Raw genomic sequence first — 236714 nt, 5'->3', positions numbered from 1 at the left:
TACACCAAACAGGCTTGCTGGGCTTAGTATGTGGTATTAGAATCAACAACAATATTTACACTTTTTGTATTGTGATATAAATAATATACAAATAATTCTTTCTGAATAAAAAAAATAATTTTTTTGAAATTCGAAAAATTTTATAATTTAAGCTAATAATTTTAAATTTTCCAAAGCTTAACTCCGTATTAATCCTCAGAAGAAGAGAAAAAATAATTTGCCAACTGATACATCATTTATAACAAACATTATCTCTATCTCTATTAAAAAACCGTAATCCCTTCCGCCGCTGATTTGGGTGTTCAACAAAGCTTTGCATTTTGTTTTGCTACGCAGAAAACTATAACACTTAGGAATTTAGTAAAAATATAGACTGAATATGGAATAAAAAAAAATTAATTCCAATGAATATTATTTAGTTCAAAATTTATTACCTGTTAAACTTGCAAAAAAAAAAATAAAAATAAAAAAAAATAACTGCATGGACCTCTTTACAGGCTGCACAAATGCAACTTTGGAATGGAACTTTAATAATCTGATAGTAACATATTTGTTTGTGAAATGATATATTTTTTTTTATTTTGTAAATTGAAGTTTATACGAAAGTTATTGCGATTTTAAGTTCTTTTGCAAATTTTTTCTTTGTTTTTATTGCTATACGTTACATTTTGTTTTACTGCGCAAAATAAAAAAAAAATGAAATGAATAAGGTAGGTATGCAAATGAACCTGAAGTTCGAAAGAACAAAAGAAAAGAAAATATTTGATTATTAGTTCGAGAATCACCCGCTTTAAATTAAAAAAGAAATGTGTTAGCCAATCTAATGCTTGCATAAATGCAATTTAAGCTAAATGTGCTTGAAATTTGACATGCTAAATATGCTATTTTTAATTATAAAAATAAAGCAATTTTTTATTTTTTTTAGAAATTTCAGTTTGCTTGAAAGTTGCAAATTTAGGCGCTTTTTTTGTGGATTCTTTTTAACTGTTTTTACTTTAAATAATGATTGTTGTCGAAAAAATTTTTCTGTCTCGAGATCATCCTTTTATTAGCTTGTGCTTGACTTGATGTCAAAAGCCAAAAAAAAGGAAGAAAAAAAAATGGAAGTAAATTTAAAAAAAAAGAAAAGAAATACTGTTGGTCACGAAAACGAGGAGTCCTTACCTCCTTAACTCCCCCGACCCACAATGGGCTGTTGCAGGAATGCTTTACTTCTATAAATGGCCAGTTTAAATGTGCTAAAATGAGTTGTTCTCTGCTATCACAAATATAAGAACTGTGATGATTCAGGGGATAGAGCGCTCGCCCCCCGAACAGGTGAACCGGGTTCGAATCCTAACAACGGCTGGTCGATACGAATCCGCTCCCAGCTCGTTCCAACCACGGTGCTGACTTAAAAAATTGTCTGTGGTAGTAGACGGATCATGGGTTGGAGTCCCCTTGCCGGCAGACTAACAGTGGGAGATTTTCCTCCCTCTGTAACGCAGAGTCTGGTTCATTTCATCGACAATCACTTCATCGACAGGCCATTTCATCGACACCACTTCATCGACAGGCCATTTCATCGACTAGGTCATTTCGTCGACAGGCCGTTTCCTCGACAGGGTTGTTTCGTCGACAGGCCATTTCATCGACAGGGTCATTTCGTCGACAAGCCATTTCGTCGACAAGTCATTTCGTCGACAGGGTCATTTCGTCGACAAGTCATTTCGTCGACAGGGTCATTTCGTCGACAAGGTCATTTCATCGACAGGGTCATTTCGTCGACAGGGTCATTTCGTCGACAAGTGATTTCGTCGACAGGGTCATTTCATCGACAAGGTCATTTCATCGACAGGGTCATTTCGTTGACAACTGATTTCGTCGACAGGGTCTTTTCATTAACAGGGTCATTTCGACGACAGGGTCATTTCATCGACAGGGTCATTTCGTCGACAAGTCATTGCGTCGACAGGGTCATTTCGTCGACAGGGTCATTTCGTCGACAAGGTCATTTCATCGACAGGGTCATTTCGTTGACAACTGATTTCGTCGACAGGGTCTTTTCATTGACAGGGTCATTTCGTCGACAGGGTCATTTCATCGACAGGGTCACTTCGTCGACAAGTCATTTCGTCGACAAGTCATTTCTTCGACAGGGTCATTTCTTCGACAAGTTATTTCGTCGACAGGATCATTTCGTTGATAGTGTCATGCGTAATTCTGAAACTATTTTAAAGATTTACTCTAAATATTTCTATTATTAATTAGAAAAATGCACTTATCAACTAATTACTTATTACTAAAGTAAAATTCCTTATGGCTGTTTATTGTTCCAATTGCACTAAAAGAAGTTCGCTTTTTAAATTAATTGATAGGTAGTTGAGTAGCGTTTAAACGGTTGATGTATCGAAATCTACTTTTCTATAACTAAATCGTAATAGCTCGACACTTATTTTCAGGATAGGTAAGGATTGTCTTCAGAACATTACCAAGCATGATATCCAGACCGTGGTCAACAGTTAATATAGTGTGACGTTAACAATCAAATTGTTTTTAAGATCAAATCAAATTAATAAAATATATTTTTAGAATTAGAAGTAATAAAAATATTTTTACAATGAAAATTTAGAAACTATTTCAAGGAGGGGAAAGCTAAATTTATTGCTGTAAAAATTTCAACATTTTTGCATAAATTTTTAACAAAAACATAGACTTCAGTCGAATTCTCACAGAAATGAAAATAATCATAGACCTAATTATTATATCTGCATAAGTAGAAAAAAAAATTCTAGATTTTTTATGATGGTAAAGTAATTTCGTAATGTTCACTTTAATTGCAATTTTAAACTTTTTGTTCAGCATCTTTAACATTAGGACAGGAATATGCTTATTCGAACAGTCGAACTGAGTCTTAGTTTCGTTACCACTATTAGAGATTTCGAAGAACAATAGGAACACAAACTTGATGTTTAGGTTTTTACCGAGGCGGTTGTAGATTCCCACAATATTTAAAGTGCTACTCACCTTTCCAAAAACGTTTAGAAGCACGGGCGTAACGTTGGAAGCGTGTTAGTGTTTGCTCTTCACAAAATATGCTTTTTCTATGAATAGTGAATTTAATAATAGTATTAATTATTCAATTCTAATCTAATACTATCAAATTAAAGTATTTCTGAATTATACTATTATTATAATTAAATAATAATAGTATAATTTAATAAGAATAATAATAGTAGTAAGTAAATGATGAATTAATTCATTTTTTATTTGCAGGATTTAAATTAGACACATTTTGTTTAAAAGAAAATTAACAAAAAGTCAAGCCTGGAATTTAAACATAAGAATAAATAGCTCTTACTCTACAAAAAAGAAAAAAAATCTTGCAATTAAAATTTGACCATTTTTTTACAGGTATAATTGTTGAAATTTTTAACTGATTTTCTGCACAGGATGAAAACACAATTTTCAAACGCTTACTGACCACTTTTAGCACGACTTATCGCCAATCAAAATTTTGATTATTTTCTGCCTGAATGAGCCAGGAGGCTCAAAACTAAAATGCAGAAAAAATGAAAATAAAAAATGCATATATATTTAAAATATCAAGTTTTTTCAGTAGACTACAAATGAGAAAAAAAAATTATAAAAATTTTCACGCATAGCAAAAACCACAAGGGCAAAATTTCACAAAATATTCTATCAACATTCAAAATTCCACTTTTTTCGTTTTGGTAACAAAAATTCACATTTCTTTTTCAGAACACATATCAAACATGATATTTAAAAATATTTCCATTTCCGATTACACTTTATAAAGGACTTTCCTTATTGCTCGCCTTTAAAATCTATACTCTCACTGCAAATTTTATTAATTTAAATAAATTTTTATTCTCTGGCAAATCGAAAAGAAAAGCATTTTAATATTTGAGTAAAAAAGCAAGTTTGCTAAACTTATTTTAGTAAAACACTAATGAGAATAAAATCAAATGCATATGGATAACTCTCCTCAATTATAAACTCAAAAGTCAATTTATTTGTTATATCGTAATAAATTGCGTTTTTTTCCCAAATGTTTTAGATCATAAAAACCAATTAGACAGGTTTCCTTCCCTCCTCTGATTTAGAACCATTTTTTATATCATTTCGATTGCATCGCATATCGAGGATGTGAAGTCATTGTGAGTTTTTTCTTTTTTTTTTACTTTAACGAAGTTTATTTTATAAGGTAAAAGAACTTATAAATGTTTAGGGAACATATAGGATTAAATACATATTAAACTATTAAACGCCAAAACGTTATAAATAATTAATTAAATAAGAAATAAAATAAACTGGAAATGCGAGAACAAGATTTTTGTTTCAAATAATATTTCATTTAAATTTCACACGAATTGTCAGAAACTTCCCTCTTCAGCAGCATAGCTGACAAAGACATGAGGAAGAGGATTAGAACAAAATTTTTTATCAACATTATTTCCCAATATGTTTTCCAAGTTGGATTTTAATTTTATTTTTCCCCACATGCATTTTTTCCCCAAGATTTTGATAATACTAGGAAGTTCAGCCCCTTGCTCACTTCTCTCGCCAACCTTCGTAATAGCCACTCATACAACTTAGTTTGTTTTTTCCTATATCGAACTTTTTTTTAAAGAGAAAATATATAAATATTGAAATTTCATGTAAGAAAATTTTATTAATATGTCAATAGTAACAAAATTAACGATTACTTGCATATGAAAAAAAAGCAACTGAGCTTGAAAAAAATAAATATCTAAACACCGGGAATATATAAATTTTAGATAAAACAAAAAGTAATTTTACTAGCTAACTATCTAAAAGATTTGTGTTTTTCGGATTAAATTCTTTGTAAACATCACCATTGTTATCATAGCAAAAGTTTATTCCTTTTCTTTCTCTTTTTTTTGGACAAGATTTTAAACTGTATTAATCAGTTTTACTCATTGCGGGGGAACATTATATAAGTATAATTATCCTTTTATCGACAGAAGATTTTTGCAACTGAAATGGCCTGTTAACGAAAAGACCTTGTCATTGAAATTACCTATCGACCACATGGATTCATTATCTTACAGATTCATTATATGCCGTCTTTTTTTCCTTCCTAATTTCACCCGTCATTCACTCCCTACATCAAGAATCATTCACAATAGTTGTTGCAATTGCTTTTGCGATGATAATCTATAATAATGTACATTAAAAATTAATCTTAGAAATAAATGCGTTATATATGACTAGAAAAAAATTGTGTAATATACAACTTAAATGTGTAAAATGCAATTAATGTTTCGTTTTTGCAACGTGATGTGAATAGAGGAGTAGGCAATTTTGAAATAAAATGATTTTTTCCGGCAACTTCAACAAACTATTAAGATTTTGCATCAGGCTAGGTTTTAAAAATTTCAACAGAAATATACTAAATTACAAAGAAGTGCAAGGGGTATAACGTCTAATGTAAAAAATCATAAGACTAGTTTCAAAATTACGCATGACTTTGCCTACAAAATAATCTTTTCTTAATATTGTCGACGAAATGACCCCTGTTGACAAAATGACCCTGTCGAAAAAATGACCCTGTCGACAAAATGACCCTGTCGACGAAATGACCCTGTCGACAAAACTACCCTGTCGACAAAATGACTTGTCAACGAAATGATCCTGTCGACGAAATGACCGTGTCGACAAAATAACCCTGTCGACGAAATAACCCTGTCGACGAAATGACCCTGTCAATGAGAAGACCCTGTCGACGAAATGACTTGTCGACGAAATGACCCTGTCGACGAAATGACCCTGTCGATGAAACGACCCTGTCGACGAAATGACTTGTCGACGAAAAGACCCTGTCGACGAAATGACCCTGTCGACGAAATGACCCTGTCAATGAAAAGACCCTGTCGACGAAATGACTTGTCGACGAAATGACCCTGTCGACGAAATGACTTGTCGACGAAATGACCCTGTCGACGAAATGACCCTGTCGACGAAATGACCCTGTCGATAAAATGACCTTGTCGACGAAATGACCCTGTCGACGAAGTGATTTGTCGATGAAATGACCCTGTCGATGAAACGATCATGTCGACGAAATGACCCTGTCGACAAAATGATCCTGTCAATGAAAAGACCCTGTCGACGAAATGACTTGTCGACGAAATGACCCTGTCGACGAAATGACCCTGTCAATAAAAAGACCCTGTCGACGATATCACTTGTGGACGAAAAAGACCCTGCCGACGAAATGACCCTGTCGACGATATCACTTGTCGACGAAATGACCCTGTCGATGAAACGACCCTGTCGACGAAATGACTTGTCGACGAAATGATTTGTCGACGAAATGATCCTGTCGACGAAATGACCCTGTCAATGAAAAGATCCTGTCGACGAAATGACTTGTCGACGAAATGACCCTGTCGACGAAATGACCCTGTCGACAAAATGACCCTGTCGACGAAATGACCCTGTCGGTGAAATGACCCTGTCGATGAAATGACCCTGTCGACGAAATGACCCTGTCGACGAAATGGCCTGTCGACGAAACAACCCTGTCGAGGAAACGGCCTGTCGACGAAATGACCTAGTCGATGAAATGGCCTGTCGATGAAGTGGTGTCGATGAAATGGGCTGTCGATGAAGTGATTGTCGATGAAATGAATGCGACCCGGTGATGAGTTCCTTGATCACATTGTGACGGGTGACGAGACGTGGGTTTATCACCATACACCTGAATCCAAGCAACAATCAATGCAATGGCGCCATTCGAATTCACCCAAAGCCAAGAAATTCAAAACTTCGATTTCAGCGGAAAAAATCATGGCTTCTGTTTTTTGGGACAGACACGGCATTCTTCTGTTGGAATTTATGCCTCCCGGAACGACAATTAATGCTGCTGCATATTACCAAACTTTGAAACGTCTTCGAAGGGCAATTCAAAACAAATGCAGGGGAATGCTGACAAATGAAGTCCGCTTGCTTCATGACAACGCTCGGCCTCACACAGCGCTCGTAACCAAAACACTACTCAAACAATTCAAATGGCAAGTATTGGACCATCCGCCATACAGCCCGGACCTTTCTCCCAGCGACTTCCATTTATTCCTTTACCTGAAGTCACATCTTGGTGGAATATCATTCCACGACGATGATGAGATCAAAGATGAAGTTGAAATGTGGTTCCGACAACAGGCGGCAACCTTCTATGACTGTGGGATACAAAAGCTTGTGCACCGACTTAACAAATGTTTGGATAACGGGGGTGATTATGTCGAAAAATAATAAATAATCGAGTTAATAAGATGTAATTGACGTTTTCTAAATAAATGTTTTTTTTAAGGAATGCGATCCATTGTATCTTTACTTTTCGAAACGCCCTCGTATCAACAGACGTTAAGAGAACAGTTGAGAAAAAGATTTCGCCGCGAATACCTAGCGACACTCCTTCAACCGCGCAAGAAGAATAACTATTATGATCTAAAGGTTGGCGAGATTGTGTTAATCGAAGATGACTTAAAGAAAAGATTACACTGGCCGATGGCTAAAGTTATTGCCGTCTATCCTGGTAAAGATAAAAGGATACGCGTGGCTCGACTTAAAACAGCACATACCGAGTTTTTGAGGCCAATGCAGCGGATTTATCCGCTGGAAATACGTTCGACACCAAATGAAGGTACAACTCCAAACGAAAGCGCAACTTCAAATAAAGGTGACAAGCATAATAATTTCTCAAGTACCTTACGAAACATCGTTACCACAAGAAGTGGCCGAACTGTTAAGATACCATCAAGATATTTGGACACATAATTTTAAATTTATATTAGATTTTTTGTTCTTTTGATTATTGGAATACACATAATCAAAAGGTGGGAGTGTTACGTCACTCTCATAAGATGACGTCATTCATTTAAAGTGTAAATATTAATAACTTGATATTAACCTGTGTATATATGAAAAGTGTGAGTGGCAACAGAAAGAATGTTGTGCAAGATGTGTTCTACGAAAATAAAATTGTTGATTTTGTAAATATGTGTACGCAGGTATTTCTTGTAAATTTAAGTTATTTCATCGCTGGATAGATCGGGTAGATTTATCGGAAGCACGAAACAAATCTAGTATAAGTATAAATTTACTAATTCTTCTCCATTTGCTTAGTTTTTATTATTAAAGGACCAAAAATGTGTGTAAAAACTATTTCTATCTAGCAATGAATAACATACAGATTTATTTTTCTAAAATTGTATTCCTTATTTATGTATTACTTATTTAAATAAATGTTATGAAAGTGTGATTTGAAAGAAGATCTTTATTTAAATAAATCATTGAATAATTTATCATGCGTCGTTTCTTATCCTTCTCATAAAACTCTAGTTTCTATTTATTCTATTAATTCCATTTATATAATAATGATGGCTAAAAATCTTAATTCGTCTTGTCCTTTTATGTTTTAAGGAAAATTCAATGTCTCAATTAAAAACACTAATTTTAAATCAATTCTTGATTTCAAAACAAAATTTATTACTTCTCATGGTTGTAGACATTTACATTTAGAATATTACATGAGAAATTATTTTGATTTTAAAAACATACTTGAAAATATTTCAGGTCAAAACATGTTTTTCTTCCATTTTAATTTTGTTACAAAAAAAAATCTGGAAAGAAATTTAAAAAACCCAGAACTAATTGAATTTTAAAATTTAGTACCAAATTTACTTTGAAATCATGTATAAAAAAAAAGAAATTATGTAATTGGCATGCACAGATTTTAATTTAAAACTTTAAATCGGTCATAAAATTTGCAGTGAATTTGTATGAGCATTAGAAAAAAAGTTTCCGAAAAACAATGTCATTGAGGTTAACGTCGTTTTTAGCGATAAGTCGCCAACTTTTGTAGCTCTTCATTATTGGAGGAAAGGCTTTTGCTCCAAAAAAAATGATAAGTCGGCCTGTCTAATTCAAGAGCTCTATCTTGAGTAGTATATCTTGTATATTTGCTACCTGGTTTACCGGGATACCGGGCAGTGGCACTTGACCTTAAAAAAACATCAGTGTAGGGTATACCGGGCAGTGCCACTTGACGTTAAAAAAACATCAGTGTAGGGTATACCGGGCAGTGGCACTTGACCTTAAAAAACATCAGTGTAGGGTATACCGGACAAATGTATACCGGGCAGTGGCATTGAACCTTAAAAAAACATCAGTGTAGGGTATACCGGGCAATGGCACTTAACCTTAAAAAAACATCAGTGTAGGATATACCGGGCAAATGTATATCGGGCTATGGCACTTAACCAGACCTAGTATGACTAGACCTTTGGTAAATGTCCGAAATATATACTAGGTCTAGTGCCACTTTTGCTATAGCTTAAATATTTAAAAAAAATTAAAAAAAGCGTTTGAATTAATTTTAAACTGATAACGAAATTATTGCTTTAAAATTAAAAATAAAACTGCGCCAGATTAGAGTAATTGAAGTAGTTGCTTTATACAGCGCATGTGCGGAAAAATTAAAAAAAAAAATTATCCACGCGTATCTAAAAGTGGATGAATATCCCAAAACACCGTTTCTTTTGGATTCCATGCACCTGGCACACCTGGATGTGGTAAGGAAACTACTGATGTATTGGATTAGAAATGGCATTAAAAAAAGCAAGCAGCACCAGAATAACTGCCAAACAAGTTGAGGAAATTTCGGACAGGCTTGTTTCATTCTCAGAATGTATGATTTCGGAATTCAGTCGTTCACCTAGATTTTTAAAAGACAGGTGGAAAGCGACCGAATTCCGACGATTTCTATTGTATCTTGGGCGTCTTGTATTGAAAGACATATTACCGTCTTGTCTTTGTGATAATTTTTTAAGCCTTCATGTGGAAATTTCAACGTTAAGTTACCATCTCTATATGAAGAATATATAAAGTTTTTTGAGAAGATGCTCTTATCTTTTGGTGAAAATATTAGTATTTTTTTAAGTTAAAAAAGCCATGGTCTACAATGTACATAATCTTTTACACCTAGCAGATGATGTTGGTCTTCATGGATGTCTTTCTAAATTCACATGTTACCCCTTTGAAAACTTACTTGATCAAATGAATCAACTGTTAAGAGCGAAGTCACACCATCTTGCCCAGTTATTCAAGAGAATTTCAGAAAGGTATCATGTTGAATCAACTTCACCAGTTAAAAAATGTAATCCTATTAAAATCATTCAAAATAATGAATTGTTGGAAAGAAAATTTGCCAGTGTGGTGATAAACGGCATATGATATTTATCAGCTAAAAGAGACAATTGTTTTCTTTGAAATGGTGGAAAATTTTATTTCATTAAACATGTAATAAACTGTTCAAGCAAAGAATGTGTTCTCCTCTGTAATGAGACAACTGTCGCAGGATTTTATTTTAACAGGCCGTGCTCCTCTGAAATAGTTTTCTTATACAACAAGATTCTGAGAGGCATAGTTAAAGTGAAACTCAGTGAAGTTAAAGCCCAATGTGTGCTAAATGGTAAGTTCTTATGGCTTTAAATCATTCATTGTAAGAGTGTCTTTAACTATGCATATGTCAGTTAACTATATTACATACAGGGTATCCCCGCAATTGGACAAACTTGTTTTTTCAGTAAAAAGGGCTAAAAGTGAAAATTTATTATCATGGATTTTTTTGTTGGCACATTCTCGATTGATTAATCTTAGTAGTAATTAGCTTCACACTGTAATTGAATTTATTTTTCAATCAATTTTATGAATTCTTTAGTACTTTTAAATCTTATTTTCCTTTATGTTGTTTGAAATGAGTTATAACTGTTAACAAAGTTTCATTTAATAAAACATCTTTTGCTTGAAATTGTCTCTCTCCTTTAATTGGCTACACTTGAACTATTTTATATTTCAACCTATTTTATCTATATTGGTAATTTTTCTTTAAAAAAAAAAATTAAAAAAACTGCTATTTTTGAGGATTTATATTGTTTTGATTCTAAAACTACAGACTGTTATTATTATTTTAATGTTTTGCTTGGGTTCATGTAATTAACATAATTTTGGCGAGTAAGTGCAATATGTTCTTTACAGGACAGAAACAGTATGCTGTTGTAAAATTTGTCGGGGCAGAGAATATTGAAGTAGTGCCAACTTCATGGCTCATAAATAATGAAACACAAATTAGATGGCCTGCAAAAAAGTCACGGTTCTAGGGGTGTTTCACCGAACATACCACCTGTGGTCTTTACCCCCACCTCTACAGAATGAAAGGAACTCCTGAGGTAGGTATACTGCCATCGAAAACAAGTACAGGGGTTAACATAAGATTGATTTTTGGCATAACAATATGAAGTCAAAAATCTCGCCAGTGATATGTTTGTAAACTACACCTTCCCTCTTACACACGAATTAGCTGCGCATGCTCGACAAATCGAAACCAAAAATAGAAATACTAGATCAGTTGTGACTAGTATAGACAGCACTGATCCAGTAACTAGTTTTACTCTATATCCACGCCCTCGAGTGAGCTGTGGTGCTTCTTTATTGTAATTCATTCCTTTTTTTATAAGTTGTAATAATTAATATTAATTCATAACATTCTGTCTCTTTGAAGAAAAATAGGAAAATTCGCAAATTTTATAACACATTTCTTATTTCGAATTTTTGAAAAATTTATAAACTTCAAAATTAAAAAAAAAAAAAAAATAATATGTTCTTAAAATTTAATTCTTTATATCATTCTGAAATTCAAATACTTGAAATAAAAAAAAACACAATTTATGTACTTACAAAAAATAAATAAATTAAATTAAATAAATAAAATAAAGAACATTTTAGTGAGCAATCTGAGCTGCCCAAAACATTAAATTTCATATAAAGCACAAGAAATTAGAAAATGATAATAATTGCAGATATATAGTCTCATTATTATCTGTTAGCGTTCAATTAGTTTGTAAAAAGCGATTTTCTGGTTTTCATTTATGCTTAATGGAAATTCTAATTATTTTCATTCAAAAAGTCTTTCAAAATGTGATTTTACTCCTCTATTTCAATTACAAGTTATTTTGATATCTGCTTTGTGTACAAAAAAGTGAAAAAAGTACAAAAATAAGAAGAGCGTTTCACAACATTTACTAAGATGATAGACTATATATCCAGGATGATAAAAAAAATATTGATTATTAAAAAATAATTTCATTGCTGTAATAATCATTAAGAAGAAATCCTATTATATATAGGTTAATATATAGGTTATATATAGGTCATAATATATAGGTTACTACAATAGCTTTTATATTACTCTGATACTTAAACTGCAAGTTACTTTGATTTTTGGGTCGTGTTAAAAATATAAGAAAAGTGTCTCACAACATTCATTAAGATGACAATTTGTCTGTCAAGGATGATTAAAAAAATTAATGGTTAAAAAAAAATTTCATTGCGATAAAGAACATTTAGCTTGAATCTTATTACCGTTCAGGAATCTAATACACTTTTTTGTGGTTTTTCCTTGCATGTAACGCAAAATTTGATTATTTTTATTTAGTCTTAATTGAAATAAGTTATTCTTATAACTTTAATTATTATGATTGTACTCCAAGTAACTTATGAGTAATTTTGATTTCTGGGTTGAATTAAAAATAATGACGTTTCCTTATATTCACAAAGAAGATAAACCATCTATCAAGGATGGGAAGGAAGAAAAAAACTTGATTATTTAAAAATAACTTCTTTTAGATAATGAATATTTGGCTGGAATGCCTATTACCGATAAAAACAATCTGAAAAACATTTTTGTAGTTTTCTTTAGCATGTTACGCAAAATTTGATAATTTAATTTTATTTAAAATAGGTTGTTTTTATAGCTTTCATAAGTATATAATTGTATTTCGATACTTAAATTGTAGCTTATTTTGTTTTACTGGTTGAGTTAGAAAGAAGAGCTTTTCGTTTATATTCAATAAATTGATACATTATCTGTTTCATAATTTTATAACCGTCGTCGAACAGCCGATCTAATTTTGTGTTTACTCCTACTGATGTTCAACTGATGATTTCCGAATAAATTCATAAACCTATCGTTTTAAACTTTCTTTGATTTCTAGTTAAAAGCTTAGTAAAGTATCTAACTTAAATTAAGACTGCTTATACCTTATAAACGATAAACAGGTACAAATATTGTATCTACACACATTTTTTCAATAAATATTTTAAGCAAGATTTGTACATTGTAGTCAATTTATTTATTATCTTTCTAAACCAAAACATATATATCTTCAAATTTATAAATTGATTTAAATCAATTTGAGTATGGAGTTTTAAGAGAAATCTGATTTTCTGTGCCTTACAAGTAAATGAAATTAAATAATACTATATCGCGATACAAAAATACTATATCGCGATGCAAAACTGACGGTGCATCACGATATATAATTTCTAATATCACCCAGTCCTAGTCATGACTATTCGTTTTGAGCTCTTTTGGGTAATTTATTATATCGTGAGAATTTTATTTTATTGATTGTTCAGATTGCTTACAATTAGAAACTAGCAGAAATTAATTATTTTTTATTAGAATTTTATTTTATTGATTGTTCAGGTTGCTTACAGTCAGAAACTAGCAAAAATTAATAATTTTTTTATGAAATATCAGCTTTCTTTAATTTTTAATAAGGAATAATATTTTATTCTAAATAGACAAATTGTTCTTTCTATTACACTTAAAGTAAGTTCTGAATACTTTCTGAATTTAAAAAAGTAAGCTAAAACTTTTTATAAGAGAACTTTTTAAAATTATCATGTGGAAATATTAGGCTATTGAAATCATTTTCTTTCTTCATTTATTTGAAAAAAAATGGGACAAGTACCTGATACTCTTTATACGTAATTTTAATTTCACTTTCTATTAATCTTATTATAAAAACATTGAAGACCATTAAATATTTATTTGAGTTTTTAAGTCAAAAGTCAGATGAAATTTTAGTTTTTACTGATTATTTTTACAGATTATAATTTTATATATATATATATATATATATATATATATATATATATATATATATATATATATATATATATATATATATATATATATATATATATATATAGCACAATAAAAACAAAGAGAAAAACGAAAATAATTAATAAGTTTTATTAACTGCGCATAAGCTGCAAGTATATAGAACTCATAAAATAAGCTAAAAAATTCAGAAAATAAGGAAAAAAATAATGACAAGAGAAGAAAGTTATTAACAATAATTTTTTAAAAGTATTTAAAAAAACATAATTTTTAATACCTTAAAAAAAAAAAAAAAAAAAAAAAAAAAAAAAAAAAAAAAAACAATTTAATTACAATTTTGAAAACAAAACTAAGAAAAGATATAATCTCTTCATCAGCTCACACGATTATATCCGCAAAAGGAGTGCTTTCTAATATTGTATTAATATAGCCAAAGCAAAATATATCAATACAACAGTGTGAGGAGCACTCAAAAAAAAAAATTTAAACGAAATTGGAACACATTAAGAAAAAATATGTACGGGAAAACAAACAAATATATCAAGCAAAGAACTGAAAGAACAATTTTTTTGAGTGCTCCTCACACTGTTGTATTGATATATTTTGCTTTGGCTATATTAATACAATATTAGAAAGCACTCCTTTTGCGGATATAATCGTGTGAGCTGATGAAGAGATTATATCTTTTCTTAGTTTTGTTTTCAAAATTGTAATTAAATTGTTTTTTTTTTTTTTTTTTTTTTTTTTTTTTTTTTTTTTTTTTTTTAAGGTATTAAAAATTATGTTTTTTTAAATACTTTTAAAAAATTATTGTTAATAACTTTCTTCTCTTGTCATTATTTTCTGAATTTTTTAGCTTATATATATATATATATATATATATATATATATATATATATATATATATATATATATATATATATATATATATATATATATATATATATATATATATATATATATATATATATATATATATATATATATGATATATATATATATATATAAACATATATATATATATATATATATATATATATATATATATATATATATATATATATATATATATATATATATATATATATATATATATGTTTAATAAATATAGTAAATAAATGTGTGTAAAATCAAAAAGATTAATAAACTTGTTCCTTTTATATTACTGCATTTATATTTTACAATGCGTGAGTTAAAAATTGTGAAACATTATGTAGAACTCCCTCTTAACATCAAAGAGCAGTGGGTTCAGTGGTGTTATGAGATTCCTGTTTTAAAAAATGCGAAGGTTCCTCGATATGTGCCGAACTCTTGCGCTGATGATGAAAACGCAACACTGGAGATACATGGATTTTGCGACGCGAGTGCAAAAGCTTATGGCGCGTCAATTTATATTAGATTTTTAAAAGAAAATACCATAGAAATAAAATTGCTTACATCTAAATGCCGTGTTGCGCCCATGAAAAAAATTACTTTACCGAGATTGGAGCTTCTAGGTGCCTTATTGTTAGCCCAATTGGCTAACAAAGTAAAACAAATTGTGGATCAAAAACGATCTTCTTATGTTTTTTTGTACACCGATTCAAAAATAACTTTATATTGGATTAAAGGGTCGTGTAAGAAATGGAAATCTTTCGTAGCTAATAGAGTTACGGAGATACAAAAACTGACTGACACCAATTCTTGGTCGCATTGTGCTGGCAAGAACAATCCAGCAGACTTTGTGACTAGGGGTACTTCTGCTGAATTTCTTCTTGGCAACGACGTGTGGTGGAATGGCCCTCAGGTTTTGAGAGACAAAACTGATCTTTTAACAGAGGGTGATGATGATGTCAGTTTCAATCGATGACATTTCAGACGAACTAAAGAAAAATAATGACACTGACGATTTTCAATTTAATTTTACTTGTCTTAATCATGATTCCATTATTGATGATATTCTCAAACTTAGTAATAATTTTATAACTATTATTCGCATTATGTGTTATATTCTTAGATTCATTAATAATGTAAAAGGTAATAATAGGATTATCAGACACCTTACGCATGAAGAAATAAAGAAAGCAGAGGTAAAAGTTCTTCAAATTGTTCAACAGGATCATTTTATGCAGGAAATAAAAAATCTCAAAGAAGGTAAGAGTGTTCCAAATAATAGTAAGGTGAGATCCTTAAATTGTTTCTTGGATAGTAACTTTATTTTGAAAGTGGGTGGAAGATTAAAAAATTCTAACTTAAGTATGAATAAAAAACATCCCATAGTACTGCAAGATAAACACCCTGTAACTTCGATTATTGTAAGATATAATCATTTAATCTATTTACACGTAGGTTCCAATACATTGTTATATCTTTTAAGACAAAAATTTTGGATAATGAATGGGAGTAATATTTGTAGAAAAATTGTACACGAATGTCTTGTTTGTTATACACTCATGTCCATAAATTAAGGATAATTCAGAATCACACGAAAATCAAACTCTAAAATTAAAATTTCACCTCTGGAATTATCATACACATCCTACAGGAAACCACTAGATGACGCTGGTAGTACGTCACAATGACGAGAGTGTAAGAGAGGGGAAAATAAGGAATGGTGGCAAAGAAGTAAAATTGTTCACAAGCGCTTTAAAAGCCTTTCAGTGCAATAATCGCATAGTTATGGCACAAAGGAAGCATTTGGATGATTTTTTACGTGGCAGAATCATCCGACGACTGAAATGTGGACGTACCCAGCTGGAAGTATCCGAGGAACTTGGAATCACCCAGAGTGTCATATCTCTAGGCTTTGGCAACGATTCCAAGATGATGGTAATGTGAGTAGACGTTACTGCACAGGACGCCCCCGAGTTACAACGCCGAATGAAGACCGGTATTTGGCAGTTACTGCCAAAAGAAACAGACGGAGCACAGCATCAGACCTGTCTCGTCAGCTCTCTTCAGCTACCGGTGCGACAGTTTCAAGGCAGACCGTGTACAGACGCTTAGGGCACATTGGTCTATATGCTCGTAGGCCTGTCAGATGTGTTCCACTTACCGCAACTCACTGTCGCCAGCGATTAGCCTGGAGTAGAGAGCATGCATTGTGGACACCGCAACAGTGGTCTTATGTGATGTTTTCCGACGAGTCCAGGTTTAGTTTGCAGTCTGATTCTCATCGGACTTTCATATGGAGAGCGCCAGGTACCCGTTACCACCAAGACAACACCATTAAACGACACCATTACGATGGTGCAGAATGGCTCGTTTTGGGGAGGAATTATTCTTGGTTCCAGAACTGACCTGCATGTTCAGAGTGTAACGATGACAGGCCACATCTATTGGGATGGCATTCTGGAACAACATGTACGTTTGTTTCGGGGCGCCATGGGTGCTGAATTTCTGTTTATGGACGACAACGCCCGTCCTCACTGTGCAAACATTGTAGACAAATGCCTTCAATCGGAGTATATCACCCGTATGGATTGGCCAGCATACTCACCGGACTTGAATCCAATAGAGCATGTGTGGGATATGCTTGGCCAAAGAATTACAGCCCATCAACCCCCTCCCACCTGTCTACCGGACTTTCGGAGGGCATTGCTTGATGAGTGGTGTAATATTCCCCAAGATCACATTGATAATTGACACTCAGCTTGCCTAGGCGTTGTACGGCCTGTATTGCATCGTCCGGGAGACATACTCCGTATTAACCATCATACTTACCATGTTATACTGTTTCTTGTAAATATGTTCTTTTTTTAAATTTGCTCCAGGAAGTAAAAATCGCAATTTTTATTAATTATTTCAAACATATAGTCAAATTTGTTTGGCTTCTGTCTCTTTCTGTGCCTGAACTTCATTATCCTTACTTTATGGACACGAGTGTAAAAGTTAACCTGTTTTGGAGAATCAAGATTTGCCAAAAGAAAGAGTAACCCCTAATTTTCCCTTTATGAATGTGGGAACCGATTTCTGTGGTCCGTTCTACGTAAAATTTAAAAACCAACGTAAGGGACAATTGAATAAAGTATACGTGTGTACATTTATATGCCTGAGCACTAAAGCCATTCATTTAGAATTTGTAACAGATCTTACATCTGAAGCATTTATTGCATGTTTAAAGCGTTTTTTTGGTCGTCTTGGCAAATGCTCTAAATTGTTTAGTGACAATGCAAAAAATTTCGTTGGTGCTAGTGTAGAACTTAAAAAACTACATAGAATGGTTAAGTATCCTGATGAGATCTTAGCAAAATTTCTTTCCAGTCAAGAAATTGAGTATAAGTTTATACCTCCGAAATCGCCAAATTTCTGGGGAATTTGGGAATCGGGAGTAAAATCCTTTAAGCATCATTTAAAACGTGTAGTCGAAAATTCTCATTTAACTCTCGAAGAATTTGTTACAATAATTGTGGAAATAGAAAGTGTTCTTAATTCAAGACTACTTACTCCGTTGTCCTCCGAGTTTGATAATTTTGAAACTTTGTCCCCTGGACATTTTTTAATAGGCCGCCACTTAACTTCCATTATTGAGCCTCAGATTGTTGACATTCCTGAAAATAAACTTTCTAAATGGAAAAAAATTACTAAATACAGTCAACAAATTTGGAAGCTCTGGAATCGAGATTGTCTATCCCATTTGCAACAACGGGGTAAGTGGATATTTCCTAAACAGTGGCGTACGCAAGGGAGGGGTTTAGGGGTTTAAACACCCCCCTTGAGCTCAGACAAAATGGCAAAAATAAAACTTTTAGTAGAAATTACTTGAGCTATTATTTTTTAAGGCTAAATATTTTACTCTGTCATATGCCTACTTTTTTTTCTCATGGTATTTCTCAGAATACTGAAAAAACATTTACTATAATAGGGTTGTACTTTTGAAACCAAATTCACGTGATACTGTCACGGATTGGTTCCCTAGTGAAGAAATCAGTAACAATACCATTGGAGATACTGTTCTCGTTGAAGTTATTCATTCCAGCTCGAAACTTTGAGATCGTAGCATAGCGGATATTTCTGCCAATATATATATATATATATATGTAATACAAAAAGTAAATACTTTTGTATTAATAAAAGAATTAAATCTCTTTCGTTTTCATAAAATGTCTTTGTTAAAGAATAAGCGTAGAGAGATTCTATTTTGGGAATTCAAGGCTGAAAACATACCATTGAAATATAAATAGATTTATATTTCAAGGGAAGAGTTATTTTTAGAATCGTTCCCTTTTTCAATTCCATATAAGGAAGCAGAAATGATTTTCCTTAATGCGTAAGGATACAAGGAATGTACGAATGTGCCTTTTTACTTCAAATCTATGTTGGTATAAAACGTAAGAGCGCATAGTTTTGCGTGTCCTTTTCATCATGATGTGATCCAGATAAGCAGTGCCGGAATTGTCCGGAGTCTTGTCCACTCCCCCGCCCGTAGGGAGTGTGGACATCAACTGTTAGCAATGCCAGCCTACCTTTAATAAACCTGTTTAGAACGTCTGATGGCTTATGACTGCAATTATTTCAAGCTAAATACAACACTGATAACAGGGTTGGAGCCCTGTTATTACAAGACGCCAGGATAATACTTGCGGAGGAAGTTTACCCCTTTTTATCTCGCAAAAACTAAGCGTAAAGTAGTCTGGCTGACTGCTAAGTTGAAATTTTCCATCACCCCCGGAGGAGAAAAAAATCGGCAGTGAAAAAAACGTTGAAGGAAGGAAGGATGGCGATTTTCCACCCGTACTACTGGTACCTCGTCGCGCCTGGAATGCTGGAGAGTGTCCCCTGAAACCAGTGAAAGTATCCCATCCGATGACCCTACATTGTCCCATCCATCGAGTTCTGATGTTCATTAGTGCTCAAAAAGAAATTTCACTTTGGTTCAAATATGAATTAGTCTCTTACAAGAATTGTTTTCTAAAAAAGGGAAAACAAAAGAGAATGTGCGCGAATCTTAATCATGGATATTCATGAATTGCTAAGATTTAAGTGCGCGAAAGAAAAAAGAAAAAAAAAGTGATATATTTTGTGTCTCTCGTCAACGAAAATAGATGAAGGGCAAATGGAAAGGATTTACTGTAGATATATATTTTTTTTCTCTCATTTTTTTTTTCTTTCTCAATGTTGTGATTAAATATTTTAGTAATATTAGAAATGAGTAGAAATCTAAATATTTTATTTTGAATAATGGAATAGAATATTATTAATGATTAGATTGTATTTCTTGTGTTTATATATTTTTTTATATATATAAAATTATGATATAATACTGTTCTTTAGTGCATTTAAAATGTTTTTTTTTTTGGAGAAAAAAAATATATGGTTCAAACGTCAATTAAATTAGTGACGGCAAACAAAATTAAGTTATTATTTAAACTTTTGTTTCCAAATGATTTTTCTAGATTAAACCGTAACAAAATTTTTAATTTTTCTGAATTTTCTTTTGAACCAAACGATGAAGAATTTTCAAACAAACTACAAGAAATTTGTAATACTTTCAATTTTTCGGACTTGGTCAAAACTAAATATTCCTATTTAAAAAATGTGAAACCCAAACAAACGGACAGTTAACACTTAACAAAATTTGTGAGACTCCCTTATTACGATAGGCTAAATTTTTAAATCAGCAAAGTTTTTATACTTGATACTGATTTACCATATGCTTTAGTAGGGTTGTAGACTTGCAGGGATTTTTGTTTGTTTATTGATTGTGTCGGGCCAGTTGTTATTCTATTTGGTAAGAGACTGATCATCTCTGCTAATTCTAAAAGTGACAACTTATCTTTGCACATTAGACAGCAGAATTCTCAAAATGTTAAGGTTAAAAATGGTGAAAAAGATGTTTCAAAAAAAAAGTAAACATCGAAAAAAGAAAAGAATGATGCTTCAAAAAAGTAAGCATCGAAAAAATGAATGTTAAGGATGTTTCAGTAAAAGTAAACATCAAAAAATAGAAAGAAAGAATGTCCAAAAAGTTCAAATGATTCGAAGATAGATCTAGGTAATGGATGCGTTCATTATCAGGTTAATATCGACGAAAAAATATGTAAAGGGTAACAAAAGCAAAAAATAAAAGGAAAAATAGGAAAAGGAAAGAATGACCAAGAAACTGATTACAAAAACAAAATAACTAAAAAGAAATTTAAGTAAACAAAATTTTGAAATAGTTCATGTATCAAAGCATAGGAAATATCAAAAACCACAAATGTTGAAATTAAAATCTAAATAAATGACACTTGTTGTCCAGTTCGTTTTCCATAAAAAGTTGTATATTTTTGTGTGAAAATGTTTTTGAAAATTTTAGTTGAATAGTTATATTTCATCAAGTAAAAAATCATTTAACCACACAGAATCTTAAATTCTGAATAAATGACACTTGTTGTCCAGTTCGTTTCGCATAAAAATTTTGTATATATTTGTGTGAAAATTTTTTGAAACTTTTAGTAGAATAGTTGTATTTCATCAAGTAAATAATCATTTAACCACACAGAATCTTAAATTCTGAATAAATGACACTTGTTGTCCAGTTCGTTTTGCATAAAAATTTTGTATATTTTTGTGTGAAAATTTTTTGAAAATTTCAGTAGATTAGTTTTATAAATGTTTAATTTTTCTTTCTGTTTAGTTACTAAATAGATAAATTGCATAATCATGTTTTTAATATTTTTGTCATTGTAAATAATTTTTTTTCTTCTTTACCTAATTGAAAAAATGTTTGTAGTAAGGAAAAAGGAACAGTCGTACCAACCTAAAAATTTTAAAGTTAAAGTATTCTAAATTTTTTTTATTTCGGCTCACCAAAAATTTTTTTTGGGGGGGATGTAATACAAAAAGTAAATACTTTTGTATTAATAAAAGAATTAAATCTCTTTCGTTTTCATAAAATGTCTTTGTTAAAGAATAAGCGTAGAGAGATAGCGTAGAGGCTGAAAACATACCATTGAAATATAAATAGATTTATATTTCAAGGGAAGAGTTATTTTTAGAATCGTTCCCTTTTTCAATTCCATATAAGGAAGCAGAAATGATTTTCCTTAATGCGTAAGGATACAAGGAATGTACGAATGTGCCTTTTTACTTCAAATCTATGTTGGTATAAAACGTAAGAGCGCATAGTTTTGCGTGTCCTTTCATCATAATGTGATCCTGATAAGCAGTGCCGGAATTGTCCGGAGTCTTGTCCACTCCCCCGCCCGTAGGGAGTGTGGACATCAACTGTTAGCAATGCCAGCCTACCTTTAATAAACCTGTTTAGAACGTCTGATGGCTTATGACTGCAATTATTTCAAGCTAAATACAACACTAATAACAGGGTTGGAGCCCTGTTATTACATATACATATATATATATATATATATATATATATATATATATATATATATATATATATATATATATATATATATATATATATATATATATATATATATATATATATATATATATATATATATATATATATATATATATATATATATATATATACAGTGGTGGCCAAAAGTGTGGACACTTTTTGAAAGTTTCATGTTTTTCAACTTTGTGTGCTTGTAGAATATATTAATTTTCACTTAAATACAAACGTTTATATATCAAATTGAAGATAATTTAATGTAAAATTTAATAATATATACAGTATTACAATATCTGAATTACAAAAAAAGTTGTGCAACTAATAGTAAGATCTATCTTAGATTTGCATTTTTTTAAAGTGATACTTACACAATCAATACTTAGTAGGATAATCCTTATTTTTTAAGACAGCTTCACAGCGTCTTTTCATCGAGTGAACGAGTGTTTGGAGTTCATCTTTCGTAATCACATGGTGCCAAGAATCAGTTATAGCTTCACTTAGTTGTCTTTTATTGGAGGGACGTTTTTTTCGTACAAGAATTTTCAAACGTCGCCACAAATTTTCAATTGGATTGAGATCAGGGCTGTTTCCTGGCCATGGTAATATATCTATGCCTTTATTTTGAAACCATGCTTTGCATACTTTTGCTGTGGGGCATGGAGCTGAATCCTGCTGAAAAATAAATGGTGCGTTGTTGGAGAAGAGATCCCTGATGGAAGGTATCAATTTTGGTTTCAGGGCAGTTTCGATGCATTTTTTGGCATTCAGGATGCCATCATTCACTTGAATTCGGCCCACACCATCTGCATATATACATGCCCAAATCATGACATTTGTTGGATTTTTAGTAGTTGCTTCAACGCAATCAGGATGAAGCGCCTCACCTACTCTACGTCTCACGTATTTTCTACCATCACTTCCAAAGAGCGATATTTTATTCTCATCACTACAGATTACTTGCTTCCATTGATTTTCTGACCATTTAATGTGTTCTTTTGCCGACTTAACTCGTTTTTCGCGTTGCTTTTGATTTAAATATGGTTTTTTCCTTGGAATTCTAGCTTGTAGTCCAAATCCTGATAAGCTTCTTCTTGAACTTACTGCAATACCAGCTGCATTCATTTCACATCTAATGGCATCTGATGACATTTTTCTATCTTGAAGGCATAGCCATTTAATTTTTCTATCGGTAGTAGCACTTGTGAATTTTTTTCGGCCAGATTTGGCATCCTGAATGCCAAAAAATACATCGAAACTGTCCTGAAATCAAAATTGATAGCTTCCATCAGGGATCTCTTCCCCAACAACGAACCATTTATTTTTCAGCAGGATACAGCTCTATGCCACAAAGCAAAAGTATGCAAAGCATGCTTTCAAAATAAAGGCATAGATATATTACCATGGCCAGGAAACAGCCCTGATCTCAATCCAATTGAAAATTTGTGCCGACGTTTGAAAATTCTTGTACGAAAAAAACGTCCCTCCAATAAAAAACAACTAAGTGAAGCTATAATTGATTCTTGGCACCATGTGATTACGAAGAATGAACTCCAAACACTCGTTCACTCGATGAAGAGACGCTGTGAAGCTGTCTTAAAAATTAAGGGTTATCCTACTAAGTATTGATTGTGTAAGTATCACTTTAAAAAAATGCAAATCTAAGATAGATCTTACTATTAATTGCATAACTTTTTTTGTAATACAGATATTGTAATACTGTATTTATTATTAAATTCTACATTAAATTACCTTCAATTTGATATATAAACGTTTGTATTTAAGTGAAAAATAATATATTCTACCAGCACACAAAGTTGAAAAACATGAAACTTTCAAAAAGTGTCCACACTTTTGGTCACCACTGTATATATATATTATAATTATTTTGAGAAAAAACCACGACCTGAAATTAGTGGGGTGACAGCATCTAGTACCAATGTAAGTTTTTCTGTTGTACAGAAATGTGATACTTCCGTTGAAGAAAACATTTCTAGCATAACAAAATCTGATGAATGTGAAAGTGGCCCTCAAAGTGTTACTTCCCACCCATACGACATTGGACTTTTTTTCAGAAGATATTACATTATGTTCTTAAACTTAAAAAATGAAATCAAAATTTAACTAAACAATGTTGTCTAAATAAAAAGCCAAAATTGTCTAGCTGTCTAAATTAGGGAAATAATAGTGCTTTATTACAGACTCGAATTTCTATTATTAGTTTTAGAAAATTATGAACACCCCCCTTGAAAAAGTTCTGCGTACGCCACTGTTCCTACAAACAATGTTAAAGTAGGTTCATTAGTTTTGATTGAAGACGAAAGCATGCCTAGCACCAAATGGTTCACTGGAAGAATATCGGAAATTATTTTTGGTAAGGATGAAAAGGTACGAGTTGTCAATATAAGGTTGGCCAATGGCAATTTGTTGAAAAGAAATGTTCGTGATATTTGTCTATTGCCTATCAATGATAATTAAAATTTTGTTATATTTTACTAATTTACTTGATTTGTGTGAATATTGTTGGATTTAAATATTATCTATATATGCTTATTTTGTATTTGATATATTTGATTCTATGTTATCATTCATTTAGTTTGAAACCCTTAAGGTTTCAAGGTCGGGAGTATGTTCCCGCACCAAATTAATTAAAAAAAAGATCAAGAGATGACGCTGGGAAGAGTCATGTGTATTAAGTGATATAAAAATAAAAAAAGATGGAAGAAGAGCAAGTCGTGTGTCCTTTATTGTGGTAGAAAAAAAAAAGAAAAAAAAAAGAGCCAGCTGAAAAGTTTTTTTGATCTAATATTGTTCAACACTAAAGAAGATTCAAACATATATTAGTGATAATGCGCTAATTAAATTTTAACATAAAATACATATAACAGAATTAAAATAACTTTTTGGATTTATTTCTATTTTTTAAGCTTATACGACACTTTTTAATAAATAAAAATATTTACACAGTAAAACTTAAAGCTTATGAGCACTAAGCGAAAAAACCCAATTTTTTAATAAAACCCAGGCGAGTTGGGTTTTTTTAAACCCTGCTAAAAAGCAGCAAGTAATTATATATTTATTCATTATATTTTCAAAGTGTTGACATTTAAATCTAGTACTTTCCAGGATTTCTATGTGCCTTAAAAAGGCTTTAGTATTCATTTTATCTTTCAAAGTTCCTTAAAAGCCTTAAAATTTGTTTCATCTGAGCCTCCACCTTCCACAACTAACGTTTCAATTGCTGTGTCAAAGCTATAATTTATTATAGAGCATTCGTTATAGACAATAATGCCTTGGCATCTATTTGCTCACCACTTCATGTATTTTGTGAATGAGATAGAGCATTTCATAAGTGGAGTTTAAACCTCAATTGGAAAATAAATATTCCTATATATTAAATACTCTGGGTATTTACCTTTAAAAATAAATACACAGTTATTATACGTTGCTATGTGTAAATTACAATTTTGTACACTTCATATAATCAAGTGCTTTGCAAAAAAAAAAAAAAATTAGACTTCTCTGTTTAGTAATAAAAAGTATGTTATGGACTAGTTTTATTACCCAAGTGTTTACTCAAATGGCTTAATGTTGATTATTGCTATTCTTTTAGCACAAACCAATATTTTTCCCTTTAAATATTCTAACTTTAAAGAAAAGTGCGTTTCATATTATTTTGTTTATTTGCCCACTCCTTCTTATTTATAACTCTATGGCCGATACAGCAACTTTCGTTTCTGGCGATGCATCAGAAATCTGATTTAAGCCGTAGACTGAAGACGACGAGCTTGGATCTTCTTGCCACTGATACCGACTCGCGCTGTGGAAGATGATGTTCGCCTGGTTATGTTGAAATGACCTTGATTGATGAGTGGTAGATTCAGAACCATAGTTTTGAGAATATATATCGTGATCTCGCATGTTCGTTTTCGCACCTCCGAGTTTTTTCTTTTTCCTTGTCGCGACTCGAAATCGTTTCTTGTAGATTATTTTCAGTGGGACTGACTCTGTGATCGCCATCGTTACCTTGTTCTGAACGTAATCTATTATTGAAAAGAATATATAAAGAAGTGTTTTTTGATTCATTCTTTCTCTTTTGGATTTGGACATAAGTCAATCAACTTTTCTATTCGAAAAAATTAGTAAGGTTTGCGACTTCCTTTTTTTTTAATCACTTAGCACCTCGTTTTATTAAAGAGTAAAATTGTGTTTTTTTAATTTTCTTTCAATATTGATCCTCGGGCCGGCAAGGTTGACTCAGCCTTTTATGCTTTCAGTGGGTCGATAAATGAGTACCAAGCATGCTTGGGAACTAAACACTGGGGGTTTTGCGTTCGGCTGACCACCTAACCGGAACATCTGCTCCGGCACCCCAGGTCAAGAAAACTGAGATTGGCACAGTAGGCCTTGGCCCTCTATGGGCTGTCGTGCCGGTGAGTTTAAATTATTTATGCGACAATAATAATGATAAAAAAAATAGTGTTTTAAAAGCGTTTTTTTTTAAAATTTATTTAGCGCTTTGTTTTAAGCATACATATGATTTTTAACGAACTTATTTTTTTTCCTATATCGTTAGGTAAATATATTGATAAATTTAAATTTTATTTATTTTTAAACTAAGAAATCTTTCGTTATTTGCGCGATCATGTTTAGAAAATATAACATTAATATCTTTCTTAAGCAAAACATATATATATCTTCAAATTCATAAATTGATTTAAATCAATCTGAGTATGAAGTTTTGATAAAAATCCGACTTTCTGTGCCTTACAAGTAAATGAAATTCAAAAATACTATGTCGCGATACATCGCTATGCAAATCTGACGATGCATCACGATATAAAATTTCTTATATTGCCCAGTCCGAGTAAGGACTAAACAGGTTTTCATTGTCAATTGTAAAATCAATCATCGCTACTATCATTGTTTGTTGGTATCTGAGGGAGGTTGGGAGGGAACAATTCAAGTTTAGGATAACCAACCGTTATGAAAGATTAGGATGTGTAGTAAAAAAGAAGTAATGAATTAAAATTGGATCGAAGAACTGGCTTAAAAAAAAAAAAATCGGTGATGAAGAAAATACAAATCTGTGTAGTGGAGAGACCTAAATTGACTAGCCATAAAAGAATGAATTTTAAAACCACATTGAAAACAAATGGAAGGCTAGATCACTTTATTACAAAAAACCTTTTATTTCACTCAGTAAAAGGATGAAGTTACTCAAAGGCGAACACAATTACGAAATATGTGAAAAAATAAGAGTAAATATAAAAAAAACCACAAAAAAATTTATTACGTAAGTTACAAGATCAAGGTTTTTCATCAGTATGAGAGCAATTGTGTTTAGTTAGATCAAACATATAAGAAAATTTTTTATTAAATATACTGCAAGAATACGGTTTCTCACCAGTATGACAGCAACTGTGCACAGTCAGATTACTCTTTTGACATATACTACAAGAATAAGGTTTCTCACCAGTATGAGAGCGAATGTCTTTAGTTAGATTACACCTATATAAAAAACTTTTATTAAATGTACTACAAGATTAAGATTTCTCACCAGTATGAGAGCGACTGTGTTTAGTCAGACTACTCTTCTCTGAAAAACTCTTCTGACATATACTACAAGAATAAGGTTTCTCACCAGTATGAGAGCGACTGTGTTTAGACAGACTACTCTTCTCTGAAAAACTCTTCTGACATATACTACAAGAATAAGGTTTCTCACCAGTATGAGTGCGACTGTGTTTAGTCAGACTACTCTTGTCTAAAAAACTCTTCTGACATATACTACATGAATAAGGTTTCTCACCAGTATGAGAACGACTGTGTTTAGTCAGACTACTCTTCCCTGTAAAACTCTTCTGACATATTCTACATGAATAAGGTTTCTCACCAGTATGAGAAAGACAGTGTGCAATTAGAATACTCTTCAGTAAAAAACTCTTATTGCATATATTACAAGAATAAGGTTTCTCACCAGTATGAAAGCGACTGTGTTTAGTCAGACTACTCTTGTCTGAAGAACTCTTCTGACATATACTACATGAATAAGGTTTCTCACCAGTATGAGAGCGACTGTGTTTAGTCAGACTACTCTTCTCTGAAAAACTCTTCTGACATATACTACAAGAATAAGGTTTCTCACCAGTATGAGAGCGACTGTGTTTAGTCAGACTACTCTTCTCTGAAAAACTCTTCTGACATATACTACAAGAAAAAGGTTTCTCACCAGTATGAGAGCGAAAATGCACAGTCAGAATTTTCTTCTCTGAAAAACTCTTCTGACATATACTACAAGAATAAGGTTTCTCACCAGTATGAGAGCGACCGTGCACAGTCAGACTAGTCTTCCCTGTAAAACTCTTTTGACATATAGTACAAGAATAAGGTTTCTCACCAGTATGAGAGAGACAGTGTGCAGTTAGATGACCCATCTGTGAAAAACTCTTATTACATATACTACAAGAATAACATTTGTCACCAGTATGAGTACGATTGTGTTTAGTTAGATCACACCTATATGAAAAACTCTTATTGCATGTACTACAAGAATAAGGTTTTTCACCAGTATGAGAGCGACAGTGCACAGTCAGATTACTATCGTTTGAAAATTTTTTATTACATATAACACAGAAATAAAGATTCTTATTAGTATTAACATTAAGCCTGATCATGTTACTGTCTGCTAAAAAACTCATATTGTACAAAATGCAACTGTATTAATCTGTATGTAGCTAATTATTATTTAAAAGATCTAAATATACTGCAATCATAAGATTTTTTAAGAGTGAAAACTCTTATGACAAGTTAAAATATATTAAGCATTATTACAAATTTTACTCAAATGTCTCTCAGAATGAGTTATGGATACTATTGTTGGAAACTAATAACTACTACTGAATATAATATTAAAAGGGTAAAGCAAAAATAGTATTTAAATTGCTATAAATACATCTAAATTTTGAATGGAATAAATATCAGAGTAGTTCATAGTAGTAAATACATAGCAATAAAACAAATCATAGTAATAAATAATGCATACAGTATTATTATAGTCCTATAAGGTAATGAAAATGCCTTGTTCTCTCCCTGGCTGGCAGTAGAAACAAATTTTAAGATCACTTATTCTTGGCTAATATCTTTAGTTGTCTTCAAGCACAATGAAATTCAGAACAATTCATCCAACTATAAAGAGCAACATAGAGAAGAAAAAAAATTAAAAGTCATAAATGGTATTAAAATGTATTGCGTATTCAAATGTAATCAATTTTTCTGTTACCAATAAAATAAAACTTAAATTATGCCAACAGATGCAAAAAACTTTTGTACTGGACAAAAGAGACAGTCAACACTGGCTATGGAGCGATTACAAAATTGTTTTGAAATCCCTACTTTGGACATCAAAAGTGCCCCAAACGTCAAAATTACATTTAATTATTATTATTCTTTTAGATAAACGTTTCTGAAAATTAATTTGTTTGCAACTTGTTTCTTAAACTGATGCAGTATTAGGAATAAACTTTGTCAGGTTCATCATATTTTGGGAAGGGCTTAAAAAGAAAGCATTACATAAGGATGTAATTAAAAAAGTAATTGCATGTATAAAAAAGTTGGCACTGTTAAAATGCTATGTGAAAAGTCAAGATTAAATATACCTGAAAAAAATTTATTACTTGATTAAGGTTTCTCACCAATATGAGTGTGACTGTGATTAATTAGACACTCCTTACTCGAAAAACTCTTATCACACATACTGTAAGAATAAGGTTTCTCATTGTATGAGTGTGAAGGTGTTTAAATAGCTGCCCATAATGTGAAAAAATCTTATGACAAATATTACAGGAATAAGGTTTTTCACCAGTATGAATGCGATTGTGGACAGTTACAGAAAACTTTTCTAAAAAACTCTTATTGCATAAGAATAAGGTTTCTCACCAGTATGAATGTGATCGTGTACTGTTAAACATCTCTTTTCTAACGAACTCTTATTGCATATACTACAAGTATAAGGTTTCTTACCAGTAGGAGTGTGCAACTGATTAGTTTAATGAGTCTTCCGCAAAAACTTTTTTCACGTCTACAGAATAAGATTTTTCACCAATATGAACGTGATTATGTTCAGTCAGATTACAAGAATAAGGTTTCTCACCAGTAAGAACACGTTTATGCGCATTCAGTTTACATTTATGAGTAAAATTCTGGTTACATATGATAACAGAAATCCCACTATTTCAACAAAGCAAAAATTAAGCACTTCTAAGGACTTTTTTTATGAAACAATTAAGTACTTTTTAGAAAAATTAAGGACTTTAAAAATAGTTTGATTGTTTATCATCGAATATACATATGACACCAACAACAGTGCAAATTATTTAAAATCCTAAAAGAATAAATAAGCAAAAAAAAAATGCTGAAAAACAATTTTATTATAATGTACTGACATAATGCACTGACATAATTGTATTAATTAACAGGGCTCACCAAAGAATTACCAGGCAATTTTTGCAAATCCAGGTCAGGTTTTTTAAAAAATCATTTTCAGATTGTTAAAACATTGTTTCCATTCATAGTGTAAAAGCTAATGTATGAAACTTATCTGCATTCCATTTAATTATTTCATTGAAATTGAATTGTAAAATTAAGTGCCGAAATTTAAATTTGCAATTTTTTCATGCATATCAAAAAAAAAAGAAAGAGCAAATGAAAAAATTTGCCAAAACATTGAAAAAATTATTTCAACAAGTTTTTCTATTTCACTACAGGACCAGCAAATAACTTTTATGATGAACTTAAGCAAAATTACTTCCAGTCAAACCTGTTCTTAGGAAATAACTTTACATAATGTAACTAAGCATTTTGACGCAAAACATGAACTACTTTTAAAGCAACTAAACAAAAAGTAAAAAAAAAAAAAAGTTTATTCAGTTGCAATGTTTACTTCGTAAAATTATTATTAAAATCTAAGAATCTTTTAGTCGGGTAGATTTGAGTTTTTATGTCACAATATGCTTCTCCTTAAATATAAGTAATAGAGTAACAATCTTACCTTAAAAAATTTTTACATCGCAACAAAACAAATAATAAATAGTAACCAAATATTTAACTTTCTTATTACAAGCAAATCATGCTTTCTTATTTAGTACTCAATAACGAAAAATTTAAGTATTTTTAAAAAAAAACTTTAGGTTCTCCTCAAAAACTCAATAAACGCCAGGTTTATGATGAAAAACCTTGCTGGGCTGGGATTATTCAAACCCTCTTTCTTACAAATCTGTTTAATTTTTAGCACAATCATGAATTTTAAAAAATTTTATGCTTTCTACATATTTACAGTTATTACATATTGAAATATTATACAAATTTATTTAATTCTTCAAGAATTCAGAAATATTTTTTGCTATGGATTCTAGTTAAAAAAAAATGTCTGACACTTCTTTTCTTAGCGTTTTACTTAATTCCTATAAGGAGATGCATTACTAATAGAACTAAATTTTGTCAATTTTGAAGATCAGTGGGGATTTTCTTCTACTTAGGTACATTAAAACTGCTCTACCCCCTCCCTGAAAAAAAAGTACTATCTCTTCCATGTGTAGTACTCTCCTTGTCCACACCATTCTTTTCTTTTAGAATGCTTCACTCTCCTTATAGAATATCATACTAGGCAAAGGGTAGAATATATTAATGAAAGGACATGCTTTCTTCTCCTTGCCTCCAACCATCCCCCACACACATTAATTTTTGTCACTCTCAGATGCTTTATCCTAGATGTATGGTCTAATTCTAAGCGATAAAAGAACATTTTGTTTTAAAAAATTGAACCAAAAAAATTATTCCTATCAACTACAGTGATGCTAAAATATTAAGGACTTGTAAGGACCGTGGGAAACCTGAATACAATAATTTTACTCTAATGTCTCTCAGTAGAATGAGTTATTGTTGGATACTAATAACTATTACTCCATATATTATTAAAAGGGTAAAGCAAAAATAGTAGGGTGATCTGGGGTAATTCCTGATTAACAAACGCAAACATCTATTTTGTGAAAAAACTATTCAAAATAGAATTTTAATATTTACTGGAAGTTTGAGGCTATATGAGATGAGTCCTATGCCACCTTCTTTTGCTTGAAAATCTAATTAGAATTTAAAAGATTTTACATTTTTAGTGATTAGGAATTACCCCTGGTCTGGATCATTTCTGTCGTAATTCCTGATCACTTCTGGGGTAATTACTGATCACCAGTTTTTATTGTTAAGGAGCTGTTTAAAAATAATTATATAATGGTAATAAACAAATAAGACTTCATTAAGGGAAAGTGTAAAGTTAAATAAGGTATGTCAACAGCTCTGGCAGCAGCTCTCACACTGAAATTTTCATTTTCAATCATTAAAAGAAATTCACTAATTTTGTTTTCTAGAAGCTTAGTATCCTTTTTAGACTTATAATTTCTCACCATGCTTATACTGGGTTAATTTATATACTTAAAAGTTATTCTAACAAATATACTAGGCTAATTTATAAACTTAAAAATTATTCTAACGATGTACACACATAAAATTAAGATAGAAGCAAGGTAAGAAAGACAAACCAGAAATGGTGCATATCAGAATACAGTCTTGTATACAGTTAAAAACAAATTTTGTGTTGACAGTTAAAATATATTTTATTGTTGTTCCACTTAATAAATATGAACTGTTATTTAAGAAAAGACAATTAGCTATTTATAAGATATTTATATACTATTTATAAGAAGAAATGACAATGATCGGGAATAACCCCAGTGATCAATAATTACCCCAAGTGTAGGAGGCAACATTTGATATAGTTTCCTATAATCAATTATAATGTTTACAGTACATATGAAACAATTAAACAAAAGCTTACACTACTTTTACATAAAAGAAAAAAAAAGTAACTTAAAATATGTATCATTAAGAGAAAGAGGGGGATCTTTGCAGAAATGCGCACGTTTTGAAATCCATCTTTGAAATGGAAAATACAGAAAACAGTTTAAAAGATACTTATTTTGTTAGATTAAACAAAAAATTATTATTAATTAAATGTAGTTATACTTTAGTGAAGTGTACAAGCATTCTTGTCCATGTTTCAAATAATTTTTTAAAAATAAAACTTCGGTGATCATTATTTATCCCAGAAACAGAGAGATTGTGAATTACCTTGTGTCACCCTACTTAAATTGTTTTAAATACATCTAAGTTTTACAATGGAATGAATATAAGAGTAATTCATAGTAATAAATACCTAGCAATAAAAAAAATCACAGTAATAAAAAATGCATACAGTATTATTATGGTCCTATAATAGGGGTGCACAACCTTTTTCAGTGAAGGGCCACATGCACAGCAGATTGACCAATGAAGGGCCGCATGCCAAAGTGTTTAGACCGACATATTGAAAGCAATTGTTGGTGGTGATTGTTATATAAACATCATTGTTTATATAACACTAAATTCTTTTTGTCGGTTTACCTTGTAATCTCTTTGCAGAAAATACAATACTTTAAAGCGTTTAAAATTAGAAAATGCAAAACTGATTACTTAAGAAGGAAAACAGAATTCGAAAATCAGAATCAATTTATCAGAAAAAATTTAGATAAATTGAAATAATTAAAAAACTATGGAAAAATTGAAATTTTTTTTATCACACTACAAAATACAGAAGTCCATTTAAACATAAATTTTAACGTTAAATTTTTTTTCATAGAATTAAATTTCAAATAAATAAATATTCTAGTTATTAATATAAATTCAAGTTAAATACTTTGATTTGAGGAAAGTTTATACGGTTAAAAATTATTAAAACTAAAACAAAACCCCTTAAGTGGAAAATAAGATTTAGCATTTATTAGGGAATGTACTTTAAGACATTACTTTTTCAGACATTTTTATTTTAAATTAATAATAAGAGGCTGAGAGAGGAAAGAAAGAGAGAAAACACATTAAATTTTAAGGAACTATATTCCTTAATAATAAAAAACTATTAAGATACTTGTTTACAACTTTTTATGACGAATATATTTTTAACATAACACTTACTATTTACAATTAATACACAATCAATAAAATTTACATTACTTTACGAAACTTATCTTGATTAAATTTTTTATACAGTTAAAATTTAATGATATACAAATCATTTCCCAGCATATAATCATAAATGATATAAAATGCTCCAAGAAGGTAGAAAATGGTTTAAAAAATTTCTTAATGGTTATACTATAATTTGCAAAATTTTTGAATATTGTGATAATTTTATCTACTTGATCATGTGATATTTTTTGAGCCATTAAATGAAAATGTAATGATTGTATTTAAAGACTACTCTGTAATTTTGAACAGGCCAAATTCATTCTGGAAAACAGTCTTTCGACAGAAGCTGTTGTTGTGGGTAGTATTAAACTTAGAGCAAATAACATAATCAGTTTTGGAATTTGTCCTAGATGGTGTTCTTCCTTTCTGGGTTTTTAAATCGCGGAAATACAAATAGCGATGTGTTATTTTTTAATTGATTGAATATGAATTGCTATGTGTTATTTTTTAATTGCTTGAATACGAATTGCGTAATTACAAATTACGTATCCTTTGTATTATAAATTTTAATTAGTTTTTAGCTTCTTACCTGTATTACATATTTATTATTTTTCATACTTTTTATATCTTATTGCTAATAAAAACGGATCGTTTCGTTCTTGTATAAATTTTCACAATGTACTTAATCTTCCCCAGGTGAACACGCTTAATGTGAACTTATTTTTCTCTTCTTGCTAAAAGTCTTATTAATATCAACAGCCCCCTTTTCCTAGACTTTGCAGTTCAGATTGACAAGTTTAAATACATTAATTTTTTTCACTTTGTAGAATTGAAAGTTTTAACAAAGAATTCCTGTTTTCCTCACAAAATCATTCCTTTAATATTAGCGTTGAATTCTGTTCAATATATATAAATATATACGATTCTTCTATTTTGTTTGCCCACTTACAAATTGTTGAGCCAAATTTTTAATTTTGAATACATTAGCCATTTGTCAGGCTGATGATATTAATACATCATTATTTTATTTGTGTATATTGTATATGTAATATTGGCTGCTGAAATTGTTAATAATTTTTTATTATTGTGGTCATCCCCATCGCAGAATCACAGCGACATTGTCACAGAAAGTTAGGGTTCTTGCAAAAAGATTTTTCTTTTAAAAAGTAAATACTAAATTTAGTTTTCTTTTCTACAGAAATTTACACGTAATATTTGAACCATGCATTTAGATAATCACTTTTTGACACGCTTAATTTACACCGGTAGTATCATAAATCAATGTAAAGTTCCTATTGTATTTTCGGCAACTATTGATTTTCACCTGGTTTTTTAAATATCTCTATTTATTTCACACTATATGGAAAATTCGAATCTTGCATTTGAGTATTTACTTTTAAGGCAATGATTCTGTCTAATTGTTGGCAGCTATTGATTTCTCAATAGTTTTTATATCAAATATTTTTATACGATATTAAAATTATTTATTACGCATTTGAGTAACCCCTTTTTGAGGAGTCCAATTCGCATGATTTCATTGTTACTCTTCTTTTATTTTTTTCGATAACGAATTACATTATTTTTTTAAATTGTGGTGATTATTTACAAAATGCGAAGAAGGAAATAATTTGTGTGACATCCCCTCCTTCCATCAAAATGCGCAAATAACACCCACAATATTAGAATAAAAAATTATTACATGTATAATTAAAATAATTATAGTTTTTTTGGAAACAGCTCTTTTGTTATTTTTAAATTACTAACATATATGTTTGTTATATTGAAGTTATCTTACAGAAAGATATTAGTGCCAGACAGTTTTGTTCCAGACAGTTGTCAAATTCTGCCACAGGGGTGGTCATTATATTATCTTTGTGCAATGTGTATGTTTTAAAAAAAAATCATAATTCTTAAGCAATATTTCCATACACACTGAAATGATTGCTTGAGTGTTAGGAATTATCATTGTATATATAGCTTTTAATTTTAAAAATGTTGAACTTAGAATTTTTTTATTTTCATTTTTTATAATATTGTAATTGCTTTATTCATGTATATATATGAAATATGTAAATGTTCAAAAGTATGTTTAATTTTGCATTATATAAATAATGACCAAGTGTATCAAAACAATGTTTCCATGCACAGACATAATTGCTTGAATGCAATGGATTATCATTGTATATATAGCTTTTAATTTAAAAAAATCATAAACTTAGAATTTCTTTATTTTCATTTTATTTTTTTTTTGAAATTGTAATTGCTGTCTTCGTGTATATATCTGAAATATGTAACTGTTCAAAAGTATTTTTAATTTTGCTTTATATAGATAATGCCGAACAATTTTGCAATTGTTAAGTTTCTATTGACTGATGAGGTGGAAGTTCTGCCAGTGACCTGGATTTCAACAAAGGGATGTGTGTGGCCTCCTTTAAAAATGTATGAAGTAATGAAACTTGTTATGAAGCTAACTAAACCTTCTCCAGATTGGATTTGCCATGAAGCAAAACTTTTGGGTGAATATGGTAATAACTTATTACTTAAAGAATTTTATTTTTTTGTTTGTCCAAATGCAAATTTCAACTGGTATGTATACACCAGTTAAGACACGATGTTTGTATATAATTTAATAGGATGTGATGAACTATGTATAATTTTTGTTATTTTAATTTAATTACTAATTTGTTCTTCTCAGATACGACCTCAGAGTGCTTCACTATTTTATTATTTACTTCCTTGCTCTTTTCTTACTTTTTTTTTTCCCCCTTTGGTTTTTTCCTGTGTTACCCTGAGTGTTCAATATTGTTATTGTTATGAAGTTTTTTAACTCAGAATTTTACAGTGCATCACTGGATCTAGCCCAGATCTAGATGTAAAGTTTGAATATATATTCATTCAATTTGATACAATTGTTCTTAACCAATTTTGGAATGTTAAAGCCTATTCATATTACCTAAACCTGTTACCAGACCCAATACTAGACCCAGACCACTGTTAAAACTCCCATTTCTAAACAAAATAATTTGGAAGTTAAAAATAGTATATTTTACAAATCTTTCCCAACAAAATTTTCATTTATTTCATATGTTTACCGATTTGATTAAATAAATCAAAATGACATAAGAAGTATAAAACATTTTTATTTATGAGTTGATTTTAATGTGATAAAAAAGAAATATATATATGTGTATAATATGCACACATATTTTATAAAAAAATTATAAAATAAGTGAAGAGAAGAAAAAAAATCATAAAATTAAGAAGAAAAAAATAGCTGTCACTTTTTACTATTTGTTTTCTTAAGAAAAAATTGTATTCCTTAAGTAAAATTTTTTATGAGTTAGTATTTAACAATAATTACAAAAGCATATGAGCTATCACTCAAATAATGCGCCCTTATTTACAATGCATCAATTCATAAAAATTTGTTTAATTATTTTGTTCATTGTCTGACTCATGGCATTCGTAGAAGAAAAAAATTTAACTTTTTAAATTTGAAACATAATTATCTAATATATATAAGCAGGCAAGGTATGTAATAAAATGTGATGAAATCTATCTTCGTTTTCTAACATAACAGGGTGCCTAGCATTTTCAAAAAAATGCTTAAAGGTGCTTATTTTTTATATTCATATTTTAAAAGATATTTAAGGTGTTTTTATTTTATTGTGGGTTTGAAAAAAGTGCTTAATTTTCTATCTTTTAAAAAGAAATTTTTTAGTGTGGCGATTGTTGTCGTAAATTACAAAAACAAAAAAAACGTGATATTCACGATATTTTTTGCAATATTTAACCGAAACTGGTTTAAGTTTTCAAAAATGTGTTTGTATTTTTTTGGAAAGTGATAAAAAATATTTTTGAGTGCTCATTTTTTGTTGAAAAATTTGATTATGCATGCTGTATAAATATTATTACTGTATCCTTAAATGATAAAGTATGATTGGGTAATTTTAAGAAGCAAAAATAGGAGAAAGGTTACAGCAAAAATGTTTAAACTAATATGTCAATAAATTAACCACTGGTCTTTTAATTTTCACCAGCACACATTTTAGAATTTTTTTTTTCTTCTTCTTAGCATAAATTAAAAGGATTTTTATGCTCTTTCTGGTAGACTTCTCCATAATTCCTTCTATTTTTATCAAATTAGTTTTAGCTTATTGCTTTTAACCAGATTATAAAAAAAATTAATGTGTACTTTATAGTGGCAAAATAGTGCATCATATCATTCTGTATGCAATTAAAAAGTTAACATTTATTGAGAGTAAATGCTATTTTAAAAAGTCACATTTAACTTTTTTACACATTTTTTACTTTAACTCATTTCTGTAAACAAACTAAACTACAGAAACAAAATTTAAAATTTTGACTATTTTTATGAAAAAAAAAATTCTGATGGAGAATTGAGGGGTAAAAAAATCTGTTAAGGAAAGAATAGGTAGTTTTCTTGAATGTCATTAATAAATATTTAATTTCAATCATTTCTAAAACTTATGCTATGCCATTGCTCTATTTTTAGGTGCTGTGAGGAGAAATCCTTCGATCCAAGACATAGCAACAGACCATGAAATTGAAAAATGTATGAAAAACGGCATGCAAAAAGCAAGAAATGTTTCTTCATTAAAAAATTTTAAATTGTAAATTTTACTTTTTTGTAAATAAATTATTTTTTTGTAAATAAACTATTTATATATGATTGTTTCGATTTATACCCTTATTTATTTAACATTCTTTTCAATAAGCATGAAAATGTAAAAAAATTTCAGTTTCAGAAATTTTCCTTTTTTTCTAATTTAAATTAAAACTCATAATAATAATTTAAACTTTTCTTGAAATTAATTTAAATTTTTTTTTTAATTTTAGAAAATGAATCATTGATGTTCTAAAAGTTTTTTTTTCATAATTGAAAAAATTCAGAATCTTGAAATATTTTCATATTATTCCTTCAACCTTCATTTTTCAAATACTACAACCAGTTCTTTTCTTCCAATAAAATTTTTTATGCCGTAATCGTAATTACGTTTCTAATTTAAAACACTCTTTCTGAATATTACAATCACCTTGGAAGAAAATGTATTTTAATAAAATTTTACTAAATTCAGTATATTATAAAATTTACTACTTTAACAAATTTCTTAAGGTAGCAATCAAAGCAAAAAAAAAATTTCAAGTATACAAATATTTCAAATTAGAATTCTGAAATAATTTGTCAAATAAAGTGAATCGGGTATTATGAGTATTTTACATATATCCTAACATTTTGCAATTAATATTCTCAAAACTTACGTGATATACAATCTAAATATACTCAAAATACAAGATAAATCAATTTAATGAGAAATTCTCAATTAAAAATTTGTATCGTTTAATAATAAATAATACAAATTTAGTAAATAAGCATTTTTTAAATACTTTAGTAAACAAAAATGAAATATGTCTCTCAGACATTCAGGGTTGTCTCTGAGACATCTAAAAGAATATCCTTGGGATATCCAGAAACTAAATATAACAGACATCTAAACGATGTTAGAGAGATATCAATGTTTAACTTAGGACATCCCTTGGATGACTGTGGTAGGTCAAAGATATCTGTCGGATGTCTCTTGGATATGCAACAGACATCAATATCCAAATATCTGCTAGACATCATACAGATGCGACCCCTGGATTTCTGTTGGATATTTCATGGATATTCAGACGTCTCGGGGATCTCTGGTGGATATGGCAATATCCAGTTTTTTTATCCAAGAGATATCTCAAAGATGTGTTGTGGATATTTGTGGCTGTGTGGGGATATGGCAATATCCAGTTTTTTTATCCAAGAGATATCTCAAAGATGTGTTGTGGATATTTGTGGCTGTGTGGGTTATTGTCAAGCGGAATTCGTATCAACCAGTCATATTGAGATTTGAACTAAAACCACTTCACTGAGAGGCAAGGGCACTTATAGTACATTTGAAATCTTCCATTTTCTAACTTTTATTCCCACACAGCCACAAATATCCACAACACATCTTTGAGATATCTCTTGGATAAAAAAAACTGGATATTGCCATATCCATCAGAGATCCCTGAGACCAGTGGCGTAGCGAGGGGGGAGCAAGGGGGGGCATCATGCCCCGGGCGCTACTCACAAAGGGGCGCAATATGGTCAACAAAACAAAATTGTTGGATAATTTTTATTTTTATTATAATTTATTTCTGGAAAATACATTTTAAATTTAGTGCCAGTGAAATATAATAAATGTTAATTCGTAAATAAAAAGGAACACTAATCAAACTGTAATAATAGAAATGACACGTCTTTTCTAATGGCAGGGCTGACTCGACCTGTGTCTGTCAGCACTTCCTTATGGCATCTACGCTGTGTGGTTACATATATTATCTCTAAATATTTGCAAAGTACAAACATCAGTGTATAAAGTGTTTGTATGTTTGTACAGTGTACAAAGTACAAACATTCTTTCTTTCAGAACACTATTGATATCTCGCCTGATATCTCTCATCGAGAACAAATGTCACAAGTCGTTAGGTATGTAGATGTATAATTTGTCAATAAAAAAGCTTCCATCAAAGAATCTTTTTCGGGGTTTATTGAAATACATGCTAGAGATGCAGCCTCGATCGAAAATACAATTTTGGAAAAATTAAATTTCGATGAAATTTCATTAACAAACTGCAGATCACAATGTTACGATAATGCTGCCGTGATGGCAGGTCACACATCTGGCGTTCAACATAGAATAATGGAAAAAAATCAAAAACGATTATTTGTAAATTGTGATAACCATTAATTGAATTTAGTAGGAGTTACTGCAGCTAAACAAATACCAATCGATGTGACATGTTTCGGAATAATTGAAAACATATATCTCTTTTCTCACGTTCAACGTTACGATGGGAATTATTAAAAAATGCTTTAACAAAAACTGTCAAATATGAATCTGCAACACGATGGAGAGCCAGAATACAAGCGGTTAACGTTATCATCGATGGGTTAACGATTATAGTAGAACTATTAGGAAAATTAGCAGAGGACACTACCACTACAAGTGACACCAGAAGTGAAGCTCCAATTCTGTAGCAAAATATACCAACTTTTAGTTTCATAACTTTATTTCATTTCTGATATGAAATCTTAAGGAGGAATGATCGTGTGCAGCTCAGATTACAAGATCCTAGAATGAATTTTAGAGAAGCGTTCCATGATCTTGAATCATTAGCGACTGAACTAGCCGAAATTCGAGACAAGCTCTGTGAAGAGGCAATAGAAAAAGCGAAGTCTCTTTGTGAAAAATGGGATATTGATGCAACAATACGTATAGGAAGACGCCGCAAAATGCCGGAGAATTGACTAGAGATGTAAGTCTTTCCCCAGAAAGTGAAATTTCTCGCGTTATGAAAAGTGTTCTTGATCGTCTCCAACAAGAAATATTTACACGATTAAGTGACCTTAATTTCAAATTTGGATTTCTACTAGACGTTAAAAATTTATTAAACAAGGATAATGTTGATAACGACCTTGACATTTTTTTAAAAAAAATTTGAGTGAATTTTATAATACAGATTTCAATGGAATAGAACTCTTTATCGAAGTATGTGACTGCAAAATGTTACTCCGCAGTAGAAAAGAAATTGAACTTAAAACTCCATTAGAATGTCTTACTTTTATAATCCCGTATGGAGAAGATGTTTTTCCAAACCTGAGAGTGGCACTTCAAATACTCCTGACTATCTCAGTATCAATTGCTAGCTGCGAATGGTCATCCAGCAAATTAAAATTAATTTTGACATATCTACGATCAACGATGGGACAAGATCGCCTAAGTGACCTAGTATTTTTAAGTGTGGAAAGAGAAAAATTTGAAATGGTCAACTTTGATGATATTATTGATAAATTTGCTTCATCAAAAGCGGAAAATTTATACATAGTAATTAGTTTTATTAATGTATTATAATCATGTTATTAAATATATGTATCTCCTTAGGTCCCGCAGTGGACTGATCGCTAAGACACGGTTCCCAGCAGATCACCGAAGTCAAGCATCACTGGTTGCGGTCAGTGTGCGGGTGGGTGACCACTTGGATCAGCCTGCGTAGGGACCGAGGGTGTGCGGTATTGGTCCTCGTTAAACTGTTCTACCGTAAAATGCTCGACTTCGCGTGCAGGTCGTCGGGCTACCGAAGCAGGGGTGCCATCCCCCCCGCAGAGGATCAAAATTGTGATGGCATGTCTTCGAATCATCCTCAGAGATGTTTCCCAGACCGTCGCCAATAGCCTATTGTGCAGCTCTAGTGCGACGCAAATGAACAACAACAACAACAATTTATCTCCTTACAGATAATAAATATTTACTTTTTAATTGTTTAAAACTGCGTGTTTTTAAAATATTTCATTATAAAGATGTACAATAAATAATGGTTATCTTTTGAACTAATTCTAGATGATCATATACATTTCAAAATCTAGTCTTGTTTTCTCAACTACATTTTTTGTCTTAAATTTAATGCCTAGCTTGAGCCTATGACTTCAATTATTTATTACTTTGCGAGTATATTTTACTTATAATATTTGATGGTTTTCTAGTGGGGGGGGGGCGCTGAAAAGGTATTGTGCCCCGGGCGCGAGTTAAGCTCGCTACGGCACTGCCTGAGACGTCTGAATATCCATGAAATATCCAACAGAAATCCAGGGGTCGCATCTGTGTGATGTCTAGCAGATATTTGGATATTGGTGTCTGCTGCACATCCAAGAGACATCCGACAGATATCTTTGGGCTATCACAGTTATCCAAGGGATATCTTAAATTAAACATTGATATCTCTCCAACATCGTTCAGATGTCTGTTATATTTAGTTTCTGGATATCCCAAGGATATTCTTTTAGATATCTCAGAGACAACCCTGAATGTCTGAGAGATATATTTTATTTTTGTTTACTAAAGTATTTAAAAAATGCTTATTTACTAAATCTATTATTAAACGATACAAATTTTTAATTGAGAATTTCTTATTAGATTGATTTATCTTATATTATGAGTATATTTAGATTGTATATCACGTAAGTTTTGAGAATATTAATTGCAAAATGTAAGGATATATGTAAAATATACTCATAATATCTGATTCACTTTATTTGACAAATTATTTCAGAATTCTAATTTGAAATATTTGTATACTTTAAATTCTTTTTTGCTTCGATTGCTGCCTTAAGAAATTTGTTAAAGTTGTAAATTTTATAAAATACTGAATTTAGTAAAATTTAATTAAAATATATTTTTTTCCAAGGTGATTGTAATATTCAGAAAGAGTGTTTTAAATTAGAAACGTAATTACAATTACGGCATAAAAATTTTTATTGGAAGAAAAGAACTGGTTGTATTTGAAAAATTAAGGTTGAAGGAATAATATGAAAATATTTCAAGATTCTGAATTTCTTCAATTATGAAAAAAAAAATTTGTAAAACATCAATGATTCATTTTCTAAAATAAAAATAAAAAGTTAAATTAACTTTAAGAAAAGTTTAAATTATTATTATGAGTTTTAATTTAAATTAGAAAAAAAGGAACATTTCCGAAACTGAAATTTTTTTACATTTTCACGCTTATTGAAAAGAAAGTTTAATAAATAAGGGTATAAATCGAAACAATCATATATAAATAGTTTATTTACAAAAAAGTAAAATTTACAATTTAAAATTTTTTAATGAAGAAACATTTCTTGCTTTTTGCATGCCGTTTTTCATAAACTTTTCAATTTCATGGTCCGTTGCTATGTCTTGGATCGAAGGATTTCTCGTCACAGCACCTAAAAATAGAGCAATGGCATAGCATAAGTTTTAGAAATGATTGAAATTAAATATTTTTTAATGACATTCAAGAAAACTACCTATTCTTTCCTTAACAGATTTTTTTTCACCCCTCAATTCTCGATCATAAATTTTATTTTAAATAAAAATAGTCAAAATTTTAAATTTTGTTTCTGTAGTTTAGTTTGTTTACAGAAATGAGTTAAAGTAAAAAATGTGTAAAAAAGTTAAATGTGAATTTTTAAAATAGCATTTACTCTCAATAAATGTTAATTTTTTAATTGCATACAGAATGATATGATGCACTATTTTGCCACTATAAAGTACACATTAATCTTTTTTATAATCTGGTTAAAAGCAATAAGCTTGATTTGATTAATAAAAATAGAAGGAATTATGGAGGAGTCTACCAGAAAGAGCATAAAAATCCTTTTAATTTATGCTAAGAAGAAGAAAAAAAATTCTAAAATGTGTGCTGGTGAAAATAAAAAGACCAGTGGTTAATTTATTGGCATATTAGTTTAAACATTTTTGTTGTAACCGTTCTCCATATTTTTGCTTCTTAAAATTAGCCAATCGTACTTTATCATTTAATGATACAGTAATAATATTTATACGGCATGCATAATCAAATTTTTCAACAAAAAATGAGCACTCAAAAAATATTATTTATCACTTTCCAAAAAAATACAAACACATTTTTGAAAACATTAACTAGTTTCGGTTAAATATTGCAAAGAAAATCGTGAATATCACGTTTCTTTGTTTTTGTAATTTACAACAACAATCGCTACACTAAAAAATTTCTTTTTAAAAGATAGAAAATTTTTACAAAATTTTTACATTTTTTACAAACCTACAATAAAATAAAAACACCTTAAATGGCTTTTAAAATATGAAAATAAAAAATAAGCACCTTTAAGCACTTTTTAAAAATGCTAGGCACCCTGTTATGTTAGAAAACGAAGGTAAATTTCATCACATTTTAGTACATACCTTGCCTGCTTATATATATTAGATAATTATGTTTCAAATTTAAAAAGTTAAATTTTCTTCTTCTACAAATGCCATGAGTTAGACAATGAACAAAATAATTAAGCAAATTTTTATGAATTGATGCACTGTAAATAAGGGCACAATTTTAAAATCAAAAATAAGCACCTTTAAGCACTTTTTGAAAATGCTATAGGCTTTTTTCTTCTTAATTTTATGATTTTTTTCCTTCTCTTTACTTATTTTGTAATTTTTTTATAAAATATGTGTGCATATATACACACATATATATTTCTTTTTTATCACATTAAAATCAACTCATAAATAAAAATGTTTTATATTTCTTACGTCATTTTAATTTATTTAATCAAATCGGTAAACATATGAAATAAATGAAAATTTTGTTGGGAAAGATTTGTAAAATATACTATTTTTAACTTCCAAATTATTTTGTTTAGAAATGGGAGTTTTAACAGTGGTCTGGGTCTAGTATTGGGTATTGGGTCTGGTAACAGGTTTAGGTAATATGAATAGGCTTTAACATTCCAAAATTGGTTAAGAACAATTGTAGCAAATTGAATGAATGTATATTCAAACTTTACATCTAGATCTGGACTAGATACAGTGATGCACTGTAAAATTCTGAGTTAAAAAACTTCATAACAATAACAATATTGAACACTCAGGGTAACACAGGAAAAAACCAAAGGGGGAAAAAAGTAAGAAAAGAGCAAGGAAGTAAATAATAAAATAGTGAAGCACTCTGAGGTCGTATCTGAGAAGAATAAATTAGTAATTAAATAACAAAAATTATACTTAGTTCATCACATCCTATTTAATTATATACAAACATCGTGTCTTAACTGGTGTATACATACCAGTTGAAATTTGCATTTGGACAAACAAAAAAATAAAATTCTTTAAGTAATAAGTTATTACCATATTCACCCAAAAGTTTTGCTTCATGGCAAATCCAATCTGGAGAAGGTTTAGTTAGCTTCATAACAAGTTTCATTACTTCTTACGCTTTTAAAGGAGGCCACACACATCCCTTTGTTGACAACCAGGTCACTGGCAGAACTGCAACCTCATCAGTCAATAGAAACTTAACAATTGCAAAATTTTTCGGCATTATCTATATAAAGCAAAATTAAAAATACTTTTGAACAGTTACATATTTCAGATATATACACGAAGACTGCAATTACAATTTCAAAAAAAAAAAAAAAAAAAAAATGAAAATAAAGAAATTCTAAGTTTATGATTTTTTAAAATTAAAAGCTATATATACAATGATAATCCATTGCATTCAAGCAATCATGTCTGTGCATGAAAACATTGTTTTGATACACTTGGTCATTATCCATATAATGCAAAATTAAACATACTTTTGAACATTTACATATTTCATATATATACATGAATAAAGCAATTACAATATTATAAAAAATGAAAATAAAAAAATTCTAAGTTCAACATTTTTAAAATTAAAAGCTATATATGCAATGATAATTCCTAACACTCAAGCAATCATTTTAGTGTGTATGGAAATATTGCTTAAGAATTATGATTTTTTTTTAAAACATACACATTGCACAAAGATAATATAATGACCACCCCTGTGGCAGAATTTTTTCAAGCTATTTGCAACAAAACTGTCTGGCACTAATATCTTTCTGTAAGATAACTTCAATATAACAAACATATATGCTAGTAATTTAAAAATAACAAAAGAGCTGTGTTTCCAAAAAAACTATAATTTTTTTAATTAAACATGTAATAAATTTTTATTCTAATATTATGGGTGTTATTTGCTCATTTTGTTGGAGGGAGGGGATGTCACACAAATTATTTCCTTCTTCGCATTTTGTAAATAATCACCACAATTTAAAAAAATAATGTAATCCGTTATCGAAAAAAAATTGACGAAGAGTAACAATGAAATCATGCGAATTGGACTCCTCAAAAAGGGGTTACTCAAATGCGTAATAAATAATTTTAATATCGTATAAAAATATTTGATATAAAAACTATTGAGAAATCAATAGCTGCCAACAATTAGACAGAATCATTGCCTTAAAAGTAAATACTCAAATGCAAGATTCGAATTTTCCATATAGTGTGAAATAAATAGAGATATTTAAAAACCAGGTAAAAATCAATAGTTGCCGAAAATACAATAGGAACTTTACATTGATTTATGATACTACCGGTGTAAATTAAGCGTGTCAAAAAGTGATTATCTAAATGCATGGTTCAAATATTACGTGTAAATTTCTGTAGAAAAGAAAACTAAATTTAGTATTTACTTTTTAAAAGAAAAATCTTTTTGCAAGAACCCTAACTTTCTGTGACAATGTCGCTGTGATTCTGCGATGGGGATGACCACAATAATAAAAAATTATTAACAATTTCAGCAGCCAATATTACATATACAATATACACAAATAAAATAATGATGTATTAATATCATCAGCCTGACAAATGGCTAATGTATTCAAAATTAAAAATTTGGCTCAGCAATTTGCAAGTGGGCAAACAAAATAGAAGAATCGTATATATTTATGTATATTGAACAGAATTCAACGCTAATATTAAAGGAATGATTTTGTGAGGAAAACAGGAATTCTTAGTTAAAACTTTCAATTCTACAAAGTTAAAAAATTTAATGTATTTAGACTTGTCAATCTGAACTGCAAAGTCTAGGAAAAGGGGGCTGTTGATATTAATAAGACTTTTAGCGAGAAGAGAAAAATTAGTTCACATTAAGCGTGTTCACCTGAGGAAGATTAAGTACATTGTGAAAATTTATACAAGAACGAAACGATCCATTTTTATTAGCAATAAGATATAAAAAGTATGAAAAATAATAAATATGTATTATGTAATATAGGTAAGAAGCTAAAAACTAATTAAAATGTAATTAATATTTATAATACAAAGGAAATATGCTGTAATTATTATTTTCTTTTAAGGAAAGGCATTTACATAAAACATGGTTGACAGACACATAAAATAAAGAGGAATGATTCTGAGCCAAAAGATCCAATCCTGAGCCAATCTTTAGGCATACATTTCAAAGATATGTAAAATGCATATAGGTGAAATAAACATGACAATATAACCAATAAGAAGAAAACAAATATTTCAATAAAAAAAAACTCTTACTTACTTCAACAATAAATGATTTTTATATCAAGGTTGTAAAATAAAATGAAGACGCTCGCTAAAAATGAATTCTGCGGTTTCGTAATTGGTATCAGGTTTCTGTTTTTGTTGAGTACGGTTAGAATTATAACTATCTAAGAATATTTAAAAATTCAAAATTCCGTTTTAATTCAGAATAAAAAATGTGCATCAGAAAAAGAAAATTATATCAGAGTTTAGGTTAGAGTTAGGTAGTTAAAACTGGATATGCGTCAGCTATTGAGTACGATTTGAAACATCTCTTAGGCATTCTACAGACATCCAGTGATCCATGTCTTAAACTTATCTATATTAAATATCCAAAAGATATCCAAAATGTCCATATCTAGAACTTAGATATGTCTGGATATCTCTATAATAACCAAATTACCACATCCCTCAGATATCCAAAAATGATATCCCAGAGATGTCTGAAATATCCAACTCATGGACTTAGATGTGTTTAGATATCTGTAAGAAATCTGGAACATATCCGAATATCCACTGGATATTTGGATAAGTAACAGATGTGTTTGGATATCCCTGGGATAGCGGTGGCTGTGTGGGTTTTTAAAAAAAATCTTATAGTTGTTAGCTCTGTGATTACCAATTATTGAACTTTTCCAATTGGTACCTTTTTATGAAGTTATTTTTAGTTTCTCATGATTTTGGTGTAGATCATGATTAGAAAACATTTCCGAAAATGTCGCTTTTAAATCATTTTCCATAGTTTTCTAAAAAAAACAAAAGGTTGAGAAAACAAGAGAGATATCTCATTGTAAAGTAATACTGAAAAAATTCGTATATTCAATTTTTAATGTACTGAATCATACACAACATGAATACTCACTATTGCTTTATGACGAAGTTTTTTTCCATATTTCAATTGTTCTTTTTTTTTCTTCACACAATTTCTAATTATTCTTTCAGTATGATGATGAAAATAAAGACATTAGAATAAGATAATATTCATACAAATGAACTGAATAAATATTTTTTACAAATACTCTTTTTGTATAATTTTTGTTCAAGATTCAAATGTTACCCAGTATTTAGTTGCCTATTTCTACCCATCTACATTATTCACGATCGCAAAGAACTATAGAGGGCGTAGTTGCATGAGACGAATAGCTGGAACAATTCGCGATCGCAACACTCGAATACGCCATCTGGGGAGAGACCGGTTTCATGCCTTTTGCCCTTCTCCCTTCCCTCTCCTGCTCTTTTCAGTTGTATAGGAATGTACTATGATATTTTCCCTTTTTATTCAATAAAAATATTCTTTTAAAATTTCCGTGATACTTTTCTTTAGAACTATGTTTAATGCAGTTTTCAGTTCCATATAGTTTTCCAACTTAAAAGATTTTAATCTATATGAAAATCAAGAGAGAAACTAACGTACTTCCCTCCTCTATGACTTTCCACACGCTAATGGGGAAATCATGTGAAGTGTTGCCATAGGTAGAGCGTTCTGCTCGACGCCACCTGCAGCCCATTTCGATCGCCAATCATTCAGATGATCCCGAGGAAGAGACGTCTGTTATGTAGCGTTTAGCATTGTAACGTTCCTTCTTTATTGTGACTTATGAAATATAAGAAAGACACTTTTTTGATAGTCTTTCTTCTGCAGACAAAAACAAAATGGTATATCTTTTTTTATCGAAGGAACATCCTAACCACATCGGAAAATATATATAAATGAACAGAAAAAAAATATGCACCTTGTAAAAATATGTACATCTTAACTCTAATAGAATTAATACCTAATGCCAACAAAGTCATTTTACTGAATTTAATGATAATGGCGATCGAAATGAACTACAGGTCAGGTGGCGTAGAGCAAAACTCTCTACCTATGGCAACACTTCGCATGCTTTCAACCATTAGCATGTGGAGAGTCATGGGAGAAGCAAGTACGTTAGCTTCTGGCTTGATTTTCATAAAGATTAAAATCTCTTTAAGTTAGGAAACTATATGGAACTGAAAACTGTGTTAAACATTTCTCTAAAAGAAAGCGTCATGGATATTTTAAAAATATATTTATTAATTAAAAACGAAAAATATTGCGAAAAGGAAAAATATCGTAGTACATACACACAGTAATAAATGATATTTTTTCATAATAGCAATTTAATTTATGTTTCCTTTATTTTTTTATAAAAGCATGGGAAAAACACCTCTACATCAGATGTAGACAAGGATAGACAGTTCCAGCCTCATGAGCTAATTTGTCGTAGAAGATGAATGCTTCAATAATCCAGCCTCACGAGCTAAATGATGTAGAAGAATTGGATTCTTTCATTGCTGCACAAATTGAATTAGAATCTTCTGATACTCTTCCAACAGTTTCAGTGGAGGAGACACTTTTAAATAAATTTATAAAATATATATCTATTAAACAGTCGAATAACGGAGAAAACGGAATTCATGTGTTTTCTTTACAAGAACAGATTATTCTTGAATATTAATTACAAAATTCTTCAATCGTTAAAAATAAGTAAAAATTGTTAATAAGTAAGAATCGTTAATAACTAGTAAGTAACCGGCGTTGCATAGCTGCACAATCTACATTCTGGCTTTATTGTCGGTCAGCAGTTAACTTAGCTACTTCAAAAACTTAAAAGTTGACTAGTTTCATTTTATAACCGTCGTTGAACAGTCAACCCCGTTCTGTGTTTACGATTATCTACGTTCAACTCCGTAGCCTTGTAAATAATGAACCCTACTCAGAAGACAGGGAAACTCTTGTATCATGGAACAATTTATCCTTCGTGTAGCGATTTTTGATGGAACTTCATTTTCGTTACTTGGACAGGAAAACCGCGAAAACCTCACGGGGTTAGCACGACTGCAAAGGGATCCTATGCCTATAATTCACCTACAACTTTAGACGTTTTGTGTTAAATCTGTAGTCGGTGCGAGCAGGGCGCAGAATACTTAACAACCAACCACCACTGGGACTGGAAGCTGGGTTACCTCATTAGAAGGATAACGCTCTATCCTCTGAGCCATAGCGGCTTTTAGCGCTGACAATAAGGAATTATAAAACAATATTTTCAGAATAACCAATATGTGATACGTTAAATAAATATTTAAGTAAATTTATTAATATAAATTAGTAATATTTAAGTAAATGGAAGTAAATTAAAAAAAAAAAAACCGTTGGTCACGAAAACGTGGAGCCCTTACCTCCCCCGACCCATAATGGCCTGTTGTAGGAATGCTTTACTTCTATAAATGGTCAGTTTAAATGTGCTAAAATGAGTTGTTCTCTGCTATCACAAATATAAGAACTGTGATGATTCAGGGGATAGAGCGCTCGCCCCCCGAACAGGTGAACCGGGTTCGAATCCTAACAACGGCTGGTCGATACGAATCCGCTCCCAGCTCGTTCCAACCACGGTGCTGTCGTAAAAAATTGTCTGTGGTAGTAGACGGCTCATGCGTTTTCTTGTCTTCTGAATTGGTTCAAAATTACAAGGCAACAGAGATGATTATTAGTAGTCGTAAAACCAATATTGTCTCAGCTGTTTAACGATTGTTATAAAATATAAACAAGTTCAGTCATCATTTAAAAATAATCAAAACTTAGCTGTAATATTAGTAAGGGGATAAGGAAAATTTTTTTTAATAAAAATGTTTAATAGATAGTTAGAAATATTTAAGATAAATAAAAAACTGATTAACAACTATTAAAAAATTCAAGTTGCAAAATCCGTAATTTTAAGAAAAAGTTAAGTTTAAAATGTAATAGATGCTCTCTTAATTGCCGCGTCATAAAGAAAACAAAACAAAAAACTTTGAAAAAGAAAAATCTAGATAAAAAACAAAAAAAAAAATATTCTTAATTTTTAAATGAAATGTTTAAAGCTAGAAATTGCAATTGAACTTTCTCACAAAGCCGTATTTTTAGAAAAAAGTGCCCGTAAAAGAATAACGTTCATTAGAAACGATCCTTGAAACCTGCTGATATAATAAAAACGGTGATAAAAGAAAAGTTAATAAAAAAAGAAATAATTTTTTTCCTCAGTTCTGAAATATAACTTTAATGATATGAATTTTGTTTTATTTTAAAACCGTCGTTGAACAGCTAATGTTCAACCCCGTAGCCTTGCAATTTTGAACCCAATCTAGAAGTCAAGGGAACCTCTAAATCAAGTACTGGGATAAATTTTGCCTCAGTGGAGTATTTTTTGATGGAACTAATCCGCATTTGTTTTGCATGGAGAGGAAAACTACGAAAATCTCTCATGGTTAGCCTGACGGCAAGGGGACTCTAACCCATCATCCATCTACCACTGATATTTTTACGTCAGTACTGTAGACAGCTCGAGTTAGGTGCGGGATTTGCTTCGATTCGAACCCAGTTCACCTCATTGGAAGGCGAACGCTCTGTTACCCTGAGCTATGACGGCTCCATCATTCAAATAAGTAATATCACACATCCATAGAACTCGTTTAATTTTTTTTTTTTACTGAACGAAAAAATCTTAAATATTCAGAGATAGAAAATTGTGCTGCTACTTACAATGTTTCAATGGGTACTATTGAAATTTAGCACAATGATGAAAATACGGTAAATAAAGCTCACACACACACACACACATATATATATATATATATACTAGTGGGCTGAGCCCCCTGCTCGCTGACGCTCGCCAACCCCCGAAAATTGCTACGCAATCTTATATGGTTTGCTTCGCAAGCCAAGCTCGCTTCGCTCGCCACTAACTTCGGTACATTGCAAATGCACAAAATTCTAAGAATTCCAAACAATCACTCAAATCCATATAACAACTTTAAAAAAAAATTACATCTTTTTAGTAAATACTGAGTCATTAAAATAAATTTGAATTCAAATAAATTGCATGTAATTCGTTAAACCTATTAGAAATGTGCTATAGTATAAAATCTTAAGATAAAATTTCTAAAGCTGATATCTCTTTAAAAAGGTTAAAATCTTGGCTATAATTAATTTTATTAAAAACTGAAATAAGTGAATTGCGATGGAAAAACCTGCATAAACAAAACACTGAATTTCGGAAGAAATCATATTTGGTGAGAATGCTCTTTCTTGTCAAAAAATACTAAATAAACTGACCTCAAGTAAAACTCAAAGGACTTCGAATCAAATAATTAAGGAAACTACTATCAAAGATTGTATAAGTGTAAAGATGGGAAACTCGCGAAAGTCGTAACAAAATTTGGCACAATGCCAGCGATTTGTGTACGGCGGAGAAGTTTGTCTCCAGGCATGCGCAATATCATCCTTAGTTTTGGAAGGAGAGTTTGGAGAGAGAAGTACATGAGAAATCAATCAATGGCGGACGTTAATTTGACAATTATCCCTCACAAGTAAGTGCGCTTTGTCTAACCTAAATTCTGTTGTTTTTTTTCTCCTTGTTTTTATTTTTCATAAAGATTTAATCCTCTTTTTTTCTTTCAATATTTTTCAGGGATTCTTCTGTGCGCAAAGCAAAGAATTATGATAGATGTGCTTAGTGCAATGTAAATAGAGCGGTTATCCAAATTTGAAATTGTTTCGCTTTCCTCAAAATATCGAAATGTAAGTAAATAGTTAAGCATTTTCGAAGATTTCGGTAAATTATTTTTCAATGATTGATTATATGAACCTATTAGATAAGACTGACTTAGAATTGTAACTAAATGTGTTACTAATTTATAGTGTCTGACTTTAATTTAATTTCATTTGGTTTTTAAATTCTGTATAATTCCATAAGTGCGTTTATCTTTTTTGGTCGGAATTAAATATTTACAAATGAAATTTATGTATATAACTAAGTAAAAATTTAAATGTTTTTCAAGAAATGTGAAAAAGATCTATAAATCCGACATTTTAAATTTTTGAAAGTTCATTACATATATGAAATTATTTAAATAGTGTTAAGTGTAAAAAGTGTTACTTTTTATTCATATAATATTTATAGAGTGGTTTATAGTAGATATATATATTTTATTTATCTATTAGCTCTAAATGTCCACTCCTTAACTTATAGGCACACAGGGCAATGCCCGGGGACCCCATTTTCTCAGGGGGGCCTAGAGAATCGTACTTTTTTGAAAAATTGCATTAAAAATAATTTAAGACTAAAAACATTACCTTATATATTAAAAAAAAATTTTTTTTATAGAGTATGCATTTTTTTTCTACAAATAGTGATTGCTTATCAAACACCAATAATTGGAGTACTTTATCACCAAGCAAACTTAAAAAATCAACCGAAAACTATTTTTCTTATTTTATTATATGAGGATTACAGCTGGTTAGCGTATCAATTTTTTTTAAACTATGCATAGTTTAAAAGTTCTTTATTTGAGTTTTTGTGGTAATCAAAATTAGTTAAAATTATTGCATTATACAGTCCCTGGCCAAATCTATAAGATTCTATGTAAAATCTTAATTACTCAGGTGATACTTCCACAGCTTTATTGTATTTACGCTACTGAAACCGGTTTGTACTTGTTTACGTTTGTGTATCAGTTGGTTAAATTAGGCTATATGTAATATAAATTCGACAAAATGTAATAAAAATACAGATTATTTATTGAATCAAGTACTATATTATAATAATTAGGTCAAATTAATAGACGCACTGTAGTTTTTTAATAATGACATGATTTGCACGAGTTTACATACTATACTTTAAAAATTAAACATGCGCGTTAATTTATTAATATAATGTATTTAATTATAAAAGTATTAATATACATGTTAATACTTTTATAATTAAACATACAAATGGATTTTTATTCAGGCGATTCACCTCCTATTTGTATTTATTTTTAACGTATTTCATTTCATTGTTAACCAACTGATACACTAACGCAGAGGTCGCCAAAGTGGTCTATATAGACCCCCAGGGGTCTATTTAACATAAGAGGGGGTCGATCTGAGCCAGGGGGTCGATCCGATGAGGAAGGGTCAATTGGTCGAAGGATTATCAGTATTTTTCAGATATGTGACAATTAGAAATAAAAGAAGAAGATTTGGAAATATATACAGGTAATCTTCAAATATTGAGCGGTGATTTTAAACTGCGTTTTGTTGATTTGGAAAACATTGACATCCCTGATTGGATTATTGTGCCATTTTCTGCTCAAATTGAAAACGTAGACATCAACCTGCAAGATGAACTTGCTGAATTATTATGGGGATTTGAAGCAAAGACGCTTTTTAAATTTTACAATAAGCAAATTTTGGACAAATATAAATATAATGCAAAAACATGTAAAACTTCACGAAATAGCTCAGCCATTTATGATAGCATTTCCAAGTTCCTATATGGTTGAAGCCGGTTTCAGTCACGTAAATTCAATCTTAACTAAGAAGAGAAATAAATGTGGAGTTTCGAGGGGATTTAAGACTAAAATTGACCAATTTTGAACCCAATATAACGAATCATGCACACACAAAAAAAAAAAAAAAAACACCAGGCGTTGATTAAGAAGCAATAAATCCGTAGTTACTTTACTTATTATTTCTACTTACTTATAATTACTTATTATTTCATAAATATTAATGTATTTATATTTCAGCATTAATATATTTTTCATAAAACTATTGTTACACTACGTACTACTACTTTAATAAATGTTCAAAATCATAAAATAAATGTACAAACACAGTATCTAATAGAGTTTTATTTTAATTAGCAGAAAATTACTTTTATGGGGGTCGATGGAGATTTCGAAAAATTATGTAGGGGTCGATGATCAAAAAAGTTTGGCTACCCCTGCACTAACGTAAAGAAGTGGAAACCGGTTTCAGCTGCGTGAAAACAATAAAGCTGTATAGTATTACCTGATAATTATAATTTTACATAGAAGTGCGTCTAATAATTTGGCCAGAGACTGTATCTTAAAAGTGATTTATTTTTGTATGTGAAGTGTTTTAGTTTGTTTTTAAGCATTACGACACATTATAGGTCTAAAATATTTTTGTGCCCCTGCATGCTATGAAGAGGATACTGCCAGTAAAACATAAATTTAACTGATTTTGTTATTTAATCACCCAATGAATTGTTTTGTTATTTAATTTCCTTAAACACTGTCTACTTTTTTTAAACTATTTAATAAAATATTAATACTTAAGAAAAATAATACATATAATTTATTAATGCCATACATTCAAAGTTCCGTTCTCGAATTAGACAGTATTCTTATGTCATATTAGCACTTTAATCTTACTGTGTGATTTTTTCTTTATATTAGGAGCAAGAAATGATTAGAGGCCAGCAGAATTGTATCGTTACTGAACGTTGATACTGACAGACTGACAACACAACAGATGTAGATTGTGTTCAAGACATTCTAAAATTAAAGATTATGTATCAAAAATAATGCAGACTTGTTCCTAGTGCAGTTCCAATGAACCAATATTGCATCTTTTTAATTTCATGTTATTTTATTTCATAAACTTGCTCAAATATTTATTTATTGTATAGAATGTATACAATTTTATTTGGATAATTTTTATTTTATTGAAAAGTATATTCTTAAAATATATAACCAAAAAGAATATTTTTTAGATAAGTTTAATAAAGATAAAACAAATACTGCAACAAGTGTCTTGTTTATTTTCTTAAAACTCTAAGTATATATATAATTAAAAAAATTTTATTTATATATAGCACATTTCTTATACATATACACACATGGAAAAATTAACAAAGCGAAAAAGTTTTTTTTTTCAAGGGAAAATAAATTTTACTCAATTTTTTAAAGTTTTAATGAATTTTTACTTTTTAATATAAATTACTTTAGTTAAATAAAAATTTACTACTTTAAAATAAATTATAATCCTGCTAAATTTGTGAACTGAAAAAAATTTGAAAGCAAAATCGAATCCGATTATAATTAACGGAGAAAATATGAGTGCATTGTGTGAAAATCAAATGATCTGCGCCCGTTCTTCAATCGCTCTTAACGGTGGCTTTCCTGCATTACACCTTCAGCGCCCAAGTTGGGGGAAAGATCCTTACGACTTAACATTGATAGTATAAGAAGTTTCCCTTCTTTACGCGAAGCGTATAAGTTCTTTGCTGCTATCACGTTTAATAAAAAAGGAAGATTTCTTAACTAAACAATAAAATTACAGCATCGCAGTTACAAAAACAAATCTCACACTCACTCAAAAAAAAAGCAATTTACATTCTAAATAGTCACCATAGCAACCACAAAACTCTTCTCGTTACCATCTATAAACTGATATATAATAAATAAATTATTTAACAAAAAATAAGATGAGTATAAGCACATAATATTTTACACTCTGGTTATTTCAGTTTCCGTTTTTAAAAGCGCTATATGTTGAGCCATCACATCTAGTTTTGGCATGTGACATTTTTAGATGCAATCATTGGTCGATTTTCTAGCGTTGCCATTCGGGGAGTTGTAATGAGGCTTTTTTTTATCGCCGTGTAAGAGAAATATATATATAGATATATATATATAACGTCGTTGCCGAGTGGAAGGATTAAAACAGGTCTTAGGCAGGAAAGGAGGGTACAAAATTTATTTATTAATTATTAGGACAGAGCAGTCATGAGAAAGTGTACACGAAAAGTTGCGCTCCTTGGTTATATGTTAGGGAAAATCTTGCAAAGTAAAATCCGTAAAATGTCTTAATTTAGGGAAAGAGGGAAATCGTAGTATAGTTTTTATTGGTTTATCAAATAGATCGAGCGTTTCCCCCACAGAGCAAAGGGAAAAATGTCCGGCTTTTAATTAAATGCATAGTTGAGCCAAAAATAGATTTATGAACAGGATGTGGCTTTTAAAAGTGTGAGAAAGTATTTCGATTAGAATAATTAATTAGGATAACATAAAAAGATTAATTGAAGCTTTTTATGTTATATATATATATATATATATATATCCTTGTTCTCACGTAGTTATTTACTTTCTAAAATAGTTGGATTTTATTAGGAAAAATCAGAACGTAATCGCTTACATTGCATAACAATTATAAATGAACGGCAGATGGACATGAATAACATCAGTTCGTTAATAATCACGTGACTCCCCGTTTCAGATTAAAACGATAGTAAGCGTTTTTTGCTTAATAATTAGTCTTCTTAAAAAGAATAATAAAATATTTTCTGGGAATTAAGAGGGATTATGAATGGATTAAGATTTTTTAAAAAAAGCTACTGTAATTTTCCTTTTTTGCTACGACGAGTTGTACCAGTGACAAATTGTGCGTGCCACGATTCCGCAATATTCGTAAATAGACGCATTTCATAGATGCAACAGCAAGAAATTGTGCTGTTTTTCAAAAAATGATTACAAATAAAGGTTTCACCTTATTAGATTAATCGAAAAAAGTGCCTAATAACTGTTTATACATTTTAGAGACTTTTATTCTTGTGAGATTTATATTTACACATTTTAAATAAATAGAATCTCGCATTCATACTTACATTAAAACATTGATAACATTTTATGAACATATGGGACTACACATTTTACACATGCTCAAATTTCAATTACTTAAAAAGTGTTTAGGAGTTACATTTTGGGATTTATATTTTTTTAAATTTTTACCAAATTTATCCCTGCAAAATACAGTTCTACAAAACCCGTCAAAAAATCTGCGATCTTCAAACAAATTTGGACAAAATGAGGAGACAAAAGGGTTGAAACAAATTCCAAGATTTCAACAACAATGCATGCAGGAGTTCTTTTTAGTTGAGATTTTGTGCTCTCACAAAGCTTTTCATTTTATCTAAGACTGAAATCAACCATTCCATTATCATAGCTAGTTAATATCTGAGGGAGGGTGGGTGTGAACAATTTAAATTTAGGATAACCAACCTCCGGGAAAGATTGGGATGTGTAGCAAAAAAGAAATAATGAATTAAAAGTGGATTGAAGAACTGGTTTAAAAAAATCGGTAATGGAGAAATCACAAATCTGAGAAGTGGAGAAACCTAAATTGAATAGCAGTACAAGAATAAATTTTAAAAACTACAATGAAAATAAATGAAAGGCTAGATCACTTAATTTCAAAAAATCGCTTATTACACTCATTAAAATAATTAAGTTACTCAGAGGCAAACACAATTACGTAATATAAGAAAAAATAGGAGTTAAAATGAAGAAATAAACAAAACATTTTTTATTACGTTAGTAACAAGATCAAGGTTTTTCATCAGTATGAGAGCAATTGTGTTTAGTTAGATAACATTTATGTGAAAAACTCTTCTTACATATACTACATGAATAAGGTTTCTCACCAGTATGAGAGCGAATGTGCACAGTCAGACGACTCTTCTCGGAAAAACTCTTCTGACATATACTACATGAATAAGGTTTCTCACCAGTATGAGAGCGAATGTGCACAGTCAGACGACTCTTCTCGGAAAAACTCTTCTTACATATACTACAAGAAAAAGGTTTCTCACCAGTATGAGTGAGACTATGGCTATGTAGATGTATCTTCTGGGAAAAACTCTTATTACATATACCACAAGAATAAGGTTTCTCCCTTGCATGAGAGCGATAGTGTACAGTCAAATTACTCTTCTCTGAAAAACTCTTATTACAAATGCTACAAGAATAAGGTTTCTCGCCAGTATGAGTGCGATAGTGTTTAGTTAGTTTACTCTTCTCTGAAAAACTCTTATTACAAATACTACAAGAATAAGGTTTCTCGCCAGTATGAGTGCGATAGTGTTTAGTTAGTTTACTCTCCTCAAAAAAACTCTTATTACACATACTACAAGAATAAGCTTTCTCACCAGTATGAGTACGATTGTGTTTAGTTAGATCCCACCTATACGAAAAACTCTTATTACATATACTACAGGAATAAGGTTGTTCACCAGAGTGCCTGTGATTGTGCTCAGTTAGTTTATCCTTCCTTGAAAATTCTTTACTACATATGCTACAAGAATAAGGTTTCTCACCAGTATGAGAGCGAATGTGCACAGTCAGACGACTCTTCTCGGAAAAACTCTTCCGACATATACTACATGAATAAGGTTTCTCACCAGTATGAGAGCGAATGTGCACAGTCAGACGACTCTTCTCGGAAAAACTCTTCCGACATATACTACATGAATAAGGTTTCTCACCAGTATGAGAGCGATTGTGTTGAGTCAGTTTACTCTTCTCTGAAAAACTCTTCTGACATTTACTACAAGAAAAAGGTTTCTCACCAGTATGAGAGCGAATATGCACAGTCAGAATTTTCTTCTCTGAAAAACTCTTCTGACATATACTACAAGAATAAGGTTTCTCACCAGTATGAGAGCGATTGTGTTTAGTTAGACTACTCTTCTGTGAAAAACTCTTATTACATATACTACAAGAATAAGGTTTCTCACCAGTATGAGAGCGATTGTGTTGAGTCAGACTACTCTTCTCTGAAAAACTCTTCTGACATATACTGCAAGAATAAGGTTTCTCACCAGTATGAGAGCGACTGTGTTTAATCAGACTACTCTTCTCTGAAAAACTCTTCTGACATATACTACATGAATAAGGTTTCTCACCACTATGAGAACGATTGTGCACAGTCAGACTACTCTTCTCTGAAAAACTCTTCTGACATATACTACAAGAATAAGGTTTCTCACCAGTATGAGAGCGACTGTGTTTAGTCAGACTACTCTTCTCTGAAAAACTCTTCTGACATATACTGCATGAATAAGGTTTTTCACCAGTATGAGAGCGACTGTGTGCAGTTAGATTACTCTTCTTTGAAAAACTCTTCTGACATATACTACATGAATAAGGTTTCTCACCAGTATGAGAGCGACTGTGAGCAGTTAGATTACTCTTCTGTGAAAAACTCTTATTACATATACTACAAGAATAAGGTTTCTCACCAGTATGAGAGCGAATGTGCACAGTCAGAAATTTCTTCTCTGAAAAACTCTTCTGACATATACTACAAGAATAAGGTTTCTCACCAGTATGAGAGCGACTGTGTTTAGTCAGACTCCTCTTCTCTGAAAAACTCTTCTGACATATACTACATGAATAAGGTTTTTCACCAGTATGAGAACGACTGTGCACAGTCAGACTACTATTGTTTAGAAATCTTTTATTACATATAACACAGAAATAAAGATTCTTATTAGTATTAACATTAAGCCTGATCATGTTACTGTCCACTAAAAAACTCATATCGTATAAAATGCAACTGTATTAATCTGTATGTAGCTAATTATTATTTAAAAGATCTAAATATACTGCAATCATAAGATTTTTTAAGAGTGAAAACTCTTATGACAAGTTAAAATATATTTTTAGAAAAGCATCATTACAAATTTTACTCAAATGTCTCTCAGAATGAGTTATGGATACTATAGTTGGATACTAATAACTACTACTGGATATAATATTAAAAGGATAAAGCAAAAATAGTATTTAAATTGTTATAAAAACATTTAAATTTTGCAATGGAATAATTATTAGAGTAATTCTTAGTAGTAAATACATTGCAATAAAAAAATCATAGTAATAAATAATGCATACAGTATTATTATAGTCCTATAAGGTAATGAAAATGCCTTGTTTTCTCTCTGGCTGGCAGTAGAAACAAATTTTAAGATCACTTATTCTTGGTTAATATCTTTGGTTGTCTTCAAGAACAATGAATTTCAGAACAATTCATCCAACTATAAAGAGCAACATAGAGAAGAAAAAAAATTAAAAGTCATAAATGGTATTAAAATGTATTGCATATTCAAATGTAATCAATTTTTCTGTTACCAATAAAATAAAACTTAAATTATGCCAACAGATGCAAAAAACTTTTGTACTGGACAAAAGACAGTCAACACTGGCTATGGAGCGATTACAAAATTGTCTTCAAGTCCCTACTTTGGACATCAAAAGTGCCCCAAACGTCAAAATTACATTTAATTATTATTATTCTTTTAGATAAACTTTTCTGAAAATTACTTTATTTGCAACTTGTTTCTTAAAATGATGCAGTATTAGGAGTAAGCTTTGTAAGGTTCATCATATTTTGGGAAAGGCTTAAAAAGAAAGCCTTACATAAGGATGTAATTAAAAAAGTAATTACATGTATAAAAAAGTTGCCACTGTTAAAATGCTATGTGTAAAGTCAAGATTAAATCTACCCGAAAAAAATTTATTACTTGATTAAGGTTTCTCACCAATATGAGTGTGACTGTGATTAATTAGACACTCCTTACTCGAAAAACTCTTATTACACATACTGTAAGAATAAGGTTTCGCATTGGTATGAGTGTGAAGGTGTTTAAATAGCTGCCCATACTGTGAAAAAATCTTATGACAAATATTACAGGAATAAGGTTTTTTCACCAGTATGAATGTGATCGTGTACTGTTAAACATTTCTTTTCTAAAGAACTCTTATTGCATATACTACAAGTAGTATAAGGTTTCTCACCAGTAGGAGTGTGCAACTGATTATTTTGATGAGTCTTCCGCAAAAACTTTTTTCACGCCTATAGAGTAAGGTTTTTCACAAATAAGAACGTGATTATGTTCAGTCAGACTAGAAAATCTCTTATTACAGAAACTACAGGAATAAGGTTTCCCACCAGTATAAACACGCTTATGCACATTCAGTTTACTTTTATGAGTAAAACTCTGATTACATATAATAACAGGGATCCCACTATTTCAACAAAGCAAAAATTAAGCACTTCTAAGGACTTTTCTAACGAACTCTTAATGCATATACTACAAGCATAAGGTTTCTCACCAGTAGGAGTGTGCAACTGATTATTTTGATGTCTTCCTCAAAAACTCTTTTCACGTCTACAGAATAAGGTTTTTCACCAATATGAACGTGATTATGTTCAGTCAGACTAGAAAACCTCTGATTACAGAAACTACAGGAATAAGGTTTCCCACCAGTATAAACACGCTTATGCACATTCAGTTTACTATTATGAGTAAAACTCTGGTTTCATATAACAGGGTTGCCATAGTAAAAAATGGTCAAAAATAGTTGCTTTTAGTAGCCTCAAGCATGAAAATAGTCGCCTGAACAGGAACAAAAATTTATCAAAATTGGTAGCCAAATAACTAAAACTATAGCTTAGTTGTCAAATACCACAATTAGGACTGGCTGATGCCATAAATTTTAAATCGTGATACATCGTCCTTTAGACGTCGCGATATAGCGATGTATCGCAATTTAGCATATGTTCAAAAATTACCTATGGAAAATCTTTAAACCAATCAAAAATGAATAAAAAGGAATAAATCTATCACAAAAGAATTCTAACATTACTACTATATTAATTCTTATTATCTATTAATTCTTATTATCTTATATTAATTATATTATCTATTAATTCTAAACATTACTACTATAACATCAATATCATTGCTTAATTTTTTCAATCAAAATAATTAAGAAGTCAAACTCAAAGAAAAGCAAACCCAAGCTTTTTCATAAAATAATCACCTGCTTTTATTAACTAATAATTATATGCTTAAACTAATCAACAATCTTCTCCTTTTATTTTATTTTTATAAAAAGACTATTTTTAACGAAAGCAGATGTGCAGACGAAAGCATCAAGAAAACTTACTAATGATACCGCATTTCTAAAAAATCAGAATTCATTCACAAAAAAATTTTTTTTTGTTAATCGATGGCAAATAGATGAATATAACTGGTGATTAAAAAACGTTTTACTCATAATAAATAATGCATTATCGGAAATAATAAAACAATTCATCATAATAAATCAAGGATAACAAAAACTGAGTAATTAAAGTAGATTTAAAATAAACCTCACATGTCAATCCCCTTAGCTAGAAGTTTCATGTTCCTTAATTGGGACATTCATTGATATGCGTGTGCAATACACCCCCCCCCCTCCTCGTAAATCGAAGAGAAAACGAAATCAGCATTCCTTTAAGTTTGATTGACGGCAGCTTATCAGAAAAACAACTGACATACAGGAGAAAACATTTGTCCCTTCCCTGCCCGAACTAATTCATCTTTCTTTTATTTTTTATAATCGTTATACTTCAAAATAGCGGGAAAACTGAGCAAAATCTTTCCCAGTTTTCTGGATTATTAAATACCACTAATTTTAAAATATCCCTTAACTAAGTAATAATTTTTAAAAAAAATTTTATAGTATTTTTTTTTTAAATTAATAGACTAAATCTAAAAAACGTCAGCCTTTTTCGTATTAGAAAAAAATAATAAGTGCAATACCGAAAATAAAAATAAATTTTGCTCTATTTATCCTTATTTTAATTAAATCGATAAAATAAAAAAAGGAAATTTTATAAAAAATAAAAACAATAAATCTAAAAATTATTAAAACGCCATTGGGTCATTCCACAGAATTTCAACAAGCATGAGTTGCCAGACCATTTTTGATTTTATTCATACTTAGTATGTGCAAACATATGTACTAAAGAAGGTAAAATCTATTTACAGAAAAATTTTATCTTCTTAATTTTTTTTATTAGGGGGGCTTGAAAATGGCGACCTTGCTCATTTTTATGAAATTCAGGGGTGTCTTAAATTTTACATATTTTCTAAACTAATAGAGATAAACAAAAAATTCAAAAAGATATGAAATCTGTGTAGTTTTTTTTAATAAAAATCATGTGAAATTTGTGGTTTATCTGTACTTTTAAAAAATTAGGAACACTGTAAAAAAAAAAACGAAATATTACTCAAAATGCCAGTTTTTGAAAATAAATATCTCATGAAGGGGAAGAGATAACTGTTTGGATTTTTTATATGTGTTATTGCTACATATAACATATTCCTGGAAAAAAAATCAGGCTGTTATTTCCTTTCCCTTCTGAATTATAACAATTGCAATTTTGAAAATTTACAAAAATTTACATTTTTGACACCCGGTAACTCAAAAGGGGGAGGTGGTATTCATATTAAATTCGTCAAGGTAGGACCTCTACATATAACATCTATAATCTGTAAATTTTATTCTGTTATTCCAATCAATCTATGAGATACAGGGTCTTGAAATTGGAAAAATGACAATCAGCTGCGAAGGACTTTGTTAGGCCTAATCTACCCCAAGACAAGTATTAAATAACAAAAAAACAGCTTTATTTTTATTTTAATGCTTCCTTTTTCTTTTTTAATACCCCCCCCCCCAAAGAAAAAACCCCATCTGCAATTTAAAAAAAAAGTTAGGGCAGCAGAATTGGGGGAGAATACCCCAGCTTGTATATTCTCCCTTCCCCCAACCAATCCCTACTATTTCTTTATATAAACAATAAATACTGTTTATCAAGTTATTGCAACATAGTATTTTGTTTTGGTTTCAATTGTGTTACAACCAATCAGGTAGAACTTTGGGTTTAGTTCTCTGTCTGAACAGCCTATCAGCTTTTGGTTTAAGTTTCATTTTATTAAATAGCCAATGACAGACAAGTTACACTTTCCCTTACTTTAGGTTTGTGTTACAACTTATATTAGAGCATAAGCAAGTCAAGTGGTTATTTCTACTTTGTGGTATATTGTTGAAATAGTAACTTGTGAAGGGAGTAATTTTATAGCATTTTTCGTTTGTTAGTTTTTATAGAATGAAAACATGAAATGCTCCATTGGTGAAATTACTACGGAAAGCTGTGAAAACAGTTCTTATAGTTCAATTTCAGAAATCAAAACTATTAAATTCAAAAGGTAACATGTGTATCTGAAAAGGTAAAGATTTTAAGTCTGGTACCTACAGCATGGTCTGTGGAACGCACCTCGGGTGAATTTGGTGTCAGTCAATATTTAGTTCGCCAAACTCGGAAACTTGTTTCAAATTACGGTATTTTGCCTGATCTCGAAAATAGGAAACCTGGAAGTGGTAAGACATTAAGTGATGCTGATCTTAGAGAAGTTTACCAGTTCTATAATTCTGATGAAGTCACAAGAATGTGTCCAGGCATGAAAGATTATGTAACAATAAGAAATTCAAATGGAGAAAAGAAACATGAACAGAAAAGACTTATACTCTGTAACCTAAAGGAGCTACATATTAAATTTTGTGAAACTTTCCCAGGTATCAAAATTTCCTTTTCTAAATTTGCAGAATTGCGCCCTAAATGGTGCATATTGGCTGGAGCTCATGGTACACATTCTGTATGTGTATGCATGAAGCATCAAAATGTAAAATTAATGATTAGTGCTGCTAAACTTTCAATAACATATAAGGATTTGCTGTCAAAAGTTGCTTGCAATATTGAAAATGAAACTTGCATGCTCCATGGTTGTCCACAATGTCATGGACTATCACTTTTACGCCAGTACTTATGCGAAATAATGGAAACAGACAATGAAATTATTCATACTATAAATTATAAACAGTGGACCACTACAGATCGTTGTGAATTGTTATCTTTAACAGAAAGTATTGATGATTTTATTGAAAGGTTAACTGATCAGGTTATAAAACTTAAGTCACATCATTTTATTGCTAAAAGTCAGTCACGTTACTTAAAAAATAGAAAAAGTAATTTGAAACCTAATGAATGTATTATTCAAGGTGACTTCTCAGAGAATTACACATTTCTGATACAAGACGAAATTCAATCTTACCATTGGGAGAATGCACAAGCCACTCTCCATCCTTTCATTTTATATATTCGGAAAGAAAATTATGTATTGGCAGAAGTAATAAGCAAGAGTGTCTGCATAATAAGTGATTGTCTAAGTCATTCAGTGGAAGCTGTTTATACTTTCCAAAAGGAAATAATCAAGTTTTTGAAAGCCTGTGCTCCATATGTAGAAAAAGTTGTGTATTTTTCTGATGGTGCATCAGGGCAGTACAAAAATCGAAAAAACTTTGTGAATCTCAGTCACCATCAACATGATTTCGGATTGAATGCCGAGTGGCATTTCTTTGCCACTTCACATGGCAAAGGGCCTTGTGATGGCATTGGAGGCACTACAAAAAGACTTGTCTCAAAAGTCAGTCTACAAAGAATAACTGAGAATCAAAATCATAACTCCAAAAGATATGTTCAAATTTTGTGAAGAAAATATTCCTGGAATTCAGTATATTTTTGTATCACAATTAGAGGTTCAACAGGCAGGAGAATTTCTTGCCAACAGGTTTGCCTCCTGCATTAGAATATTAAATACACGAGGTTACCACAGTTATATCCCAATAAGTGTTCATACTTTAAGAGTTCGAGAAATCTCATTTTCTGAACACTATACTGACACAAAAATCACAAAAGAAAATACAACAGAAGATATTTGTTTTGAGAGTATTAAGAAAGAAAGCTATATAGCTTGTATTTATGAACAAAAGTGGTGGCTTGGAATAGTAAAAGACGTATCTAATGTTGAAAAAGATTTCAAAATTCTTTCTTTTCATCCCTCTGGACCAGGTACTAGCTTTAAGATTTCGAAGAATGATAGTGTATGGGTTGAACAAAAAAATATTCTGATGATTTTATCTCCTTTGGAGTTATCAACACCAACAGGACGAGCGCACAACATTAAGCCAGAATTAAGTGCTACAATTTCAGAGCTTTTTTTGAAAAAAATTGAAGAATTAAATAAATGAAATGTAAACTTTAAAAAGAAAAATTAATTTTTTTGTTTTTCAATAGTTGTTCAATGGCAGATTAGGCCTAACAAAGTCCTTCACGGCTGCCTGTCATTTCTTCAATTTCAAATCTCTGTATCTCACAGACCAATTGGAATAACAGAATAAAATTTACAGATTATAGATGTTATATGTACAGGTCCTACCTTGTCAAATTTAATGTGAATACCACCTCCCCCTTTTGAGTTACAGGGTGTCAAAAATGTAAATTTTTGAAAATTTTCAAAATTGCAACTGTTATAATTCAGAAGGGAAAGGAAATAACAGCCTGATTTTTTTTCCAGGAATATGTTATATGTAGCAATAACACATATAAAAAATCCAAACTGTTATCTCTTCCCCTTCATGAGATATTTATTTTCAAAAACTGGCATTTTGAGTAATGTTTCGTTTTTTTTTACAGTGCTCACAATTTTTTCTTAATACAGATAAAACCACAAATTTTACATGATTTAATTTGAAAAACTACACAGATTTAATATCTTTTTGAATTTTTTGTTTATCTCTATTAGTTTAGAAAATATGTAAGATTTAAGACAACCCTGAATTTCATAAAAACGAGCAAGGTCGCCATTTTCAAGCCCCCCTAATAAAAAAAATTAAGAAGATAAAATTTTTCTGCAAATGGATTTTAACTTCTTTGGTACATATGTTTCCACATACAAAGTATGAAAAAAATCAAAAATGGTGCGGCAACCAAAAAAATAAATATTTGTTGAAATTCTGTGGAATGACCCCATTTTAAAAATGACAAAATATAGCTTAATTTTTTATTTATTAAAGAAAATAAATTAATCATTTTAATTATAAAAAAAAAATGCAAACTATGTTTTAATTTATTTTGAACATAAAAATTAATTTTAAAATTAAAAAAAAATTTTTTTTTCTTAAATTTGGTCAAATTTTTTGAGAGAGTTTCTATAAATTAAGAAAAAAATAGCTGAGAAAACTAACAAAATATACTTTAAGTATTAAATTATTTTTGCAAAAAACATCGCTATCAATTTCGATGATTTACAAAAAAAAGTTGGACTAGCAGCCGGCCAAATATAAAATAAAATATAAGCTTTGTTTTAACTTGTAAAAGCAAAAACTAAAGAATTATTGGTTTAAAAATAATTAAATTCAATTAAATTAGTGAGGTACATTGAAAGAAATAAAAAAAAAGATGAATTTATCTAAAAATTACAAACAATACTAAACAATAATTATTTAAATACGAAATACCGCAATCAAATCGAATCACTTAAAAGATAAAACATTTAGTGAAATCTCTTCTTAAAATAGATTTTCTTTTCATTAATGGATGAATTCAGAACAAAATGATACCCAGCAATCTCAGATTAGCAGGAGTCTCCTCAGATTAGCAGGAGCATTCCTTTAAGTTTGATTGACGGCAGCTTATCAGAAAAACAACTGACATACAGGAGAAAACATTTGTCCCTTCCCTGCCCGAACTAATTCATCTTTCTTTTATTTTTTATAATCGTTATACTTCAAAATAGCGGGAAAACCGAGCAAAATCTTTCCCAGTTTTCGGGATTATTAAATACCACTAATTTTAAAATATCCCTTAAGTAAGTAATAATTTTTAAAAAAAATTTTATAGAATTTTTTTTTTTAAATTAATAGACTAAATCTAAAAAACGTCAGCCTTTTTCGTATTAGAAAAAAATAATAAGTGCAATACCGAAAATAAAAATAAATTTTGCTCTATTTATCCTTATTTTAATTAAATCGATAAAATAAAAAAAGGAAATTTTATAAGAAATAAAAACAATAAATCTAAAAATTATTAAAACGCCATTTTAAAAATGACAAAATATCGCTTAATTTTTTATTTATTAAAGAAAATAAATTAATCATTTTAGTTTTTAAAAAAAAACGTAAACTATGTTTTAATTTATTTTGAACATAAAAACTAATTTTAAAATTAAAAAAAAAAAAACTATTTTTTTAAATTTGCTCAAATTTTTCGAGAGAATTTCAATAAATTAAGAAAAAAATAGTTGAGAAAACTAACGAAATATACTTTAAGAATTAAATGATTTTTGAAGAAACATCGCTATCAATTTCGATGATTTACAATAATAAAGTTGGACGGGCAGACGGCCAAATATAAAATAAAATATAAGCTTTGTTTTAACTTGTAAAAGCAAAAACTAAAGAATTATTGGTTTGAAAATAATTAAATTCAATTAAATTAGTGAGGTACATTGAAAGGAATATAAAAAAGATGAATTTATCTAAAAATTACAAACAATACTAAACAATAATTATTTAAATACGAAATACCGCAATCAAATCGAATCACTTAAAAGATAAAACAATTAGTGAAATCTCTTCTTAAAATAGATTTTCTTTTCATTAATGGATGAATTCAGAACAAAATGATACTCAGCAATCTCACATTAGCAGGAGTCTCTCCAGAAAAGAATTAACAAAATAAAATGCCAAGTCCCATTGAAAAGTAATCTTCAAGGGGGGAAAAAAAGGAAGCAAAAAATAATTTATTGGGTTCTACATTCTGACGCTAATAACACACAAAACAACGACCTAAGATTAAAATTGTCCTTTGCCATTCAACATCCCGAAACCAATTCCGAAACGACATTGTCTTTGCAGCAAAACTGAAGTGAAATTAGTCTTTCTCAGCCCGGTAACTGCGTTAGCTATTAACTTCACCTTTCTTACTCTATTGACGTGAAGATATAGTAGCAGGGGTGATTGTGAGCCCAAGTCAAAATACTGGAAAATTTCTTGAGTAAAAAAAAAAAAGAAGTTTAAATAGAAAAAAATTTAAACAAGTTTTTTTTCCTATTTCTCAATATTTTTTAGTTTACTTAAAATATATTTAAAATTTTACACATACCTATGATGACCTGGAGAAGTAATTGAAATTTACAAATCTGTCTTTCTTTCTTGAGTTTATGATTACAATAACTATTTACTGATAAAAAATGAATATTAATCTTGAATATAAGCTTATAAAGTAGCTCTCCTTACAAACAAATAAAATAAACTGTGTTTTTAAGTTCCACCTTTGAAAATTTGATTGTGAAACTTTTGTTTTTGAATTTGTTTTGATTTTTTGAAACATCTGAACCTTCGATCTCCGGAAACTTCCGGAACACAGTTGGCGAATAATCCGGAAATCCGGATTCCGCTAACTGTGATCCGAAAGTCCGGAAATCCGGATTTTTTCCAGAGCACAATCAGCCCTGTAGTAGCTCACTCTGATCACATTTAATCAATATTTCGTGATATATCGCCTATTAACAGAGGCATTATCATTTTGTTACAAAACCGATTCGTCCCTATATGATTTTATTTTGAAACAATTTTAAAAATATCAGCAACAAAAAAAAAATGTAATTTTCTAATTTTTTTTTTAAGAAAAATATCTTGAATATTAAGAAACATTCAAGAATTGAATATTAAGAAAAATATAAATCAACATAAAACACACTTTCCTGAAATGTGTTATGAAGAGGACACTGGTATGGTAGAAAATCAAATCATCACACAGATATACAATTAAAAATAAAATACGCTTCCACTTGAACGAGCGAATAATGCAGGAACGCAGATTCCCCCCCCCCTTCAGTGGGGTGAAATAACAAGGGAGGGATTAGCGTGATGACGTCACTGAGCACAGGCACGTGGTAGGTGGCATTACGTACGTGTTAGCAAGGGGACTGAAAAGTAACATTCATTTTTGCGAAAAAACTTCGCAAAAAGTAAAAAGTCTCCCAATAGTCACCTCTTCCTGAAAATAGTTGCTTTTTTAGCCTTTTCAGGCAAAAAAAGTAGCCATAGTCGCCTAGGGCAGAAAATAGTAGCAAATAGTTGCATTTTAGTCGCCTGTGGCAACCCATAATAACAGGGATCCCAATGAAAAATTAAGGACTTTAAAAATAGTATCATTGTTTATCATCGAATATAGATATGACACCAACAGCAGTGCTAATTATTTACCTTCCTAAAAGAATAAATAAGTAAAAAAAATGCTGAAAAACAATTTTATTATAATGTAAGCACTGACATAATTGAATTAATTAACAGGGCTCGCTAAAGAATTACCAGGCAACTTTTGAAAATCCAGGTCAGGTCTTTTTTTTTTAAAAAAAAAAAACATTTTCAGATTGTTAAAGGATTGTTGCCATTCATATTGTAAAAGCTAATGTATGAAACTTATCTGCATTCCATTTAATGATTTCATTGAAATTGAATTGTAAAATTAAGTGCAGAAATTAAAATTTTCAATTTTTTCATGCATATTAAAAAAAAAAAAAAAAAAAGAGTAATTAAAGAAATTTGCCAAAACATTGAAAAAATTATTTCAACAAGTTTTTCTATTTCGCTACAAGACCAGCAAACAACTTTTATGATGAACTTAAGCAAAATTACTTCCAGTCAAACCTGTTCTTAGGAAATAACTTTACATAATGAAATTAAGCATTTTGACGCAAAACATGAACTACTTTTAAAGCAACTAAACAAAAAGAAAAAAAAAGTATATTAAGTTGCAATGTTTACTTCGTAAGATTATTATTAAAATCTAAGAATCTTTTAGTCGAGTAGATTTGAGTTTTTATGTCACAATATGCTTCTCCTTAAATATAAGTAATAGAGTAACAATCTTATCTTAAAAATTTTTTACATCGCAACAAAACAAATTATAAATAGTAACCAAATATTTAACTTTCTTGTTAGAAGCAATTCATGCTTTCTTACTTAGTACTCAGTAAGGAAAAACTTAAGTATTTTTGAAAGAAAACTTTAGGTTCTCCTCAAAAACCCAATAAACCTCAGGTTTTTGATGAAACCTTGCTGGGCTGGGATTATTCAAACCCTCTTTCTTACAAATCTGTTTAATTTTTAGTACAATCATGAATTTTAAAAAATGTTATGCTTTCTTACATTTTTTGTTAATACAGTCATTACACATTGAAATATTATACAAATTTATTTAATTCTTCAAGAATTCAGAAAATAGTTTTCGCTATGGATTCTAGTTTAAAAAAATGTCAGACACTTTTCTTAGTGTTTTACTTAATTCCTATAAGGAGATGCAATGCATTTACCAGTAGAACTGAATTTCTTTAATTCTGTCAATTTTGAAAGTTAGTGTGGGTCTTCTACTTAGGTACCTTAAAACCGCTCCCCCCTGAAAAAAAAGTACTATCTCTTCCATGTGTAGTACTCTCCTTGTCCACACCATTCTTTTCTTTTAGAATGCTTCTCTCTCCTTATAGAATATCATAGTAGGCAAAGGGTAGAATATATTAATGAAAGGACAAGCTTTCTTTTCCTTGCCTCCAACACCCCCCACACACACATTAATTTTTGTCACTCTACGATGCTTTACCCTAGATGTATGGTCTAATTCTAAGCGATAAAAGAACGACATTTTGTTTTAAAAAATTGAACTAAAAAATTGTTCATATCAATAATAGTGATGCTAAAAAATTTAAGGACTTTTAAAAACCTTGAACCAAAATTAAGTATTTTTAAGGGCCCCTGTTATCCAAAAAAATTAAGCAGTTTTTAAGGACTAGTAAGGACCGTGGGAAACCTGAATACAATAATTTTACTCTAATGTCTCTCAGTAGAATGAGTTATTGTTGGATACTAATAACTATTACTCCATATATTATTAAAAGGGTAAAGCAAAAATAGTAGGGTGACCTGGGGTAATTCCTGATTAACAAACGCAAACATCTATTTTGTGAAAAAACTATTCAAAATAGAATTTTAATATTTACTGGAAGTTTGAGGCTATATGAGATGAGTCCTATGCCACCTTCTTTTGCTTGAAAATCTAATTAGAATTTAAAAGATTTTAAATTTTTAGTGATTAGGAATTACCCCTGGTCTGGATCATTTCTGTGGTAATTCCTGATCACTTCTGGGGTAATTACTGATCACCAGTTTTTATTGTAAAGGGGCAGTTTAAAAATAATTATATAATGGTAATAAACAAATAAGACTTCATTAAGGGAAAGTGTAAAGTTAAGTAAGGTATGCCAACAGCTCCAGCAGCTCTCACACTGAAATTTTCATTTTCAATCATTAAAAGAAATTCACTAATTTTGTTTTCTAGAAGCTTAGTATCCTTTTTAGACTTATAATTTCTTACCATGCTTATACTGGGCTAATTTATATACTTAAAAGTTATTCTAACAATTATACTAGGCTAATTTATAAACTTAAAAATTATTCTAACGATGTACACACATACAATTAAGATAGAAGCAAAGTAAGAAAGACAAACCAGAAATGGTGCATATCAGAATACAGTCTTGTATACAGTTAAAAACAAATTTTGTGTTGACAGTTAAAATATATTTTATTGTTGTTCCACTTAATAAATATGAACTGTTTTTTAAGAAGAGACAATTAGCTATTTATAAGATATTTATATACTATTTATAAGAAGAAATGACAATCATCAGGAATAACCCCAGTGATCAATAATTACCCCATGTGTAGGGGGCAACATTTGATATAGTTTCCTATAATCAATTATAATGTTTACATTACATATGAAACAATTAAACAAAAGCTTACACTACTTTTATATAAAAGAAAAAGAAAGTAACTCAAAATATTTATTATTAAGAGAAGGAGGGGGATCTTTGCAGAAATGTGCACATTTTGAAATCCATCTTTGAAATGGAAAATACAGAAAGCAGTTTAAAAGATACTTATTTTGTTAGATTAAACAAAAAATTATTATTAAGTAAATGTAGTTATACTTTAGAAAAGTGTACAAGCATTCTTGTCCATGTCTCAAATTTAAAAAAAAAATAATAATTTTTTAAAAATAAAACTTAGGTGATCATTATTTACCCCAGAAACAGAGTGATTGTGAATTACCTCGGGTCACCCTACTTAAATTGTTTTAAATACATCTAAGTTTTGCAATGGAATGAATATCAGAGTAATTCATAGTAATAAATACATAGCAATAAAAAAAATCATAGTAATAAAAATTGCATACAGTATTATTATGGTCCTATAAGATAATGAAAATGCCTTGCTTTGCAGTAGAATCAAATTTTAGGATCACTTATTCCTGGCTAACAACTTCAGCACTGTAAACTCAGAGGGCAACACATACAAACATTAACAGCAACATGGAGAAAAAATATTGAAAGTTATAAATGTTCATAAAATTTATTGCATATTAAAATTCCAATTTTTTTTTCTTTTTTTGTAATCTTAAAAATGAATACTTAAATTACGTCAACAGGTACAATAAACTTTTATACAGGGTGAAATTAACAGTGGAGATTAAAGTATTGGCTGCAAGTCGTCACTTTGGACGTCAAAAATGCTTCATGTCTACATTTAATTATTAATACTTTTAAATATAGCTGGAATCAAAATGAATATATTACACAATTCTGAAAATTATTTTATTTATAGCTTGTTCTTAAAAGGATGCAATTTTAGGAATAAGCTTTGTATGGTTCATCATTATTTTTGGAAATGCTTAAAAAGAAAGCTCCACATTAAGATTTAAAATGTTCAATTTTTTAAAAATTAACCACATGTATTAAAAAGTTGCTACAGTTTTAAATGCTACAACTAGCTACTGGCCAGAATGAAAGTTTCCTAATTTTCTCTATAGCTGTACTCATAACTGAAAAAAAAATCTAGTACATTTTAGGAAATAATACAAGTTTCATGATAATTGTTGTATAATGTAGGAAATATTTTAGACACAGGGAATTTTTCGAATTTTTATAGTCATCATAATAGAAAAACTGCAATATTTCCCATTTATGATTGACATTAAACATATTTAAAATGTTATGTATTATGTTTACTCATAATTTTGAATATTAATAGTCATTTAATTCATCAAAGATAAAAAAAATTTTTTATTAGAAAGAATTCTGAATAAAAATAAACTGCAAATTTTCGAGCAAAGAAAAGACTTGAACTGATTTCTATAAATAAGGCTTCACTATGTATCAGCAATACTTATTAAAATATACAGTAGCAGTAGAGACAGGGCCGGATTAAGACCTTTTGAGGCCCTAAGCACTGAAAATATTTTGGTGCCCTCCCCCCTCTAACAATAAAAAATATACAGTGATCTCTCACTTATGCACCACCTCTTTTATGCACCTTTTTCATTTATACGACGATTTTTAGATTCTAAGAAAAAAAGGTACCGGAAAAAAAGGTACGGAAAAAAAGGTCCCGGAAAAAAAGGTACCTGGAAAAAAAGGTACCGGAAAAAAAGGTTCGGAAAAAAAGGTCCCCGGAAAAAAAGGTCCCGGTAAAAAAGGTACCTGTGTAGGGAAAATTCTATAGGGGAAAATATTTTAAATGAGAAGATTGGATTGAAGCGCTTTTTGCTGTTCCGTGCATGTTTTTTTGCGTGTCGCGCGTGTTCAAAGAGCTTTTTATCCAACTTTTGTTTTCTTATTTATGCATTTATTCTTAAAAAGTTAATTAAATATGAAAATGTTCAATAAAATTGTTTATTTATTTTCTAAGATCATGATTCTACCGGGAATCTTGACTCTTATCTATTGAAAAAGTGTTATCAGGCTACATGAAACTTTTAGGGGAGGGGGAGTAAAATTAATGTGTTTCGCTTATAACGCTTCTAATAGAAATTTTTTGACAGGTATTTTTTGACAGGTGTCATTTTCTTTCATTTTTCGCTTTTTTTTATTTTGTAATAAGTTACAATTGATAACATAGCACAGAACCGTTTCAGTTAACCAATGGCATGTTTGGGAATCGGTTTATGCATTGACGGTCTTACTTGACCCACTGTTTGCCACCTCTTGTTTACAATATTGGGGGAAAAAATGAAGTTTAGAAAAAGTTTTTGATTTAAATTTTTTTTAAAGTTTTTGATTTATTAAAACATAATATCCCCTAATTATTGAATTTATAATTTAAACCCTAAAATATGACAAAATTATAATTTATCTAAAAAGATATTGCAATAAACAAGGCAGAGCATTCTATATCCACTATCTGGTTAATGTTTAAATATCATTTGCTATCGAATTCGAGAGCATATTTTTCTTTTTTATATTTTGGGTTTTAAAAACTTCAATTTTCGGTGCCATTTCTCTTAAAGATTTTTTCTCTGTTAGTGACTTTTTATTTTCATTATTTTAGTGAATAAATCTAAAAATTATTTTCGATTATTTTTTAAAATTTGTTAAAAATTATAAATATTTGTAATGTCTTAATTGCTTTTCTTTTAAAAGCAATTAAGACATTACAAATATTTATAATTTTTAACAAATTTTAAAAAATAATCGAAAATAATTTGACTACTAATGTTCAATTACGTAGTCTTATAAAAGTGAACTCAACCCAGAAGACAAAGAGAACTCCTAGATCAAGCATTGGGAGAAATTTGCCTTCGTGGGGACTTTTCAACGGAACTTAAAAGCATGTGCGTTACATATAGTGTAAACCACGAAAACCATCCACGGTTAGACTGACGGCAAGTGAACTCTAACCCATAATCTGTCTTCCACAGAGGATATTTTACATTAGTACTGTGATCAGTGAGAACTGAGTGCATCTTCATATTGACCCGCCGGCTCTGGCATTCGAACCCGGTGCGGCTCTTGAGCATTTGATTGGTGGTAATGGTGGTGTTATTCGCTTATTTCTCTCTTTAAATAGATAATAATTCTTATTTATTTAATTGGCAATAAGAACAACTTAAAAAATTATCTAAACAGTAACAACTATCATTTTAATTACTTTACATCTTTAGTAATTAATTTACTAATTGAAGCGTAAAAGGTTATTTAACGTTGCATTACAACGTAGTATTATAATTAATGAATTTTTTTTCACATTTATTTACATTCACAATTAACATTTGTTCAATGTACTATATTTAAGAGCAAATTAGAATCAAAATGCTGGAAACTTATCAGAAGCAAACCTTATTGAATATTTTTAGCAGGATTTCATTGATTTAATCATGATTTAAGTCAGCTGGTTTTTTTAAAAATATCATTGTTTCGTATTGAATCGAATGTTATTTTAATACTTAAATATATATTAGTCATTTAATGTATATATGTATTATAATATCTGGTCTTTTACATATTTTAATTTGTAATTATGAAATTTCCAGAAAAAAAGAAACCATTCATTAAAGTAGGATTGCTTTTTTAATAAGTAAATAAAAAAAATTAGTATGCTTGATTTTTTTTTCCCCCATGTATTTTTCTTTATTTTTTTTATGATTCATTTATATTCAATTTCCAATTAGTTTGAACAAAAATTGTGCATCCATTATGCATTTGCTAGAAAGTAATTTATAATACAGTAATATTGCCTGAAATATGTAATTATTTTTATTACATTTTCATTGGATTTAAATTATTTTAATATTTATAAAGTTGAATTAAATAAGATGTGTTTTATAAGTAGATCAGTTTCTTCAATTTAAAATAAAATATATCACAAACCTTTTATGACGTAGTTGACAACTTTTTTAACTATTCCTCTAAAAACTTCAGCTTAGACGTATATGGAGAACTTTGTTTCTGCTTACAACAATATATTTATAAACATCATATTTTATGACATTATTTTTTGAAAACACAAGAAAATTAAAAAATAACTTGATTGGAATACATTACAGGAAAATTTTTTATTTTTTTGTAAAATAATGACGATTTCGATGTTTAAAATATACAAATTCGCAAATATACAATATACAAAAACATAAATAGTTCATTGCTATGAAACTGCAAAAACGGTATTACATATCATCGTTAAAATATCTTATAAATTTTTTAAATAGTATGTCTTTTAGATGTTAAAGAAAATTAAAAACTTACATTTAGGAATATTTAAATATAAAATTTGCTTTATTTAAAACTGCCATGTAGTATCATTTTTAGCTATTCAAAAAAATTAATAAACTAAAGTAATGAATACAGATTTTAATATGAAATTGGAAATGAATGAAAATTTTGTATGTTGACAATTTTGAGTTTTTAGGGGTTTTAAATTTAGTTAGTTTTTAAATTTACATGTTTTTCTTTCTTAGATTATTAGCTATTGAACTTAAAAATTCTGGGATGTCTAGATTTTGGTTTAAAAACTTAACGCAAAGTGTTTTAAACCTTTTTTGAAGAGTTTCATAGCTCCTCTTTTTTCTATGTGCGATATGCACTCCAGCATTGATTTGCTGGAAACTGAAATACAAAGAATGACAAAGAATGAAAAGCTGAAATACAAAGAATGGCTGAAACATTCCTAGAAAAAGGTTGAAAGGGTTGTTAGAGTGAAACCCCCTCTTATTCTTGTAGGTGTATTCAAGAAACCTCAAGGACATCCATTTGCAGTACACTAATGTACACATACGTCAAAGTAATTGCTATCTTCAGAAATTTACAAGATTAATGAAATGCACTGATTCTAGCAGTAGACTCGCAAAAAAGTACATAAACATCGTTCCTTTTTTATAACACCAATTTCCTTTTGTTTGCAAAAATTTTAATATAGCCACAAATGCTTGTTTTTTGGTAAAGGCACACTTCAGTGCATCTAACATGATTCAATCTGTAACATACTTTATTGAATTTGATAATCATTGATTTATAATATATATTATTCACTTTGTTAAAATGATATTTGTTTTAGACCAGGGGTTTCCAACTGGCAGCCCGGGGGCCGCATCCGGCCCGCGAAGCCTTTTTTTGTGGCCCGCGGACTAAACTTTACTAGTTGTCATTTTTTTGCGGACAATTTTCGTAAAGAATCAATAAGGGTTTGAAATGCTTTTCTCGTTAATAAAAACCTAATTTCTTCGTATCTGTGAAATTTAACATACCAATTGTGCAAAAAAATTTATTTCTCAGGTTTTACACCCAGGAAAATATTTATTCAAATGCAAAAATAATCATGTATGTAGCTCTATTTTATTTCATTTCTTTTTGTATTTTGTTAATATAATTTAGCATGTGCGTATCAGAAATTTTCTCGAAGAAATTATCCGATTTAACTTTTTGAGACTACTCATTTTGGACGAAAATATTTGCACACACATTTGTAAATTTTAAATGTAAATATCTATTCTCTGGTGGTTGTAGCAGACAAATCTCAATTTTCTCATTGAATATTTTGTGTGCTACTATGTAAGTTTTAATAAAAACCTAAGTTATTGTAGCCCGAATTTTATTATTTATTTCATATTTTTAAAAATATTATTAATAAGAATTAAATATTTCTAAAAATCTACTTCTTATTTTAATTTGTAATTCAATACTTTTGTTTTGTACAACTTATTAAAAATCTGACAATAATATTTAATGTTCTTTCAAACATGAAAAAGTCCTTCATAAAATTTTGATAAAGTTGTGGCCCCACCATTTGATTTGAATTTTTAATCGTGGCCCGCGGCCTCATGCAAGTTGGAAACCCCTGTTTTAGACCATTATAACAAAATCGTCCTTTTAAAAACATTTCTCTGATAATGAAAGTGCATAGAGAAAGTGATTTTTTATTAAAAAATGTAGTTTCATGAATGCTGTTTTTAAAAAGAATTAAAAATAAAACCGTCTTTAATGAAATAAAAAAAAATATTTAAAACTGAATAAAAATAGACATAACAGAACAGAAATGTCTATTATTTATTATTATTTCTTAACAGAAATAATAATAAATAATAGATTTTAAACAAAGCGAAATTTACTTATATATTTCCTAAAAATAGCTGAGAAATGTGTTACAGGCTATTTAATGTAATTTATCAGCGCAAAATAACGCGTGTTTGAATAAGTTCTTTGAAATTAAATTTTTTTTATGCCGAAATCTTAAATTAAATCTTAACCGTGTTAAAATGAGATGTATTAACAAAAAAATATTCTTAATAAAATTCAGTATTAAAATAATCCCTTAAAAGACTACGTATCTGGTAAAAGACTCCTCATTTTACCAAAATAAATGAATCATAACTGTTAAAATAGGGTGAAAACAATTTTGCAGAGAATTGTATCTCCACTAATTACTTAAAAACTGACATATGTTTTAAAAAAAATCCATGTTTAATTAAGAAAAGAAATATATTTAACAAAAAAATATCTAGTTTAAGAAACTCCTTCTTAGAAATGAAAAAAATTTCTTGCATCAAATCCCTCATCCTCCTACTTGCACTAATTAACGAATCTGAATCAAAATTATGAAACGGCAAGAAAACTATTCATAACGTTAGCGTCGTGTCAACTACTTCTATAAACTATTAGTTAAATAAAGAATAACACACGTTCTGTAACAGAAACAACAAAAAAATTTTTAAATAGTCTTTTTATCATATAAAGGAAGGGGAAAAAAGTAACATTGTGCTTAAATGTTCTTTCTCCTTTACCTCAATTAGCAAAACTAAATATCAATTAATATGAACTTAAAATATTTCCATGACACCAACCATTCGAATCAGAATTTTCGACAATAAAATAAGTTAATAGAGATAAACGTATCTCTTATAAGAAATAAAAAACCTATAAATAAATAAATAAAAGACGAAACCTCTTATAACAATTTAAAATCTTATAAAAAGAAAGAAAAAATGCATCCGACACAAAAGTCCTCCTACCTTCCTCAATCGGCTAATATGAATATCTATACCCTCTTTCCAATTTATCATTTAAAATAAAAAAAAATAACATCTTTTACATTAAACATATTAAAATGCATCTTCCCCTTAGAAAAATAAAATAAATAAATAAATTAAATACATCCAGCTGCTAAGAAAAGAAATACCGTGACTCTAATTAAAAAAGAGCAATACTTTCCTTTCTCCACAATTAGAGAATAAACATCCAACAGAGAAATCCGCCCACATTCCTTAATCGGCTCATATAAATATCAACACCCTTTTCAAAAAATATCATTTAAAATGAAAAAAAATAGCATATTTTATATTAAATCTTGCCCTAAAAAAATAAAATAAATAGAGAAATTAAACATACCCAGCTTATAAAAAAAAGAAATACCGCTACTCTAATTAAAAGGCACCAATACTTACACCTCCAATCACGAATAACCATCCAACACATAAATCCTCCCAACTTCCCCGATTGGCTACTTTAAGCCCCACATTAGCAACTTCTACACAAAATATAATTTAAAATAGAAAATAACACATTTTTCGCTTAAAAAAATTTTAAAAAAAAGTAAAATATTATTGAAAAATTTAAATTGTATCTTCCTGCTTTAAAAAATAATCAGAGAAGAATAAATAAGTGAAATAAAATTAAAAAAAAAAAGCGTAATACAACCAGCCTATAAGTGCCCCCACCCCCCTTACCCTTCTCGTTACCTCAATGATCTAATCTGAATTATTACAGATAAAAAGAATATTCATTGAAACAGCGAGAAGCATTCATGTTGCCCAGAAAGCGAGAGGGGAAATATCCCTACAGATTTTCCCTATGGAGGTACCTTTTTTACCGGGACCTTTTTTTCCGGGACCTTTTTTTCCAGGGACCCTTTTTTCCGTACCTTTTTTTCCAGGTACCTTTTTTTCCGGGACCTTTTTTTCCGTACCTTTATTTCCGGGACCTTTTTTTCCGTCTACCGATTTTTATAGGTCCCAGTACATTAGATAGGAAAATAATGATAAACATCCTTCGTTTATGCATCGCTTTAAAAATAAATTTTTCAATTATGAGCCGAAATTTTTGGCTGGCATTTTAATTTTTGAATCCTTTAAATATTTTTTCTTTTAAATAAAATGTTTTAAATTAAAAGTGAAGCAAATGAGCAATCCTTGTTACAGATAAAAAGAAATATATGTTGTTAGATCCTATTGAATTTGCTTCCCCCTGTGACCTTTTCATTTTTGCTGTTTCTGGAAAGAGATTCTTTCTAAAATTTTGAATAGGGTGTCTTATCCTTTACACCAACAACAATGAAAGCCCATTCATCTTTCAGAAAATGACCAATTCCTCTTGTCCAGAGGTTAGTTTTACCCTCATGCTGTTTTCTAGAAAAAGAAGACACCTGGGATACGAAAGATGAAAGAGACCGCGCTTGCAGTCAGATGGACATTATGAGTACATAAAAGGAGGTGATCTGTTTAATGAGGGAAATACTTGAACAACTTATTGTGCAGCATATTATGACGTCAAGTATTTTTCTTAGAAATTTATCATGTGATATGTTTCACCCCCTCCCATAAAACTCAAATTTTTTGTGAAGAACTGTTCATTTATATCTAACTAAAACTTGTGAATGATGAGAACGTAGTGGATGATACTGACGAGATGATAAAGTTTCTCCAAATCACACAGCAGTATTGAAAGCTTTAGACACTATTCATGACTATTTACAATTTAATTTTGCTTTTGAAACACCCCCTTATCCCATTTATAAGAACTGGAAAAAACTGTTTTCGAATAACGTCGGCGAAAACAAATACAAACATGTATTAAGATTATTTTGTAAGAAAATAAATTGTCTTAAGGCATGTTAAATTTTTTCTTTGTATAATTATAGTAAATACCAAAACAGTATAAATATTAACATTTAATCTTTAGAAACATATTTATTCATGTTGTCACTGCAATTTGCGTTGTGTTTTAGAATTTTGAAGTTTTTCACTTATGCGCCTCTTTCACTTATGCGCCTTTTTCTCTTGGCCCCTTACACCGGTGCATAAGTGAGAGTTCACTGTATCTAGTACTAAGTCACGTGTTAATTCAAAATATAAAATAAAAAAAATTTTGTAAAAAAAAAATCTTTATTCAAATTAAATCAAAACTTTTTTTTAAATAATATAATCAATTGAAAACTTTTCAATTAATATTAAAAAAATAACTTATGTTTATTGGTATGTGCAAAAAAGCAAACACTCTGAATAACTTATGATCGAAAGTTTGAACTTTTATTTACTAAGACTCAAAATACTTTAAATTAGAAAAACAGACACGTACTTTTTCTAAAAAAAGCATACCTTTTTTTTTTCAATTGATTCAAATTCTTGACTCTCGAAATAAATGACCATATCTCGAGAATTTTTCAAACGAACTAAAAAAATTTATCTCACAATAATAAAATTCATTTACCTAAAAACAGTTCCTTGTCAAAAATGATTTGTAAGAAATATTAATCATTTTATATTATTTTATTTACTAAGAGAATAGTCGAAAGAACTTTAAATTGAAAATTTAACAAATGTCATTTTAAATGACAAAATACAAAATTTAATCTGTACTGAATCAATCAAATAAACCTGAATCTTTCAATTTTAAAATAGTTATATATTTAACATTTAATTTCTCAAGAACTTTTCGACAGATTTTGTTCAAATTTTATATTTTACTATTTAAATTAATATTCTTTAAAATTATGTAATAATTTGTATATTTTTGAATTCAAAATTGTTCCGGCTATTAATAATAAATAATTTTTTAAAAAAATATTTTTGACAGGGAATTATTTTTAGGTTAATGAATTTTATTATTAAGTGCAAAAATTTTTCAATTTGTTTCAAAAGTTCTCGAGATATGGCAAAATGCATGAAAACTGCAATTAAGTAAAGGAGCCCAAACTTTCAACCTAAAAAATCTTTTGGGATCTTAATTTCCATATTGTGAATACCATCCATATTTTGAGAGACGAATATCCAAATTCAACAACATATACATATGTAGGTAGAGGAAGCACGTTTGCCCGATTTCATAACTTAAAAAAATATCTTCTGCACCAACTAATTAGCATATTTTAAGTTTGGCCCTCAAACCATTTAGATTGAGATCTAGTAAGTTAAAATCCGATCATTAAATCAAGAGTTATTCAGGTTTTTTACTTTTTTTATTTTACGCACTGTATACAATAACAGATAACTTTTACAAATAATACTGCTTTTCATTATTCCCTTTTCCTTATTAAACCTAATATATTAATAATGATAGGAAGAGAAATGAAGGGAAAAAATAGTGATGATTAATTTTATAAATGCAACAATTATCTTAAATGATCCCATAAAATCTGGAATAAAAATCAGAAATGAACTTATTTCATGATAACAACTCACTCTAGATTGCATCTGTGGAAAACAGAACTAATTATCTAATAGAATTATTACTATTTTGTTTAATATTTTGGACATTCTCGTAGTTAGTTGACCTGTCAAAGTCAAAGGTACAGAAGAGCTTAAGAGCAATAAATAACTATCAATTAAATCTTAATTTGACTAGTAAAAAAATAATAGAATTATTACTATTTTGTTTAATATTTCGAACATTCTCGTAGTTAGTTAACCTGTCAAAGTCAAAGGTACAGAAGAGCTTAAGAGCAATAAATAACTATCAATTAAATCTTAATTTGACTAGTAAAAAAATGACCTTTTAGAAAAAATGATAGAAATCACTTAAAACTACTGCATTAAACCTGTACTTAAAACTCTCATAAGTGATAGCAGTAACTTTGGTCTGAAAAAGCTGTTACAGTAAATAAAAACTCTGTTCTCAATAAGTAAATAAATGTATAAACAAAATACTTTAAATAACTATAAATTCAATGATCAGATTTTCATTTACAAATTCGGAACATTCGTGTTTTTATAATACAAAACAAAAACATAAGTATAGCAACAATGAATATAATATAAAAACTAAACTTAAACAATAATCAGTAGAAAATAACAAACCATCATTTTTAATTTATTCACTTTTTTTTGTCTTACGATATTTTTTATTCCTGTATGCATACGCGTACATAATACCACATTAGTTTTATAGAAAATAATTTTAGGTTTGGAAAAATATAATCCTTAGAAACATAAACAGAAGTATTGTATGCAATTTTATTAAACCAACATTTTTCTTAAACCTACTAAAATCTATTTCGCCTACTAAAATTTTATGTACTAAATATTTTACATATTCTTTACAACATTTAAAGACAAATTCGTAAAATAAATCGAAGTAAAATTTGTGTATTGTTACCTAAAATTTTTATTTTAAATCGAATAACTATTTTAATTATAACGTCATAGAATGAAATTTATTTCGATAAGATCAATCATTTAAAAAATTTAATTACTTCTTAAAACTTATAATACGGCATCTTCCCCTCTTAAAAAATACGTCACATTGTATTTTTAACAAAAACTTGAAATTTGTTTTTATTACTTTTGAGTATTGTTGTGTAATAGAATGCTTAAAATGCAAAAAAAAAAATATATGTAATTTTTAATAATTGTAATTTTATTTTTACATTTAAGTTTAATTAATTTTTTATTATTAAAATATAATAATTTTTTAGGAAAATTAAACTCTTCACTTATATTGATTTAGACACAATCAATATTGATCGATAAATAATAATTATTGATAAAATTATTTGAAGGGTTTAGCTACTACCTGAAGCAACATCAGCTTTACACAATTACAGCAGCTTTCAAAAGCAATAATTTAGAATAATGTTTTAGTAGAATAAACTTTTTCTGTGCATTCATGTAGGATGCAGTGCACTCACGTTCTGTGCATTCACGTATACACGGGGGTGTGTAAATACGAGAAATTAGTTACTGATTGTAGCATAAATAATGTTATTGGTTAAAAATTATGTCAATCAAGAAACTTTTCTTTTCCTAGACCTCCCACTTTCTTCAATCTTATAAGTCACCATTTATTTGTATCTCTACTCCCCCCCCCCTCGAAAGGAAGATAATTTGAATTTTCTGAGATATGCACCCTTTTTTCTTTTGAAGAAAAAAAGAAAAAAAAGAAGGGGGAATGAGTCCCCTAGGATGCTTAAAGATATCTGAGATGAAAGGATGTTCTCTGTCTGTAGTAAATCAATCGGTTACACTTGTCTTGTCCTTAAAGTGTTTCTTCTCAGAAAATTTAGCTTTGTATTCTAACACATATGTTGGTGACAATCACGGTGGTCCTTTTCAGGAACCTTCGAATTCATGGAATCGAATGCTGGCACTATACAGCTTTTGTTGTTTTACGTTGGGGTTGTTTGTTATAGACAGAAAGCAAGATCAGGTTAAATTGAACCACGTTTCCCAGAAGTCTGTTACTTATAATAAAATAACAGGGAACAACAATATTTTTCCCACTCGTTCATGCAGAATGACCAATTTTTATTTTAAGAAAAAGTTAAATGGATAATGGAAATACCTTAACTAATTATTTATTTATTTCAATCTGATTTACACACGAGCTACAAGTTAAAATTAAGCATTACTATTAATTAACTATAAAAAATTTTTTTAGTGACAGAAATAATATTATTATATTTAAAATATTTACATGTTCAAATTATCATTATAATAAAAGTTGATGAAATTACACACATATATTGTATATATATATAATCATTATCATTAAGGATTTTCCTTATTAGTTATTAAACATATTTTAAAATTCAATTAATAAAAATATCTTTCTTAAATTTGCTATTTATTTTTAATTTAAAATTTTCAGTACTTTTCTTATTTCTTAATTATAATTTTTACAAATTTCGTTATATGATGCACAAAATATAGTTTGCTTGCACTAAAAAAAATTCAATGATTGAAAATTTGATTTTATTGCTTCTTATTTCTTACATTTGCTTTCAAAATTAAATTAATTTTAATGGGTACTCTTCTTAACGTATTTTTCATCGTCAACGAACATCCGTTTCACATGGATAATTTACACATCTTTTGTGCTCAACTTTTATAACATTTGTTTTTATACAAGACTCTAAGGACTAAGGAACCTATAATTCTTCCCTTATTTAAAACCTAGCTGCTTGCATTCATATTACGTAGTGTATACTTTAAATCTTAAAATCTAGTTTCGATATTCGATATATATAGATAAAAAATATCATAAGTGATGCAAAGTGTGTGGTCATATTTTTCGCAAATTTAACCTCTCCTCCACAAAGAAATTTCGAAAAATGATATTTAAACACTGCTCCTTTTTCTTAATTTAGTGAATAAAAAAAATTATTTGACGTAAATTTTTGCAACACAACCTTTACGTAATTTGATGACTTCTTTTCCAGTTGCAATGAGAATATAATTAAAAATATAATATAAGCAAATATTTTATGTAGCATAAACAAAAACAGGCACAACATGGATTTTTTTTTCACATCAAAAATCACATTTTTTACATCATGAAACCATTGCATCAAAATTTTGTAAATCAAATTTTTTTTCCATAAAAATATCAAATTGCCGGAGTATTAACTTGCTACAACTGCGAAAAATATTCTGTAAACATGAATCGTAGCAGTATGTTATGGAATCATCGTAATGGATAAATAAATAGAGCTTTTATCGCATAGAAATTCACTACCTAATTTTATTATAAGACCGAAAATTTTTGATACAAAACATCTTTCGTTTTTTTTTCTTTTATTATGTGAAATTTCGTACTTAGAAATGGTTGTTATCCACTCTTAAAATGGAAGCTCAAAATAATAAATTTATTATCAATGCTTCAAAAAAAATATATATGTACTGCGAACATTTAGTTAGGCTCTGTGGTGCCCCTCTATCCTCTGGTGCCCTAAGCACGTGCTTAGTGATGGTTAATCCGGCCTTGAGTAGAGAACCGATTATCCGGAGCAATTGGGACCATCGCGATTCCGGATAACTGATTTTTCCGGTTTGCTACAAAAAGGCTTTTTTTTATTGTTTATCAAACCTAACGTAAAAAAATATTATTTAGAAATAGTTTTAAAAAGAAGAAAAAAACGATAAAGTCAAGCATAATATATAAGTTTAATAAGATGATAAGGAAAAAAATAATGAAATTAAAAATGTATACAGAAATATATACTTTCTTCCCTTTTTTTTCCTTCTAGAAATGGGGAGAAAATTTATGGAATTTCGTTCTGGTTTCCGGATAAGAGGTTCTGTACTGTATAAGCTATGGGTGCACAACCTTTCGGAGAGAAGGGCCGCTTGCACAGCAGGTTGGCTAACGAAGGGCCGCGCATGTATTTAGACATGTAATGACAAATATAGTAATGTTTATTTAAACATTCGCGTCCTATTTTTTTTTATCAATAAACTTAGTGATATATTTGTAAAAAATTAAAGGTGTTCCATTATTAGCAGGGTTGGGGTTTTGGACAGGACACGTGGGTTTTACTGTCTTAAACTGGGTAAAACTGTCCTAAACTGGGTAAAACTGTCTTAAAGTGTCCAAAACCTTGAACTTTGGTAAAAGGTAAAAATTCTATAGATGTAACCATTGTACACATAATAATTACATGTATCAATAAATATTTGATATTTTTTATACAATTTACTATAACTTATTAAAAGAAAATAATAAAATATAATAGGAAAAAGTTTATAATTTTTGAAGCTCCACAATTCATTGAACAACAAAAGTGAATACCTAATCCTTTAAATATAAATATGCTTTTAATACTGATAAATAATATTTTTGCATAAGGTTAAATATGGCAATATTAAAAAATAATAATTTTTCTCAAAAAAAATACTAAATTTGTTCAAAAATTAACCTTCTATTTTTCACAATATTTTTTAAATTTTTTCTGAATAATTTTTGCATTACAGGATGATAAAAAAGACATCTATTTTAAAAAAATTGTTTTTAAATATAAATATATTTGTTTAAATTGAAAATACAAAGTAACTGAAAAATGTATTAACAGTTTTGAAGGGCATAACATCAGTTTCAGTTACTGACACTGGTGATGTATCACCACTATGCTGAAAGAATTGAACATGAATGAAATAAAAGTATTCTTGAATAGTACTATAGATAAATAAACCTGTTTATGTTGAACCAAGTACTTAGTCCCTAATATTTTAACCTGTATGGCAAGGCCAAACTTCAGTTATGCACTATTGAATGAGAGGACCAATTGAACTTGATTACTGATTAATCTTCCTTTGTTTAAATTGAAGAGTCAAACAATATTAATGAAACATTATACTTTTAAAAACAAATATTCTCTAGTATATTTAATTATCAATAAGTTATTAGTTCTATGTTTATTTTACCTCTTAAATATTGTTCAGAAAAAATTGTGACATAATTTGAGTAAAAGGGTTTTGGACAGTTTAAGACAGTTTTGGACAAAGGGGTTTTGGACAGGACGGTTTAAACCAGGGTTTAAACTGTGGATTAATCCATTCTGTCCTAAACCTTGCCAACCCTGAATTAGAAAATTGCTTAAAAAAATTGCTATTTTTATCATATGAACCGTAGATTTAAGAAAATAAATAAACATTGAAAAAAAGAAACGTTTTTTTTTTTTTAAATCATATCATGCAATGCGAAAATTTCTTTTAGAATTAAATCCTAATAAATAAAAAAAAAATGCAATGCCCACAGAATGAAAGTAGGAAAAAATTTAGTCATAATTAAGTAATATAAATTCAAATTAAATATTTTAATTGAAGAAAAACAAAACTGTGATAGTTCAAAATAAACTCCAATGCTTATTTTGTTATGTACTTTATTATTTCATTTTATTAATTATTAGATTTTCTTTATCGTAAACATTTTCCTTTTTTTTAATCAAAAAAGATCACTTCAGAAACAAAAAATTGAAATCTTAACTACAAACAGTGAGCAGTTTAAAAATTCACGTTTTCTTCCATTTTATGAATTTCTCAAGTTGCAATAACATTACATTTAAATTAGGGATGTAACGAGTATTTGGCCCTTCTGTGAAAAATTCAGTTGGTGGAATGATCTGTCAAATATTCGGCAGAATATTTTTTAGAAATGTATTTCTCTAAGTTTTTTTTATTTTTGAATTTTTCATAGATATTACTTTTTTAAAAAAAAATAGAAAAATTATAATCAGATATGTCAATATTGTAATTTTTTCGATACTTTGAGAACTGAGAAGGATTTTTTTCCATTTTTTGCTGTTTTTATTATAATCAAGTATTTTACAGAACGTCTCATACTATTGATTTATTATCACTCTTTCCCTGTACTGTAATATAAATAAACAGTAACATAGAAAAGTGTGATTTTCAGTATTAAAGTTTTATTTCAGGAACTAAGAAAATTTTGTTTTTTTCTGCTTTTCTTTTTTTAGACATTTTTATTATGCCAGCATTTTTTTTAAAAAATAAAGTTTCTAATAAAATTTATTTTATGGCAATTTTTTTTCTTCTAAAATTATGGCAATGAGAAAAATTTAAATTGAGATTTTCTGCATAAGATTTTCATTTAAAAAATTAAGAACGTTTTTGTTTTTTCTAAATTTTTATTTTCCTTAAATAAAAAAAACTTTTTTTAGACGTTTTTATTATAACGCATTACTTTTTAATAGCAGTTCTGTTGACTTAATTCTTTTTTCTTGGCTTTTTCTGGTAATTGGAAAACTGAGATGTTAAGCTTTAAAATTTTCTTCCAAAAATTAAAATTGATTTTTATGCTCTCTTGTTTCGCTTTGCGACATTTTAAAAAACATTCTTGATTGGCCTTATTTTTAGAGTTAATTTAAGAATATGTTTTTCCAGGAAATATTATTCTGAGCATTGAAAAGTTAGTTTCAGTGTTGCTATGCTGCTAAAAGATTTTGCTATTTGGCCCCAAGTGTACGGTGTTCAGTCGATTTTTTTTCTTTTTTTTTTGCCGAATATTTGGTTATTGACCAAATCACAATTCATTACCACATTTGACCAAATCATATTCATTGCGGAAAAAAAGAAGGAAAAATAACTAGGATTTACGATAAAACTGTACTGAAATACCGTATCAAAAAGTAATTATTTAATTGTGCGAATAACAATCAAGTGTCTTAGTAACATCATAGTTAAATAACGGGATCATCAAAATCATGTGGAAAAGTATAGAAATAATTGGGGGGGGGGAATTACTTATATTTATGCTGAACTCAGCACGAATAAAGCTTGTCAAATGAACAATTTAAAATTTGCATGACGTAATAGAACAATTGAAATTTTTTATAATACGTGGGAACGCATAGCAATAACTGCCGAAAAAATTGTTGAAAAAAAGAAAGAATTGCCAAAAAAAAAAAAAAAAAAAGACAAAAAATCACTTTGATTTAAGATGAAATCGTCACAAAAAAAGTGTACCAAAAAGTGATTATTTAAATGGGCAATCTGAAACTCGCGTCGAGATTTTTGAAATCATGTAGAAAAGCGGAAATAACTGTTTAAAATAAATCATTTATATTTTCCATAAAATCGGCTTAAAGAAACGGTGTTAAACGTACATTTACTAAAGAATCTGTTAAAATTGATTGTGTCAAAACGCGATGACTTAAAAGTGCGATTAAAAATTGCAATTTTAAATTTTTTTTTTTGTGTTTAGAAGCTCTCTCAGGCCGCAGGTTGTGCACCCCTAGTATAAGCAATCTGTACGAAAATTCTATTTCAATAGGCATTTTTTTACGAAACTTACATAAAAAAAAAAATTATAAGTAGAGATCAGTAGTAGAAGAAAAATCACTATTCAGATGGATAATAATAAGAACTCATGGTTATTACCAAAAATGAAAAATTGTAATATTGATCATAAAGTATTAAGCGGGCCGTGATTCAGAAAAAAACATTCAATAGCTTAAATAAATTAAGCTATATAAAATCATAATTATAGTAATATGTAATGCAAGTATTGTGTATGAGTTACTATCTATTAAAATGTCCCCAATGACAAAAAATAAGCTTGTCCCAGGTTTTTGGCAGTTTATGAAAGTTTTCGATTGGTTTTTATCGTGTCATGTCAAATACCAGTTTCTAACACAAAAAACCCAATTCCGAATACTGTTCTGCCCATATTGCAATGATTAACTTTTTAAGAGATCATACTTCATAGTATATTTTATTTCATAACCATTGCCAATCTAATTTTGAGTTTTCACCTACCAATGTTCAAATCTATAGCCTTGTAATTTTGAAATTAATCAAGAAGACATCAGAATTTCTGAATCAAGTATTGTAACAAATATGCCTTCGTGGTGGACTTTTTGGTAGAACTAACCAACATTTGCATATAGACCAGCAAACCTCCCAAGGTTAGTTTTAGGCAAAGGAACTCTAACCCATGATTCGTCTGTCACTGAGAATATTTTATAAACTTTTCCAATTGGTATTTTTTATGAAGTTATTTTTAGTTTCTCATGATTTTGGTGCAGATCATGATTAGAAAACATTTCCGAAAATGTCGCTTTTAAGTCATTTTCCTTATTTTCTTCTAAAAAGATAAAAAGTTGAGAAAACAAGCGAGATATCTCATTGTAAAGTAATACCGAAAAAATTAGTATATTCAAATTTTGATGTACTGAATCATGGTGTCTTGGGGTATTAATCCGTTTTTGGATGCACCTGGATTTCAGCCCCCACCCCTCTAAGAATGATGGAGGAGATAATGATATAGGTAGTTAAAGAGGGGTGATGCACGTAGGGTTGCACACCCCTTCGTTTTGGCGTACGAAAGGGACACCCCTTCGGGTTGGCGTCCGTAGGGGTGACGCGCCAGCTGCTGATAAAAATATTCTTAAATGTATTTTCGTCAAGCATGAAGTGACTATTGACTAGTTTTCATTATATTTTTAGTTAAGAAATATTTAAATTGATATATTAAATCATTTTAAAATCAAAAGTTTCAACAATAAAGATAAGGTACGATTGCCCGATATTTTTATCATATATAAACTTCAGAGCATGATGACCACATTTTATGTATTTATCTAAATTATTTAAACTCCTTCCTTATCCAAATGCTTCCTTTTATATAAATTCCGGAAAAATATGTTATTAATTGCCAACAATGTTTAATTTTTTTCCCCATTCAAATGCAGCTTTTGCTGAATTTGTAGAGAAAATTTTTTGATTTCCACACCTGGGCTGTTTCAAACTACTATTTTAAACACAAAAGACTGGCTGAATTATTATTGGTTCTTTTGTTTATTTTCAAATTAAGTGACAAAATGCTATAATTTATCATTTTGCTATCATTTATAGACACAGCGGTCGCTGTATCTTATTAAAAATATAGCGGTGGTACAGAATATTAACAAATCGAATAACCAAGTTGAAAATTGAATGGTATTTCAGTTTTATTTACTTTTAATAATTAACAATAGATTAAATAATTATTTTTATAACTTATCCACAATAGCCCCCTCACGTGTCTACAGTAGTGTTTAATTATTTTATACAAAATGATTATTGAGAAAGTATACTTTCAAATTATTAAAATCATAATGTTCGATTTTTTCATTCAAAATGAAGATAAATGTTCGAATTTTGATTAAAAGAATACTACAGGAGTTGCACAAAATAATCGAAAGCCTTCGATACTAACACATTTTTTGATATTTCTCAGAAAATACATAGAGAATCAAATAATAAATTTAGATCCTGCGATTTCTTATACATATCAATGAAATTTAAAGCTTTTTGAGGGTTGAGGCACCGAGAATGAATGACAAACAGAAAAAATGCTTTTGAACACTCTATGACAAATAAATGTAGTAATAAATTTATAACTTATTATTTTGGTTCTTATATACAATAATTGAACTAAACTTCGTAAACGTAGCTTAAATATTTTTGAAAATATGAACATTTTTGTAAAAAAAAAATTAAGAGAAAAAACTTATTTTCTTTCCTTGCGTTTTTTTTAATAACTTTAAAAAAATTCAATAAAATAAAATAAAAAACGTTTGAATCCATTTTAAATTGATTAAAAAATTTTTGACATAAAAATTTAAAAAAAAAAATTGTTAAAAACTGCTCCAAATACGTGTAATTAACGTTTTTTTATACTGGGCATATACGCAAAAAAATAACTAAATAAAATAAATAAATAATTTTAAAAATTTTCTTAATTTTGTAGTGAATCTTATTTGACAAATACTTAATTCCGATTTGAATATCTTAAGCAATTTCCTAAGGAGTTTTTTTTTTCTTTTTAAAGGAAACCTCAAAATAATAAAGGATTTTCCACAAATTTCATTTTGTACTAGTAAACAAGATTTATAAATGACACCTGTTGGAGATTATGCCGATAAAAGTATCTTTTCTTTCGCATGTTTAATTTCCTAATTCCATCACACTTTGTTGTCCAGACCATCATTTGTAGGGTATTATCATTTGTTAATAAATCTTGTTTAATAATGCAAAATGAAATTTGTGGAAAATCCCTCATAATTTTGAGCTTTCTCTTAAAAGAGTAAAGAAACTACTTAGGAAATTGCTTGAAACTTTTTTCATTTTTAAGATATTCAAATCGGACTTAACTTATTAGTTGTCAAATACGATTCACTGTAAAATTAGGATAAATTTTTTTTTAAAATTTTTTTCCGCACATGCGCTGTATAAAGCAACTACTTCAATTACTCTTATCTGGCGCAGTTTTAATTATTATTTTTTTAATTTTAAAGCAATAATTTCGTTATCAGTTTAAAATTGACTCAAGTGCTTTGTTTAATTTTTTTTAATATTTAAACTATAGCAAAATAAAAAACTTTTTTTTTTATAAAAATTTTCATTCATCTCCATAAATATTTAACCGAGGTGTACGAAGTTTTGTCCAATTATTGCATATAATATCCAAAATAATAGTTATGAGTTACAAATTTACTGCCACATTTTTTGGCACAGTTGTTGAAAAACATTTTTTTCCGTTTGTAGTTCATTGTCGGTACCTCATACTTCAAAAAGCGTTAAACTTCATTGATATGTAGGAGAAATCGTACCATTTAATAATTTTTAAATTTATGAACTGATTCTCTAAGTATTTATTTTTCAAATATTAAAAAATGTGTTCGTATCGAAGTGTCTCAATTATTTTGTCAAACTCATGTATTTATGATTAGACACATACATATATATAAATTTAAAATAAAAATTTTATTATTGTATGTTATTCCAAAATTTTTTTTTCATTTTTATTTAATAAAATCTCCTCTTCTAGAGATTACATTATTACACTATTCGTTTCATATCCTTCTTATCTTTATTAAAATGACATAATCAGAAAGCTATAATGGGTAAATGCGATATATAATTTTTTCCCTGTCTTAAAGCATTTTAAAACATGGGGTGAATTTATTTTGCTAAAAATTTTATAACACAAATTAAATCTAAGACATAAATTTATTTAATTTTAATTACATATGAAGCTTTAATGAAAAACAAACTTTTTATTTTAGTGAATTCTTTTGTTTTAAAATATATCTGTGAATAACAAAATAAAGCGATTGAAATAAAGGGAAAAGAAAAAGAAAAAAAAACTACAGAAATAAAGATTGGTACTTGGTCAGGTAAGCGAAGAATCACTTTAACTAAACAGAAACTGGCATCCACACAGAAATCGGAACTTTTCTGCTAAAGTTTTCATTCCGGATTCAAAAAATAAAAATAATTGGTTTTGTTGGCGATGATCTCGTAAGGCGATAAAGAATCGTGCATAGTACACACGCAGAGCATTCAGAATTCTTCGCTAACAGCTTCTAATCGCTTTCTAAACTATAATAACAGGGCCTTCGATATTCGACGGGTAAGGAAGGGGGAATGAAATTCTCCGCGAAGGAAAAACGGATTAATACCCCAAGGAACCCTGAATCATACACAACATGAATACTCACTATTGCTTTATGACGAAGTTCTTTTCCATATTTCAATTGTTCTTTTTTTTCTTCACACAATTTCTAATTAGGCTCTCTATCAGTATGATGATGAAAATCAAGACATTAGAATAAAATAATATTCATACAAATAAACTGAATAAATATTTTTTACAAATACTCTTTGTATAATATTTGTTCAAGATTCAAATGTTACCCAGTATTTAGTTGCTTATTTCTACCCACCTGCATTATTCACGATCGCAAAGAACTATAGAGGGCGTAGTTGTATGAGACGAATGGATGGGTGGCCTAATGTAAACTATAACAAGCGTCCTTAAACCGGAAAAAATTTTGAAAATTTCTGGTGTATCCCTCCGCTTATGTTATGACTACGAGGCGATGTGCGAACAAGCCTAATATTCTATGCAGTTTTGTTATTGTAATTTGGGTTTAAATCTAAACATAATTGTACCATTCATAAGAGCTTTCAGAAATGTATTGATTCTCAGAGGTCGTAAGGCCAAAAAAAATTTTGGAAAGTTAATATCTCATTGGGAATAATTCTTAAGGTTTGCCATGTTTTGTATTTTATCCCTTATTTGTACATTTGAATAAAATGTCGCCAAAAATGTCTTTAAAAATATCTTTTTAAGTTAGCCTAATTAGAAAATATTCAAATGATTATAATTTTACCATGATCATGCTGAAGTTAAAAGACTGAGAGAAAGAACTCGGTACATGTGGAATACTGCAAAAGATATGATGCAATAATATGATGGAGCGTTTTTTTCAATCTGCGGGGTAAAAATATATCGGAAGCAGTAACCCAGAAGTCCTGCGAGAGCAATTTAACCACTAGCGCCACCACCCTTAGCTTTACACGATCACCCATCCATAGCTGCGATTTCTGTATGAACAATCATTCAGACAATCCTGAGGAAGAGACGTCCGTTATATCTAGCGTTTAGCATTGTAACGTTCCTTCTTTATTGTGACTTATAAAATATAAGAAAGAAACTTTTTTGATAATCTTTCTTATGCAGACAAAAACAAAATGGTATATCTTTTTTTATCAAAGGAACATCCAAACCACATCGGAAAATATTTATAAATTAACAGAAAAAAATTATGCACCTTGTAAAAATATGTACTTCTTAACTCTAATAGAATTAATACCTAATGCCAACGAAGTCGTTTTACTGAATTTAATGATATTGGCGATCGAAATGAACTACAGGTCAGGTAACGTAGAGCAAAACTCTCTACCTATGGTAACACTTCGCAAGAAAGGGTCTCTATCTTCATAGGAATTGGTAACTAATTTTAAACCATAGTTTCTACTACAGAATGGCAACAAGGAGATGATAACGTCGGATCAATGGGCTTTTCGCATTGTGATTGGCTGTTGCCTATCACTCAAGTCGTCGTCGTCGAAGTAAAATTATGTACCTAATATAATATAACGCAATTTTACTAATATCTTAATTGTTTATAATTTTTGCGTGAATTTCTTCATTTATAATTTAAATGGCAAATATTTTCAATGTTTTTCTACATTTTTTTTCTTATTTTTTAAAAATGAAAGGTCAATTTACTTTTGAATGAATTTTGTTTTGAATCAATATCTTATAGAAGTCTGTATTTGCTGATTATGACTTACTTTCTCATCTTCAAACAGTTGCTGTAATTAGCTTATGGTAACAACGTTTAAATGAAACGAAAGATATATTTTAATTACCAAGTAAGTTTTCAAAAAATATTTAAATATAAAGTAGAAAGTATTTCAAAGTTGCGTTGAAAAACATTTAAATTTGCAACTTTATTTTTTAAAATTATTTCCACAAATAATTATTCCTTAATATTACTGAAAACTTATTTTAATTGAATAAGTTTCAGTTTATTTAAAAATAGTTTTTTTTTCTTTAATATTTTGTTACCATTTTAATAATTAAAATTAATAGAAATGTAAAAAGTATATTTTCTTTGCATTATTTTGAATAATTGCTGGTACCATTTAGTTATCAATAATACCACATTTTTCACCCATGGCGGTTGCATTTTTAAGTGCTGTAAAAATTATTTCGATGAATAGCATTATGTTTATAACTAGTCGAAATGATTTCAAAATAAACTTTAGAAGCTCAAGTTTTGTGGCGCATTTGAACTATTTTATTTGATTTGTTTTACCTTTGATTATCAAGTTTTAGCCATATACAAATTCTATATATATATGTAACATAAAAAGCTTCAATTAATCTTTTTATGTTAGTTTCTTTTATAAAACTTCATCTTAATTAATTATTCTAAACGAAATACTTTCTCACACTTTTAAAAGCCACATCCTGTTCTTAAATCTATTTTTGGCTCAAGTATGCATTTAATTAAGAGCAGGACATTTTTCCCTTTGCTCTTGTGTGGGAAACGTTCGATCCATTTCATAAACCAATAGCAACTACTAAGATTTCCCTCTTTCCCTAAATTAAGACATTTTACGGATTTTACTTTGCAAGATTTTCCCTAACATATAACCAAGGAGCGCAACTTTTCATGTGCACTTTTTACACTTTTCTCATGACTGCACTGTCTAATAATTAATAAATAAATTTTGTACCCTCCTTCCCGACCTATGACCTGTTTTAATCCTTCCACTCGGCAACGACGTTATATATATATATATATATATATATATATATATATATATATATATATATATATATATATATATATATATATATATATATATATATATATATATATATATATATATATATATATATATATATATATATATATACGTATGACACAGTCGGCAAAATCACCATTCGAACAGTGGATCTTGCCGAGAGAGGTTGTTTTATAACTGAACTCGGAGCGACCATGTCTACTCAACGATTCGGACGCGGAGGGAAGGCTTTCCGACCCTCTCGCGGACCAGCCATAGACCACGATGAATTGAGACAACGGATGAGAGATAAAATCAGATGCCTCAGCCTCGTTTCCTTTGACGGAACCGTGCATTACGATAGGATTGAACATCACCTAAAAGAATACCAAGACAACGTCGATGAGACCCTTATGATGATGGAAACGTCAGACAATAAGGAATCTCTTTACCCTTACTACTACGAATGGATTTACTCTGTTGAAGCATTGGAAGCCTTGAAAGACTCCGTAATCACCCAGACGCCAACTACAGTTGATTCCCCAACAACAGCTGATACTCCAATAGTTTCAGAGGAGCCAATCACAGTAGTAGCAAATGACAACTCAGAAGAGACTATCTCCATTCCCATCCCTGAGACAGACTCTACTACTACAAAACCCAAGAAAAAGAAGAAGAGAAAAAAGTGCAATGTCAACACGGCGACAAAAAAATGCACTGAACCCGAATCAGATAGCGAACTTCATCGCCCGGATAAAAAGATCGCTTCCACACCCGCAGTGAAGGAATCCCCACCAGAAACAACTGCAGCCCCGGCAATTGTCGAGACTCCAGCTGAAATTACAGAACCGATGGAAATACTACAAACCACCCGTAGAAATTTGAAAGCCCTCATCCGAGGACTTAGCTCAGAAGTCGAAATCACAGATCTCGAGAAAGAACTAACAGTTTTTGAGCAACGGCCAATCAGGATAGAGCAGCTTAAGAAGAGGCGTGGCCGGGAACTTAAGCCCCTCCCCCTCTACTTGGTTATACTTCCAGATAGCGAAAATCATCGAAACATCTTCAATATCAAAAGACTGTTTGACACCCCAGTGCAGATAGAAAGGTTTCGTGGCGGGCGCCACGAAATACAATGCTACCGATGTCAGAAGTTCGGCCATACACAAAAGTCCTGCACAGCTGAGCCCGCTTGTATGAAGTGTGCCAATGCACATTTCACGTACACTTGTGTAAAACCAATGAGCGAGCCAGCGAAATGTGTAAACAGCCTAAGTGAGCACCCAGCCTGTTTTTCGGGCTGCGGTGCAAGACCCAAAAGAAAATCCAGAGGACACCAAGCCAAGCCTGCAAAAACCTCGGACAAAGCCACCAGATTCCTGCTACTTTTTAAAGAAATGCAGCAACTTCTGAAGGACCAAGATCTCATGAACCTACTACGATCTCTGCTAGCCGACAAGCTGTAGCTGCAGCGATATCCCCATCATGCTGACTTACACCCAAGACATCCACAGCCCACCTGTGGTTTAACTTTCTAATGACATTACACTAGGCGCCCACGGGCACTATCTCAGTTGAAGGAGTGGAGTGTCCGCTTCGCGGACAGGTACTCCGTGACAGAAATTAGTCTAAGTCTAAGTCGGCAAAATAAACTTCAACACCCCCCCCCCCTCTCGAATCGGTTAGGAACGGGCCTGAGTAGAATTCTATTTTAAGGTCACCTATTCCTGGCTAACAACTTTAGCACCGTGAAACTCAGAGCAACACATACAAATATTAACAGCAACATGGAGAAAAAATATTGAAAATTATAAATGATCACAAAATTTATTGCACATTAAAATTTCAATATATTTTTATTTTTTTTCCTGTAATATTAAAAATGTACACTTAAATTAAGTCAACATTTAAATTAAGTCAATGCTGGCTATGCGGAGATTAAAGTATTGGCTGCAAGTTGTCACTTTGGACGTCAAAAATACTTCCCGCCTGCATTTAATTATTATTACTTTTAAATATAGATGGAATTAAAATGAATATATTACACCATTTTGAAAATTATTTTATTTCTAGCTTGTTTCTTAAAAGGATGCATTTTTAGGAATAAGCTTTGTAAGGTTCATCATTATTTTTGGAAATATTTAAAAGAAAGCTTTACATTAAGATTCAAAATGTTCAATTTTTGAAAAATTAACCACGTTTTAAAAAGTTTGGCTACTGGCTAGTATGAAAATTTTCTTTATAGGACTGGGCTATAAATCGATGCATTGCGACAGATCAATTATTACTTATATCGGCAAGCCGATACCATAGAGTAATAAATAGGAGGAGACGGCATGCCCGTAAACTCCTTAACCGCAACCGCGGCGCCATATTGGTACAACCAAAACAAATCGAACTTCGTTGAACTAGAGCTGTACGTGTTTAAACATTCTTCAAACTGAGTAATAGATTTTACTTTAGCAATTAGTCTAGTGTTGAAAATGATATTAAACACAGTCTGAGAAGATCAATTTTTCAAATAGAGTTGCATGCTTTATATATTAATAAACAGGTTATAATTATTAATTCATATGTTTAAAAAAATTGAAAAGAAACAGTTTTTTTTTTTTTTTTTTTTTTTTTTTTACTAAGTGATACATTAACAAATTTAAACAGCTTTATTTTCTGAATTTAAAAAAGTAAGCTAAAACTTTTTAAAATTATTTATCTAAAAATTAAATCATTTTCTTTCTTCATTTATTTGAGAAAAAAAATGGGACAAGTACCTGATACTCTTTATACGTAATTTTAATTTCACTTTCTATTAATCTTATTATAAAAACATTGAAGACCATTAAATATTTATTTCAGTTTTTTATTAAAGTCAAAAGTCAGATGAAATTTTATATAATATATATATATATATATATATATATATATATATATATATATATATATATATATATATATATATATATATATATATATATATATATATATATATATATATATATATATATATATATATATATATATATATATATATATATATGTATGTATGTAGTAAATAAATGTGTGTAAAATCAAAAAGATTAATAAACTTGTTCCTTTTTATTACTGCATTTATATTTTACAATGCGTGAGTTAAAAATTGTGAAACATTATGTAGAACTCCCTCTTAACATCAAAGAGCAGTGGGTTCAGTGGTGTTATGAGATTCCTGTTTTAAAAAATGCGAAGGTTCCTCGATATGTGCCGAACTCTTGCGCTGATGATGAAAACGCAACACTGGAGATACATGGATTTTGCAACGCGAGTGCAAAAGCTTATGGCGCGTCAATTTATATTAGATTTTTAAAAGAAAATACCATAGAAGTAAAATTGCTTACATCTAAATGCCGTGTTGCGCCCATAAAAAAAATTACTTTACCGAGATTGGAGCTTCTAGGTGCCTTATTGTTAGCCCAATTGGCTAACAAAGTAAAACAAATTGTGGATCAAAAACGATTTTCTTATGTTTTTTTGTACACCGATTCAAAAATAACTTTATATTGGATTAAAGGGTCGTGTAAGAAATGGAAATCTTTCGTAGCTAATAGAGTTACGGAGATACAAAAACTGACTGACACCAATTCTTGGTCGCATTGTGCTGGCAAGAACAATCCAGCAGACTTTGTGACTAGGGGTACTTCTGCTGAATTTCTTCTTGGCAACGACGTGTGGTGGAATGGCCCTCAGTTTTTGAGAGACAAAACTGATCTTTCAACAAAGGCTGATCTGATGTCAGTTTCAATCGATGACATTTCAGACGAACTAAAGAAAAATAATGACACTGACGATTTTCAATTTAATTTTACTTGTCTTAATCATGATTCCGTTATTGATATATTCTCAAACTTAGTAATAATTTTATAACTATTATTCGTATTATGTGTTATATTCTTAGATTCATTAATAATGTAAAAGGTAATAATAGGATTATCGGACACCTTACGCATGAAGAAATAAGGAAAGCAGAGGTAAAAGTTCTTCAAATTGTTCAACAGGATCATTTTATGCAGGAAATAAATAATCTCAAAGAAGGTAAGAGTGTTCCAAATAATAGTAAGGTGAGATCCTTAAATTGTTTCTTGGATAATAACTTTATTTTGAAAGTGGGTGGAAGATTAAAAAATTCTAACTTAAGTATGAATAAAAAACATCCCATAGTACTGCAAGATAAACACCCTGTAACTTCGATTATTGTAAGATATAATCATTTAATCTATTTACACGTAGGTTCCAATACATTGTTATATCTTTTAAGACAAAAATTTTGGATAATGAATGGGAGTAATATTTGTAGAAAAATTGTACTCGAATGTCTTGTTTGCTATAAAAGTAAACCTGTTTTGGAGAATCAAATTATGGCAGATTTGCCAAAAGAAAGAGTAACCCCTAGTTTTCCCTTTATGAATGTGGGAACCGATTTCTGTGGTCCGTTCTATGTAAAATTTAAACACCAACGAAAGGGACAATTGAATAAAGTATACGTGTGTACATTTATATGCCTGAGCACTAAAGCCATTCATTTAGAATTTGTAACAGATCTTACATCTGAAGCATTTATTGCATGTTTAAAGCGTTTTTTTGGTCGTCGTGGCAAATGCTCTAAATTGTTTAGTGACAATGCAAAAAATTTCGTTGGTGCTAGTGTAGAACTTAAAAAACTACATAGAATGGTTAAGTATCCTGATGAGATCTTAGCAAAATTTCTTTCCAATTTCTTTCCAGTCAAGAAATTGAGTTTAAGTTTATACCTCCGAAATCGCCAAATTTCGGGGGAATTTGGGAATCGGGAGTAAAATCCTTTAAGCATCATTTAAAACGTGTAGTCGAAAATTCTCATTTAACTCTCGAAGAATTTGTTACAATAATTGCGGAAATAGAAAGTGTTCTTAATTCAAGACCACTTACTCCGTTGTCCTCCGAGTTTGATAATTTTGAAACTTTGTCCCCTAGACATTTTTTAATAGGCCGCCCCTTAACTTCCATTATTGAGCCTCAGATTGTTGACATTCCTGAAAATAAACTTTCTAAATGGAAAAAAATTACTAAATACAGTCAACAAATTTGGAAGCTCTGGAATCGAGATTGTCTATCCCATTTGCAACAACGGGGTAAGTGGATGTTTCCTAAACAGTGGCGTACGCAAGGGAGGGGTTTAAACAGAATTCTGGAGATGCGAGAATTCTGGAGATGTGGTGAAAAATTATATAAAAGGGGGAACGGAGTACAGTTAGTCAGACTAAGAGTTATCTCTGCCGCTTGTCTTTCGGAGCTTGTCGCTAAATCTGTTTTAATTATTCTCAACAAAAAGTTCATTCAATCGCCAAACCCGTCGTCGCCACTGTTTCGACTAGTGAAGAAATCAGTAACAATACCATTGGAGATACTGTTCTCGTTGAAGTTATTCATTCCAGCTCGAAACTTTGAGATCGTAGCATAGCGGATATTTCTGCCAATATATATATATATATATATATATATATATATATATATATATATATATATATATATATATATATATATATATATATATATATATATATATATATTATAATTAATTTGAGAAAAAACCACGACCTGAAATTAGTGGGGTGACAGCATCTAGTACCAATGTAAGTTTTTCTGTTGTACAGAAATGTGATACTTCCGTTGAAGAAAACGTTTCTAGCATAACAAAATCTGATGAATGTGAAAGTGGCCCTCAAAGTGTTACTTCCCACCCATATGACAATGGACTTTTTTTCAGAAGATATTACATTATGTTCTTAAACTTAAAAAATGAAATCAAAATTTAACTAAACAATGTTGTCTAAATAAAAAGCCAAAATTGTCTAGCTGTCTAAATTAGGGAAACAATAGTGCTTTATTACAGACTCGAATTTCTATTAGAAGTTTTAGAAAATTATGAACACCCCCCTTGAAAAAATTCTGCGTACGCCACTGTTCCTACAAACAATGTTAAAGTAGGTTCATTAGTTTTGATTGAAGACGAAAGCATGCCTAGCACCAAATGGTTCACTGGTAGAATATCGGAAATTATTTTTGGTAAGGATGAAAAGGTACGAGTTCTCAATATAAGGTTGGCCAATGGCAATTTGTTGAAAAGAAATGTTCGTGATATTTGTCTAATGCCTATCAATGATAATTAAAATTTTGTTACCTATTATATATAATTCTCTTACGTGGCTCCCAAATTTTGGCTGTATTTATTTTCCGTCGGTGGCAACGTTTGCTTTGTTTTGAAAACACCAAAGCATTCTGCCTTTTAATGATGTGTTTCTGATCTAATATATACAATTCTCTTACGTGGCTCCCAAATTTTGGCTGAAGTACTTTGTACAACTAAATAAGATTCTTTTCACAACAGTTAAATATTTACTTTATTTTCTTCATTCATAGAGAAAACAGTCGGCAAAGAATTCTGTTAGGTTAAAAAACATTTCGCTAAAAAAATAACGAATTCTAAAAGAAATTAAAATGAAATCTTAAAAAATAAAAATGCTGTTGCCAGCCATAGAATTTTTTGAAAGTTAACTTAGCAACATAAATCAAAATGACATAGAAGCGCAACTAGATCAAAATTATGATACCTGAGCGCTTGACGTAACAAATCCTTCAATTCTAAAAGTATTGTATCGCCAAATGCCCAAATTAACAATTGTGTTCTTAAAGAAATTCTATAAAAAGTTTTAAATAAACAGCCTATTTCTACAACTGCTTCTTGAAGAACTTGGCTCATTGATTAAAAATATTGTTTTAATTTTTCAGTACTAACTTTACTTCTACTTTCATTATTGCTATGACCCTTTTTCATTACATTTTACAACTTCATGCTAAATTTGAGGACTTTAAGTTGTTTTGTGGTTGAATACTGACATTTAGAAATGTGTACATAAAAAAAATAATATTTAAAGGTTAAGAGTTGCTTCAGAAAAATTTGAATTGTTGACATTGAACTTAACAATAAAAACAATCGTATTTGTGAAAAATTGAATTGTATTGTTGACATCAAAACTAAAAATATTGTGTTTCAACTTAACAATACTACCTTAATTTATACTTTAGAATTGCCTCGGAGAAATTTGAATTGTTAGCAATGACTTAAACAAAAAGTTTTATTTTAACTGACAAATACTACATTATAATTTTAACTTTTTCTATGACTATACTCATTTTCTTACTCTTTTCTTTGCTTTTTATACATTTTATATTTTTGTGATAAAATAAAAAACTTATAGTTGTTCTGCTTCTGAACACTGATGAAAGCACAAAATGACGGGCTTCATCAACAATCCAAAATATTTTCATTTATTTTACAAATTCCATATTATTAAGGTGGCGCCCTTCAGAGAATTAAAAATACAAAATTATTTTCATCAAAGCCGATGCTTTACATCCGGCGTTCATACATGGCTTTAGCCCTCTGGTGGGAAAGACTTAAAACAAAACTTACAACAGTTACTTTTTTCAACAACTGAAATTTAGAATAGTGTGATTAAAAAAAATATGTGAACTGTATGCAATTTCAAATTAAGAATGAAATGTACAAGTTTAGAATTTTCTACAGTGAAAAGTTTTCGGAACTTCAGTATTCAAAAAAGTATACAAAAACTAGACGTTAAGAACGTATCCAATGAGCGAGCAAAGCGAGCATTGGATTGCGAAGCAATCCGAAATGAACTGCGAAAGCAGTTCCGGGGGTTGGTGAGCGCCAGCGAGCAGGGGGGCGAAGCCTCCTAGTATTTTACTAATTTACTTGATTTGTGTGAATATTGTTGGATTTAAATGTTATCTATATATTGCTTATTTTGTATTCGATATATTTGATTCTATGTTATCATTCATTTAGTTTGAAACCCTTAAGGTTTCAAGGTCGGGAGTATGTTCCCGCACCAAATTAATTAAAAAACAGATCAAGAGATGGCGCTGGGAAGAGTCATGTGTGTATTAAGTGATATAATAGAATTAATACCTAATGCCAACGAAGTCGTTTTACTGAATTTAATGATATTGGCGATCGAAATGAACTACAGGTCAGGTGAAGTAGAGCAAAACTCTCTACCTATGGCAACACTTCGCATGCTTTCAACCATTAGCATGTAGAGAGTCATGGGAGAAGCAAGTACGTTAGCTTCTGGCTTGATTTTCATGAAGATTAAAATCTCTTAAGTTAGGAAACTATATGGAACTGAAAACTGTGTTAAACATTTCTCTAAAAGAAAGCGTCATGGATATTTTAAAAATATTTTTATTAAATAAAAACGAAAAATATTACGAAAAGGAAAAATATCGTAGTACATACACACAGTAATAAATGATATTTTTTCATAATAGCAATTTAATTTATGTTTCCTTTATTTTTTTATAAAAGCATGGGAAAAACACCTCTACATCAGATGTAGACAAGGATAGACAGTTCCAGCCTCATGAGCTAATTTGTCGTAGAAGATGAATGCTTTAATAATCCAGCCTCACGAGCTAAATGATGTAGAAGAATTGGATTCTTTCATTGCTGCACAAATTGAATTAGAATCTTCTGATACTCTTCCAACAGTTTCAGTGGAGGAGACACTTTTAAATAAATTTATAAAATATATATCTATTAAACAGTCGAATAACGGAGAAAACGGAATTCATGTGTTTTTTTTACAAGAACAGATTATTCTTGAAAATTAATTACAAAATTCTTCAATCGTTAAAAATAAGTAAAAATTGTTAATAAGTAAGAATCGTTAATAACTAGTCAGTAACCGGCGTTGCATAGCTGCACAATCTACATTCTGGCTTTATTGTCGGTCAGCAGTTAACTTAGCTACTTCAAAAACTTAAAAGTTGACTAGTTTCATTTTATAACCGTCGTTGAACAGTCGACCCCATTCTGTGTTTACGAATATCTACGTTCAACTCTGTAGCCTTGTAAATAATGAACCCTACTCAGAAGACAGGGAAACTCCTGTATCATGGAACAATTTATCCTTCGTGTAGCGATTTTTGATGGAACTTCATTTTCGTTACTTGGACAGGAAAACAGCGAAAACCTCACGTAGTTAGCACGACTGCAAAGGTATCCTATACCTATAATTCACCTACAACTTTAGACGTTTTGTGTTAACTCTGTAGTCGGTGCGAGCAGGGCGCAGAATACTTAACAACCAACCACCACTGGGACTGGAAGCTGGGTTACCTCATTAGAAGGATAACGCTCTATCCTCTGAGCCATAGCGGCTTTTAGCGCTGACAATAAGGAATTATAAAACAATATTTTCAGAATAACCAATATGTGATACGTTAAATAAATATTTAAGTAAATTTATTAATATAAATTAGTAATATTTAAGAAAATGGAAGTAAATTTAAAAAAAAAAAAACCGTTGGTCACGAAAACGTGGAGCCCTTACCTCCTTAACTCCCCCGACCCATAATGGCCTGTTGTAGGAATGCTTTACTTCTATAAATGGTCAGTTTAAATGTGCTAAAATGAGTTGTTCTCTGCTATCACAAATATAAGAACTGCGATGATTCAGGGGATAGAGCGCTCGCCCCCCGAACAGGTGAACCGGGTTCGAATCCTAACAACGGCTGGTCGATACGAATTCCGCTCCCAGCTCGTTACGACCAATGTGCTGACGTAAAAATTTTTCAGTGGTAGTAGACGGACCATGGGTTGGAGTCCCCTTGCCGGCAGACTAACAGTGGGAGATTTCCCCCCCCCCCCCTTTGTAACACAACAGCAGATTAGTTCCATCAAAAAGTCTTCCTCTGGGGGTGCTGATCCAGGCGTTTTCTTGTCTTCTGAATTGGTTCAAAATTACAAGGCAACGGAGATGATTATTAGTAGTCGTAAAACCAATATTGTCTCAGCTGTTTAACGATTGTTATAAAATATAAACAAGTTCAGTCATCATTCAAAAATAATCAAAACTTAGCTGTAATATTAGTAAGGGGATAAGGAAAATTTTTTTTAATAAAAATGTTTAATAGATAGTTAGAAATATTTAAGATAAATAAAAAACTGATTAACAACTATTAAAAAATTCAAGTTGCAAAATCCGTAATTTTAAGAAAAAGTTAAGTTTAAAATGTAATAGATGCTCTCTTAATTGCCGCGTCATAAAGAAAAACAAAAAAAATTTTGAAAAAGAAAAATCTAGATAAAAAACAAAAAAAAAATATTCTTAATTTTTAAATGAAAGGTTTAAAGCTAGAAATTGCAATTGAACTTTCTCACAAAGCCGTATTTTTAGAAAAAAGTGCCCGTAAAAGAATAATGTTCATTAGAAACGATCCTTGAAACCTGCTGATATAATAAAAACGGTGATAAAAGAAAAGTTAATAAAAAAAGAAATAATTTTTTTTCCTCAGTTCTGAAATATAACTTTAATGATATGAATTTTATTTTATTTTAAAACCGTCGTTGAACAGCTAATGATTAACTCCGTAGCCTTGCAATTTTGAACCCAATCTAGAAGTCAAGGGAACCTCTAAATCAAGTACTGGGATAAATTTTGCCTCAGTGGAGTATTTTTTGATGGAACTAATCCGCATTTGTTTTGCATGGAGAGGAAAACTACGAAAATATCTCATGGTTAGCCTGACGGCAAGGGGACTCTAACCCATCATCCATCTACCACTGATATTTTTACGTCAGTACTGTAGACAGCTCGAGTTAGGTGCGGGATTTGCTTCGATTCGAACCCAGTTCACCTCATTGGAAGGCGAACGTTCTGTTACCCTGAGCTATGACGGCTCCCTCATTCAAATAAGTAATATCACACATCCATAGAACTCATTTAATTTTTTTTTTACTGAACGAAAAAATCTTAAATATTCAGAGATAGAAAATTGTGCTATTACTTACAATGTTTCAATGGGTACCATTGAAATTTAGCACAATGATGAAAATACGGTAAATAAAGCTCACACACACACATATATATATATATATAACGTATATATATATATATATACTAGTGGGCTGCGCCCCCTGCTCGCCAACCCCAGAAAATTGCTACGCAATCTTATATGGTTTGCTTCGCAAACCAAGCTCGCTTCGCTCGCTACTAACTTCGGTACATTGCAAATGCACAAAATTCTAAGAATTCCAAACAATCACTCAAATCCATATAACAACTTTAAAAAAAAAATTACATCTTTTTAGTAAATACTGAGTCATTAAAATAAATTGCATGTAATTCGTTAAACCTATTAGAAATGTGCTATAGTATAAAATCTTAAGATAAAATTTCTAAAGCTGATATCTCTTTAAAAAGGTTAAAATCTTGGCTATAATTAATTTTATTAAAAACTGAAATAAGTGAATTGCGATGGAAAAACCTGCATAAACAAAACACTGAATTTCGGAAGAAATCATATTTGGTGAGAATGCTCTTTCTTGTCAAAAAATACTAAATAAACTGACCTCAAGTAAAACTCAAAGGACTTCGAATCAAATAATTAAGGAATCACGTTTAATATAAAAGGAAGATTTATTAACTAAACAATAAAATTACAGCATCGCAGTTACAAAAAACAAATATCACACTCACTCAAAAAAAAGCAATTTACATTCTAAATAGTCACCATAGCAACCACAAAACTCTTCTCGTTACCATCTATAAACTGATATATAATAAATAAATTATTATATAAAATAAATAAACAAAAAATAAGATGAGTATAAGCACATAATATTTTACACTCTGGTTATTTCAGTTTCCGTTTTTAAAAGCGCTATATGTTGAGTCATCACATCTAGTTTTGGCATGTGACATTTTTAGCTGCAATCATTGGTCGATTTTCTAGCGTTGCCATTCGGGGAGTTGTAATGAGGCTTTTTTTATCGCCGTGTAAGAGAAATATATATATAGATATATAACGTCGTTGCCGAGTGGAAGGATTGAAACAGGTCTTAGGCAGGAAAGGAGGGTACAAAATTTATTTATTAATTATTAGGACAGAGCAGTCATGAGAAAGTGTACACGAAAAGTTGCGCTCCTTGGTTATATGTTAGGGAAAATCTTGCAAAGTAAAATGTCTTAATTTAGGGAAAGAGGGAAATCTTAGTATAGTTGTTATTGGTTTATCAAATAGATCGAGCGTTTCCCACACAGAGCAAAGGGAAAAATGTCCTGCTTTTAATTAAATGCATAGTTGAGCCAAAAATAGATTTATGAACAGGATGTGGCTTTTAAAAGTGTGAAAAAGTATTTCGATTGGAATAATTAATTAGGATAACATAAAAAGATTAATTGAAGCTTTTTATGTTACATATATATATATATCCTTGTTCTCACGTAGTTATTTACTTTCTAAAATAGTTGGATTTTATTAGGAAAATTCAAACGAAAATCAGAACGTAATCGCTTACATTGCATAACAATTATAAATGAACGGCAGTTGGACATGGATAACATCAGTTCGTTAATAATCACGTGACTCCCCGTTTCAGATGAAAACGATAGTAAGCGTTTTTTGCTCAATAATTAGTCTTCTTAAAAAGAATAATAAAATATTTTCTGGGAATTATGAGGGATTATGAATGGATTAAGATTTGTTAAAAAAAGCTACTGTAATTTTCCTTTTTTGCTACGACGAGTTGTACCAGTGACAAATTGTGCGTGCCACGATTCCGCAATATTCGTAAATAGACGCATTTCATAGATGTAACAGCAAGAAATTGTGCTGTTAAAAATGATGAAAATAATGATTAAAAATAAAGGTTTCACCTTATTAGATTAATCGAAAAAAGTGCCTAGTAACTGTTTATACATTTTAGAGACTTTCATTTTTGTGAGATTTATATTTACACATTTTAAATAAATAGAATCTCGCATCCATATACCTACATTAAAACATTGATAACATTTTATGAACATATGGGACTACACACTTTACACATGCTCCAATTTCAATTACTTAAAAAGTGTTTAGGCGTAACATTTTTGGATTTATATTTTTTTTAATTTTTATCAAATTTATCCCTGAAAAATACAGTTCTATAAAACCTGTCAGAAAATCTGTGATCTTCAAACAAATTTGGACAAAATGAGGAGACAAAAGGGTTGAAACAAATTCCAAGAGTTCAACAGCAATGCATGCAGGAGTTCTTTTTAGTTGAGATTTTGTGAAAACTTTTCATTTTATCTAAGACTTAAATCAACCATTCCATTATCATTGCTAGTTGATATCTGAGGGAGGGTGGGTGAGAACAATTTAAATTTAGGATAACCAACCTCCTGGAAAAATTGGGATGTGTAGTAAAAAAGAAATAATGAATTAAAAGTGGATTGAAGAATCGGTAACGGAGAAATCACAAATCTGAGAAGTGGAGACACCTAAATTGAATAGCAGTACAAGAATGAATTTTAAAAACTACAATGAAAATAAATGAAAGGCTAGATTAGATCACTTAATTTCAAAAAATCGCTTATTACACTCACTAAAATAATTAAGTTACTCAGAGGCAAACACAATTACGCAATATATGAAAAAATAGGAGTAAAAATGAAGAAATTAACAAAACATTTTTTATTACGTTGGTAACAAAATCAAGGTTTTTCATCAGTATGAGAGCAATTGTGTTTAGTTAGATAACATTTATGTGAAAAACTCTTCTTACATATACTACATGAATAAGGTTTCTCACCAGTATGAGAGCGACTGTGTTTAGTCAGACTACTCTTCTCTGAAAAACTCTTCTGACATATACTACATGAATAAGGTTTCTCACCAGTATGAGTGCGATTGTGTTTAGTCAGACTACTCTTCTCTGAAAAACTCTTCTGACATATACTACATGAATAAGGTTTCTCACCAGTATGAGAGCGACTGTGTTTAGTCAGACTACTCTTCTCTGAAAAACTCTTCTGACATATACTACATGAATAAGGTTTCTCACCAGTATGAGAGCGACTGTGTTTAGTCAGACTACTCTTCTGTGAAAAACTCTTCTGACATATACTGCAAGAATAAGGTTTCTCACCAGTATGAGAGCGATTGTGTTTAGTCAGACAACTCTTCTCTGAAAAACTCTTCTGACATATACTACATGAATAAGGTTTCTCACCAGTATGAGAGCGACTGTGTTTAGTCAGACTACTCTTCTGTGAAAAACTCTTCAGACATATACTACAAGAATAAGGTTTCTCACCAGTATGAGTGCGATAGTGCTTAGTTAGTTTACTCTTCTCTGAAAAACTTTTATTACATATATTACAAGAATAAGGTTTTTCACCACTATGAGAACGACTATGCAAAGTCAGTCTACTCTTCTCTGAAAAACTCTTCTGACATATACTACAAGAATAAGGTTTCTCTCCAGTATGAATGCGACAGTGTTTAGTTAGCTTACTCTTCTCTGAAAAACTCTTCTGACATATACTACAAGAATAAGGTTTCTCACCAGTATGAGTGCGACAGTGTCTATTTAGTTTACTGTTCTCCGTAAAACTCTTGTTACATATACTACAAGAATAAGGTTTCTCACCAGTATGACAACAACTGTGTCTAGTCAGATTACCCTTCGTTGAAAAACTCTTATGACAGATACTACAAGAATTAGCTTTCTCACTAGTATGAGTACGATTGTGTTCCGTTAGATCCCATCTATATAAAAAACTCTTATTACATATACTACAAGAAAAAAGTTTTTTAGCTGTATGAGAGCGATAGTGTACAGTTAGAAGAGACCTATATGAAAAACTCTTATTACATATACTACAAGAAAAAAGTTTCTTAGCTGTATGAGAGCGATAGTGTACAGTTAGAAGAGACCTATATGAAAAACTCTTTTTACATATACTACAAGAATAAAGGTATTCACCATTATGCTGGCGATTGTGCTTAGTTAGATAATCCTTCCTTGAAAATTTTTTATCACATACACTACAAGAATAAGGTTTCTCACCAGTATGAGTGCTATAGTGTTTAGTTAGTATACTCTTCTCTGAAAAACTTTTATTACATATATTACAAGAATAAGGTTTTTCACCAGTATGAGAACGACTATGCAAAGTCAGCCTACTCTTCTCTGAAAAACTCTTCTGACATATACAACAAGAATAAGGTTTCTCATCAGTATGAGTGCGACAGTGTCTATTTAGTGTACTCTTATCTGAAAAACTCTTATTACATATACTACAAGAATAAGGTTTCTCACCAGTATGAGAACGATTGTGCACAGTCAGCCTATCTTTCTCTGAAAAACTTTTCTGACATATACTACAAGAATAAGGTTTCTCACCAGTATGAGTGCGACAGTGTTTAGTTAGTTTACTCTTATCTGAAAAACTCTTATTACATATACTACAAGAATAAGGTTTCTCTCCAGTATGAGTGAGATAATGGTTATTTAGATGACACCTTTGTGAAAAACTATTATTACATATACTACAAGAATAAGGTTTCTCGCCAGTATGAGAACGACTGTGCACAGTCAGATGACTGTTCCGTTTAAAATTCTTATTACATATAACACAGAAATAAAGATTCTTATTAGTATTAACATTGAGCATAATCATGTTACCGTCTACTAAAAAACTCATATTGTATAAAATGCAACTGTATTAATCTGTATGTAGCTAATTATTATTTCAAAGATCTAAATATATTACCATCATAAGATTTTTTAAGAGTGAACCATCTTATGACAAGTTAAAATACATTTTTAGAAAAACATCATTAAAAATTTTACTCAAATGTCTCTTAGAATGAGTTATGGATACTAATGACTATTACTGGATATAATATTAAAAGGGCTAAGCAAAAATAGCATTTAAATTGCTATAAATACATCTAAGTTTTACAATGGAATGAAAATCAAAGTAATAAATACATAGCAATAAAAAAAACATAGTAATAAAAAATGCACAGTATTTTTCATAGTCATATGAGATAATGAGAATGCCTTGCTTTCTCTGTGGCTGGCAGTAGAAACAATTTTTAAGATAACCTATTCTTGTCTAATATCTTTGGTCTTCAAGTACCATGAAATTCAGAACAATGCACATCCAACTATAAAAAGCAACATTGAAAAGAAAAATAATTAATTGAACATTGAGAAAAAAATAAAAAGTCATTAATAGTCTAAAAATATGTTGCGTATTCAAATTTAATAAACTTTTTCTGTTACCAAAAAAAAAAAAAAAACTTTAATTATGCCAACATATGCAAAAAACTCTTGTACAGGGCAAAAGAGACAGTCAACACTGGCTATGAAGCACTTACAAAATTGTCTTCAAGTCCCAACTTTAGACGTCAAAAGTGCCCCAAACGTCAAAATTACATGTAAATTATTATTTTTTCGATAAACTTTTCTGAAAATTCCTTTTCTGCAACTTGTTTCTTAAATTGATGCAGTATTAGGAATAAACTTTGTAAGGTTCATCATATTTTGGGAAAAGTTTAAAAAGAAAGCTTTACATTAGGATGTTATTTTAAAGTAATCAACTTTCAGGAAGGCTTGTCAGGAGCAATTATCGCGATTAGACTACACCATAAATCAATACACCGGGATTAAATTTGCACTTTTAAAATTAAATGCATACATTTTTAAATATCTTAAATGCATAATTTTTGAATATCTTATAAACTAAAAGTACAATTAAATTGCATAAAATAATAAAAAACTCGCACTTTAAAAGGTCAATATACTTGTTTAAGTACATATGCTGATACTAATCATATACATCTCCAAGAAAATTATAAAATAAAATCAAGTTTTTAAAAGTCTAAGAATTTAATTACAACAAACTCTTCACTAATCAACTTCAACTTTGCATACACTGAAATTATAATTATAAAATAACAAATTCACAGTATGTAAGTTAAAAAAAAAAAAAGTCATGCACAAGTTTTTTTTTTAAAAAAAAAAAGGTTTCAAAATTAAAAAAAAAGACTTAGGATTTTGAAAAAAATTGAAGCAAACAAAATATATTCAAAACTTAATCCTTAAGAATTGAAAAATAAAATAAAAATTACACAATAATATGAGGAAGAAAAATAATAACTTATATGCATTGATAAGATAAATTACAAGAACATAATTTATAGAATATAAAAATAAGAAACATGGTAGAATCAGAATAAGTTTTAAGAACATATATCGTTATCTCGCATGTTCGTTTCCGCACCTCTTAGTTTTTTTTTCTGCTTTGTGGTGACTTGATATCGTTTCTTGTAGATTATTTTCAGTGGAACTGACTTTGTGATCACCGTTCTGAACGTAATCTATAATTGAAAAGAATACATAAAGAAGTGTTTCTTAATTAATTAGGTAAAAGTTTTTTTTTGTAACAAAACTTTCTTTTTTATTTTTAAATGTGAAAATTAATTTTGATATTATATGTTTAAGTATTTTTCTACATTATTGAATTTATTACAATCGGAAATATAATTTAAGGTGCCCATAAAGAATTAAATTAAAAAGTAATTAAATTTGTTAGGGTACTTTTTACTTTATTTTAATTTATTAAAAACTTTTTGGATAAAATAATAATTTAATGGGTTTTTATTACTGATTTCAAATTTATTAATCTTTAGTTGTTGTCATTTTTATACATAAAATTATAACAAAACTTACTTTTCCTCTATTGGATTTGGACATAAGTCAATCAATTGTGTTCATTCAAAAAAATTAGTAATGTTTGCGATTGCGACTTCTTTTTTTAAAATCATTTAGTACTTCGTTTTATTAAAGAGTATAATAGCGCTTTTTAATTTTCCTTCAATATTGTCAGTTGAATATATTATCGAATATCATAATTCTTTTGTTTTTATTTTTAAGAAATTAAACCTTACTTTGTTTTTTCGTTCAGAATTCGGTAATTATTCAATTTAACTTTATTATTTATGTGAAATAATGATGATAAAAAATAGTGTTGTTTTAAAAGTGTTTTTTTGTTTGATTAATTTATTTAGCACTTTGTTTTAAGCATACAAATAATTTTTAACGAACTTATTTTTTAAATTTTCTTTCTATATTGTTAGGTAAATACATTGATAAATTTCAATTTTATTTTTTTTTTTATTATTTACTTTTAAACTAAGAAATCTTTCGTTATTTGCGCGATCATTTTTAGAAAATATAACATTAATATTTTTCTTAAGCAAAACATATACATCAAATTCAAATTGATTTAAATCAATCTGAGTATGAAGTTTTGATAGAAATCCGACTTTCTGCACCTTACAAGCAAATGAATTTCAAAAATACTATATCGAGATGCAAAACTGATGATGTAAAATTTCTTACATCGCCCAGTCCTAGCAGTTGGCATGTCTGTTAAGATGTAATTAAAAAAGTAATTACATGTATAAAAAAGTTGCCACTGTTAAAATGCTATGTGAAAAGTCAAGATTAAATCTACCTGAAAAAAAATTATTAAATGATTAAGGTTTCTCACCAATATGAGTGTGATTAGTTAGACACTCCTTCCTCAAAAACTACAAGAATAAGGTTTCTCATCAGTATGAGTGTGAAGGTATTTAAATTGCTGTCTATATTGTGAAAAAATCTTATTACAAATATTACAAGAATAAGGTTTTTCACCAGTATGAATGCCATTGTATACAGTTAGATAACACTGTTCTGAAAAACTCTTATTGCATATACTACAAGCACAAGGTTTCTTACTAGTATGAGTGCATAAGTGATTATTTAGATGAGTCATCTGTAAAAACACTTTTCACATCTACAAGAATAAGGTTTTTAATCTATATGAATATGTTTATGCGCATTCAGACCATTTTTATGAGTAAAACTCTAATTACATATAATAACAGGGTTCTCACTCTTTCAACAAAGCAAAAATTAAGCACTTTTAAGGATTAAGTACTTTTTTGAAAAATTAAGGACTTTAAAAATGGTATGATTGTTTATCATCGAATATACATGACACCAACAACAGTGCAAATTATTTACCTTCCTAAAAGAATCAATCAATAAAAAAAAACACTAAAAAACAATAAATTTTTTTTTTTAAATCCAGGAAGGTTTAAAAAAAAAAAAATTCAGATTGTTAAAAGTTAACGCCATTCAGATTTAAAAGTTAATGTATGAAACTAATCTGCATTCCATTTTTAATGATTTCATTGAAATTGAATTGTAAAATTAAGTGCAAAAATCAAGATTTGCAATTTTTTCATGTATATTAAAAAAAAAAGAGTAAATAAAGAAATTCGCCATAACATTGAAAAAGTTATTTCAACAAGTTTTTATATTTTGCTGCTAGATCACAAAATGTGTTATTTTACTTTTATGATGAACTTATTTCCAGTCAAACCTGTTCTTAGGAATTTACATAATGTAACTAAACATTTTGACAAAAACATGAACTAATTTTAAAGCAACTAAAAATTGAACAGAATTTAAAAGTATATTAAGTTGCAATGTTAACTGAGTAAAATGATTATTTAAATCTAAGGATCTTTTAAATGAGCAGATTTACGTTTTTATGTAACAATTTGCGTAAGCTTAAGAAATAAAAGTAATAGCGTAACAATCTTACCTTAAATTTTTTTTGCATTGCAACAAAAGAAATCATAAATAGTTACCAAATAATAAACTTTCTTGTTAGAAGCAAATCATGATTTCTTATTTAGTACTCAGGAAGGAAAAACTTAAGTATTTTTGAAAGAAAACTTGAGGTTCTCCTCAAAACCCCCAATAGACCCTAGGTTTTTGATGAAAAACCTTGCTGGGCAGGAATTTTTCAAACCCTGTTTCTTACAAATCTGTTTAATTTTTAGTACTAACATGAATTTTAAAAAATGTTATACTTTCTATAAAGTAACAGTTATTATACATTGAAATATTATACAATTTTATTTAATTCTTCAAGAATTTAGAAAATAGTTTTCGGTATGGATTCTAGTTAAAAAAGTTTCTGTTACTTCTTTTCTTAGCGTTTTACTTAATTCCTATAAGCAGATGCATTACCAGTAGAACTGAATTTCTTGAATTTTGAAGATTAGTGGGGATCTTGTACTTAGGTACTTTAAAACTGCTCCCCCCCTGAAAAAAAAGTACTATCTCTTCCAAGTGCAGTATTCCCCTTGTCTACACCATTCTTTTTTTTTTAGAATGCTTCACTCTCCTTATAGAGTATCATACTAAGCAAAGGGCAGAAAGGCAGAATATATTAATGAAAGAACCAATATAGTATTAATAAAAGGACATGCCTTCTTCCCCTTGCCTCTGACAACCCCTCCCCCCCACATTAATTTTTGTCTCTCTAAAATGCTTTACCCTAGATCTATGGTGTCTAAGTGATAAAAGTCTAAGTGTCTAAGATTTTTCCTTAGACTGTTTATACCTAGATGTCTAAGTGATAAAAGAGCGACATTTTGTTTTAAAAAATTGTTCCTATCAACTATAGTGATGCTAAAAAATTAAGGACTTTTAAGGAACCCTGAATATAATAATTTTACTCAAATGTCTCTCAGTAGAGTGAGTTATGGAGTTATTGTTGGATACTAATAACAATTTCTGGATGTAATATTAAAAGGGTAAAGTAAAAATGATACTTAAATTGCTTTAAATACATCTAAGTTTTATAATGGAATGAATATCAGATTAATTCATAGTAATAAATACATAGCAATAAAAAAATCATAGTAATAAAAAATGCATGCAGCATTATTATAGTCCTATAAGATAATGAAAATGCCTTGCTTTCTCTGTGGCTGGCAGTAGAATCAAATTATAAGATTACCTATACCTGGCTAACAGCTTTAGCACCATGAAACTCAGAGCAACACATACAAACATGGAGAAAAACAGCAACATTGAGAAAAAATATTGAAAATTATAAATGATCATAAAATTTATTGCATATTAAAATTTCAAAAAAAAATATTTTTTTTTACAACCATTAAAATAAATATTTAAGTCACGTCAACAGGTACAATAAACTTTTGTACAGGGTAAAATTAATAGTCAACACTGGCTATGTGGAGAATAAAGTATTGGTTGCAAGTTGTTACTTTGGACGTCAAAAATGCTTCCCGTCTGTATTTAATTATTATTACTTTTAAATATAGATTGAATTAAAATGAATATATTATTACACAATTCTGAAAATTATTTTATTTATAGCTTATTTCTTAAAAGGATGCATTTTTAGGAATAAGCTTTGTAAGGTTCATCATTATTTTTGGAAATGCTTAAAAAGAAAGCTTTACATTAAAGACTTAAAATGTTCAATTTTTGAAAAATTAACCACATGTTTTTTAAAGTTGCTACAGTTTAAGATGCTACAACTAGCTACAGGCCAGTATGAAATTTGTCTAATTTTCTCTATAGCTATACTCATAGCTGAAGAAAAAATCTAGTAGATTTTAGGAAATAATACAAGTTTCATGATAATTGTTGTATAATGTAAGAAATATTTTACACATAGGGAATTTTTTGGTATTTTATTGTCATCAAAATAAAGAAACTGCAATATTTTCCACTTATAATTGACATGAAACATATGTAAAATGTTATATATTATGTTCTTTCATAATTTTGAATATTAATAAGCATTTAATTCATGAATGATAAAAAGATTTTTTAATTAATTCGAAAGAATTCTGAATAATAATAAACTGAAAATTTTCGAGCAAGAAAAGATTTGAACTGATTTCTATAAATAAGGTAGGCTTCATTATGTATCAGTAATACTTTTTTAAATATATAAGCATTTAAGCAACAATCTGTATGAAAATTCTATTTCAATGCGCATTTTTTTACGAAACTTACTTAATTTTAGGAAATTTTCTACAATTTAAAAAATACCAGAAGAATTTTAATAAAACCAGTAGACCAGGAGAAACTGGAAAAATCCAGTAGAGTTCGTAGTTATCTATATTGTTGCACTGGTACAGTTAAAAAAAAACTAAATAGTTTATTGAACTAATTCAGGGATTAGTCATTGATCAGAAAGACCAGTAACTAATTATTACTAGTTTATTCCCACTTTTCCATGAAGCACGTTACTTAACACTAGATAGATTCAATATAATAATGCCTTGCTAAAAAACACTATACTCCTAAATCCTAGCAACTGAAATTACAGCTAATGTTAAATGAAATTAAATAATTTTTGATCTAACAGTTTAACCTTTAACCAACCATCTATTTCATTTTTTGAGGTCAGAGAGCAGTTTTTTTTTTTAAAAAAAAGGCACCTCAAATTATTGATAAATAAAGATTTATTTGGAAGGTAGGGATGATTGTGACACAAAGTGAAAAACCTTGAAAATTTTATGTGTAAAAACACGATAAAAAGATGTATAATATTCCTATTTAATATAATTTTTTCAACTAAGATTTATAATTAAATTACCTACTAATAAAGAATGTCACACTTTTAGGGTAACTAATTTAAGAAAAAACTTTTACAGAGAACCAGTAAACAAGAACAAAGGATTTTTAATTCACGTTAATACAAATCACGCAATTGATTTGAGAAACGCGTAAATACATAATGCTACACTGAAATTTTAAACCACATGAACACGATTCAAGATGTAAGAGTTTTAAATCGTGTGATTAGATTAACAATGAGAAACTCTTACATCCGTCAAATATGAAAATCAATGTTGGATTCGCGGAATTCCGCGAAAAAAATAAAATGCTCTGTTCATTTTTCATATCGTATACAATGCTTCATTATTGAGCTTTGATAAGGTAATATTAAATTCTGTTGTTTTAACTTTAGTCATTGAAAACTGCAGAAGTAACAAGATGTTTCCAAGAAAAATAAATCAGATTGCATTTCCTTTAAATTAATGCGCTCATTATTACAGGAAAAAAATTCTAGAGATTAAAAAAAAAAAAAGGAAATTCCTCTTTGTAAACTAGTACTATATAGCAAATAAAAGTTTATGTGGCAATATTTCTATTTCTGAAACTGATCTAAGTAAATTTTTATTAAAAATGTATCAAATAATATTTGCAAAAAATTCTAAAATTAATTTTTGTTAATAATAACATTTTTCTTATGTTTTAAGCTAAAAAAAATCATGCTAAATAAAAATTAAAACTCGATTAACTATGAATAATAGCAATAAAATAATTTATTTAATTATTAATTTATATTAAACAAAAACTCTTCCTTTTCTTTTAATTGAATCAGTGGTGCAACCTGCAAAAAAAGAAACAAACAAAAGATTTAAAATTATTGATTCTGGAATTTTCTTGAGAAAAAATATTAATACTGAATAACAAATTTTTAAATACTGAACTGAATGGTACAAACATAATACCGAATTGTGCTAATATAAAAAAATATTAGATAAATTCCACGGTGTCCGACGTAAAAAATGAACAGAAATTTTTTAGAAAAGCTCTCTTTTAAAATATAAGTTAAATTTAAAATCAACAAATTTTTATATCAAATATTTAGTACATCATAACCTATCGAAATAATAGAAATTCTAATAGAAAACCACTGGTACAAATGCAGAAAGTTTTCTTGACCGATACATATGCTGAGAACTCTCTTGCCACATGAATCTTTCCACCATACATTGATGTTCAATATTTTGAAGGGAGACATGAGACATTATAAATTTCAGCTTTTCAAAGTTCTGATTCATGTACTTTAATGGATAAAAAATTCAAGAAAAAAAAGTTATCAGCTATTTTGTTAATTAAAGTCACCATTTTTTTTGTTGACTGGCCATGTGGCAATTGGTCATTTTTAGATCTACTAATAACCATAGTAAATATTGAAAGTAATTTAATTAAATTGATTGCTTGAAAATATTGTTAACTCAATTAAACAAACATTTAGGGGAGAGTTGCTCACATTGGGACACAGTACACCTTGGGACATTTTTAGTTTTGGTCTCAATTTTTGAACTATCTTTTAGTCCTTTTAGATTCAGATATATGTCAGCATCACCTAACCTTGGATCATTTCAAGATTCTATCGATTAAGCAGGTAAGAATTTATTAGAATTTTTATTTTTTTAAGAATGTTTAGTTACTTTTATATAAAAGTTAAAGTAGTTGTAGTAAAAAATTTTAATAATTTTTTTTAAATAATGGGTAACATAATGAAGTATAAAGTTTTGCCTTTAGAAGTTATCAAATTTAAATGTTTTAATGCTAAGCCTAAAAGTATGATATTTTAAAATATCCTATTAAGTATATAGTGCACCATGGGACAGATGGAGGTGGCCCACCTTGGGACACTAGATATGCATAATTAATCCTTATTAAAAACAGATTTTTAACAAAAAGATATTGTGCATGCAAAGTAATTTTAATTTACATAATCTGTGTTTATTAATAGTTATTATTTCTTATTTTAGGAACTCATTAGACTTAACCAATCACAAGAATTGGAAGCAAGAAGTATAAAAATAATGCAGCAATTTGTGCTAACAATGTTGAAAAAGCAGCTGCAAATTTTATCAGGGGAAATGACTTGAAAGAAAGCTGCTGAATTCTACAATGTTAGAAAGACCACTCTGAACCGCAATTTTATTCCCTTTAAAAAAAGAGATCAGCCAAATTCTAACTTTCAAATATATTTTAAATATGCAGAGTCGCAAAATATTCATAGATGAGAAAGAAACAAATTTGGTACACTATATGTTACAAGCCTCCAAGTACCATTAAGGATTAACAATATGTGATGCACGGGTACTTACATATGAGTGTGCTTCGCCAAACAAAATGAGCATTCCTCCAAATTGGGAGAATGTAAAAAAAATCTGGGAAGATGAGGATTTTATGCTCTCAGAATTAGTGATTTATGCAACGATAACAGTGATGATGATGCTTGCAGCTTAAATGAAATGAACAGTGAAAGTGACAACAAAATATTTGACAATAAGAAAAAACAACATCTAGAATAAAGTAGTGAAACAAGATTACATATTGGAGAATTTGCTCATATCAAATTTGCTGGTAAAAGATCTGTTGTTGCCTTTGTAGGTTGCGTTAAAAGAGTTGATGGAGAAGAGTAAGAGTTATCAGTATTGAGAAGAGTGAATCAATCTCCAACATTTATTTATCCAGAAAATCATACATAGATTCAAATGGCATTTCGTTTGAACGTTCTTTAGGCTCGGTATTTGATTCTGAACAATTCGATATGCATACAAGAAGTTGAAACTAACAAAATAAAACTTGATTAACAAAATTAAAAAATGTGAATTTATTTAGTTATATTATTTTTAGAAAATTTCTACCTAACTTTTCATATCTTTTTAACTGTCCCAAGGTGCCTCACTAGGAGGTACACCTTGGGACAAATAACAAGGTAACTAAACATTTTTTAAAATTTTTTCGATGACAGATATAAAATCAAAACCTAGTTAAAAATGCTTTCAAATGTTACAAGAATGCCAGGTAAAATTTTGACAATAATTGATCAGAATAAAAAAATTAAAAAAAAAATGAAAATAAAAAAGTGTCCCAAGGTGAGCCATTCTCCCCTATATTTTTTGGTAAATTATCATAGTTTACTTATCATGGAATTTATTATAGTTATGATTTATTGACAATATTTATGTCCATAGATGCAGAAAATTCTTAGGCGAATATTTCCACAGAAAGAATTTTTTTTAAGATTTAAAAAATTAAAAATATTTACCCATTTTTCTTATGAGCTTAGTGTAATAGTTTTTTCGCAATTTGTGTTGTAATGTGAAGTTTATGTATTGTTTAAAAAGTTCTTATAACGAAAACAAAGAAAAAAAATTATTATATATTAGACAATTTTTGAATAAATAAGCATATGTATTATAAATAATATAAATCAAAATATATTTAAATAGTAATAATTTATTAATTTAAATTTAAGATCCCACTCAATAACCCCAGAAATAATAACTAATAAATACCCAAATTGACATGGAACATTTTTTAAAAAAATGACAAATATTATACAAAGCAACACTTTTAACAATAATTTTTTTTTTTTTTTTTTTTTTTTAAGAAATGTGTTTAGACCAACGCTGCCTAAATTTCCCACAAAAACCTTATTTGTGTGATAGGACATATTCTTGTCCCCTGCATACAAATAATAACAACAAATATTGAGAATCAAACAAAAAATTTATAAGTAGAGATCAGTAGTAGAATAAAAATCAAGATTTATATTGTTAATAATTAATAACTCTTAATTATTACCGAAAATATAAACTGAATAATTGTAGTTTTGATCATAAAGTATTAAGCGGGCCGTGATTTAGAAAAAAACATTCAATAGCTTAAATAATTTACGTTATATAAAATCATAATTATAGTAGTATATGTAATGCAAGAACAGTAGAGCGCTGATTATTCGAATTCTTATTATCCGAGCAACCAATTATCCGAACTATGTCCGAATTTGCTTTTTTTTTTTCAAGTTTAGAATACTTTTTAACTTATCGACAATTTTTCTAAATTTGGAAGAATAAATAATTTCCACTACATTTGATGACCATATTTAATTTACAACCTTTTTAGTAGTTTTCTAATAGTAGTCATACATAAATGTATTGTTATAGAGTTAAACCTACGTACCCCTTTAGCCCTCTTCAACTGAAAGTTATCTTCCAGGAATGTGAACTTCACTTTGACAGTCTACAACGTCAAAATTATGTTGATCCAGTTCAGTTGATTTATTTAAAAAGAATAAGGTATATGACAGCTCAAAAAAGAACATCTTCTTTGAAACAAAAGTCTTTGCTGGATTTCTTTTGCAATGGAAAATAAAGAAAAAATGTGGTAAAATCAGTAATTGTCAAAAAAAATTATAAAAAACTGAAATATGATAAAGAAATTCAAAAAAAAAAAAAATAAGAGTTTAAAAAAATAAATAAAAATTGAAAAAAAAAAATCTTTAAACACGCCACAGCTATTTTGGATAGTACTGCCAGTCCTAAGCCGTAAAAAGTGAGAAGGGAAGTTAGTGCAAATATAATAATTCTTTAAACTAGATTTTAAACAACTATCCGAAATTTTCATTATCCGAACCACGTTCGGTCCTGAGCAGCTCGTATAATTTGCGCTCTACTGTATTGTGTATGATTTACTATCAGGGGTCTGTCTAGGTTTTTCTGAGAGGTACCCATTTTGTGAAAATTTAGACATAATTTGTGAAAAATTAAAAATTATATTAAAAAATCAACACAAAAATATGGTAAAAATATGAATTTATCGTGTCTTAAGGGATACAAAAATAAAATTTTACGAAAAGTATTTTGTGAAACTACCGTTTTTCCTAAAGTTGATTTTGTGAAACTACCGTTTTTCCTAAAATTGAATTTGTGAAGGTACCGCTAAACGGTAGTAAATTCGGCCTGGACAGACCCCTGACTATCTAATAAAATGTCCCCAATGACAAAAAAAAAAAAAGCTTGTCCCAGGTTTTTAGCAGTTAATGAAAGTTTTCGACTGGTTTTTATTGTGTCATGTCAAAAACCAGTTTCTGACACAAAAACTTTTTAAGAGATCATACTGCATAGTATATTTTAATTCATAACCATTGCTAAACAGTCAACCTAATTTTGAGTTTACAACTACCAATGTTCAGATGTATAGCCTTGTAATTTTGAAATTATTCAAGAAAACTTCAGAATTTCTGGATCAGGTATTGCGAGAAATGTGCTTTTGTCATGGACTTTTTGGTAGAACTAACCAGCATTTGCGTATAGAGAGGAAAACCTCCCATGGTTAGTTTTACACCAAAGGCTCTAACCCATGATCCGTCTATCACGGAGAATATTTTACGTCATTATTGTCGGAATACGTATCAACCAGTCATCATTGGGATTTGAACTAAAGTCACTTCATTGAGAGGCAAGCAAAGCCGGATTAACCATTAAGCACACTAAGCACGTGCTTAGGGCACCAGAGGATAGGGGGGCACCACAAAGCCTAACTAAATGTTCGCAGTACATATATAATATATATATATATATATATATTTGAAACATTGATAATAAATTTGTTATTTTGAGCTTCCATTTTAAGAGTAGATAACAACCATTTCTAAGTACGAAATTTCACATAATAAAAGAAAAAAAAAACGAAAGATGTTTTGTATCAAAAATTTTCGGTCTTATAATGAAATGAGGTAGTGAATTTCTTTGCGATAAAAGCTCTATTTACTTATCCATTACAATGATTCCATAACATACTGCTACGATTCATGTTTGCAGAATATTTTTCGCAGTTGTAGCAAGTTAATACTCCGGCAATTTGATATTTTTATGAAAAAAAAATTTGATTTACAAAATTTTGATGCAATGGTTTGATGATGTAAAAAATGTGATTTTTGATGTGAAAAAAAAAATCTATGTTGTGCATGTTTGCAGTTTTTGTGCATGTTTCTGTTTATACTACATAAAATATTTGCTTATACTATATTTTTAATTATATTCTCATTGCAACTGGAAAAGAAGTCATCAAATTACGTAAAGGTTGTGTTGCAAAAATTTATTTCAAAAATTTACGTCAAATAATTTTTTTTATTCACTAAATTAAGAAAAAGGAGCTGTGTTTCAGTATCATTTTTCGAAATTTCTTTGTGGAGGAGAGGCTAAATTTACGAAAAATATGACCACACACTTCGCATCACTTATGATTTTTTTTATCTATATATATCGAATATCGAAATTAGATTTTAAGATTTAAAATATATACTACGTAATATGAATGCAAGCAGCTAGTTTTTGAATGAGGAAAGAATTATAGGTTCCTTAGTCCTTAGAGTCTTGTATAAATACAAATGTTATAAAAGTTGAGCACAAAAGATGTGTAAATTCTCAATGTGAACCGGATGTTCGTTGACGGTGAAAAATACGTTAAGAAGAGTACCCATTCAAACTAATTTAATTTTGAAAGCAAATGTAAGAAATAAGTAGCAATGAAATCAAATTTTCAATCATTGAATTTTGTTTACTGCAAGTAAACTATATTTTGCGCATCTTATAACGAAATTTTAAAAATTATAATTGAGAAATAAGAAAAGTACTGAAAATTTCAAATTAGAAATAAAAAGCAAATTTAAGAAATATATTTTTATTAATTGAATTTTAAAATATGTTTAATAACTAATAAGGAAAATCCCTAATGATAATGATTATATATATATATATACAATATATGTGTGTAATTTCATCAACTTTTATTATGATGATAATTTGAAAATGTAAATATTTTGAATATAATATTATTTCTGTCACTAAAAAAAATTTAATAGTTGTGCTTAATTTTTACTTGTAGCTCGGGTGTAAATCAGATTGAAATAAATAAATGATTAGTTAAGGTATTTCCATTATCCATTCAACTTTTTCTTAAAATAAAAATTGGTCATTCTGCTATAACAAACAATCCCGACGTAAAACAACAAAAGCTGTATATTGCCAGCATTCGATTCCATGAATTCGAAGGTTCCAGAAAAGGACCACCGTGATTGTCACCAACATATGTGTTAGAATACAAAGCTAAATTTTCTGAGAAGAAACACTTTAAGGACAAGACAAGTGTAACCAATTGATTTACTACAGACAGAGAACATCCTTTCATCTCAGATATCTTTAAGCATCCCATAGGGCAGTGGTTCTTAACCTTTTTAAGCCGCGACCCAAATTTGAGAAATATGTTCATGTCGCGACCCGAAAAAAAGTCAAAATTAGGCCACAAAATTAATTAGTAAGCCACAATGACTTCTAGGAGGTATTGGTATTACTTATTATTTGGTGTATTACTAACTTTTTTGGTTCGACTCACCGCGACCCAAGAAATATGCTTCGCGACCCAATTTTGGGTCGCGACCCATAGGTTAAGAACCGCTGCCATAGGGGACTCATTCCCCCTTCTTTTTTTTCTTTTTTTTTCAAAAGAAACAAGGGTGCATATCTCAGAAAATTCAAATTGTCTTCCTTTCGAGGGGGGGGGGGGTAGAGATACAAACAAATAAATGGTGACTTATAAGATTGAAGAAAGTGGGAGGTCTAGGAAAAAAAAAGTTTCTTGATTGACATAATTTTTAACCAATAACATTATTTATGCTACAATCAGTAACTAATTTCTTGTATTTACACACCCCCGTGTATACGTGAATGCACAGAACGTGAGTGCACTGAACCCTACATGAACGCGCAGAAAAAGTTTATTCTACTAAAATATTATTCTAAATTATTGCTTTTGAAAGCATGCTGTAATAGTGTAAAGCTGATGTTGCTTCAGGTAGTAGTTAAACCCTTCAAATAATTTTATCAATAATTATTATTTATCGATCAATATTGATTGTGTCTTAATCAATATAAGTGAAGAGTTTAATTTTCCTAAAGAATTATTATATTTTAATAATAAAAAACTAATTAAACTTAAATGTAAAAATAAAATTACAATTATTAAAAATTATATAATTTTTTTTACATTTTAAGCATTCTATTACACAATAATACTCAAAAGTAATAAAAACAAATTTCAAGTTTTTGTTAAAAATACAATGTGACGTATTTTTTAAGAGGGGATGATGCCGTATTATAAGTTTTAAGAAGTAATTAAATTTTTTTAATGATTGATCTTATCGAAATAAATTTCATTTTATGACGTTATAATTAAAATAGTTATTCGATTTAAAATAAAAATTTTAGGTAACAATACACAAATTTTACTTCGATTTATTTTACGAATTTGTCTTTAAATGTTGTACAGAATATGTAAAATATTTAGTACATAAAATTTTAGTAGACAAAATAGATTTTAGTAGGTTTAAGATAAATGTTGGTTTAATAAAATTACATACAATACTTCTGTTTATGTTTCTAAGGATTATATTTTTCCAAACCTAAAATTATTTTCCATAAAACTAATGTGGTATTATGTACGCGTATGTATACAGGAATAAAAAATATCGTAACACAAAAAAAAAGTGAATAAATTAAAAATGATGGTTTGTTATTTTCTACTGATTATTATTTAAGTTTAGTTTTTATATTATATTCATTGTTGCTATACTTATGTTTTTGTTTTGTAGTATTATAAAAACACGAATGTTCCGAATTTGTAAATGAAAATCTGATTATTGAATTTATAGTTATTTAAGGTATTTTGTTTATACATTTATTTACTTATTGAGGACAGAGTTTTTATTTACTGTAACAGCTTTTTCAGACCAAAGTTACTGCTATCACTTATGAGAGTTTTAAGTACAGGTTTAATGCAGTAGTTTTAAGTGATTTCTATCATTTTTTCTAAAAGGTCATTTTTCTACTAGACAAATTAAGATTTAATTGATAGTTATTTATTGCTCTTAAGCTCTTCTGTACCTTTGACAGGTCAACTAACTACGAGAATGTCCAAAATATTAAACAAAATAATAATAATTCTATTAGATAATTAGTTTTGTTTTCCACAGATGCAATCTAAAGTGAGTTGTTATTATGAAATAAGTTCATTTCTGATTTTTAATCCAGACTTTATGGGATCATTTAAGATAATTGTTGCATTTATAAAATTACTCATCACTACTTTTTCCCTTCATTTCTCTTCCTATCATTATTAATATATTATGTTTAATAAGGAAAAAGGAATAATGAAAAGCATTATTTTTTGTAAAAGTTATGTGTTATTATATACAGTGCGTAAAATAAAAAAAGTAAAAAGCCTGAATAACTCTTGATTTAATGATCGGATTTTAACTTACTAGATCTCAATCTAAATGGTTTGAGGGCCAAACTTAAAATATGCTAATTAGTTGGTGCAGAAGATATTTTTTTAAGTTATGAAATCGGGCAAAAGTGATTCCTCTACCTACATATGTATATGTTGTAGAATTTGGATATTTGTCTCTCAAAATATGGATGGTATTCACAATATGGAAATTAAGATCCCAAAAGTTTTTTTAGGTTGAAAGTTTGGGCTCCTTTATTTAATTGCAGTTTTCATGCATTTCGCCATGTCTCGAGCACTTTTGAAACGAATTGAAAAATTTTTGCACTTAATAATAAAATTCGTTAACCTAAAAATAATTCCCTGCCAAAAATATTTTTTTTAAAATTATTTATTATTAATAGTCGGAACAATTTTGAATTCAAAAATATACAAATTATTACATAATTTTAAGGAATATTAATTTAAATAGTAAAATACAAAATTTGAACAAAATCTGTTGAAAAGTTCTTGAGAAATTAAATGTTAAATATATAACTTTTTTAAAATTGAAAGATTCAGGTTTATTTGATTGATTTAGTACAGATTAAATTTTGTATTTCGTCATTTAAAATGACATTTGTTAAATTTTCAATTTAAAGTTCTTTTGACTATTCTCTTAATAAATAAAATAATATAAAATGATTAATACTTCTTACAAATTTTTTTTGACAAGGAACTATTTTTAGGTAAATGAATTTTATTATTGTGTGCTAAATTTTTTTAGTTCGTTTGAAAAATTTTCGAGATATGATCATTTATTTCGATAGTCAAGAATTCGAATCAATTGTAAAAAAAGGTATGCTTTTTTTAGAAAAAGTACGTGCCTGTTTTTCTAATTTAAAGTATTTTGAGTCTTAGTAAATAAAAGTTCAAACTTTCGATCAAAAGTTATTCAATGTGTTTGCTTTTTTGCACATACACACAAACATAAGTTATTTTTTTAATATTAATTGAAAAGTTTTCAATTGATTATATTGTTTAAAAAATTTTTTTTTGATTTAATTTGAATAAATTTTTTTTTTTACAAAAAAAGTTTGATTTTATATTTTGAATTAACACGTGACTTAGTACTAGATATATTTTTTATTGTTAGAGGGGGGAGGGCACCAAAATATTTTCAGTGCTTAGGGCCTCAAGAGGTCTTAATCCAGCCCTGGAGGCAAGGACTTTTATTGTATAGTTGAAATCTTTCCTTTTCTTACTTTTATTAAAAAAAAAAATCACATAGCTGCTTGCCCTGGGGAGACTACCAATTATTGGACCCTTTCAATAGGCACCTTTCAGTGAAGTTATTTTTAGTTTCTCGGGATCATGATCAGAAAACATTTCCGAAAATGTCGCTTTTAAGTCATTTTCCGTATTTTCTTCGAGAAAACAAAAAATTGACAAAACAAGAGAGATATCTTATTGTAAAGTAATACCGAAAAAATTCGTATGTTCAATTTTTTAATGTACCAACTGAATCATACACAACATGAATACTCACTATTGCTTTATAACGAAGATTTTTTCTTTATTTTAATTGCTTTTTTTTTCTTCACACAATTTTTAATTAGGCTCTCTTTTAGTACGATGAAAATAATGACATTAGTAGATAAGATAATGTTCATGCAAATAAACTGAATAAATATTTTTTACAAATACTCTTTTTATAATTCTTGTTCAAGATTCAAACGGCGCCCAGTTGCCAGTGTTTAGCTGCCTATTTCTACACACTTAAATTATTCACAATCACAACGGACTATAGGGGGCGTTGCTGTATGAGACGAATAGCTGAGATTTCTATGGATGGTGTTCCTACACTATAGGATGCACTGCAAGCTCATTACCGCCTATACTTCCGGGTTACTGTTTCCGGCGTATTTAAAGCCATTTAGCTCATTACGTGATCACTGAGTTTTGAAACTCTCTTGAGTTAATGCTCCTATACTATGAGAGCTGAATTATCAACTATGGAGAATTTCGCAAGTTACCGTAATGTTAATATTAGCGTGCGAGTTTGAAGACTATTTGGTTACCTAAAATTATTGATAAAGGTGGTTATGCGGCAGTAAATTGCACAAACAGTTCCAAAAAAAGTCTTTTGAGTTAAAAGTATGTTCAAATTTCCTTCAAATATGAAAAGAAAGAAGAAATGGATAATAAATTGCAGAAGATACAACTGGTAATCTGGAAGTGGAGCTCGCTTATGTGAGGTAAATACTCATTTATTTATAATTTATTAGATTTATTTACTTATACATGTAGTATATAAACGATATTAAGTTGTTAGTTTTTAAAGTTAAGTCAAGTTGTTGTTTTTAAATGCTTGTTTTCGTCTATTTTTTTAGCTGTAGTTGATTTACGTCGCTACCTACTATATATACTATATATACTACTATATATACTATATATACTACCTACTATATATACGATATACTACCTTTCATCTATTTTTAGATCTACCAATATTTTTTTTTCCTTTGAAATTCTTGCGTTAAATTGCTGAAATAAGTAGTTTCTCTGTTAGAAAATTTCATAGCAGTATGTTTAAAAATTGCGAACTCTAAATTTTTTTAATGTGATTTAATTTAAGTAAGAAAATAAAAAAAAACGTATTCTAAATATTTTTGCAGGTTCATTTTGAAGAATTTTAACTAACTATATAGTAGAAAAGATGGTCACAATAAATTAAGACCTGATGCTATTCTAACAAGTTTCAATGTTCGAAATTCCGAAAAAATTCCTCAAAAAAGACTGAAAGAAATAGGCTGTCCAAAACCTAAATCAGATTTAGAAAAGCTTGAATCTAGTATAAGTATAAATTTACTAATTTACCATTTGCTTAGTTTTTATTATTAAAGGACCAAAAATGTGTGATAAAAACTATTTCTATCTAGCAATGCACATATAGATTTATTTTTTTAAAATTGTATTCCTTATTTATGTATTACTTATTTAAATAAATGTTTTGAAAGAAGATCTTTATTTAAATAAATCATTTAATAATTTATCATGCGTCGTTTCTTATCCTTCTCATAAAACTCTAGTTTCTATTTATTCCATTTACATAATAATGATGGCTAAAAATCTTAATTCGTCTTGTCCTTTTATGTTTAAAGGAAAATTCAATGTCTCAATTAAAAACACTAATTTTAAATCAATTCTTGATTTCAAAACAAAATGTATTACTTCTCATGGTTGTAGACATTTACATTTAGAATATTGCATGAGAAATTATTTTGATTTTAAAAACATACTTAAAAATATTTCAGGTCAAAACATGTTTTTCTTCCATTTTAATTTTGTTACAAAAAAAAAATCTGGAAAGAAATTTAAAAAACCCAGAACTAATTGAATTTTAAAATTTAGTACCAAATTTACTTTGAAATCATGTATAAAAAAAAGAAATTATGTAATTGGCATGCACAGATTTTTATTTAAAACTTTAAATCGGTCATAAAATTTGCAGTGAATTTGTATAAGCATTAGAAAAAAAGTTTCCGAAAAACAATGTCATTGAGGTTAACGTCGTTTTTAGCGATAAGTCGCCAACTCTTGTAGCTCTTCATTATTGGAGGAAAAGCTTTTGCTCCAAAAAAAATGATAAGTTGGCTTGTCTAATTCAAGAGCTCTATCTTGAGTAGTATATCTTGTATATTTGCTACCTGGTTTACCGGGATACCGGGCAGTGGCACTTGACCTTAAAAAAACATCAGTGTAGGGTATACCGGGCAGTGCCACTTGACGTTAAAAAAACATCAGTGTAGGGTATACCGGGCAGTGGCACTTGACCTTAAGAAACATCAGTGTAGGGTATACCGGACAAATGTATACCGGGCAGTGGCATTGAACCTTAAAAAAACATCAGTGTAGGGTATACCGGACAAATGTATACCGGGCAGTGGCATTGAACCTTAAAAAAACATCAGTGTAGGGTATACCGGGCAATGGCACTTGACCTTAAAAAAACATCAGTGTAGGATATACCGGGCAAATGTATATCAGGCTATGGCACTTAACCAGACCTAGTATGACTAGACCTTTGGTAAATGTCCGAAATATATACTAGGTCTAGTGCCACTTTTGCTATAGCTTAAATATTTAAAAAAAATTAAACAAAGCGTTTGAACCAATTTTAAACTGATAACGAAATTATTGCTTTAAAATTAAAAATAAAACTGCGCCAGATAAGAGCAATTGAAGTAGTTGCTTTATACAGCGCATGTGCGGAAAAAATTAAAACAAAAAAATTATCCGCGCGTATCTAAAAGTGGATGAATATCCCAAAACACCGTTTCTTTTGGATTCCATGCACCTGGCAAACCTGGATATGGTAAAGAAACTACTGATGTATTGGATTAGAAATGGCATTAAAAAAAGCAGGCAGCACCAGAATAACTGCCAAACAAGTTGAGGAAATTTCGGACAGGCTTGTTTCATTCTCAGAATGTATGATTTCGGAATTCAGTCGTTCACCTAGATTTTTAAAAGACAGGTGGAAAGCGACCGAATTCCGATGATTTTTATTGTATCTTGGGCGTCTTGTATTGAAAGACATATTACCGTCTTGTCTTTGTGATAATTTTTTAAGCCTTCATGTGGAAGTTTCAACGTTAAGTTACCATCTCTATATGAAGAATATATAAAGTTTTCTGAGCAGATGCTCTTATCTTTTGGTGAAAATATTAGTATTTTTTAAGGTAAAAAAGCCATGGTCTACAATGTACATAATCTTTTACACCTAGCAGATGATGTTGGTCTTCATGGATGTCTTTCTGAATTCACATGTTACCCCTTTGAAAACTTACTTGATTAAATGAATCAACTGTTAAGAGCGAAGTCACACCATCTTGCCCAGTTATCCAAGAGAATTTCAAAAAGGTATCATGTTGAATCAACTTCACCAGTTAAAAAATGTTATCCTATTAAAATTATTCAAAATAATGAATTGTTGGAAAGAAAATTTGCCAGTGTGGTGATAAACGGCATATGATATTTATCAGCTAAAAGAGACAATTGTTTTCTTTGAAATGGTGGAAAATTTTATTTCATTAAACATGTAATAAACTGTTCAAGCAAAGAATGTGTTCTCCTCTGTAATGAGACAACTGTCGCAGGATTTTATTTTAACAGGCCGTGCTCCTCTGAAATAGCTTTCTTATACAACAAGATTCTGAGAGGCATAGTTAAAGTGAAACTCAGTGAAGTTAAAGCCCAATGTGTGCTAAATGGTAAGTTCTTATGGCTTTAAATCATTCATTGTAAAAGTGTCTTTAACTATGCATATGTCAGTTAACTATATTAGATACAGGGTATCCCCGCAATTGGACAAACTTGTTTTTTCAGTAAAAATGGCTAAAAGTGAAAATTTATTATCATGGATTTTTTTGTTGGCACATTCTCGATTGATTAATCTTAGTAGTAATTAGCTTCACACTGTAATTGAATTTATTTTTCAATCAATTTTATGAATTCTTTAGTACTTTTAAATCTTATTTTCCTTTATGTTGTTTGAAATGAGTTATAACTGTTAACAAAGTTTCATTTAATAAAACATCTTTTGCTTGAAATTGTCTCTCTCTTTTAATTGGCTACACTTGAACTATTTTATATTTCAACCTATTTTATCTATATTGGTAATTTTTCTTAAAAAAAAAAAATTAAAAAAACTGCTATTTTTGAGGATTTATATTGTTTTGATTCTAAAACTACAGATTGCTATTATTATTTTAATGTTTTGCTTTGGTTCATGTAATTAACATAATTTTGGCGAGTAAGTGCAATATGTTCTTTACAGGACAGAAACAGTATGCTGTTGTAAAATTTGTCGGGGCAGAGAATATTGAAGTAGTGCCAACTTCATGGCTCATAAATAATGAAACACAAATTAGATGGCCTGCAAAAAAGTCACGGTTCTAGGGGTGTTTCACCGAACATACCACCTGTGCAGTGGCGTAGCTAGGTAACCAAGGGCCCTGGGGCAAATTAAAAAATGGGGCCCCACTGCTATGTAAACTGATTAGGTTTTATCAAATAAAAATATGAAATATACAAATACTTTAAAAATGCTAAGCTACTTAAGCTCTTTTTTGTGCACTGCAGGGCAGGTAATAAAAATATTAAACAGTAACAACATAAATTACAATTAATACTTGGTGTAGGTTTGGCTAATAAAACGAAATAGAGAAGATTCAAGGTTTTATTATATAAAGGTCGGGCCTACCAACTGACTAAATAACAATTATATTTACAATTTTTTCCTAGCTTTAGTTTTCGCAAAAGTATCAATGACTTCGTTTAAATCCAGGCTTGATGCGGTTTTGCTTTCAATTTTGCTATTAGCGATAAATGTCGGAGTCGAGTTTGGCCCATATTATTTCTTAAATAATTTTTTATTATTTTTAATTTGCTAAGTGACCTTTCAGCTGCTGCAGAAGTGACAGGAATTGTAAAGAATAACAACATTAATGTAAATACTTCCGTTAGGTCGCATTCTAGCACTCCATATTTGCTCATTATTTCCTTACATAATTGGTGAACAGTCCATGCTTGAGTTAGTTGAGGTAAACCTAGGTGGTAAATATTAATAAATTGAAGTGAAAAACTAGGGCCTATTATATCTAAATATTTTTTTTGGAATTCGTCACACTTTTGTAATAAAGTTGCTTCATCAACATGTAATAAAAATGTTGGTGTTAGAAAATCGAATATATGACGGACTGCACTCATACCAATAAAACGTGTATCTAATTGAGATATTACTGTGTCTAATACATTATTGAAAATCTCAATTTTAAATATTTTTTCTCGGTTTGGAAATCGGTGATCAGCAGCTAATTCATCAAAATGTTTTTTAACTTTTCTTTGCCTTTTTTCTTGAAAATGGGTATCAGTACCATATTTTCGTGCAGTTTCACTGGCTTTGCACTTGAATAATTCGAAATCATTTCTATAAATTTGCTACTTTGCTTTGGTCTCTGCTAAAACTTTACTCGCCTCGCCCAAATTGATGTCGCATTTTTGTAAAGTTTTGGATGCATAATTGATGTCGTTCAATACACTGTGCATGAATTCGCAAAGCAACACGAACTCGAAATTTAGCATCTTTGTTTTAATACTCTCTGCTTCACTACGCTCATCTTTATTAGGACTCTTTAGAACTATTTCTGATAATGCTTTGATAATATCAAAATAACGAAGTTTCATTGCAGATATCGTATTGACCCTACTGGACCATCTAGTCGGATTTAGTTTTTTTAGAGTGGTGTCCGATTCGCTAGTGAATTTTGACAGTAGATCCCAACGTTTCCGAAAAAATTATGCAAATCTTTCAACGTTGCGAAAAAATCTGTATTTCCACACAACTGCTAACGGCGTCATTTATCACCAAATTTAAATTATGAGTGGCACAATGTACGTACTCTGCGTTAGGCTGGATATCCTTAATATGGTTTTGTACACCATTATGCACACCTTTATCACACTGGCTCCGTCATAGCCTTGCCCCACACATTTTTTTAAATCAATATTTTTGTCGATAAATAATGTTGTCACTTGGTTGACTAAATCTACTGAGCCATGTTTGATGGCTGCATAAAAGCCTAGAAACACTTCTTTTACTTCTATATCAATTGGCTGTCCATTTTCCGATCTGGTTATTACTGCATACCTCACAACAATGCTTAGCTGATCTGCCTTCGATACGTCCTGTGCCGTATCCATTATGATGGCAAAAAGCGGTGACGCTCTAATTTGTTCTAGTAGATGGGTTTCGAGTTTGGTCCCCAAGTTCTCAATCATTTCATTTTGAATTGTTGCACTCAGATATCACGTAAATCCTAAAAACATAAAAAAGCACAATTTCAAAAAAGTCCTGATATTAAACAGTTAATAATTATAAACAAAATAAAACAATAAAAAAACTTAGAAATAATTATTATTACCTTTGGGCATATCCAAAACTTGCCGCAAAATGTGATCATATCGGGCGACAAGCTCTACAAAGGACAGAAAATTTCCGTGGTATTCTTTCTCACTTAAGTCTTCTTGATGTCCTCTCAAAGCCAAAGAACTCTTTGCTAGGGTAAGTATGATATCGAATAACCTTTGAAGAACCATTTTCCAAAGTGATGTTTCTTTGCGAATTTCATTTTCAAGTTCCTTTTTGATAGCATTAGTATCGTTTTTTTTTTTTCAAAATTCATACACAGCACATGCTTCCGAATGGCCACTCGAACAGCTGTGTTGTTTAATTCTTTCTGATAAATGCTTCCAATCTCGAATTCCCGTACACCAAACATTATTCCTTTGTGAAGAAAATAACCAGCAGGGTTGACAATAGGCAGCGTCTAGAATTTTGGAATAACACAACCAAAATCAATTAACTGGCTCATATTTAGAACACGAAACGTAGTACGATTTTGAAAAACGCCTATTGTTCTGGTTGATGTCTGTTGGAAAAGGTCCTGAAAGCTGTAAAGGCCCCATATCAAGAATTTGACGTTTTTCGTTATCACTTAATATCTTGTTCGTGAAGTTTCCCAAGTCATAAGAAGATTTGTCGTACACATTTTCGAAAAATGTAGAGGTCTGTGGTTCCTCCAAACCCTCCGCTCTTATGTGCAAACATCATCCACGTTCACATGATTGGCGGCGGAGGTATCTCCAATTGCAATAATTGTCGAATCTTCTTCAGTAGGCTTCTCAACCAACACTGTAGTTACCACATTATTTGAGTCACTATCAATAGAAATATTTTGGCGAGATGTACTTGCAGAAGGCTGACTAAAAAACTTGTCAATTTTGGGCAATTTTTGTTTACTATCTTCTCTTTCTTGGCGTTGTTTGCGTTTAAATGCACCACTGGGTTGCTTCTTTTTATCCATAATTTTAGTTTTCTAATTTTTTTAAACAATACAATATTAGATTGTGCTCGAGTAGGTAGGTACTCACTGTTCACTGACGACGTTAAAAGTAAAATAAAAGGAAAGAGAAACACAATGATATGCTACAAGTGTCGTTGGGGAATCCCCGGAAAAAAAAATTATCACCGTTAGTGTTACCACATTTAACGGACTGTAATGGTTGGCAACTGTTTGGCGACCTTTTAAGGTGCACTTGGAGCATTTTGTCATTCCGTCGGAGGAATGCGAGAGAGAAAAAGGTAGATGTATGTTTGATGTCATCGGGAGAGGGTCTCCCTTGGTATTCTAAGAGCTGGAAGCTCTTACTGGAAAATAATGCCTATTTCTTTTGTTTTTAAATAAAGTTAAGTTTTATTGCTTTAAAAATCTGGTCTGTTTATTTATTGGAAAGGAAAGGCATTACAAAGACCATGAACGATCTCCTGCCCACGGAATTGAATTAATGTACCTACTGCAGGTGACTTGCATTTTTTCACGATATTTCGCGTTATACAATGAGCTGTAGCCGAAATCTATAGATTTGACTCGATTTATTGATTTAACGGACATAAATATGAGTGGTAAAATCAAATAAAATTTAACCACTATATTGACCAGTACGAAAAAGTTTATTGACATTAGCTTACTTACTCCTGATACAGCATCAATTTTTCAACCATTCTCGAAAAAAAAATCTTATCTCGAATTCACAATAAAACGCACATATCACTATCCGTCAAATTGACAAAACTGCCAACCTACAGAAAGAATTTAGGGGAATTCCCTAGGCATAACTTTTGAATTTCTCTCAACTGAGTTGTCATGATTAAAGTGGGGTTGCAACCTGTCATATTTATTTTGAAAATGGGAGAAATTTCAAAAAGTTCAGTTCGATCGAGATTTCCGGTAAGGATTCGAGGGCCCCCTGAGCTTGAGGGCCCCGGGGCACTGCCCCGCCTAGCCCCTAGGTAGCTACGCCACTGCACCTGTGGTCTTTACCCCCACCCCTACAGAATGAAAGGAACTCCTGAGGTAGGTATACTGCCATCGAAAACAAGTACAGGGGTTAACATAAGATTGATTTTTGGCATAACAATATGAAGTCAAAAATCTCGCCAGTGATATGTTTGTAAACTACACCTTCCCTCTTACACACGAATTAGCTGCGCATGCTCGACAAATCGAAACCAAAAACAGAAATACTAGATCAGTTGTGACTAGAGTGCCTAGAGTAAAAGAGTGTGGACAAGGGAGAAACGATTCCTGATTGGTGGAAAGAAAAACTTTACCGCCGGAGGCGAGAGTGGAAAATTCGCCATTGGAATTACACGGAGTGAAAATTATCTGACTCAAAAAATTTATGTTCTGTATTAATAAATGCGTGTAATAAGTTCATTACTTACTTTTTTTCAATAAGAAACTTCACAGTTACAGTAAATGTCAAAATTATGGCTGAAAATTTGGATAGTTGATAGTTATTCGAATTTATCCTTATTATCACTTACTTGCGTGCATATAAAGTTATGATTATTTCATTGTAAGGAGAACAAGGTGGTGAAATAACTAATGGTTAGATAAGAATAAATGTATTTACTTTTAATACACATAATTTCTATCTAAATTACTTATAAATTTTAAGATTTGAGCATCTTTTTATCAAAACTTCAGAAGTGCAGAGTTTGGCGATATTACTTTGACATGTTGGCGCGTTACAATGTTCGCGTTACAATGTTACAATGCGCGTTACAAAGTAGCATTTGTTTACTTTTCGTTACCAACTGTATAAAATGCTAGTTTGTTTTAAATTTCAACTAATTATGAAAATTTTTGTTCATAATTTGTTGAAATAAAGAATACCTTTTCAGATGAATATGCGATAATTTTGTCCTGAAAAAGTAATAAATAATAATAAATTATATAATTTGTTTTATTAATTATTATTTCTGAAATAAATGGCATAATCATTATTAATTTTTATATTTTATTTAAGGCATTTATTAAAAGCTGAAGTCTTTTCCTTAGTCTTTTTTTTTCATTGACGTTAATTTTTTTAACAATTTCAGATGCTAGACAATGTTTCTTAAAAAACCTGTAATATCATGTGCTTTCCAATCTTAAAGCTTATATTATTGATACTTAAGTATATACTCTTAGAATAACAGAACCCTCAGAATAACACCAAATGAGCGAGTGGCGCCAATTTCGGTGTATCATCTGGCAACCCCCTTGGACGAAAATATTGTCAGACTATGGATTTCAATGAACAAGGTTCGAGTAAGAGTCAGAGATCACGAGTTCGAAAAACCTCTGAAAGAGGGAGTTCGAACATTTAAAAATAGTTTAAAGACAGAATTTGCATAGTATTAATTTTGAGTGTGTAAGTACCCTCATTATGCAACTGTTATTATGTATATATATATAACAAATCAAGATTGGATTTGGAGTTTTGTTTCGTTTAATTTTCATGACTGTATGTTATTGAATTCGTTACCTCATGTTATGGAGAAGATTGTTTTCCTTTATGATGTTTAAGTTAAGTTATGATTTTACTTGCTTAATAAAATTTATGATTATTTAAAAGATGACTTTTTCATTATGCTTGCTGGGCATTTTCCACAACGCACTAAACTCTGCCAGCAAGGTTATGGGCCATGCCTGCCCAGCTTAGTTAAGCTTTTGTCGTCTTTAGAAGCAAGTTTATTATAACGCTACTGGGGCCGTTTAGATAGATTGGAGATGGCCGAAAATGACAGCAGCTCCATATTGGGATTTACAAAGCTAAACAGTTTCAATTACAGTAGTTGGAAAATAAATATGAAAGTATTACTCATCGATAAAGGCTCTTGGGAATTTGTTGGTGGTACAGAGAAGCCATTACCAACTGATGCAACAGACAGAGACTTACGCTCTTATGAAATGCGAAAAGCTAGAAGTTACTCTACTATATTCCAAGGAATTGATGAGCAGTTTCAACCGCTGATAGCCGACACAGAGGACGGAAAGACAGCGTGGACTATTTTGAAGGAAAACTTTGAACCTACCTCCCGAGCACGGTTAGCCGGACTTATTGACGAATTCTTTGAATTGAAGTTTAATCCAGAGAAGGAGACTATTGGTATTTTCTGCAAGTTAGTAAATGAAAAAAGGAAACGGATTCATGACGCAGGTTTTGAAATGCCAGAAAAGCTCACATGTTTCCAATTAATTAGAAGATTGCCAGCAGATTATGACAACTTAGTTCAAATGCTTTATCGACTAGAAGATAAAGATTTTTCGATTTCTAATGTTGAAAAGGAGCTCCTAATCGAATCTGGAAGGATACAACAAAAGCAGAAAGACAGAGGAGAGGACATAGTCGCCGATGCTTATACTACTTCATCTACTAGAAAGCAAGCCTATAAGAAGTTGAATGGAAGTAAAAGCAGTGGTCGCGTCCTGGGCAATGATACAACAACAACAATTATGTGTTCCTACTGCAATAAGAAAGGACATAGTGCGGAAAGATGTTTCCTGAAGAAAAAAACCACGAAACGGAATTCTAAAACTCAAGATTCCAAGGAAACTTTTTACAGTGATTTGACTACGATAAGAGATGCTGAAATTCGCCAAGGGAAAGACAAGCAGTTTGTTGAATTCCTGATTGACACTGCCAGCACAGCTCACTTCTGTACACAAAGAGACTACTTTAGTAACTTCAAGACTTTGAATCCTAGTCAAGTACTTGTTGGAGATAAAAATAGTAAGTCTGATATTTTTGGTATTGGTGATATACATTTTAATGTTAAAGATAGAGATAAATTTGTTCCCATAAAATTAGAAAATGTATATTTTGCACCCAATATGCGTAGAAATTTAATAAGCGGTTCGAATATGGATTTAGCAGGGATTACTGTAAAATGGGGTAATAACAAAATGACTGTATTTGGTAAAAACCATAATTATTTATTTACTGTACCTAGAATTGATAAGTTGTATATACTTAAAGGCTATGTTGAAAAAGTGGTAGTAACTAAAGAATTAGCATTTAGTACAGGTCTAGATAGGGAATTGGTTCATAGACGATTTTGCCATTTAAATGTTGCAATGCTAAATCATATGAGTCAAAACAATGTTGTGAATGGTTTAGATAATTTGTGTGGTAAATTTGATTCTTGTAATACTTGTAAAATAACTAAATCGACTAGAACTAGTTTTAAAGTAAATCATGGTATAATGACTAAAAGTGTATTAGAGAAAGTGCATATGGATGTTTGGGGCAAAAGTCCAGTAAATTCAGTTGGCGGAGCTGAATATTTCGTATCTGTAATAGATGATTTTTCTCGTTATGTTGAAATTTTTACTATAAAACATAAACATGAAGTTTTTAATTGCTTTAAACTGTATTTAGCAAAATATGAAAGACAATTAAATGTTAAACTTAAATCTGTAAGGTGTGATAACGGCATGGAATTTTGTAATGTCAAATTTCAAGATTTTCTTAGTGAATTAGGTATACGTATGGAGAGAACTTCAGTATACACTCCAGAACAAAATGGGGTAGCCGAATCTTATAACAGAATAGCTGGAGAGGGAATACGCTCAATGTTAGCCGATAGTGGTTTAAAAGGTAGATTTTGGGCAGAAGCACTGCATTGTTTTGTTCACGTAAAGAATCGTAGTGAACACGAACTACTGGAAGGTAAAACACCGTTTGAAATTTTCCATGGTTATAAACCGTCAGTTAAACATTTCAAAGTATTTGGATCTTTAGCGTATGCTCATATCCCTAAAGTTCAGAGAAACAAACTACAACCAAATGCAAAAGTAGGAATTGTAACTGGATATGCAGTCAATACTAAAGGTTATAGAATTTACTTGCCTAAAGATAGGAAAACTATAGAAACTATACATGTAAAAATAATGTTGAGAATTTAAAAACGAAGCATATTGATATTAGATTTCACTTCGTGAGAAATTTGCTTAATGAAGGAAAATTCGAAATTAAGTATATTAAAAGTAAAAGTAATTTGGCTGATTTTTTGACTAAGGCTTTAACTAAGACTGAATTAAATAAAATTAAAGGAACTTATTTTGAAATGTTCGATGGGGCCGCATGTCAGACTATGGATTTCAATGAACAAGGTTCGAGTAAGAGTCAGAGATCACGAGTTCGAAAAACCTCTGAAAGAGGGAGTTCGAACATTTAAAAATAGTTTAAAGACAGAATTTGCATAGTATTAATTTTGAGTGTGTAAGTACCCTCATTATGCAACTGTTATTATGTATATATATATAACAAATCAAGATTGGATTTGGAGTTTTGTTTCGTTTAATTTTCATGACTGTATGTTATTGAATTCGTTACCTCATGTTATGGAGAAGATTGTTTTCCTTTATGATGTTTAAGTTAAGTTATGATTTTACTTGCTTAATAAAATTTATGATTATTTAAAAGATGACTTTTTCATTATGCTTGCTGGGCATTTTCCACCACGCACTAAACTCTGCCAGCAAATATGACGGCAGCGCATGCGCTCTTGGATATTGTCATCACTCTTTTCAATACAGGCACTCTAGTTGTGACTAGTATAGACAACACTGATCCAGTAACTAGTTTTACTCTATATCCACGCCCTCGAGTGAGCTGTGGTGCTTCTTTATTGTAATTTATTCCTTTTTTATAAGTTGTAATAATTAATATTAATTCATAACATTCTGTCTCTTTGAAGAAAAATAGGAAAATTCGCAAATTTTATAACACATTTCTTATTTCGAATTTTTGAAAAATTTATAAACTTTAAAATTAAAAAAAAAAAGAAACTAATATGTTCTTAAAATTTAATTCTTTATATCATTCTGAAATTCAAATACTTGAAATAAAAAAAAAAAACACAATTTATGTACTTACAAAAAATAAATAAATTAAATTAAATAAATAAATTAAAGAACATTTTAGTGAGCAATCTGAGCTGCCCAAAACATTATATTTCATATAAAGCACAAGAAATTAGAAAATGATAATAATTGCTGATATATAGTCTCATTATTATCTGTTAGCGTTCAATTAGTTTGTAAAAAGCGATTTTCTGGTTTTCATTTATGCTTAATGGAAATTCTAATTATTTTCATTCAAAAAGTCTTTCAAAATGTGATTTTACTCCTCTATTTCAATTACAAGTTATTTTGATATCTGCTTTGTGTACAAAAAAGTGAAAAAAGTACAAAAATAAGAAGAGCGTTTCACAACATTTACTAAGATGATAGACTATATATCCAGGATGATAAAAAAATATTGATTATTAAAAAATAATTTCATTGCTGTAATAATCATTAAGAAGAAATCCTATTATATATAGGTTAATATATAGGTTATATATAGGTCATAATATATAGGTTACTACAATAGCTTTTATATTACTCTGATACTTAAACTGCAAGTTACTTTGATTTTTGGGTCGTGTTAAAAATATAAGAAAAGTGTCTCACAACATTCATTAAGATGACAATTTGTCTGTCAAGGATGATTAAAAAAATTAATGGTTAAAAAAATAATTTCATTGCGATAAAGAACATTTAGCTTGAATCTTATTACCGTTCAGGAATCTAATACACTTTTTTGTGGTTTTTCCTTGCATGTAACGCAAAATTTGATTATTTTTATTTAGTCTTAATTGAAATAAGTTATTCTTATAACTTTAATTATTATGATTGTACTCCAAGTAACTTATGAGTAATTTTGATTTCTGGGTTGAATTAAAAATAATGACGTTTCCTTATATTCACAAAGAAGATAAACCATCTATCAAGGATGGGAAGGAAGAAAAAAACTTGATTATTTAAAAATAACTTCTTTTAGATAATGAATATTTGGCTGGAATGCCTATTACCGATAAAAACAATCTGAAAAACATTTTTGTAGTTTTCTTTAGCATGTTACGCAAAATTTGATAATTTAATTTTATTTAAAATAGGTTGTTTTTATAGCTTTCATAAGTATATAATTGCATTTCGATACTTAAATTGTAGCTTATTTTGTTTTACTGGTTGAGTTAGAAAGAAGAGATTTTCGTTTATATTCAATAAATTGATACATTATCTGTTTCATAATTTTATAACCGTCGTCGAACAGCCGATCTAATTTTGTGTTTACTCCTACTGATGTTCAACTGATGATTTCCGAATAAATTCATAAACCTATCGTTTTAAACTTTCTTTGATTTCTAGTTAAAAGCTTAGTAAAGTATCTAACTTAAATTAAGACTGCTTATACCTTATAAACGATAAACAGGTACAAATATTGTATCTACACACATTTTTTCAATAAATATTTTAAGCAAGATTTGTACATTGTAGTCAATTTATTTATTATCTTTCTAAACCAAAACATATATATCTTCAAATTTATAAATTGATTTAAATCAATTTGAGTATGGAGTTTTAAGAGATATCTGATTTTCTGTGCCTTACAAGTAAATGAAATTAAATAATACTATATCGCGATACAAAAATACTATATCGCGATGCAAAACTGACGGTGCATCACGATATATAATTTCTAATATCACCCAGTCCTAGTCATGACTATTCGTTTTGAGCTCTTTTGGGTAATTATTATATCGTGAGAATTTTATTTTATTGATTGTTCAGATTGCTTACAATCAGAAACTAGCAGAAATTAATTATTTTTTATTAGAATTTTATTTTATTGATTGTTCAGATTGCTTACAGTCAGAAACTAGCAAAAATTAATAATTTTTTTATGAAATATCAGCTTTCTTTAATTTTTAATAAGGAATAATATTTTATTCTAAATAGACAAATTGTTCTTTCTATTACACTTAAAGTAAGTTCTGAATACTTTCTGAATTTAAAAAAGTAAGCTAAAACTTTTTATAAGAGAACTTTTTAAAATTATCATGTGGAAATATTAGGCTATTGAAATCATTTTCTTTCTTCATTTATTTGAAAAAAAATGGGACAAGTACCTGATACTCTTTATACGTAATTTTAATTTCACTTTCTATTAATCTTATTATAAAAACATTGAAGACCATTAAATATTTATTTCAGTTTTTAAGTCAAAAGTCAGATGAAATTTTAGTTTTTACTGATTATAAATATTTACAGATTATAATTTTACATATATATATATATATATATATATATATATATATATATATATATATATATATATATATATATATATATATATATATATATATATATATATATATATATATATATATATATATATATATATATATATATATATATATATATATATATATATATATATGTTTAATAAATATAGTAAATAAATGTGTGTAAAATCATAAAGATTAATAAACTTGTTCCTTTTATATTACTGCATTTATATTTTACAATGCGTGAGTTAAAAATTGTGAAACATTATGTAGAACTCCCTCTTAACATCAAAGAGCAGTGGGTTCAGTGGTGTTATGAGATTCCTGTTTTAAAAAATGCGAAGGTTCCTCGATATGTGCCGAACTCTTGCGCTGATGATGAAAACGCAACACTGGAGATACATGGATTTTGCGACGCGAGTGCAAAAGCTTATGGCGCGTCAATTTATATTAGATTTTTAAAAGAAAATACCATAGAAGTAAAATTGCTTACATCTAAATGCCGTGTTGCGCCCATAAAAAAAATTACTTTACCGAGATTGGAGCTTCTAGGTGCCTTATTGTTAGCCCAATTGGCTAACAAAGTAAAACAAATTGTGGATCAAAAACGATCTTCTTATGTTTTTTTTTACACCGATTCAAAAATAACTTTATATTGGATTAAAGGGTCGTGTAAGAAATGGAAATCTTTCGTAGCTAATAGAGTTACGGAGATACAAAAACTGACTGACACCAATTCTTGGTCGCATTGTGCTGGCAAGAACAATCCAGCAGACTTTGTGACTAGGGGTACTTCTGCTGAATTTCTTCTTGGCAACGACGTGTGGTGGAATGGCCCTCAGTTTTTGAGAGACAAAACTGATCTTTCAACAGAGGGTGATGATGATGTCAGTTTCAATCGATGACATTTCAGACGAACTAAAGAAAAATAATGACACTGACGATTTTCAATTTAATTTTACTTGTCTTAATCATGATTCCATTATTGATGATATTCTCAAACTTAGTAATAATTTTATAACTATTATACGCATTATGTGTTATATTCTTAGATTCATTAATAATGTAAAAGGTAATAATAGGATTATCGGACACCTTACGCATGAAGAAATAAGAAAAGCAGAGGTAAAAGTTCTTCAAATTGTTCAACAGGATCATTTTATGCAGGAAATAAAAAATCTCAAAGAAGGTAAGAGTGTTCCAAATAACAGTAAGGGGAGATCCTTAAATTGTTTCTTGGATAATAACTTTATTTTGAAAGTGGGTGGAAGATTAAAAAATTCTAACTTAAGTATGAGTAAAAAACATCCCACAGTTCTGCAAGATAAACACCCTGTAACTTCGATTATTGTAAGATATAATCATTTAATCTATTTACACGTAGGTTCCAATACATTGTTATATCTTTTAAGACAAAAATTTTGGATAATGAATGGGCGTAATATTTGTAGAAAATTTGTACACGAATGTCTTGTTTGTTATACACTCATGTCCATAAATTAAGGATAATTCAGAATCACACGAAAATCAAACTCTAAAATTAAAATTTCACCTCTGGAATTATCATACACATCCTACAGGAAACCACTAGATGACGCTGGTAGTACGTCACAATGACGAGAGTGTAAGAGAGGGGAAAATAAGGAATGGTGGCAAAGAAGTAAAATTGTTCACAAGCGCTTTAAAAGCCTTTCAGTGCAATAATCGCATAGTTATGGCACAAAGGAAGCATTTGGATGATTTTTTACGTGGCAGAATCATCCGACGACTGAAATGTGGACGTACCCAGCTGGAAGTATCCGAGGAACTTGGAATCACCCAGAGTGTCATCTCTAGGCTTTGGCAACGATTCCAAGATGATGGTAATGTGAGTAGACGTTACTGCACAGGACGCCCCCGAGTTACAACGCCGAATGAAGACCGGTATTTGGCAGTTACTGCCAAAAGAAACAGACGGAGCACAGCATCAGACCTGTCTCGTCAGCTCTCTTCAGCTACCGGTGCGACAGTTTCAAGGCAGACCGTGTACAGACGCTTAGGGCACATTGGTCTATATGCTCGTAGGCCTGTCAGATGTGTTCCACTTACCGCAACTCACTGTCGCCAGCGATTAGCCTGGAGTAGAGAGCATGCATTGTGGACACCGCAACAGTGGTCTTATGTGATGTTTTCCGACGAGTCCAGGTTTAGTTTGCAGTCTGATTCTCATCGGACTTTCATATGGAGAGCGCCAGGTACCCGTTACCACCAAGACAACACCATTAAACGACACCATTACGATGGTGCAGAATGGCTCGTTTGGGGAGGAATTATTCTTGGTTCCAGAACTGACCTGCATGTTCAGAGTGTAACGATGACAGGCCACATCTATTGGGATGGCATTCTGGAACAACATGTACGTTTGTTTCGGGGCGCCATGGGTGCTGAATTTCTGTTTATGGACGACAATGCCCGTCCTCACTGTGCAAACATTGTAGACAAATGCCTTCAATCGGAGTATATCACCCGTATGGATTGGCCAGCATACTCACCGGACTTGAATCCAATAGAGCATGTGTGGGATATGCTTGGCCAAAGAATTACAGCCCATCAACCCCCTCCCACCTGTCTACCGGACTTTCGGAGGGCATTGCTTGATGAGTGGTGTAATATTCCCCAAGATCACATTGATAATTGACACTCAGCTTGCCTAGGCGTTGTACGGCCTGTATTGCATCATCCGGGAGACATACTCCGTATTAACCATCATACTTACCATGTTATACTGTTTCTTGTAAATATGTTCTTTTTTTAAATTTGCTCCAGGAAGTAAAAATCGCAATTTTTATTAATTATTTCAAACATATAGTCAAATTTGTTTGGCTTCTGTCTCTTTCTGTGCCTGAACTTCATTATCCTTACTTTATGGACACGAGTGTAAAAGTTAACCTGTTTTGGAGAATCAAGATTTGCCAAAAGAAAGAGAAACCCCTAATTTTCCCTTTATGAATGTGGGAACCGATTTCTGTGGTCCGTTCTATGTAAAATTTAAAAACCAACGTAAGGGACAATTGAATAAAGTATACGTGTGTACATTTATATGCCTGAGCACTAAAGCCATTCATTTAGAATTTGTAACAGATCTTACATCTGAAGCATTTATTGCATGTTTAAAGCGTTTTTTTGGTCGTCGTGGCAAATGCTCTAAATTGTTTAGTGACAATGCAAAAAATTTCGTTGGTGCTAGTGTAGAACTTAAAAAACTACATAGAATGGTTAAGTATCCTGATGAGATCTTAGCAAAATTTCTTTCCAGTCAAGAAATTGAGTTTAAGTTTATACCTCCGAAATCGCCAAATTTCGGGGGAATTTGGGAATCGGGAGTAAAATCCTTTAAGCATCATTTAAAACGTGTAGTCGAAAATTCTCATTTAACTCTCGAAGAATTTGTTACAATAATTGCGGAAATAGAAAGTGTTCTTAATTCAAGACCACTTACTCCGTTGTCCTCCGAGTTTGATAATTTTGAAACTTTGTCCCCTAGACATTTTTTAATAGGCCGCCCCTTAACTTCCATTATTGAGCCTCAGATTGTTGACATTCCTGAAAATAAACTTTCTAAATGGAAAAAAATTACTAAATACAGTTAACAAATTTGGAAGCTCTGGAATCGAGATTATCTATCTCATTTGCAACAACGGGGTAAGTGGATGTTTCCTAAAAACAATGTTAAAGTAGGTTCATTAGTTTTGATTGAAGACGAAAGCATGCCTAGCACCGAATGGTTCACTGGTAGAATATCGGAAATTATTTTTGGTAAGGATGAAAAGGTACGAGTTGTCTATATAAGGTTGGCCAATGGCAATTTGTTGAAAAGAAATGTTCGTGATATTTGTCTATTGCCTATCAATGATAATTAAAATTTTGTTATATTTTACTAATTTACTTGATTTGTGTGAATATTGTTGGATTTAAATGTTATCTATATACTGCTTATTTTGTATTCTATATATTTGATTCTATGTTATCATTCATTTAGTTTGAAACCCTTAAGGTTTCAAGGTCGGGAGTATGTTCCCGCACCAAATTAATTAAAAAAAAGATCAAAAGATGGCGCTGGGAAGAGTCATGTGTGTATTAAGTGATATAAAAATAAAAAAGATGGAAGAAGAGCAAGTCGTGTGTCCTTTATTGTGGTAGAAAAAAAAAAAAAAAAAAAAAAAAAAGAGCCAGCTAAAAAGTTTTTTTGATCTAATATTGTTCAACACTAAAGAAGATTCAAACATATATTAGTGATAATGCGCTAATTAAATTTTAACATAAAATACATATAACAGAATTAAAATAACTTTTTGGATTTATTTCTATTTTTTAAGCTTATACGACACTTTTTAATAAATAAAAATATTTACACAGTAAAACTTAAAGCTTATGAGCACTAAGCGGAAAAACCCAATTTTTTAATAAAACCCAGGCGAGTTGGGTTTTTTTAAACCCTGCTAAAAAGTAGCAAGTAATTATATATTTATTCATTGTATTTTCAAAGTGTTGACATTTAAATCTAGTACTTTCCAGGATTTCTATGTGCCTTAAAAAGGCTTTAGTATTCATTTTATCTTTCAAAGTTCCTTAAAATTTGTTTCATCTGAGCCTCCACCTTCCTCTACTAACGTTTCAATTGCTGTGTCAAAGCTATAATTTATTATAGAGCATTTGTTATAGACAATAATGCCTTGGCATCTATTTGCTCACCACTTCATGTATTTTGTGAATGAGATAGAGCATTTCATAAGTGGAGTTTAAACCTCAATTGGAAAATAAATATTCCTATATATTAAATACTCTGGGTATTTACCTTTAAAAATAAATACACAGTTATTATACGTTGCTACGTGTAAATTACAATTTTGTACACTTCATATAATCAAGTGCTTTGCAAAAAAAAAAAAAAATTAGACTTCTCTGTTTAGTAATAAAAAGTATGTTATGGACTAGTTTTATTACCCAAGTGTTTACTCAAATGGCTTAATGTTGATTATTGCTATTCTTTTAGCACAAACCAATATTTTTCCCTTTAAATATTGTAACTTTAAAGAAAAGTGCGTTTCATATTATTTTGTTTATTTTCAAATTGGTGCGGTTTTAATGTGATATTCTTTGAATAAATTTCTAATTGGAAAGCTGCCCCCTTAAATAACAATAATATATAACTTTTAATGCCTAGATAGAATATAAAGGAACCTAAGTTCCCGAAAACTGCTGTAAAGTTCTTTTTTTAATTCAGTTGTAAAATAGAGCTATCTTAAAACGTTATTTTTTGGGAAGAAGAAAAGAAACTAATGTGGAAAAATTGAATGAAAAAAGGTGTTATGTATTAACAATAAAACTATTTTAATCTCGTTTTCGAAATTTTCCAATCATAAGAGAAGAGATCAAAAACAACCTAACTCTTTCTCTTGAAACCTGAGCGGCTCCGCGAAGTTTCTGGTTATACCAACATGGCCGCCGCTACTTGACAGTTACTTCACTCGCCAACTTTCGTTTCTGACGATGCATCAGAAATCTGATTTAAGCCGTAGACTGAAGACGACGAGCTAGGATCTTCTTGCCACTGATACCGACTCGCGCTGTGGAAGATGATGTTCATTCTGTTGAAATGACCTTGATTGATGAGTGGTAGAATCAGAACTACAGTTTTGAGAATATATATCGTGATCTCGCATGTTCGTTTTCGCGCCTCCGAGTTTTTTCTTTTTCCTTGTCGCGACTCGGGATCGTTTCTTGTAGATTATTTTCAGTGGGACTGACTCTGTGATCGCCATCGTTACCTTGTTCTGAAAGTAATCTATTATTGACAAGAATATATAAAGAAGTGTTTTTTGATTCATTCTTTCTCTTTTGGATTTGGACATAAGTCAATCAACTTTTCTATTCCAAAAAATTAGTACGGTTTGCGACTTCCTTTTTTTTTAATCATTTAGCACCTCATTTTATTAAAGAGTATAATCGTGTTTTTTTAATTTTCTTTCAATATTGATCCTCGGGCCGGGCAAGGTTGACTCAGCCTTTCATGCCTTCAGTGGGTCGATAAATGAGTACCAAGCATGCTTGGGAACTAAACACTGGGGGTTTTGCGTTCGGCTGACCACCTAACCGGAACATCTGCTCCGGCACCCCAGGTCAAGAAAACTGAAATTGGCACAGTAGGCCTTGGCCCTCTATGGGCTGTCGTGCCGGTGAGTTTAGTTTATTTATGTGACAATAATAATGATAAAAAAATAGTGTTTTAAAAGCGTTTTTTTTTTTAAATTTATTTAGCGCTTTGTTTTAAGCATACATATGATTTTTAACGAACTTATTTTTTTTCCTATATCGTTAGGTAAATATATTGATAAATTTAAATTTTATTTATTTTTAAACTAAGAAATCTTTCGTTATTTGCGCGATCATGCTTAGAAAATATAACATTAACATCTTTCTTAAGCAAAACATATATATATATCTTCAAATTCATAAATTGATTTAAATGAATCTGAGTATGAAGTTTTGATAGAAATCCGACTTTCTGTGCCTTACAAGTAAATGAAATTCAAAAATACTATGTCGCGATACATCGCTATGCAAATCTGGCGATGCATCACGATATAAAATTTCTAATATTGCCCAGTCCGAGTAAGGACTAAACAGGTTTTCATTGTCAATTGTAAAATCAATCATCTCCACATACATTGTTTGTTGGTATCTGAGGGAGGTGGGGTGGGAACAATTCAAGTTTAGGATAACCAACCGTTAGGAAAGATTAGGATGTGCAGTAAAAAAGAAGTAATGAATTAAAATTGGATCGATGAACTGGCTCAAAAAAAAAAAAAAAAAAAAATCGGTGATGAAGAAAATACAAATCTGTGTAGTGGAGAGACCTAAATTGACTAGCCATAAAAGAATGAATTTTAAAACCACATTGAAAACAAATGGAAGGCTAGATCACTTTATTACAAAAAACCTTTTATTTCACTCAGTAAAAAGATGAAGTTACTCAAAGGCGAACACAATTACGAAATATGCGAAAAAATAAGAGTAAATATAAAAAAAAAACCACAAAAGAATTTATTACGTAAGTTACAAGATCAAGGTTTTTCATCAGTATGAGAGCAATTGTGTTTAGTTAGATCAAACATATAAGAAAAGTTCTTATTAAATATACTGCAAGAATACGGTTTCTCACCAGTATGACAGCGACTGTGCACAGTCAGAATACTCTTTTGACATATACTACAAGAATAAGGTTTCTCACCAGTATGAGAGCGAATGTCTTTAGTTAGATTACACCTATATGAAAAACTTTTATTAAATGTACTACAAGATTAAGATTTCTCACCAGTATGAGAGCGACTGTGTTTAGTCAGACTACTCTTCTCTGAAAAACTCTTCTGACATATACTACAAGAATAAGGTTTCTCACCAGTATGAGAGCGACTGTGTTTAGACAGACTACTCTTCTCTGTAAAACTCTTCTGACATATACGACAAGAATAAGGTTTCTCACCAGTATGAGTGCGACTGTGTTTAGTCAGATTACTCTTGTCTAAAAAACTCTTCTGACATATACTACATGAATAAGGTTTCTCACCAGTATGAGAACGACTGTGTTTAGTCAGACCACTCTTCCCTGTAAAACTCTTCTGACATATACTACATGAATAAGGTTTCTCACCAGTATGAGAGCGACTGTGTTTAGTCAGACTACTCTTCTCTGAAAAACTCTTCTGACATATACTACAAGAATACGGTTTCTCACCAGTATGAGAGCGAATGTGTTTAGTCAGACTACTCTTCTCTGAAAAACTCTTCTGACATATACTACAAGAAAAAGGTTTCTCACCAGTATGAGAGCGAAAATGCACAGTCAGAATTTTCTTCTCTGAAAAACTCTTCTGACATATGCTACAAGAATAAGGTTTCTCACCAGTATGAGAGCGACCGTGCACAGTCAGACTATTCTTCCCTGTAAAACTCTTTTGACATATACTACAAGAATAAGGTTTCTCACCAGTATGAGAGAGACAGTGTGCAGTTAGATGACCCATCTGTGAAAAACTCTTATTACATATACTACAAGAATAACATTTGTCACCAGTATGAGTACGATTGTGTTTAGTTAGATCACACCTATATGAAAAACTCTTATTACATGTCCTACAAGAATAAGGTTTTTCACCAGTATGAGAGCGACAGTGCACAGTCAGACTACTATTGTTTGAAAATTTTTTATTACATATAACACAGAAATAAAGATTCTTATTAGTATTAACATTAAGCCTGATCAAGTTACTGTCTGCTAAAAAACTCATATTGTATAAAATGCAACTGTATTAATCGGTATGTAGCTAATTATTATTTAAAAGATCTAAATATACTGCAATCATAAGATTTTTTAAGAGTGAAAACTCTTATGACAAGTTAAAATATATTTTTAGAAAAGCATCATTACAAATTTTACTCAAATGTCTCTCAGAATGAGTTATGGATACTATTGTTGGAAACTAATAACTACTACTGGATATAATATTAAAAGGGTAAAGCAAAAATAGTATTTAAATTGCTATAAATACATCTAAATTTTGAATGGAATAAATATCAGAGTAATTCATAGTAGTAAATACATTGCAATAAAAAAAATCATAGTAATAAATAATGCATACAGTATTATTATAGTCCTATAAGGTAATGAAAATGCCTTGTTTTCTCTCTGGCTGCCAGTAGAAACAAATTTTAAGATCACTTATTCTTAGCTAATATCTTTGGTTGTCTTCAAGCACAATGAAATTCAGAGCAATGCATCCAACTATAAAGAGCAACATTGAGAAGAAAAAAAATTAAAAGTCATAAATGGTCTTAAAATTTATTGCGTATTCAAATTTAATAAATTTTTCTGTTACCAATAAAATAAAACTTAAATTATGCCAACAGATGCAAAAAACTTTTGTACAGGACAAAAGAGACAGTCAACACTGGCTATGGAGCGATTAAAAAATTGTCTTGAAGTCCCTACTTTGGGCATCAAAAGTGCCCCAAACGTCAAAATTAAATTTTATTATTATTATTCTTCTAGATAAACTTTTCTGAAAATTAATTTGTTTGCAACTTGTTTCTTAAACTGATGCAGTATTAGGAATAAACTTTGTCAGGTTCATCATATTTTGGGAAAGGCTTAAAAAGAAAGCTTTACATAAGGATGTAATTAAAAAAGTAATTACATGTATAAAAAAGTTGGCACTGTTTAAATGCTAAGTGAAAAGTCAAGATTAAATACACCTGAAAAAAATTTATTACATGATTAAGGTTTCCCACCAATATGAGTGCGACTGTGATCAGTTAAGACACTTCTTCCTTGAAAACCTCTTATCACACATTCTACAAGAATAAGGTTTCTAATTAGTATGAGTGTGAAGGTGTTTAAATAGCTGCCCATAATGTGAAAAAATCTTATGACAAATATTACAGGAATAAGGTTTTTCACCAGTATGAATGCGATTGTGGACAGTTACAGAAAACTTTTCTAAAAAACTCTTATTGCATAAGAATAAGGTTTCTCACCAGTATGAATGTGATCGTGTACTGTTAAACATCTCTTTTCTAAAGAACTCTTATTGCATTACTACAAGTATAAGGTTTCTCACCAGTAGGAGTGTGCAACTGATTAGTTTAATGAGTCTTCCGCAAAAACATTTTTCACGTCTACAGAATAAGATTTTTCACCAATATGAACGTGATTATGTCCAGTCAGATTACAAGAATAAGGTTTCTCACCAGTAAGAACACGTTTGTGCGCATTCAGTTTACTTTTATGAGTAAAATTCTGGTTACATATGATAACAGAAATCCCACTATTTCAACAAAGCAAAAATTAAGCACTTCTAAGGACTTTTTTTATGAAACAATTAAGTACTTTTTAGAAAAATTAAGGATTTTAAAAATAGTTTGATTGTTTATCATCGAATATACATATGACACCAACAACAGTGCAAATTATTTAAATTCCTAAAAGAATAAATAAGTAAAAAAAATGCTGAAAAACAATTTTATTATAATGTACTGACATAATTGTATTAATTAACAGGGCTCGCCAAAGAATTACCAGCAATTTTTGCAAATCCAGGTCAGGTTTTTTAAAGAATCATTTTCAGATTGTTAAAAGATTGTTGCCATTCATATTGTAAAAGCTAATGTATGAAACTAATCTGCATTCCATTTAATGATTTCATTGAAATTGAATTGTAAAATCAGGGTTCTGTTTAGAAGAAATTTGGGTCCGTTAACGGACCCTTCACAAAATATCTTTTCATAAAAACGGACCCTTCACAAAATATTTTAACTTAAAAACGGACCCTTCACAAAATGATTTTTCTTTTAATCGGACCCTTCACAAATTTGTTTATCTTCATTATTATTTTGTTAATCGAATAAACCCTTTCCAGGGCAGAAAACAAGAAAGATGGATGTAAACGAATTAAGTTTTGTCTTCGGCAGACGATTCTTCCATTATTCGTCCGAAATTAATATTCTGCGTTCAGCAGTATATGCTAAATACCAAATATTTGTATGTTGCATCTCTAATTTAGAAGCAGCAATTGTTGTTTATTTTTTAAAATTTAATTTTTTTAATTATAATTTTACAGTGTTGAGCATAATCTTGTATGTTTTTACAATTTAAAAACTCCTTGAAAAAGTTTTTTTTTTTTTGCAATAACGGACCCTATTTGCACTAATTCATAAAAGCGGACCCTGGTTGAAAAAATGTGAGTAATTTTTTCACAATTTCACGAAAAACGGACCTTTCACAAAATGTCTGGACAGACCCCTGAAAATTAAGTGCCAAAATTAAAATTTGCAATTTTTTCATGCATATTAAAAAAAAAAAAGAAAGAGTAAATGAAAAAATTTGCCAAAACATTGAAAAAATTATTTCAACAAGTTTTTCTATTTCACTACAGGACCAGCAAATAACTTTTATGATGAACTTAAGCAAAATTACTTCCAGTCAAACCTGTTCTTAGGAAATAACTTTACCTAATGTAATTAAGCATTTTGACGCAAAACATGAACTACTTTTAAAGCAACTAAACAAAAAGTAAAAAAAAAAAAAGTATATTAAGTTGCAATGTTTACTTCGTAAAATTATTATTAAAATCTAAGAATCTTTTAGTCGGGTAGATTTGAGTTTTTATGTCACAATATGCTTCTCCTTAAATATAAGTAATAGAGTAACAATCTTACCTTAAAAATTTTTTACATCGCAACAAAACAAATAATAAATAGTAACCAAATATTTAACTTTCTTGTTAAAAGCAAATCATGCTGTATTATTTAGTACTCAATAACGAAAAATTTAAGTATTTTTTAAAGAAAACTTTAGGTTCTCCTCAAAAACTCAATAAACGCCAGGTTTATGATGAAAAACCTTGCTGGGCTGGGATTATTCAAACCCTCTTTCTTACAAATCTGTTTAACTTTTAGTACTACAATCATGAATTTTAAAAAATTTTATGCTTTCTATACATTTACAGTTATTATACATTGAAATATTATACAAATTTATTTAATTCTTCAAGAATTCAGAAAATAGTTTTTGCTATGGATTCTAGTTAAAAAAAAATGTCTGACACTTCTCTTCTTAGCGTTTTACTTAATTCCTATATGGAGATGCATTACTAATAGAACTTAATTTTTTTGAATTTTGTCAATTTTGAAGATTAGTGGGATCTTCTTCTACTTAGGTACCTTAAAACTGCTCCCCCCTGAAAAAGAGTACTATCTCTTCCATGTGCAGTATTTCCTTTGTCCACACTATTCTTTTCTTTTTGGAATGCTTCACTCTCCTTATAGAATATCATACTAGGCAAAGGATAGAATATATTAATGAAAGGACATGCTTTCTTCTCCTTGCCTCCAACACCCCCCACACACACATTAATTTTTGTCACTCTAAGATGCTTTACCCTAGATGTATGATCTAAATCTAAGCGATAAAAGAACGACATTTTGTTTTAAAAAATTGTTCATATCAACAATAGTGATGCTAAAAAATTAAGGACTTTTAAAAACTTTGAACCAAAATTAAGTATTTTTAAGGGCCCCTATTATCCAAAAAAATTAAGCAGTTTTTAAGGACTTGTAAGGACCGTGGGAAACCTGAATACAATAATTTTACTCTAATGTCTCTCACTAGAATGAGTTATTGTTGGATACTAAAAACTATTTCTCCATATATTATTAAAAGGGTAAAGCAAAAATAGTAGGGTGACCTGGGGAATTCCTGGTTCAAAAACGCAAACATCTATTTTGTGAAAAAACTATTCAAAATAGAATTTTAATATTTATTGGAAGTTTGAGGCTATATGAGATGAGTCCTATGCCACCTTCTTTTGCTTGAAAATCTAATTAGAATTTAAAAGATTTTAAATTTTTAGTGATTAGGAATTACCCCTGGTCTTGATCATTTCTGTGGTAATTCCTGATCACTTCTGGGGTAATTACTGATCACCAGTTTTTATTGTAAAGGAGCTGTTTAAAAATAATTATATAATGGTAATAAACAAATAAGACTTCATTAAGGGAAAGTGTAAAGTTAAGTAAGGTATGTCAACAGCTCTGGCAGCAGCTCTCACACTGAAATTTTCATTTTCAATCATTAAAAGAAATTCACTAATTTTGTTTTCTAGAAGCTTAGTATCCTTTTTAGGCTTATAATTTCTTACCATACTTATACTGGGCTAATTTATATACTTAAAAGTTATTCTAACAATTATACTAGGCTAATTTATAAACTTAAAAATTATTCTAACGATGTACACACATAAAATTAAGATAGAAGCAAAGTAAGAAAGACAAACCAGAAATGCTGCATATCAGAATACAGTCTTGTATACAGTTAAAAACAAATTTTTTGTTGACAGTTAAAATATATATTATTGTTGTTCCACTTAATAAATATGAACTGTTATTTAAGAAAAGACAATTAGCTATTTATAAGATATTTATATACTATTTATAAGAAGAAATGACAATGATCAGGAAGAACCCCAGTGATCAATAATTACCCCAAGTGTAGGGGGCAACATTTGATATAGTTTCCTATAATCAATTATAATGTTTACAGTACATATGAAACAATTAAACAAAAGCTTACACTACTTTTATATAAAAGAAAAAGAAAGTAACTTAAAATATTTATCATTAAGAGAAAGAGGGGGATCTTTGCAGAAATGCGCACGTTTTGAAATCCATCTTTGAAATGGAAAATACAGAAAACAGTTTAAAAGATACTTATTTTGTTAGATTAAACAAAAAATTATTATTAATTAAATGTAGTTATACTTTAGTGAAGTGTACAAGCATTCTTGTCCATGTTTCAAATAATTTTTTAAAAATAAAACTTCGGTGATCATTATTTATCCCAGAAACAGAGAGATTGTGAATTACCTTGTGTCACCCTACTTAAATTGTTTTAAATACATCTAAGTTTTACAATGGAATGAATATAAGAGTAATTCATAGTAATAAATACCTAGCAATAAAAAAAATCACAGTAATAAAAAATGCATACAGTATTATTATGGTCCTATAATAGGGGTGCACAACCTTTTTCAGTGAAGGGCCACATGCACAGCAGATTGACCAATGAAGGGCCGCATGCCAAAGTGTTTAGACCGACATATTGAAAGCAATTGTTGGTGGTGATTGTTATATAAACATCATTGTTTATATAACACTAAATTCTTTTTGTCGGTTTACCTTGTAATCTCTTTGCAGAAAATACAATACTTTAAAGCGTTTAAAATTAGAAAATGCAAAACTGATTACTTAAGAAGGAAAACAGAATTCGAAAATCAGAATCAATTTATCAGAAAAAATTTAGATAAATTGAAATAATTAAAAAACTATGGAAAAATTGAAATTTTTTTTATCACACTACAAAATACAGAAGTCCATTTAAACATAAATTTTAACGTTAAATTTTTTTTCATAGAATTAAATTTCAAATAAATAAATATTCTAGTTATTAATATAAATTCAAGTTAAATACTTTGATTTGAGGAAAGTTTATACGGTTAAAAATTATTAAAACTAAAACAAAATCCCTTAAGTGGAAAATAAGATTTAGCATTTATTAGGGAATGTACTTTAAGACATTACTTTTTCAGACATTTTTATTTTAAATTAATAATAAGAGGCTGAGAGAGGAAAGAAAGAGAGAAAACACATTAAATTTTAAGGAACTATATTCCTTAATAATAAAAAACTATTAAGATACTTGTTTACAACTTTTTATGACGAATATATTTTTAACATAACACTTACTATTTACAATTAATACACAATCAATAAAATTTACATTACTTTACGAAACTTATCTTGATTAAATTTTTTATACAGTTAAAATTTAATGATATACAAATCATTTCCCAGCATATAATCATAAATGATATAAAATGCTCCAAGAAGGTAGAAAATGGTTTAAAAAATTTCTTAATGGTTATACTATAATTTGCAAAATTTTTGAATATTGTGATAATTTTATCTACTTGATCATGTGATATTTTTTGAGCCATTAAATGAAAATGTAATGATTGTATTTAAAGACTACTCTGTAATTTTGAACAGGCCAAATTCATTCTGGAAAACAGTCTTTCGACAGAAGCTGTTGTTGTGGGTAGTATTAAACTTAGAGCAAATAACATAATCAGTTTTGGAATTTGTCCTAGATGGTGTTCTTCCTTTCTGGGTTTTTAAATCGCGGAAATACAAATAGCGATGTGTTATTTTTTAATTGATTGAATATGAATTGCTATGTGTTATTTTTTAATTGCTTGAATACGAATTGCGTAATTACAAATTACGTATCCTTTGTATTATAAATTTTAATTAGTTTTTAGCTTCTTACCTGTATTACATATTTATTATTTTTCATACTTTTTATATCTTATTGCTAATAAAAACGGATCGTTTCGTTCTTGTATAAATTTTCACAATGTACTTAATCTTCCCCAGGTGAACACGCTTAATGTGAACTTATTTTTCTCTTCTTGCTAAAAGTCTTATTAATATCAACAGCCCCCTTTTCCTAGACTTTGCAGTTCAGATTGACAAGTTTAAATACATTAATTTTTTTCACTTTGTAGAATTGAAAGTTTTAACAAAGAATTCCTGTTTTCCTCACAAAATCATTCCTTTAATATTAGCGTTGAATTCTGTTCAATATATATAAATATATACGATTCTTCTATTTTGTTTGCCCACTTACAAATTGTTGAGCCAAATTTTTAATTTTGAATACATTAGCCATTTGTCAGGCTGATGATATTAATACATCATTATTTTATTTGTGTATATTGTATATGTAATATTGGCTGCTGAAATTGTTAATCATTTTTTATTATTGTGGTCATCCCCATTGCAGAATCACAGCGACATTGTCACAGAAAGTTAGGGTTCTTGCAAAAAGATTTTTCTTTTAAAAAGTAAATACTAAATTTAGTTTTCTTTTCTACAGAAATTTACACGTAATATTTGAACCATGCATTTAGATAATCACTTTTTGACACGCTTAATTTACACCGGTAGTATCATAAATCAATGTAAAGTTCCTATTGTATTTTCGGCAACTATTGATTTTTACCTGGTTTTTAAATATCTCTATTTATTTCACACTATATGGAAAATTCGAATCTTGCATTTGAGTATTTACTTTTAAGGCAATGATTCTGTCTAATTGTTGGCAGCTATTGATTTCTCAATAGTATTTATATCAAATATTTTTATACGATATTAAAATTATTTATTACGCATTTGAGTAACCCCTTTTTGAGGAGTCCAATTCGCATGATTTCATTGTTAATCTTCTTTTATTTTTTTCGATAACGAATTACATTATTTTTTTAAATTGTGGTGATTATTTACAAAATGCGAAGAAGGAAATAATTTGTGTGACATCCCCTCCTTCCATCAAAATGCGCAAATAACACCCACAATATTAGAATAAAAAATTATTACATGTATAATTAAAATAATTATAGTTTTTTTGGAAACAGCTCTTTTGTTATTTTTAAATTACTAACATATATGTTTGTTATATTGAAGTTATCTTACAGAAAGATATTAGTGCCAGACAGTTTTGTTCCAGACAGTTGTCAAATTCTGCCACAGGGGTGGTCATTATATTATCTTTGTGCAATGTGTATGTTTTAAAAAAAAATCATAATTCTTAAGCAATATTTCCATACACACTGAAATGATTGCTTGAGTGTTAGGAATTATCATTGTATATATAGCTTTTAATTTTAAAAATGTTGAACTTAGAATTTTTTTATTTTCATTTTTTATAATATTGTAATTGCTTTATTCATGTATATATATGAAATATGTAAATGTTCAAAAGTATGTTTAATTTTGCATTATATAAATAATGACCAAGTGTATCAAAACAATGTTTCCATGCACAGACATAATTGCTTGAATGCAATGGATTATCATTGTATATATAGCTTTTAATTTAAAAAAATCATAAACTTAGAATTTCTTTATTTTCATTTTATTTTTTTTTTGAAATTGTAATTGCTGTCTTCGTGTATATATCTGAAATATGTAACTGTTCAAAAGTATTTTTAATTTTGCTTTATATAGATAATGCCGAACAATTTTGCAATTGTTAAGTTTCTATTGACTGATGAGGTGGAAGTTCTGCCAGTGACCTGGATTTCAGCAAAGGGATGTGTGTGGCCTCCTTTAAAAATGTATGAAGTAATGAAACTTGTTATGAAGCTAACTAAACCTTCTCCAGATTGGATTTGCCATGAAGCAAAACTTTTGGGTGAATATTGTAATAACTCATTACTTAAAGAATTTTTTGTTTGTTTGTCCAAATGCAAATTTCAACTGGTATGTATACACCAGTTAAGACACGATGTTTGTATATAATTTAATAGGATGTGATGAACAATGTATAATTTTTGTTATTTTAATTTAATTACTAATTTGTTCTTCTCAGATACGACCTCAGAGTGCTTCACTATTTTATTATTTACTTCCTTGCTCTTTTCTTACTTTTTTTTTCCCCCTTTGGTTTTTTCCTGTGTTACCCTGAGTGTTCAATATTGTTATTGTTATGAAGTTTTTTAACTCAGAATTTTACAGTGCATCACTGGATCTAGCCCAGATCTAGATGCAAAGTTTGAATATATATTCATTCAATTTGATACAATTGTTCTTAACCAATTTTGGAATGTTAAAGCCTATTCATATTACCTAAACCTGTTACCAGACCCAATACCCAATACTAGACCCAGACCACTGTTAAAACTCCCATTTCTAAACAAAATAATTTGGAAGTTAAAAATAGTATATTTTACAAATCTTTCCCAACAAAATTTTCATTTATTTCATATGTTTACCGATTTGATTAAATAAATCAAAATGACATAAGAAGTATAAAACATTTTTATTTATGAGTTGATTTTAATGTGATAAAAAAGAAATATATATATGTGTATAATATGCACACATATTTTATAAAAAAATTATAAAATAAGTGAAGAGAAGAAAAAAAATCATAAAATTAAGAAGAAAAAAATAGCTGTCACTTTTTACTATTTGTTTTCTTAAGAAAAAATTGTATTCCTTAAGAAAATTTTTTTATGAGTTAGTATTTAACAATAATTACAAAAGCATATGAGCTATCACTCAAATAATGCGCCCTTATTTACAATGCATCAATTCATAAAAATTTGTTTAATTATTTTGTTCATTGTCTGACTCATGGCATTCGTAGAAGAAAAAAATTTAACTTTTTAAATTTGAAACATAATTATCTAATATATATAAGCAGGCAAGGTATGTAATAAAATGTGATGAAATCTACCTTCGTTTTCTAACGTAACAGGGTGCCTAGCATTTTTAAAAAGTGCTTATTTTTTATTTTAAAAGCCATTTAAGGTGTTTTTATTTTATTGTGGGTTTGTAAAAGGTGCTTAATTTTCTATCTTTTAAAAAGAAATTTTTTAGTGTAGCGATTGTTGTTGTAAATTACAAAAACAAAGAAACGTGATATTCACGATTTTCTTTGCAATATTTAACCGAAACTAGTTAATGTTTTCAAAAATGTGTTTGTATTTTTTTGGAAAGTGATAAAAAATATTTTTTGAGTGCTCATTTTTTGTTGAAAAATTTGATTATGCATGCCGTATAAATATTATTACTGTATCCTTAAATGATAAAGTACGATTGGCTAATTTTAAGAAGCAAAAATATGGAAAACGGTTACAACAAAAATGTTTAAACTAATATGCCAATAAATTAACCACTGGTCTTTTTATTTTCACCAGCACACATTTTAGAATTTTTTTTCTTCTTCTTAGCATAAATTAAAAGGATTTTTATGCTCTTTCTGGTAGACTCCTCCATAATTCCTTCTATTTTTATCAATCAAATCAAGCTTATTGCTTTTAACCAGATTATAAAAAAGATTAATGTGCACTTTATAGTGGCAAAATAGTGCATCATATCATTCTTTATGTAATTAAAAAGTTAACATTTATTGAGAGTAAATGCTATTTTAAAAATTCACATTTAACTTTTTTACACATTTTTTACTTTAACTCATTTCTGTAAACAAACTAAACTACAGAAACAAAATTTAAAATTTTGACTATTTTTATTAAAAAAAAATGTCTGATGGAGAATTGAGGGGTAAAAAAAATCTGTTAAGGAAAGAATAGGTAGTTTTCTTGAATGTCATTAATAAATATTTAATTTCAATCATTTCTAAAACTTATGCTATGCCATTGCTCTATTTTTAGGTGCTGTGAGGAGAAATCCTTCGATCCAAGACAGAGCAACAGACCATGAAATTGAAAAGTTTATGAAAAACGGCATGCAAAAAGCAAGAAATGTTTCGTTATTAAAAAATTTTAAATTTTACTTTTTTGTAAATAAACTATTTATATATGATTGTTTCGATTTATACCCTTATTTATTAAACATTTTTTTCAATAAGCGTAAAAATGTAAAAAAATTTCAGTTTCAGAAATGTTCCTTTTCTTCTAATTTAAATTAAAACTCATAATAATAATTTAAACTTTTCTTAAAGTTAATTTAACTTTTTATTTTTATTTTAGAAAATGAATCATTGATGTTTTAAAATTTTTTTTTGCATAATTGAAAAAATTCAGAATCTTGAAATATTTTCATGTTATTCCTTCAACCTTCATTTTTCAAATACAACCAGTTCTTTTCTTCCAATAAAAATTTTTATGCCGTAATTGTGATTACGTTTCTAATTTAAAACACTCTTTCTGAATATTACAATCACCTTGGAAAAAAATGTATTTTAATAAAATTTTTCTAAATTCAGTATTTTGTAAAATTTAAAACATTAACAAAATTCTTAAGGCAGCAATCAAAGCAAAAAATAATTTAAAGTATACAAATATTTCAAATTAGAATTCTGAAATAATTCGTCAAATAAAGTGAATCGGGTATTATGAGTATTTTACATATATCCTAACATTTTGCAATTAATATTCTCAAAACTTACGTGATATACAATCTAAATATACTCATAATACAAGATAAATCAATTTAATGAGAAATTCTCAATTAAAAATTTGTATCGTTTAATAATAAATAATACAAATTTAGTAGATAAGCATTTTTTAAATACTTCAGTAAACAAAAATGAAATATGTCTCTCAGACATTCAGGGTTGTCTCTGAGACATCTAAAAGAATATCCTTGGGATATCCAGAAACTAAATATAACAGACATCTAAACGATGTGAGAGAGATATCAATGTTTAACTTAGGACATCCCTTGGATGACTGTGGTAGGTCAAAGATATCTGTCGGATGTCTCTTGGATATGCAACAGACATCAATATCCAAATATCTGCTAGACATCATACAGATGCGACCCCTGGATTTCTGTTGGATATTTCATGGATATTCAGACGTCTCGGGGATCTCTGGTGGATATGGCAATATCCAGTTTTTTTATCCAAGAGATATCTCAAAGATGTGTTGTGGATATTTGTGGCTGTGTGGGTTCTTTTATTTACAACTCTAAACTCTGATATAATTTTCTGATGCAGATTTTTTATTCTGAATTGAAAAAGAATTTTGAATTTTTTAATATTTTTAGATAACTATAATTCTAACCGTACTCAGAAAAAACTCAAACTCTACCAAATACGTTCTACAATCGCAACGATTCTATTTGATATAAAAATCATTTATTGTTGAAGTAAGTGCGAGTTTTTGTATTTAATATTTTTTTTTTCCTATTGCTTATATTTTTATTTTTCCTATATGCAATTTACATATCTCTGATATTTAAAATCGGTCTATGAATCTCAGTCGCCAGCAACATCACTTGTTTATCTGTCTGTGTACTACCTTCGTTTAATTCTAATGTAACTGACGCAATTGAAATAGGTTCATCCTCAATAAATTCAACCCTGAATAACACCATTGAAGATAATCAAGAAGATCGCCCATCGAATTTAAAAAAATGATTTGGCAGTATGGGCTATTACTGATAATGTGCCTCTATCTCTAATTTGTTAAAAGTTTTAAAGAAGTATCCTTGTGGTTCAATCATATCTATGTGTCTGTCAATCATATTTTATGTAAATGCCTTGCTTTAGAACTAAATGATAATTACAACATATTTCCTTTGTATTATGAATATTAATTACATTCTAATTAGATTTCAGCTTCTTACCTATATTACATAATACTTATTTATAATTTATCATGCTTTTTATATCTTATTGCTAATAAAAGCGAATCTTTTACCCTTGTATGAAGTTTCACAATGTACTTAATTTCCTCATAAGAACTCATTTAAGAGGCTTATTAATATAAATAACCCCTTTTTCACAGATTCTGAGTTCAGATTGACAAGTCTAAATGCATTAAATTTTTTTCACTCTGTAGAATTGAAAGTTTTAACAGAGAATTCCTGTTTTCCTGACAAAATCATTCCTTTAATATTAGTGTTGAATTCTGTTCAATATATATACAATTCTTCTATTTTGTTTGCTCACTTACAAATTGCTGAGCCAAATTTTTAATTTTAAATACATTAGTCATTTCAGATTAAATACATTTGTCCGGCTGATGATATTATATTAATCAGGGGTCCGTCTAAGTTTTTCTGAAAGGTACCTATTTTGTGAAAATTTAGACATAATTTGTGACAAATTAAAAATCAACACAAAAATATGGATTTATTGTTCCTTAAGAGATAAAAAAATAAAATATTAAGAAAAAGTATATTGTGAAACTACAGTTTTTCCTATAATTGAATTTGTGAAACTACCGATTTTCCTAAAGTTGAATTTGTGAAGGTACCGCTAAACGGTAGTAAATTCGGTCTGGACAGACCACTGTTATTGCATCATTATTTTATTTGTATATATTTTATATGTAATATTGGCTGCTGAAATTGTTAATAATTTTTTGTTAATGTAGTCATCCCCGTAGCAGAATCACAGCAACATTGTCACAAAATGTTAGAGTTCTTGCAAAAAGATTTTTTTTTTGAAAAGAAAAAAATCTTTTCTTTCCTACAGAAATTTACACATAATATTTGAATCATGCATCTAGATAATAACTTTTTGATTTGCTTAATTTACGTCAATAGTATCGTAAATCAATGTAATGTTTCGATTGTATTTTCGGCAGTTATGATTTTCACCTGGTTTTCAAATATCTCTATTTATTTCACACTGTATGGAAAATTCGAATCGTGCATTTGAGTATATACTTTTTAAGGCAATCCTTCGGTCTGTCTAATTGGTGGCAACTATTGATTTCTCAATAGTTTTTATATCCTATATTTTTTATACGATATTACAATTATTTATATTATACATTGATGATTTATATTAAGAGTCCAATTCGCATGATTTCATCGTAAATCTTTTTTTTTTTCATTTTTTTGATAACGGATTACATTATTTTTTTCATTGTGATGATCATTTACAAAATGCGAAGAAGGAAATAATTTGTTCGACACCCCCTCCCTCCAACCAAATGTGCAAATAGCACCCATAATATTAGAATAAAAAATTATTGCATGTTTAATTTTAAAAAAATAAATAATGTTTTTGAAAATACAGCGTTTTTGTTATTTTAAATTACTAACGTGTATGTTTGTTATATTAAAGTTATCTTGCAGGAAGTTATTAGTGCTAGACAGTTTTGTCGCAAATAGCTTGAAAAAATTTTGTCACTGGGGTGGTTATTATATTATCTTCCGTGCAATTTGCATGTTTAAAAAAAAATCATAATTCTCAATGACCAACTGCATCAAAGCAGTTTTTCCATACACACTGAAATGATTGCTTGAGTGTTAGGAATTATCATTGTATATATAGCTTTAAATTCTTTATTTTCATTTATTTTTAAATATCGTAATTTCTTTGTTCATGTATATATCTGAAATATGTAACTGTTCAAAAGTATTTTTAATTTTGCAATATATAAATAATGCCGAACAATTTTGCAATTTCTATTGACAGATGACGTTGCAGTTGTGCCAGTGACCGGGTTGTCAACAAAAAGATATGTGTGGCCTCCTTTAAAAACGTATGAAGTTAGGAAACTTGTTATGAAGCTAACTACAGTTCCTCCAGATTGGATTTGCCATGAAACAAAACTTTTGGGTGAATATGGTAATAATTCTTTTATAAAAGAATTTTTTTCCAGCCCAAATGCAATTTCAACTGGTATGTATATACCAGTTGACACACGATGTTTGTATATGATTCAACAGGATGTGATGAACTATGTATAATTTTTGTTATTTGATTAATTTGTTCTTCTCAGGTACGACCTTAGAATGCTGTACATTTCACTATTTTATTATTTACATCCTTGTTCTTTTCTTACTTTTTTTTCCCTTTTTACTATTTGTTTTCGTAAGAAAAAATTGTATTCCTTAAGTAAAATTTTTTATGAGTTAGTATTTATTAATAATTGCAAAAGCACATGAGCTATCACTGAAATAATGTGCTCTTATTTGCAATGCATCAATTCATAAAAATTTGTTTAATTTTGTTTATTGTAGAAGAAAAAGATTTTGTAGAAGCATTTGTAGAAGAAAAAGATTTAGCTTTTTAAATTTGAAGAATAATTATCTAATATATATCAGCAAGTTAGGTAATAAAGTGTGATGAAATCTACCTTCGTTTTCTAACATAACAAATTGCCTAGCATTTTAAAAAGTGCTTAAAGATGCTTATTTTTTGTTTTCATATTTTAAAAGCCATATAAAGTGGGGGGTTTTTTATTGTGGGTTTGTAAAAAGTGCTTAATTTTCGATCTTAAAAAGAGATTTTTTTTTTTTTAGCGTGCAGATTATCCACGCAGATTATTTACCAAATAAAAAGAAACATTGATTTTCACGATTTTCTTTGCAGTATTTAACCGAAACTTGTTTAAGTTTTCAAAAATGTGTTTGTATTTTTTTGAAAAGTGATAAAAAATATTTCATCAGTGCTCATTCTTTATTGAAAAATATTATTACTGTATCCTTAAATGATAAAGTACATTTCGGTAAGTTTAAGAGGCAAAAATATGGAGAAGGGTTGCTACAAAAATGTTTGGAACTAATATGCCAATAAATTAACCACTGGTTCTTTTTATTTTCAATGGCACACGTTTTAGAATATTTTTTTCTTTGTATAAATTAAAAGGATTTTCATGCTCTTTCTGGTAGACTTCTCCATAATTCCTACTATTTTTATCAATCAAATTAGTTTTTAGCTTATTTCTTTTAATCAGATTATAAAAAAGATAAATGTGTATTTTATAGTGGCAAAATAGTGCATATGCAATTAAAAAGTTAAAATTTATTGAGAGTAAATGCTATTTTAAAAATTCACATTTAACTTTTTTACCCATTTTTTATTTTTACTCATTTCTGTGAACAAAGTAAACTACAGAAGAAAAAATTTTAACTATTTTTATTAAAAAAAAATTCTAATTGAGAATGAAGTGGTAAAAAAAATCTGATAAGGAAAGAATAGATATTTTTCTTGAATGTCATTAATAAATATTTAATTTCGATCATTTCTATAACTTATGCTATGCCATTGCTCTGTTTTTAGGTGCTGTGAGGAGAAATCCTTCGATCCAGGATAATGCAACAGACCAGGAAATTGGAAAATTTATTAAAAAAAGAAACTGGTCGTGGAAAGCAAAAGCAAGAAATGTTTCTTCATTAAAAAATTTTAAATTGTAAATTTACTTTTTTGTAAATAAATTATTTATATATGATTGTTTAAATTTGTACCCTTATTTATTTAACATCATTTTTAATAAGCGTGAAAATGCAAAAAATTTCAATTTCCGAAATGTTCCCTTTTTTTCTAATTGAAATTAAAACTCGTAATAATAATTTATATATTTCTTAAAGTTAATTTAACTTTTTTTTTTTAATTTTAAAAAATAAGTCATTGATATCTTACAAATTTCTCATAATTGAAAAATTTCAGAATCTTGAAATATTTTCATATTACTCCTTCAACTATTCATTTTTCAAATACAACCAGTTCTTATCTTCCAATAGAAATATTTTGTAATTACGTTTCTAATTTAAAACACGCATTCTGAATATTTCTTAAACTAGCAATCAAAGCAAAAAATAATTTAAAGTAAACAGATATTTCAAATTATAATTCTGAAACAATTGGTCAAATAAAGTAAATCAGGTATTATGAGTATATTCTACTTATATCATAACATTTTGCAATTGATATTCTCAAAACTAACAACAATCTAAATATACAATGAAAAAAAAAAAAAGAATCTAAATATACTCATAATACAAGATAAATTCAATTTAATAAGAAATGCTCAATTAGAAAATTTGTATAGTTAAATACAATAAATAATACAAATTTAGTAAAGAAGCATTTTAAATACTTCAGTAAAAAAAAATGAAGTATGTCTCTCAGACATTCAGGGTTGTCTCTGAGATATCTAAAAGAATATCCTTGGGATATCCAGAAATTAAATATAACTGACATCCAAACTATGTGAGAGAGATATCAATGTTTAACTTTGGATATCCCTTGGATAACTGTGGTAGGATTAAGATATCTATCAGACGTCTCTTGGATATGCAGCAGACATCAATATCCAAATATCTGCTAGACATCACACAGATGCGACCCCTGGATTTCTGTTGGATATTTCATGGATATTCAGACGTCTCAGGGATCTCTGATGGATATGGCAATGTCCAGTTTTTTTATCCAAGAGACATCTCAAAGACGTGTTGTGGATATTTGTGGCTGTGTGGGAACCACTTCACTGAGAGGCAAGGGCACTTATAGTACATTTGAAATCTTCCATTTTCTTACTTTTATTCCCACACAGCCACAAATATCCACAACACATCTTTGAGATATCTCTTGGATAAAAAAACTGGATATTGCCAAATCCATCAGAGATCCCTGAGACGTCTGAATATCCATGAAATATCCAACAGAAATCCAGGGGTCGCATCTGTGTGATGTCTAGCAGGTATTTGGATATTGGTGTCTGCTGCACATCCAAGAGACATCCGACAGATATCTTTGGCCTATCACAGTTATCCAAGGGATATCTTAAATTAAACATTGATATCTCTCCAACATCGTTCAGATGTCTGTTATATTTAGTTTCTGGATATCCCAAGGATATTCTTTTAGATATCTCAGAGACAACCCTGAATGTCTGAGAGATATATTTCATTTTTGTTTACTAAAGTACAGTGGAACCTGTAAAAGTGACCACCTGAGTAAGGTGACCATTTTCTATAAGTTTTACTTAAAGAGTCCTTTTTAAATAGTCTTCATAAAGTGACCACTTCTATATAGCGACCATTTGACTTGGTCCCGAGGGTGGTCAATTTAGACAGGTTCCACTGTATTTAAAAAATGCTTATTTACTAAATTTATTATTAAACGATACAAATTTTTAATTGAGAATTTCTTATTAAATTGATTTATCTTATATTATGAGTATATTTAGATTGTATATCACGTAAGTTTTGAGAATATTAATTGCAAAATGTAAGGATATATGTAAAATATACTCATAATATCTGATTCACTTTATTTGACAAATTATTTCAGAATTCTAATTTGAAATATTTGTATACTTTAAATTCTTTTTTGCTTCGATTGCTGCCTTAAGAAATTTGTTAAAGTTGTAAATTTTATAAAATACTGAATTTAGTAAAATTTTATTAAAATATATTTTTTTCCAAGGTGATTGTAATATTCAGAAAGAGTGTTTTAAATTAGAAACGTAATTACAATTACGGCATAAAAATTTTTATTGGAAAAAAAGAACTGGTTGTATTTGAAAAATTAAGGTTGAAGGAATAATATGAAAATATTTCAAGATTCTGAATTTCTTCAATTATGAAAAAAAAAATTTGTAAAACATCAATGATTCATTTTCTAAAATAAAAATAAAAAGTTAAATTAACTTTAAGAAAAGTTTAAATTATTATTATGAGTTTTAATTTAAATTAGAAAAAAAGGAACATTTCCGAAACTGAAATTTTTTTACATTTTCACGCTTATTGAAAAGAAAGTTTAATAAATAAGGGTATAAATCGAAACAATCATATATAAATAGTTTATTTACAAAAAAGTAAAATTTACAATTTAAAATTTTTTAATGAAGAAACATTTCTTGCTTTTTGCATGCCGTTTTTCATAAACTTTTCAATTTCATGGTCTGTTGCTATGTCTTGGATCGAAGGATTTCTCGTCACAGCACCTAAAAATAGAGCAATGGCATAGCATAAGTTTTAGAAATGATTGAAATTAAATATTTTTTAATGACATTCAAGAAAACTACCTATTCTTTCCTTAACAGATTTTTTTTCACCCCTCAATTCTCGATCATAAATTTTTTTTAAATAAAAATAGTCAAAATTTTAAATTTTGTTTCTGTAGTTTAGTTTGTTTACAGAAATGAGTTAAAGTAAAAAATGTGTAAAAAAGTTAAATGTGAATTTTTAAAATAGCATTTACTCTCAATAAATGTTAACTTTTTAATTGCATACAGAATGATATGATGCACTATTTTGCCACTATAAAGTAAACATTAATCTTTTTTATAATCTGGTTAAAAGCGATAAGCTTGATTTGATTAATAAAAATAGAAGGAATTATGGAGGAGTCTACCAGAAAGAGCATAAAAATCCTTTTAATTTATGCTAAGAAGAAGAAAAAAAATTCTAAAATGTGTGCTGGTGAAAATAAAAAGACCAGTGGTTAATTTATTGGCATATTAGTTTAAACATTTTTGTTGTAACCGTTCTCCATATTTTTGCTTCTTAAAATTAGCCAATCGTACTTTATCATTTAAGGATACAGTAATAATAATCATACGGCATGCATAATCAAATTTTTCAACAAAAAATGAGCACTCAAAAAATATTTTTTATCACTTTCCAAAAAAATACAAATACATTTTTGAAAACTTTAACCAGTTTCCATTAAATATTGCAAAGAAAATCGTGAATATCACGTTTTTTTGTTTTTGTAATTTACAACAATAATCGCTACACTAAAAAATTTCTTTTTAAAATATAGAAAATTTTTACAAAATTTTTACATTTTTTACAAACCTACAATAAAATAAAAACACCTTAAATGGCTTTTAAAATATGAAAATAAAAAATAAGCACCTTTAAGCACTTTTTAAAAATGCTAGGCACCCTGTTATGTTAGAAAACGAAGGTAGATTTCATCACATTTTAGTACATACCTTGCCTGCCAAATTCAAAAAGTTAAATTTTCTTCTTCTACAAATGCCATGAGTTAGACAATGAACAAAATAATTAAGCAAATTTTTATGAATTGATGCACTGTAAATAAGGGCACAATTTTAAAATCAAAAATAAGCACCTTTAAGCACTTTTTGAAAATGCTATAGGCTTTTTTCTTCTTAATTTTATGATTTTTTTCCTTCTCTTCACTTATTTTGTAATTTTTTTTATAAAATATGTGTGCATATATATACACACATATATATTTCTTTTTCATCACATTAAAATCAACTCATAAATAAAAATGTTTTATATTTCTTACGTCATTTTAATTTATTTAATCAAATCGGTAAACATATGAAATAAATGAAAATTTTGTTGGGAAAGATTTGTAAAATATACTATTTTTAACTTCCAAATTATTTTGTTTAGAAATGGGAGTTTTAACAGTGGTCTGGGTCTAGTATTGGGTCTGGTAACAGGTTTAGGTAATATGAATAGGCTTTAACATTCCAAAATTGGTTAAGAACAATTGTAGCAAATTGAATGAATGTATATTCAAACTTTAAATCTAGATCTGGACTAGATACAGTGATGCACTGTAAAATTCTGAGTTAAAAAACTTCATAACAATAACAATATTGAACACTCAGGGTAACACAGGAAAAAACCAAAGGGGGAAAAAAGTAAGAAAAGAGCAAGGAAGTAAATAATAAAATAGTGAAGCACTCTGAGGTCGTGTCTGAGAAGAATAAATTAGTAATTAAATAACAAAAATTATACTTAGTTCACCACATCCTATTTAATTATATACAAACATCGTGTCTTAACTGGTGTATACATACCAGTTAAAATTTGCATTTGGACAAAAAAAAAAAAAATTCTTTAAGTAATAAGTTATTACCATATTCACCCAAAAGTTTTGCTTCATGGCAAATCCAATCTGGAGAAGGTTTAGTTAGCTTCATAACAAGTTTCATTACTTCTTACGCTTTTAAAGGAGGCCACACACATCCCTTTGTTGACAACCAGGTCACTGGCAGAACTGCAACCTCATCAGTCAATAGAAACTTAACAATTGCAAAATTGTTCGGCATTATCTATATAAAGCAAAATTAAAAATACTTTTGAACAGTTACATATTTCAGATATATACACGAAGACTGCAATTACAATTTCAAAAAAAAAAAAAAAAAAAAAAAAAATGAAAATAAAGAAATTCTAAGTTTATGATTTTTTAAAATTAAAAGCTATATATACAATGATAATCCATTGCATTCAAGCAATCATGTCTGTGCATGGAAACATTGTTTTGATACACTTGGTCATTATCCATATAATGCAAAATTAAACATACTTTTGAACATTTACATATTTCATATATATACATGAATAAAGCAATTACAATATTATAAAAAATGAAAATAAAAAAATTCTAAGTTCAACATTTTTAAAATTAAAAGCTATATATACAATGATAATTCCTAACACTCAAGCAATCATTTAAGTGTGTATGGAAATATTGCTTAAGAATAATGATTTTTTTTAAAACATACACATTGCACAAAGATAATATAATGACCACCCCTGTGGCAGAATTTTTTCAAGCTATTTGCAACAAAACTGTCTGGCACTAATATCGTTCTGTAAGATAACTTCAATATAACAAACATATATGCTAGTAATTTAAAAATAACAAAAGAGCTGTGTTTCCAAAAAAACTATAATTTTTTAATTAAACATGTAATAATTTTTTATTTTAATATTATGGGTGTTATTTGCGCATTTTGTTGGAGGGAGGGGATGTCACACAAATTATTTCCTTCTTCGCATTTTGTAAATAATCACCACAATTTAAAAAAATAATGTAATCCATTATCGAAAAAAATAGACGAAGATTAACAATGAAATCATGCGAATTGGACTCCTCAAAAAGGGGTTACTCAAATGCGTAATAAATAATTTTAATATCGTATAAAAATATTTGATATAAAAACTATTGAGAAATCAATAGCTGCCAACAATTAGACAGAATCATTGCCTTAAAAGTAAATACTCAAATGCAAGATTCGAATTTTCCATATAGTGTGAAATAAATAGAGATATTTAAAAACCAGGTGAAAATCAATAGTTGCTGAAAATACAATAGAAACTTTACATTGATTTATGATACTACCGGTGTAAATTGAGCGTGTCAAAAAGTGATTATCTAAATGCATGGTTCAAATATTACGTGTAAATTTCTGTAGAAAAGAAAACTAAATTTAGTATTTACTTTTTAAAAGAAAAATCTTTTTGCAAGAACCCTAACTTTCCGTGACAATGTCGCTGTGATTCTGCAATGGGGATGACCACAATAATAAAAAATGATTAACAAATTCAGCAGCCAATATTACATATACAATATACACAAATAAAATAATGATGTATTAATATCATCAGCCTGACAAATGGCTAATGTATTCAAAATTAAAAATTTGGCTCAGCAATTTGCAAGTGGGCAAACAAAATAGAAGAATCGTATATATTTATATATATTGAACAGAATTCAACGCTAGTATTAAAGGAATGATTTTGTGAGGAAAACAGGAATTCTTAGTTAAAACTTTCAATTCTACGAAGTTAAAAAATTTAATGTATATTTAGACTTGTCAATCTGAACTGCAAAGTCTAGGAAAAGGGGGCTGTTGATATTAATAAGACTTTTAGCGAGAAGAGAAAAATTAGTTCACATTAAGCGTGTTCACCTGAGGAAGATTAAGTACATTGTGAAAATTTATACAAGAACGAAACGATCCGTTTTTATTAGCAATAAGATATAAAAAGTATGAAAAATAATAAATATGTATTATATAATATAGGTAAGAAGCTAAAAACTAATTAAAATGTAATTAATATTTATAATACAAAGGAAATATGCTGTAATTATTATTTTCTTTTAATGAAAGGCGTTTACATAAAATATGGTTGACAGACACATAAAATAAAGAGGAATGATTCTGAGCCAAAAGATCCAATCCTGAGCCAATCTTTAGGCATACATTTCAAAGATATGTAAAATGCATATAGGTGAAATAAAAATGACAATATATCCAATAAGAAGAAAACAAATATTTCAATAAAAAAAAACTCTTACTTACTTCAACAATAAATGATTTTTATATCAAGGTTGTAAAATGAAATGAAGACGCTCGCTAAAAATGAATTCTGCGGTTTCGTATTTGGTATCAGGTTTCTGTTTTTGTTGAGTACGGTTAGAATTATAATTATCTAAGAATATTTAAAAATTCAAAATTCCGTTTTAATTCAGAATAAAAAATCTGCATCAGAAAAAGAAAATTATATCAGAGTTTAGGTTAGAGTTAGGTAGTTAAAACTGGATATGCGTCAGCTATTGAGTACGATTTGAAACATCTCTTAGGCATTCTACAGACATCCAGTGATCCATGTCTTAAACTTATCTATATTAAATATCCAAAAGATATCCAAAATGTCCATATCTAGAACTTAGATATGTTTGGATATCTCTATAATAACCAAATTACCACATCCCTCAGATATCCAAAAATGATATCCCAGAGATGTCTAAAATATCCAACTCATGGACTTAGATGTGTTTAGATATCTGTAAGAAGTCTGGAACATATCCGAATATCCACTGGATATTTGGATAAGTAACAGATGTGTTTGGATATCCCTGGGATAGCGGTGGCTGTGTGGGTTTTTAAAAAAAATCTTATAGTTGTTAGCTCTGGTGTGATTACCAATTATTGAACTTTTCCAATTGGTACCTTTTTATGAAGTTATTTTTAGTTTCTCATGATTTTGGTGTAGATCATGATTAGAAAACATTTCCGAAAATGTCGCTTTTAAATCATTTTCCATAGTTTTCTAAAAAAAACAAAAGGTTGAGAAAACAAGAGAGATATCTCATTGTAAAGTAATACTGAAAAAATTCGTATATTCAATTTTTAATGTACTGAATCATACACAACATGAATACTCACTATTGCTTTATGACGAAGTTTTTTACCATATTTCAATTGTTCTTTTTTTTCTTCACACAATTTCTAATTAGGCTCTCTTTCAGTATGATGATGAAAATAAAGACATTACAGTAAGATAATATTCATACAAATAAACTGAATAAATATCTTTTACAAATACTATTTGTATAATTTTTGTTTAAGATTCAAATGTTACCCAGTATTTAGTTGCCTATTTCTACCCACCTACATTATTCACGATCGCAAAGAACTATAGAGGGCGTAGTTGCATGAGACGAATAGCTGGAACAATTCGCGATCGCAACACTCGAATACGCCAGCTGGGGAGAGACCGGTTTCATGCCTTCAGCCCTTCTCCCTTCCCTCTCCTGCTCTTTTCAGTTGTATAGGAATGTACTATGATATTTTCCCTTTTTATTCAATAAAAATATTCTTTTAAAATTTCCGTGATACTTTTCTTTAGAACTATGTTTAATGCAGTTTTCAGTTCCATATAGTTTTCCAACTTAAAAGATTTTAATCTATATGAAAATCAAGAGAGAAACTAACGTACTTCCCTCCTCTATGACTTTCCACACGCTAATGGGGAAATCATGTGAAGTGTTGCCATAGGTAGAGCGTTCTGCTCGACGCCACCTGCAGCCCATTTCGATCGCCAATCATTCAGATGATCCCGAGGAAGAGACGTCTGTTATGTAGCGTTTAGCATTGTAACGTTCCTTCTTTATTGTGACTTATGAAATATAAGAAAGACACTTTTTTGATAGTCTTTCTTCTGCAGACAAAAACAAAATGGTATATCTTTTTTTATCGAAGGAACATCCTAACCACATCGGAAAATATATATAAATGAACAGAAAAAAAATATGCATCTTGTAAAAATATGTACATCTTAACTCTAATAGAATTAATACCTAATGCCAACAAAGTCATTTTACTGAATTTAATGATAATGGCGATCGAAATGAACTACAGGTCAGGTGGCGTAGAGCAAAACTCTCTACCTATGGCAACACTTCGCATGCTTTCAACCATTAGCATGTGGAGAGTCATGGGAGAAGCAAGTACGTTAGCTTCTGGCTTGATTTTCATGAAGATTAAAATCTCTTTAAGTTAGGAAACTATATGGAACTGAAAACTGTGTTCAACATTTCTCTAAAAGAAAGCGTCATGGATATTTTAAAAATATTTTTATTAATTAAAAACGAAAAATATTACGAAAAGGAAAAATATCGTAGTACGTACACACAGTAATAAATGATATTTTTTCATAATAGCAATTTAATTTATGTTTCCTTTATTTTTTTATAAAAGCATGGGAAAAACACCTCTACATCAGATGTAGACAAGGATAGACAGTTCCAGCCTCATGAGCTAATTTGTCGTAGAAGATGAATGCTTTAATAATCCAGCCTCACGAGCTAAATGATGTAGAAGAATTGGATTCTTTCATTGCTGCACAAATTGAATTAGAATCTTCTGATACTCTTCCAACAGTTTTAGTGGAGGAGACACTTTTAAATAAATTTATAAAATATATATCTATTAAACAGTCGAATAACGGAGAAAACGGAATTCATGTGTTTTCTTTGCAAGAACAGATTATTCTTGAAAAGGAATTACAAAATTCTTCAATCGTTAAAAATAAGTAAAAATTGTTAATAAGTAAGAATCGTTAATAACTAGTCAGTAACCAGCGTTGCATAGCTGCACAATCTACATTCTGGCTTTATTGTCGGTCAGCAGTTAACTTAGCTACTTCAAAAACTTAAAAGTTGACTAGTTTCATTTTATAACCGTCGTTGAACAGTCGACCCCATTCTGTGTTTACGAATATCTACGTTCAACTCCGTAGCCTTGTAAATAATGAACCCTACTCAGAAGACAGGGAAACTCTTGTATCATGGAACAATTTATCCTTCGTGTAGCGATTTTTGATGGAACTTCATTTTCGTTACTTGGACAGGAAAACAGCGAAAACCTCACGTAGTTAGCACGACTGCAAAGGGATCCTATACCTATAATTCACCTAAAACTTTAGACGTTTTGTGTTAACTCTGTAGTCGGTGCGAGCAGGGCGCAGAATACTTAACAACCAACCACCACTGGGACTGGAAGCTGGGTTACCTCATTAGAAGGATAACGCTCTATCCTCTGAGCCATAGCGGCTTTTAGCGCTGACAATAAGGAATTATAAAACAATATTTTCAGAATAACCAATATGTGATACGTTAAATAAATATTTAAGTAAATTTATTAATATAAATTAGTAATATTTAAGTAAATGGAAGTAAATTTAAAAAAAAAAAAAAAAAAAAACCGTTGGTCACGAAAACGTGGAGCCCTTACCTCCCCCGACCCATAATGGCCTGTTGTAGGAATGCTTTACTTCTATAAATGGTCAGTTTAAATGTGCTAAAATGAGTTGTTCTCTGCTATCACAAATATAAGAACTGTGGTGATTCATGGGATAGAGCGCTCGCCCCCCGAACAGGTGAACCGGGTTCGAATCCTAACAACGGCTGGTCGATACGAATTCCGCTCCCAGCTCGTTACGACCACGGTGCTGACGTAAAAATTTTTCAGTGGTAGTAGACGGACCATGGGTTGGAGTCCCCTTGCCGGCAGACTAACAGTGGGAGATTTTCCCCCCTATGTAACACAACAGCAGATTAGTTCCATCAAAAAGTCTTCCTCTGGGGGTGCTGATCCAGGCGTTTTCTTGTCTTCTGAATTGGTTCAAAATTACAAGGCAACAGAGATGATTATTAGTAGTCGTAAAACCAATATTGTCTCAGCTGTTTAACGATTGTTATAAAATATAAACAAGTTCAGTCATCATTTAAAAATAATCAAAACTTAGCTGTAATATTAGTAAGGGGATAAGGAAAATTTTTTTTAATAAAATCGTTTAATATATAGTTTTTAGATTTAAGATAAATAAAAAACTGATTAACAACTATTAAAAAATTCAAGTTGCCAAATCCGTAATTTTAAGAAAAAGTTAAGTTTAAAATGTAATAGATGCTCTCTTAATTGCCGCGTCATAAAGAAAACAAAACAAAAAACTTTGAAAAAGAAAAATCTAGATAAAAAACAAAAAAAAAAATATTCTTAATTTTTAAATGAAATGTTTAAAGCTAGAAATTGCAATTGAACTTTCTCACAAAGCCGTATTTTTAGAAAAAAGTGCCCGTAAAAGAATAACGTTCATTAGAAACGATCCTTGAAACCTGCTGATATAATAAAAACGGTGATAAAAGAAAAGTTAATAAAAAAAGAAATAATTTTTTTCCTCAGTTCTGAAATATAACTTTAATGATATGAATTTTGTTTTATTTTAAAACCGTCGTTGAACAGCTAATGTTCAACCCCGTAGCCTTGCAATTTTGAACCCAATCTAGAAGTCAAGGGAACCTCTAAATCAAGTACTGGGATAAATTTTGCCTCAGTGGAGTATTTTTTGATGGAACTAATCCGCATTTGTTTTGCATGGAGAGGAAAACTACGAAAATCTCTCATGGTTAGCCTGACGGCAAGGGGACTCTAACCCATCATCCATCTACCACTGATATTTTTACGTCAGTACTGTAGACAGCTCGAGTTAGGTGCGGGATTTGCTTCGATTCGAACCCAGTTCACCTCATTGGAAGGCGAACGCTCTGTTACCCTGAGCTATGACGGCTCCATCATTCAAATAAGTAATATCACACATCCATAGAACTCGTTTAATTTTTTTTTTTTACTGAACGAAAAAATCTTAAATATTCAGAGATAGAAAATTGTGCTGCTACTTACAATGTTTCAATGGGTACTATTGAAATTTAGCACAATGATGAAAATACGGTAAATAAAGCTCACACACACACACACACATATATATATATATATATACTAGTGGGCTGAGCCCCCTGCTCGCTGACGCTCGCCAACCCCCGAAAATTGCTACGCAATCTTATATGGTTTGCTTCGCAAGCCAAGCTCGCTTCGCTCGCCACTAACTTCGGTACATTGCAAATGCACAAAATTCTAAGAATTCCAAACAATCACTCAAATCCATATAACAACTTTAAAAAAAAATTACATCTTTTTAGTAAATACTGAGTCATTAAAATAAATTTGAATTCAAATAAATTGCATGTAATTCGTTAAACCTATTAGAAATGTGCTATAGTATAAAATCTTAAGATAAAATTTCTAAAGCTGATATCTCTTTAAAAAGGTTAAAATCTTGGCTATAATTAATTTTATTAAAAACTGAAATAAGTGAATTGCGATGGAAAAACCTGCATAAACAAAACACTGAATTTCGGAAGAAATCATATTTGGTGAGAATGCTCTTTCTTGTCAAAAAATACTAAATAAACTGACCTCAAGTAAAACTCAAAGGACTTCGAATCAAATAATTAAGGAAACTACTATCAAAGATTGTATAAGTGTAAAGATGGGAAACTCGCGAAAGTCGTAACAAAATTTGGCACAATGCCAGCGATTTGTGTACGGCGGAGAAGTTTGTCTCCAGGCATGCGCAATATCATCCTTAGTTTTGGAAGGAGAGTTTGGAGAGAGAAGTACATGAGAAATCAATCAATGGCGGACGTTAATTTGACAATTATCCCTCACAAGTAAGTGCGCTTTGTCTAACCTAAATTCTGTTGTTTTTTTTCTCCTTGTTTTTATTTTTCATAAAGATTTAATCCTCTTTTTTTCTTTCAATATTTTTCAGGGATTCTTCTGTGCGCAAAGCAAAGAATTATGATAGATGTGCTTAGTGCAATGTAAATAGAGCGGTTATCCAAATTTGAAATTGTTTCGCTTTCCTCAAAATATCGAAATGTAAGTAAATAGTTAAGCATTTTCGAAGATTTCGGTAAATTATTTTTCAATGATTGATTATATGAACCTATTAGATAAGACTGACTTAGAATTGTAACTAAATGTGTTACTAATTTATAGTGTCTGACTTTAATTTAATTTCATTTGGTTTTTAAATTCTGTATAATTCCATAAGTGCGTTTATCTTTTTTGGTCGGAATTAAATATTTACAAATGAAATTTATGTATATAACTAAGTAAAAATTTAAATGTTTTTCAAGAAATGTGAAAAAGATCTATAAATCCGACATTTTAAATTTTTGAAAGTTCATTACATATATGAAATTATTTAAATAGTGTTAAGTGTAAAAAGTGTTACTTTTTATTCATATAATATTTATAGAGTGGTTTATAGTAGATATATATATTTTATTTATCTATTAGCTCTAAATGTCCACTCCTTAACTTATAGGCACACAGGGCAATGCCCGGGGACCCCATTTTCTCAGGGGGGCCTAGAGAATCGTACTTTTTTGAAAAATTGCATTAAAAATAATTTAAGACTAAAAACATTACCTTATATATTAAAAAAAAATTTTTTTTATAGAGTATGCATTTTTTTTCTACAAATAGTGATTGCTTATCAAACACCAATAATTGGAGTACTTTATCACCAAGCAAACTTAAAAAATCAACCGAAAACTATTTTTCTTATTTTATTATATGAGGATTACAGCTGGTTAGCGTATCAATTTTTTTTAAACTATGCATAGTTTAAAAGTTCTTTATTTGAGTTTTTGTGGTAATCAAAATTAGTTAAAATTATTGCATTATACAGTCCCTGGCCAAATCTATAAGATTCTATGTAAAATCTTAATTACTCAGGTGATACTTCCACAGCTTTATTGTATTTACGCTACTGAAACCGGTTTGTACTTGTTTACGTTTGTGTATCAGTTGGTTAAATTAGGCTATATGTAATATAAATTCGACAAAATGTAATAAAAATACAGATTATTTATTGAATCAAGTACTATATTATAATAATTAGGTCAAATTAATAGACGCACTGTAGTTTTTTAATAATGACATGATTTGCACGAGTTTACATACTATACTTTAAAAATTAAACATGCGCGTTAATTTATTAATATAATGTATTTAATTATAAAAGTATTAATATACATGTTAATACTTTTATAATTAAACATACAAATGGATTTTTATTCAGGCGATTCACCTCCTATTTGTATTTATTTTTAACGTATTTCATTTCATTGTTAACCAACTGATACACTAACGCAGAGGTCGCCAAAGTGGTCTATATAGACCCCCAGGGGTCTATTTAACATAAGAGGGGGTCGATCTGAGCCAGGGGGTCGATCCGATGAGGAAGGGTCAATTGGTCGAAGGATTATCAGTATTTTTCAGATATGTGACAATTAGAAATAAAAGAAGAAGATTTGGAAATATATACAGGTAATCTTCAAATATTGAGCGGTGATTTTAAACTGCGTTTTGTTGATTTGGAAAACATTGACATCCCTGATTGGATTATTGTGCCATTTTCTGCTCAAATTGAAAACGTAGACATCAACCTGCAAGATGAACTTGCTGAATTATTATGGGGATTTGAAGCAAAGACGCTTTTTAAATTTTACAATAAGCAAATTTTGGACAAATATAAATATAATGCAAAAACATGTAAAACTTTACGAAATAGCTCAGCCATTTATGATAGCATTTCCAAGTTCTTATATGGTTGAAGCCGGTTTCAGTCACGTAAATTCAATCTTAACTAAGAAGAGAAATAAATGTGGAGTTTCGAGGGGATTTAAGACTAAAATTGACCAATTTTGAACCCAATATAACGAATCATGCACACACAAAAAAAAAAAAACACCAGGCGTTGATTAAGAAGCAATAAATCGGTAGTTACTTTACTTATTATTTCTACTTACTTATAATTACTTATTATTTCATAAATATTAATGTATTTATATTTCAGCATTAATATATTTTTCATAAAACTATTGTTACACTACGTACTACTACTTTAATAAATGTTCAAAATCATAAAATAAATGTACAAACACAGTATCTAATAGAGTTTTATTTTAATTAGCAGAAAATTACTTTTATGGGGGTCGATGGAGATTTCGAAAAATTATGTAGGGGTCGATGATCAAAAAAGTTTGGCTACCCCTGCACTAACGTAAAGAAGTGGAAACCGGTTTCAGCTGCGTGAAAACAATAAAGCTGTATAGTATTACCTGATAATTATAATTTTACATAGAAGTGCGTCTAATAATTTGGCCAGAGACTGTATCTTAAAAGTGATTTATTTTTGTATGTGAAGTGTTTTAGTTTGTTTTTAAGCATTACGACACATTATAGGTCTAAAATATTTTTGTGCCCCTGCATGCTATGAAGAGGATACTGCCAGTAAAACATAAATTTAACTGATTTTGTTATTTAATCACCCAATGAATTGTTTTGTTATTTAATTTCCTTAAACACTGTCTACTTTTTTTAAACTATTTAATAAAATATTAATACTTAAGAAAAATAATACATATAATTTATTAATGCCATACATTCAAAGTTCCGTTCTCGAATTAGACAGTATTCTTATGTCATATTAGCACTTTAATCTTACTGTGTGATTTTTTCTTTATATTAGGAGCAAGAAATGATTAGAGGCCAGCAGAATTGTATCGTTACTGAACGTTGATACTGACAGACTGACAACACAACAGATGTAGATTGTGTTCAAGACATTCTAAAATTAAAGATTATGTATCAAAAATAATGCAGACTTGTTCCTAGTGCAGTTCCAATGAACCAATATTGCATCTTTTTAATTTCATGTTATTTTATTTCATAAACTTGCTCAAATATTTATTTATTGTATAGAATGTATACAATTTTATTTGGATAATTTTTATTTTATTGAAAAGTATATTCTTAAAATATATAACCAAAAAGAATATTTTTTAGATAAGTTTAATAAAGATAAAACAAATACTGCAACAAGTGTCTTGTTTATTTTCTTAAAACTCTAAGTATATAAACTCCTGTTTGTGAAAATTGCAACACCATGAAGGAATCGTCATAATTGAATGAAATTTAATACACAGTTGAGTGGTAGTGGTGCAAATGAATGATTAAACTTTCAAAGCAAACAAACAATAACAAGAGATCGAAATCAGTATTTTGTGTAACCACCACAGTCCGCAATAAGTACTGCTACACGACATGGCATGGAGTCAAGCAAACTTTGAATGTCTGTCTGACGAAGAGAATTCAATACTGTTTGTATGCGTACCCAAAGTTCGTCTGTAGAAGCAACAGGACGAGGATTACGAGCGAGACGTCGACCAACGAAATCCCACACATGTTCAATCGGCGACATATCCGGGGAATACGCCGGCCAAGGAAGAAGTTGTACCTGTCGCGATGCAAGGAAGGATTGAACAGTCCTAGCAATATGAGGGCGGGCATTGTACTGTTGAAATACAGCACCTGGCAAGGCTTGAAGGAAGGAACAGCTTGGGGCTGTAGAACTTCACTGATGTACTGGTTGCTGTTCAAATTACCCACAATTCGTAGCAATTGAGATCGTCCATGATATGCTATGTCACCGCAGACCATAACGCCGGGTGTTCGTCCACTGTGGCGTTCGATAACGCACTCCGGAAGATGGCGTTCACCGGCATAGGGTCTGACACGAATGCGGCCATCATGGTACCACAAATTGAAGCGAGATTGGTCAGAAAACACGACACGCTGCCAATCAGCAAGCCAGTTTCTATGCTGGTTGGCCCATTAGCGTGAGGGGGATCCTGTATAAAGGAGTCCTTGCGCGCAGTCCACGCTGCAGCAGACGTCTACGAATTGATAAAGTACACAATGAAACACCTGTAGCTATTGACCACCGTGCTGCCAGTTGTCTAGAGGTAGCCGTACGGTCCGTTAGCGCAACGCCTAACAGGTGTCTATCCTCGCGAGCTGACGTGACATTTCAGGGTCCACTCCCGGATTTCCGAGTTGTCCGACACTCGTCCATCAACTGCTTTCAAACACGGATCACTGTGCTGCTGTTACGCTGCACACGAGCGGCTACTACACGATGAGATAATCCAGCTTCACGAAGGCCGATGATTCTCCCACGTTTAAACTCCGTAAGTTGTTGAAATCTCGCTCTCTTTCGTCGAATAGGTATAAGTAATGACTAAGCTAACATTTACCACTAGCAGATTACCACCGATAACCATACTCGCTTGGCTACAGCCGTCTATTTATTCGGATCCATCCGCAGTTCAGAGGGCGCTGCTCAGCATACGCATGCGCTACGGGTCTGAAATTCTAATCATTTGCATATCATGCTCCACTTTGCATTTGCAGAAAATTTCAGCTCACTCGCGTAAGTCCTTCATGGTGCTGCAATTTTCACAAACATGAGTTTATATAATAAAAAATTTTTTATTTATATATAGCACATTTCTTATACATATACACACATGGAAAAATTAACAAAGCGAAAAAGTTTTTTTTTTTCAAGGGAAAATAAATTTTACTCAATTTTTTAAAGTTTTAATGAATTTTTACTTTTTAATATAAATTACTTTAGTTAAATAAAAATTTACTACTTTAAAATAAATTATAATCCTGGTAAATTTGTGAACTGAAAAAAATTTGAAAGCAAAATCGAATCCGATTATAATTAACGGAGAAAATATGAGTGCATTGGGTGAAAATCAAATGATCTGCGCCCGTTCTTCAATCGCTCTTAACGGTGGCTTTCCTGCATTACACCTTCAGCGCCCAAGTTGGGGGAAAGATCCTTACGACATAACATTGATAGTATAAGAAGTTTCCCTTCTTTACGCGAAGCGTATAAGTTCTTTGCTGCTATCACGTTTAATATAAAAGGAAGATTTATTAACTAAACAATAAAATTACAGCATCGCAGTTACAAAAAACAAATCTCACACTCACTCAAAAAAAAGCAATTTACATTCTAAATAGTCACCATAGCAACCACAAAACTCTTCTCGTTACCATCTATGAACTGATATATAATAAATAAATTATTTAACAAAAAATAAGATGAGTATAAGCACATAATATTTTACACTCTGGTTATTTCAGTTTCCGTTTTTAAAAGCGCTATATGTTGAGCCATCACATCTAGTTTTGGCATGTGACATTTTTAGCTGCAATCATTGGTCGATTTTCTAGCGTTGCCATTCGGGGAGTTGTAATGAGGCTTTTTTTATCGCCATGTAAGAGAAATATATATATAGATATATATATATAACGTCGTTGCCGAGTGGAAGGATTAAAACAGGTCTTAGGCAGGAAAGGAGGGTACAAAATTTATTTATTAATTATTAGGACAGAGCAGTCATGAGAAAGTGTACACGAAAAGTTGCGCTCCTTGGTTATATGTTAGGGAAAATCTTGCAAAGTAAAATCCGTAAAATGTCTTAATTTAGGGAAAGAGGGAAATCGTAGTATAGTTTTTATTGGTTTATCAAATAGATCGAGCGTTTCCCCCACAGAGCAAAGGGAAAAATGTCCGGCTTTTAATTAAATGCATAGTTGCCAAAAATAGATTTATGAACAGGATGTGGCTTTTAAAAGTGTGAGAAAGTATTTCGATTAGAATAATTAATTAGGATAACATAAAAAGATTAATTGAAGCTTTTTATGTTATATATATATATATCCTTGTTCTCACGTAGTTATTTACTTTCTAAAATAGTTGGATTTTATTAGGAAAAATCAGAACGTAATCGCTTACATTGCATAACAATTATAAATGAACGGCAGATGGACATGAATAACATCAGTTCGTTAATAATCACGTGACTCCCCGTTTCAGATTAAAACGATAGTAAGCGTTTTTTGCTTAATAATTAGTCTTCTTAAAAAGAATAATAAAATATTTTCTGGGAATTATGAATGGATTAAGATTTTTTAAAAAAAGCTACTGTAATTTTCCTTTTTTGCTACGACGAGTTGTACCAGTGACAAATTGTGCGTGCCACGATTCCGCAATATTCGTAAATAGACGCATTTCATAGATGTAACAGCAAGAAATTGTGCTGTTTTTCAAAAAATGATTAAAAATAAAGGTTTCACCTTATTAGATTAATCGAAAAAAGTGCCTGATAACTGTTTATACATTTTAGAGACTTTTATTCTTGTGAGATTTATATTTACACATTTTAAATAAATAGAATCTCGCATTCATACTTACATTAAAACATTGATAACATTTTATGAACATATGGGACTACACATTTTACACATGCTCAAATTTCAATTACTTAAAAAGTGTTTAGGAGTTACATTTTGGGATTTATATTTTTTTAAATTTTTACCAAATTTATCCCTGCAAAATACAGTTCTACAAAACCCGTCAAAAAATCTGTGATCTTCAAACAAATTTGGACAAAATGAGGAGGAGACAAAAGGGTTGAAACAAATTCCAAGATTTCAACAACAATGCATGCAGGAGTTCTTTTTAGTGGAGATTTTGTGCTCTCACAAAGCTTTTCATTTTATCTAAGACTGAAATCAACCATTCCATTATCATAGCTAGTTAATATCTGAGGGAGGGTGGGTGTGAACAATTTAAATTTAGGATAACCAACCTCCGGGAAAGATTGGGATGTGTAGCAAAAAAGAAATAATGAATTAAAAGTGGATTGAAGAACTGGTTTAAAAAAATCGGTAATGGAGAAATCACAAATCTGAGAAGTGGAGAAACCTAAATTGAATAGCAGTACAAGAATAAATTTTAAAAACTACAATGAAAATAAATGAAAGGCTAGATCACTTAATTTCAAAAAATCGCTTATTACACTCATTAAAATAATTAAGTTACTCAGAGGCAAACACAATTACGTAATATAAGAAAAAATAGGAGTTAAAATGAAGAAATAAACAAAACATTTTTTATTACGTTAGTAACAAGATCAAGGTTTTTCATCAGTATGAGAGCAATTGTGTTTAGTTAGATAACATTTATGTGAAAAACTCTTCTTACATATACTACATGAATAAGGTTTCTCACCAGTATGAGAGCGAATGTGCACAGTCAGACGACTCTTCTCGGAAAAACTCTTCTGACATATACTACATGAATAAGGTTTCTCACCAGTATGAGAGCGAATGTGCACAGTCAGACGACTCTTCTCGGAAAAACTCTTCTTACATATACTACAAGAAAAAGGTTTCTCACCAGTATGAGTGAGACTATGGCTATGTAGATGTATCTTCTGGGAAAAACTCTTATTACATATACCACAATAATAAGGTTTCTCCCTTGCATGAGAGCGATAGTGTACAGTCAAATTACTCTTCTCTGAAAAACTCTTATTACAAATGCTACAAGAATAAGGTTTCTCGCCAGTATGAGTGCGATAGTGTTTAGTTAGTTTACTCTTCTCTGAAAAACTCTTATTACAAATACTACAAGAATAAGGTTTCTCGCCAGTATGAGTGCGATACTGTTTAGTTAGTTTACTCTCCTCAAAAAAACTCTTATTACACATACTACAAGAATAAGCTTTCTCACCAGTATGAGTACGATTGTGTTTAGTTAGATCCCACCTATACGAAAAACTCTTATTACATATACTACAGGAATAAGGTTGTTCACCAGAGTGCCTGTGATTGTGCTCAGTTAGTTTATCCTTCCTTGAAAATTCTTTACTACATATGCTACAAGAATAAGGTTTCTCACCAGTATGAGAGCGACTATGCTTAGTCAGACTACTCTTCTCTGAAAAACTCTTCTGACATATACTACATGAATAAGGTTTCTCACCAGTATGAGAGCGAATGTGCACAGTCAGACGACTCTTCTCGGAAAAACTCTTCCGACATATACTACATGAATAAGGTTTCTCACCAGTATGAGAGCGATTGTGTTGAGTCAGTTTACTCTTCTCTGAAAAACTCTTCTGACATTTACTACAAGAAAAAGGTTTCTCACCAGTATGAGAGCGAATATGCACAGTCAGAATTTTCTTCTCTGAAAAACTCTTCTGACATATACTACAAGAATAAGGTTTCTCACCAGTATGAGAGCGATTGTGTTTAGTTAGAATACTCTTCTGTGAAAAACTCTTATTACATATACTACAAGAATAAGGTTTCTCACCAGTATGAGAGCGATTGTGTTGAGTCAGACTACTCTTCTCTGAAAAACTCTTCTGACATATACTGCAAGAATAAGGTTTCTCACCAGTATGAGAGCGACTGTGTTTAATCAGACTACTCTTCTCTGAAAAACTCTTCTGACATATACTACATGAATAAGGTTTCTCACCACTATGAGAACGATTGTGCACAGTCAGACTACTCTTCTCTGAAAAACTCTTCTGACATATACTACAAGAATAAGGTTTCTCACCAGTATGAGAGCGACTGTGTTTAGTCAGACTACTCTTCTCTGAAAAACTCTTCTGACATATACTGCATGAATAAGGTTTTTCACCAGTATGAGAGCGACTGTGTGCAGTTAGATTACTCTTCTCTGAAAAACTCTTCTGACATATACTACATGAATAAGGTTTCTCACCAGTATGAGAGCGACTGTGAGCAGTTAGATTACTCTTCTGTGAAAAACTCTTATTACATATACTACAAGAATAAGGTTTCTCACCAGTATGAGAGCGAATGTGCACAGTCAGAAATTTCTTCTCTGAAAAACTCTTCTGACATATACTACAAGAATAAGGTTTCTCACCAGTATGAGAGCGACTGTGTTTAGTCAGACTCCTCTTCTCTGAAAAACTCTTCTGACATATACTACATGAATAAGGTTTTTCACCAGTATGAGAACGACTGTGCACAGTCAGACTACTATTGTTTAGAAATCTTTTATTACATATAACACAGAAATAAAGATTCTTATTAGTATTAACATTAAGCCTGATCATGTTACTGTCCACTAAAAAACTCATATCGTATAAAATGCAACTGTATTAATCTGTATGTAGCTAATTATTATTTAAAAGATCTAAATAAACTGCAATCATAAGATTTTTTAAGAGTGAAAACTCTTATGACAAGTTAAAATATACTTTTAGAAAAGCATCATTACAAATTTTACTCAAATGTCTCTCAGAATGAGTTATGGATACTATAGTTGGATACTAATAACTACTACTGGATATAATATTAAAAGGATAAAGCAAAAATAGTATTTAAATTGTTATAAAAACATTTAAATTTTGCAATGGAATAATTATTAGAGTAATTCTTAGTAGTAAATACATTGCAATAAAAAAATCATAGTAATAAATAATGCATACAGTATTATTATAGTCCTATAAGGTAATGAAAATGCCTTGTTTTCTCTCTGGCTGGCAGTAGAAACAAATTTTAAGATCACTTATTCTTGGTTAATATCTTTGGTTGTCTTCAAGAACAATGAATTTCAGAACAATTCATCCAACTATAAAGAGCAACATAGAGAAGAAAAAAAATTAAAAGTCATAAATGGTATTAAAATGTATTGCATATTCAAATGTAATCAATTTTTCTGTTACCAATAAAATAAAACTTAAATTATGCCAACAGATGCAAAAAACTTTTGTACTGGACAAAAGAGACAGTCAACACTGGCTATGGAGCGATTACAAAATTGTCTTCAAGTCCCTACTTTGGACATCAAAAGTGCCCCAAACGTCAAAATTACATTTAATTATTATTATTCTTTTAGATAAACTTTTCTGAAAATTACTTTATTTGCAACTTGTTTCTTAAAATGATGCAGTATTAGGAGTAAGCTTTGTAAGGTTCATCATATTTTGGGAAAGGCTTAAAAAGAAAGCCTTACATAAGGATGTAATTAAAAAAGTAATTACATGTATAAAAAAGTTGCCACTGTTAAAATGCTATGTGTAAAGTCAAGATTAAATCTACCCGAAAAAAATTTATTACTTGATTAAGGTTTCTCACCAATATGAGTGTGACTGTGATTAATTCGACACTCCTTACTCGAAAAACTCTTATTACACATACTGTAAGAATAAGGTTTCTCATTGGTATGAGTGTGAAGGTGTTTAAATAGCTGTCCATACTGTGAAAAAATCTTATAACAAATATTACAGGAATAAGGTTTTTTCACCAGTATGAATGTGATCGTGTACTGTTAAACATTTCTTTTCTAAAGAACTCTTATTGCATATACTACAAGTAGTATAAGATTTCTCACCAGTAGGAGTGTGCAACTGATTATTTTGATAAGTCTTCCGCAAAAACTTTTTTCACGCCTATAGAATAAGGTTTTTCACAAATAAGAACGTGATTATGTTCAGTCAGACTAGAAAATCTCTTATTACAGAAACTACAGGAATAAGGTTTCCCACCAGTATAAACACGCTTATGCACATTCAGTTTACTTTTATCAGTAAAACTCTGATTACATATAACAGGGTTGCCATAGTAAAAAATGGTCAAAAATAGTTGCTTTTAGTAGCCTCAAGCATGAAAATAGTCGCCTGAACAGGAACAAAAATTTATCAAAATTGGTAGCCAAATAACTAAAACTATAGCTTAGTTGTCAAATACCACAATTAGGACTGGGTGATGCCATAAATTTTAAATCGTGATACATCGTCCTTTAGACGTCGCGATATAGCGATGTATCGCAATTTAGCATATGTTCAAAAATTACCTATGGAAAATCTTTAAACCAATCAAAAATGAATAAAAAGGAATAAATCTATCACAAAAGAATTCTAACATTACTACTATATTAATTCTTATTATCTATTAATTCTTATTATCTATTAATTCTTATTATCTTATATTAATTATATTATCTATTAATTCTAAACATTACTACTATAACATCAATATCATTGCTTAATTTTTTCAATCAAAATAATTAAGAAGTCAAACTCAAAGAAAAGCAAACCCAAGCTTTTTCATAAAATAATCACCTGCTTTTATTAACAAATAATTATATGCTTAAACTAATCAACAATCTTCTCCTTTTATTTTATTTTTATAAAAAGACTATTTTTAACGAAAGCAGATGTGCAGACGAAAGCATCAAGAAAACTTACTAATGATACCGCATTTCTAAAAAATCAGAATTCATTCACAAAAAAATTTTTTTTTGTTAATCGATGGCAAATAGATGAATATAACTGGTGATTAAAAAACGTTTTACTCATAATAAATAATGCATTATCGGAAATAATAAAACAATTCATCATAATAAATCAAGGATAACAAAAACTGAGTAATTAAAGTAGATTTAAAATAAACCTCACATGTCAATCCCCTTAGCTAGAAGTTTCATGTTCCTTAATTGGGACATTCATTGATATGCGTGTGCAATACATCCCCCCCCCCCTCCTCGTAAATCGAAGAGAAAACGAAATCAGCATTCCTTTAAGTTTGATTGACGGCAGCTTATCAGAAAAACAACTGACATACAGGAGAAAACATTTGTCCCTTCCCTGCCCGAACTAATTCATCTTTCTTTTATTTTTTATAATCGTTATACTTCAAAATAGCGGGAAAACTGAGCAAAATCTTTCCCAGTTTTCTGGATTATTAAATACCACTAATTTTAAAATATCCCTTAACTAAGTAATAATTTTTAAAAAAAATTTTATAGTATTTTTTTTTTTTAAATTAATAGACTAAATCTAAAAAACGTCAGCCTTTTTCGTATTAGAAAAAAATAATAAGTGCAATACCGAAAATAAAAATAAATTTTGCTCTATTTATCCTTATTTTAATTAAATCGATAAAATAAAAAAAGGAAATTTTATAAAAAATAAAAACAATAAATCTAAAAATTATTAAAACGCCATTGGGTCATTCCACAGAATTTCAACAAGCATGAGTTGCCAGACCATTTTTGATTTTATTCATACTTAGTATGTGCAAACATATGTACTAAAGAAGGTAAAATCTATTTACAGAAAAATTTTATCTTCTTAATTTTTTTTATTAGGGGGGCTTGAAAATGGCGACCTTGCTCATTTTTATGAAATTCAGGGGTGTCTTAAATTTTACATATTTTCTAAACTAATAGAGATAAACAAGAAATTCAAAAAGATATGAAATCTGTGTAGTTTTTTTTAATAAAAATCATGTGAAATTTGTGGTTTATCTGTACTTTTAAAAAATTGGGAACACTGTAAAAAAAAAAAACGAAATATTACTCAAAATGCCAGTTTTTGAAAATAAATATCTCATGAAGGGGAAGAGATAACTGTTTGGATTTTTTATATGTGTTATTGCTACATATAACATATTCCTGGAAAAAAAATCAGGCTGTTATTTCCTTTCCCTTCTGAATTATAACAATTGCAATTTTGAAAATTTACAAAAATTTACATTTTTGACACCCGGTAACTCAAAAGGGGGAGGTGGTATTCATATTAAATTCGTCAAGGTAGGACCTCTACATATAACATCTATAATCTGTAAATTTTATTCTGTTATTCCAATCAATCTATGAGATACAGGGTCTTGAAATTGGAAAAATGACAATCAGCTGCGAAGGACTTTGTTAGGCCTAATCTACCCCAAGACAAGTATTAAATAACAAAAAAACAGCTTTATTTTTATTTTAATGCTTCCTTTTTCTTTTTTAATACCCCCCCCCCCAAAGAAAAAACCCCATCTGCAATTTAAAAAAAAAAGTTAGGGCAGCAGAATTGGGGGAGAATACCCCAGCTTGTATATTCTCCCTTCCCCCAACCAATCCCTACTATTTCTTTATATAAACAATAAATACTGTTTTTCAAGTTATTGCAACATAGTATTTTGTTTTGGTTTCAATTGTGTTACAACCAATCAGGTAGAACTTTGGGTTTAGTTCTCTGTCTGAACAGCCTATCAGCTTTTGGTTTAAGTTTCATTTTATTAAATAGCCAATGACAGACAAGTTACACTTTCCCTTACTTTAGGTTTGTGTTACAACTTATATTAGAGCATAAGCAAGTCAAGTGGTTATTTCTACTTTGTGGTATATTGTTGAAATAGTAACTTGTGAAGGGAGTAATTTTATAGCATTTTTCGTTTGTTAGTTTTTATAGAATGAAAACATGAAATGCTCCATTGATGAAATTACTACGGAAAGCTGTGAAAACAGTTCTTATAGTTCAATTTCAGAAATCAAAACTATTAAATTCAAAAGGTAACATGTGTATCTGAAAAGGTAAAGATTTTAAGTCTGGTACCTACAGCATGGTCTGTGGAACGCACCTCGGGTGAATTTGGTGTCAGTCAATATTTAGTTCGCCAAACTCGGAAACTTGTTTCAAATTACGGTATTTTGCCTGATCTCGAAAATAGGAAACCTGGAAGTGGTAAGACATTAAGTGATGCTGATCTTAGAGAAGTTTACCAGTTCTATAATTCTGATGAAGTCACAAGAATGTGTCCAGGTATGAAAGATTATGTAACAATAAGAAATTCAAATGGAGAAAAGAAACATGAACAGAAAAGACTTATACTCTGTAACCTAAAGGAGCTACATATTAAATTTTGTGAAACTTTCCCAGGTATCAAAATTTCCTTTTCTAAATTTGCAGAATTGCGCCCTAAATGGTGCATATTGGCTGGAGCTCATGGTACACATTCTGTATGTGTATGCATGAAGCATCAAAATGTAAAATTAATGATTAGTGCTGCTAAACTTTCAATAACATATAAGGATTTGCTGTCAAAAGTTGCTTGCAATATTGAAAATGAAACTTGCATGCTCCATGGTTGTCCACAATGTCATGGACTATCACTTTTACGCCAGTACTTATGCGAAATAATGGAAACTGACAATGAAATTATTCATACTATAAATTATAAACAGTGGACCACTACAGATCGTTGTGAATTGTTATCTTTAACAGAAAGTATTGATGATTTTATTGAAAGGTTAACTGATCAGGTTATAAAACTTAAGTCACATCATTTTATTGCTAAAAGTCAGTCACGTTACTTAAAAAATAGAAAAAGTAATTTGAAACCTAATGAATGTATTATTCAAGGTGACTTCTCAGAGAATTACACATTTCTGATACAAGACGAAATTCAATCTTACCATTGGGAGAATGCACAAGCCACTCTCCATCCTTTCATTTTATATATTCGGAAAGAAAATTATGTATTGGCAGAAGTAATAAGCAAGAGTGTCTGCATAATAAGTGATTGTCTAAGTCATTCAGTGGAAGCTGTTTATACTTTCCAAAAGGAAATAATCAAGTTTTTGAAAGCCTGTGCTCCATATGTAGAAAAAGTTGTGTATTTTTCTGATGGTGCATCAGGGCAGTACAAAAATCGAAAAAACTTTGTGAATCTCAGTCACCATCAACATGATTTCGGATTGAATGCCGAGTGGCATTTCTTTGCCACTTCACATGGCAAAGGGCCTTGTGATGGCATTGGAGGCACTACAAAAAGACTTGTCTCAAAAGTCAGTCTACAAAGAATAACTGAGAATCAAAATCATAACTCCAAAAGATATGTTCAAATTTTGTGAAGAAAATATTCCTGGAATTCAGTATATTTTTGTATCACAATTAGAGGTTCAACAGGCAGGAGAATTTCTTGCCAACAGGTTTGCCTCCTGCATTAGAATATTAAATACACGAGGTTACCACAGTTATATCCCAATAAGTGTTCATACTTTAAGAGTTCGAGAAATCTCATTTTCTGAACACTATACTGACACAAAAATCACAAAAGAAAATACAACAGAAGATATTTGTTTTGAGAGTATTAAGAAAGAAAGCTATATAGCTTGTATTTATGAACAAAAGTGGTGGCTTGGAATAGTAAAAGACGTATCTAATGTTGAAAAAGATTTCAAAATTCTTTCTTTTCATCCCTCTGGACCAGGTACTAGCTTTAAGATTTCGAAGAATGATAGTGTATGGGTTGAACAAAAAAATATTCTGATGATTTTATCTCCTTTGGAGTTATCAACACCAACAGGACGAGCGCACAACATTAAGCCAGAACTAAGTGCTACAATTTCAGAGCTTTTTTTGAAAAAAATTGAAGAATTAAATAAATGAAATGTAAACTTTAAAAAGAAAAATTAATTTTTTTGTTTTTCAATAGTTGTTCAATGGCAGATTAGGCCTAACAAAGTCCTTCACGGCTGCCTGTCATTTCTTCAATTTCAAATCTCTGTATCTCACAGACCAATTGGAATAACAGAATAAAATTTACAGATTATAGATGTTATATGTACAGGTCCTACCTTGTCAAATTTAATGTGAATACCACCTCCCCCTTTTGAGTTACAGGGTGTCAAAAATGTAAATTTTTGAAAATTTTCAAAATTGCAACTGTTATAATTCAGAAGGGAAAGGAAATAACAGCCTGATTTTTTTTCCAGGAATATGTTATATGTAGCAATAACACATATAAAAAATCCAAACTGTTATCTCTTCCCCTTCATGAGATATTTATTTTCAAAAACTGGCATTTTGAGTAATGTTTCGTTTTTTTTTTACAGTGCTCACAATTTTTTTTTAATACAGATAAAACCACAAATTTTACATGATTTAATTTGAAAAACTACACAGATTTAATATCTTTTTGAATTTTTTGTTTATCTCTATTAGTTTAGAAAATATGTAAGATTTAAGACAACCCTGAATTTCATAAAAACGAGCAAGGTCGCCATTTTCAAGCCCCCCTAATAAAAAAAATTAAGAAGATAAAATTTTTCTGCAAATGGATTTTAACTTCTTTGGTACATATGTTTCCACATACAAAGTATGAAAAAAATCAAAAATGGTGCGGCAACCAAAAAAATAAATATTTGTTGAAATTCTGTGGAATGACCCCATTTTAAAAATGACAAAATATAGCTTAATTTTTTATTTATTAAAGAAAATAAATTAATCATTTTAATTATAAAAAAAAATGCAAACTATGTTTTAATTTATTTTGAACATAAAAATTAATTTTAAAATTAAAAAAAAAATTTTTTTTCTTAAATTTGGTCAAATTTTTTGAGAGAGTTTCTATAAATTAAGAAAAAAATAGCTGAGAAAACTAACAAAATATACTTTAAGTATTAAATTATTTTTGCAAAAAACATCGCTATCAATTTCGATGATTTACAAAAAAAAGTTGGACTAGCAGCCGGCCAAATATAAAATAAAATATAAGCTTTGTTTTAACTTGTAAAAGCAAAAACTAAAGAATTATTGGTTTAAAAATAATTAAATTAGTGAGGTACATTGAAAGGAATATAAAAAAGATGAATTTATCTAAAAATTACAAACAATACTAAACAATAATTATTTAAATACGAAATACCGCAATAAAATCGAATCACTTAAAAGATAAAACATTTAGTGAAATCTCTTCCTAAAATAGATTTTCTTTTCATTAATGGATGAATTCAGAACAAAATGATACCCAGCAATCTCACATTAGCAGGAGTCTCTCCAGAAAGGAATTAACAAAATAAAATGCCAAGTCCCACTGAAAAGTAATCTTCAAGGGGGAAAAAAAAGGAAGCAAAAAATAATTTATTGGGTTCTACATTCTGACGCTAATAACACACAAAACCACGACCTAAGATTAAAATTGTCCTTTGCCATTCAACATCCCGAAACCAATTCCGAAACGACATTGTCTTTGCAGCAAAACTGAAATGAAATTAGTCTTTCTCAGCCCGGTAACTGCGTTAGCTATTAACTTCACCTTTCTTACTCTATTGACGTGAAGATATAGTAGCAGGGGTGATTGTGAGCCCAAGTCAAAATACTGGAAAATTTCTTGAGTAAAAATAAAAAAGAAGTTTAAATAGAAAAAAATTTAAACAAGGTTTTTTCCATATTTCTCAATATTTTTTAGTTTACTTAAAATATATTTAAAATTTTACACATACCTATAATGACCTGGAGAAGTAATTGAAATTTACAAATCTGTGTTTCTTTCTTGTATGATTAGAATAACTATTTACTGATAAAAAATGAATATTAATCTTGAATATAAGCTTATAAAGTAGGTCTCCTTACAAACAAATAAAATAAACTGTGTTTTTAAGTTCCACCTTTGAAAATTTGATTGTGAAACTTTGGTTTTTGAATTTGTTTTGATTTTTTGAAACATCTGAACCTTCGATCTCCGGAAACTTCCGGATCACAGTTGGCGAAAAATCCGGAAATTCGGATTCCGCTGTGATCCGAAAAAATCCGGAAATCAGGATTTTTTCCGGAGCACAATCAGCCCTGTAGTAGCTCACTCTGATCACGTTTAATCAATATTTCGCGATATATCGCCTATTAACAGAGGCATTATCATTTTGTTACAAAACCGATTCGTCCCTATACGATTTTATTTTGAAACAATTAAAAAAATATCAGCAACAAAAAATAAAATGTAATTTAAAAAAAAATTTTTTTAAGAAAAATATCTTGAATATTAAGAAATATTCAAGAATTGAATATTAAGAAATATTCAAGAATTGAATATTAAGAAATATTCAAGAATTGAATATTAAGAAAAATATAAATCAACATAAAACAAACTTACCTGAAATTTGTTATGAAGAGGACACTGGTATGGTAGATAATGAAATCATCACATAGATATACAATTAAAAATAAAACACGCTTCCGCTTGAACGAGCGAATAATGCAGGAACGCAGATTCCCCCCCCCCCTTCAGTGGGGTGAAATAACAAGGGAGGGATTAGCGTGATGGCGTCACTGAGCACAGGCACGTGACATTACGTACGTGTTAGCGAGGGGACTGAAAAGTAACATTCATTATTGCGAAAAAACTTCGCAAAAAATAAAAAGTCTCCCAATAGTCGCCTATTCCTGAAAATAGTTGCTTTTTTAGCCTTTTCAGGCAAAAAAAGTAGCCATAGTCGCCTAGGGCAGAAAATAGTAGCAAATAGTTGCATTTTAGTCGCCTGTGGCAACCCTGTATAATAACAGGTATCCCAATGAAAAATTAAGGACTTTAAAAATAGTATGATTGTTTATCATCGAATATAGATAGGACACCAACAGCAGTGCAAATTATTTACCTTCCTAAAAGAATAAATAAGTAAAAAAAAATGCTGAAAAACAATTTGAATATAATGTAAGCACTGACATAATTGAATTAACTAACAGGGCTCGCCAAAGAATTACCAGGCAACTTTTGCAAATCCAGGTCGGGTTTTTTTTTATTTTTAAAAAAACATTTTCAGATTGTTAAAAGATTGTTGCCATTCATATTGTAAAAGCTAATGTATGAAACTTATCTGCATTCCATTTAATGATTTCATTGAAATTGAATTGTAAAATTAAGTGCAGAAATTAAAATTTGCAATTTTTTCATGCATATTAAAAAAGAAAAAAAAAGAGTAAATAAATAAATTTGCCAAAACATTGAAAAAATTATTTCAACAAGTTTTTCTATTTCGCTACAAGACCAGCAAACAACTTTTATGATGAACTTAAACAAAATTATTTCCAGTCAAACCTGTTCATAGGAAATAACTTTACATAATGTAATTAAGCATTTTGACGCAAAACATGAACTACTTTTAAAGCAACTAAACAAAATGTAAAAAAAGTATATTAAATTGCAATGTTTACTTAGTAAAATTATTATTAAAATCTAAGAATCTTTTAGTCGAGTAGATTTGAGTTTTTATGTCACAATATGCTTCTCCTTAAATATAAGTAATAGAGTAACAATCTTATCTTAAAAATTTTTTACATCGCAACAAAACAAATTATAAATAGTAACCAAATATTTAACTTTCTTGTTAGAAGCAAATCATGCTTTCTTATTTAGTGCTCAGTAAGGAAAAACTTGAGTAGTATTTTTGAAAGGAAACTTTAGGTTCTCCACAAAAACCCAATAAACCACAGGTTTTTGATGAAACCTTGCTGGGCTGGGATTATTCAAACCCTCTTTCTTACAAATCTGTTTAATTTTTAGTACTACAATCATGAATTTTTAAAAAATGTTATGCTTTCTATAAATTTACAGTTATTACACATTGAAATATTATACAAATTTATTTAATTCTTCAAGAATTCAGAAAATAGTTTTCGCTATGGATTCTAGTTTAAAAAATGTCTGACACTTCTTTTCTTAGCATTTTACTTAATTCCTATAAGCAGTGCGTTACCAGTAGAACTGAATTTCTTTAATTCTGTCAATTTTGAAAGTTAGTGTGGGTCTTCTACTTAGGTACCTTAAAACTGCTCTACCCCCTCCCTGAAAAAAAGTACTATGTATCTCTTTCATGTGTAGTACTCTCCTTGTCCACACCATTCTTTTCTTTTAGAATGCTTCACTCTACATATAGAGTAACATATTAGGCAAAGGGAAGAATACATTAATGAAAGAAACAATATATTAATGAAAGGACATGCTTTCTTCTCCTTGCTTCAAACCATCCTCCAAACATATTAATTTTTGTCTCTCTAAAATGCTTTACCCTAGATGTATGATCTAGTTCTAAGTGATAAAAGAATGACATTTTGTTTTAAAAAATTGTTCCTATCAACTATAGTGATGCTAAAAAATTAAAGACTTTTAAAAACTTTAAACCAAAATTAAGTATTTTTAAGGGCCCCTATTATCCAAAAAAATTAAGCAGTTTTTAAGGACTTGTAAGGACTGTGGGAAACCTGAATACAATAATTTTACTCTATTGTCTCTCAGTAGAATGAGTTATTGTTGGACATTAATAACTATTACTCCATATATTATTATAAGGGTAAAGCAAAAATAGTAGGGTGACCTGGGGTAATTCCTGGTTAAAAAACGCAAACATCTATTTTGCGAAAAAACTATTCAAAATAGAATTTTAATATTTATTGGAAGTTTGAGGCTATATGAGATGAGTCCTATGCCACCTTCTTTTGCTTGAAAATCTAATTAGAATTTAAAAGATTTTAAATTTTTAGTGATTAGGAATTACCCTTGGTCTTGATCATTTCTGTGGTAATTCCTGATCACTTCTGGGGTAATTACTGATCAGCAGTTTTTATTGTAAAGGGGCTGTTTAAAAATAATTATATAATGGTAATTAACAAATAAGACTTCATTAAGGGAAAGTGTAAAGTTAAGTAAGGTATGCCAACAGCTCCAGCAGCTCTCACACTGAAATTTTCAATCATTAAAAGACATTCACTAATTTTGTTTTCTAGAAGCTTAGCATCCTTTTTAGGCTTATAATTTCTTACCATACTTAAACTGGGCTAATTTATATACTTAAAAGTTATTCTAACAATTATACTAGGCTAATTTATAAACTTAAAAATTATTCTAACGATGTACACACATAAAATTAAGATAGAAGCAAGGTAAGACAGACAAACCAGAAATGGTGCATATCAGAATATAGTCTTGTATACAGTTAAAAACAAATTTTGTGTTGACAGTTAAAATATATTTTATAGTTGTTCCACTTAATAAATATGAACTGTTATTTAAGAAAAGACAATTAGCTATTTATAAGCTATTTTAGATACTATTTATAAGAAGAAATGACAATCATCAGGAATAACCCCAGTGATCAATAATTACCCCATGTGTAGGGGGCAACATTTGATATAGTTTCCTATAATCAATTATAATGTTTACAGTACATATGAAACAATTAAACAAAAGCTTACACTACTTTTATATAAAAGAAAAAGAAAGTAACTCAAAATATTTATTATTAAGAGAATGAGGGGGATGTTTGCAGAAATGTGCACATTTTGAAATCCATCTTTGAAATGGAAAATACAGAAAGCAGTTTAAAAGATACTTATTTTGTTAGATTAAACAAAAAATTATTATTAAGTAAATGTAGTTATACTTTAGAAAAGTGTACAAGCATTCTTGTCCATGTCTCAAATTAAAAAAAAAAATTTTTAAAAAAAATAAAACTTAGGTGATCATTATTTACGCCAGAAACAGAGTGATTGTGAATTACCTCGGGTCACCCTACTTAAATTGTTTTAAATACATCTAAGTTTTGCAATGGAATGAATATCAGAGTAATTCATAGTAATAAATACATAGCAATAAAAAAAATCATAGTAATAAAAAATGCTTACAGTGTAATTATGGTCCTATAAGATAATGAAAATGCCTTGCTTTGCAGTAGAATCAAATTTTAGGATCACTTATTCCTGGCTAACAACTTCAGCACTGTAAACTCAGAGGGCAACACATACAAACATTAACAGCAACATGGAGAAAAAATACTGAAAATTATAAATGTTCATAAAATTTATTGCATATTAAAATTCCAATTTTTTTTTCTTTTTTTGTAATCTTAAAAATGAATACTTAAATTACGTCAACAGGTACAATAAACTTTTATACAGGGTGAAATTAACAGTGGAGATTAAAGTATTGGCTGCAAGTCGTCACTTTGGACGTCAAAAATGCTTCATGTCTACATTTAATTATTATTACTTTTAAATAGAGCTGGAATCAAAATGAATATATTACACAATTCTGAAAATTATTTTATTTATAGCTTGTTCTTAAAAGGATGCATTTTTAGGAATAAGCTTTGTATGGTTCATCATTATTTTTGGAAATGCTTAAAAAGAAAGCTCCACATTAAGATTTAAAATGTTCAATTTTTTTAAAAATTAACCACATGTTTTAAAAAGTTGCTACAGTTTTAAATGCTACAACTAGCTACTGGCCAGAATGAAAGTTTTCTAATTTTCTCTATAGCTGTACTCATAACCAGAGGCGTATCTAGAGAAAATGGCGCCTTTGGCAATCCTCCTATCGGCGCCTTTCTTAAAATATTTTTATTCTCGATTGTTTCACATATATACACACCAGCATATATATATATATATATATATATATATATATATATATATATATATATATATATATATATATATATATATATATATATATATATATATATATATATATATATATATATATATATATATATATATATATATATATATATATATATATATTTTATTAAAATAAAAAAACAAAAATTTAAAAAAAAAAAGTTAAATTAAAAATTTTTTTATAAAAATTCGGGAAAAAAAAGATATAATCTCTTCATCAGCTCATACTATTATATCCATAAAAAGGAGTGCTTTTCAATATTGTATCAATGTAGCCAGAGCAAATATCAATACAACAGTGTGAGGAGCACTCAATAAACTTTTTTGAAACAAAATAAAACACATTAGGTAATAAATATCACGTAAAAAGCAGAAAATAAAATGTAAAAAAAAAACTGAGCAAAACACTATACGAAATCTGTAAAGCGAATAGCTAATTCAAATGAACTTACATGTACGGGAAAACTTTGGAAATAATGATTTAAATTATTTCCATAATAAAATTGTCAGATTGCACAACATGAAAACAGAAGAGCAAATTGTGGTAAAAGCGTAAATAGAGGGATTTGTTTTAAGGCGCGTTCTTACTGAAGTACTGAAGCGCGCTTGATTTGTTAGTTACCAAGGATTGTCTCGAAAATGGATGTGCGCAAGGTGATATTATACTGGCTAATTTAAAGATTATTGTAGTTCGTTTATGTCACACTAGAGCTGCACAATGGGAATTATAGAAGTTTATAATAATTAAAGTTGATATTTAATCATACAATTTTAATGATTTTAGAAAAATAACATTTATTTAAGAGGGAAAGGAACATGAATTGCCGTTTTGCACATATTTTTAGCTATGCAATTGCCCGAAATGGATTTGCACAAGAAGTTTTTAATAAACTTATTTATAATGACATACAATTAACTCAAGGATTTCACATAGAATATTATTGCTTTAGTTGGGTATCCATCGTTTTTTATCAAATTTTTAAAAAGTTCGACGATATTTTTTTTTTTTTTTTTTGAATAAATAAACATTACTACATGTTCTTTTAATTCTATTCATTTGATTAAAAATGGTATTTAAATAGATATTTTTAGGAACATTAGAATTCTAAGCAATTAGTTTATTTATATTAAAATTTAAATCATTTCTGTTATCGTTCAAATCAACTAAGCAGATATTTTCTTCTTTTATAATACCCAAATCGAAAAAATTAAAATTAATATTATCATCATGATTACGAAACAAGATTAATTCCTCGGGGTAAATATTATTTAATAAAATTGTACAACCCTGAAAATTAAAGATAATTAAATCATCAATAATCTAAAAATAAATTTAATATTAAGAGAATGATTTTTTTTCTTTATAATAGTGCAAAAACAAGTTAGCTAAGAGAGATAAGAAATTAAATCCTTTTGGTATTCCATCGATTAGAATAAAATTCTTTTCCATTGTAAAGGTAGTCATTAAAGAGACAAAATTAATTAGAATTTCTCAATGATCAAAATCGCAATTAAGGATATTTTTAAAATCATAGTAATAATTCAAAAAGACATCCTTTAGTTTAGAAAGGGGAATGCTATTGAAAAGATCCTGGAAATCAAAAGTTGCAATAGAATTAATTTCATTATCTTTAATATATTCTAAACTCGGGTGATTATTAGTAATAATTCAAGAAAAACCTTCTTTAATAACATTGTTAATAATTAATATTAAAGTAGTTAGAGAAAATTGAAACCACTATGTACATATTTTTCCGGCATTGTGCTTGAAAATTTTAAAAGGAAAATAAAGGCAGTTAAAATCTAGAGATTTTAGTTTCGTTTCGCATTTTTCTTCTTTTTTAGGATATTAAAACTTTTTTTTAAATTCGAATTGTAGACTTAGAACTATCCAAAAGAATTATATATTTAAATAAAAGTATGTATATTCAAATTAAAAATTCTTATCTTTAATTCTTGTTTGTTCATTTTATGCACATAAGTCCGAAGGTGGTTGGACCCATCAAGTAAATCAGAAAAAGAATTACCTTTATAATCCTTATTATTAGTATCAGATAATCATGCATTATTACAATTTTAATGGTTCGATAGGGAAACGTTAAATCTTTCATTTTAAATTACAAAATATATTACGATAAAATTGTAAGTTACTTTATTTTTCTTTAAACCCATAGAAATAAGCTAAAAAATTAGTATATACAATAAAAATCAAATATAAAAAAGTACTTCCCCTTAATAAACACGTTCATCAAATTTAGGTTTTTGATCTTCAAAATATTCCCCAGAAGTTTAGAATAGAAAAGAGGTCTCCCCCTCCCCCTTATATATTTCCTTTAAATTTGAACTAAATGGAATATTATTTTTATGTGAAGAAACGAAAAAGTTACAAAAGTGCAATAGTAACTAAAAACACATTTAGAAAATCTGCACTAATATTAAAAACACAGATTAATTTCTTTTGTTCATATTTGTCACACAATTTTCGCATATTTCGCAAAATAAATAAATAAATAAAATTGAGGATAAAAACTTAATTTCTAAGAAGAAATATTCTGAATTAATATAATAAATAAAAACTGTTTTACACTAATCTTATTTTTCCAAATATGGCCATGGCTACTGTACCAAGGGTATTGTTAAAAAAATCCATAAAAGATATGATAAAAAATTGCTAAAAGAATTACCTAAAAAAAAATATTATTTGAGCGGGCATAAAATGTTTTTTATAGGAAGGTATTGTAATATTATTATTAAATATTTTAAATAGTTCTAAGAATTTTCTATAATTACGGTTTATTGAAACCAAAATAGGCCTAAGTTAATTAAAGAGTCGTTTCTTAAATTTTGCACTCAAGTGGCAATTAGTTGAAAATATATATATATATATTAAAAAAAAAAAAAAGATAGAGATTAAATGCACGTTTACAGAAAAAATTATTTAAAATTCATATGATCAAATATAATCCAAACATATAGATCAACAAATATATAATTATTAATAAAACAAATTTTTGCCTTAGCGGTAATACGTTTACACATTTGATGATGCATACACACATTTTTTAAAATTTAAATATTGTCTGGGGTCATAAGTAAGTTTAAAATTTTAAGCGGTTAAAAATTTATCCAATCGAGAACCTTTACATTAAAATGCAACTTCAGTTTACAAGCAACAAATAATTAATATATAAAATAAAGGATTTAACCATCGATATTTTTTTGACAAAGCCATTATCCAAATAAATCTTTCCAAAATGAATTGAATTTAATTAGTTTTAAAATTTTCTTTTAGAAAAAGGAGAAATATAAATCTTTTGAATATTTTGAGGAGAGAGGGCTTTTTGAATTTTTACAAAAATGCATATGTTTTATAAATAAACAAGATCGAATTTTTCTATAAGATGTTTATTTTTATTTTTTACTTATTTTCTTAAAATAAAGGGAATTAATTAATGAAAAAAATCATTGTTGTTATTGTGCTGCTTTAATAGATAGTTATAAAATACTTATCATAGCTTCAATGATATTTTGTTTATATTTTATTTTAATTGTAATGGACAAATATATAAATAAAGGTCACTTTATATGAACCCTTTTAAAAAAAGTTTTTTTAAGTATAATTTATAACTACCAAAATAGGTCTATAGCAGGCAAAAGATTAAAAAATTTTGTGTACGAGATGCTTTGAAATTAAAAAAATACTAAGTAAGGTTTTGATAAATTACACAACTCTTTTCTTTTTCTCAATTTGTAAACATAAGGATTATTTAAACTTGAGCTTAAGTTATTAATTTAAAATTAAAATTGTGTGTGAATAATATTTCTGTGACTTAAAAGCAAAAACAAAAAAAAAAATCAGTTTGAACAATTAACCGGTACGTTCCTTAATCTATTCATTCAATAAATAAATACGTTAAAAAATAAATTAATTAATTAAAAATAAATAAATTGAACTTTTATGAGTGTTTAAACCTAAAATCTATCTTTTAATGAATGAAAAGAAATCTATTTCTGGGTAGTTGGCACTCTTAACTGAGCCAATGCTACGTAATTTACAGAAAAATATTTACTTATTGCAGTAATTTTTCAGGAAACTTATAAAATTATGTTTCCAACATTTCAAATTTTAACATTCGTTTTTTTTTCCCATTAAGGCATTGTTTTTAATAATAATGATACAATAACCAGCATTTAATTACACAAAATTCACTTTTTGTTATCAAAATATCATTGTGCATAATAAATGTTTTTTTTATAAAAAAATTATATACAAAAACAAAATATTATAATGTAGTAAACGCCCCTCTCAATCTACATATACAGAGATGCAAACTAGCTCTGCTCCGTGTAGAAAAATATTTTTTATGGAGTGCAAAAGTTATATTTATTGCATGATTCTTTGTTTATTTAATGTAAAACCATTTTCTCCCTCTACGTATAAATAATAAATAACTGAAAAAAATCATGTGAAACATAATTTTGTTCCAGGTGAGAATTATAAATTTTATCAGAATTATCTTAAATCCTGCAAGGTTTCGTTTTTAACTATCACTCAATAAAATATTTTAAAGAAAGTGGAGCAGTTGGCATTGCTAGAAAATATATCGATCGCTACAAAATATAACGCGAACTAATAAAGTGAGTATGTTGCAATACAATGATTTGAATAAATAAGAAATGATTACTTACAATTTAATCCTTGATTAAAAGAAAATCCTTGTAATACTATTTTTAAATTACACTTATGACTGTCTTTTTTTTCATAAAAAAAGAATAGATGAGATGGGGTGTATTCATTGTTAAGTCTTACCATTGGTTTAAACAAGGCGGAGGCACCTCCTATTTTTAGTATTTAAATGTTATGCGACAGTGATTCCCACCATGTGTGGCGAAACCTCCCTTTTTGGAAGGATTTACGCCAATTTACAGCAAGGGTTCTATTTGTATAATCAATAAATTCGAAAGCCGCTTTTCAAAGTGATTTTCACCCCTGATAAAATTTAAGACCTCCAAGCATTTTAGATAATTGGGCTAAACTGGACCGGGACACCCCGTGGTTTTCACATTTCTCTGCCCTCTGTCACCACCAAAGGGCTATTCTCTGCCTGCAGGTGTTCTATTCATCCCCGGATAATTGCCCTTTTACATCCTGGTAATGTGATATGAAGAGATGTTTATCTTGTCTTTTTGCTTGACTGGAAAAAGGATCATTGGAAGTTTTTATTCTGCATTCTAAATGATTCGTTTCAATGTTTTATTTTTTTTTAAATTTTATTTTTACTTAAAACAAACAAAATATCAAAATATTTTGAAAAATTGTAAAAAAGAAAGAAACGTTGGTGTTGATTGATTTTGCGCCTTTTTCAAATAATGCGCCCGTGGCTGTTGCCCCGCCTGCCATACCCTAGATACGCCACTGCTCATAACTGAAAAAAAAATCTAGTACATTTTAGGAAATAATACAAGTTTCATGATAATTGTTGTATAATGTAGGAAATATTTTACACACAGGGAATTTTTCGGATTTTTATAGTCATCATAATAGAAAAACTGCAATATTTCCCACTTATGATTGACATTAAACATATTTAAAATGTTATGTATTATGTTTACTCATAATTTTGAATATTAATAGTCATTTAATTCATCAAAGATAAAAAAATTTTTTTATTAGAAAGAATTCTGAATAAAAATAAACTGCAAATTTTCGAGCAAAGAAAAGACTTGAAATGATTTCTATAAATAAGGCTTCACTATGTATCAGCAATACTTATTAAAATATACAGTAGAGTAGGGGTGCTCAACCTGCGGCCCGCCAACCCTCGATGTGATTCTAGGAAAAAAAGGTACCGGAAAAAAAGGTACGGAAAAAAAGGTACCTGGAAAAAAAGGTACCGGAAAAAAAGGTACGGAAAAAAAGGTCCCCGGAAAAAAAGGTCCCGGTAAAAAAGGTACCTGTGTAGGGAAAATATTTTAAATGAGAAGATTGGATTGAAGCGCTTTTTGCTGTTCCGTGCATGTTTTTTTGCGTGTCGTGCGTGTTCAAAGAGCTTTTTATCCAACTTTTGTTTCTTATTTATGCATTTATTCTTAAAAAGTTAATTAAATATGAAAATGTTCAATAAAATTGTTTATTTATTTTCTAAGATCATGATTCTACCGGGAATCTTGACTCTTATCTATTGAAAAAGTGTTATCAGGCTACATGAAACTTTTAGGGGAGGGGGAGTAAAATTAATGTGTTTCGCTTATAACGCTTCTAATAGAAATTTTTTGACAGGTGTCATTTTCTTTCATTTTTTGCTTTTTTTTTATTTTGTAATCAGTTACAATTGATAACATAGCACAGAACCGTTTCAGTTAACCAATGGCATGTTTGGGAATCGGTTTATGCATTGACGGTCTTACTTGACCCACTGTTTGCCACCTCTTGTTTACAATATTGGGGAAAAAATGAAGTTTAGAAAAAGTTTTTGATTTAAATTTTTTTTTAAAGTTTTTGATTTATTAAAACATAATATCCCCTAACTATTGAATTTATAATTTAAACCCTAAAATATGACAAAATTATAATTTATCTAAAAAGATATTGCAATAAACATGCAGAGCATTCTATATCCACTATCTGGTTAATGTTTAAATATCATTTGCTATCGAATTCGAGAGCATATTTTTCTTTTTTATATTTTGGGTTTTAAAAACTTCAATTTTCGGTGCCATTTCTCTTAAAGATTTTTTCTCTGTTAGTGACTTTTTATTTTCATTATTTTAGTGAATAAATCTAAAAATTATTTTCGATGATTTTTTAAAATTTGTTAAAAATTATAAATATTTGTAATGTCTTAATTGCTTTTAAAAGGCTACTAATGTTCAATTACGTAGTCTTATAAAAGTGAACTCAACCCAGAAGACAAAGAGAACTCCTAGATCAAGCATTGGAAGAAATTTGCCTTCGTGGGGACTTTTCAATGGAACTTAAAAGCATGTGCGTTACATGTAGTGTAAACCACGAAAACCATCCACGGTTAGACTGACGGCAAGAGAACCCATAATCTGTCTTCCACAGAGGATATTTTACATTAGTACTGTGATCAGTGCGAACTGAGTGCATCTTCATATTGACCCGCCGGCTCTGGCATTCGAACCCGGTGCGGCTCTTGAGCATTTGATTGGTGGTAATGGTGGTGTTATTCGCTTATTTCTCTCTTTAAATAGATAATAATTCTTATTTATTTAATTGGCAATAAGAACAACTTAAAAAATTATCTAAACAGTAACAACTATCATTTTAATTACTTTACATCTTTAGTAATTAATTTACTAATTGAAGCGTAAAAGGTTATTTAACGTTGCATTACAACGTAGTATTATAATTAAGGAATTTTTTTTCACATTTATTTACATTCACAATTAACATTTATTCAATGTACTATATTTAAGAGTAAATTAGAATCAAAATGCTGGAAACTTATCAGAAGCAAACCTTATTGAATATTTTTAGCAGGATTTCATTGATTTAATCATGATTTAAGTCAGCTGGTTTTTTTAAAAATATCATTGTTTCGTATTGAATCGAATGTTATTTTAAGACTTAAATATATATTAGTCATTTAATGTATATATGTATTATAATATCTGATCTTTTACATATTTTAATTTGTAATTATGAAATTTCCAGAAAAAAAGAAACCATTCATTAAAGTAGGATTGCTTTTTTAATAAGCAAATAAAAAAAATTAGTATGCTTGATTTTTTTTTTCATGTATTTTTCTTTATTTTTTTTATGATTCATTTATATTCAATTTCCAATTAGTTTGAACAAAAATTGTGCATCCATTATGCATTTGCTAGAAAGTAATTTATAATACAGTAATATTGCCTGAAATATGTAATTATTTTTATTACATTTTCATTGGATTTAAATTATTTTAATATTTATAAAGTTGAATTAAATAAGATGTGTTTTATAAGTAGATCAGTTTTTTCAATTTAAAATAAAATATATCACAAACCTTTTATGACGTAGTTGACAACTTTTTTAACTATTCCTCTAAAAACTTCAGCTTAGACGTATATGGAGAACTTTGTTTCTGCTTACAACAATATATTTATAAATATCATTTTTTATGACATTATTTTTTGAAAACACAAGAAAATTAAAAAATAACTTGATTGGAATACATTAGAGGAAAATTTTTTATTTTTTTGTAAAATAATGACGATTTCGATGTTTAAAATATACAAATTCACAAATATACAATATACAAAAACATAAATAGTTCATTGCTATGAAACTGCAAAAAAGGTATTACATATCATCGTTAAAATATCTTATAAATTTTTTAAATGGTATGTCTTTTAGATGTTAAAGAAAATTAAAAACTTACATTTAGGAATATTTAAATATAAAATTTGCTTTATTTAAAACTGCCATGTAGTATCATTTTTAGCTATTCAAAAAAATTAATAAACTAAAGTAATGAATACAGATTTTAATATGAAATTGGAAATGAATGAAAATTTTGTATGTTGACAATTTTGAGTTTTTAGGGGTTTTAAATTTAGTTAGTTTTTAAATTTACATGTTTTTCTTTCTTAGATTATTAGCTATTGAACTTAAAAATTCTGGGATGTCTAGATTTTGGTTTAAAAACTTAACGCAAAGTGTTTTCAACCTTTTTTGAAGAGTTTCATAGCTCCTCTTTTTTCTATGTGCGATATGCACCCCAGCTTTGATTTGCTGGAAACTGAAATACAAAGAATGACAAAGAATGAAAAACTGAAATACAAAGAATGGCTGAAACATTCTTAGAAAAAGGTTGAAAGGGTTGTTAGAGTGAAACCCCCTCTTATTCTTGTAGGTGTATTCAAGAAACCTCAAGGACATCCATTTGCAGTACACTAATGTACTGCACATACGTCAAAGTAATTGCTATCTTCAGAAATTTACAAGATTAATGAAATGCACTGATTCTAGCAGTAGACTCACAAAAAAGTACATAAACATCTTTCCTTTTTTATAACACCAATTTCCTTTTTTCCTGCAAAAATTTTAATAGAGCCACAAATGCTTGTTTTTTGGTAAAGGCACACTTCAGTGCATCTAACATGATTCAATCTGTAACATACCTTATTGAATTTGATAATCATTGATTTATAATATATATTATTCACTTTGTTAAAATGATATTTGTTTTAGACCAGGGGTTTCCAACTGGCAGCCCGGGGGCCGCATCCGGCCCGCGAAGCCTTTTTTTGTGGCCCGCGGACTAAACTTTACTAGTTGTCATTTTTATGCGGACAATTTTCGTAAAGAATCAATATGGGTTTAAAATGCTTTTCTCGTTAATAAAAACCTAATTTCTTCGTATCTGTGAAATTTAACATACCAATTGTGCAAAAAAAATTATTTCTCAGGTTTTACACCCAGGAAAATATTTATTCAAATGCAAAAATAATCTTGTATGTAGCTCTAATTTATTTCATTTCTTTTTGTATTTTGTTAATATAATTTAGCATGTGCGTATCAGAAATTTTCTCGAAGAAATTATCCGATTTAACTTTTTGAGACCACTCATTTTGGACGAAAATATTTGCACACACATTTGTAAATTTTAAATGTAAATATCTATTCTCTGGTGGTTGTAGCAGACAAATCTCAATTTTCTCATAGAATATTTTGTGTGCTACTATGTAAGTTTTAATAAAAACCTAAGTTATTGTAGCCCGAATTTTCATTATTTATTTAATATTTTTAAAAATATTATTAATAAGAATTAAATATTTCTAAAAATCTACTTCTTATTTTAATTTGTAATTTAATACTTTTGTTTTGTACAACTTATTAAAAATCTGACAATAATATTTAATGTTCTTTCAAACATGAAAAAGTCCTTCATAAAATTTTGATAAAGTTGTGGCCCCACCATTTGATTTAAATTTTTAATTGTGGTCCGCGGTCTCATGTAAGTTGGAAACCCCTGTTTTAGACCATTATAACAGAATCGTCCTTTTAAAAACATTTCTCTGATAATGAAAGTGCATAGAGAAAATGATTTTTTATTAAAAAATGTAGTTTCATGAATGCTGTTTTTAAAAAGAATTAAAAATAAAACCGTCTTTAATGAAATTAAAAAAAATATTTAAAACTGAATAAAATAGACATAACAGAACAGAAATGTCTATTATTTATTATTATTTCTTAACAGAAATAATAATAAATAATAGATTTTAAACAAAGCGAAATTTACTTATATATTTCCTAAAAATAGCTGAGAAATGTGTTACAGGCTATTTAATGTAATTTATCAGCGCAAAATAACGCGTGTTTGAATAAGTTCTTTGAAATTAAATTTTTTTTATGCCGAAATCTTAAATTAAATCTTAACCGTGTTAAAATGAAATGTATTAACAAAAAAATATTCTTAATAAAATTCAGTATTAAAATAATCCCTTAAAAGACTACCTATCTGGTAAAAGACTCCTCATTTTACCAAAATAAATGAATCATAACTGTTAAAATAGGGTGAAAACAATTTTGCAGAGAATTGTATCTCCACTAATTACTCAAAAACTGACATATGTTTTAAAAAAATCCTTGTTTAATTAAGAAAAGAAATATATTTAACAAAAAAATATCTAGCTTAAGAAACTCCTTCTTAGAAATGAAAAAAATTTCTTGCATCAAATCCCTCCTCCTCCTACTTGCACTAATTAACGAATCTGAATCAAAATTACGAAACGGCAAGAAAACTATTCATAACGTTAGCGTCGTGTCAACTACTTCTATAAACTATTAGTTAAATAAAGAATAACACACATTCTGTAACAGAAACAACAAAATTTTAAATAGTCTTTTTATCATATAAAGAAAGGGGAAAAAAGTAACATTGTGCTTAAATGTTCTTTCTCCTTTACCTCAATTAGCAAAACTAAATATCAATTAATATGAACTTAAAATATTTCCATGACACCAACCATCCAAATCAGAATTTTCGACAATAAAATAAGTTAATAGAGATAAACGTATCTCTTATAAGAAATAAAAAACCTATAAATAAATAAATAAAAGACGAAACCTCTTATAACAATTTAAAATCTTATAAAAAGAAAGAAAAAATGCATCCGACACAAAAGTCCTCCTACCTTCCTCAATCGACTAACATGAATATCTATACCCTCTGTCCAATTTATCATTTAAAATAAAAAAATAACATCTTTTACATTAAACATATTAAAATGCATCTTCCCCTTAGAAAAATAAAATAAATAAATAAATTAAATACATCCAGCTTCTAAGAAAAGAAATACCGTGACTCTAATTAAAAAAGAGCAATACTTTCCTTTCTCCACAATTAAAGAATAAACATCCAACACAGAAATCCACCCACCTTCCTTAATCGGCTCATATAAATATCAACACCCTTTTCAAAAAATATCATTTAAAATGAAAAAAAAATAGCATATTTTATATTAAATCTTGCCCTAAAAAAATAAAATAAATAGAGAAATTAAACATACCCAGCTTATAAAAAAAAGAAATACCGCTACTCTAATTAAAAAAGAGCAATACTTTCCTTTCTCCACAATTAAAGAATAAACATCCAACACAGAAATCCACCCACCTTCCTTAATCGGCTCATATAAATATCAACACCCTTTTCAAAAAATATCATTTAAAATGAAAAAAAAATAGCATATTTTATATTAAATCTTGCCCTAAAAAAATAAAATAAATAGAGAAATTAAACATACCCAGCTTATAAAAAAAAAGAAATACCGCTACTCTAATTAAAAGGCACCAATACTTACACCTCCAATCACGAATAACCATCCAACACATAAATCCTCCCAACTTCCCCGATTGGCTACTTTAAGCCCCACATTAGCAACTTCTTCACAAAATATAATTTAAAATAGAAAATAACACATTTTTCGCTTAAAAAAATAAAAAAAAAAAAGTAAAATATTATTGAAAAATTTAAATTGTATCTTCCTGCTTTAAAAAATAATCAAAGAAGAATAAATAAGTGAAATAAAATTTAAAAAAAAAGCGTAATACAACCAGCCTATAAGTGCCCCCCCTTACCCTTCTCGTTACCTCAATGATCTAATCTGAATTATTACAAATAAAAAGAATATTCATTGAAACAGCGAAAAGCATTCATGCTGCCCAGAAAGCGAGAGGGGAAATATCCCTACAGATTTTCCCTATGGAGGTACCTTTTTTACCGGGACCTTTTTTTCCGGGACCTTTTTTTCCAGGGACCCTTTTTTCCGTACCTTTTTTTCCAGGTACCTTTTTTTCCGGGACCTTTTTTTCCGTACCTTTATTTCCGGGACCTTTTTTTCGGTCTACCCTCGATGTGTGGCCCGCGGCTGCAATCTGAACAAAATGAGAAAAAAATTAAATATTTGTTTTTGAAGAATAATAAAAAAAATTCGGTAATTTAAATTTACACTTTTAAGTTTTTGACGCACCCAATCTCAATCAATGTAGTTTTTCGATGGTTACGGATTGCAGCATAGTTTTAAAAATCCCTTTTAATACATCATTATTACGAATTTTAATTACCACTTTTGACGCTTTTCGTATGACTTTTCAGTAGTTATTGCTACCCATTTTCAAGTAGTTTCTGAAATAGCGATTTTTGAACGCTTTATTTGTGCAAACTTCATGGAAAATCTAAATGATCCTTTCTTCAACAGTTATTGCTGCACATTTCCGCCCGGTTTTTAAAACTTCGATATTTTAGCACGATATTATTGCGAATTGCGAGTAAAGAATCGCTCATTTAGGTAACCATTTTTTGACATGGCTTACTTGTAACGATTTTATCGCAAATAAAATTATTTTTCAATCGTTATTTTAGAAATTATTGCTACACATTTTTACAAGGTTTTGAAAGTACCGACATTTTTTATACGCTATTGCGACATTTTAATTTCAAATCCGGCATTTAAATTACATAAAATTTTGATGGACCTAATTTACTCCAATTTCATCTGAAATATAAAAGTATTTTGGTCATTGTTTTAGTAGTTATTACGCTTTCCCTGTGATTTAAAAAGATTATGATATTTTTAATACTATGGTTTGACAGCAAGCGAGTTTTGAATCGCGCATTAAAATAATTATTTTTTATGTGCTCTGTTTGTGCCGATTTTATCATTTGCGTTGTACCGATTTTAACACGCATTTTTTAAGAGGTTTTTCGAACGTGTTTTTTCTTCTTTCCCGTTATTGCTCCATTTTTATTTGTGATTTAGAATATACCTGATATTTTCACACAATATTACAACTCGCGAAATTCGATTCAGTTTTAATTTTTTTTCGTAACTTAAAAAGTAATTACGTACCTTAGCCAAATCAACACCTTCCCGGGGAAAAAAAACGAGATGTGTTTATATTAAACGCGGTCCGTTTCGCAAAAAAAATAATTCAAAACACGGCATAATTCTTTAGTCCCATGAACGCGTGCAAGTTTAACAACACACATCGAACCTATTCTTTTTGTTCTCACATGTAATTTAAAAGTCATACATCGTAATTTGTATTTACGCTCTCTGAAAATTGCGCATTGCATTTCGTATTAACATTAACGAGATTTAAAAATAATCCATCGCGTTTCGTATTTACGGGATTTAAAATCACATATCGCGATTTGTGTTCTGGCTTTTAAAATATCATCCTTTGCTACTTTTCTCGCAATTAATATGCACGCGTTTTAAAAACCATATATCGCGATTCATATTCATGCATTTTAAAAATCAAGTGTTGTGAGTAGTCCTTTCGCAATTTAAAAGCCACACGATTCGTATTCACGCGATTTGACAGGCATCGAGTTTTTTATTTACGTAATTTAAAAATTACACATAGCAATTCGTATTCAAGCAATTAAAAAATAGCACATAGCAATTCATATTCAATCAATTAAAAAATAACACATCGCTATTTGTATTTCCGCGATTTAAAAACCCAGAAAGGAAGAACACCATCTAGGACAAATTCCAAAACTGATTATGTTATTTGCTCTAAGTTTAATACTACCCACAACAACAGCTTCTGTCGAAAGACTGTTTTCCAGAATGAATTTGGCCTGTTCAAAATTACAGAGTAGTCTTTAAATACAATCATTACATTTTCATTTAATGGCTCAAAAAATATCACATGATCAAGTAGATAAAATTATCACAATATTAAAAAATTTTGCAAATTACAGTATAATCATTAAGAAATTTTTTAAACCATTTTCTACCTTCTTGGAGCATTTTATATCATTTATGATTATATGCTGGGAAATGATTTGTAGATCATTAAATTCTAACTGTATAAAAAATTTAATCAAGATAAGTTTCGTAAAGTAATGTAAATTTTATTGATTGTTAATTGATTGTGTATTAATTGTAAATAGTAAGTGTTATGTTAAAAATATATTCGTCATAAAAAGTTGTAAACAAGTATCTTAATAGTTTTTTATTATTAAGGAATATAGTTCCTTAAAATTTAATGTGTTTTCTTTCTTTCTTTCCTCTCTCAGCCTCTTATTATTAATTTAAAATAAAAATGTCTGAAAAAGTAATGTCTTAAAGTACAGTCCCTAATAAATGCTAAATCTTATTTTCCACTTAAGGGGTTTTGTTTTAGTTTTTATAATTTTTAACCGTATAAACTTTCCTTAAATCAAAGTATTTAACTTGAATTTATATTAATAACTAGAATATTTATTTATTTAAAATTTAATTCTATGAAAAAAAATTTAACGTTAAAATTTATGTTTAAATGGACTTCTGTATTTTGTAGTGTGATAAAAAAAAATTTCAATTTTTCCATAGTTTTTTAATTATTTCAATTTATCTAAATTTTTTCTGATGAATTGATTCTGATTTTCGAATTCTGTTTTCCTTCTTAAGTAATCAGTTTTGCATTTTCTTATTTTAAACGCTTTAAAGTATTGCATTTTCTGCAAAGAGATTACAAGGTAAACCGAGAAAAAGAATTTAGTGTTATATAAACAATGATGTTTATATAACAATCACCACCAACAATTGCTTTCAATATGTCGGTCTAAACACTTTGGCATGCGGCCCTTCATTGGTCAATCTGCTGTGCATGTGGCCCTTCACTGAAAAAGGTTGTGCACCCCTAGTAGAGACAGGGCCGGATTAAGACCTTTTGAGGCCCTAAGCACTGAAAATATTTTGGTGCCCTCCCCCCTCTAACAATAAAAAATATACAGTGATCTCTCACTTATGCACCACCTCTTTTATGCACCTTTTTCATTTATACGACGATTTTTATAGGTCCCAGTACATTAGATAGGAAAATAATGATAAACATCCTTCGTTTATGCGTCGCTTTAAAAATAAATTTTTCAATTATGAGCCGAAATTTTTGGCTGGCATTTTAATTTTTGAATCCTTTAAATATTTTTTCTTTTAAAAAAAATGTTTTAAATTAAAAGTGAAGCAAATGAGCAATCCTTGTTACAGATAAAAAGAAATATATGTTGTTAGATCCTATTGAATTTGCTTCCCCCTGTGACCTTTTCATTTTTGCTGTTTCTGGAAAGAGATTCTTTCTAAAATTTTGAATAGGGTGTCTTATCCTTTACACCAACAACAATGAAAGCCCATTCATCTTTCAGAAAATGACCAATTCCTCTTGTCCAGAGGTTAGTTTTACCCTCATGCTGTTTTCTAGAAAAAGAAGACACCTGGGATACGAAAGATGAAAGAGACCGCGATCACTTACTTGCAGTCAGATGGACATTATGAGTACATCAACTTATTGTGCAGCATATTATGACGTCAAGTATTTTTCTTAGAAATTTATCATGTGATATGTTTCACCCCCTCCCATAAAACTCAAACTTTTTGTGAAGAACTGTTCATTTATATCTAACTAAAACTTGTGAATGATGAGAACGTAGTGGATGATACTGACGAGATGATAAAGTTTCTCCAAATCACACAGCAGTATTGAAAGCTTTAGACACTATTCCTGACTATTTACAATTTAATTTTGCTTTTGAAACACCCCCTTATCCCATTTATAAGAACTGGAAAAAACTGTTTTCGAATAACGTCGGCGAAAACAAATACAAACATGTATTAAGATTATTTTGTAAGAAAATAAATTGTCTTAAGGCATGTTAAATTTTTTCTTTGTATAATTATAGTAAATACCAAAACAGTATAAATATTAACATTTAATCTTTAGAAACATATTTATTCATGTTGTCACTGCAATTTGCGTTGTGTTTTAGAATTTTGAAGTTTTTCACTTATGCGCCTTTTTCTCTTGGCCCCTTACACCGGTGCATAAGTGAGAGTTCACTGTATCTAGTACTAAGTCACGTGTTAATTCAAAATATAAAATAAAAAAAATTTTGTAAAAAAAAAATCTTTATTCAAATTAAATCAAAAATTTTTTTTAAATAATATAATCAATTGAAAACTTTTCAATTAATATTAAAAAATAACTTATGTTTATTGGTATGTGCAAAAAAGCAAACACTTTGAATAACTTATGATCGAAAGTTTGAACTTTTATTTACTAAGACTCAAAATACTTTAAATTAGAAAAACAGACACGTACTTTTTCTAAAAAAAGCATACCTTTTTTTTTTCAATTGATTCAAATTCTTGACTCTCGAAATAAATGACCATATCTTTTCAAACGAACTAAAAAAATTTATCTCACAATAATAAAATTCATTTACCTAAAAACAGTTCCTTGTCAAAAATGATTTGTAAGAAATATTAATCATTTTATATTATTTTATTTACTAAGAGAATAGTCGAAAGAACTTTAAATTGAAAATTTAACAAATGTCATTTTAAATGACAAAATACAAAATTTAATCTGTACTAAATCAATCAAATAAACCTGAATCTTTCAATTTTAAAATAGTTATATATTTAACATTTAATTTCTCAAGAACTTTTCGACAGATTTTGTTCAAATTTTGTATTTTACTATTTAAATTAATATTCTTTAAAATTATGTAATAATTTGTATATTTTTGAATTCAAAATTGTTCCGACTATTAATAATAAATAATTTTTTAAAAAAATATTTTTGACAGGGAATTATTTTTAGGTTAATGAATTTTATTATTAAGTGCAAAAATTTTTCAATTTGTTTCAAAAGTTCTCGAACATGGCAAAATGCATGAAAACTGCAATTAAGTAAAGGAGCCCAAACTTTCAACCTAAAAAATCTTTTGGGATCTTAATTTCCATATTGTGAATACCATCCATATTTTGAGAGACGAATATCCAAATTCAACAACATATACATATGTAGGTAGAGGTAGCACGTTTGCCCGATTTCATAACTTAAAAAAATATCTTCTGCACCAACTAATTAGCATATTTTAAGTTTGGCCCTCAAACCATTTAGATTGAGATCTAGTAAGTTAAAATCCGATCATTAAATCAAGAGTTATTCAGGTTTTTTACTTTTTTTATTTTACGCACTGTATACAATAACAGATAACTTTTACAAATAATACTGCTTTTCATTATTCCCTTTTCCTTATTAAACCTAATATATTAATAATGATAGGAAGAGAAATGAAGGGAAAAAATAGTGATGATTAATTTTATAAATGCAACAATTATCTTAAATGATCCCATAAAATCTGGAATAAAAATCAGAAATGAACTTATTTCATAATAACAACTCACTCTAGATTGCATCTGTGGAAAACAGAACTAATTATCTAATAGAATTATTACTATTTTGTTTAATATTTTGGACATTCTCGTAGTTAGTTGACCTGTCAAAGTCAAAGGTACAGAAGAGCTTAAGAGCAATAAATAACTATCAATTAAATCTTAATTTGACTAGTAAAAAAATAATAGAATTATTACTATTTTGTTTAATATTTTGGACATTCTCGTAGTTAGTTAACCTGTCAAAGTCAAAGGTACAGAAGAGCTTAAGAGCAATAAATAACTATCAATTAAATCTTAATTTGACTAGTAAAAAAATGACCTTTTAGAAAAAATGATAGAAATCACTTAAAACTACTGCATTAAACCTGTACTTAAAACTCTCATAAGTGATAGCAGTAACTTTGGTCTGATAAAGCTGTTACAGTAAATAAAAACTCTGTTCTCAATAAGTAAATAAATGTATAAACAAAATACTGTAAATAACTATAAATTCAATGATCAGATTTTCATTTACAAATTCGGAACATTCGTGTTTTTATAATACAAAACAAAAACATAAGTATAGCAACAATGAATATAATATAAAAACTAAACTTAAATAATAATCAGTAGAAAATAACAAACCATCATTTTTAATTTATTCACTTTTTTTTGTCTTACGATATTTTTTATTCCTGTATGCATACGCGTACATAATACCACATTAGTTTTATAGAAAATAATTTTAGGTTTGGAAAAATATAATCCTTAGAAACATAAACAGAAGTATTGTATGCAATTTTATTAAACCTACTAAAATCTATTTTGCCTACTAAAATTTTATGTACTAAATATTTTACATATTCTTTACAACATTTAAAGACAAATTCGTAAAATAAATCGAAGTAAAATTTGTGTATTGTTACCTAAAATTTTTATTTTAAATCGAATAACTATTTTAATTATAACGTCATAGAATGAAATTTATTTCGATAAGATCAATCATTTAAAAAATTTAATTACTTCTTAAAACTTATAATACGGCATCATCCCCTCTTAAAAAATACGTCACATTGTATTTTTAACAAAAACTTGAAATTTGTTTTTATTACTTTTGAGTATTGTTGTGTGATAGAATGCTTAAAATGTAAAAAAAAATATATATATAATTTTTAATAATTGTAATTTTATTTTTACATTTAAGTTTAATTAATTTTTTATTATTAAAATATAATAATTTTTTAGGAAAATTAAACTCTTCACTTATATTGATTTAGACACAATCAATATTGATCGATAAATAATAATTATTGATAAAATTATTTGAAGGGTTTAGCTACTACCTGAAGCAACATCAGCTTTACACAATTACAGCAGCTTTCAAAAGCAATAATTTAGAATAATGTTTTAGTAGAATAAACTTTTTCTGTGCATTTATGTAGGATGCAGTGCACTCACGTTCTGTGCATTCACGTATACACGGGGGTGTGTAAATACGAGAAATTAGTTACTGATTGTAGCATAAATAATGTTATTGGTTAAAAATTATGTCAATCAAGAAACTTTTCTTTTCCTAGACCTCCCACTTTCTTCAATCTTATAAGTCACCATTTATTTGTATCTCTACTCCCCCCCCCCCCTCGAAAGGAAGATAATTTGAATTTTCTGAGATATGCACCCTTTTTTTCTTTTGAAGAAAAAAAGAAAAAAAAGAAGGGGGAATGAGTCCCCTAGGATGCTTAAAGATATCTGAGATGAAAGGATGTTCTCTGTCTGTAGTAAATCAATCGGTTACACTTGTCTTGTCCTTAAAGTGTTTCTTCTCAGAAAATTTAGCTTTGTATTCTAACACATATGTTGGTGACAATCACGGTGGTCCTTTTCAGGAACCTTCGAATTCATGGAATCGAATGCTGGCACTATACAGCTTTTGTTGTTTTACGTTGGGGTTGTTTGTTATAGACAGAAAGCAAGATCAGGTTAAATTGAACCACGTTTCCCAGAAGTCTGTTACTTATAATAAAATAACAGGGAACAACAATATTTTTCCCACTCGTTCATGCGGAATGACCAATTTTTATTTTAAGAAAAAGTTAAATGGATAATGGAAATACCTTAACTAATTATTTATTTATTTCAATCTGATTTACACACGAGCTACAAGTTAAGAGCTACAAGTTAAAATTAAGCATTACTATTAATTAACTATAAAAAAATTTTTTAGTGACAGAAATAATATTATTATATTTAAAATATTTACATGTTCAAATTATCATTATAATAAAAGTTGATGAAATTACACACATATATTGTATATATATATAATCATTATCATTAAGGATTTTCCTTATTAGTTATTAAACATATTTTAAAATTCAATTAATAAAAATATCTTTCTTAAATTTGCTATTTATTTTTAATTTAAAATTTTCAGTACTTTTCTTATTTCTTAATTATAATTTTTACAAATTTCGTTATAAGATGCACAAAATATAGTTTGCTTGCACTAAACAAAATTCGATGATTGAAAATTTGATTTTATTGCTACTTATTTCTTACATTTGCTTTCAAAATTAAATTAATTTTAATGGGTACTCTTCTTAACGTATTTTTCATCGTCAACGAACATCCGTTTCACATGGATAATTTACACATCTTTTGTGCTCAACTTTTATAACATTTGTTTTTATACAAGACTCTAAGGACTAAGGAACCTATAATTCTTCCCTTATTCAAAACCTAGCTGCTTGCATTCATATTACGTAGTGTATACTTTAAATCGTAAAATCTAGTTTCGATATTCGATATATATAGATAAAAAAAATCATAAGTGATGCAAAGTGTGTGGTCATATTTTTCGCAAATTTAACCTCTCCTCCACAAAGAAATTTCGAAAAATGATATTTAAACACAGCTCCTTTTTCTTAATTTAGTGAATAAAAAAAATTATTTGACGTAAATTTTTGCAGCACAACCTTTACGTAATTTGATGACTTCTTTTCCAGTTGCAATGAGAATATAATTAAAAATATAATATAAGCAAATATTTTATGTAGCATAAACAAAAACAGGCACAACATGGATTTTTTTTTCACATCAAAAATCACATTTTTTACATCATGAAACCATTGCATCAAAATTTTGTAAATCAAATTTTTTTTTTCATAAAAATATCAAATTGCCGGAGTATTAACTTGCTACAACTGCGAAAAATATTCTGTAAACATGAATCGTAGCAGTATGTTATGGAATCATCGTAATGGATAAATAAATAGAGCTTTTATCGCATAGAAATTCACTACCTAATTTTATTATAAGACCGAAAATTTTTGATACAAAACATCTTTCGTTTTTTTTTCTTTTATTATGTGTGTTTCTTTTATTATGTTCTTTTATTATGTGTATCCACTCTTAAAATGGAAGCTCAAAATAATAAATTTATTATCAATGTTTCAAAAAAAAAATATATGTACTGCGAACATTTAGTTAGGCTCTGTGGTGCCCCTCTATCCTCTGGTGCCCTAAGCACGTGCTTAGTGATGGTTAATCCGGCCTTGAGTAGAGAACCGATTATCCGGAGCAATTGGGACCATCGCGATTCCGGATAACTGATTTTTCCGGTTTGCTATAAAAAGCCTTTTTTTTATTGTTTATCAAACCTAACGTAAAAAAATATTATTTAGAAATAGTTTTAAAAAGAAGAAAAAAACGATAAAGTCATGCATAATATATAAGTTTAATAAGATGATAAGGAAAAAAATAATGAAATTAAAAATGTATACAGAAATATATACTTTCTTCCCTTTTTTTTCCTTCTAGAAATGGGGAGAAAATTTATGGAATTTCGTTCTGGTTTCTGGATAAGAGGTTCTGTACTGTATAAGCTAGGGGTGCACAACCTTTTTGAGTGAAGGGCCGCTTGCACAGCAGGTTGGCTAACGAAGGGCCGCGCATGTATTTAGACATGTTAATGACAAATATAGTAATGTTTATTTAAACATTCGCGTCCTATTTTTTTTTATCAATAAACTTAGTGATATATTTGTAAAAAATTAAAGGTGTTCCATTATTAGCAGGGTTGGGGTTTTGGACAGGACACGTGGGTTTTACTGTCTTAAACTGGGTAAAACTGTCCTAAACTGGGTAAAACTGTCTTAAAGTGTCCAAAACCTTGAACTTTGGTAAAAGGTAAAAATTCTATAGATGTAACCATTGTACACATAGTAATTACATGTATCAATAAATATTTGATATTTTTTATACAATTTACTATAACTTATTAAAAGAAAATAATAAAATATAATAGGAAAAAGTTTATAATTTTTGAAGCTCCACAATTCATTGAACAACAAAAGTGAATACCTAATCCTTTAAATATAAATATGCTTTTAATACTGATAAATAATATTTTTGCATAAGGTTAAATATGGCAATATTAAAAAATAATAATTTTTCTCAAAAAAAATACTAAATTTGTTCAAAAATTAACCTTCTATTTTTCACAATATTTTTTAAATTTTTTCTTAATAATTTTTGCATTACAGGATGATAAAAAAGACATCTATTTAAAAAAAATTGTTTTTAAATATAAATATATTAGTTTAAATTGAAAATACAAAGTAACTGAAAAATGTATTAACAGTTTTGAAGGGCATAACATCAGTTTCAGTTACTGACACTGGTGATGTATCACCACTATGCTGAAAGAATTGAACATGAATGAAATAAAAGTATTCTTGAATAGTACTATAGATAAATAAACCTGTTTATGTTGAACCAAGTACTTAGTCCCTAATATTTTAACCTGTATGGCAAGGCCAAACTTCAGTTATGCACTATTGAATGAGAGGACCAATTGAACTTGATTACTGATTAATCTTCCTTTGTTTAAATTGAAGAGTCAAACAATATTAATGAAACATTATACTTTTAAAAACAAATATTCTCTAGTATATTTAATTATCAATAAGTTATTAGTTCTATGTTTATTTTACCTCTTAAATATTGTTCAGAAAAAATTGTGACATAATTTGAGTAAAGGGGTTTTGGCAGTTTAAGACAGTTTTGGACAAAGGGGTTTTGGACAGGACGGTTTAAACCAGGGTTTAAACTGTGGATTAATCCATACTGTCCTAAACCTTGCCAACCCTGAATTAGAAAATTGCTTAAAAAAAATTGCTATTTTTATCATATGAACCGTAGATTTAAGAAAATAAATAAACATTGAAAAAAAGAAACGTTTTTTTTTTTTAAATCATATCATGCAATGCGAAAATTTCTTTTAGAATTAAATCCTAATAAATAAAAAAAAAATGCAATGCCCACAGAATGAAAGTAGGAAAAAATTTAGTCATAATTAAGTAATATAAATTCAAATTAAATATTTTAATTGAAGAAAAACAAAACTGTGATAGTTCAAAATAAACTTCAATGCTTATTTTGTTATGTACTTTATTATTTCATTTTATTAATTATTAGATTTTCTTTATCGTAAACATTTTCCTTTTTTTTAATCAAAAAAGATCACTTAAGAAACAAAAAATTGAAATCTTAACTACAAACAGTGAGCAGTTTAAAAATTCACGTTTTCTTCCATTTTATGAATTTCTCAAGTTGCAATAACATTACATTTAAATTAGGGATGTAACGAGTATTTGGCCCTTCTGTGAAAAATTCAGTTGGTTGAATGATCTGTCAAATATTCGGCAGAATATTTTTTAGAAATGTATTTCTCTAAGTTTTTTTTATTTTTGAATTTTTCATAGATATTACTTTTTAAAAAAAAAATAGAAAAATTATAATCAGATATGTCAATATTGTAATTTTTTCGATACTTTGAGAACTGAGAAGGATTTTTTTCCATTTTTTGCTGTTTTTATTATAATCAAGTATTTTACAGAACGTCTCATACTATTGATTTATTATCACTCTTTCCCTGTACAGTAATATAAAGAAACAGTAACATAGAAAAGTGTGATTTTCAGTATTAAAGTTTTATTTCAGGAACTAAGAAAAATTTGTTTTTTTCTGCTTTTCTTTTTTTAGACATTTTTATTATGCCAGCATTTTTTTTAAAAAATAAAGTTTCTAATAAAATTTATTTTATGGCAATTTTTTTTCTTCTAAAATTATGGCAATGAGAAAAATTTAAATTGAGATTTTCTGCATAAGATTTTCATTTAAAAAATTAAGAACGTTTTTGTTTTTTCTAAATTTTTATTTTCTTTAAATAAAAAAAACTTTTTTTTAGACGTTTTTATTATAACGCATTACTTTTTAATAGCAGTTCTGTTGACTTAATTCTTTTTTCTTGGCTTTTTCTGGTAATTGGAAAACTGAGATGTTAAGCTTTAAAATTTTCTTCCAAAAATTAAAATTGATTTTTATGCTCTCTTGTTTCGCTTTGCGACATTTTAAAAAACATTCTTGATTGGCCTTATTTTTAGAGTTAATTTAAGAATATGTTTTTCCAGGAAATATTATTCTGAGCATTGAAAAGTTAGTTTCAGTGTTGCTATGCTGCTAAAAGATTTTGCTATTTGGCCCCAAGTGTACGGTGTTCAGTCGATTTTTTTTTCTTTTTTTTTTGCCGAATATTTGGTTATTGACCAAATCACAATTCATTACCACATTTGACCAAATCATATTCATTGCGGAAAAAAAGAAGGAAAAATAACTAGGATTTGCGATAAAACTGTACTGAAATACCGTATCAAAAAGTAATTATTTAATTGTGCGAATAACAATCAAGTGTCTTAGTAACATCATAGTTAAATAACGGGATCATCAAAATCATGTGGAAAAGTATAGAAATAATTGGGGGGGGGGAATTACTTATATTTATGCTGAACTCAGCACGAATAAAGCTTGTCAAATGAACAATTTAAAATTTGCATGACGTAATAGAACAACTGAAATTTTTTATAATACGTGGGAACGCATAGCAATAACTGCCGAAAAAATTGTTGAAAAAAAGAAAGAATTGCCAAAAAAAAAAAAAAAAAAGACAAAAAATCACTTTGATTTAAGATGAAATCGTCACAAAAAAAGTGTACCAAAAAGTGATTATTTAAATGGGCAATCTGAAACTCGCGTCGAGATTTTTGAAATCATGTAGAAAAGCGGAAATAACTGTTTAAAATAAATCATTTATATTTTCCATAAAATCGGCTTAAAGAAACGGTGTTAAACGTACATTTACTAAAGAATCTGTTAAAATTGATTGTGTCAAAACGCGATGACTTAAAACTGCGATTAAAAATTGCAATTTTAAATTTTTTTTTTGTGTTTAGAAGCTCTCTCAGGCCGCACTTCAGTAGCCGAAGGGCCGCAGGTTGTGCACCCCTAGTATAAGCAATCTGTACGAAAATTCTATTTCAATAGGCATTTTTTTACGAAACTTACATAAAAAAAAAAATTATAAGTAGAGATCAGTAGTAGAAGAAAAATCACTATTCAGATGGATAATAATAAGAACTCATGGTTATTACCAAAAATGAAAAATTGTAATATTGATCATAAAGTATTAAGCGGGCCGTGATTCAGAAAAAAAACATTCAATAGCTTAAATAAATTAAGCTATATAAAATCATAATTATAGTAATATGTAATGCAAGTATTGTGTATGAGTTACTATCTATTAAAATGTCACCAATGACAAAAAATAAGCTTGTCCCAGGTTTTTGGCAGTTTATGAAAGTTTTCGATTGGTTTTTATCGTGTCATGTCAAATACCAGTTTCTAACACAAAAAAACCAATTCCGAATACTGTTCTGCCCATATTGCAATGATTAACTTTTTAAGAGATCATACTTCATAGTATATTTTATTTCATAACCATTGCCAATCTAATTTTGAGTTTTCACCTACCAATGTTCAAATCTATAGCCTTGTAATTATGAAATTAATCAAGAAGACATCAGAATTTCTGAATCAAGTATTGTAACAAATATGCCTTCGTGGTGGACTTTTTGGTAGAACTAACCAACATTTGCATATAGACCAGCAAACCTCCCAAGGTTAGTTTTAGGCAAAGGAACTCTAACCCATGATTCGTCAGTCACTGAGAATATTTTATAAACTTTTCCAATTGGTATTTTTTATGAAGTTATTTTTAGTTTCTCATGATTTTGGTGCAGATCATGATTAGAAAACATTTCCGAAAATGTCGCTTTTAAGTCATTTTCCTTATTTTCTTCTAAAAAGATAAAAAGTTGAGAAAACAAGCGAGATATCTCATTGTAAAGTAATACCGAAAAAATTAGTATATTCAAATTTTGATGTACTGAATCATACACAACATGAATACTCACTATTGCTTTATGACGAAGTTCTATTCCATATTTCAATTGTTCTTTTTTTTCTTCACACAATTTCTAATTAGGCTCTCTATCAGTATGATGATGAAAATAAAGACATTAGAATAAAATAATATTCATACAAATAAACTGAATAAATATTTTTTACAAATACTCTTTGTATAATATTTGTTCAAGATTCAAATGTTACCCAGTATTTAGTTGCTTATTTCTACCCACCTGCATTATTCACGATCGCAAAGAACTATAGAGGGCGTAGTTGTATGAGACGAATGGATGGGTGGCCTAATGTAAACTATAACAAGCGTCCTTAAACCGGAAAAAATTTTGAAAATTTCTGGTGTATCCCTCCGCTTATGTTATGACTACGAGGCGATGTGCGAACAAGCCTAATATTCTATGCAGTTTTGTTATTGTAATTTGGGTTCAAATCTAAACATAATTGTACCATTCATAAGAGCTTTCAGAAATGTATTGATTCTCAGAGGTCGTAAGGCCAAAAAAAATTTTGGAAAGTTAATATCTCATTGGGAATAATTCTTAAGGTTTGAAATGTTTTGTATTTTTTCCCTTATTTATACATTTGAATAAAATGTCGCCAAAAATATCTTTTTAAGTTAGCCTAATTAGAAAATATTCAAATGATTATAATTTTAACATGATCATGCTGAAGTTAAAAGACTGAGAGAAAGAACTCGGTACATGTGGAATACTGCAAAAGATATGATGCAATAATATGATGGAGCGTTTTTTTCAATCTGCGGGGTAAAAATATATCGGAAGCAGTAACCCAGAAGTCTTGCGAGAGCAATTTAACCACTAGCGCCACCACCCTTAGCTTTACACGATCACCCATCCATAGCTGCGATTTCTGTATGAACAATCATTCAGACGATCCTGAGGAAGAGACGTCTGTTATATGTAGCGTTTAGCATTGTAACGTTCCTTCTTTATTGTGACTTATAAAATATAAGAAAGAAACTTTTTTGATAATCTTTCTTATGCAGACAAAAACAAAATGGTATATCTTTTTTTATCAAAGGAACATCCAAACCACATCGGAAAATATTTATAAATTAACAGAAAAAAATTATGCACCTTGTAAAAATATGTACTTCTTAACTCTAATAGAATTAATACCTAATGCCAACGAGGTCGTTTTACTGAATTTAATGATATTGGAGATCGAAATGAACTACAGGTCAGGTAACGTAGAGCAAAACTCTCTACCTATGGTAACACTTCGCAAGAAAGGGTCTCTATCTTCATAGGAATTGGTAACTAATTTTAAACCATAGTTTCTACTACAGAATGGCAACAAGGAGATGATAACGTCGGATCAATGGGCTTTTCGCATTGTGATTGGCTGTTGCCTATCACTCAAGTCGTCGTCGTCGAAGTAAAATTATGTACCTAATATAATATAACGCAATTTTACTAATATCTTAATTGTTTATAATTTTTGCGTGAATTTCTTCATTTATAATTTAAATGGCAAATATTTTCAATGTTTTTCTACATTTTTTTTCTTATTTTTTAAAAATGAAAGGTCAATTTACTTTTGAATGAATTTTGTTTTGAATCAATATCTTATAGAAGTCTGTATTTGCTGATTATGACTTACTTTCTCATCTTCAAACAGTTGCTGTAATTAGCTTATGGTAACAACGTTTAAATGAAACGAAAGATATATTTTAATTGCCAAGTAATTTTTCAAAAAATATTTAAATATAAAGTAGAAAGTATTTCAAAGTTGCGTTGAAAAACATTTAAATTTGCAACTTTATTTTTTAAAATTATTTCCACAAATAATTATTCCTTAATATTACTGAAAACTTATTTTAATTGAATAAGTTTCAGTTTATTTAAAAATAGTTTTTTTTTCTTTAATATTTTGTTACCATTTTAATAATTAAAATTAATAGAAATGTAAAAAGTATATTTTCTTTGCATTATTTTGAATAATTGCTGGTACCATTTAGTTATCAATAATACCACATTTTTCACCCATGGCGGTTGCATTTTTAAGTGCTGTAAAAATTATTTCGATGAATAGCATTATGTTTATAACTAGTCGAAATGATTTCAAAATAAACTTTAGAAGCTCAAGTTTTGTGGCGCATTTGAACTATTTTATTTGATTTGTTTTACCTTTGATTATCAAGTTTTAGCCATATACAAATTCTATATATATATATATATATATATATATATATATATATATATATATATATATATATATATATATATATATATATATATATATATATATATATATATATATATATATATATATATATATATATATATATATATACGTATGACACAGTCGGCAAAATAAACTTCAACACCCCCCCCCCTCTCGAATCGGTTAGGAACGGGCCTGAGTAGAATTCTATTTTAAGGTCACCTATTCCTGGCTAACAACTTTAGCACCGTGAAACTCAGAGCAACACATACAAATATTAACAGCAACATGGAGAAAAAATATTGAAAATTATAAATGATCACAAAATTTATTGCACATTAAAATTTCAATATATTTTTATTTTTTTTCCTGTAATATTAAAAATGTACACTTAAATTAAGTCAACATTTAAATTAAGTCAATGCTGGCTATGCGGAGATTAAAGTATTGGCTGCAAGTTGTCACTTTGGACGTCAAAAATACTTCCCGCCTGCATTTAATTATTATTACTTTTAAATATAGATGGAATTAAAATGAATATATTACACCATTTTGAAAATTATTTTATTTCTAGCTTGTTTCTTAAAAGGATGCATTTTTAGGAATAAGCTTTGTAAGGTTCATCATTATTTTTGGAAATATTTAAAAGAAAGCTTTACATTAAGATTCAAAATGTTCAATTTTTGAAAAATTAACCACGTTTTAAAAAGTTTGGCTACTGGCTAGTATGAAAATTTTCTTTATAGGACTGGGCTATAAATCGATGCATCGCGACACATCAATTATTACTTATATCAGCAAGCCGATACCATAGAGTAATAAATAGGAGGAGACGGCATGCCCGTAAACTCCTTAACCGCAACCGCGGCGCCATATTGGTACAACCAAAACAAATCGAACTTCGTTGAACTAGAGCTGTACGTGTTTAAACATTCTTCAAACTGAGTAATAGATTTTATTTTAGCAATTAGTCTAGTGTTGAAAATGATATTAAACACAGTCTGAGAAGATCAATTTTTCAAATAGAGTTGCATGCTTTATATATTAATAAACAGGTTATAATTATTAATTCATATGTTTAAAAAAATTGAAAAGAAACAGTTTTTTTTTTTTTTTTTTACTAAGTGATACATTAACAAATTTAAACAGCTTTATTTTCTGAATTTAAAAAAGTAAGCTAAAACTTTTTATAAGAGAACTTTTTAAAATTATTTATCTAAAAATGAAATCATTTTCTTTCTTCATTTATTTGAGAAAAAAAATGGGACAAGTACCTGATACTCTTTATACGTAATTTTAATTTCACTTTCTATTAATCTTATTATAAAAACATTGAAGACCATTAAATATTTATTTCAGTTTTTTATTAAAGTCAAAAGTCAGATGAAATTTTATATAATATATATATATATATATATATATATATATATATATATATATATATATATATATATATATATATATATATATATATATATATATATATATATATATATATATATATATATAGTAAATAAATGTGTGTAAAATCAAAAAGATTAATAAACTTGTTCCTTTTTATTACTGCATTTATATTTTACAATGCGTGAGTTAAAAATTGTGAAACATTATGTAGAACTCCCCCGTAACATCAAAGAGCAGTGGGTTCAGTGGTGTTCTGAGATTCCTGTTTTAAAAAATGCGAAGGTTCCTCGATATGTGCCGAACTCTTGCGCTGATGATGAAAACGCAACACTGGAGATACATGGATTTTGCAACGCGAGTGCAAAAGCTTATGGCGTGTCAATTTATATTAGATTTTTAAAAAGAAAATACCATAGAAGTAAAATTGCTTACATCTAAATGCCGTGTTGCGCCCATAAAAAAAATTACTTTACCGAGATCGGAGCTTCTAGGTGCCTTATTGTTAGCCCAATTGGCTAACAAAGTAAAACAAATTGTGGATCAAAAACGATTTTCTTATGTTTTTTTGTACACCGATTCAAAAATAACTTTATATTGGATTAAAGGGTCGTGTAAGATATGGAAATCTTTCGTAGCTAATAGAGTTACGGAGATACAAAAACTGACTGACACCAATTCTTGGTCGCATTGTGCTGGCAAGAACAATCCAGCAGACTTTGTGACTAGGGGTACTTCTGCTGTATTTCTTCTTGGCAACGACGTGTGGTGGAATGGCCCTCAGTTTTTGAGAGACAAAACTGATCTTTCAAC

The 236714-nt window shown here is 29.4% G+C and overlaps 5 protein-coding genes and 2 long non-coding RNA genes across 24 annotated transcripts; 2 read left to right on the top strand and 5 right to left on the bottom strand.

Moving 5' to 3' along the window:
* The first annotated feature begins 36602 nt into the window (after positions 1-36602).
* LOC147804369 (uncharacterized) lies at positions 36603-39061 on the top strand. Of its 2 annotated transcripts, none has more exons than XM_087152428.1 (2): positions 36603-36892; positions 38884-39061. In XM_087152428.1, exons 1-2 carry the CDS (start codon positions 36700-36702, stop codon positions 39003-39005), a joined length of 315 nt encoding a protein of 104 aa, XP_087008554.1. In that variant the 5' UTR covers positions 36603-36699; the 3' UTR covers positions 39006-39061. The 2 variants fall into 2 exon arrangements, with proteins under 2 accessions (XP_087008554.1, XP_087008555.1); XM_087152429.1 differs by having other exon boundaries at positions 36659-36883.
* Positions 39062-59469: 20408 nt separating this feature from the next.
* On the bottom strand, positions 59470-232622 carry LOC147804364 (uncharacterized). 10 transcript variants are annotated; one of them, XM_087152417.1, is made up of 6 exons: positions 214718-215710; positions 214343-214420; positions 205557-205706; positions 193818-193960; positions 156529-156671; positions 59470-62001 (listed from the first exon to the last, which is right to left on the bottom strand). In XM_087152417.1, the coding sequence occupies exon 6, from the start codon at positions 61505-61507 to the stop codon at positions 59513-59515; it is 1995 nt and encodes a 664-aa protein (XP_087008543.1). In that variant the 5' UTR covers positions 61508-62001; positions 156529-156671; positions 193818-193960; positions 205557-205706; positions 214343-214420; positions 214718-215710; the 3' UTR covers positions 59470-59512. The 10 variants fall into 10 exon arrangements, with proteins under 10 accessions (XP_087008543.1, XP_087008539.1, XP_087008540.1 ...); XM_087152413.1 differs by lacking the exons at positions 214343-214420; positions 214718-215710 and adding an exon at positions 232307-232622; XM_087152414.1 differs by lacking the exons at positions 193818-193960; positions 214343-214420; positions 214718-215710 and adding an exon at positions 232307-232622.
* On the bottom strand, positions 110656-179808 carry LOC107444194 (uncharacterized). 6 transcript variants are annotated; one of them, XM_087152423.1, is made up of 4 exons: positions 179668-179808; positions 125698-125870; positions 116318-116414; positions 110656-115199 (listed from the first exon to the last, which is right to left on the bottom strand). In XM_087152423.1, exon 4 carries the CDS (start codon positions 114728-114730, stop codon positions 112736-112738), a length of 1995 nt encoding a protein of 664 aa, XP_087008549.1. In that variant the 5' UTR covers positions 114731-115199; positions 116318-116414; positions 125698-125870; positions 179668-179808; the 3' UTR covers positions 110656-112735. The 6 variants fall into 6 exon arrangements, 5 of the variants coding, with proteins under 5 accessions (XP_087008549.1, XP_042912480.2, XP_042912483.2 ...); XM_043056546.3 differs by lacking the exon at positions 179668-179808 and adding an exon at positions 132329-133034; XM_043056549.3 differs by lacking the exons at positions 116318-116414; positions 179668-179808 and adding an exon at positions 132329-133035.
* Positions 154913-156513, bottom strand: LOC147804368 (uncharacterized). The gene has a single exon (XM_087152427.1). It carries the CDS (start codon positions 156175-156177, stop codon positions 155191-155193), a length of 987 nt encoding a protein of 328 aa, XP_087008553.1. The 5' UTR covers positions 156178-156513; the 3' UTR covers positions 154913-155190.
* Positions 163748-166832, top strand: LOC147804367 (uncharacterized). Its single transcript, XR_015429445.1, has 2 exons — positions 163748-164696; positions 166681-166832. It is a non-coding gene; the product is annotated as an uncharacterized LOC147804367 (long non-coding RNA).
* On the bottom strand, positions 174506-179149 carry LOC147804366 (uncharacterized). Of its 3 annotated transcripts, none has more exons than XR_015429439.1 (3): positions 178801-179149; positions 176565-176760; positions 174506-174663 (listed from the first exon to the last, which is right to left on the bottom strand). It is a non-coding gene; the product is annotated as an uncharacterized LOC147804366 (long non-coding RNA). The 3 variants fall into 3 exon arrangements; XR_015429441.1 differs by having other exon boundaries at positions 176574-176760; positions 178801-179139; XR_015429440.1 differs by lacking the exon at positions 178801-179149 and having other exon boundaries at positions 176565-177139.
* On the bottom strand, positions 191429-193534 carry LOC147804365 (uncharacterized). The gene has a single exon (XM_087152411.1). It carries the CDS (start codon positions 193464-193466, stop codon positions 191472-191474), a length of 1995 nt encoding a protein of 664 aa, XP_087008537.1. The 5' UTR covers positions 193467-193534; the 3' UTR covers positions 191429-191471.
* Positions 232623-236714: the final 4092 nt, after the last annotated feature.

This window comes from Parasteatoda tepidariorum, chromosome 9 (genome assembly GCF_982258835.1).
Source record: "Parasteatoda tepidariorum strain Cologne lab strain chromosome 9, Ptep-v5.0, whole genome shotgun sequence".
Classification (NCBI taxonomy): domain Eukaryota; kingdom Metazoa; phylum Arthropoda; class Arachnida; order Araneae; family Theridiidae; genus Parasteatoda; species Parasteatoda tepidariorum.
Note: the sequence above shows the minus strand (reverse complement) of the source record. Positions and strands in the feature narration are given on the sequence as shown.

Coding starts and splice junctions, on each gene's coding strand:
- LOC147804369 (XM_087152428.1), top strand. CDS start 36,700: ATGCCGAACAATTTTGCAATTGTTAAGTTTCTATTGACTGATGAGGTG. Junction 36,893..38,883: donor AAAACTTTTGGGTGAATATG/GTAATAACTTAT, acceptor CTCTATTTTTAG/GTGCTGTGAGGAGAAATCCT.
- LOC147804365 (XM_087152411.1), bottom strand. CDS start 193,466: ATGAGTTTTTTAGTGGACAGTAACATGATCAGGCTTAATGTTAATACT.
- LOC147804364 (XM_087152413.1), bottom strand. CDS start 61,507: ATGAGTTTTTTAGTGGACAGTAACATGATCAGGCTTAATGTTAATACT.
- LOC147804368 (XM_087152427.1), bottom strand. CDS start 156,177: ATGAGTTTTTTAGCAGACAGTAACTTGATCAGGCTTAATGTTAATACT.
- LOC107444194 (XM_087152423.1), bottom strand. CDS start 114,730: ATGAGTTTTTTAGTAGACGGTAACATGATTATGCTCAATGTTAATACT.